This window comes from Ceratotherium simum, chromosome 23, assembly GCF_057802395.1.
Source record: "Ceratotherium simum simum isolate JZ-2026a chromosome 23, ASM5780239v1, whole genome shotgun sequence".
Classification (NCBI taxonomy): Eukaryota; Metazoa; Chordata; class Mammalia; order Perissodactyla; family Rhinocerotidae; genus Ceratotherium; species Ceratotherium simum.
Genome location: NC_141922.1, coordinates 5,958,890 through 6,247,247, shown reverse-complemented (window position 1 = coordinate 6,247,247; position 288,358 = coordinate 5,958,890). Strand labels below are relative to the sequence as shown.

Sequence of the window (288,358 nt, the reverse complement as noted above, 5' to 3'; positions counted from 1 at the left end):
GCTGTTACCTGCCACAGGTCCAACTGTGCCAACTCTACTGCTACCCTCCTAGCAATGCCCGTCACAACATAGGCAGGTCTACTAGCTCCAAATCTGGAGGTTCCTCTAGAATATCACCATCTTCTTCAAAGACTTTGTATGTAAAGATACAGGTATGTTCTCAGTAAATGGATGGAATATATACACCATGCACAGAGAAAGTATAGGTCTTAAGTAACATATTGATAGCTGATAAAATATACTTTAAAATAAGAAATATTAAGATATTAAAGAGGAAAAGCTCTACGAGACAGACAGGGGATAGCGTTACCACCATAGCTATGAGATAGATGAGAAAACTCAAACTCATAAAGATGGGTCTTGTTTAAGAATATTAGGCTTAGAACAGTCTCCCCACCAAATTACAGACTTCTTGAGGGTAGAGCTTCCACCTTAGAAGTCTTCATACCCTCTGTAGCCAGCAATGTTCAACCTTGAAAGCATTCGACAATTATCAGGGCACGATAACCCACTGACACATTTCCAAATTGCCATTCACAGTATAATGTATAAAAGGGCTCTATGTGTCACTTTAGTGGGAGGCTAATGTTTTATCTTCCCATGACCTTCTTTGGAACTGCCCCCAAACCACCAGTCACGTGGTTGATATCTAAGCAGCTGTTAGTGCAACGTGACGCAACACTGGCCGCTCTTCATTTACCCAGGGATGTGTATGTAACGCAATGAGGTCCTTTATTTTTCTTTTCTCCATCATTTTGAAAATAAAACAGAATGGGATTTGTTGTTTGGGGGCCTGAAGCTGTAATGTGTAAAACTCCGGTACTGTTTACAGCCATGATTATCCAAAATTGACTTGAAACTCAGAGGAAGATATTCAGGAGAAAAACAACAAAGAATGTTCAAAGACAGAAAAAGAAGATGGAGGAAGAAAGAGAAAGCACTTGAATAGGTTCAAGTCCCACACCCAGCTGATTCCTGAAACCCATTTGCATTCCCATTCTTGAGTCCTATGCCAACCCTGAATACTGTTCAAATGATTCTCTTTTTGGCTTAAGTTGGTTCATGCTGTGTCCTATGCCATAAAATAAAAGTTTTGACAAATATATTCATTTACCCCTTAGAGTTACTCCAAATCCAGAATGCCTCTCCCATTTATAATCTTTTTCAAAATGCAAAATAGAAAGATTATAAGAAAACATTTCAAGCATCTTACTACCAGTAAGATGGTATCAGATACATTTTGGGAGAAGGGAAAGGCCTTTTCGGTATCCCTAACATTTCACCGTGTTGCCAGCTGCCCGTTCTCCCTACACAGTAGGCAGGTTCAGCTTGGTGCATTGTTGGGCCTGCAGCAATAATCCACAGCAGCAAGGATAGTGCATCATCCAATTATATGGTCCGTTGTTTCATTATTCACCCTACATTGGCCGCACCTGCCACTAACTCTGCTCTACTTCATTTTCTACTTGCAAGCTTACCCTCCCCCTGCACACACCGCAATCATACCCTGTTCTGAGTCACCTCAGTATCCCATTAGTTTCACTAAACAATATGCTTAACTTCAATTATACATTTAGAATTCGTATTCTCAATTCCTACTGCCCATTGTGGCCAATATTTTGCTGTGAACCTGGAGTAGAGTGAATTATGAAAGCAGAAATATCAGGACACAAAATTAAAGTGGCTTCTGTCATCTGGTCTTTGATACATGCCTTAGTGCAGGTACAGTCACACATACCCACATACATGCAACATATACACATCACATACACGTCACACATGCTCACTATGCACACATATGCACATACACATGCATACACACGCACAACAGGAGAGCCTGGCACTTGGTCAGAGCAGTTAATTAATGTAATACATTTTTTGGAGCCATGTCACTTTTTCTTTCTGTTAAATCAATCCAATAATATTTAGCAATGCTATGAGACATGGAAGAGAAATGTAAATTTGGTGTCTGCCTTCAGGGAAATTGCGTGGTAGCAGGTGAAGAAAATATACACATGGAGAACATTTCCCAACAATTAGTGAGAAAGTATAGAACTGAGATTCAGGAGACCAGAGTCCTACACCCAACTGAGTCATCAGGGGCCAGGCAAACAAACAGAAATCATATTAGCAATTCAAATAGAAATAGTTTTATATAAAGAATTTGTTAAATAAGTGTTAAAAGATTAAATAAGCAAAGTGAAATACTGAGTTAACACAGTGGCAGTAACTGTAACAATTAGCTACACTGTCTAGGATTGGGGGGAAAAAATGTAAATCACTCAGATTACTACTGTGAGCCTTTTAAAGTAAACACCGTGCAGGCCCCCTTGAGTCTCTGGCTTACTCTGGTTACTCTCCCTGGCCTCTGTCCCCAGCCTTCGCTCTAATAGGAGCCCTCTAGTGCTGACCACTCCAATTGCAAAAAGAGGAGTAGAATGAGGAGAACAAAGAAAAGAGTGATATTTTCTCAAGTCTGAGCAAACCCCGTGTAACTTGCACAGAAAGAAGTCTTCCCAGGATGTATACACCCTCTGCCTAGTTGATGGTACCACACGAGGTCATCTAAAGGAGAGGGTAGCAGCCAATTACTGACATGAAGGCACAGGGCAGACAGGTTTGGAAGAGAGTCACAGGAGATTAGTTGGACATGTTAAGTTTGATATTTCTGTTGGATATCTACATGTCTAACTAGGCAGCTGGATATGCGAGTCTGGAATTAATGGGTGAGGTGCTTACAGGAGACAGTAATTTTTGAGTTATCAGCTTCTAGTTGGTATTTAAAGCCATGACATTGGATGAAGTCACCAATGGAGTGAAGATCGATGGAAGAGAAATAAGTGAAGATACAAGTTCTGAGACACACCAAAACTTAGTGGTTGGGAGGACAAGGAGGATCCAGCAAAAATGCCTAAGACAAAGTGGATAATAGAGTAGACCTATGCCCTGGACACCAAGCTGATAGACTTTGATGTGCAAGGACTGATTACATTGTCCAATGCTTATCTCATTCAGCATCCAGGAAGGAGACAACAAGCCTACCAAATATTAAACAGAGAAAATTTGATATAAAAAATCACTAACTAGACATTTCAGAACTGAAAAAGAAAAACAAATAATGCTAAGGTGTCACGGAGGTCAGAACTTCAGGAAGCTGCTACCATCCCAGGGCTGGGGGAACAAAGGAAAGGATTGAGACTGATCAATTTAGATGCTTGGAGGAGCCCCAGGGAGCTGAAACTCAGGCGTTCCAGGATGGGGCACTGCTGAGCTGATACTGGTATCTCTAAACTCAGAGGAGGGGCTATAAGGAGCTGGGTCCCCGACTTTCAAAGAAGTGACAGTGGCCAACTGGTGCTGCTGTCTCTGAAGAGACATGGTAAAGCTGGCCACTGGGTCTGTGGGTGCAATTTGGAATCAGATACTGCTATGGGAGGGAACCGCCACTGCCTGGATGAACAGTGTTGTGCTGGGAATGGGAAGCAAAGGCAGGAACAGAGAACAAATAAGAAGGAAAGTGTCCCTTTTCCCTTCTGTAGCCTTCCTTCCAGTCTCCATCGAGGTGAATGGTGGGAGGGGGTGGCTCGGATAAGGTGGAGGACCAGAGACAGACAAGTGGGCAGGGAGATGGAGGGACCATTTACGTGGATAGGAAATCCTCTTGAAATGAGGGTAGTGAGCCAGGGGCTATTCTGTAAGGAATAAAGGAGAATTCTGGTGGGAGTTGAGACTGGGAAAGGAGCATCTTTGCTTCCAAAAAAGTAAGGGTTCAACAGAAATTTACTGAGCAGCACGCCTTTGTGTGTAATATGGAACTGGGCATCTTGAAAGGCAAAACAGTGATTTGGACCAAAGATGGACCTTTTTTTTTTTTTCTGTAAAGCATCAGATAGTAAATACTTTAGGCATTGTGAGTTACATGGTCTCTGTCACAACCACTCACCTCCACTGTTGCAGCAGTAAAGAAGCCATAGACAATATATGAATAAAAGTATGCGACTGCATTCCAAAGAAACTTTATTTGTTGACACTGAAATTTGAATTTTATATAACTCTCACTTGTCATAAAATAGCATGCTTCTTTTATTTTATTTTTCAACCATTTCAAAATGTGAAAACTGTTCTTAATTCACGGTGATCCACAGCAGGCAGCCGGAAGGATTTTCCTGGTGGGGGAGGGTAGTTTGCCAACTCCGGGTTCCAACTCAGGCTCTGCATTCACAAAACATGAAAACCTGCAGATAACAAGACATGGGCACAACAATGTCTAGTTAGAGGTAGAAAATATGAATATGATTTTGGAAAAATATGCAAAAAGTTCTGTACAAGATCAGGAACCTAGAAAACATGAAAGAAGTAGGATATGAGAAACTGCAATAACTTAGAAACTGCTGATCTAGACCTGGAGAGGGAAGCGTAAGGACGTCACCAGTTCTCAGCTTCAGCGCAGGGGTCTGCAGAGCAGGTGTTCCTGTCTGGGCAGAACCATGTGTTACTCCCCACAGTCCCTCTAGAGCCTCTCTGTCTGGCTATTTTCCATAAATTGGTCAAAACAGCAGGTTGGAGATCATGATTTTCCTAGAGTTAACATTTTCAAATTTGATCTGTCTATATGGATCAAGGTAACACTGGATGTGATGGAAATCTGAGACGACAGAAAGGAAATACCCAAATCCTCGTAGACAAAATACTATTTACCATTGTGTGAATGATTTTCAAAGAACACCAGGAGGACTTACAGGAAAGACATGAAAGGTAAATGAACTCTGTAAGAAATTAGCATTTGGCCAATTGCACCTCTTCTGGGCTGCCTGACTGATGTGCTTTGGAATCTGAGTGTACAAAGACCACACTCTCCATCACTGCAATTCTAATCAATTTAGAGCCACAGTGGCTGCTGCAACGTCGCCCTCGTCTTTGCCCCACACACACTCCAGTTCCCCAATCAGGTAAAGCAAGACGGAAGTTGACACCAGCAAGGAAGAAAGATACAGACATTAAGGGTATATACGCTCTGGAGACAGACTCTCAGGGTCCACCTCATCTCTCTGCCACTTAACACTGTGAAACTTTGGATGAGGTGGATTATTTAATTACTCTGTACATCAGTTTCTTCAACTATAAAGAAATGAGGATAATAATAGCATCTATCCTATAGGATTGTTGTGAGGACTGAATGGATTAATTTACATACATTGCTTAAAACAGCACTTGGTGCAGAGTGAACATTTAATAAAGAGATTGACTCTAAAGCCTGGTGTAAAAGCCGTTGTTAGTTTCCTGTAATTTAGAGGCTAAACTCCAGTCTTGGTGCTTTGAGATGCTAAGTGTCATGAGCTGCAACCACACTAGATTCCTGAATATTCTGTAAACATTCCACACCCAAGCTCATTTTATGTTTTGTACTCACATTTTTCACTACCTCAAAAATCCTTCCCTAACCCATCTTAAAATCCCTACTCATCCTTTAAGATCCAACACGACAGTTGCTTGATTTTGTACACTTTCTCCACCTCCAGAAAAAAATTTAATTCCTTCTGCCACGAGCTTTTCTCAACACGAATTTTGTCGACTTGCAAAATGTCTGAGAGTTAAAATCGGTCTTCAGAAATGCTGGCTCTCTGGCTTCTATTATAAAAGAGATGAAGTTCTTTTATATCTTTCTGGCAGAGGACAGATTTTCCTACACATATGTCATAACATTAGTTAGCCTTTGCCTCATATCCAAAATAGAGTTACAGGGGCTTTTTATTTGTAAGAGAACCCACTTGGTACTCTGGCTGAAAAGAAATTTCCTTCCTTTGGTTCCCCTTGGAACCCTGTTAAGAGGGACTGGAATAAAAAGAAAAAAAAGGTAATAAATATCATATGAAACCAAAAAGGAAATAAGCAAACAGACACATATGCAGGACTCAGAAAACTCAAGTTCCCGGTATGGAGCTGGGTTCCGGGCCCCGTCTTCTCAGAGGCAGTAGAAAGTAGCAGAAAGTTGTGCTTTGAGCTCAGAAATGCCTGAGTTCAAGTCTCAGCCCCAGGACTTGTTAGTGTGTGAACTTGGACAAGTCTATTTACCGATGAGAATCCTCAGTCATAAATTGGGCTAATACCAGAAAATGCTAATATGAGGAACAATTAAGTAGACATTATTGACATTTGACACTGGACCTGATTCAATATATAGGTGTGCATTAACCAAAATAACTGCCTTGGCTACATTAGTGGGAGGGAGGTATTTGAATGTTCCATATCTTAAGGAAACAACCTTCCAATTCCAAAGGAAAGGTAAAACTTCCCAGGAACTTTCCTTTAACTCATTTTCAGCTTCCAGCCTACTTCCCACTCTCTATACCCAAGCAAGCAATAATTCTAGTGAAAAACTTGCAAGATCTGAAAGCCTTGATAGAATTTAAAGTACAAACCAAGGGAACACACAAAGCCTGGGGCCCACCCACTTCTGGTTTCTAAGCACCACTCTTCCCCATGATAAGCTGGAATTGGTATTGACAATACCAATACAGTATGCTGCAAAAATCCCCCAGAAATCAATAGATAGGTAGGTAGGTTGATGGGTAGGAAGATAGATAGATAGATAGAGAGAGAGGTAAGTAGGTAGGTAGGTAGGTAGAGAGATAGATAGATAGATAGATAGATAGATAGATAGATAGATAGATAGACAGACAGACAGACAGTTAGATAGATAGATGGATAGATAGATAGATAGATAGATAGATAGATAGATAGATAGATAGATAGATAGACAGACAGACAGACAGGTAGGTAGGTAGATAGATAGATAGATAGATAGATAGATAGATAGATAGATAGATAGATAGATAGATAGATAGATAGATAGATAGATAGATAGACAGACAGACAGACAGGTAGGTAGGTAGGTAGATAGATAGATAGATAGATAGATAGATAGATAGATAGATAGATAGATAGACAGACAGACAGACAGGTAGGTAGATAGATAGATAGATAGATAGATAGATAGATAGATAGATAGATAGATAGATAGATAGATAGGCAGGCAGGCAGGCAGGGAGGCAGATAGATAGATAGATAGATAGATAGATAGATAGATAGATAGATAGATAGATAGATAGATAGATAGATAGATAGACAGACAGGTAGGTAGGTAGATAGATAGATAGATAGATAGATAGATAGATAGATAGATAGATAGATAGATAGATAGACAGACAGACAGACAGGTAGGTAGACAGATAGATAGATAGATAGATAGATAGATAGATAGATAGATAGATAGATAGATAGATAGATAGATAGATAGATAGACAGACAGACAGGTAGGTAGACAGATAGATAGATAGATAGATAGATAGATAGATAGATAGATAGATAGATAGATAGACAGACAGACAGGTAGGTAGACAGATAGATAGATAGATAGATAGATAGATAGATAGATAGATAGATAGATAGATAGATAGATAGATAGATAGCTGTCTTCATCCTACAGTAACTACATCATCCAATACACACCAGGGATTGCGATCCTCTTTACCAGCTAGAGATCCTTCCAAAGCTTTCCTGCCTGACTCTCTTCAACAAAGCTGGGACCAGACCAGTCAGATTTCTCCTCAGATTGGAGCAAAAGAAGGAAAAGAGGAAGGAAGTAAAGAAAAATGGAAGAGGAGGGAAAGGGAAAGGAAAGGGAGGGAGGGAAAAATCAGCCAATCAGAAAGTTTCTTTAGCAACTTGGGTTCAAAAAGGGCCCAGAGGAAAATCCAGAATGAAAGAAAGCAGATGGGAACCTTTACTGAGTGCAAAGGGTGCATGAGAGGACCTTTTGGGGTGATGGATTTAGACACTGTTCTAAAATTTGACTGTGGTGGTGGTTACGTTTACCAGAACTCTTCTAACTGTACAATTACAATGGGTGAATTTTTTGTATGTAATTATACCTCAATAAATCTGTTTTTTAAAAAAACTTCCAGCAGGGCAATTTGAGCTTCTGCCAGTGACGTATCGCCAGCTGGATGAAGCTTGTGCCTTCAACTTGGTGACACATGGAGAACCTGCATGAGGGAGTTTCTGGTTGTTTCCTGGCTGGAGGGTTAGGAGTGTGCATGCTCCTTGGTGGAGGGCGCTGAAGCTTCAAAGCTCTCTCTGGGCAACTCCTTGACTTGGGAGAAGATGGCAGCACTTGTGATTTTGGGACTTGGACTTCAGGAAACCACTTTGGGGGCAAGTAGGAAGCTGAGCTCATATAGTCCCTCGGGATGTAAGGGCAGCCATCTTTGCATGAGGAGAGCAGGTGGGGAGGGCAGTCTTTTGTTCTAGCCCTCACCTGGGGCTGGAGTGCAGGTGACGGAGGGACCTTTGTAAAAGCCTAGTGTGGGATGGAAGAGCCTGGCAGCCATTTCCTAAAGGAAGGTCCTGGTTTCCCTGCCATAAATGCAATATATTGCATAAAGGAACACAGGTTTGAGCCTTGATTCTGATATGTACATTCCTGGGGTGCTCCAGGTGTCCCATCTTTACAAGGTTTATGCCAGGAGCTGCCTTAAAGGAGCATGTGTGGATGAAAGGAAAAGAACCCAGGTGCTAGCTGACTATCTATCCTGGATTGTTTGGGATGGAGGGAGAATTACCCAGACAGGGGACTGTTAAGTGATGAAACAAAGAAGATTGGGGCAAGTCCAGATAAGCTGGTCACACTCTAGTAGACGCCCGCCCTCGCCTCTTCCACAAAGATTTGGCTGCTCAGATTTTATCTATCTTCCATAGGTAACTGTGGCTACTGTGTGGAAAAGGGTTGTGAGTGGGGGAAAGGATAACTCAGAATATTCGGTTTCCCACAAAAGGGCGAAAATCACCTGAACCGGGGTAGTGAAATGTGTACAAGTAGAAAATTAAAAGAAAATGCAACGGCTATAACCCTGGAAAGGTGGAGAGTGGGGGCTCTAAATCATTAGGAGACATAGAAACACCCATCAAAGGTTCACACCTACCCTATGGTGCACCAGAGTCATCTATGTTTCTCAACAGTGTTGGAGAATACTTGATAGTTTTCCATTTTCTTAAACCATCTCCTTTTGACCTATTTGCATTCGACCAATCTGATTTTATCAGATCACCTATAGCTACAATATTTGGTTTGATATTAAAACCTGACAATTAGGTTTGAGCTTAAATGTTGCTTTCTCAGAGATGTCCAAGTCTTTACCTTTTAATTTATCAAATCATTTAGTCCTTAACTGAATCCTGTGAGATAGCTACTTTTATTATTCTCATTTTACAGATAAGGGAAACTGAAGCACAGGGAGGTTACAGTCATTTGTCAAAGTCACACAGTGATAAGGAAAAGACCTGAGAATCAAAACCGGGAAACGAGTCTGGTTCAGTCCAGACCTGTCTTGAAGCACCTTGAAACACTATGATGCTCTGCCTCAATTGTGAAATTGCTATGCTTATAGAGGGAAAGATCATGCACTGGTGATCTAGTAATCAGTGTCTAAAGCTTACTAATTGTAGTCTGGTAAGACATTTTACGAGAGTGCATTTTATAAACAGTTAACTTTGGAGGGTTTCCCAGGAAATTGATTAAAGTTAGGCATTTTCTGGTGAGTTCTGAGATCTTTTAAAAAATGAAATTGTAAAGGAGAAGGTGATCCCTTTAGAGTAAGAGAGAGAATTATGAAATAAAATAGGTAACGCCTCTGCCATAGAGAAGAATTTAATATGACAAAGCAAAAGACAGATAATTCCAAGGAAGGTATTGGGAAAAATAATTAGCTGTTTAGACGAAATATAATTATTCTGGTCCTCATCTCACCACATGCATCCGAATAAATCCCTCAACAATCAGAGGTAAAATTTTAAACAATACTTACAGAAAAACAAAGACAATAGAATTGAAAATTACCACATCTCTGAGGAAAGGTTTGGCTTTTTAAAGTCTAGAAGAGATAAAAAAAAATTACAAAGGAAAAATGGACAGATTTGAATGTATAGAAGTTAAAATGCCTTCTACAAAAAAAGTAACCCAAATTAAAAAGGGAAACATGTCCTGGTAATTTCAGTACATAATTTCCCAAGGGTTATGAGCTTTATTATATAAAAAGCAGAAGCATTGATGAACAAAATAATACCAAGTCTCCAGTGGATAAATGCACAAGGAAATGAATAGAAAGTTTACACAAGTGAAATGATATGTACTTATCCAACATTTTGAAATATTCAACTTTAATAATAACCAAATCAATACACCTAATATAATGAGAAATGTTTTTCATGCCTTGAAAGTGGAAAACTTAAAACTATGTTGATAGGCATTTCTACTGTATAAATAAAGGCATCACCTATCTACTCCTATTTTGCCTGACCATAAACGGAGAAAGGGGCACTCTCTGCCATGTGTTGCTATAGCAATGTAAATTGGCAAAAGCCATTTAGAAAGTGATGAGGATAGACATGTCAATGGCCACAAAAGCAATAAAATCAGAAATTAACAGTAAGAACATATAGTTATCCATGGAAAATTTTAAACCCCCTTATATAACTTGGATTGAAGAAGAAACCAGAAGAAATCACCCGTTAGAAATGAACAACTAATGAGCACCAGAACCTGGGAGATATAACCAAGGCAATATTAGCAGTAAAGTCATCCTCACATATATTTGTGAAATGGAAAAAGAAAGGAAAATTTAAAGCATGATCCACTATTTTTTAACGTTTTATAAAGCTAAAAAAGGAAAGTTTCTTCAAATTTTTAGGTGAGATCTGAAAGATATGTAGAAGTCAGCGAGGTTGAAAGAAAAGAAGAATATCCCAAGCTAAGGATTCTAGGGAAAAAAGGAGAATCACACCAGGTCCTGGCTATGTAGTCTCTATAGGCTGATAGTGTTTCTAGTCTTAACCTAAGACCACTGAGAAACCAGAGAGTGTTCTTTGATGGAGAAGTCACCTGATCTCTTCTAAGCTTTTTAATTTATTAGTTTTTTATGCCTTCCTTACATAAACTCACACTTCCACTGCAAGGTGGAAAATGTATTGAAAGTAGCAGAGAAATACACAAGAGTCTGTTAGAGTTCACCAGGAAGCAACAAAGTGGTAACTTAGATTGGGTCACTGGCGGGTTAAGAGAAGTGTATGAATTTAACAGATATGTTTAGAAGGTAAAGCCTACAGGACTTGGTGATGGATTGGTACACATAGAGTGGGTACAGGAAAATGACTTGCCAATCATGACTTCCCAACTTTGTCACTTATTGAAATGAGAAAGACTAGAAGAGAGAAGTACCTCAATTGGCCCAATTTGCTAATTTACCAAACACTTGTTTTTTTTTTAGTAATCACTTATAAATTTTTATAGAATTTTTACTGAATGGGTGGCTTTAACAGCTTCTGAAAATTTCTTCAAATCTTTTGATAATTGGTTTTCATTTTGTCATCATGGCATTTCTAGGAGCATTCTCTTTGCCAAAACCTAAGAGTGATGGGCAGCTTGGTCTTTTTATAAATATATTTATTATTCAAAAACTTATACTTCATCAGTAATCAATATTTCTACTTTTTAACATGAGAATTGTTTAATTTATATTAATTTTTTTAACCTTATGTTATGCTATTTTCTATTTTTTATTAGTAATTTAACATTTAGTATTCTTTGATTTCTTAAAGAGCATATCAATATTAAATTCTTTCCGGCAATTAGTAGCCAAATTTTAATATATTATATGGTTACTGTGATACTTTATTGTTCATATTAAATTTCCCATGTTTTTGGATTTTTATGAATTTTTATGTAAATTTACTTTTGAGCTATTGCAAATCTTATGTATGAGTAACATTTTTAAAATTTGATTTACTAAACACATGGCCCATTATAGGAATGTAATCCTTTATAGGCCTGCTCACTCCCTTTCTATCCCTTTGAACCGTTTTCCTTTACAGTATAATTTATTCTGCAATCAGCTATCAAATTATTCTAATCCCAATCTCCTTGTTAGAACCAAATTTAAGCATTTCATCCATTAATGGATTGTTTAGATATTTCTGATTTCTTTCAAATTTTATTTTATATTTTTTTCCAAATTTAAGTACTTTTAGTATTTCTCTTATTTTTAATCAGCTGCTCAATTGGCATGTGAAACTCAATTTTGCATTTCTAATTAAATAATCAAAAAGTTGGTGTTTTGTTATGATGTGAATTGATTCCTTGCACTGCTACCTCCAGCTACACCCATGCAGATATTTTTGTTCGTTACATTTTTTACTTTCAGCATTGTAGAAAGTTGAATATTCACCTCCAAAATATATCAATGGCCTAATTCCTGGAACCTGTGAATGCTACTTTATATTAAAAAAATAAAAGGGGTGGGGAGGAGGAAAGGACTTTGCAGATGTCATTAAGTTAAAGACTTTGATATGGACTACCCTGGATTTTCTGGGTGGCTCCTGAATGCAATCACATGTGTCTTTATGAGAGGAAGGCAGAGGGGGATTTGACCCACACAGAAGAATAGGAGGCAATGTGACCACAGAGACAGAGACTGGAGTGATGCGGCCATGAATCAGGGAACACCAGCAGTGCCAAAAGCTGGAAGAGACAAGGAATAGATTCTCCTCTAGAGTCTCCAGAGGGCGCACAGCCCTGCCAACACCTTGATTTGCCCAGTTACATTGATTTCAAACTTCTAGCCTCCAAACAGTGAGATGATAAATTTCTGTTGTTTTTAGCTACCTGTTTGTGGTAATTTGTTACAGTGGCCATAGGGTACTGATAGATGGTAAATGTACATCAGATTTGAGTTAGTTATCTTATGATTGTTCATGAAGACATATATATATATATATATATACATTTTTTTAAATCATTATCTATAAATCCTAATGCCATTGAATTTGAATATGAATACAATACAAAAAAATTAGCTCAAAATCTTCATGGTCCCTTCAGGATTTTTAAAAGACAAATCAGACTTTTGATTGTTAAAATATTGTGGGGAAAGCTCAAGTTATCCTAAATCCTCAGGAGAATCTACCTATTGAAATTCTTTCTTTAAATCCACTTAATGTGTGCATTTCTGCACAGTGGCTTTGTTAGGAAAAAAAAAATGCAGATAATTCAAATGCTAGTTTTTGTCAAGTACCAGCACAGTGGGAGGTACAGATAATTGTCCCGTGTGTGCAATGAAAGAAAAAGGTCCTCCAGCTAGTGAATGACCAAAAAAACCTCACATTTCTTTCAGTTGCCTGGTTGAATTTTCTATATCTCTGAATACTTTGATCAAACTTCTGATTTCTGTACTTGGCATAAAAAGGTCTTTGTCCTTGTCTATTTTTAAAATACTACTATGAAGAAAAATAAAATCTGCCGAAATCCTAAAGTTCTACAGCTAGCCCATCCGATAGAAGTTATTGCACATTTTATAAAGCGTTCAATGAAGTGTAGTAAATTTGGTAAGGTGGTCACTTAGTAAATATGTTTTTGGTGACCAGGCACAGAGTCCAGAAAGCAGCCCAGATTGGGGTAGGAAAGCTGGATATTTCTAATTTTATATGGTTAACTGAAGGTGTCTTTGAAACATCAAAGTAGAAACGTAGGAAGACAATTGAATGTGAGGTTCCAGAGTGAGACTGGGAGAGAACTATATTTGAGAGAGAAATTAATGAGTCGTTTGACACAGGCAGAGCTGAAGCAATAGGTGGAAATGGGATTTGTTAGGAGGCAGTTTAGATAAAAGGAGGAGAGGTAGGCCTGGGTCAACTTTTAAGAGAATGAATCTGCAATAGAGACTGGAATGATCTGATATAGAAGAAAACATTGAGAAGGCTGTGTCATGAGAACCAAGGGAAAAAAATATTCTACATAGAGAGAGTAATCGACTGAGATAAGTTAAGAAAGAGGAAAATTAGAAAGTGTTGTTTGGATTTAATAACGGAAAGGTCATTGGTGACTTGAACGAGAGAAGTACTGTTTCTTCCGAAGCCTAATGGGAGTGTGTTGAAGAGGAGGTGGAAGGTAACAAGTAAGTTGAGATAATAAGTATAAACAATTGTTTGTGGGGGAGGACGGTAGCTGGAGTTTGGAATGAGTGAGGGGGGTCCCTACCACCCCTTTAAGAGCAGAGAGACCTGAGCATATTTAAGTGCTAGATAAATGACACAGTTGAGAGAGAAGTTGGAAAAACAACAAAGAAAAGAAATAAAAAGAGGAAACAATGTTTTATTAATCTTGAGAAGGCAGGAGGAGATGGAAACTACAGTGCTAGAGAAGGCAAAACACATCCTTGTAACTAAAAGGAGCAAAAATAATAAGGGAGAAGAGAAGGACTTCTGCTTCCAGTCAAGATAGAGTAACAGGTACAGGGTCCATCCTCCCACGTGAACAAGTGAAATACAGGTAAAACATATGAAACAATGTTGATGTTGGTTATCAAGCAATGAAAGAAACCACAAATAAAGAAGGTCATTTTATAATGAAAAGGGGGTCAAATCATCAAGAGGATACAAAATTCCTAAACATTTATGGAAGTTATAGCTGCAAAATACATGAAGCAAAAATGGATGGGACTGCTAGGAGAAACAGACAAATCCACAATTATAGTAAGAAATTTCAGTATCCCTCTTAACAATTGTTAGAGCAAGTATATAGAAAATGTACAAAAATATACAAAATAGAATGCTTGATCTATATGACACTTATGGAAAACTATGCACAAAAACAGCAAAATATACATTTTCCATTACACATGTAACATTTATGAAGATAGACCATATTCAGAGACATAAAATAATCCTCAATGAATTCAAAAGGATTCAAATGATATAAGCACATTTTCTGAACCTAATGCAATTCAATTAGAAATCAATCACAGAAGGTCTCTGGAAAATCCCCACATATTTGTAAATACATAACACATATCTAAATAACCCCTAGGTCAAAGAAGAAATCAAAAAGAAAATCAGAAAGTATTTTTAATTACATAAAAATGAAAACACTATATATTAAAATGTGTGAGGTGCCACTCAAGCAACTCGTGCGGTGGTGGGGGAGCAATTTGTGAAACTAAAGAGCCTATATTAGAAATAAAAGGAAAAATATCAAATTAATGACTTCAGCTTCTACCTCAAGAAACCAGAAACAAAATGCAAAGTAAACTGAAAGCAAGTAGAAGAAAGGAAATGTTAAAGCCTGAAGATCAACAAAATAGAAAACAGAAAACAAAATTTAAAAATAATCATTGGAACCAAAAGCTGGTTCTTTGAAAATATCAATATAATCAATCAGCCTTAGCCATCTTGATAAGGGAAAAAGAAAAGACACCAATATCAGGAATGAAAGAAGAAACATAACTACAGAGTCTATAAATATTAAAAGAATAATAATAGAATATTTTAAAAACTTATGCCAGAATATTTGATAGCTTAGGTAAAATAGACACATTCCTTGAAACACACAAACTACGAAAACTTCTGCAGGAAGAAATACATAACCTGAATGGTCCTATATCCATTAAAGAAATTGAATTTATAGTTTAAAAACTTCCCCACAGAGAACACTCTAGTCCCCTTGATTTCACATCTACCAAAAAATTAAGAAATAAATAATACCAATTCTACACAAACTGTTCCAGATAATTAAAGAGGAGGAAGAAATTCTCAAGTAATTTTATGAGGCCAGTATTCTCTGACACCAAATCAGATACTAAAAGAAATGCAATCCATAGACCAACATTGCTTGTTAACATAGATACCAAAATTCTAACCAAAATTTCAGCCACTCAAATTCAATAATATATAAAATAGGTAATATGTTGTAGCCAAGTAGGCTTTATCCAGGGAATGTTAAGATTGGTTTAACATTTGAAAACCATTCAATGTAACTTGCCATATTAATAAACTAAAAGAGGGAATACAAGTAATCATTTCAATATATGGAGGAACACATCTGACAAAATCCAACATCCTTTTAGGATAAGTACACTCAACAAACTATGAGTAGAAGGGGACTTCTTCTTTTTGATAAAGGCATCTAACAAAATCCTACAGTTAACATCATGTTTAACGGTGAAGGACTAAATGCTTTTCCCCTAAGTTTAGAAACAAGACAAGGATGTTCACTCTTACCACTTCTATTCAACATTGTACTGGAAGTTCTGGCATGACAATAAAGCAATAAAAAGAAGTAAAAGGCATCTAGCCAGGAAAGAAAAATATAAAAATCTTTTATAGAAGACATGATTGTGCACAAAATCTGACGGAATGTACAATAAAACTATTACAAATAATAAGTAGTAAATTTATCAATTTTGCAACATAGAAGGATATTATATAAGAAAATTAATTGCATTTCTATATGCTATCAATGAATAATTGGAAATTGATATCAAAATATTTACAATTGCATCAAAAATATGAAATACTTAAGAATAAATCTGACCAAGATGTGAAAGACTTGTACGCTGACAACAACAAAGCATTGAGGAGAGTAATCAAAGAAAACTTAAATAAATGAAGAGATGCACTCTCTTCACTGCATTAAAAACCAGAAGTTTCAATTTTATTGAAATATCCATTCTTCCCAAATTGATCTATAGATTAAATACAATCACAATCAAAATACACGATTCTAAAATGCATTTGGAAAAGGAAAATGTATAGAATAGCCAAAACAACTCTGAAAAAAATAACGATTTTTAAGAGCGAGCATTGCCTGATATCAAGACTTCCTATAAAGCTACATTAATCAAAACAACATAGTATTGGTATAAAGATAGACATATAGAACAATGGAACAGAAAATACATAGTCCAGAAAAGGACCCACACATCTATACACAACTAATTTTCAAGAATGATTCAAGGCAATTCAGTAGAGAAAGGACAGTTTTTTCAACATACAGTGCTAGAATAAATGGACAATCATAAGCAAAATAAATATTATATAACTCACGTAATATATAAAAATTAACTGAAGATGGATCATAGACCTAAATATAAAACTTAAAATTATAAAACATCTACAAGAAAACATGGGAGACAATCTTTCTGATCTTATATTGGTCAAAGATATCCCCAATATGACACTAAAAACATAGTCCATAAAAGAGTAACTTGAACTTCATTAAAATATTAAAAACTATTCTCTTCAAAAATTCACTGTTAAGAAAGTGAAAAAAAAATCCATAGCCTATGAGTAAATACTTATAAATCGTAAATCTGATGGAGGACTTTTATCCATAATATATAATGAACTCCCTCAAACTCAATAATAAGAAAACAACTGTTCTCAAAAACAATAGGTGAAAGATTTGAATAAACACTTCGCCAAAAAAGAGATAAACCATATTAAAAATGCTGAACCTCATTAATCCTTAGGGGAAGGCAAACTTAAACCAAAATGAGATGCAACTTCCCACCTATTAGAGTGGCTAAATTTGAAAAGACCAACTATATTAAGTGTTGATGAGCAGAAGCTGGCTCTTGCATTCACTTCTGGTGGGAGGTTAATTTGGTACAACTACTTTGGCAAACAGTTGGCAGTTTTTGTTTTTTCCTTAAAGCTAAACATATACTTACAATATGATGCAACCATTCAATGCCTAGATATTACCCAGGAGAAATTAAAGTATATATCCCTACAAAGACTTATATATGAATGTTCATAGTAAGTTTATTTGTAATAGTCAAAACTGGAAAAAACCCAAATGTCCATCATTAGCTGAATGGTTAAACAAACTGCAGTATATTTATACAATTGAATATTACTCATGAATAAAAAAAATGGATTATTGATACATGCTACAAAGTGTATGAATCTCCTAATAATTATGCTGAGTCAATAAAGCCAGACTTTCCTCCCAAAAGAGTGCGTTCTGCATGATTCCATTTACATAAAATTTTAAGAAGAGCAAACTAATGTTTAGTCACAGAAAGCAGATCAACCATTGTCTGGGGAGCTGGTGACAAAAGCTGAGGGTACGAATCGAAGATATGAATTATAAAGGAGCACATGGAAACTTCTGGGAACGATGAATATATTTACATTCTTGATTGCGGTAATGGTTTTGTAGGTGTATATACACACCAAAACACATCAAATTCTACACTTTAAATATATATGGTTTATCATATGCCAATTATAACTCAATAAAGCTATTTAACAAAGAATCCTTTGGAAGCATACTTAGGGATGGGGAGCATGGGTTTAGGGATTTGTACTTAACATTTTTTTTTTTTTTTGCAAAATTGGAGATGAGATTATTTGCTTAAAGTGTGGGGAGAATGTAGAGGGAGTTCAGAAGTTTGAAGTGAGCTAAGAAGGTTTAAAACAGCAAGAGAACTAATTGACTGGAAAAACAGAGAAACATTTGCTGATTGATGGAATCCTAATTATTCAACAAAATTGAGTTCTTACTATGACAAAAATATTTTAAGACACAAAAATGAATAAAATGTCATCCTAAACTCTCAGAAACTATGTGATATAATCAGGTTGATAACACATAGCTCATCACAGCTCATGGTACAGAGACATCTATCTTGTGTTTAGAAGAACAAACAGTTTGGTAGAACCTTTTATAGAATGTTCATTCACTTTCAAAGAGATGGACATCAAAATGCTTTATAAAAACAAAAAGATATGAATGCTACTTTTTTCACATTGTGTGTGAGCATTTTCCCATGTCGTGAAATATTCTTTTAATGCAAGCAATTGTTTGTGAAGAACTGTCACTCAATGCTCACATATGGGCAGTGGAGCTCATTTGGAAAGAGTTCTTCTGTGCCTGGTGTCCTTTAATAATTGAAAGGGATTTTCTCAGTGAGCTGGGAGCACCTGGTCCCTTTGCAGCTTCACAGTGTATCAGTCCCAGGAGCAAAGGTGGAACTGCCCCTGCTATCCATCTGGATACATCCCATTGGTTCCCCTCAACATGGTCACATAACATTAACCTTGCCATCCAACATAGCTCTGTACTGCTGGGCATACCTATCCTACCACAAGGGCCACTTGGGATCCTGCAAGACAGATGGTTATGGAGAGTGACCTTGAAGTAAAATGTTTCCAAATCACTAATATACAACATCCTACATTGCCTCAGAAATAAGAAATTGTATTCTCCATGTTGGAAGAGCCTTTCACAATCCTATAATCATTCCTTACTTAATTCTAAACAACCTGCAAAAGTTTTGATCCAAAGATGACTTAAATACCTCTACTGTCTTTAGGAGACCTGTGGTCACAGTTCCACTGAGGGACTCATATTGTGTTCACATCTCTTCTTAGACTCTATCTTCCAGGAGAGAGTAGGAATGCTGTCCTTTCAGTCTCCTTTCAGTGCCTCCCTGACTCTGGAGTCCATTCTCTCTGCCCCAGGCCTTATGTGCCTTCTCTCTGCTCCAGGTCCCCATCATAACACCTTATATTTTACATTCTCTCTTCTTACACCATTTGCATTTCTTTAAATGGAGTCTGATATGGGGAAAAATACTATGGATGTTTTTATATACTAAATAAAACCTGTCTCCTTTCTTTTACATACCAAGCCAGGCTCTCATGCCTCTGCCTGAAGTCTTCCATTAATTCCCCTTTACCTACAACATCAGTCCAAACTCCTTAGCATGGCACTTGAAGTCTTCCACTGCCTGACCCCAACCATCCTCATCAGTCTGCTCTCCCAATAGTCGTCCCAGAAACTAATTGACACTAATCACAAAAGTCACCTGCAAAGTTTTACAAAAAAAGAAATCATGTATCCTGTATATTAATGGTTTGTAATATTATTCCTAATTTTAGTGTCTACAGTCATCCAACATTAATTGAGGTTCCCTTTACAACGGCTCTTGTTCATTATGTAGTATCCTGGTGCCGTGTATTCCAATAGCAGGTAGGGAAAAATCTTCCTCTTTGTTTTCAATGAGAGTTTCACTTCTTCCTGTTTAATTTTAATCACATAACCTATTTTAAGGAGAGTAATAATAAACATCCCTTAGAGTTGAAGTAGTTTACACTTTGCATATATTGTCTTATTTCAACCTGACGAAGTAGCTCTCACTATTCCCATTTTACAGGTTAAAAACTGAGTTCCAAATGGGCATTACTAGTTGTGAACTATATGTCAGGAATTATATTAGACACAGGGATATAAAGATGAATCAATACATTTATGTAAATATAGTAATTAATAGCATTCAGGACTAAACTCTGAATATCCTGATTGTAATTATTTTTTAACACACATCATACCAGTAACTCATGCATATTTATAAATATGTATACCTATTCATGTCTTAATAACTAAGCATCATAGACCACTGTGCAAGGTTTAATCCATATGATTTGCTTTGTATTTGTTTGCTATTCTAGAACGGAGTGGAGTTATCTTTAACAAAGCTGTATCTATGCATTATTGGATTTACAATGAGGAAATTTAAAAAAATATTTCAGAAGTTCAGTGTTAAGAATTTAATGTTACCTGAAAATTTTCCATGAGCAAAACATTAATTTTTGGAGAACAAATGCCGGACAGGGAGTGGTAGAAAAAAGATTCACGGTGCCACCATCGAATACCCAGAGCTGAAAAATAGATAAGAGCTGCTGTAGCAGAAAGTTATCGAACTATTTAGGAAATTGATCCCTCTTCACTTGTCCTCTTTATGCGCCACTGAGTGTGATCCCAGCTCCCCTGAGAAGGTATGTGCAGGAAGCTGTGGGGTGGAACACTGTCTGGACTTGGAGTCAGGGACTGCTGGGCAAGTGATTTAACTTCTCTAAACCTCAGTTACCAAACTTGTGGAATGGAGATAAGTTTTAGCTAACGTTCAGGGCTATGGTGAGAATCAAATGACAATGTCAAATTACAGTGCTTTGTGGAGGTTCTCAGTAAATTCATTTTTCCTTTTGGTTTGAACACAGAATGGAAAGTCTACTGAAAATATCACATTTATTTAGCATAAGTGACAATACATTCACTGATTTAATGAATACGAGTTAAGTATTCCCCAGTCTCTGAAGGAGTAAGTCAAGGAATCTTTGAGCAAGTCTTGCTTTTTGATGTCTGGGGTAAGAAAGAGGGTTGTATATGTATACTAGTCTGCTAGGGCTTTCATAGCAAAATACCATAGACTGGGGGGCTTACACAACAAACATGTATTTTCTCACAGTTCTGAGGGCTGGAAGTCTAAGATCAAGGTTTCAGCAAAGCTGGCTTCTGTAAAGCCTCTCGTTCGGGCTTGGAGATGGCCACCTTCTTGCTGTGTCCTTACATGAACTTTTCTCCATGTGCACAGACAGATAGAGATCTCTGGTGTGTCTTCCTCTTCATCTAAGGCCACTAGCCTTATTGGATTAGGACCCCACCTCTATGACCTTATTTAACCTTAATTACCTCCTTAAAGACCCTATCTCCAAGTACAGTCACATTGGAGGTTATGACTTCAACATACAAATTTGGGGGGGACACAATTCAGTCCATAACAATATATAGCATATGGAGAGAGTGGCAAGGTGTCTTAAAAAGAACTCAGAGACTTGGGATTTGCACAGACCAAGATCTCATTCCCGCTACTGTGATTTATTCTCAGTGAGACTTGAAAAATCAGTTAGCTCCTCTTAGCCTCAGTTTCACAGTTGTAAAACTGGCATTATGATAGCTATTTCATAATTTTCTTGTCAAAATTAAAGGATATAGCACACATAAATTATTTTCCAAATAGTAAGTGCTTAATCACTAATTCTCTTCTGAAGCACACCTCTAAAGAGCACAGCCACCTTTTAAAATTACTGTTTCTACGTCATTTGTTTATATTTTACACATCACTTTCACATTACATCTCTTGATTTTATTCTTAAACTACAAAAAGAAGAGTTGAGGTTCTTAGTCACAATTGAGAAAGCTGAGCACATAGTCTGTCACTAAAATCTTCTTTAAAAAAATAAACTTTTAAGCACAGTGGAGGAACTTTTACTCTTTGGAAACATGCAGGGACAATTAAGTTCATTACAACCCGAGATGTTAGTTGTGTTATTCATAACACATCACCTAGATATTTTTTGCAAGTAACAGGTAGCAAAGAGCAGATGCATTAATTTCGATATGGTATAGACTTCTATCCTGTGTTCTAGTTGCATAGTTCTTTGTTCATTTCCATGTCCATGAAATCGACTAAAATTCTCATAGTAAAGACCAAGTTATCACTAATTTTAAAGAAAAAAAAAAAACAGTTGAAATAGTCAATAAATGTAACCTTAAACTTATCCTTGGATGAATGGTTTGAAAGACCAATCTATAAACAGTATAGGAAAAGATATGTAGGATGGCGTTGGGGTTAAAGGGGGCCCTGAGACTTAGGTCAAGTTAAAGTGAAAGACAAAGATATGAGACATAAAGGAGTGAGAAAGCCCCCAATGCGAACCATCATTTGTTAGACTTTGAGAGCATTTATGGTTTTATCTACAGGTTACTCCTGCCTTAACTCATTTCAAGTTCATTATAGATTGTTCTGAGTCCATTCTGACAATCTTATCATTGTGTTTATTCTGCTCAACTGATATCATACTAAAATTTACAGCTGTGCTATTAACCCATCTGTCTACCAGTCAATTTGCAGGTCATTATGAGTATAGAGGGACAAAGACAGCTCCTCCCCATGAGAAGGGTCAAAGTCTACCCTTCTTCCCCACTAACCACATTCTAGACCGACAATAGCACTTCTACTTGTTTCACTACTGGAGTATATGCTAAGTCTCCTCCTTGATTTTAGTTTTGCACAATCTCCCCATCTTTTCCTCCACAAAGTACAGAATATTCTCTTAAAAATGTGTTGCATTCAAAATTCCAAGAAACACATTTTATTCATGTTGTAGCATCTCTAAAACGAGAGGTGTCTTACAGTCAAAGACATACAGAATTTAATTGGCAGAGTTTTATTCTTTCTTCACAATACATAAAATTATGGAAGACTATAAATTGATGTAACCATGGAGTAGATGAAATTCAGTCAATTATATTATGTTTTAATACTTGTCTGCTTAAAACTCTATTTCATTAAGAATGAAAGGCAAACTTTATACCTGGTCCCCTCAATTGACTATGCTTTCTTATTTTCTGTATTCTTGATGCTCTGGCATTTGGGGTCTTGATCCTGGAGAAACTGCCCCTCCCAGGGCTAGCAAATTCCTAGAGATAGCAAAGGACTCCTCTCAGAGTGGGCCTTTGATACACAAACCAACCAATCCAGAGCCCACACCCCTAGCCACCTCCTTTATTAAACTCTCATACACCAATCCAATATTTTCCCTGCCCTAAATCACACCAAGACCAGGTACCAGAAAACTAGGGATCACCTCTATAGCCCAGAACCTGTCAAAATTATTCAAACTATCCAATCCTAAACTTACTCAGGGTGCCTACTCTGCTTTGCCCATTCCTTCCCACGAAAACCCCAACAAAGACTCTGGGCTGTGCTCATTCCTCTCCCTCTGCTGCCTCATGGCTGATCTGGGTGCTTCCCCGTGTGGCCTGCTTGGTGTCCCATGCCTCCTGTTTCTAAGGATCTGTGAGTATAAACTTCCTCCCTGACAATCATTTCCATGCTTGCATGTCTTACTACACCTGATAAATACAAATCCTGAGTATGTTTTAACACACCCCCAATGATTTCCCGGTCACACCTCCTGACTCATCACCCTCTCCATCACTGAATTGGCTTCAGCCTCACTGGCTTCTCACTATTCCTCTCTAATGACCGTGCACAGACCACTTCCTCTGCTAGAAAGTTCTTTCCCCAGATCTTAAGTGATTTCACCCTTGTAATCATTCTCATCTCAGTTTAAATGCCATCTCTTCAGAGATGTCTTCCTCGACTGGCCTGTGTCACCACTTGTTTGGTCTCTATCACAGCACATGAAATTCACATGACATAAAGTTAACCATTTTAAAGTGTACAATGCTGTGACGTTTAGTAAATTCACCACATTGTGCAACTACCACCTCTCAAGTTCCAAAACATTTACTTCAAAAGAAAACCATTACCCTGTTAAGCAGTTACTCCCCATTCTCCCCTCCCCTACTCTTGGTATCTCCTTTTAGGTTTATTTGAATGCATCTTATAATTCTTGTTGCTTTCATGACTAGGAGGTTTTCTTTTCTTTTTATTTCCATTCCTTTGCATTTTCTAATTAGATTTTACTAACCTGTTTATTTTTTGGTATGTAAATTATGTATTCAGAAATCTTATTAAATTCTGTTAATTCTAATTGTTTCTAGATTATTTTTTATTTTTCCTCGAAACAATTGCTCTTCATTAAGTAAAGATAATTTTTGTGTGTGTGAGGAAAATCAGCCCTGAGCTAACACTTGATGCTAACCTTCCCTTTTTTTTTTTTTTTTTTGCTGAGGAAGATTGGCCCTGGCCTAACATCCGTGCCCATCTTCCTCTACTTTATATGGGATGCCGCCACAGCATGGCTTAACAAGTGGTGCATCGGTGGGTGCCTGGGATATGAACCTGTGAACCCCGGGACGCCGAAGCAGAGCACGCACAATTAACTACTGCACCACCAGGCTGGCCCCCTGTAAAGATAATCTTTAATCTCTTTCTTTTCAAATTCTTTAAAAAAGTATTTATTTTTCTTATTTCATTGGCTTAGACTGCTCAACAGTGTTGAGTAAAAATGGTGAGATTGGTCATTCTTGTTTCTGACTACAAATAAAGTTATTTTAAATGATCAACATTTATCATTTAAGTCACGGATGGGAATAGAATTTTCTCACATTATTTCTCCATATCTGTTGAGATGAATATATAATTTTAAATTTGGTATGGTGGATTATTATTATTTTTTTAATTCTTTTTTTGTGTGTGTGTGAGGAGATCAGCCCTGTGCTAACATCTGCCAATCCTCCTCTTTTTTTGCTGAGGAAGACTGGCCCTGGGCTAACATTCGTGCCCATCTTCCTCCAATTTATATGGGACGCCACCACAGCATGGCTTGCCAAGCAGTGCATCAGTGGGCCCCCGGGATCTGAACCGGCGAACACCGGGCCGCCACAGGGAGTGTGTGCACTTAACCGCTTGTGCCACTGGGCCAGCCCCTTGGTGGATTATTTTTATGCATTTTTATAATGTTAAACTAGTCTTCCATTGCAGGGATATATTCTATTTGGTCATGATATATACGCTTGTGTGTTCCTGCATACTTAGTGCATTACTGGATTTGTTTTCCTGATCATTTATCAATGTCTGTGGGCACCACTTCTTGTGTCCAACAACTTCCCTTCTGTGTTAGATCTTGGAAATGTTTCAGCCATTATCTCTTCAACTGTTGCTTCTCTACCATTCTTTTCCAAAAATATTTGATGCCTATTTCAGCCTCTGAAACTATCTTTCCATTCATTTAACTGATATTTTAAATTTCTATCCTTTATTGTCTCTCTGATGGGTTATGAATAACTTTATCAGTGCTATCAATTCACTGTTTTTCTCTTTAACTTTGTCTTGGAAGTCTACAGTTTACCTGCTTATGACATTTTATTTCCTTTTTTTACTTCTAGAATTATGTTTTTACAACTATGCTCTTATAATTCATTTTTGCCTGATTTTGTGTCTTTTCTTCTTTTTAATGGAAGTTATGCCTTATTTGTCTCTGAACATCTTAAACACACTTTGTCAGACTAGACTACATTTGTAATCTGATTGCTGATTATTTCAGCCTAATTTAACATTGGATTTTCTGTGTTTTGGAATCTTGTTTCACAAGCTTATTTTGAATGGAAGATTTTTTTTTTTTTCAGTTTTGCTTTTATCTTCCCCCTCTCTCCCTCCATCCCTCTGTGTTCCTCCCCCACTGTAATTTGGTTTTACAATTGTTTCCATCACTTGTTTAAGGCAGCTAGCCAGGTGTGAGGCTGTATGGTGGTGGTGTGGAGTGGCTTTCCAGAGATAATCTTTGGACTATCTTAGCTCTGGTCCCAGAGCCTGCTGCCTGTCTAGCTCAATAATTGGCCCCAAGCCTCTGTCATTTTCCTCATTCCTCCCTAGGTAAATGGCTTCCAGGAGCTATGACTCAGGTAAGCTTTGATTAAATTTTTTTCCAGCTTTTTTTTATTGATGTTTTAATAGTTTATAACATTGTGAAATTTGGGGTTGTACATTTTTGTTTGTCCATCACCATATATGTCTCCCTTCACCCCTTGTGCCCACCCCCTACCCCCATTGCCCCTGGTACCCACAATACACTTTTCTCTGTCCATGTGTTGGTTTATATTCCACATATGAGTGAGATCATACAGTGTTTGTCTTTCTCTTTCTGGCTTATTTCTCTTAACATAATACCCTCCAGGCCCATACATGTTGTTGCAAATGGGACGATTTTGTCTTTTTTTTTATGGCTGAGTAGTATTTCGTTTTATATATATACTACATCTTCTTGATCCAATCATCAGTCAAGGGACATTTAGGTTGCTTCCACTTCTTAGCTATAGTGAACAATGCTGCAATGAACATAGGAGTGCATAAGTCTCTTTGGATTGTTGATTTCAGGTTCGTTGGATAGATTCCCAGTAATGGGATAGCTGGATCATAGGGTATTTCTATTTTTAATTCTTTGAAGAATCTCCATACCATTTTCCATAGAGGCTGCACCAGTTTGCATTCCCACCAGCTGTGTATGAGGGTTCCTGTTTCTCCACATCCTCTCCAACATTTGTTGTTTTTCATCTTAGTGATTATAGCCATTCTAACGGGCGTGAGGTGATATCTTAGTGTTGTTTTGATTTGCATTTCCTTGATGATTAGTGATGTTGAACATCTTTTCATGTGCCTATTGGCCATCTGTATATCTTCTTTGGAGAAGTGTCTGTTCATTTCCTCTGCCCATTTTTTGATCGGGTTGTTTGTTGTTTTGTTGTTCAGTTCTGTGAGTTCTTTATACACTATGGAGATTAACCCCTTGTCAGATATATGTTTTGCAAATATTTTCTCCCAGCTGGTGGGTTGTCAGTTCATCTTGATTCTGGTTTCATTTGTCTTGTAGAAGCTCTTTATTCTGCTAAAGTCTGATAAAGTTGCTTAATTTTTCTTTAGTTTCCCTAGTCTGGGTAGGCATGTCATCCAAAAAGATTCTTTTATGACCAATGTCAAATAGTGTGTTGCCTATATTTTCTTCTATGAGTTTTATAGTTTCAGGTCTAACCTTCAGGTTTTTGATCCATTTTGAGTTAATTTTTGTGAATGGCCATAGCAGATGGTCCACTTTCATTCTTTTGCATGTTGCTGTCCAGTTTTCCCAACACCATTTATTGAAGAGACTTTCCTTTCTCCATTGTACGTTCTCATCTCCTTTGTCAAAGATTTGCTGTCCGTATATGTGTGGTTTTATTTCTGGGCTTTCAATTCTGTTCCATTGATCTGTGTGTCTGTTTTTGTACCAGTACCATGCTGTTTTGATTACTATTGCTTTGTAGTATGATTTGAAGTCAGGGATTGTGATGTCTCCGGCTTTGTTCTTTTTTCTTAGGATTGCTTTAGCTATTCGGGGTGTTTTGTTGCCCCATATGAATTTTAGTATTCTTTTTCTATTGCTGTGAAGAATGTCACTGGGATTCTGATTGGGATTGCATTGAATCTGTAGATTGCTTTAGGTAATATAGACATTTTAACTACGTTTAAAAAGAATTAACTATGTTTATTCTTCCAATCCAAGTGCATGTGATCTCTTTCCATTTCTTTGTGTTATCATCGATTTCTTTCAATAATGTCTTGTAGTTTTCATTGTATAGGTTTTTCACCTCCTTGGTAAGATTTATTCCTAGATATTTTATTCTTTTTGATGCAACTGTAAATGCTATTATCTATTTGAGCTCTCTTTCTGTTAGTTCATTATTAGCATACAGAAATGCAACTGATTTTTGTAGATTGATTTTGTACCCTGTGACTTTTCTGTAGTTGTTGATTATTTCTAATAGTTTTCCAACGGATTCTTTAGGGTTTTCTATATATAAAATCATGTCATCTGCAAATAGTGAGAGTTTCACTTCTTCATTGCCTATTTGGATTCCTTTTATTCCTTTTTCTTGCCTAATTGCTCTGGCCAAAACCTCCAGTACTATGTTGAATAGGAGTTGTGAGAGTGTGCAGCCCTGCCTCATTCCTGTTCTCAGAGGAATGGCTTTCAGTCTTTCCCCGTTGAGTATGATGTTGGCTGTGGGTTTGTCATAAATAGCCTTTATTATGTTGAGGTACTTTCCTTCTATACCCATTTTGTTAAGAGTTTTTGTCATAAATGGATGTTGTATCTTGTCAAATGCCTTCTCTGCATCTATTGAGATGACCATGTGGTTTTTATTCTTTGTTTTGTTGATGTGGTGCTTCACGTTGATTGATTTGCAGATGTTGAACCATCCCTGCGTCCCTGGTATAAATCTCACTTGATCTTGGTGTATGACCTTTTTAATGTATTGCTGTATTCGGTTTGCCAATATTTTGTTGAGGATTTTTGCATCTATGTTCATCAGTGATATTGGCCTATAATTTTCCTTCTCTGTATTGTCTTTATCTGGCTTTGGTATGAGTCTAAGAATTTATCCATTTCTTCTAGATTGTCCAATTTGTTGGCATATAATTTCTCATAGTATTCTCTTATAATTCTTTGTATTTCCACAGAGTCTGTTGTAATTTCTCCTCTTTCATTTCTAATTTTATTTACTTGAGCCTTTTCTCTTTTTTTCTTAGTAAGTCTGGCTAAGGGTTTGTCAGTTTTGTTTATCTTCTCAAAGAACCAACTCTTTGTTTCATTAATCCTTTCTACTGTTTTTTTTTGGGAGGGGTCTCAATTTCATTTATTTCTGCTCTGATTTTTATTATTTCTCTCCTTCTGCTGACTTTGAGCTTTGTTTGTTCTTCTTTTTCTAGTTCTGTTAGGTGTAATTTAAGGTTGCTTATTTGGTCTTTTTCTTGTTTGTTAAGGTGGGCTTGTATCGCTATGAGTTTCCCTCTCAGGACCACTTTTGCTGCATCCCATATGATTTGGTATGGCATATTTTCATTTTCATTTGTTTCCAGATAGTTTTTGATTTATCCTTTAATTTCATCAATGATCCATTTGTTGTTCAGTAGCATGTTGTTTAATCTCCACATTTTTGTCACTTTCCCAGTTTTTTTTTTCGTGGTTGATTTCTAGTTTCATAGCACTATGGTCTGAAAAGATGCTTGTTATGATTTCAATCTTCTTAAATTTATTGAGGCTTGCTTTGTTTCCCAACATATGGTCTATCCTTGAGAATGTTCCATGCGCACTTGAGAAGAATGTGTAGTCAGGTGTTTTTGGATGGAGTGCTCTGTATATGTCTACTAGGTCCATCTCGTCCAGTTTTTCATTTAAGTCCACTATTTCTTTATTGATTTTTGTCTGGATGATCTATCCATTGATGTAAGTGTGATATTAAGATTGCTTACTATTATTGTGTTGTTGTTAATGTCTCCTTTTAGGTTTGTTAATAGTTGCTTTATGTACATTGGTGCTCCTATCTTGGGTGCATATATAAGTGATAAGTCTTCTTGGTGGAGTGTCCCTTTTATCATTATATATTTCCCTTCTTTGTCTCTCTTAACCTGTTTTATCTTGAAGTCTACTTTTTCTGATATGAGTATGGCAACACCTGCTTTCTTTTGTTTGCCATTAGCTTAGAGTATTGTCTTCCATCCTTTCACTCTGATCCTGTGCTTGTCTTTAGAGCTGAGATGTGTTTCCTGGAGGCAGCATATTGTTGGGTCTTGCTTTTTAATCCATCCTGGCACTCTGTATCTTTTGATTGGAGAGTTCAATCCATTTACATTTATGGTAATTATTGATATATGAGGGCTTAAGGTTGCTGTTTTGTCACTTATTTTCCGGTTCTTTTGCATTTCCTTTGTTTCTTGTCCCTTTTGTTTCAGACTGTCAATTCAGTTTGTTTGTTCTGTCTTATGACACTTCTAGTTTTCTCTTTGTTAGTCATATGTGATTTTGTTTTGATTATTTGTTTAGTGGTTACCTTGAGGTTTATATAAAAAATCTGGTGTATCAGATAGTCCGTTATCTGATGGCCTCTTATTTCCTTATACTAAGTCAATTCAATCACTTTTCTCTTCCCCTTCTAAGTCGTTCTTGTTATACCTTATTCTATCTTGTGTTGTGGGTTTGTGTTTACAGTGATGAGGTTATATTTATTTTTGGTGAATTACTTCCTTTGATGTTTAATTTTGGTATTTAAGTGGTTGCTAACCTATTCCTGTAAAGATCTACTATTTTTCTGATTTTGTCTACCTATTTTTCTCCTTGCTCCAAACTTTGTATTCCCTTTCTTTTCTTTTTTTCAGGCCTGAGGGCCTTCTTGAGTATTTCTTGTACTGGGGGTCTCGTGGCCATGAACTCCTTTAGCTTTTGCTTATCTGGGAAAGTTACTATTTCTCTGTCATATATGAAGGATATTTTTGCTGGATAGAGTATTCTTGGATGAAAGTTTTTGTCTCTCAGTATTTTGAATATATCATTCCAGTCTCTCCTAGCCTGTAAAGTTTCTGTTGAGAAATCCGCTGAGAGCCTGTTGGGAATTCCTTTGCACATTAGTTTTGTTTTTGTCTCGCTGCCCTTATTATTGTTTCTTTGTCATTGACTTTGGCCAGCCTTACTTCTACATGTTGTGGAGTGGGCCTTTGCATGTTGACGTATTTAGGCGACCTATTGGCTTCAGTTACTGGTATTTCCTGCTCCTTCCCCAGATTTGGGAAGTTCTCAGCTATTATTTCCTTGAATAGGCTCTCTGTTCCTCTTTCCCTTTCGTTTCCCTCAGGAATACCTATATTTCTTATGTTACTTTTCCCTATAGAGTCAGATATTTCTCGGAGACTTTCTTCATTTCTTTTTAGTGTTACTTCTCTCTCCTCTTCCATCTGGAGCATATCTGTATTCCTATCCTCTACAATTTTAATTCTTTCCTCCATATCGTCAGCTCTGTTCTTTAAAGATTCCAGATTCTCCTTTATCTCCTCTATTGTGTTCTTCATCTCCAACAGTACTGATTGGTTTTCCTTTATGATTTCAATCTCTTTTGTGAAGAAACTCCTAATCTCATTGAATTGTTTGTCTGTGTAATCTCGTATTTTGTTGAGTTTTTTTATGATAGCTATTTTGAAATCTCTGTCGTTTAGGTTATGGATTTCTGTGTCTTCAGGGTTGGTTTCTGGGTGCTTGTCATTTTCCTTCTGGTCTGGCGATTTCATGTATCTTTTCATTGTGGTTCCTGTATTGGCTTTATTTTGCCTCATCTTGGGAATATCTGGTTGCAATTTCCACCCGCCGCCACCATGTGGGGTTAAAGGCTGGGTAACCTGAGCCCCCTGCACTCTGTCGCTGCTGTTCGCTGCGATCCGCTGATCTGCCGGCTGCTTGGTCTTGTCTGGTCAGCTGAGCTGCAGTGTCCGGCATGTGGGGAGGGGGGAACTCTCTCTTTTGCCCACTGGGTCCCTGGCGTGGGGGCTTCTCACTCGCCTCTCATTATCCGCTTTCCTAGGGTGCTCAGATGTTGATAGTACCCCTGTAGCAGTTCTGAGTCCTCTATGTGGGAGTTTCCCTCTGGCTGAGAGATCCTGAAGAGCTATGGTTTCCCTGCAGAGGGCCGCCCCTCCCCCCTCTCTGGGAGCCACCAGAACCGGGATGGCTGATCTGATGGGGAGGGAGAGTTCTCCTTACCTCTCCCCACTTCTTCCAGGGGCCCAGCACGTTCATCTCTCAGATGTGCGGCAGTGTGGATCTTTCCGATCTTTCTTTTCACTGTCTAGGAGTCCATTCTTTGTCTGTGATTGTTCCTTTTATTGTATCTTATCAGGGGAAGAGTTTACGGGAAAGCTCACTCTGCCATTACGCTCTTTTCCAGCTTTTTTGAATGAATATTTAGTAACTTTTGGCCAGCACAAGCTTAATTAGTAAAGTAAGCAATGATTATGTTTATGACCATCACTATGATTATTTACCAGAAAGAGAAGGAAGAAAGTGGAACCCAAAGCAAATGGTGCTGCCAGTTGTTCAAATAGATTGTTTAATTTTTGATTATGATATCCTTCTGAGTTAGTATTATTTCCATTTCCTAAATAGGTTACCTGAGGGACCAAAAGATAAAGGTTCTTTGACAAGTATTCATGGCCAACAGTGGGGAAAGGATTTGGAGACAGATATTCCTGATTCTCAGGAGGGACCTGAAATGTATGTGTAGTATCCAGCTTTTTGTCTTTACTATTGTCCCTTTGGGTCAGCTGTCGTTATTAGCTATAGAAATTGGAGGTCTAGGTAATCCAAGATTATTTTGGCTATAATTAATTTGCTTATAGAAACTTTTTAGACATTGATGTTTCCTTTATCTTTTGCATGGAATGGGCCCAGCCACAGCATGTATATCTGGAATTTTTTAACTTCCTCTCCTCTCAGCAAATCCATCACTGTTTAGATATCCATGGTGTCAAGTTTGAACCAAACTCAAATGTAACCTTCTTGTTGCCCAGGAAGAATGAAGGACATCTAACACTGAGGCCTGGGGAAGGGAGGTCACCAGTCATGGTCAGGGGATGGGGTCCCTTTGCCCCTTCTTTTCTTCTCTTCTCATTCTGCATGAAGACTTTTGTTCCAGAGGGTGTGTTTGTGATTCCTTCTGGTAGATCACATTATTCTTGAGAAATAGTGATGCAGAAATGCAGGTGAAATCCTGGATTAACTAAGATGGGGGGTGGGCAGCGGACAAACGCCTTTAGGCATTGCACAGAGTCAGCCTGCCCTGTGTGATTTCACACAGATCAACTCCCAAGGCTCTCAGAGGATCCACGGTCATCCGCAAGTAGTGTTCCTGATGACCTTATCAACATGTACCCTGACAGAGTGTAGACACTGTCCTCTCATTCATTTCCAGTGAATCAGTGTATTCAAGGAAAGAAAACTAACTCTCTGTTCCCAGACTGCCTGCACTGTCCCTCCCTCCTCTCTTCTTCTGCTATAAAGCCCTCTGCTTTATTTGATGACAATAGTCTGACTTTCTCTCTTGTGTGAGAGAGTCATCCTGCATGTCTGACTGTCTCTGAGATATTCTATGATGCTATTTGGGGCCTGCTCTTTTCCATACCCTGCTTACACCCTCCCCGTCTACAGTCCTGTTCCTCCTTCTTTTCTTAGTGTTGACCGACAGTTTCCCTGAAGAGATACAGAATCCATTATGGCATAGAAAGTCTGAACTGAAGAGGCCTTTTCATGTTTTATAATCCAACTCCAAGATGTACAGAATACCCAGTCACCCAACTCATCAGCTCTAGAATCAGGAACCTACCTGAGGCTCTTTTGGTCAAGGGCTGGTTCCACTCAACATCCAGGTCACCCCTGAGATGAGGACCCATGTTTGCTATTTCTGTTTCCTTTACTAAATCATCTCCAGAAGTAGTGAATGGCAGTCTAGCTCAATAGGTTCCTTACTCCAGGATATTTTCATTTAAGAGGATTCCTGTAGACCTGAGAACTCTGATTCTAATGGTGGAATTCCAATCATTTGTGTAGGGAGTTGATGGAAATATTTGAGGATAGAATGACTGAAGCTTTCTGGTAGTTTTATTAATTTATATCTTGTTAATAACCCCCTTCTCTATGTACACATGCAGTTAGGTCATGAATAAATAAGAAGACTCATGTAATGAAATGTTCATAATCCTGCTTAATCTATCACCTAGAGCCATAAGCAGCAAGCAAGAAGGCAATTAATGCTGATCTAGCACTTTCTGTGGATCTTAGAATTACTTGATCTCCCCACGTTGACTCATTTAATCATCAGAATAACTGTGAAGTACATATTATCCTCATTTTACAGGTGAAGAGACATTGTACTGATGGTGAGGAACTTGCTAAAAATCACAAAGTTATTAATGGTGGTGATGAAATGTGGACCCAGATTCTAACATGGATGTTCTTTTCATTATAGCACATACCTCAAAAGGAGGAACTCTAAAACCGAAGGGATCCTAGAAGCAATGTGGCTTACTGTGGTGAAACTGAAGTTTAAAGCTGTGAAATGATATTATTTTCACCCCAAGGTCACCTAGACATAAAGCCAGGATGAGAACCCAAATCTCTTCTGAGGCCTCCTTCAGGGCTACTGCCACTGCCCCCGTGCTTCCCTCACTGTGGAGGGCGAGTCTCTCCGTTGGAGCCAACCTGCACACTCTTGCAAGCTCATCCCAACACTCAGGCTGCCAGTTCCTCTCTTTGATCTCTGGAACCCAGGTGCCACCAAAGCCACTGCTCTGAAGTCCTGTCCCCACCTTCTTTTGAAAGGGTCAATTTAAATGAAGCAACTTGAAGCAAGAACATCAGGAGACAAACTGCAAGGACGTACTTTAACGAAACTTCAAACAGGACAGCAGAGTTAGGGATGGCCAGGCAGCCTGGCGGGCAGACAGCAGCAGGGAATGCCTCTCCTGGCAACAGGGTGGACATGGGCCGGCTTTATCCAGCAGGCACCACCAAAGAGGGCTGCTGCTCTAAGATGGGGTGGTGTGCCCTCCAGAGGAGGAGAACACAGCAGTCTGGGACTCTCCCTCTGATCCACTGGAGATGCGGTACCCCGATCAGACTTTCTGGTCCTGACTTTCCCATCATCTCAGGTAGTTTCAGCATCCAGGTGGAGCACTGCTTTTTCAGGTCTTGAGCTCCACTGACCCCTGCATTGTGCTTCAGCTGTCTCCATGATCACACCCTGAACTAGCCTCCAAACTCACTAATCAGGACAAACGTTTTCTATTCTCAAACATTTTGTCATCTTTCTTCACCCACCCTCCACTAATACACACACTCTTCACCATAGGCATATTCCCTTATCTTTATCTTCATAAGATTAATAGAAGGCCTCATATAGATACTGCATTAAGTTCCTGACATAAACCCAACAAACCAACTTGAATCTGATCTGTTCCCTCCTTCTATCTTTTTGAGAAGGAACAGTTTATCTCTGGCCATCCATGGGCAGCCCTTCTCCCTGGGCCCAGGTTTTAGCTCTCCTCCTTGAATTTTTCTCCTCTGGTGCTTTCTTCTCACTAAATGGAACCACGGGATATCTAAGTAGCTCAAACCAGAATCTTACAGATCCTTCTTGCATCCACCCCTTTCCCTGCACTCCCCAAATCCAATTAATTATCAAATCGAGTAAGTTAATTCTGGAAAGCAAAAGGGAGGTTTCAGCTCCTTTCTCAGATCTTGATTTCTGGGGATCTATGTATCTAGGAATGGATGTTTTGCTGCAAGTAAGACTTAAGATGATGTAGAATGTGAATGAGCGCTGGGACACACCCAGAGCCTCCACTTCCCAGAGCCTCACAAGCCCGAATTGGCAACTTGATCACAAATCAAATTACCCTCCACAGGGTAAATTTTCTAGGTCCTTGGAACACTCTACATTCATTTGTCTCCTTTTTGAAATCCTTGAGCCATTTCTTAAAGTTCTGTTTAAATGTTAGTTACCTCCTGATCTCCAGTCAGCTTTGAGAAATAAATGAAAGTAACTCAAGGCTGTGCTTAATAGTAATCATAGCTACTTGAATTGAGCATTTATTGTCCTGGGCAGAATGCTAAGTGCTCTGCAGGTATTAATTTATTTAATCTTCACATCAAATCTATAAAATGGGCACATCTGATACTGTTAGTATCTCCATTTTACACATGAAGAAACTGATGCTCACAGAAGTTAAATAATTTGCTCAAGGTCAGAGAGTTAACAAGTGCCATTTATAAATGAGAAAAATGAGCCCAGAGAGGTTAAGTGATTTGTCTAAATGCAAATGGTAAACAGGCGGCTAAGCTGAGATTCAGCCCATATCTGTTTGAATCAAATGCACATTCTCTGTAGAAAGTTAGTAAAATTTGGCATGACCTGGGTTCAACTTCCCATATATTGTGGTCATCTAAGATGAGTCTGACTCAATTTATCTAATTCCTCAATGAGGACATCAATGTTTAAGCAGGGGCTATATAATGTACGTGAACAGTAAGACCTAAAAGCAGGAGCAGGGTCATGACTGGGACAAAAAGTCAAAAATCAGAAAGGAACCAAAAAGGCTTAGAAGAGAAGAATTAGGAACAGGAACCTCTGGGACAAATATCAAGGACATCATTGGGGTAGTGACTGCCTTGCAGGACATTTTGTCTCATCCAAAATATCCATAAGCATATTTGGTCCATGCCAAGTGGTTTTGGACAGGACCAATTATCAAAGACTTTTTGGCATGGACCAAATGCTTCCATGGATGTTTTGGACAGGACCAAAGATGACCAGATATGAAGGATCTTTTGGCATGGATGTTTTGGACAAGACTAAATGTCAAGGACCTTTTGGGGTGGACTAAATGTCTTCCAGATGTTTTGGACAGGACCAAATGTCTGCTAATAGCTGACTGCCTTAGTGGATAAAAAGCCAATAGCTATAGCAGGCTAGTTGAGAGGCAGAGCATTAGGGTGGAGCATTGTCACCAAGGATGATTTAGACATTATAAAGCAAATAAAGCCAGTAGCTTTATCCTCAGACATTATAGAATAAAGCCCATTTTATAAGCAATTTAACTAATTTCCTATATCTTACCATTAAGTTTGCTGACTGTCTTTCTTTACTGAAAATAGTCACTGTCTTATTGGCCATGACAAGGAGCAACAGAACTCTTTGTGCCTTAGCCAGACACTAAAGTTCTTGGTCTATTTCTGTGGACTGCTGCAGACCACCAAGGATGGAACGCACTGCATGACAGTGTGTGGGATGAACAAAGGGAAATTGAGTGATTTTAATAAGATGTGAGCATGGCAGGAGAAGTGCAAGGCTGGTACAATGGAAGTTGTGTAATTCAGCACAGATGCTCAAGGGTTGGGCTGGTAGTAATAATTAATTTGGAGCTCTCACTGTGAGGTGAGAAAGGAATTTTTTTTTTCTTAAAAATCAGATGGAAAATGAAAACAAAGCCCATTCTTTCTCCTGTAAGAGATACAGAAGGAGAGAAAAGCAGGGGTAAATTTGTGCATGAAGAAAAGAAATTCTACTGCTTGGTGATAAAAAACAAATAAACCTATGGTTTGAACCATCTGATGTTATAAATGATTTTTCCAAGGTCTTCCAGTGTGGCTTGCAGCATCTGAAGAAAGAGGGAGTAAGCCATGTGTCTTGATTATAACCTGAAGAAAATTGCCTGAAATTGACTTCCATATTTCCTATCCCATTCAATGACACCTCCATCTCTCAGTTTTCTAAATTACAATCCCCATCAGCACTTCTTAATCTGAGATATGCGGATCCTGCAGGGAGTCTATGGATTGGCATAGAGACATCAGAAATTTAAAAAATTGTATTCAAAATTATGTGTTTGTGTGAATACATGCATTTTTATGGGGGAAAGAAGTTCAAAGCTTTCATACATTTCTTAAAGAAGCCTGTGTTCCCAAATAGTGAAGAAAACTGTCATCCATACAGTAATGAGGCACTAGTGATTTTCATGGTCTTTTCACATTGCCCTGATTTGGGTCCTCAGCATGTGCCTCGGGTACCTTTGGAACTGACAATTCTATTCCAGTGATCCATCAATTAGCCCGCAGCTCACAGCTCCTTTTCCCAGCACCATTGGCATAACCTAGGGGCTTGCAGAATGGAGGTCTCACCCTAAACCCATTGAATGTGCACAGATGACTCTCTGACTCAACTCCCGATGCTTGACGGCATTCTCTTTCTCTCTCTCGCTGCAGCATATCCTTTGCATTTAAATAAAGGCCTCATGTGAGTACGCCCCGTGGAATCTGGCGCATCCTTTGAAATATCTGATCTGGGCAAATCTTTGCAGAGTATAATTCCTGGCCCCTGGGTTTAACCATGTGGTTACCTTCGCCCAAAGGGATTTTAGTAGATGTGATAGAAGTAGAGTCATGAAAGATTCCTGAACAACTGGGCTTGGCCATTTTGGGGTCACTGTCATTGTCATGAGGACATGCTGAGAGTAACCTGATGGAAGATGAGTGATAAGAGGGGCAGAGGTGAGTCAGGTCAGTTGCCTCAGCCAAGGGCAGCTGAGCTAGGAGGACAGCCAGCCAACCCTGCTCCCGTATGTAAGCCCAGTCAAAATCAGCAGAGCCACCTAGCCAAACCCAGCTGACCCTAGACACATGAGCAAGAAATGCCTATTGTTGTATGCCCTGAGGATCTGAAGCTGTTTGTTGTACAGCATTACTGTGGCAATAGATAACATACACAGAGGAAGTCTACACCAGCCAACTAGAGTGTAGGGGGATGTATCAAAGTGTGGTTGGCAACCAAAGAATTGCATCAATATGGCCAGAGTAGTTTATAAAATGCCATATTAACAAAATCCCAGCAGTTAGGCTCCTCGTTTAGGTCTAGATCTCTAAGTGTGTAGGCTGACCTTATATGTGGGAATTCCAAAGGCTGCCTTAGACAAAAGTTATTAACATATTTTGAGCACTTACTGTGTACCAAGCACTTTAGTAGCCACTTTCATGCACATTTGCCAACTTTTCTCAAAACAACTTACAGTATATGGATTTAGTATTTATATATATTATTCATTTACAATAGATAATGATACATATACACAGAAACCAACTTCAATAGTGGAAAAAGAATGACATAGTGGAAAGTAAATCTTTCCCACTGAGTATACAAGTTTCTTCCTTTTGAAACAATCAATGTGGCTAGTTTCTTATGAATCGTTCCAGAGAGGGGCTAGCAAAGCAATTAGCTTCTACTCTAAAAACTCTTCTGCAAACACACCTTTAAGTATTTAAAATTACAGAAGGCAGCCTGCAATGCTAGTCACCACGTGCAGCAAGTCCATCTTTACAGACCCAAGACCCCAGGCAAGAGTGGTTAGATGACTTTCACAAATGTGACCCAACAAGTTGATCTCTAAGCTTCCTACTGGATAAACTCCATGGCTAAAACACAGCCTCTGGGGGAAACATAGTCATTTGTACATTACTTTCCCTTTTGTAACAGGTGTAATGTCATCTCACTTTTAAAAAAAGAAAAAAACAATCCACACTTCTGAGAGTTCAAGGTGTCTGTAGTACCTGTGAAGAAAGGCCCAGTGTGCAGTCCATGTAACTCTGAAACAATCTCTCTCACTATGGGAACAAATGCACCCTCGCATGTGGCAAGGTGATAACTAGGTGTTCACACCACTGAGACCCTCGCTTCTGTCACATGTATGTGTATGTGGGTACAGTCATGGCATCATTACCCCAACGAATATGCATACATCTTGTCAAACTGTTTGATCCATGTTAAAAACAAAGGCCAGAATCCATTTAACAAGATCAGAATGGTGGACGTGGTGAAAGAGCACAGGCTTTGGACTTAGATATCAGTCTTCCATTCTGGCCTCTCCAGTACCTGCTGCACCATTGTGATCAAGATGCCCAACTTTTCTGCCCTCAGTTTCTTCATCAATAAGATGGAGAGCATGCTATCCACTGAAGAAATGAGGACTGAAGAGACCAGGTGCACCTTCCTGGAGAAAAGGAGGGAGGGTTGCTCATTCAACCGCTATTAGAGACTCAACAGCAATGGAAACTGTAAAATTTCTAGATGACACCTGGACATGGTCACTTTTCAATAGAGTTAGTTACAACTCCTTCTGCAGCCCCATCTTTACCACCTAGAATGTAGATTTCAAGGAAGGAAGTCAGTCTCTGCAATTGAGAATCTTGTGAGTAAATCCCTCAAGAAACCGATACTTGTCTATTGCATCTCTGGTCTATACTGGCCAGAGACTGTACCTGGAGTCAGGGGCCCTAGTATTCACCTAGCTCTTCTCTTTCCAGCTGTCCTCAAGAGCCCACCAACTCACAGAGCTTAAAGTTCTATGCTGTAAAAATGGGAGTCAAGAACCAAATGCTCAAAATGACAACAAGCTGCTTTTGCAGACTATTTCCTGTCCTCCAACAACACATTGGCTCCCTTCATAATCCCCTGCCTACCTCCTGGCTGTATCAATCAATCCTAATTTCATGCTTAAAATGGGAACAAGAACTGAAGACTTTTTTAAAACAACTCTTTAATATATAGGTGTCCTCGGAGGTTCCTAAGCATATTTCAAAATAGAAACTGATAAATGATGATAACAACTGGCAAAGATTTTGCATTCAGTGGAGGAATTGAATTTCCCTTGGTCCTTGTACTGGCCCCCAGCCCAGTGTGGAACAGATGAGGACAATCACTGTCTTAGAAACGAGAATCTACCGAAATTTGTAGATAATATGTCCATCTCTCAGAAGAGAGGTAAATAATTGAAGTCATTACATGGCAATATCCATTTTAAAAACAATCGCCTATTATTATGAGCACCCTTGGAAAATCCCTCAATGCAACTTGGTAGAGCCAAATGATGACATTTTTCATTTTTCATCAAAATAGATGGGACGTAATGATGGACCCATTGTGCCTCAGTTAGGTGGGCACAGCCCCTATGTTCCTTGCATAAATATAGAGTGCACATCATCTCTAAATGCCCTGCTAAAGCTATCAGTCCCCTCCGCCCAACAACCATGCACATTTTTTGGTAAATAATGGAATTTTCCTGTTTGCATTTTTGGACATGCATGTCCCACAGGTAGATGAGATGCAGATAGTTGACAAATATGACACAAGATAGATCTAAGTGGAAAACTTGCACAGGTCACGATTTCTGTCCCATGAAAGGAATTAAAGAAGTCAGAACTGCCCTCTTGCTTGTTGAAATGTGCACATGCTGGAACCTGTGGAAACTTGACATCAAACCTGGGGTACAACTCTCTCTCACCCACCAGTGTCTGAGGAAGCCAACAGTGTCTGGAACTCAGGGCTGTTTATATGACTGCAGAGTCCAAGTTTTGGCAGAGAGCTGTCACTTAGGATGGGTGTTGGCAAGGTGGGAGGGGGGGTAGGTAAGCATTCTCTCTGATGGACATTGCATTTTCCAGAGAATGAAACACTTTGATCCATTTCTATCCCTGGAAGTTCTGAAATTTACATTTCATTCTAAACAGAAGAATCAGAACATGATTTATCCTCCAGGAGAAGTGACATTCTTAATTTAAGGAGAGCTTAAAATGACTCTTGCTTTTTTTCCTGGGCATGGGTAGGGGGAATTGATTTGTCTTTTCTTTGGGGAAGTTCCAGATGCAGAAAGATATTTCATAACTCCAGCTCATACGTTTTCCTCTGCTCTCTGGTCTAAAAGGGAAACTCCATTTATCACTTTTCTTCCTTGACACAACCAAGAAAGTCTGTTACTGTGGACATAATGCAACTTTCAACAATGGAATAAACTGTGGGCCTCAAATATGAAACAGTGGAAGCAGTTAAAAACTAGTGTGGAAAGTTTCTGCTAGTGAGAGAATTTGGGACTCATCATCTCTAGAGCACGCTGTGTTTTAATGTCTAATTTTGAAGCTTAAGTCTGTCATTTATGTTAAAATACAAAGGGTGGGGTGGGGAGGAAGGAGTTCCCAATATGTCATCTGTAGAAAGACCACATTTTTGCTCATTTCCTTGCCATTTGGGAAAGCTATTATAGGCTCTTCTATGAGACATTTAAAACCTCTTCAATAGTCTTTCTGAAATTTCCAAAATTTGCCCCAATTAAATTGTCAGAAGGGAGATGTATCTGACCAATGTCTTCCAGTGGATGATCCATTGACAACCTAATGTTTGGCATCTCCACGTGCCCATGGCCTTAGGAAGTGGAAGTAAGGGAAGGTGGGAGAGGATGCTTGACCCTGATATCAGATTCTATAGTCTAAACAGGAGCATTATCAGCTAAGTGCTGTATTCTTTATGTCATCACAGGCGATGCCCAATGTTCTCAGCAGGCTCCTTATTTAAGATGTTGCAGTAAGGCAAGGGCTCCAACCCTCCCTTAGTTTGGGCACTAAATTCACATGTGACCAGTGGAACGTAAAATGCAGATAAGAATAGTCATTTCCTTAGAGAGCAGCTGTGAGGAGTTAGTCAGATCGTTGGCATCAGGCCTCTGAAGTAGTCCCTGCTCCACAGTTCCCCTGCCTTGGAAAGAGAGTACAGTCCTGCATTTTGCTTCTATTGCTCTCTATTCTTCTGGTGGCTGAGGTGTGAAGCAGGTGGCAGCCTGCCTTGCAGTGGCTGAGTGTCTATGGTCCCAAGTGTCTCCACAGGTGTGTTCCAAGATCTAGGCTCGCTGAAGGTCACAGGAGGATTCATTGCAAGCTCCAATACAGACTTATCATTAATAAATATGACTCTCTTTCTATTTTGCTCTGACTCATTGAGTCAGTACACAACTCGTCAAGACTTATGGGATGGAGAGAGACTGAATTATTGAACATCACTGAACCTCCAACTTATATAGAAGAAGTATAGGACAGGGGCCGGCCTGGTGGTGCAAACAGTTAAGTGCACGCACTCTGCTGCCGCGGCCCGGGGTTCACCGGTTTGAATTCGGGCATGCACCGATGCACTGCTTGGCAGGCCATGCTGTGGAAGCATCCCATATAAAGTGGAGGAAGATGGGCACGGATGTTAGCCCAGGGCCAGTTTTCCTCAGCAAAAAAAGAGGAGGATTGGCAGATGTTAGCACAGGGCTGATCTCCTCACAAAAATAAAAAAAAAGAAGAAGTATAGGACAGGTAAGACATCTAACCAGCCCAAAGGAACCCACTCAGATCCTCAGGGTCCCCTCTGTTTCACCATTCCATAATTCAGTCACTCAGTCTTTCTTCATACCTCATTAAACACCTCCCCTTTCAGTTCTTACTATAACAAATGTAATTTTTTTCATCAGATATTTATTTTGTCCCAATGATGAAGCCATTGTAATAGATACAAAGAGAATTATGATACGGTCTCTGTCACCAGGAAACCTGCTACAAGTGAGGGAAATAGGGTGTAAACAATTAATAAACTACAGTCTATATTAACAATTACGAGTGTAATGTGAAATGTCCTACATTCGACTCCCACCAGCAATGTGGTCTTGGGCAGGTTAATTAACCTCTTTGGGATTCCATTTCATCACCTGATAAATTGATACAATATTTTCCTTTCATGGTAGGGTTAGAGACAATAGATATTATTAATAATGTCAATAATAATGCCACTGTCTTGTAGGATTTGAGAGTTTTCTACAGGAGGTAGATGGGGTGACCAGACCACACGCAGTTTACCCACCATGTGCTTGCACAGAACCAGACAGGAGACCATAGCTATAGACTCGCTGATTTTGTAAGAGATAAGGTGGATGATCCTTCAAAATATTTAATGAAAGCTACTTTGTGGAAGGTCTTATGAGAAATAAAATTGGGATCAGAAATAGATACAAAGAAATAGGTTTTGAATGTTTTGAAAAAGTAGCTGCCACATGTCAATGGGAGAAAAATGTCAACAGTAGAGAGGGCATAAATATCCAAAATCTCTACTGTTGTTGTGTAAGGCTCAATATTATGTACTGCCTTGACATCTGTGAAACTGGGAGAGACTCAAATGGCCTAATTGCAAATTCTGCTCCCCACTCTGCTCCCGTGGATAAGGTCTCCTAGCCAAATCACCCTCCATATCAAAAGGATCAGGCACAGCTCCTGCTTACATTTGAGTAGCAGGTTTAAGTTCCCTGCCAGCCCATGGAATTATTCAAACAATTCAACCACATCCTCCCATGGGAAGAAGGGGACACCTCACCCTCTTGATACTACAAAGCCTGCCTCACATAGCCCCTGGTTGCTTGCTCTGTTCTCAAATGTAATCTTTGTGGCATGTGCTGTGCCCTGCATGGCATAAGATGTCCTCTTCCCCTGAGCTGTGAGTAGATGTGATTAATGAACTGCTGTCCATCTCATCTGTCCAGTGTCAGGTATCCCGTGTTTGGCCATCTCCATAACCCTGGTGTGGGTGGGAATCCTCTCCCACCAATGAGCATAAGAGGCACCTAAAACAATTGCTCTCTGGTGGTTTTATTTGTCTGTATTTCATGTCATTCTCTGCCTCCAAAAAATAATAATTATTTTTTCAACCTGAATGTGTGCTTAATTTAGAAAAAAGCAAAAATACCATAACATAATTTGGAGTCAGACAAATTAGGAAATAGAAACTTGGACTGCAAAACTGGATACCTGGAGATACCTCAGTACAAATGAACCTGTTTGCCCAAGTGAATCCAAGTAAGTGTGTTTGCAAATGTCAAATATTTTAGCGTGTTGCCAATAAAATCTTTTTCCATTAAGAAACACTTTTAAAAGATTCTCAAATGCTTGTGATTTAATACAATTTTTAAAAAGAACACATTTTATAAATTATTTCACATAACATCATGATCAATTCGCTCTAATCCCATTCTGAGAGTGATTCTAACTGATCACTCTTGGGGGGAATAATAAATCTACTTTTCTACACTTGAGAGTTTTCTTCTCCAAACATAAAGTGGTGATTGACATGTCCTTTTCAGTTTAGCATTCCACTGAGCACCAACATCTGACCTAACTGAATAGTTCATCAGAATTTTCCAAGTACAATGTGATTCTGATTTTTCTAGGATAATGTTGGTAAGATGAAGAGGGGTTAAGCATGCTGTTCTTGAACACCTCATCCTTCCTATAGGTTTTCTTTGCTTTGCAGGCAATATCAGTTAGAGTCCAGAATGTGTTAAACCAATCAACAAGAACACAAGCTAAGAATAAAACTAGGATCTGAAAGTGAGGGGAGAAAGGCAGCTCTGACTCTCTCACTGTCACTTGTCCTTCTTGTTGGTGAGGGGGCTCTATGATGACATGCAACCATCGTGTTATGCTGACCCTGGGAGAGATACATCTCCATTTTATTCTTAGAATCAATGGATGCTACACCTTTAACATGGTTTGAATCAAACAAAATTATAATTGTAACCAGTTTGGTTATCTTCACCAGCTTCTGATGTAGTTATAATAACATCATATTTCCTTCAATTTTTATTTTTTTAAAAAGATCCAAGTCTCAATCCTATCGATGGTTAGGAGGTACAGGTTCTCTGCAGGTTTCCTCCTCAGGCCCAAGGACTCAATGAGTGCTTTCTCAATTCAAAGAAGTAATCTCTATTTACAGTTGGTTCAAAAAACAAAACAAAAACAAAAGCACAATCATCTCATCCTGGTCAACCCATAGAACTACCCCATTTATGGTGTCTGTGGACTATCACAGGTCATCATCAGAAACATGTAGTTCTGACATTTGATGTGGAAGAATTCTACCCTCTGCTACAAAGCTGTTCTTCCCCTAACAGTTCTACCTTCTTTATCTTGATGTGGGTAGAGGGGCTGCCTTCCACCACACCACTGTTCTCCCTTGGGGAATGACTTATGGCAGAAATAAATAGAATTGTCCCACGCTTCACTTGTTGTGGAAGATTATTCCTCATCAGTAGAAGGAGGGGCAAATCTGACCTTTTGGGACATGGGGGTCTCGGTCGCTCATGCCCCTGAAATCTCAGCTTTGTCCACACCTAATTCAGATACGGGTAACCTCTAATCCAGGATCTGCCTGTCTCACTTGGTGTAGCATTCATACCTTGACTTTTGGTGTTCTAGATGAGAATGCACACTCAGAGGGAAATTTCAGAGCTCCTTCCCTCTTCAGGTAAAACATAAAGAAAACAAGCAAACAAATCGTCATAGGACCTTGGACGTGGAAATCAGTTGGCTTTGACTTGAAATCACTAGCTCTCTGAAAAAAGGGATGCTAAGTTGGCTCCATGTCCATGAAAAATATTCATTTTTCAGAGCTCTGCTCAGGTCCTGCCTCTCAGTGACTACATCACAAATTTCTGCAGCCCGCAGATGAGCACAGCACATGGTGAAATACATCAGAGTCCGAGGGATTCCCTGGAAGAGGCATGGGGAGGAACTGTTAGAGAATACAGCTGTCCTCAGAAGGACAAAGAGACAACAGTCTCTCAATTTCCATCTTCCTGAAAGTTTTTGACTCAGTCCAGCAAGAATCTGCTCCCCAGATGGTACATAGCTGTCATTTTATAATGGAAACCCATAGTAAACTCAGAACCACTTTATAGAAATTTGCTAGGACCCTTTAAATCCGTGAAATAAAAGATGGTGTTCTTTTACCTTTGTTTCATAGACAGTCAATGTCTTCTACTGAAAGATATATTCTCTGCTTTATCTCCAGCTTTTCGCTCCAATTAGATTATAATCTGTTGAAAGCCAAAAAGCACAACCTTTCATTTTCAGTATTCTTCTCCGTGGAACCTACTATATTAACTGCATTAACCTGGCTGACTTTTGGTAAATATTGATTGAGTCAAATTAAATTGAAGGACAGCTTCTCTCCGAGTGTGATTTTAGAATTAAAAACACAGTTTCTACATGGTGAACTTGGGGGCATATTTCCAGGGACCCTAGTGCCAGTTTGAGAATGGTGAATTTTCCCCCTGTGACTTCAGCAACTGAATAGCTTTATTCATCCAGTGCAAGTGAAGGGATGTGAAACAGAGGAGAGATGTCATCCACACGCTGAGCTCTGGATCAGTCAGGTCCTGAGGTTACAGTCATCATTGACTTTATTCCGTTAAAGCCTGAATATGATTTAAAATCTGGACATCTCCATGTGGATATGCTATGGACATGTCTTTCTCAACACGTTTAAGACTTAACCTGACATCTGTTCGCCAAAATCAATACCCCTTCTCCTTTACCCTACATTGGTTCACTCTTGGCTGATATTTACTATAAACTGTTCCTATTTCTCACGCATTATACTCCCTCACTCTATACTCAAATCCCAATGTTTAAAAACAGATCAGTCGCTTCCCATTATCAACAAGATGGTCAGTCTCATGACTTATAGATCCCCCATAACCAGGGCTCAGCCTTCCTTCTCAGCCTCACCACCATCCTCTTGCCTACATACAAGTCACATACAACTACAGGACATTCCTACAACGCAGTGGGTCCCTTGCACTCCTCCACAATTCTATATGCTGATTCCTTGAATGGGGTGCATGAACACACACACACACAAACACATCCCTCATGACCAATCCTCTAGACCAGCTCTGTCGAATGGAACAGTGTGATGATGGAAATGCCCTATATCTGAACAGCCCAATAGGTAACCACTAGCTCTTCATGGCTATTGAGCCCTTGAAATGTGACTGGCGAGACTGAGAAGTGGAAATTCTTATTTTATTTTAACTAATTGAAATTTAAGCTTAAATAGCTACATATAGCTAGTGGCTACCATCTTGGACTGTGCAGCTCTAGACTATGCTTCTATATTTAATCACAGAGTCAGCTTGATTCATGATGGCTAATAACACACACTAACTCAGGTCTGTTTCTGGGAAACAGAATGTGAGAAAGGCATCTTGGCACATTTTATCCAGAGTGACAGTGATATACACTGACTCAAATCAATCTTAACTGATTCATATTCTGGAACAAGTTGCCATGACAGAGCATGAGCTTATTCTCAAGGCATCTCACCAAGAATCTCAAATCTATCATCAGGTTTTTCATTAAATAAACATTAAAAAGTAACTAGTTCTTCCCTTTTCCTCCTATATCACTATACATAGGAACTCAGTTAACTTTTGATGAGTTTTTTTTTTTATTTACAGGGTTTTAGGATAAATATTGAGGATGAAAAATGAAGAAGATCATATCTGTGTTCTCAAAGAGCTTTGATATTATTAGGAGGAACAAAGATGAACAATTAAATCAGAGCTTGGAAGGGGGTTTGGTTAAGAGGATTCCCTGAGTGACTACATGAAATTAATTATGCAGGAGTTGGGATATAATCACCTCTCTTTTCTTGCCACTCAGGTGGATAATCCTAAAGTATGTGCCCTACACTTGTTCTCAGAGTTCTCCCATGAAGTTAGGCCCTTTTTCCCTGAGTGGCAACTCCTCCCCTCACACACTGTTTATTGACTGCCTTCTCATGCCTACATCACTCCCCAACTCTTATAAAAGTGCTTCTGGGATCACCCTCCAAATACACTACACACACTCAAACACTTGTCTCAGGGTCTGCTTCTAAGGAACCCCAACCGCAGAAATAAAAATAATAATTGTTAAATATGTAATTTCATGGGTCAATACATTTTCAAGCAGTAGCCACATGTGATTGTTTTTATTGCATTTTTTTTTTCAAATTGACCATGTTAGGACATTTAAAGAACAGGAAAATACCATCAATAAATAAAAGCATTTCTTAGAAGAAAATAAAAATTTTCACCCCTCTGAATGCACAATAATAATAATAATTAATAATAAGATGAGAATCATACAATGTCAGTCGAAGAAGCAATAATTTTCAAAAGGACAGTTATCTCTATTTGCCCCTGTATTCCTCATTTCACTGTGGACTAGTGGGAACCCTATCACAGGTGGTCATTAGTCCATGGAACTGTGCTTAGGAACTTTTGAAGTAGAAAAAGAAAAGGGGATGAAATGCAGTCAGGGACATGGTGCAGGCAATGGGACAGCATATGGAAGTCTTTGGGTTTGAAAGGAAATGAAGTGTTTGAAGGGCTATCAGAAGCTTCAATGATTACAGGGTAAGAAGTGTGTTGGGTGTGTGTTGTACATTCTCTCTTTGCCCCTCCAGTTTCACTCCTTCTCCACCCTGCTCTGTTCCCTAGGAAGCTGGTCTTTATCAAGAGCCTAAATAGGCTCCTTTGCTCCTTTTCCAGTTGGTTGAGGCCAATGGGAGGCACAGGTGAGAAATCAGAGAGCAGAGGTTGCATGACCTCTCCTCGCCCACTCTAGCAGACTGTAGGATGGCAGAGGCTGCATTCGTCTAACAAAGTTACAGCTCCTGCCTTGTGACCATTTCCTCCAGTTCTTTCTAGATTCCAATTGCTGTCCTTTTCTGAGCTTCTTCAGAATTACAGTGGTAAAACCTCCCTATTTCTGTTTACTCCAGGTTGCCTCACCATCTCTTGTTGGTTGTCTTTATCCCCTCCCACACCTTGTAATAATCCTCAAGTACCCCACAAGAAGACCTGACAGGTGAGACTGAAGTAGGTGTGGAAGAAGAGGCAGAGAATATAGGAAGACACCCATCTGCACATGTGCTGGAGACAGCATTCAATAGAGAAGGTGGGGGTGGGTGCAGCACGAAAGCCAACTGGAAGAGAAATTTATATTTTATCTGCATAAAAATATCTGTACTTCATTAAATACATACACACACACACACAGACACAAACACAGCCCTAACCCCAGACCTCTGGGCAGTCCTCAAGTTCAGGAGGGGATATTACTTATAAAAGAGGAGGAGATGTGGGAACTAATCATTATTAATTACTTATTGTGTATGAGACACTTTTGTAGATAGACATATAGCTCCATAGGTGGATGGATGGATGGATGGAGAGAGAGAGAGAGAGAGAGATAGGTAGGTAGGTAGGTAGATAGATAGATAGAGAGATAGATAGATAGATAGAGGTAGATATAGATATTTCATATAGATAAATTTTCATAGATGGATAGAAAGGTTACATATAAATAGATTCATGTGTGTATATATATACATACATGTATGAATACACATATATGTGTGTGTATATATATATACATATACCCTGATTTGACATTTCTAGGTAGGCATTATATTTCCTATTCCACTTATTAGAGATGAGGTGACTTGCCCAAGATCACATAAGCACTGAATGTTGGAAGTGAAACCCAAATGTGTTTGATGCTGGGACCCATGATCTTACCACAGCCAGACTGTTCAAAGATATCACTGTTAACACTATTGTCATTTAGCAATTCCTACATTTGTTTCTATCAATTAAACCTTATTGGTAGTACATCAGTTTTATTTTGCCACCAGGAGTGCCATTTAAGCAACTAGTGCATGTCTATGAGATATCCCATTTAAATCGTAACTATTAAACTACTTGACTCAATTAAATAATTACTGAGCATTTAATATAACATAAATATAATCATAAATGGATGTTCAATGAAATGTGAACAGAATTTTCCAGAGAAGTAGAAGGTTTCCAGAAGGTATTGAGACAATTTTCAAAGCAAAGTTATGATTTAAGCTGAACCTTGTAGATTTCTTAGAATTTTGACATGCAAAGTTGAAACAAATGGTATTAAAAGTAGCAAAATCACCCTGAATAAAATTCTAATGTCCTGAAAAGGGAGGTTTTGTCAGGAAATGGTCATGGTTTATTAAGGCCCGGGCATGGAAATTGTACATGGTGAGGCTGGAAATGCAACCTGGGATTAGGTTTGAAGAGCCTCTGCTATGCTAGAAGGTTTGGTTACAAAGGTCAGGCTCCTGGCATTATATTTGCATTTTAAAAAGTTTGACAAGTTGGCAGTGTGGAGGATTGACAGAAGGGAAGAGAGAATAGGAACAAGGAGACCTTGTTAGGGATTGAGCTGCTGCCAGGGTACAGGGAAGATACGAATGATGCCTGGATTGGAGTGGTGATAACGGGACTTTAGAGAAGAGGACCAATTTAAGAGATGCTTCAGAAGCAGAAGAGTGATCTATTGTGGAGAGAAAAATAGAAGGGGGAGTCTATGATGACTCCCAAGTTTCTGTTTTGGGTGATGGGTGAATAATAGTATTGTACAGAATCTATTATGCAAGAGAAGAAGGTATAGGGGGAAGATAACGAGAGCCTGGGGAACTGTCAGACCGAAAGATTTGTTCTGCCAGAAAGTGAGTTTGTGTGTGCATGTGTATACAAAATGAGAGAGAGAGATTGAAGTTCACACTAGAATAGTGTTCTCATCTCTCAACCAGGAGCAATTTTGTCCTGCAGGGGACACTTGATGATGTCTGGAGACACTTTCTTTGAAGGATCTGGTCGGAAGAGGCCAAAAATGCCACAAAACATCCTACATTGCACAACAAAGAATCATCCAGCCCCAAATATCAACAGTGCTGACGTTGAGAAACCTTGTTCTGCAATTAAAATGAGACCACTGAAAGAATGCCAATTTGGGGCAAGGCATACCTAGATTAGATCTCAGATCTACCACTGAATTGCTGTGTGACCTTGAGGATGTGATTTCCCTTCCCAGAGCCTCAGTTTCTATATGTGGAAAAATGAAGATACTATCGTTGTTACAAATACTACATGAAATTATGTATATAAAATTGCTGGATGTGTAATAGATATTTATTAAATGCCTCCTTTCTTCTCCTAATATTTAAAATCCATAAATGGTTAATAAGGCAGGTCCTTAAAAAGTATCTTTAACTTCCAGTTTCCATGGCTGTGTCTTTATCTCTAAAAACTGTTCTGGCTCAGGAAGTCTACAGTGAAGCTGAGGTAGGATTCCTCCAAATCCTCATATCCTCCTTAAATATATTTTCCTTGTCATGGTGTCAACTGTCAGTGCATCCCTGCATTGTATACAGATAGTTTATTTCTCCATGTTCAGATGATAAGCTCCATGTGACCAGGGATCCTGTCACATTCAACTTGCATTCCACCATCAGTGCCATCCCCTCCTTTGAACACCAACATGGTGGTGGGCACAAGGCTCAGCCTAGCGCCCCCAGTGCTCTTCACCTACTAACTGTCTTGAGGTTATTTCATCTACTCCTTTGGCTTTAGGTGTCATCCATTGGCCGGTGTCTGTGTGCAGAAATGGTTGGTTATTTCCTAAGTAGCCAATCCCCAATTTTATTTACAACAAAATTTGACTTTATTCAAAGTGGCAATACAGATCTTCCTTGATTTACAGGGGTTATGTCCCGATAAACCAATCATAAGTTGAAAATATCGTAATAGAAAATGCATTTAATACACCTAACATACTGAACATCAGAGTTTAGCCTAGCCTACCTTAAACCCTGCTTAGAACACTTACATTAGCCTACAGTTGGGCAAAACACAGCACAAAGCCTATTTTATAAGAAAATGTTAAATATGTCATGTAATTTATTGAATACTGGACTGAAAGGGAACAACAGTTTGGTTGGAGGGCTACAGAATTGTTGTGCACGTATCAGTTGTTCACCCTGGTGATTGCTGGCTGACTGGCAGCTGTGGCTGCTGCTGCTGCTGCTGCTGCCCAGAATCATGACAGAGTATCGTACCACACATCTCTAGTCTGGGAGAAGATCACAATTCAAAGTTCGAAGTGCGGTTTGTACTGAATGTGTATCGCTTACGCACTATCGTAAAGTTGGAAAATCGTAAGTCGAACCATTGTAATCAGAGGCCCTCAGCATACACAAATTTTAAACTGTTTTTGAGCCTACCTTGCAGATGGGCATGGCCTATAGGAAAAAAAAAATAGAAGTCATCATGTTGAGCTTCCGGTAAAATCCCCTTTATCGCTTTGTGCGCTTGTTCCCCAGCATACTTCATTTCTGAAACACAGGTCAGATGGCTGGATCTCCAGAAAGCGTCTTTGAACATGAAGCCAGTTTAGTGGTTGAAACTACTTAATAAGATTTGTGGAGAAGAAAGAAAGAACTTGAGTCCTTGATGACATTGAATCACTAAACTGGCTCCAGACCTTCTACCCTTGGGTATTTTTTAATGTGAGAAAACAATAAGCTTCCCTTTTGTTTAAGTTGTTATTTTCATCTTTGTTACTAGCAGCCAATGGCAATTTGTAATTGATACAGACTCACAGTTTTATATCTATAGTCATAAACATCCAGAATTATAGACTTTTACATAAAAATCCTCCTAAATATCAAATATGCTGAGCACACAAAATATGGACAAGACAAAACTCGAATTCCTTTCTTCTTGAAGACATGCTCCTCCTGCAGACTTCCCCATCTTGGCAAACTTTGCCATCCATCTTACTGCTCAAGACAACTGCTCTAAGGGTTATCCTTGAGTCTTCGTTTTTCCTCATGTTCTTCACATTAATTCTACCAGCAAGTCCATAGTGTTTCATTCCTTGCCCATAGCTTGTCCTATATCTATTGGTTTCTCTTTGTTGTCACTTGTACAGTCTAGTTCACATCATCATTCTCTTTTCTTGACTACCTTGACAGCCCCCTCCCTGTTTCCACTTCTACTTGTTGACAATCCAATTTGCATGTAGCAGCCAGAGTGATTTCAACAAGTACATGTGTTTACCCAATCTTCTTCCTTACAACCCTTCAGGGCCTTTCCGTTGTAGTTAGAGGTACTAACTGACCAAGCTCCCCTATTCTACATCTTAGACCTCATCTCAAATCACTCACCCTCTACTATGCCCCAGACACACTGGGCTTATTGTGTGAGCTTAGACACCTAAAACTCTCTCTGGGCCTATGTCAATTATTTGTAGTAACCATTCCTCTTCTGGGGATGACCCCTATTCTGATCTTTGTGTATCCAGCTCCTAGTTGTTACCCAGAGGTGAGCTGAAAGGTTATCTTCTCCGTGAGGGCTCCTTGACCTCTTATCTAAAATAGCCACCAGCTACTGTCTATCTCATTACCCTATTTTAATTTTCTGGCCAACATTCATTATTTTATATCTATTTTTCTTTTTGTTTATTTATTTTAGCTTATTTAATATCTTTATTTCTCTACTGAATGTAAGCTCCATCACAGCAGGGATGTCGTCTCCCCCATTTGCTCACATATCCTGAGCTCCTGGAACAGGGCGCCGCACAAATAGTTTTAGATTAAAGAAATGAGAATAACTTTCTTTGACTACTTCAGCCCTCCTGTCTCTGAAATACCTCACTCTGCCTCTTTGAATCAGTAGTTAAATGGGTTTGTGTCTCAAGTTCCATGTCCCCAGCTTGAGATTTAGGACTGTGGTAATGCTACGTACTTACTTGTACCCTGAGTACATCACACAGTTCCAAAACTCCACCCAATCCTACAGTCTGGCCATGCAGAGCTCGCCATCACCCAAACCCAAACATGCCTTGCTTTCTCACATTTCTCCCACCTTCCTGTGCTGTTCTTAGTGTCTAGATCGCCCTTCTCTTTCCACTCCACGTGAAGTCCTCCTACTTGTCCTTCAAAACTCATTTCAAACATTAGCAAAACCTCCCCTCATTCCTGCAGCAAGACCATCACTGAATTCTTTGGTTCAAAGGGCTCTTGTCATATTCCTTTATTATTGCGTCATAGTAGTTATATGCCTGCCATTTTTATATCTCTGTCTACTTTTCTAGCCAGATTGTAGACTCTGTGAGGGCAGACACCACGCCTCATCCATTTCTACAAGTCTAACCTCTGGAACAATTTCTGTCGTACGGTCTCAATACCTTCAATACCTCCTTGAGGAACGTTGCTGGATGCTGATAGTCTGGTTTATGGTCTTTTTATAGGTTTTCATGGAAAGAATGATAATTTTTTTCTAGACAAAATATATCACCAGCAATTCTCTCAGAGCACCTTATTTATCCAAGTCTATTTTTCTGTGATATCCGTTTCCTCGAAAACTTATTTTTAGACTGCTGCTTCAGAGGCTCCATTTCCAGGTTCAGGATGGTGAATGAGGAGGAGGAAACACAGTTGCTCTTTCTTTCTTTCCTTTTTTTTTTTTCTTTAGCCATAAAACTCAGAAAGAATTATGGTACGATTCTGTGAGGTACAGAAGAGAAAATGAATCACATATTTTTCACAGGAAATGACTTCGTCATCTCCAATAGGTAGACTGAAGCAGAGCTTGCCATCACTGGCAAAAAAGATGTTTGTCCCAAAGAGAGAGCTGAGGCCACTCCCTGGGGCCATCAGCCGTATCGCAGAGCCTTCTTTTGTCCATACTTGAGAACCACCACTTTTAGGGCTGGAAGGAGACTTCAAAGTCACATTGTCTAAACCCCTCATGAACAGATGAGGTGCTCCAGAAGGGGGAGGGGACCAAACTGCACTTATTTTGAACTAAAGTTATTTAAAATGATTAATCAGCTTAGCAGAATTATGGTGGATTCTGAACCGGATCTCAGTCCATCGTATACCCCAGTGCCCTTTCGGCCACACCGTGCTACTTGCCCATGCCTCTTATAACCATGTTTCTCCATGGCTCCCTGCACTTCCCTTATCAACAACCTAATTGAATGTCTCTTTTGGGGTGCATAATTACTCTCCATTTTTTTTTCTTCCATGCCAGACTGTAAGCCCTTAAAAAATAGAAAATATATTAGTCTTCTCCTCTATACTCCTAATTCCTAACACATTGTCTGTCTCATGAAGACAATCAACAACTATTTGTTGAATGAATGCAGAAATAATACACAAAGTTTTTGTTCTCTCTCTCTCTCTCTTTTTTAATAGAAGACTCAAATTTCCCAATAAATCCTCACCTAGAAGAAGGTATAAGAGTCTGTGCATCCAGGAACTGTCCAAATGTCTCAGTTAGAAACTTATTTTTAACTAGGACCTTTATTACCATTGGCTATATACAGTTTCCCTGAGGACCTAGGAGCAGAGAGGTATTATTTGGAAAGCAGAAGCCATCTGAGAAAATATCTAACCATTTTGATAACTTTTCTCCAAATGTGTCCAAAGGTCCTGACTCCTGTCATGTGATTTTTTTTTCTCTCCTTTTTATGGGAAGAGAGGATATTAATAGAGGAAGATTGCTATTCTTAAGCAAAATTCACAATGACATTTCCCATAAAATATCTGCACATCTGGACTAAGGAAAAATAAGTATTATTCTAATTCTTTAGTTAGTTGATTTGTTTGAAGTACATATATTTATATAGTTTAGGAAGAAATTTGTTCCTTTGATTCCAAACAAGGCAAAAGGAAGTAGAAGATGAACTTTTCCATGAACCCACAATTCCCACCCTGGGATGGCATGGTAGGTAGAATTATGGAACCCCAGAGATGTCCACGCCCTAATCCCCGGAACCTGTGACTATGTCACCTTACATGACAATAGGGACTTTGCAGATATGATTAAAGCTAAGGACCTTGAGATGGAGAGATTATCCTGGATTCTCCAGATGGGCCTGATAGAGTCACAATGCTTCTTAAAAGCTGAGAACATTTCCTGGATGTGGTCAGAGGGAGATGTAAGCACAAAGTAATGATCATAGAGATGCAATGTTTATGGCTTTGAAGATGGAGAAAGGGGACATGAGTGAAGGAATGCAGGTGGCCTCTAGAACCCCTCAAAGGCAAAGAAATGTGTCCTCCCCCAGAGCCTCCAGGAAGGAGTACAGTCCTGCTGACACATGTCACAGTGAGACCCATGTCAGACGTCTAACGTAAACTGCTATTGGATAAGATATGTGTGTCATTTTAAAATATTAAGTTTGTAGTCATTTGTTACAGCAGAAAATAGAAAACTAATACAAGGGTAATAAAAAGGGTCAAAGACCCTTCTCAGTGCTGGAATAATAGGGTAGCTTGATTGAATGCGCAGTATCTGGGCTATTAAGCAAGAGCAAGTCCGTGGTCCTCATCCACCTCTGATCACCAAGCTTGGGCTAAGAACCATTTCACTGTGTTAAGATACTCATCTTTGGGCAGAAAGTTGAAAACAGAGTGGGGCTATCTGGTTAAGCAGCATGGAGCTGAGACCCTACTCCCACCTCTCTACCTCCACTGCCGAGCTTAGTGCCAGTAGGCACAGAGAAATGTTTTTTCAATGAAAGCTGTTTGGACACTTCAGGTGACCTGTAATAAGGGGAGCATGAAACTCTTACACTGATCTTTGATATATGACGTCCTGAAATTTTGGTCGATTTTGATTTTAAGAAAAAGAGAGGCTTTTTCGCTAACCTAACTCATCTCAGAAGTCCACAAACTGAAATTCTGAGAAGGTGAGTGATTTGCTTGGAGTTGTCTAGTAAATTAGGGAGAAAAGAGACTAGGGACACAATCTCCTGAACCTTTCCTATCTGTAAGTTACCAGCCTGCAGTGAAAACTGGAAAATCCATTACAGAGGCAGAAGGCAGGAGCACTCCCATACATAGCACAAGAGATTATTAATAGCAGAAGCTAATAATTTAAACACAGCAATCTATGCAATAAAAGTTGTATGTGATGACCATTTGCAGAAGCTATAGACGGATTCACGGGTGGCCAATCCATGATGTGCTGTTCCATTCCCCACCACTCATAGGAACAGAGCCTCTTTCTATGGAGAGGGAAATCCCACCCATGTATGGATGAGTTACTTATCTAAGGTTACGCCACCATTCTATGAAAAGGTAGGGTGCTGGAATTAAAAAGAACACAGGCTTGAAATTTGGAAGGAGCAACATTTGGATCTTGAGTTGGCAACATAAGAGAGTGTTGCAGGCGAGCCTTAGCCAGGAACACAACCTCTGGAATCCTCAGTCTACTCATTATAAAACAGAGACAATAGTGCATACTTTGCAAAGTGATTGTAAGGATTTATTCATTCAGTAAAGCGTGAAATGAAATTACATAAATGCACAGAACATCATACAGCCGGTGTCCTATTAAATAGTGTTTCTCACCTGGCCCTTTATGAATTTTCTTCTAATATCTGAAAAGAAAGTTTGATAAAACACATGTTGCATGAGAAATGGCTTGTATATGTTCTGGGTGAATTCCAAGGATCAGTTGCCCCAGCCCCCGAAGAGATGGACTCAATGCCGGTTTGTGTGGGGTTAGTCCTTCCTTTCCTAAGAATCCCTGTTCAGTGTGATTGTGGACTCACAGCTCCATCTCGTGGACATCTGTGGACTTTCCTTTTCTTTTTCCAGACTAGAAAATCCAACAAACTAAACACTTCATCTCTGTTAGACACAGAGGATATAAAGACCAACATCCCCCCTCCCTGACTTCAAGAAGTAAAATATCTCATGAAGAGGTGAACATGTCCACAGCTAACTGAAAGAGAAGGAGAAGCTCATTTAGCCTGTCAGGTGAGCTTTCAAGTGTTTCCAGAGCCCCAGGGAAAATGTGCCTTGGGGAGTGTCTGGAGGCTTCCTGGAGGAGGTGGCAGATCACAATAATAACAGATGATATGCACTGAGCACTGCTCGGCCTAGCATTCTTTCTTTTTTTTTCCCCCTGAGGAAGATTCACCCTGAGCCAACATCTGTTGCCAATCTTCCTCTTTTTGTTGACGAAGATTCACCCTAAGCTAAATCCCTGCTAATGTTCCTCTATTTTGTATGTCACAGCATGGGTGCTGACGAATATTATAGGTCCATACCCAGGAACCAAACTTGGGCAGCCAAAGTGGAGCATGGCAAACTTAACCATTAGGCCATGGGGCCGGCCTGTGGCATTCTTTGACATACTCTAATTTAGTGCTAACTCATTTAATCTTCACAAAAACACTGTGAGCATATCGCAAAAGCTGGTCTTCAAATTCAGGTGGTCTGACTCTGGAATTCAAATTCTTAACCGCTCAGCAATAAATATTAGTGACTACTAGTGGCATGATGATTTTCATTTCAAATAGTAGACAGAAAGTGGCTGAGATGGGGTAAAATCCAAATTTGCTGATTCCGTATGAAGGAAACTACCTTCATTCAGCTGAGCCACGGCCAATGGACAGAATTTTTAAAAACTAAATTATAGTGGTTTGAGATGAGTGAGGTAGTATGGCTGGGTTCAGAGCGAGTGAACATTCCAGAGGGAGGAAGTAATATACGCAAAGTACGTCTGTAGAGGTGAAGAGTGATTGAGAGAAAGGGTGACAGTAGAGAAAGAGTGACAGTAGAGAAAGGGTGGTTGTGCCCCTAGGTCCCATGGAGGGAGATGCAGTGGGGAGAGCAGGAGGTGTGCTTAGCAGAGTGTTGAACATCAGACTATACAGAGAGGGGAAGATCGCTGGACACTGAGGAGTAGATTCAGGGTTGCATATCTGGTCTTCACTTACTGAGTTCTGTGACCTAATATCAGTCACACTTACAAACTGGGCATCATAATGCCAACCTCAGACAATGGCTTTCTGATGTGGGGACATCTTGGAGAGTTCGGGGGACAGCAGCAAGGGAAAAGTGGTAGAAGAAGAAGCAGTGTGAGGCGGGAGCGGAACGCGAGCCAGAACAGGCAGGCACTGGTGCACCAATGCAAGGGTTTTATTGTTAACACGATAGAAAAGCGTCAGAGGGTTTGGGACAGAAGAGTGACATGGTATGATTTATGTTTTCAAAAGGATTTCACAAACAACAAGATGCATGAATCTCACAAATACATTGTAGAAGGAAAAAGGCAAGGCATAAAAGGACGTGCACTGTATTCCATGTATACAAAGGGGAAACGTGGGCAAAACCCTTCTATGCTGTTGGAAGTCAGGACAGAGGTTGACTTTGAGAGCAGATGGGGACTGGTGGGGAGCAGGAGGCAGCTTAAGGATGGCTGGGCATGACTAATTCTTCATCTGGATGCTGGTTATAAGGAGCGTTCCATTTGTAAAAATTCAAGCTCTGTGCTTGTTGTATGTGCACTTTTCTGTATTTGTATTATATGCTAATAAAAGCTTAAAAAGGAAATATTCCTGTGGATCGTGTATGGGTAAGAGATGGCAAAGAAATGAGACAAGAGACCAGTTAAGAGACTAACTCAACTATCCTAGTGAGAGACAGTGGGGGCTGGGACTAGGTTATCTGGCTGAAGTTGGTAAGAAGTTGTCAAATTCATTCTCTACATTTCCATCACCACCTTATTCAAAGCCACTATTATCTCTCTCCTCCTAATGTGTCCTTCAATCTTTCTGCCTCTCCCGTGTATAACCCAGTCTCCTTCCACAGCCACAGTGAAGTTGTGAGTGCAGAATTGCCTTCCCCTACTTAAAATCTCCCAGCAGTTTCCTATCTGTGTCTCCTGCTCTCCTCTGTCTCCTTGCCTCTACTTGCTCTGCTCCAGCCACCCTGCAGTTGTTGACTCATCTGCCAGCCCCATCCTCTCTTTGGCCTTTGCCCTCACTGTCCTCTCTCTTCAGAATGCTCTCCCCAGAGATCTTTGTCTTAGTGTTTGGCTTGGTGTTCAGATCTCAGTTCTGTAAGGCTTCCCCTCACTATTTAATCTAAAGCAGCCTCTAATCTCCCTTCACTTTCTATCACCTTACTCTATTTTCTGTACTTTACAGCACTCATTTCTGAAAATGCTTTTGCGTTGTTTATTTTAATTGCTTATCTTAACAACAAGAATATAAGTTCACAAGAGCAGGGACTTGACTCTTCCCTGTTATATCCACAAAGCTTAGAATGGTCCACATTAACTGCTTAATAAATATTTGTCATGTACTTGGCCATGAGCTACAGGAACTTTCTGTATGGTTTGACTTCTGTGAAATTCTCCACCTTGTTTATCACCACCTGTTCTTTGTCCCTCTCTGTCTCCCTACAGTGCCTTTGCCATCACTAGCAATCTGGCACATTCCCAGCCATGATTCAGATCAAGGGTCTCTCCCCTGGAAATGCCCCGGAGGAGAACCATAACCTCTGTCCAAGGTGCCAGCACTGTCCAAGGTGCCAGAATTATATGCACAGTTCTATCACTCCCCACTGCATATGGGGCCATGTTGAGTGGCCTCATGTGTCTTCACTGTGGGGCCAAGTCATGGTGGCCTCACAGTCTAGGAGAGGAGAGAAGATGTGCTCAAAAAAAGCAGACCACAATGTGGAAAGAAAGTGATGCAGACACGAGGGATAAGGAATATGAGTCACACCATCTGAAGTGATCTGGGATGCATTAGAAAGGAGGAGATATCTGAACAAGGCTTAGAACAATGGACAGGATTTAAATATTTAAATCTAACTAAAATAATTTAAATGTTCCAACCAGAAAGACACGCTATGCTGGTGGTACCATGCATCGTAACAGGCTGAGCAAGTCCTCTGACATGGACTTTGCCGTTAAGCACAGATGTTTCCCTGGTATCAGAATCCTTCAAATACTGCCTCAGACAGTGGCAAGCTCAAAGGCACACAGAGGCACATTGCCACTGATACTGACAGAATGAAGAGTCTCTCTGTGTCAGCCACATCATACACATAACCCTATTCATAGGAAATTGAAGAAATTCTTAAAACTGCTTCTTTATACTTTATATATTATTTCCAAGTATTTTAAAATGTGAAACTGAGGCCACTAGAAATGAGACTTTTTTTTTTTTTTACAAATGAGCAGAAACTTGAAGAGATGAGCATTGTCCTGGATATTAGTGTCCTTATGAACCACATCAATGACTCAGAGCTTGAGTGAATACATCATCCTTTGTAAATGTGAAAGCTCCTAATTAGTTCCTGGAACATAGCTGACTAAAGCTCTAGTCCTGAGATGGAAAGAAGGCCAATTTGGCTGTAATTATTTAATTAATTCATATGTGTATTATTTTTTTCTCTCACTCTTTCATTAGCATATGGCCCTGCACACAGTAGGAGCACAGAGTAGGTTCTCATTACTCAAAACAAAATCAAGCATGTTCTGATGAAGAGCTCAGAAAAAGTCCCTAATTGATGATCATCCATTATACAAATTATGGCCTCTTTACTCTTAAGTGAATAAAGTAGAATAAAATAGCCATCTTACAATAGTTCCTTTTATGTCTATCTTCACAGATTCTTACAAGGTGAGCAGTTTGGGAAGTCATAGATTTAGGCCACTGAATTCAAGCTGAAGAAATCTAACACAAGTTTTCCCAAAGTAAGTTAAAAGGGTGTATTGTGAGAATGGACTCCTGTTTGGAAAATGCTGGATTGATGTAAATTAAAGTGAATTATTATTTCCAAGATGCTGTGGGTTAAGGCACATTTTGACTCTCTAAAGGGGGATGAAAGGTGTTGCCTTCCCAACCACACCAATTACAGGACTTCCAAACCTGTTTACAGCATCTTTTTGGGCTAACATTTCCTGGAACCCACTGGTGACACTCAGACCTGAACTAAGATAAAGAACTAGATTTTGTCAGTGACACAAATGTCTCTATCTAATATTAAAACTAAAGTAGTCATAACCAAATATATTGTCTAATATTTTGTTCATAGATCCTGAGCTGCAAAATATCTTAGAGATTGTTGAATGTAAACATTTGCTTTTGCAGGTAAGGAATGAGCTCCAGATTGTTGCAACGGCTTGTCCAAATTCAGAGCTATCTGCAGCCGACTCAAGCTGGAACCCAAGTCTCCTGTCTCCTGCCCCAGTAGCATTTCTTCTACCTAACTTCCCAGATTTGGTAGCATCTTTGCATCGTTTCATATTGAAAGGGACAATAATTCATAATTAAGATTCTATACTTGAAGCCCTTATAAAACCTGAATGACATCTTGACAAAGCCATCCAACTGTGTAACTTTAGATAAAACATTTAATCTCTAAACCTGAGTTTCTGCATCTACAGAAAGCGTGAAAATAGTATTAATAATCATCTATAAAAATAGCATAGCAGTGTTAATAACTATTTCATGGAGTAGATCTAAGAATATTTGGGTAAAACATTATCTGCACACAATAAGCACCAAACAAATATTACTTAAATGTAATAAAAGTGATATTTAAGATAACTGTATCATAAAGATGGCTGGGCAAAAGGATCTAAATGGTGGTAAGGTCTCTATACATCATTCAAAGTGGTAAAACGTTGATACTAATAGACTGTGATACTAGTCACAGTCTACTAAATCCTTAGAGCCACAGCTAATAGATAGATGATGGATGGATATATAGATATATAGACACACACACACACACACACACATATATATATATAGAGAGAGAGATATTCAAAAACACTTTAAACAAACCAAAACAGAATACTAAAAAATGTGAAATACCCCAGAGAATGGCAGGAAAGAGTATGCAAAAAAAAGCAGAGGAAAGAAATAGAAAACAATAAAACGGCAAATTTAAATCCTAACACATCAGTGTTTACATTAAATATAAATGGCTAAACAAACCAATTGCAGGTAAAGATTGGTAACGTGAATTAAAAAAAAAGCTTGACTCATTTACATGATATCTTCAAGAAATTCACTGTTATATCATAATAGGCTAAAATTAAAAATATGGAAAAAGACATGCCATGTAAACACTTAAAAAAGAAATATATACTGGCTATATTAATTTCAGATAAAGTAGACTTTAGAGCAAAAAAGATTACTGGGGACAATAAAGGACATTACATATTGATCAAATGGTCAAGACACAATGAAGACATAACAATCCCAAATGCGTATACACCTAAAGAAAGAGCTTCAAATACATGAAACAATAACAGACAGAATTGAAAAGGGAGAAAGAAGAATCTAAAATTAGAGTTGGAGATTTAAACCCTCTTATTTTAGTAATAAAAAATGTAGTAGACAGAAAAATAGCAAGGATATAGAAAAACTAAACAAAACCAATAGCTGATTGAATCTAACTAAAATAATTAAAATGTTCTAACCAAGAGCAGTCGAACACACATTACTTTTTAACAGTGTTGTTAAGTATAATTCACAAACCACACAGTTCACCAATTTAAAATGTATATTCTAATGGTTTTTAGTATATTCACAGCATTGTGCAACCACCATCATCTTCTAATTTTAGAATATTTTTGTCAATCCGAAATATAAAACAACAACAATAACAGCACTGACCCGGTGTGTAGTTACCCTTCTTCTCTTCACACCAACCCCAGACCCAAGAAACTTTAGTTGTGCCAATTCTGAACGTTTTGCATAAATTGAATAAAACAATATAAAGTTTTTTGTTACTAGATTCTTTCACTTAAGATAATGTTTGCAAGCTCATCCATGTTATATCATGTACTTGAACTTTATTATTTTTTATTGCTAGCTAATATTCTATTATATGAATGTAGTACATTTTATTTTTCTGTTCATCTGTCAATGAGCATTTGACTTGTGCTCAGTTTTTGCCTATTGTAAATAATGTAGCTATAAACGTGTATGTACAAGTTTTTGTGTGGACATATAATTTCTATTGAGCATATACCTAGGAGTAGAATTGATGGATCATATGGTAACTCTGTTTTTTACATTTTTAGAAACCTCCAGCCTGTTTTCCTAAGTGAGTGCACCATTTACATTGACACCAGCAATGTAGGAGGATTCCAATTTCTCAATATCTTTGCCAATACTCAGTGGGTGAGGGTGAGTAGGAGCTGATCTTCCGTTACCCGCCTGGTGGAAGTTGACAGTGCTCTGAGTCCCCTGCCAGGGTAGTCTGTATTGTTGTAGTTCAGTAGCAAACTGCCTCGACCTTGACTTAGCAGCATCAAGACTTAAAGAGGTGATGTGAGGCAGGGCTGATCATCAATCCACTTAAACTACCCCCTCAAGTCTCAGTGGGGTTCAATGGGGAGCTGAGCCTCCACCCCTACCTATCATTAATAAGGCAGACTGAAGTGCTGGAAGGGGAGGCCAGCCACATTCCCTCTCCTCCTTTGGCATCATCTGGACCCAGAAGGGAGCTGTACCACTTCCCCAACCCTGCAGCCACAAAGTGATGATCAGCGCTCTGCTTTCCTTCTCCCTGTTGTCAGCCCAGTGGAGATCTAAGCATACACTCTCACTTAGAGGCAACGAGGCAGTGTGAATGGTGTGAACTGGAGGTATGAGTGGAGAAGAGAGAAAGCTAAACTTCCACTCACCTGTCTAACATGAACAAGTGTGGGTCAACACTCCACTCTCGACAGGTGCATGCCAGTGGGAAGTTGAACATAAACATCCACCTGGCCCTCGTGTCACACACTGACGGAAGGGATGTCTGCTAAAAAAGATTAAATAGCATCCAGAGTCTCACAATATGTTATCCAACATGTCAAAGACTTATACCAAGAACCAGGGTAATTACAGTTTGAATGAGAAACAAATCATCAACAGAGGCAAATATCAACATGGATCTGATGTTGGAATTATCTGACAAATATTTCAAAGTAGACATCAGAAAAATATTTCAAAATGTACTTACAAAATCTCTTGAAATAAATGAAAAATAGAGAATACATTGTTCCACCCAAGAACAGTGGAACGCATATTAATTTTTAACAGTGTTATTAAGTATAATTTGCAAACCATACAGTTGAAAAATTTAAAGTGTATAGTTCAATGTTTTTCAGTATATTGAATAAGATGCTGAAATTAAGAAAAAGAACAAGATGGAAATGATAGAATGGAAAAAATACAATAAAAGAAACTAAAAATTTCCTGAATGGGCTTTATAGTAGAATAGAGGTGATCAAGGATAGAATCATTGAATTTAAGGACAGATCAATAGAATTCAAACAATCTGAACAACAGAGAGAAAATAAACTGGAAAAACAAGTAAAGAGAGTTCCAGGGACCTGTGGGACAACAACAAATGAGCTTAACATTCATATTATTAGAGTGTCATTAGAAGAGGAGAGAGAGAAAAGGACTAAAAAACGATTCAAATAAATAATGGCTGCACCTTTCCCAAATCTGGCAAAAGAAACCTACAGATTCAAGAATCTGAAAAAATCCAAAATAGGCTAAACACAAAAATTCCATGCCAACATATATCATAATTAAACTTCTGAAAACTAAAATCAAAGAAACATTTTCAAAGAAGCCAGAGAGAAATGACGCGTTATGTCCAGGGGAACACCAATTCAAATGACAGCAGATTTCCTGTGTGAAACCATGGAGACAGGTAGGAAGTGACACAACGTTTTCCAAGTGCTAAAATTATTCAGGAATAAAAAAGGAAATAAAAAATTTCTCAAATGAAGGTAAACTAAGAGAATTATTTGCTAACAAGCATATCCTTAAAGAACGGTGAAAGGAAAGTCTCCAAACAGAAAGGAAATGTTAAGAGAAGAAGGTTGGAACTAAAGAAAGGAAAGGACTCAGGATGAGTAAAAATACATATAAATAGAATTGACCATCCTTCCTCTTATAAATTTCTTAAATCATATTTGATGATTGAAGCAAAAATTACACCACCATTGGATGTGGTGCTCAATCTATCTAGAGGATATACTTAGCAGGATAATATTTTAAAGATTGAGAGAGTAAAACATCCTAAAGGAGACTCACGGTGGTGAAATATCAGCCTATTGGCAGACTGTGATAATTACGCATATTATAATAACTGGAAAACACATTAATAAACCTATACCAAGCGATACATTCAAAAATGCTATAAAAAGTCAAGATATAATCCTAAAAAATTGTTTGAGTAACCCACAGAAAGGCCAGAAAGGAAAAACAGACAAATGAGAAACAGAGACAATGAACTAAAAACAAATAGCAAAATGGCAGACTCAAATCCTGCATACTAATATTGGCCTAAAAATTAAAAGATCTAAATACACAAGTTAAAAGACAAAGATCGACAGAGTTAAAAGAAACAAAAAAGCTTAGAGGAGGGCAAATCATGGAACATTTGATGAATTGGATCATGCACTGTATTGATAAAGTTGAAAGAGTAGGGAGGAGTTGGAGATAAACGAACCCAAGTAGGGGGCAGAAGCCAGGGATTTTTGTGTTGGGTTATGTATTTGGAACTTTATTCTAAAGGTGATGAGAAGTTGGTCAAGGTGTTAGAGTGTGTGTGTGTGAGAGAGAGAGAGAGAGAGAAAGAGAGAAAGACTTTATCATATTTATATTTTTAAAGCTATTTGAAGAATGAATTGGAAGATGCAAGAATAGAAGACGATCAATGAGGTAGATATCACGATAGTTCATTTCAAACTATTATGTGGCTTAGAATAGGAGGTGGCTAGGACTAGGGAAAAGTAGTAGGGCACAGATAAAGGGACCTAATTTAAAAGACATTCAGAATGGAGAATGGGCAGAAACTGACCAGTAATTGAATGTGAGCTCCTGAGGAAACACTACTGACAGACTCTTGAATTTGGATTTCTTTGATCTTCTCTATTTCATCTTTTAAGTCACGATGGAGTCATCCGTCTAACTTCTTATTTTTCAAATATATTGGTTATGGCTTTCTGTAAGAACATATTGTACATCAGTACAATCTGGTCCAAAATATGTGAGTTTATACAGACATGTGTGTACACACACACACACACACACATATTTGAAACAAAGGAAGCAATATTTAACCTTCCTAACTGGGATGTGCTCTGATATAGTTTATTCTCATTTCAATCCATTCCATTCCATTCCCTTCTATGTCATACCACTCTGGTATGTTAAATTAAAAATAGTGTCTCAAACCTAAATACATTTAAGTATATACTAAACACTAATGACTTTTTACTCATTGTTTGAAAAATCCTGCTGAGTGCAATGCCCATATGCTTTATGAACCTACATCAGCGTGAGAGATTGAAAATAACCTGCTAACTGCTCCCTCGCTGCTCCACTCCTACCTTCAGAATAAATTGCTTCAGCCCTTGAGAGTTTTGACATATTTATAAGGTGGCAGGAGAAAACCTGTTATCTAGCTTCCATTGGATTTAAGCATATTTTTGCTCCAACAATGAGTTTTCGCTAATTTCAATGTGAAGAACACAATGAAGAGACATATTGGATAAGCCATGATTCTACAAAGTTATCTCTATGCATGAACAAGGACAATTGTCTTGTTTCTTTTATTCAGCAGTGAATTTTCAAGATGTATAATTATTCAGTCTCCATTCTATGCTTTATCTTCCAGCATATCTCAAAATGTCTTCTGTGGGACACTAATTCCCCAGTACATATATATGTGTCATGAGAAAAGGTTTCTTAGTCAAATTGCTTTGGGAAACTTTGGGCTAAACAATGATAAAGAAGTTTGCTTTACTGCAGAACTTCTTAGAGCTTTTACTAAACTACATATAAATTTATATGTATGATCTCTTACCTAAATTCTTGATTCTACATCTAACTTGAAGTCTCTATCTGAATATTTACAAAGCATCTCAACTTTAACATAAATAAAACATACCTTTTGAGTCTTCCTTCTTTAATACTCGATCCTCTCGTTGAATCTTTCCTAACTGGCAAAACCATTCTCCAGGTGTTCAGGTCAAAATCTTTAATTTTATCTTTGCCTGACTTCCTTCTGAGATATAATCTCAAGTGACCAACAATTCCTGCCATTTCATTCAACCAGAATAAATCCCAGATCCACCCCACCTGAACTGGTCCAAATCACCATCATTTCTAATCTACATTATTATAATAACATCTAAATAGTCCCCCTACTTCTAGAATTGATCCACTTCTATCTGAGCTCTACATGGGACACAGGTTAGAGTCTTCTAAAATGTAAGTCAGACCACGCCCACTCCTTCTCTGATCAAAACCTCCCGTTGGCTTCTTTTCGTATTTGGAATAAAATTCCAAATCCTTTGTATGGATGTCAAGGACTAATATCATCTGGACCCTAGCTAGATTTCTGACAATTTTCTGCCACTTTCCCCCTTGTCTATGCCTTCTTTCTCTTTCTTAAACATGCCAAGTGCTCTCCTACCCCAGGACTTTCATATCTGCTTTCTTCCGTACCTGTAGCGCAATTTTCCTTGCTATTTTTCTGTTTCACTCCTCCAAGTTACTCCAACGCATGCTCATACACCATTTTCCTCACCCACCCAGTCTAGAATTGTATCTTTCCTTACTCTCTATCCTCTTTCACTGCTCATTTTTCTTTCTCTTTGGACTTATCTCTACCTTATGTTATTTCTTGCATATCTGTCCACTTTTTGTTTGCTGTGTCTTCTCAACTAGAATATGAGCTCTGTAAGGACAAGGACTGTATTTTTATTAACAGCCACATCCTCAGTGCTTAGAAGTACACCTGGCATATAGTAGGCACTCAATAAATAAGTGCTAAAAAGAAATGAATGAATATAATCATTTGAATTATTTAATTATTTAATATAGCATTTTCTCAACAACAGAGAAATAATACAAGTTTTCTCCTAAGAGTTTTGGGGTACATTTCTCTATTATCAGAAGCCTAGGGTAATTATTAAATAAAATTTTCCTTTGTACTAGGGTTCAGATGGCATGGAGTATTTGCTCCATTTCACAGTCAATCAACAGAGCATCCTCCTCTTCACTCTCTTCACTTTCTCAGGGAGCCCACCTCTTAGTGTCCCAATCAGGCTTTGTCACAAGCACTCAGACCCTAATCCTTGGCAGCTTACATCCTCCTAGCTTTGCACAACCACATGCTAAGGTCTTTAACTGAATATCCTGCTCTCCTCCTTTGTGTGTCAGCCCTGAAGCCAGCCAAGTAGTGGACAACCACTCATTCTTGCCTATCCTCAGCTCTTCTTCCAACTTTCTAGCTCGAGCTTCAGCCCCTAGCTGGGCACTGGTAGTCCCTATGCGGCCATGCGTTTTCCTTCTTTGCTGCAGTGCACTCTACATAGTTCAAACAAGAGCCTCAGACCAGCAGGCTTTTTCCAGGTGTCCCCGCACTCAGGGAGGTCTACAAGCATCTAACATACAGGCCACCCACCCCAACTCAGGATTTCCCCCTCGGATGCCTCTTTCCCAGGGCCCATTTTTCCAGTCTCCTGGCTGGCTCATCAATTGTTGGTTCGCAAACTGGCCCCTCTACACACAGGGCGAGGAGAGACTGAAGAAAGAGGCAGGCTACACCAGGTTGGTTGGTGGCAGGTTGAATAAGCAAGGGAACTTACATACAACGCTTGTCTTGGGCAGCTGCAGGACGAGTAGATCTCCGCCTCCGCCCCCCAGAATCTTAACAGTTTATATAGAGGCCTTCATAGGGTTCAGTCAGGTACACTGTCCAGATGGTCTTAGTGACACATTGCTCTCTCGAGGCTGCGTCCTTAAAAATGGCTCCCACTGTGGGAATGGTGGGCAGAAGGCAGAACGTAGATTCCAAGGACAGAGGAGTGGGGAGGAGCCTCTGGCTGCCAGGGTCCAACTCAAGCATCAATGGAGGTCATATCCTTTCAATGACCTCCCCCAATAATGGAGAGCAGGTGGCAGAGGGTGTTAGTGAGCCCCTTAGGGCACAGATACTGAACCACATTCTCCAAATAGCTTATCCCTGATAAAGTTGATCCTTGTTCTGTTTCCTGTCTCCTGTATCTCTCTCAATTGGTTTCACACTTGGAAGAGGAAGAAGTGAGCTATATATCACCCCCCTCAAGCCCCAACACCACACGCTGAGGTGATTGAGTAGTCCTGCCTGGGAGCTTCAACTTCTCTGTGAAATATGGAAGGAAGTAACTGGCTGAGAATGGGGAGGTGAATGCTGGAGGTTGGGCATAGAAGCAGATGTGAGAGCAGACCAGGAGGGTGTGACAATCACTTTACTAGGCTAGTATGGCAAGGCTGTCTGTCTGGATTGAGTGACAATCTGAAATCTGTCCTTCCTACAGCTTTCACTTGTCAATAGCTAATATGCATTAAATAGTTTATCTAAGCTAATCAAATGAAGAAGCTCAGCTATTCCAAACTTCTTTTTCACCTTGGAAATTACTGTTTCTAATTCCCCTGGGTCATCTCTCTCTCTCTCTCTCCTTGGAAAAGAATAAGGAGAACTGAAGAAATAGCAGAAGAGGCCCCAGTTTGCAGACAACTGATCTACAGGACCCTCCTTCCTGCAGCAGACACCCTGATACCAGCATGCTACCGTTCCTTGTCACAGAGTCCCAATCCACACATGCGTCGTTCTTATGGTTAGAAAGTTAGAAAGCAGACACAACTCCATACATTGACACTACCTGTGTCCCATGAGGACGTGTAAAATAAACCTGCCCTCTTTTCCCTTTTTCATGTGATAGCTCTTAAGATCCTTGAAGACAAGAAACTGTTTCGTACTTTAGAGGCTGGTTTGTATTAACCAGTTTATTCTTTAGAATTAAATTACACATATACAGGTAAATGGCTCTCAGGTGGTTAAGAGGAGACTGTACATAACCACGTGGCTTCTCTGTTTCCGGAGAAGAGAGAATGGAAGGAGAGCTTTGGGAAGAAGGGAATGTGTGTTCTGCCCTATCTGCCAGAGGGTCAACTCTGTCTTTCTGGGTGCTAAGGCACAGAAGAAAGAGTTTGCTGAATGAGGAAAGAAGAAAAATCTGTATAATGGAAAACACACAGACTGTGATGCTTAACAGATCTCCTGTCAAATGAGAGCTTTTATATTAATCAATAGAATGGCCCAGGCCAAGTCAATGATTCCTACATATTCTGACCTTTATGGTAGGATAATACCTGTCTCTTAGTGGGGAGGGCAGAAGAAGGGGTTGTATCAATTAAATTTAAAGAATCTGCCATACATCATACTGTTTCTAAGTTGACATCTATCTATCAGGTATTTAGATCCTAAATACAAATTTTGTCAATTTTTAAATTTTGCTCAAGCTGAATTTACACTTAGAAAATGTGTAAGAACTGCCTTTACACACGCTCTCTTTACTTCTCCTTTTTCAAATTGGGCCCTAGGACTCAAATCATAGGTTACAACTAATCAAAGCTCAGCTATAATATGAATTAAAATGGCATCTGCGGGCTGGTTTGGGAGCTGGCCCACTTTTGTTACATTATCTCTATTAGAATATCTACTGGAAGTTTCAAATAACAGCACACTGCTGGAGGCAGCTTAACCTTATAGTGAGCACTGTATACCCCTAGGCCCAGCGGAAGCAGCCCAAACGACACCAAGCCAAATAGCAATAAGCAGAGTGGGGAAGAATGGGCAAATACTTAGTTCTCTGATCCTGTAGGGCAGGAATGCACACAAGAAGGAGATTAGAGGGGATCTTGACTGACCAATCCACAGTACTCACTACAAGCATCTTTTGTTTTTCCTCAAATAGCTCTCAAGTTTAAAAAAAAAAAAGAAAGATTTGAGAATCCATTATTTACTTTTCCCTCTTTTAAAACATATTAGACAACATTTAAAATATATAATAATGTATAAATAATAAGGAAATTAAAAACCCATCTATATACCAAAGCACTAATTTACACTAATCTTGGAAAATGACAACAGCATTTTATGCTGCACATACACACGCACCAAGTGTGAAGTAGCAATAAACACAGCGAGGTATTGGAGAAGTCCTGAGAGAGGAAATACAGAGGCCACCCCTTTCTCCATTCTCTCCACATTCATTCGCGTGAACCGCCTTCCAATCTCCTCGCAGGCACCTGCTGAGAAGGAAAGGGGAGGCTGATGTTTTGAAACAGATGTGTGCAGGCATTCGGAGCTGCCACATCAGGTTCAGCGGGCTCCAAGATGGTCATTGTGCATAATTTTTAATTATAGTTTAGAAGGTACAAAGTCTTAGAACTTCTCCAATATTTCATATGGTTGTTATTTTTCCAGAAATGTACCAGCAGCATCTAGTCATTCAACTGGCTTTTCTCAGTGTAATAAAATGAGGTGCTTCTCACCAACACCCTTCACGTTGCCCTGTGCCTGAAGTGTTAAGTGGGCTCACACAGAAGTAATGTCTGGACTTCTCTGGGCACCTCCAAGGTATCCTCGTTCAGGCAGATTGACACAACTCAGGGATACAAAAAAATATAAAGAAACAGCAACAACAGCTTCGTTCTAGGGAATGATTTAGAAAAGGCCACCGCAGCCCAAGGAGAGAATTGTGAACTCGGTCTTGAAGCTAAACTACCAGCTAAACTAAGCAGATGTGAGGTGTATCGAAAGAAAACTTACTCCTGAATGGCTGTATTATTTCTTCCTCTGTGATCTTTTTGTTAGTGGGGAAACCTTTATTCCCCTCTGCCTAATTCCATGTAGAGGATTTTATTTAGTACAACATCCCTCTCCTCATCCCGTACTCATATCTCAATGTAAAATTGTCAATTCCAACTATTAGGGCAAGAAAAAATCCAACTCTTAAGCCACAATTTAAAGTTTAAGAGAAGGCTGTGCATGGTAGTTGAGCAGGTGTCCAGGGTTTGTACAACATACAACAGATTTTAGGTTTAGGGCAATAGAACTATTTCAAGACACTCTGTCCGCTGGTCTGAAAGGTTCTAATGCATTCTGACCCCTGACCAGGACGGGTTCAGGACTGGGTATTGGCCAGCCCCACACTGTCCAAGGCTGGGGAGAGCAGGGGCACAGAAGGACTCTGAGCCAAACAGACATTGTGCTCTGTTTTATGTCACTTGTTATCCTCACTCTTACACGGGGGGTAGCAGTGGGAATTGCATGAATCTGGGAATCAGAAGATTGGTATGCCAGTTCAGAACCTGTACTTTTTCACACTGTGCCCTTTGGCAAGTCATCGGACGTTCTTGAAATTCATCATCCCCAGCAGAAATGATCAGAACAGTCAGTGTGTATGTAGACAGCCCCTTACAGTTGAAAAGTCCTTGGGAAGAGTTGGGATTCTTTATGTTAGAAATGGAAAAAGAAAGACAAATTTAATATAGTTTAAACAAGAAGGTGTATTGGCTCATGTAACTGTAAAGCTCAAGGGGTAGATCTGGCTGCAGAAATGCTCTAGTTTGAGCATTTATCTGGATCTAGCTCTGGCTCTGCTTCCTCTGGTTGGTTTCACTCTCAGGTTCTGTCTTATGGCCTCTAGTAGAGTAGACACTACACTGTCAGAGTAGAGTTGTACAGATTCGACTCTGCATTGTCATTGTCATCGTAATCTATATGGTGGATTGGATTAAATCAAGGCTCACTCTAAATCAATCACCAGGGAGATGTGATGTATTTAGGCATGGATTCCATCATTAGGGCTGGGGTCAATCTACAAATGGAAATCAGCAATGCTTCCTGAAGAAGCAGAATGACTGTTTGGAGCAGCACTGTCGAAAGAAATATAATGTCAGGCACATGTGTGATGTCAAATTTTTTAATAGCCACATTTTAAAAGTAAAAAGAAACAAGTAAAGTTAATTTCAATAATATATTATATTTAACTCATGTTCCAAATGTTATCATTTTCAACGTGATCAAATACAAATTATTAATGCAATATTATATATCCTGTTTTTTTTGTACGTGTCTTTCAAATCCACTTACAGAACATCTCAATTAGAACAAAGCACATTTCAAGTGCTAGATAGTCACCTGTTGCTACTGTTTTGTACAGTGCAGGCTTAGAGCAAAATGTAATGATCTTTTCATACCCACTACCACACTGGATTGCCACAACCCAGTAGTTAGGATTAGCACGGAGTGTTTCATAAGTTGAATGATTTGCTTAAAATTAGAAGGATCAGGAATCTAAATACGTCTTTTTAATCTAAATATGACCTTAATTCAACTGAGAGACACCTTACACATTCTATTAAAACAGAGTGGAGTGGACTCCTCACTCAGCTGCCTTTTACATTTATTGTGCCAGCAGAGGCTTCTTGTGTCAGACCAAATATCTAAGTCAAAACCCCCACCCTGCTTGGATCCACGCAACTCATATTAGGAGAGCTCTCATTAGCTTTCTCTAGGATTCGGCCTCCTGTCTGAACTGGTTGTTCACCAGTCCTAAGCCTGTGCTCCAGTTCTAAGTGACCTCCTTATTCCCTGAGCCCAGTTACAGTCTTTAGATTCTCCTCTTGTTTCTTGTATAAGAATATCCATCTGGGTAGTCTGTCTAAAAAACATGTCTGTCTAGACCTCATTCCATATTTCTTCTCTTGCTTAGCCTCTGAAATCTTGTCTCTGAATTACAACTTTATGACATGGGCACTGTCACCTGCCAACAGACTTCCCCATTTCTTTCTTTCTCGAGGGAACAGTCTCACGCTCTAAGTATTTCCTATTGAAACAATCCCCATCCCATCTCTCGGGAGGTAACAGGGCACTTGTGCAGGATTTTTCTTGCCTCTTTCTCTGAATGTCATCTGATCACTGTTGTCAGCACATCTGGCGATTTTATCTGCTGCTCTGTGTCATAGCTGGGCACCTCCACTAACATTATCCTCCACCCACCCTGGCTATGAATGGGGGTAGTTTCTGTGCCATCCATTCAAAATCTATAACATCCTAACTGTGTTATCACCAGCCACATTTTTAGAGATGGCATTCTGCATTTTAGAGGATTCTGCATTGTAGGGAAAGGAGTGAGTCTAGGAGAATGGCCATTTATGAACACTGACTATATGTCAAGTATTTTACTGAACACTTTGCATTCACGATTTCATTCAATTTTCACAAAATCCCTGAAATTAGAATTATGATCTGTGTTTTAAAAATAAGGAAACTGGGGCTCCAAAAGTCTTATAAAATTGCCCCAAATCTCAAACTAATAAGTGGTGGATGGTAGATCAAAACCCAGATCAATATAAAGACAGCTACTTGCCACTTGATCACACAGTCACTCTGAAGCAGCCAATTATTTGAAAAAGCTGAGTTAGGACCAAGAATCGAAGGCAATTTGTGTTGGACTGGTTCCATCTTTCAGTATTCTTATTTACATTCTGGGAGGGAGAAGGAATAGATCCAGATAAAGAATTATGCTCCTTTTAAAAAATTTAATTGGCAAACTTTGAGTCTCATCTAACCAATTCATTTGGGTGTTTATACCAAGAGTTATGCTTTCCCTGTCTATTTAATCATTCATTACCACAATTCTCCAATATACTTGATGGCCCCAAGCAGAGTTTCTCTCCTTGGTTTCCATATTTTACATAAAATTTGGGCTCCCTTTTATATATCAAAACCTCAGAGAGCAACTGAATAAAGGCCCTTTAGGAACCAAGAAGCAGATTTGTCTTTTTGCACTTTGAAATCCATTGTTCAGTCTTTTTCTCCACATACAATAGAACTCCTGGTGCTTTTAATAAATAGAATACCCAACTCTTTTGGAGAGCAGTGATGCCTTATGACCACCCCATCCTGCTACAGCATTCAACAAAACCAAATAATCTTGGTGGGGAAAGTATTTGCTTCTGATCTCCAGCATCACTATGACTCATGAATATAAGAAATGCAGTGAAGTCACCTGTAAAAGTTCTGGTAGGTCCTGAATGAATGCTACACAGCTTCCTTCCTATTAACACTTACAGGGAGCATACACGTTTCCATTTTGGTGGAAAATAACCTCTGTGTTTTGGTCACACAAACTCAAATGTCTGTATTAATTACAGTATCTTATAGATATTAATTGCTGTTTCCCAAGTACATTAACATTTAGCTTCTCATTCTGACCAATAGCTCAAAGAGGCAGGCAGTACAGAATTAAGGTTTAACTTTAGACAAAAAGACAAAGATTGAAAGGGGCCAAGAGATCTGTCAAAAGCAATTCTGTTCATTGGAGTAGGACGGTGCAGCGGATTGGCTCATTTAATACTCATTGTAATGCCCACCTAGTGTGCAAAGAAAGCTAAGGACTACATTTCCCAGAATCCTTTGCAATTTAGAATCCATCAATCAGAGACATTAACAACTGTCTGAGGCTTGATTTGAAATTGACTGAGGGGGAGGGGAGGGTATAAGGGCACCCATTTTGCTTTCAATGATTGTGACCAAAGCAGCATGATTCTGGATCTTGAAGATGAGGTGGGGATTCTTGATTAACCAGATTTCTGACCTTGGTAAAGGCAGCAAATCTCTTCCTCTCTGCCACTTCTCTCTCAGAAGTTGGTGGCCCACTTCTGCAGCATAGCCTGGAATGTCATTCCACGAAGCTCAGACTAGAGCCTGCTTCTCCAGCCTTCTTATTAATTCAGAGGTATCCTTGTATTTCATTAAGTTTCTTTCTGTTTAATCATGTAGAGGGAATTCTGTTATCTGCAACAGAGAATGATAATTAGTGCTTATGGTTAAGCCAACGACCAGGTCTTATTGACTCAAAGGAAGAAATAAAACATTTTATATAATGGCAAATTTTAAAGAAATAGAATGGTATAAATTAAAAAAAAATAAGCCTTTGGACTCAAATCTCAAGTCTGCTACTTTTACATATGGATAAGGATTAATAATATGGTAGCAAACGAAGGTTACCTAGAGGTTTTGCAGAGAGTGAGTTGTATAGTTGATACTGGCAAGTTTGGAGGTCAAAATTATGCAAAGAGGATATAGACATCGACATCAGCTAAGTACAGGGTCTTAGTGATAATAAAACTGTGCAGTAACCTTCTGTACATCTTAGGAAATACTTTTGTAATAATTACAATGGAAATAAGAAGAGCTACAATGGTAGGAAGATTGTAACAAAGAAGGATAGGACTTTGAGGGCATGATGGTATAACTTGGAGGCACTGTAGGCTCTCTTCAAGCCAACTGCTGACTTGTTGGGGCTTCATCCATCGTCTTATTCCATTCGAACTGCTATAACAAAATACCACAGACTGGGTGGTTGATAAACAACAAAAGTTTATTTCTCACAATTCTGGAGGCTGGAATTCTGCGATCAGGGTACCAGCATGGTTGGGTGAGGGCCCTCTTTAAGGTTTCAGAATTCTCACTGTGTCCTCACATGGTGGAAGGAGTGAAGGAGCTCTCTGGAGCCTTTTTTATAGGGGTACTAATCCCATTTGTGAGGGCACCACCTTCATGACCTAATTACCATTGAAAGGTCCTACCTCCTAATACTATCACCTTAAGCATTAGGCTTTCAACATACGAATTTGCGGGGGGACACAAACATTGAGACCATGGCACCATTTTTCAGGGGGAGAGGATGTGCCTTTTACGGGCAGAGGCAGTAAAGGGCAGCAGGAGCAGTGCTAGGCACAGACACAGAGATGAAGTGCAAAGAGAGCTTGGTAGCTTCTTATAGGATTCCTCGTTGTGTACCTTTCTGCTCGCAAAGAGAAACAAAATGCATTAATAGAAATTTCTTTTGGCCTCTTTTTCAATGCAATCAAATCAGAACATTCTTTCCTGTGAGAGCTGTTTGAAAAATTGAAGACGGGGGCTGGCCAGGAGGCGCAGTGGTTAAGTGCGCACGCTCCGCTGCTGCGGCCCCGGGTTCGCAGATTCAGACCCCGGGTGCGCATTGATGCACCACTTGTCAAGCCATACAGTGGCGGCATCCCATATAAAGTGGGGAAAGATGGGCACGGGTGTTAGCCTATCTTCCTCGGCAAAAAGTGGAGGATTGGCATTGGATGTTAGCTCAGGGCTGATCTTTCTCACAAAAAAACAAAAAAAAAATTAAGATGGTCTATTTTGCCATTAAAAAATATCGTTTCTTCCCTAAAACCTTTACAATTCCTTTAAGAGTCTCCTAAGTGATAGCATGTCTAGAAATTTCTCCACTTTTCTACTCTCTGGATGTTTTCATTTATAATTTTCTCTCAAAATGGATTCTGTGAATTTTTCTAGGCCAAATGATCACATTCTTCTTAATCATTCCCAGTAGAAAGAATTTCATCCAGATTCAAACAACCTGCTCTCCAGCCAGGCCTGCTTTATTCTTCACACTCTTTATCCAAGGCTGCCTGGTTCCTGAAATTTTTCTTAGTCTCCAGTCCCAAGGACATATTTATCCCTAAAGACAGGTAACCATTTGGCTTATCTAGATTCTGAAACTTTATCTCCATCTGCATGATAATATTTCTTGCAGGGTTGCTGGAGAAGAAAACAGGATAAAATATTGGGAATATTTAACACATGCCTAGACTATCTCTCTTTAAGAGGCTACCAATTATTCATCTAAAACCGTTTTCTTTTCCTTTTGGATACCCAGATATACTTCATTTCTCAGCCTCCCTTATAGTTGAGTATCACCATGTGTCTGAGTTCCAGCTGTTGGAGCATTGGCAGAAGCAATGTGTGCTACTTCCAGGCCTTCCTTGTACATAAAAATCGCTCGCACCCTCCTTGCTCTGTCTTCCTCCTGGCTTCCTGTTATCAATATGTAGGGCAACGTTAGAAGTCAAACATTGAAGATGGGAAGGATGCCGTTATCCTAGGTTCCTGAATGACAGATGGAGGAGGATTTTCCTTGCCAATAAAAACCCCTGTTCAGTACTGTTACAAGAAGAACAGTATTATATTAAACAATTGAAATGTTGGATGCCATTTGTTTAGCTAGAATTCTCTGCCCTAACTAATACAAGTTGTTTTTGTCAAGTAAAAACATATGATATAAGATTAAAATTTGGATTTGCTCAAAGAAATTTAAAAGATCTGGGAAGTATATAAATATAAATATAAAAATGCATTTCTCCTTAAAAAGAGATTGCACAAGAGAATTGTCTAAAGCAAAAATAGTAGCAATGTATTATGTCTTTAAAACATATGTAAAGTAAAATGAATGACAAAAACAGACCAAAAGAGGAGGTGATTGAACTGATATTGCTATAAGGCTATAAGGTTATAACACTTTACATGAAGTGGTTTATTATTATTTAAGGTAGGCTGTGATGAATTAAAGATGTATATTGAAACTGTAGGGTAACCATTAAAAACTTGAAAAGAGATATAGAATATCCCAATAGTGGAGATAAAATAAAATCGTAAATGCATCCAAATAATCCAAAAAATAGGCAAAAGAGACAAAAAAGAACAAAGAACAGATGAAGCAAATGGCAAACAACTAACAAGATGGTATATTGAAACCCCAAAATATAATTAATTCTATTGAAGATAAATATTCCAAACATAACAATTAAAAGGCAGATATTATCAGCTTGAATAGCAAGAAGTCAAACTATATACTGTCTGCAAAACATAAATGAATATAAATATACACATAGGTTAGCAGTAAAGCCTGGAAAAAGATATGCATTGCAAACACTCATTCAAAGTAAGCTGGTGCAGTAGCATTAGTATTAGACATAGAAGACAAGGAATTTTACGGAGGATAAAGAAGGGCACTACAAAATGATAAAGGAGTTATTTTACAAGAAGACATAACAGACTTAATTTTATATCCATCTACCAACATCGCTTTAAAATACATGAAGCAAAACCAATAGCTCTAAAATAAAAAATAGACAAATCCACAATTATCATTAGAGATTTCTATTCTCCTCTCTCAGTACCAGTAGAACAAAATAGAGAAATTCAGAAAGGATATAAAGGAACTTACATTGTCAACCAACTTGATCTATTGAACACCCAGCAAAAACAGGTTTTTTTCCGCAATGCACAGGAATTATTCACCAAAATAGACCATGTTCTGGGGACACTTGAGAGGGTGGGGAGAGATAAACTGTATATTCTTTGGCCACATGGATTTAAATAAAAAACTAACAGAAAGGTATCTGGGAGAAAAACCCTCAAATATTTGGAAATTGAACTACACAGTTATAAATAATTCAAGAATCAAATACAGTGTCAGAAGGAAAATTAGAAAATATTTTAAATTGAAAGGAAATGAAAATAAGACATAGTAAAACAGGTGGATGTAGCTACAACAGGGCCTAAAGAGACATTTACCGCATTAAATGTTTATATTAGAAAGAAAGAAAGTTCTCATATTGGGGTTCTAAGCTTCTACCTTAAGAAACTGGGGAAAAAAAAACATATGAAAGGAAATGAAGCAAAAGAAAGGAAAAAATAAGACCAAAAATTAATGAAATGGAATAGAGAAAAAAAATAGAAAATCAATGGAAAAAATCATTATTTGAAAGGGTCAATAAAAATTATAAACTGCTAGCCAGACTGAATAGGGATAAAAGAGAGAAGACACAAGTTGTCAATATCAGGAATGAGAGAGGGGACATCTCAATAGATCCTTTAGACATTGACAGGACAAGGAGAAATGTTAGGAACACAGTTACACCTATACTTAAACAATCTAGGTGAAATGGATTCCTTAAAAGACATAAACTACAAGAGCTCGATCAAAAAGAAATAGATAGCCCTTTATCTATTAAAATAATTAAATTTAGGGGCCGGCCCAGTGGTGCAAGCTGTTAAGTGCACGCGCTCCGCTGCAGCGGCCTGGGGTTCGCTGGTTTGGATCCTCAGCACGCACCAACGCACCGCTTGGCAAGCCATGCTGTGGCAGCGTTCCGTATAAAGTGCAGGAAGATGGGCACGGATGTTAGCCCAGGGCCAGTCTTCCTCAGCAAAAAAAGAGGAGGATTGGCAGATGTTAGCACATGGCTGATCTCCTCACACAAAAAAATAATAATAATAATTAAATTTATAGTTAAATGTGTCTATACAATATACAACAAGAAATATTAAAGATCAATAATCTAAATATCTCTTTGCAGAATTTAGAAAAAGAACAATAGATTAAACCCAAAGAAAATGGGCAAAAGGAAAGATCAATGTAAGAATACGATTTAATAAAACAGAAAACAATCTTTTCATAGATAAAAATCAACAAAGCACGTAGATGGTTCTCTGAAAAGACCAATAGAATTGAAAACTTCCTAGTATGAATGATGTGAGAGACAGAGAGAATGCGAGGAAATATCACAAATGATAAAAGGGGACAGCATTCTAAATCCTATAGACGTTAACAATATATAATAAATAAATTGTTAACATCCGCCTTTGAAAATGCAGATAAAATAGACAAATTCCTATAAAAATGCATCTTCCCCCAAAGTAAAACAAAGTATAGAATCTGAATAATCAGATATATTATTTACTTCAAATATGTGCATGTCTTCAGGAACAGATGGCTAGACGAATAAACTCTCTCGAGCATATGAAAGAAGAAAGGATACTAATGTCATGCTTCTTTGTCCCCCCTCAGAACGTGGCAAACTAGAGAAAATTCTCTAATTTCCTTGATGAAGCTTTGACATAACTTTGATATGGAAACTTGAAAAGGGAATAACAAAAATGGAAAAGTATTGACCAAACTCTCTCATAAACACAATTGAAATAACTTAAATAAAATATTAACATATAATAGATATATAACAAAATGGGTGTAACATACTTTTCACTCAAGTTGGGTTTATTTCGGAAATGCAAAAGTGGCTTAATAATTACAAATTAAAGTATAATTTACAATATTAACAGAATAAAGGAGAGCCATCATATGATCATTACAGTAGATGGAGGAAAATCATTTTCTGAAGGTCATCACTTCATAATAAAAAGAAAAACCTAGCAAAGAGTAGAAGCAAACTTCCTCAATAGATATTATCCACAAACAATTCTATAGCCAGCGCAAAATAACCCCAATATTTAAAAAGAAGATATATGGAGTGGAAAGGAAGAAACAAATGTGTTATCATTTGCAGATGATACAATTGCAAAATTAGAAAATCCTTAAGAATTAATACATGAATTTGGACAATTGTTGTATGCAGATCAATATACAAAATTCCATTGCATTTCTATATTCCATCAAAAATTTTAAAATATGCATTTTTAAAATGCCATTTAAAATAGCATTAAAATGTCAAATATCTAGCAGTAAATCTAATAAAAGACGTACGAGATCTATATTCATAACACAAAACACAAAAGATAAAAATTAAATAAAACTTAAATGAAAGGAGAGATATATCTTCCAATGGATTAGAAGAACCACCATTGTAAATATTCAATTTTCCCCACATTGACCCATAGATTTATGAGATTCTAAGCAAATACCAAAAGTATTTAAAATGGGAATTGATAAACTGATTCTAAAATATATATGGAGATACAAAGTTATAGTAAAAGCTAAGGCAAACTTAAATAAGAACAAAGTTAGAGGTCTTACTGGCAGAAAATAAGACATTATAAAGCTACAGTAACTATGACATTGTGGTATTGGTATAACTATAAACTTTAGAACAGAATCGAGTTCAGAAACAGATTTACACATGTAAGATGTCTTGATTCATGAAAAAGATTACACTACAGGACCATGGGGAAAGGAGGGACTTTTTAATAAATTATGCTATCAATAGATGCACAAATGGAAAAAATTAATTTAGATTTCTACCTCATGACTGGCATAAATTAAGACGAATTTAGGGCCGGCTCCGTGGCTTAGCGGTTAAGTGTGCGCGCTCTGATGCTGGCGGCCCGGGTTCGGATCCCGGGAGCGCCCCGAGGCACCACTTCTCCCTCCAACGTGGGGCCGGGTCCCACGTACAGCAACTAGAAGGATGTGAACCTATGACATACAACTATCTACTGGGGCTTTGGGGGGAAAAAAAAAAACTGAATAAATAAAATCTTTAAAAGTTCTCTGTGAAAGTGAAAATAGACGTGCTATTAGAGGAAAACAGTAAAGTATCTTCGTGATGTTGGGAGAGGACAAAGAATTCTCAAACAGGATATAATAAGCCATAGTGATAAAATATAAGTTTAACAAAATGACCTTAATCAAAAGACACAATTAAGAGAATGAAAAGACAAACCTTAGGATGGGTGGATGGATATAAAATATTCTACAGAAGGGAGGCGGGGTCAAGATGGCGGCATAAGCAGACTTGGAACTCACCTCCTGCCATGGACACAGCCAATTTACAACTACTCGTGGAAAAATTACCCCTGAGACAGAACTGAAAACTGGATAAGAGGAACTCCTGCAACAATGGACAATCCTAACTGAGGTAGAAGAGGCAGAGACTCCCTTCTGGAGAGGAAAAACGCCGCCTTCACAAGCCGCCAGCTTCACGGCCGCCAGGAGCAGCTCACAGGTATGCAGCCTCCCTGGAGGCCAGGGCCCTGAGCTGGGGAGCGCCCCCGCTGTAGGCATTTTGTGGACACAGCACAATCGAGACCAGCAGCGTAATATCTGACTTTGCCTGCTACTAAAGCATTGCGGAGTACCCCTCTGAAAATCAGGTTCACAAAGAAACTAACACTGGCTCTTAAAGGGCCTGCGTGCAAACTCACCCATTTCAGAAAGCATCCTAAAATCACCAGAAAGAAAGGTGTACAGTGCTGTGGTGAAAAGAGACTCACCTAATAGGCCCTGAGTGCATCTCGATGAGGGGTGAGACCTCTCCAGGGACTGGGACATTGGCGGCGGCCATTGGTGTGGCCCCGTGTGGGCGAGCTGACACAGACGCCATTGGAGTTCTCCCCGAGGCCTGCTAGCCCAGGGTCTGCTCCACCCGCTAGAGCACCAATTTAATCCAGCTCAGCCAGGGCAGGCAGCCCACCCTAGAGACTGGCCCCACCCAACAACAAGCCCTCAGGCAACTTGTGGGCCTGCATAGATTGGTGACTGGATTCTCTGCAGCCTGGCAACTGAGCAGACTTGAGTGGGGCAGGGTGTGCACAAGGAGCGGTGGAGAGTGTGGGGCAGTGGCGGAGTGTGTGGGGCTCCCGCCATGGAGAGACTGGGTCCGCTTGGGGAGGTCGGGGCGCTCACACGGGGCAGGACTGTATTGACTGTGTGTGTGGAACTTTGGGCGGCAGGGTTTGTCACCTGCAGAAGACTTGTGCTTCCCAAAGACCCACATAGGAGGTTTGCCCCACCTTCCAAAGCCTGAAATGATTGGGTGCTCCTGTGCCTGAGGCCGGCCCCACCTAGCTGCAATCCTCAGAGAGCTGACAAGAGACCTAATAGGCTAGAGGTTTACAGCAATTATAAGGCCCTGAGCCTAACAACCTGCCACGCTGGGGGCTTACTCACTTAAAAGAAATACTGCAACACAAATGTGGTATTAGAACTTGCAGCCAACTGTGCTGGGGATCCCCACACCTGATAAAGAGACTGAAGGGCCCACAACAACTACAAGCAGATGAGCATTACAACAGCTGACCAGGAGCATAACTCAGCCTCCCTGGGCGCCTACAGGGAGAGCGAACAGGCCACAACAGAAGGACACACGTGGCCCACATAGGGGTCACCCCTGGAACATTGAGAACTGAGGGAAGCACACTGGAAGCCTCCTAAGGCATCACTTACATAATGTTACCTATCCAAGAGCAGGAGACGTAGCTGACCTACCTAATACGTAGACATAAGCACAGGGAAAGAGGCAAAATGAAGAGGCAAAAGAATACATTCCAAGTAAGGCAACAGGATAAAACCCCAGAAAAGGAACTAAGTGAAACAGAAATGAGCAACCTACCCAACAGAGAGTCAAACTAAGAGTGTTAAGGATGCTCACGGATCTGGGGAGAAGAATAGATGAACTCAGTGAGAATGTCAACAAAGAAATGGAAGATATAAAAAAGAACCAATCAGAAATGAAGAATACAATACTGGAAATGAAAAATTCATTAGAGGGACTCAAAAGCAGAGTAGAGGAGACAGAAGAACGGATCTGTGAGCTGGACGAAAGACTAGAAGAAATTACTCAAGGTGAACAGGCAAAATAGAAAAGAATTAAAAAGAGTGAGGACAGTCTAAGGGACCTCTGGGACAGCATCAAGCGCACTAACATCTGTGTTATAGGTGTCTCGGAAGGAGAAGAGCGAGACAAGGGGGCAGAGAATCTATTTCAAGAAATAATAGATGAAAACTTCCCTAACCTAAGGAAGGAAACAGACATCCAGGTACAGGAATCACAGAGAGCCACAAACAAGATAAACCCAAAGAGGCCCACACCAAGACACATCATAATCAAAATGTCCAGAATTAAAGATAAAGAGAGAATCCTAAAAGCCGCAAGAGAATGTCAAGTTACATACAAAGGAAACCCCATGAGGCTATCAGCTGACTTCTCAGCAGAAACCTTACAGGCTAGAAGAGAATGGCATGAAATATTTAAAGTGCTAAAAGGAAAAAACTTACAGTCAAGAACTCTACCCAGCAAGGTTATAATTCAAAATGGAAGGAGAGATCAAAATTTTCCCAGATAAGCAAAAATTAAAGGAGTTTGTCACCAAGAAACCAGTGCTACAAGAAATGTTAAAGGACTGATTTAAGGGGAAAAGAGAAGACCACAAATAGGAAAAATTATCTATTTCCATGATGAGAACGTAATGGATACAAATACACAAAAAAGTGGTTAGATATGATATCAAAAACATAAGAGGAGGGAGGAGGGGAGTTAAGAGTACAGCTTTCAGACAGAGGTCAAACTAAAGTTACCATCAATTCTGTGTAGAAGAAGAAAGGAACAGAGAAGGACTACTAAAACACTGAGAAAAAAAAAAGTTAAAAAATGGCCGTAAGTACATACTTATCAATAGCTACTTTAAACGTCAATGGACTAAATGCTCCAATTAAAAGGCATAAGGTGGCTGACTGGATAAAAAAACAAGACCCATATATATTCTGCATACAAGAGACACACTTCAGACCTAAAGACACTCACAAACTGAAAGTGAAGAGATGGAAAAAGATACTCTACGCAAATGGCAATGAAAAGAAAGCTGGGGTAGCAGTACTCATATCAGACAAAATAGACTTTAAAACAAAAACTGTAAAAAGAGACAAAGAAGGGCATTACATAATGATCAAGGGAACAATCCAACAAGAGGATATAACACTTGTAAATATCTACGCACCCAGTGTAGGTGCACCTAAATATATAAAGCAATTATTAACAGACATAAAAACAGAAATAGACAGTAACACAATAATAGTAGGGGACTTTAACACTCCACTTACACCAACGGATAGATCATCCAAACAGAAGATCAATAAAGAAACATTGGCCTTAAACGACACACTACAACAGATGGACCTAGTAGATATATACAGAGCATTCCATCCAAAAACCGAAGAATACATGTTCTTTTCAAATGCACATGGAACATTCTCCAGGATTGATCACATATTAGGCCACAAAACAAGTCTCCATAAATTTAGGGAGATTGAAATAATACCAAGCATCTTTTCTGACCACAATGGTATGAAACTAGAAATCAACTACAGGAAGAAAATCAGAAAAGCCACAAATACGTGGAGATTAAACAAAATGCTACTGAACAATGACTGGGTCAACGAAGAAATCAAAGAACAAATTAAAAAATACCTGGAGACAAATGAAAATGAAAATACGACATGCCAGAATTTATGGGATACAGCAAAAGCGGTTCTAAGAGGGAAGTTTATAGCAATACAGGCCTATCTCAACAAACAAGAAAAATCTCAAATAAACAATCTAAAAATGCACCTAAAGGAACTGGAAAAAGAAGAAGAAACCAAGCCCCAAATCAGTAGAAGAAGGGAAATAATAAAAATCAGAGCAGAAATAAATGAAATAGAGACCAAAAAAACAATAGAATAAATTAATAAAACCAAGAGCTAGTTCTTTGAAAAGGTCAACAAAATTGACAAATCTTTAGCTAGACTCACCAAGAAAAAAAGAGAGAAGGCACAAATAAGTAAAATCAGAAATGAAAGAGGAGAGGTTACAACAGACACCTCAGAAATACAAAAGATTATAAGAGAATACTATGAAAAGCTATATGCCAACCAATTCGACAATCTGGAAGAAATGGATAAATTCTTAGAATCATACAACCTTCCAAAACTGGATCAAGAAGATGTAGAGAATTTGAATAGACAAATCACCAGTAAAGAGATCGAAACAGTAATCACAAACCTCCCCAAAAGTAAAAGTCCAGGACCAGACAGCTTCCCTGGTGAATTCTACCAACATTCAAAGAAGACTTAATACCTATCCTTCTCAAAATCTTCCAAAAAATTGAGGAGGGGGGGAAGCTCCCTAACTCATTCTACGAAGCTGACACTACCCTGATGCCAAAACCAGACAAGGACAACACAAAAAAAGAAAATTACAGGCCAATATCACTGATGAACCTCGATGCAAAAATCCTCAACAAAATACTAGCAAATCGCATACAACAATATGTTAAAAAGATTATACACCAGGATCAAGAGGGAAATATTCCAGGGATGCAGGGATGGTTTAACATTCACAAATCAATCAACGTAATACACCACATTAATAAAATGAAGAATAAAAATCAAATGATCATCTCAATAGAGGCAGAGAAAGCATTTGACAAGATACAGCATCCATTTATGATAAAAGCTCTGAATAAAATGGGTATAGAAGGAAAGTATGTCAACATAATAAAGACCATATATGAGAAACCCACAGCTAATATCATCCTCAATGGTGAAAAACTGAAAGCCATTCTTCTAAGAACAGGAACGAGACAAGGATGACAACTGTCACCACTCCTATTTAACATAGTACTGGAAGTCCTAGCCAGAGCAATCAGGCAAGAGAAAGAAATAAAAGGGATCCAAATTGGAAAGAAAGAAGTGAAACTGTCACTATTTGCAGATGACATGATTTAATATATAGAAAACCCTAAAGAATCCACCAGAAAACTTTTAGAAGTAATAAATGAATATGGTAAAGTTGCAGGATACAAAATCAACATATAAAAATCAGTTGCATTTCTGTATGCTAACAACGAAGTAGCAGAAAGAGAAATTAAGAATACCATCCCATTTACAATTGCAACAAAAAGAATAAAATACCTAGGAATAAACTTACCAAAGAGGTGAAAGATCTGTACACCGAAAACTATAAAACATTTCTGAAAGAAATTGAAGAAGACACAAAGAAATGGAAAGATATTCCATGCTCTTGGATTGGAAGAATTAACATAGTTAAGATGTCCATACTTCCTAAAGCCATCTATAGATTCAATGCAATCCCTATCAAAGTTCCAACAACATTTTTCACAGAAATAGAACAAAGAATCCTAAAATGTATGTGGAACAACAAAAGACCCCAAATAGCTAAAGGAATCCTGAGAAAAAAGAACAAAGCTGGAGTTATCACACTCCCTGATTTCAAAATATACTACAAAGCTATAGTAACCAAAACAGCATGGTACTGGCACAAAAACAGACACACAGATCAATGGAATAGAATCGAAAGCCCAGAAATAAACCCACACATCTATGGACAGCTAATCTTTGACAAAGGAGCCAAGAACATACAATGGGGAAAAGAAAGTCTCTTCAACAAATGGTGTTGGGAAAACTGGATAGCCATATGCAAAAAAATGAAAGTAGACCCTTACCTTACACCATACACAAAAATTAACTCAAAATGGATTAAAGACTTGAATGTAAGACCTGAAACTGTGAAACTTCTAGAAGAAAACATAGGCAGTACGCTCTTCGACATCGGTCTTAGCAACATCTTTTCAAACACCACGTCTGACCGAGCAAGAGAAACAATAGAAAAAATAAACAAATGGGACTACATCAAACTAAAAACCTTCTGCACAGCAAAGGAATCCATCAACAAAACGAAAAGACAATCTAACAATTTGGAGAAGATATTTGCAAACCATACTTCTGATGAGGGCTTAATCTCCAAAATATATAAAGAACTCATGCATCTCAACAACAAAAAAACTACCAACCCAATTAAAAAATGGGCAAAAGACCTGAACAGACATTTCTCCAAAGAAGATAAACAGATGGCCAACAGACACATGAAAAGATGTTCAAAATCATTAACTATGAGGGAAATGCAAATCAAAACTACAATGAGATATCACCTCACGCCCGTCAGAAGGGCTATAATTAACAAGACAGGAAACAACATCTGTTGGAGAGGATGTGGAGAGAAGGGAACTCTCATACACTGCTGGTGGGAGTGCAAACTGGTGCAGCCGCTATGGAAAACAGTATGGAGATTCCTCAAAAAATCAAGGATTGAACTACCATATGATCCAACTATTCCACTGCTGGGTATTTATCCAAAGAACTTGAAAACACCAATTTGTAAAGGTACATGCACCCCTGTGTTCATTGCAGCATTATTCACAATAGCCAAGACTTGGAAGCAACCTAAGTGCCCATCAAGGGACGAATGGATAATGAAGCTGTGGTATATATACACAATGGAATACTACTCAGCCATAAGAAACGATGAAATCCAGCCATTTGTGACAACATGGATGGGCATTGAGGGTATAATGCAAAGTGAAATAAGTCAGAGGGAGAAGGTCAAATACCGTATGATTTCCTTCATTAAGTAGAAGATAATAACAACAATATACAAACACATAGGGGCAGAGATTGGATTGGTGGTTACCAGAGGGGAAGGGGGGAGGGAGGAGGGTGAAAGGGATAATTCAGCACATGTGTGTGGTGATGGGTTGTAATTAGTATTTTTGTGGTGAACGTGATGTAATCTATACAGAACTAGAAGTATAATGATGTACACCTGAAATTTTTACAATGTGAAAAACCAATGTTACTGCAATAAACAACAACAACAACAAAATATTCTACAGAGATTATATATAGAAAGTATAAATCTCCATCAAATCAATGAGAAAGTCAACACGATGTTTAAAGTGCAAAATACAAATAAGAATATTAAAGTGACCCAGACATACATGAAAAGATGCTCAAGATCATTAGCCATCTGAGAAATCCAAATTCAAACCATAATGAGATACCATTACCCAGTCCCTGGAATGTCTAAACTTTAAAAAGATTGACGATACCAGTGTTGGTGAAGTGAGGGAAGAGCTGGAACCTTCAAATAATAGTCGAAAGAGTGCAAATTAGTATAACCACTGTGGAAGACTGTTGGCACTATCTACCAAATCTGAATATATGCATATCATTTACCCAGCACCTTCCCCCCAGTATATACCTACAGAAATGTACACCTACGTGCACCAAAAGACATATACAAAAGTGTTCATAGCAACAATATTCTCAATATTCAAAAGCGGATACAGCCTGAATGTAAATCTAAAATTAAATGGAGAAGTCAAATTGTCATATATTTTATAGTGAAATATGATAAGAATGGCTAGTTTTCCACAATACACAATAGGGATAAAATTCGCAAACGCATGTTGAGTGAAGAAAGTCAGACACAAGGAGTAGTAAGGTCTGATTCCATTTACGTGAGGTACAAAATCAAACAGATCTAATCGATGGTGGCAGGCTTCAGATTGTGATTGCCTTGGAAGTGTATAGTTATGGAAGGGACAAGACTTTCTGTTCTATTACTTCATGTGGGTTTAATCTATAGGTGTAAAAATTGTAAAACAAATTACAAAAAATTGTGCACCAGTGCAGTTTGCTATACATATGCTAAACTTTACACCGTGCTGCTTTAAAACACTTAGTCACCCTCAAGCAGCTTTCCGGGGTTAGCAACACAGAATTTGGAGTCAAAAGGACCAGATTTTGAATTTTTACTTTTTCTCTTCATTGTTGTGACTTTGGTCAAGTCACTTAATGTCTCCAAACCTGGATCTCATCCGTTTATAGGATTTGGCAATAATAGTCATATCATAGAATCATTACAAAGATTAAGGTAAGTAATATATTTTAGGTGCATAGAACTTAGCACAGTGCCTGACACCCAAAATACCCCCAAAATATTAAATATAATTGTCAGTGCATATATTTAATATGTTATGACAATATATGGTATGTAGTAAGCAATGTTAACAGACATTATTATATTAATATTATTAACAAAACTAACATAGGTATAATTTTAGCCCAATACCTAGCACATATTATTCTCTCTCTAAAAAGATTTGTGTATAAACATTCAAGAGTGACATTAAAATTCTAAAAACAAGCAAGCTTATCCTTGGTCCTGACGTCAGTATTTGCTCCAAATATCCTGGTCTTCTAAAAGACCTGGAGATTGTAAAGAAAAATGGAAAATAGCTCTCTGGCAGTTATCCCTGAAGTATGGGGACCATGTTGATAATAACTAAAAATTGCAATTAGAGAAATTCCCTCACAGTGCCTCTGGGTACCATCACCCTGGTTTCACTACAAGAGTATTTAGCCATTTCCAATCTGTGCCTCATTAGATAGTTAGCGGCATGTGTATCCTATGGAGACGTTCAGAAAATAAGCTTCTCCCTCCCAACCTTTTCCACACTGCCATTGTCTGTTCTGCAGATGCTGGGGGATGCCAAAGAGTGCTTTGAGACAGAGCCATCCCACATCTGTGCCATCCCACAAAATTTCTTTCTCTCAATTTATGTGTGAGCAATAAACATTGGAGACATTTGCAATTTTATCACAACCTAAATTGCTTAGCTCTTGTGGAGTCCCCTCACTTTCCTGTAACCTGACCAGACACCCAGGTGATCCAAGCCCTCAAATGCTCCAGTGGAATGCAGTCACTTTATTCCTGGACAGAAGAGACATAGAGGAATCCTACGACTACCCACATTGCCTTGGGATGGCCACTCTTCCAGGTCTTTGCTCAACAAATGACCCGTCCCAGATGTGCTCGTCCATTCTGCATGTGCCCATGGGAATAAAACACTACTTTCTAGGGCAAGTCCAAGTCTTTTTATCCCCATTAGAATTAACCTCATCTGAGTCAGTGGTTCTCAACCTGGGGTGATTCCTCACCCCTGCTCCAAGGAACATTTAGCAATATCTGGAGACATTTTTGGTTGTCACAACTGGGACAGATCATCTTGTAGGTAGAGGCCAGTGCTGCTGCTAAACATCCTATAATATGCAGGGCAGTCTCACACAACAAAGAATGATCTGGCCCGAAATGTCAGTAGTGCTGAGGTTGAGAAGCCATGCCCGAATCTGTTGTCTTAGAGACCTCACTGTGGCCTCCCCGTTACCAGAGTGGCTTCCCTGCGCATCCTTCTCAACCATGAGAAGTGAGTTCCCAGCGGAGGGAAGGAGTTATAAGCTGGTATAACTGAAGTTTTGGTGGTAATGGAAGGCTTGAGTGAACTTGAGTTGCCTGTTTTCGAAATGGATACATCTGCCCAGTTTATGAAGAAGATGAGGACTGTGTGGGCTACCAATGGAAAGTTATGAGATGTTAAGTAGAACAATTAAGCTGACTGGCATTCGCTGATAACAGAGAGAAAAAAAGGCCCATGGAAAGTCCCATCAATCACTAATCATATCATTAAGGGAACTTGAAAGCCAGGGGTAATTTTGCATCATTTTAAACATCTACCTTTTAGCCCTCTAAGTTGATGCTATATTTTGCCATTTTGTGAAGAGAAAGTCCTAGTGATGAGTGATTGCTGTGGCTTTTATTGACCTTTGAAAGCATCATGATGGAGATTAGGCTTTGAAAGTCCATGAATGTGGCTACAAAGTGATTCTGCTTTACATTTTTCTCTTATATTTTCTGCTTCACCCGTGAAATGCCATCCAAAAGGCAATGAGAAACAATGCTGTCTGACATGAGGCCCAGAACTTGCATCTATCACCCTTACTTAGGGCAGAGGATGTGGCTCTTGGTCCAGGCTCCCACATCCTCTGACTCAGACCACCTCGTATCTCAACAAACAATACTACTTACACAGGAGAAGAAAATGTTGGGCCTGAAGACCTTTGCCTATGAGAGGTTGGTACTTTTGCTGTGACAAATGTGAAAATAATAGCATGAATGTTACCTCACCTTGGAGGTATACATGAAAGGTTTGGAACTATCTGTGTCACACATTTATTTGTTTCCAAATAAATGCATGGACGTGTGCATGAAGTGGTATTACATAAGCCCATGTGCATAAATGTATAGTTGTTCTTCACTTATTAAAACTCCTCACTGATTAACTATACAGCAATTGTTATCAACTGCAGGCAATTTTATCCCCCAGATGACATTTAGCTACGTCTGGAGATGTTTTTCATTGTTGCAACTGAGGAAGAGGGTGTGGGCAGATGCCAGAAATGGTGTTAAGCATCCTAGAGATCATAGGACAACTCGCACAGTGAAGAATTATCCAGCCGAATGTGTCAATAGTGCTGAGGTTGAGAAACCCCACCTGTTGTAAAGAATGGTACCAAAACTCCGTAGCTTGTCATTCAGATCTTTCTGTGATCTGGCTCTTGATATGCCATCTGCCATCAGCCCTGTCATATGTTGATCCTCTATATTCTTGATCTATTCATAATGTCTGAAACATTAGGAGTACAGGAATCCCAGGAGGACAGAGAAGTTTTTCTATTTCATCCACTGTAGTTTCCCTATGGGATCAATAAATAATTGTTGAATGAGTGAGTGAATGAGTGGACACTGAGTCCAGTGTATGCCTGCAAGGCTTGCACAAACTGTCCCCTCTTCCTGGAATGCCTTATTTTCTCCTTGTGGATCTAACAAAACCCTAGTTATCATTCAACACTGAAGCCTCACCTCTTTAAGATTCTCCTCCTTGCCCCAGACAGAGTGTCCTGCCTCCCCCACTGGGCTATTTTTCACCTTTGACATTCTTCTACTTTGTTTTGTCATGCTGCTTGCAATTTATCTTCCTCCATATTTATCTTCTCTGTACGATTCAAGTGCCTTCAAGGCAGGGCTCATGTCTTATTTATTTTAATACCCCCACAACGATTCACAGTCCATGACACTGAAGAGGTTCTTGGTAAAGGTATTTTGAGTGAATGAGTGAAGAGTGAATGACTAAATTCTCACCATGTGACAGACATGGTGATAATTGAGAAGCTGGAATGTAGGAAGAGTCACTTTAGCTAATTGGCAAACACAGCCTGCCATTCAGCACCCCTTCTCAATGTGTCTTCATGATTCTCCTCATCACCAAGGAGGATGTAAAACCCTTGTGGAGTGCACCAAGTGTTTACTAGTAGCTATTGTGGATGTAAGTTAAGAGTTGTGAGAATAGAAATAACGTATTGTATAGATTTATAAGAATAAGAGAAATAGTGTGTGTTAAGAAAGATGAATAGTATAAGTTGGAACAATCTGGATAATTTCTTCACTTTTCATAGAGAAGATATCACAGCGAGACGTGGGTAGGAATTGACATTTTTAGGGTTGAGGCAGACACACAGAGGACTGGTGGAGAAGATGAAGGGGCCAGGGTGGTCACACTGCCTCTCTGTACTTGATTACAATGAAGGTAGAGCTACACATGGGGCCACACGGGCTGAGGGTCAAGGTGTAAGGGGCTATTGGAGGAGGCAAGAGAAGTGAGGCTAGGAAATTAGCCCAAGGGGAACATACAGATTTACTGTTGGCAAATTCTCCAAGTGGTGAGCCTGGTGGGACTAGCAACTGTGTTAACCTCTCAGAATTTAACGTGACTTAGCAGGGAAATAGAATACAAGCTGTCGCCCTGCACAAGTGCCCTTAGCCTGTTTATTTATGCCCAGAGTAAGGAAAAACAGATTTAGTACTGGCACAGGTCTAGAAAAAAGAGAAAGAGAGGGATCCAAGAAACTTATTTAAAAAAACTGTTAACTAAAAACCAAAAGAAATTTGGCAGTCTAAGTCCTCTTATTGAATAAATCCATGAATACAGTTTGTGAAGTTTGTAAACATTGCAGGCAGAGAAAAAATAGTTTCTTAATTGAGAAAAATCATTTAAGACAAAATCCAGAAACTGGTTAACTTGTAATGTGGGGCCACCAGACACAGAGGACCCCTGATTCTCTAAAGGAAGAGATTTGTAAGGAAGCCAGGAAGCTGCACAAACATTTCCATGAACCAAAGGAGAGGAAGGTACTTCTCTTAGAGAACACCGTGAAATTCTCCATATTGGTCTGAGGGCACTTCCCTTTGAGCCTAAAAAGCTCATCAAGGAGAGCATTTTGAGCCAAACCAAATGGATTTGGCAGTTTCTGTAAAGATGCAATGTAGTGTTTTGGCTAATCTAGTGGCAACGTTTCTTCTGATATTCCAAACTGGCTCAGAGCCCTTAATAGAATTTACCACTCCCACAGGTCAGAGTTTACAAAATGGTGATCCACTGGTCTTAATTGCCCAAAGTATTTTTGCCATGGTATATTTAATTTTTAAGAGCTGTATCATCAGTTGAAAAATGGAAGATTTCACATAAAAATCCATATTTATTACTTCTTTTAAAAAATCTGAAGATCTGGCCACATTGGATCTTCCTTTCCTCATAGCAACAATTGGCTGGAGTGGCTCCTCTCCCATCCCCTTCTTGCCTTCAATTATGAATCTCTTTTGGGGGTCTTGAGGACTCTGGCTGCCCCCTCATGGTCCTATCCCCATCTTTGCCCACTTCTCTCCAGTAGGTGATTTGGGAGGGCTGTGTGCTTGCCTTGAGTCCAGCTTCCCCAAGTCACATGCTTTCAATGGTCCCTACTTCCACTTCAGTCCCACTGTGGTCCCCAATCACAGACCCTGCATAATAGCTCCTGCCTATCCAGAATAGATCTCCAGACACCAATAGGTTTGATTATTACCTTAATCTATAACTAATAGGATCATCAGAGGGTTTGAATGGATCTCTCTTTTTCAGGTGTACTTTATGATATATTCTGGGGGACGTGGTATGTTGTCTGGATATTTGCCAATGTGGGGATTCCAAAGACTGTGGGACATATTCTCTGTGAATGTCAGTCTACCATAACCACTGAACCCAGCACAGTGCCTGACTACAAACGTTTTGTAGAACAAATGAATAATTTAATACTCGCCATTTATTAAACACATTACCCGCCGCTTTTCATATTTTATCTCAATTAACCCTCACAGCAATCTAGTGATGTAGGTGAGCGGCTTTATCCCCAAAGTAGGAGTGAGACAACGGAAGCTTGGATAGTTAAATCCCTTGTCTGATGTCACACAGCTGGACTTTCAAAACTGTCCCTCTGACTCCAAAGCACTTTAGATGAATGAACAGTTGAATGAATGAATGAGTGATTGAGTGAATGAACATATGAAAAGTCCAGTCATCTGGTTTCAGTACCACGTCAGGGTCAGACACAATGAAGCTCAACCCAAGCTGCATATTAGAATAACTGTGGATATTTAAAAACATATGTTCCATGGGCTCCACCCCCAGAGATTCTGGTTGAATTGGGATGAGGAGTGGGGATTAGGAGTTTGTTAAACTCTCCCTGATGATATTAATGTACATTCAGGTTTGATAACCACTTGGTTAGAGAAAAGGACACTTTTCATTGGGCCTAGTTGCTTGATGAAGGAGATAAAGCTATGGGTTTATGTTAGATATTCATAGAGGCCACGGATGTGTATTTTAGCAAACACATCTGGTGATTCTTATCTTTCAGAGAGTTTGGGCACCACTGTACTAAAGATGAGGCAGCTGGTCAAGTGTTCCCTTTCCGAGGACTAGGATTAGGCCTAGGAAGGGTGATAGGAATGATTTTGCAAGGGGTCAGTGGAGATAAGAGCTTCATGGCCCTATCTAGTGACGGGAGGGGAGGGATCCCCTTAGCTAGAGTAGGAGATGCCCCAGAGAGGCCACTAGCTTGGCGCTCTTCAAACTCACAGTCTTCAAATATTTGTTTAACATTTATTTATTAGGGGCTTGGAGCGACTGATTTGCTATTAATGCAAAATGTGGGCACAGCAGTGCGTTGATGTGGTTTGAACACTGTATTGCTGTGACAGCATTTTGTAAGAAGAAAAATCATTTAATAGAGAATGTTAGCTTTTGTTTTTTGTTATGAATCATTTTATTTTAATTTCCCATTTTGGCAGACATTATGTCAAATTATATTAAACAACTTATTTTGTGGATATTGAGAGCCCCTAGTTATTATCACTTATAGACCAAAAAGCTGCCTGTCTCCTGTTGGAGGCATTGTGCCAGGCCGGTAAAAGAACAAACAAAAAGAAGCAGTGAACTCTGCCCTCTAGTGGAGCCAAGTCTAGTTGCAGAGACTCACATACGTAATATGAATCTCAGAGATTATTAGCCTTGTCCAGGCCACCACGTTCAATAAGAAAAGAGCAGCGGGCTTAGTCTCACCTCAGGGCATCTTAGAGGGCTTATTGTGGGTCTTCTCTATGCTGTGTCCTGTCCTAAATGCTTTGGATAGAGATGAACAAAACAGACAAGATTCTGGCTTTCATGTAATTTATATTCTAGTTGGAGGAGAGAGACAGTGAACAATTAAAAAAAAATCCGTATTAAAAAATTGGCAAAGGACCTGAACTGACATTTTTCCAAAGAAGATATAGGTCAACAGGCACATGAAAAGGTGCTCGACATCACTAATCATCAGAAATACAAATCAAAACGACAATGAGATACCACCTCACGCCTGTTAGAATGGCTGTCATCGAAAAGACAAGAGATAACAAGGATTGACAGGATGTAGAGAAAAGGGAATCCTTGTGCACTGTTGGGGGGGATGTAAATTGGTGCAGCCACTATGGAAAATAGTGTGGAGGTTCCTCAAAAACTTAAAAATAGAACTACTATACGATCCAGCAATTCCACTTCTGGCTATTTATCCAAAGGAAATGAAATCATTATCAGAAAGAGATATCTGTTTTCCCACATTCATTGAAGTATTATTTACAATAGCCAAGGTATGGAAACAAACTGAATGTCCCTCCATAGATGAATGGATAAAGAAAATGTGGTATATATACATATATATATTTGTATATATGTAAAATGGAATATTTTTCAACCTTTGAAAAGAAGGAAATCCTGTCATTTGCAACAATATGGATGAACCTGTAGGGCATCATGCTAAATGCTAAGTGAAAAAAAGCCAGACAGAGAAAGACAAATACTGCATAGTATCACTTGTATGTGGAATCTAAAAAAAAAAAAATGCCAAACTCATAGAAACAGCAGAAAAAGGGTTGCCAGGGGCTAGGGGTTGGAGGAAATAGGGAAAAGTTGGTAAAATGATACGAACTTGCAGCTATAGGAAGAATAAGTTCTGAGGAGCTAATGTATAATGTGGCACTATAGTTGACAACACTGTATTGTGTAATTGAAATTTGCTAAGAGAGTAGAACTTAAATGTTCTCATACACAAAAAAAGATAAATATGTGAGGTGATGGATGTGATAATTAACTAGACGGGGGGAGTCCTTTCACAATGTGTACGTATATCAAATCATCACCTTGTACACTTTAAATATCTTACAATTTTATCTGTCAATTATACCTCAATGAAGCTGAAAAAAAGCCATATGATTATTAGCGCTGGCAGAGAGCAATCACAGGGGACAGAGAATGACTTTGGGATGGGTGGTCAAGGGAAGCTTCTCTGCGATGGTGAAGCTGGAACTTGAATGGCAAAGAGGAGCCTGCCATACAAAGGCTCCTGCCTTCTAGGCGGAGGCCCTGAGGTGGGAATGGTTTGGGTGTGTTCTGTTTGGCTGCAGCACAGAGAGGAAGGGGAAGAAAGGGGCCAGAGGAGATCACAGCCCTGGACAAGGACAGATCATGGAGGAGCACAAAGCCAGGATGGGGAGCTTTATTCCACCTAAATTGTAAAACCATTTGAGGGTTTTAAGGACAGGGGTGTGTTTTGTGCTGGTCTCAGCCTATTGATAACCAATGTTGTGGCCATCGACCCTCATAGTTCTTATTATGATCGCAAGACGCCCGTAGCAATAACCATCAGGAAATTTTGAAACAAGAAAGGTTTATTACTCACGGGTCCTGGAAAGCACATGGCAGACGTGTGGCCACATGGCGAGGTCGCAGGTAGACAGAGAGAACCCAGGGGCCCAGGGGTTCTCTTTTTATTGGGGTTGAGGGTGGGGCCCTGGGGTTTCATGGGCTCACTGTTGGTGAATTTAAAACCTAAGAGCGGGAACTTAAAGCATGGGAAGACAAAAGAAAACAGGCAGCCCAAATGGTGTGGCTGGCAGTGTTTATTAGAGATTACCATCTTTGAGATGGATGCCTTGGCGATCAAAGCTTAAGTCAGGCACATGCATTACAAAAAAGAGAAAATCCGAAGGGCAGGGCTATACTACATGGTGACATCATGCCACTTGACTTTGCTTTGAGAGAATAGGTGACAGGAGCTCAGGTGAGGAAGGTGGGGAGAATAGAATCTGCAGTGATTCATGCAAAAGATGATAGTAGCTTGAACTAGTGTGGAGCCATGAAAATGGGGAAAAGTAGTCAAATTTGGGATATGTTATGATGGAAGTGTCAGCAGGACTTGAAGTGATGACTTTGATGGCATGAGGAAGAGAGAGATATGAAGGGTAATGCCCAGATTTTGGACTTGAGTATCTAAGTCCATGGTGGTTCCATTTGTTGCAATGGTGAACACTGGGGGAAGAGCAAATTGGAGGAGGAAAACCCCAAATTCTGATTTGATAGACAGAGTCAGGTATTCTGGACAAAAGAATGTACAGAAGCAGCAAAATTAACACTGACAAGAAATATCACTCTACTAAATATTGTGCTAGATAAATAAATATTTATAGTTCAGCTAAACAAATCTTTATTGAGTAGCGTCTCACATGAGCTTCTCTCAACTGTTAGCAGTCATCAGTATGTCCTCATTTTCTAACCACGGCCACTCCACTCAGCCATCCCAGCCAGAGTGAGTGTTCTCCCCAGGTCTGTCTTCCTATGGTGCTGGGAGTCTCCTCCACTTTGGCTGGGGATGAGAGAGGGAGCATGCACAGTTTACACATGGGTCCTCGCTCATTTTACTCTTGAGACTCAGAACTTCTAATCAGCCTCATCAGCTCAATCTCTGCAAATGCATTCATTCAATTAGGTGCTAGATCTCTTACGTCTTTCTAAATTCATTTTACCAAACGTACTGGTAGGAACAGCAGAACATCTCATAGTTTCTCTGACTATAAGCAGGATGGATAAGTAGCTCATAAAATCTAAATTAAGGACCTGTATGATGGTGAGTTACTTTTTTCTTCTTCAGCTTATTTTTAACTGGTAACACAGGAGGCATGGATGGAATCTGTGCAAGAAATTAAGGAGGTGTTTTTTTGAATGTTCCAGATGTAGAAATGTATCATCTTCCTATCCAAAATTGGTTTGAGCTATCATCACCCACGGTGGTGATGCCCATTGCTTCAAAAAAGTCAAGATTTTATAGATTTCCAAGACTGCTTATTCACTGCCCAACCATTGTGGCAGGGGGAAAACACAGTGGGTGACAATACTGCATCCAGCTGCATTGCCTTAGACAAGTCCCTAAGCCTCTCTGGGTCTTATTTCCTCCAACTATTAAATGGGAGTAGCCACCTCTACTCTGCCACAATTTGACATTTCCACAAGTATCAAAAGAAAGTATCCAGCCATGAGACAGCTTGGCAAATCAGGAAATCTCTACACTGGAGGAAAAAGAACACAGCCTCCCATCTTGATGGTCCTTCTTGTAATCTGTGTGACTTTTGGAAAGTTCCCTCTCCCAGTCGCAGAGTCTTGATCTATATAATGGACTTAAAAAAGAATGTGATATAGCATGTGCCAGAGCATCATTAGCATTAATTTTGGTGTGTATTACTTTTGTATGATGCATAACCAATTGACACAAACTTGTGGACTTAAAACAACACAGATTTATGATTTTACGGCTTCCATGGATCAGGAGTCAGGTATGGCTTCACAAGATCCTCTGCTCAGGGTCTCCTAAAGCTGTAATCATGGTTTTGGGTGGTCTGTGTTCCCCTCTGGAACTCACAATCCTCTTCCAAGCTCACACGACACGTTATTGGCAGAATTCAGTCCCTGTGGTTGCAGGACTGAAGTCCCTGTTTTCTTGATGGTCATCACCTGGGGGCCACTCTCAGCTCCTCCAGAGATCCCCAAGTTCTCCGTTGTTTTCAACAATGTCCTTAAAAATGGAGATCTCCACTCTGTTCCAAATAAAGTCAGTCCATTCAGGCAGAGCTGCAGAGCTCTTCTTCCTTATGACCTGCTTTCCCCCAGGAAGAACCCCTGCACCAAAGACGGGGACAAGGACACGTTTTTCCTGGAGTGAGAATTCAGCTGTATGAGTGGACACTTGGTGGGCAGTGTGTGTGTATGTGGGGACAGAGATAATAGCAGCCCCTGGACTTCTTGGCTTGCCTTTTCTGGCATGCAGCCTTCACACAATGAGTGAGCTGGGAAGGGAGCAAATTGGCCTCAGCATCCTCGGGCTTCCATGACTGGAGTTGACCTTCCACACTACAAGTGGGGACTGGGTGGGGGAAGAAGGACCCAGCTTTCTCAGCTATGCCTGCCTGGAATAGAGTCCTATATCATGGGGCCGAGGGGTAGAGATAAAAAATGTCAGCAGCCTGCCCTCCCAGGGGGAAACCACAGCTCTAGAATGGGAACTGTGGGAGAGGGAGCCCCCATTTTCTTGGCTGCATGTGCCCAGGGCAGAGCTTCTGTAACATGGAGCTGGGATGGGGGCCATGAATCAGATTGTGGCTCAAATGCTACAGATGCCCACTGTTCTCACTGAGATTTAGTAAATTTTCTTGATTGGGTGCTTCTCCATTTCTGTATGCCTTATGACAATTTCCAGAATCTTTGGACCAAGGATTTGAGGTTCCCCTCAAGTTGACGGAACTCCAGACAGACTTCTTCCTGACTCTGGGCTCCTGACTTCCCTTTTCTTAGAGCATTTACCTTGGAAAACTTGCAATCATAAATTCTTTCTCTGCCCCTTTGAGATGCAAATCTTCTTAAAAGCCTTTGCCAGTTTCACAACCCAGGAATGTCTTTCTGAAGGACCTGGGAAACTTCTCTTTGAAAGGAAATCATCAAAGAAGATAGTGCCCCTATCTCTCATCTCTGCGGGAGTTTAGGATGCTAACTTAGCAGGCACATTACTCCAAGTTGTAAACAATCTGCTGTCATAACACAGGAGAAACCTTACTTTTCCTTCAGATAAATCCAATTAGCAAACACAGATGGCCCATGATCTCCCTCTCACCCAGCGTCAGCTCAGGCTGAGTTCTGGCTTCTCTCCCCTATTTCAATAACCTTGAATAAAGTCTTCCTTCACTATTTAACTTTATCTAGTGCAACTTATGCTTTGACACTTTGAATGATTGTTTTCTGTGTAATTTTGACCGGTTAAATTGTCGTTGTGCTGGGCAGAGGGTCCACTGAGTTCCTTACTCCACTGTTCTGGAAGTTTCAGCTCCTTTTACAAGATGTTTCACACTAGAGTGAGGCAATTCCCAGGTTTGTTTATCCTCCTCTACATCCTTGATGCCTATCACAAAATAGGTTCATAGTAAATGGTGGATGAATGAATAATATTGAACAGTTATAATGCTCCATAATCCACACTCTGTGCTGGCTTCTAGAGATTTAATGATGAGCAAAAGAGACAGAGCTTAGAGCAGGCTGGATCAGGTCAGGTCTTACAGAAAGTTTAGCTTTTGTCCTAAGAGCAGTGAGGAGCCATTGAAAGGTTTTAAACAGGAGGTGACATATCACATTTTCATTTTGTAAAGATGAATCTGAGAAGTGAGTTTTTTACAAATGTAAAGGCTGAATTTTTTTCCCTATGGTATTCTGGGACCAACATTCACTAACTACGCTGACTCATTTCTAATTATTATCCTCCATACAGGAGGATAAGTATTAGGGGCCATCTTGGTGACGGTGGCTAGGGAATGGGCATGAAAAAGAAAACATAGCCAAAAGCCTTCCCATTTAATTTATTGGAAAATTCCAATTAATTTATTGAAAGATATATTATCTGAAGGATTTAAAATAATATGAAACCGAAAAGCAAATATTAATGCTCAACTTACAAGCCCAGGATTAACGAGAACACATCTGACATCTGGTCTCACATTCAAAAGGCTTAGAGGGCCCCAGTGATCAAAATATGAATGAAAGCCACTCTTCGTCTTTCAGCCAGACATACTTTTTTTAATAAGGGCAGAGTAGAGCAAAGGACACTTGGGGCAGAAATCTTTACAAAAGCAACCCCAGGCCCCATCATGGGACTGCCCACTGATGGACGAGCCACTGTAAACAGTGTAACTCCAGGCTTAGATGGTATTATAAACACCCCACACATAATCAGAGGAACTTAGGTAGCAGTGGGACCAGCCCTCCTACAGACTATGCAAGAGGATGAACTGTGTGTCCTGGAGCAACTGAGGTGGCCTTTCTGAGCCTCAGTTTTCCCATTTGTAAAATAAGGTGATAGAACCCATGATTTTAAGGGGAACTCCCATTCTAAAAGTGCTGATGCCTCTGTATTATAAGGGAAGAAGGAACTGGTTTCAGAGTGGCCAAGAGCTCTAGTTCCTGGGAGAACCTTCTTCAGTTCTTTGGAAACATTGCGCAGCAGATCCTTTGGGCTGTGGCTATTTTCCTCCCTATGAAACTGAGAATGAAGAAGGTAAAAAAATCTTCCCTAGGGCAAAAAACTTGGAGATAACCTTTGCTAACTGCAGCTGCGTGTACTCAGCATAATCAACTGTTGTTCAAAACAAAACAGGTCTTTCTGTTCCTCCTTAGTACATGAGAGAGCTGTCTTTCCCAGGAAGTTAAGGTCCAGACATCAAGATTCAGCCTCACAAAGACAAACGGGGGCTGAAGATGAAAACTAACCAGAAAAGTCCAGACAGTCAAGGGAAAAGAAATTCAGTCTTCAAGGTAAAATGCAGGCTGGCGGGAAGGCGCCAACCAGCAAGGCCACATAGCCCCCCTGAAACTGAAAGGGGCTGAAACTCCAGCACGTGCTCTTCCTCCCCTACGCCAGATAAAAACCCCTACCCTTTTTCCCTTCGAGGAGCTGGATCTAAGTTTTAATTCTCATCTCCTTGTCCGCATGCCTTTCTATAATAATCCTCTTTCCTTGCCACAAGCTTGACATGCCGGTTATTGGCCCTACTGTGACTTGGGTAAACGAACCTGTGTTTGTGTTCAGTGACACCTACACACTATCTGACAAATGCCAGAGCTTTAATAAACTCCTTGGAATAAATTAACTCGTTTAACATAAAAGTAAATAAAGAGGGGCAAGAAAAGGGGAGAAATGATGCTAGTGGTACGGTATCATGGTGTATGGTTTTAGGAGCAGAGACTCTGGACTCAGACTCCCTGAAGTGGCTTCCAGGCATCCTACTTTCCCCCTCAACCCACTGTGTGTTGTTCACAAGTTACTCTCTCAGTTCCATTTCCTTGTCAATAAAGTGTAAATACTATTCATACATATTTCATGTAGTTTTGAGGATTAAATGGCATAAGGCTTGTGTCAATAGAAGGTTGCACTGTCCATAGGGAGCTCCATCCAGTGCAGAATCAAAACTCTAGGGGATGAGGGTCAGTGGGGGAGACGCGGGGTACATCCTGTAAAACCAAAGACCCCATGCACTGTCTTTGTCACACTTTAGGTAAGCAAAATCTCTCAGCGCTGCTAGTTGCCTATCGATATCTGATTGGCCGGTAGACACTGGGCCAGTGATTACACGCACCAAGCCTCCTTCTTGTGATTATGACATCCAAATGCCTCTGCCTGGTAAGAGATGGGCTTCTGTGGTGCTCATTCAGCAGGACAGATGTTCAGTGTACCACCCTGTATCACATGCACGGTGTTTGGCAGAATTCCTGGCACATTATATGTTAGTATAATTAATATCGCTTGAAATATACATATAAGAAAAATAGCAGAAACTAGATTATAGTTGTTCTTAGAGTTATGCCAAATCTCCTGGCAGTCCACCTGCTCCAGGAGTCATAAGCATTGACTCAGGAATGGTCAGCGTGATGGATATGCTCTATCTGATGAGAGCACTGGTCTATATTATGTAGCTTGTCTTAAAATTTCTGCTTCTGTTTGCTGTGCTGTTTAGCGTTTTACTGCATATTAAGCATGTTTATTTCACAAGCTCTGTTCCATGTGGATCTGTCACCTACTAGATCTACGCACTCCCCTAGTCCAGTTCAGAGCATCGTGTCATTGATGCTTTTCCATTTTCATCTCCAGCCAGTACCCATCCCAAACTCTCTTCCTTGTCACAGGACAGCCCTCAGCAACCTCCCCACACGAATCCCCGCCCACCTCTGCCTTTCTTTGCACAGTGTGTTGTCTCAGGCTGCACACCTTCCTTCACATCCTCCATCTGGGAAGCTCGGGGTCTTCATTCGCAATTCAGACAAACTTCACCCTCACCGTGAACTCCCCCATCCCCAGCTGCCCTTAGAATCACGGATCCTTGACGCCTCCATTCCTAGAGCACTTTGCACATTGCATCACCGTACAGCATCTTTGTGTCTGACTCCCCCTCTGAGTGAATCAGGGGAAAGTAAGGAGGAAGCACGAATATTTACAGAATCCTTCAAGAGGCAAGAACGTCAGTAATACTTTACACATGAAAAGATTTTAGAAACTTGCATGAGTAGGGAATGGCAGTGGAGGGAGTCTGGAAAGCGTCCTTGTAAGGCACGGCAATTCTAGCCCTACAGATGGAGACTCCTATTCCCCTGGGGTGGGAGACAGGGGGACGGGGCCAGGGAAAGGGTTACGATGTGTCTTTCTTTATAACACATCACACAAGCATAAGGCTGGTGATCCTCCTGCCTCAGTGGAAATAACACGCTGGGCCACGAGATCTTTCTCGGCTTTTGTTTTGCTAGGTTGACCCGGAGCTGTCTCTGAGGTTTAAATGATGTTTTGTTAAGTACTTTTAATGGGGAAAAAAACAGAAGGCATGAAGGGGTTAGATTTATGGGGACAAATTTTCCTTAATTTAAACACTTGTTTCTATGAAAAAAAAATTTTCCCTTCCTTATTTGCAAGTGGCTTATCGGAGCTGAGGTCCAGGAAGGAGGCATGAGGTAGCTGCTTCATGCAAGAGGTTTGCCCCTGAGCCTGGCCAAGTGCCTGGGGAGAAGGCTCCTCCTTGCTGTCCCAACCCTGCTCTGCCACCTTGGGAGCAACAGGACTGGGCAGCCCTAGCTGCTTATCTGGGATCTCATGGGGACAGATCAGCAGGGGCCCCAGAGAGAAAATGGAAGGACAAGGAGGGTTATAGGGCTAAGAAGTGGCAACTGGGTTTCGCTGTAGCCTTGTGAGGATACAGCACGCACAGGGTTATTGCCACTGCTCTACAGATGAGGAACTGGAAATCTAGAAAGGTCAACCCACGTTTTATTCTTATTTGCATGCCCAATGATCATTCCTTTGAGAAGATCCAATCTGATGGGGAAAAACGTCAAACTCTCAATAATATAAGCAGGCATCAATACTATTATTAATAATTATTAGCAATAATAACTATAAATAATCAATAACAATGTTATCATATCACATGATGTGGACTCAGAGAGAGACAGAAAACACGTTAAGGAAAAGAGAGGAAAAAATAATTCCAACTTTGGGAAGTTCTCAGCAAGAACTTTCTGAAGGAGGTAGCAATATAAAAACACCCTCTTTCCTCATTTGTTATGTTTATTGTCATTGTATAGCTCCCTCACTAGGAGGTAAGCTTCATGAAGGCAAGATCTTGTTGGTTTTGTCAAGCAATTGTCTTGAGTGCTTGAAACAGAGCCTGGAACATCATAGGTTCTCAATAAATATTTGTGAAATGAAAGAAGGAATGGTTCCCACCAATATCTTAAGGATTTCCTCTGCCCTATAGGCAGTAAGGAGTTTCTTTTATGGGAAACTAGCTATTACCATCCTTCAGAGGGGAATTTGGGCATCCCTTTCTGAGAAGGCAACTTTCGATCTGATAATTGAATGATAAGCTGGATTCAGTCAAGGAAAGCAGCCTATTTTTCCACAGATTCCTTGTCCTAGCACCATGGCCTGCACATGGAATCAGGCTGTGGACTGAATTGGAATAAATTCATTCATTGTGTTAATCCTAGCTAAAACTCCTAAAAAGTCGTGATGCCCTTCCCTAATTCTGGCTTCTCAACTTCCATGTTCCTCTCTTGTTTCCAAAAATAAATTCCATCTGTATTTTTCCTTTTTTTGTGTGAGGAAGATCAGCCCTGAGCTAACATCCATGCTAATCCTCCTCTTTTTGCTGAGGAAGACCGGCACTGAGCTAACATCTATTGCCAATCCTCTTCCTTTTTTTCTTCCCCCAAAGCCCCAGTAGATAGTTGTATGTCATAGGTGCACATCCTTCTAGTTGCTGTATGTGGGACGCAGCTTCAGCATGGCCGGAGAAGCGGTGCGTCAGTGTGCGCCCCAGATCTGAACCCAGGCCGCCAGTAGCGGAGCACGCACACTTAACCACTAAGCCACAGGGCCGGCCCCTGTATTTTTTCTTACTCAGATTCCAAGCTAACTTTTGGAAGCAGGACCTGCACCTCCCAGCTTCAGTGAGTGCTCTGCATTCGCCAGGCTTGGGGCACCCTCTGCAGGCCGCCTGAATCTCTGTCTCTGCAACCCAGGGTGGGGGTCTCCCTGCAGCTGTATCCCAGCAGCCAGGGGTTGCGTTGCCTGTTTCCCTGGGTGGAGGAGATGGTAACAGGTCACTGGAGAGGACCTATGTGCTTGGACAAACTACAGATGCCTCAAGGAGGCAGCCTGCAGCAGCAGAAAGGCGTCCAACATAGGAATGTGTTAGCCAATATTCATTTAGCAGCTACTGTGAGTCAAATACCCAGTCCTTCATTCATTCACCAATCCAATTTAGATTAGTCTTTCTGTCTCTCTGTCTCTCTGTCTGTCTTTCAGCTGCTCCCACTACAAGGGCCTGATGCTCGCTATATTCTCCAGTTTAGAATCTAGAGATATCCTTATCAATTTGGCTAATTTACTCCATCCCTGTTCTGCCTGTTTCTCTATCACAGGTCACTGGCCAGTCTACAGAAGCTCTGTCCTTGGCTCCGTTGTCTATCCCTGGTCCTATGAGCTGTGACAGGTGGGAGTAGGGTCAAGTTGTGTAGGCACCATGCCATGCTGACGGCAGAATTGCCTCGGGGCTCCTTTTCTGTCAGGGGCTATGGTCATGGGTGGTTTCTGCTGGAAATGGAAAGTGGGTATGGCACTCATCATGATGGACCTTTCAGTGTAGCAGGAAACAATGGGTTCTCCCTCCCACAGTGGGCTGCTTCTGATCCTCCAGACATACTCAGCCAAGCTGCCATTCAGAGACCAAAAACTCATCCCTCTAGAAGCATTTTGAATGCGGCTCTGATGGTTAAAAAGTCCAAGTAATCAGGTGCATTGAACATAGGGATGAAGATCCAAGTCTCCCATTTACTGAACGATACACCCTATTCTCTCTTAGGGTCCAGTTTGGAGACCTTCCTGTCCTGCTCAGCCACCCAGGGTACTCTAGGCCCTTTCTATAGTGAGCATCCCAGAAATAACAACCATACTCCAGGTGTCCTCTGACCGAATGTGGAAATAATACCTTCAGCCCTAAGTGCACTTCTAAAGAGTGGCTACCATACATTCTATAAATACAAAGTCCTGGCAAAAGAAAGTCAAAGGATTTTTTATTATTATGGTCATTATTTATAATTTATACACATCACGAGCTACACAAAATGTCAACCAGAGAGCAAATGTAGAAAAATAGTAGAATTATATTGTCATGAATGACTTTGTTATTACTGTTGTTGTTTTACAGACAATTTGCGAAGGTGTGAGGGAAATTGTAATTATTGTATACAGATATTGTCACCAGAATAAATACACATTAGGAATTCACAGTGGCATCAAGCTGTACATTCAGGTTCTTTTTCAGAGAAAGGGACCATGCCAAAGACCCTGCCTCTCTTTACCTTCTACAAGGTAAGAGGTCACATTTGAAAACTAAACTAGAATAAAATAAAAATAAAATAAAATAAATTCTAGACCCCTGCACGATAAGATCAATGAACACAAGCCACAGGATGTGTTGGTCAAGCCTGAGTGTGGTAATGCTTATGAACACAAATGACGTGCCTTTTATGCATTTGATAATCTATTTTTGTCTATTAATTTGAAAAGAAGCAGAATAATTAGTCACAGCATCCAAAGACTTTGTACTACAGACAGGTAATATGCCACTGAGGAGGAGGTGCTTCCTGACAGACGGGGCTGTAATATGCACCATCCTCTTCTCCTTTGGCAAATTTCCTAACTTGACACGGGTCTGGGCATGGTAACCCCAATGACGCTCTGAAGTCCTACCTGAGCGGCACAGCTTAGATCACTGTGGCATCTCACCTGGGCAGGTGTTCTGCTTCCAGACCCTGATGGGATGCTGAAACCCCAAAACCAGGAGTGTGAATTGTTTTATGAGTTACCAGGAAGATGGTATTCTCAATGTTTCCCATCTGCTCTCTTGCCTCATTATTCTATCTATGTGGACATTCTTCTGTTTATGGGGGTGTCCACACCCCTCACTAGGTTGTAAATTCTTGAAGGGCAGGGTCCTATCTGATTAATTTCTGTAGCCACTAGTGCTTAGCACAGAACCAGACAGAAACTAAATGAACACTGTTTAAAAAGAAATGCATTCAAGTGTAAGTTATGGGAAAATTGTGAATGAAAGTAAAATCACAGACTTTTATATTAAGTTACATACAGAGAAGAGTGTATGAGGGACAGAGTGAGGTGCTCTCTTTAAAGGAAAAATAAAAAAACAGGCAAAGACATATGCATAGATTATTGGACATACCTGGATTATTATTAAACTTCCTCAGAGCAAGAAGGATAAAGCAAGTATTTTGCCACATGCAGTAATTTTAACCTTGGGCTAAAAGACATTTCAACATGTCTTTTCAGTTAAATGCAATAAAAAGATTCTGAATGACATTTGCAGAATTCAAATTTCCAAACACCTTTAAATTAGATGTGATATTGTTCTCAGCTGTGTGTCAAGTTTCAGCCTTTCTCTCACTCTCAACTTAACAATGGCTTATACCAGACCCTGAGCAGGAAAATAGTTTTACTACATAGATCATCCAATCATGCACTGAATTGAGCTGGAAAACTCCAGTTTGGAGACTCCTGGACTCACAGTGGAATGTTCTGAATGCTGGAAACAAGCCTAAAGTTTCAAACAAGGTAATCTCCCTCAAGCCATCATTTATGAATCACTTTGAGGCAATGTAGAAAATTTCTTATTACAATGAAAATTCCCTATGGCCAGACTTTTGCTATAAAATATTCCTAAGGTACCCCCTCAAATTTTAATACACCTACCCTACACAAGCACTCTTCCAGGCACTCTACTTTTCATTTCTCATCCACACCCACCAACTATTTTTCAAAGTAGATATTTTTAAATCCATTTTATAGATGAGAAAACTTGACCTTACTCCCACTGGGGTTGGAAAGCACATCCCAGAGACATAGTTGCTCTTCCCATTACAGACAACTACCACGATGATGTCTTGTCTCTTGAAATTACTTTCCTTTTGCAAACTCAGAAACTTAGAAGGTAACCATGAGCTAACGTCAAACCCTTTCTGCATCAGAATCAGTTGCTGTGGATTGGCTGGCAGGTTAAAGAAGAAAACATGAGCTTTCAAAGAACTGTCCCACCTCAGCAAAACTGTACTGAACCCCAACGCTGTGCCAGGCCATGGGTAGAACAGCAGGGATACACTGATAAATTAGACGTGGTTCCTGCTCTCAAGGAGTACATGTTCCTATGTGGGAGACCTCCGAGGACACAGATAAAAACAGTGTGATGAGGAATGAGAAAGGAGTGGGCTCATGGCACCATGAGAAAACTTAGCTCTAATGGCAAGACATGGAGCTCAGATTCATCCTGAAACAGGAATCTACAATCCATGAACCATTGAGGGCAGGTTCAAAACCTATAGTACAAGGAATTGATTTCGGGATAAATATGACCAGCCATTCCAACATGGAACTAGCAGAAAGAGACAGAAGGTGTAGACGGAAGAGCGTGGTCTGGGACAGCTACGGAAAGAAAGGCACTATGGTTTGTGGAAAAGTGGCTTTGGACTAGTAGAAGGAGAATCTTGAGACATAGTGGTTAAGAAACATAGATGATGAGCCAAGAATGGAACAGGTCATCCAATCACTCAATTTTGCTTATTGACGGTGCTTTATAAAACCACCTTTGTCATTGAATTATGTTTTCTTTTGCCATCTAATTTATTGGTAATGTAGGTGTCTTGTATAGGAATATGTTATAACAGAAAGCTCTTAAGATTATGGTTTAGGAGACGGAGACTTAACGCTGGCTTTGATTTTAACAAGATGTGTGACTTTTGCTCACAAAGTATTAACTTCTCTGGGTTGGAGGAATCCTAGCATAAGAGAGAAAGCGGAAGCTCAGGGCTCAGAACTTGACTCCAAGTCAAGTTACTTGACTGTTCCCAGCATCATTTGTATGTTGCATGGGTTTTAAAGATTTAAAAAAGTCATATATGCAAAAGACATAGCCAATAAAAATTGGCACTGTAAATTATTCCATTCCTTTCTCCTCCGTTTTTTAAAAATGAGGTTAATGAGAGTCCAGGTTTTTTTACCTCTAAAATTCTCTGAATCTGTGAAGAGTCATGAAGTTTTGGGTTTGAGGACCGTATTAAAGCCATAGAGTTATAACTACATCTATAAAAGGAAGACACACATATTCTCTATAATTTGGCTATGAAAAGATAAAATATAGGGAAATAACTTGTTTTAGAGATTAACAAAGCATGACCCAGCAGCATCCATACGTTAACATTTGGTCTTGAAGTCCAGTTACATATATTAAGGACATTCCTTTGTGTGACAGAAGGCATTGGGGCTCTTTCCCTAAAGTTAAAATTGGTTTGCAGAGTTTAGCCCACTGAAAAGTAAAATGCATTATTACCATTCAACATGAAGAGAGTGGGAAGAGTTCAGCTTTTCTTTTCTAGATTTCTGATAGGGCTTTCTATTGAGACATCTCTAGCATTATGTATAATGTTGAGGTACCATGTAAAGAAAGTAAAGAAAAAGTTAAAAAAAAGAAATGGCAAGGAAAAAGGGATACAGAAAGATGTAAAAGTTTTGAAAAATCTTCATGAGGGCAGCTCTTTATCTAAATGAAAAAAGCATGCATGTATTGTTGTCTGTAATGTCACCACGGTGCACTCTTGCTTTGTCACAAGTGGATGGAGACCTGTCTTGTCAGTGGATGTTGGAGGAGCGTAGCTCAGAATGCTAAACATTGGATAGAATCTGGATTAAACATCAATTGTTCCTCTTCCAATTCTGAAATCCCATGATTTTAATTTAAAAACTAACAGTTAAAAATAAAACGCTGTTTTGTTATCCTTCCAGATCCTTTTGATATTTAGGATTATATGATTTATGTTAATATCTCTATAGTCTAGTATAGTATCCAGCACAAATTAGATACTCAATAACATATGGAAAGAGAAATGAATGAAAAATTAGGAAACAAACAAACAAAAAACCTGATCTAGATGTTAGCATACGACGCTTGGCACTATCAAAGAATGACATCTATCCTTCCTAAGGACATTGAAATGGATACCATGCAAGAATTATGTAAGAAAGCATGGCTCTTTTACTATGTGTTCATTGTCATCCTCTTTTACACAAACTGTGCCACTGCACACAGAAGCCCTGGTTATTGTCAATGCTCAGAAGTATACTCTGTGAAATCAAAATAAACCAGCGTGACAAATAAAAAGTGGCAAGTATATTTGGGGGCTTGTAAATACCTAAAATTAGACTTTCAATCCAATAGCCACATCTTGGAGAAATGCCATCATCTCACACAAGTGAGGGCTAACTGAATACTCCATCATGTCCTAACACTTTTAAATGTTTTTAGTCCTTACAGAATAAGCGGGGTCATACGCTACTATTTCTACTTTGTTCTGTCCCATTCATGTGCTGCTGGTGGTCCACCCCCAGTGGCTCCTCTGAACCCAGTCTTGGCCACACTTGCCATGCTTCTTATTTCTGTTCACCACCCTCCCTTTGTGTGTGTGCCCCCTCTGGATGGGGTGTTTGGTTTTTGTGTGTTTGTTTTTGCTTTACGACCAACAATACCTGGTTGATGGCAGGCTGTTGGGAAATATCATGAATGAAGGACTGCAGTTTGGAGCAACTTACCTCAACCTCATGGGGCTGCAGATTGCTCCACTGTAAACTGGGGATTAAATACGTTTCTTTCCTGCATAAAATCATATGATCTGAGAGCAGGTGGTGTGGTCTCTCCAAATACCAATACAGAAATTTCACTTCACTGCTTCCCCGCATAAAAAATAAAATGAAAAAAAGAAGAAAATAATAATAATAACAATAATTTAAACCAAATCGCTGGTCCCTCTACTTGGCCAGGTCATGTGATGCCATTTGCTCCAGCTTTTCTCCATGAGAAGTCCAGCAGACACATCTACTAGGCTCCTCAGAGGGAGATTTCAGGATTGAGTGGTGGTGAAGATATTTGGCCCTGGACTTCTCACAAGATGGGAGGATCAGGCCCGTCCTATGAGCCAACTCTGGAGAGGGATGTGATGACAGAGGTGGGCCTTGGTCGCCCAAAGGACCCTCATTTCTGAGTGGAAATTTTCCTGCTTGTGTTAATGATGGAAATTTCCTCCTGTAATTAGAAGAAAATCCCACATGGTGGCTAACTTCTCACACCTCCTTTTTGTTACTCTTGTATCCAGACATATCCTCTATCTGCCTGTCCAATGTCCCAAAGCTTCCTGGCTCTCTCTATCACCTTGAGCCTTTTACTCATTCTGTTCTCTGTCTGAGGGTTCCTTTCCTGACCACGCACTGTCCCACATCTCCAGTGTAGGTTGGATGTCCTTCCTGTGAGCACCCGTCAGATCCCTACCACTTCCGTGGCGTCTACCTATTTTAACTGACCATTTGATTGGCTGTGTTCCTTGCTAGACTGTGAGTTATTGAACGTTACCAATACATCCCTGGCATACAGTAGGCCCTGAGAACATATCTGTTGAATGAATGAATGAAAGAATGAATCAATGAATTGATAAATGAGTGCACTTGGTGGTGACAGGCTGTGCCAGGCAAATATCTTATTTGTCGAGTCTCACTTTCAGGGCTCCCTTCTCAGCTTTCTCCAGGCAATGAGGACTGGACCTCTAGGACCAGCTTGCACCTGCCCATACCTCATCAAAGCCCTCATTATATCACATTGCAATAACAAGTTTGGATCTTCCTTGTGTTCTTTGAGGGCAGGGAATGTGCATCTTCTCTCTGTGCTCCCACCTGGAACAGATGGAAGTTGCTCAGTAAATATCCGTGGACTGTAGAAACTAACAGGAGACCATCCTCTCTACATCTTCTCGCAGGTTCATTGAACTTCAGCTACTGTCTACCTGACACTGAGGTACTGATTTTGTCCCCAAGGTGACTTCAGGTTCACATCTGCATCTGTGTTTGGATTTGGCTTGTGAATAACAAATTCCAATTAATCTCAATATTAGTAATTTTTATTTCTAACTAGTTCTGAGAAACTTAAAAATCATAAAAACAAAAAACAAAAATTATGCGGAGAATGAAGACATACTAGGCAATTTTCTTGGCAGGCATTTTGTTTATAATTTTTATAATCAATAATAGACTGTCCCTGTTTTATATTATATATATATTTTTGTGTATACATATATTAGATATCTATACTTCAATAGAAAGAGACATAAAAAAGCCTTTTCAAATGAGGCGTGACACACATTACTTGACGCTCTTATTTACAATATAGAGATGTACTTTCTACACAATTATAATAGATGCTCAGGGGCCAGAGAGGGTTTACAAAGACAGCAGAGCACCCCTATAAAAAAAGAGGTGCACCAGGCAGCTGGACGTTTATTGCCATTAGTTCTTACTATGTCCAGACAGCATGTTGAAGTTAAAAATGGCATCTGGTATTGGAAAAGACGATGATCACCAGATTCACCCTGGTTCCAAAACCGCTGGCTACATGGTCTTTCAAATGACCAGGGAAGGACGAACTTGGCTGATGGAAATTGGAAACACAAGATGAAATGCTCTCCTCAGAGGGGCAGGGCTCCTCATTGGGCCAAAAAGGAGAAGTTGCTACAAACGTATGGTCCTGCACTGAGCCTGGGCACTTGTCTAGGCGAGGAAATACAACATCACGGCTGCAGAACCAGGCACCAAATTCCTCCTGGGTTATATAGCAGATTGGTGCTGTTAATGAGTCTATGCCCATCAGGAACTTGGAAAAATACCCAGAGGATTTACTGATCCCATATGGGTTAAGACTAGGATACAATGAAAGCTTAGAGAAGACTCCACAGAGAAACCCTAAATCTGTTGTGTGGAAGTCTGCCTTTGCAGAACACTCGACTCCCTCCTCTCTTTTTTTGTTTTCTTAAGAAATCCACAAGTCTTCTCTTCTGCAAAGTTGCCTACCTGGATTTATTTTCCATGGTCTATATTTGTTTTGCAAAGTCACATTGTTAATATGTGAGAAACTGAAATTCTCAGATGAGTCTAGAATTACTTGGCTTATTACCATGACACTGATGACCTAAGGTTATGGTTCAGGTGCTAAAACTAGTAATCTCCACTTCAGAAGAGACTTTTTGCAGAAGCAGAAGCTTCCGCCTCCAGAAGACGGGTCTCCCGTGTTAGTCATCCCTATTGTCCTGGTTCATGTAGCCCTTCAGTAGAACCAAAAGAATCTCTAGGCTTCCTTTAGCCCATGGAGTATGCGCAGCCTTTGGGACCATATTAAACATCATGGTAATTCTCAACACTTCCCCTGAAGTCACTTACCAAGAACAATTTAAGTTGGGTCCTTGATCTGCATGTTGTTCTCCTCTCTGATCTCACTCTTGTCCTGTTGTCTAGTGGTTTTTATCAGTGGTGACCTTCCCTAGCCCTTTAGTTTCCTAAGGCAAGAAGACATTTCTATTGGAAGTTAACCAGCACCCTTCTTAGAGCTCCCCTGAGGTTTTTAATCCAGCATTCTTCCACTCCTCCACTTAGATGTCTTTCTCCTTCCACAGAGAGGAGAAGCAGCTGGCCACGTTAAGGGTTTTAATTTTTTGCAATTGCAACAAATGCTAACATAGCATTTCTTTGGAAGGATATCAGCAGGAGCTTCACACATGTGTGCATTAATCTCAGTGCCCCCTTCTGCTAGGTTTAGTCTAAGTCAATTTTCCCTACTACAGACAGAGATTTAAGCAATCAAAAAAAATCGTTTGTGGACCAGGGCTGTGCATAGAAAAAGTCTGGAGAAGTAGGTGGATCAACTAGTTCACCACGTTCCCCATAGTTATTTTCCTTTGTAACAAACTTGCACTTACCAATAGCATCACCTTTATCCTCCCATACCTTAAGTCACCCCACCCACTGCTGTTATGAAATAAAACTAGAGTTTATAAAGCATTCCTTTGCCCCTTGTTGAGAAAAGATGAGGAGAGAATGAGAGTATGAGCATCACATTGTCTTGAACCAGTGGCACATTTGACTATATAAGGATTATATTTACACAAACATGTTCCACTTCCACACAGAGGTTAACCTGAGTTCTGAAATGCTTGTGTGCACTTAATTTAATCAAAAATGATAAAGCTATGTGCTAGTAACATACTGAACAAATCTAGTTAAATTGGAGTGATTTCTCTGTGAGCCAGTGGTGGTTAAAAAGGTGGGCTCACCAACTCCAAGTATTCTGTTTCTTTATTTTCTCATATTTTGCCTAGAAAGCATCTTGAATGAGACTCCAGGTGACTAGACAGGTTCAGGCAAAGTCTGTTGTCTTTTACACTATTGGTTCAGCTTTCCCAAATCTCCAAAATGAAAGCACCTCGACTGTCCAGTCCCTCCCGACTCTCCATCCCTCCACGCCTTCCCCTCTAAGCTCCACTTAGAATGGCAGAGGTCTATAAAAGGATGTCTCAGCTAAAGCTCTCATCGATCTTAAACGTTTGTGGCGAGCTCCCCAAGGCCCGCTCCCTCAAAGCCACTACTTGAAGTAGTTGAGTCCCGCCACCAAGAAGAACTTCTCCAGGAAGAGTTCTGAGTCCAGCACAGCAATGTGAGCTGCTCGGCCAATTAGGGTGTTGGCAGTGTTGGGCAAGGCATGGAACACATTGTGTCGGATTAAAGTGCAGTCCTTGGCTTCAACCAGTGGGCGGAGAAGGTTGTTGATCATTTCCGCATAAACGGGCCCTGCAAGAAGAGAAGAAGTATATGAAGCCAGTGCAGAACTTAGCAGCGGAAGCCAGAGAAAAACACTGTATGTGTGTGTTCTGCCTCTTCCTGGGCAGAACATCTGATGTCCCTTAACAGGCATAGCCAATTTCATGAATTTACTTCTGCTTTTAAATTTAAAAAAAAAAATTAAATAAGGCTTACCTGTGTGTCTGTCTTTGAGGGCAGTTTTACACATTTCGATCCTTGCTGAATGAAATGGCACATAGCGGTCTTGGGGAGAAGCAACCAGCACAACATTTTTAAAATACTGCAGACCTGCAACAAGCCAGGTGGGTGCTTGTTACCCAGGTAGTTTCAACTCACAGCCTCTGGTTTGCACACATTTTACAAACTTGTCCCAGAGAGAGGCAAAGTGAGAAGATACTAGACACACTGGTTGTGTCATTGTATAAGGACCTTCTGGTCTGAGAGGTTGAGAAAAGAATTTGCTACCCTGGAGCTTTTCTACCTTAGATGGAAGATGAAGGCTTCGTTCTCATCAGCCATGGAATTTGTGAGATACTTCACAAGCTACTCTGAACAGTGAGAGATAAGCAACGCCTAAGGATGAAAAAGCCTTTCTGGGCCAGGTATCCTAAGGAGTCCATAGGAGTTAAATCTAGTATTTTGTCATCCTTCTCCACCCTGACAGCTCTCTTAATTCCAATCCTCATCATGCCACCTGCTTCAGGAAATCAGCCTCTGAACTCACCTCCCTGCATGCAGTTCTTGCCTTGCTGCAATTACCTTCCCACACTGAGACACAGGGATCTTCCAAATTAAACATCACGGCATATTTCTTCAGTCCTCCAGCCCACCATGGATCTCCAGGCATTGCAGTGTGCCACCTAGGTCTTCCATGTGGACTGTCTCAGCCCAGGGTCCCTTTAAGGGAAGCCCCACTGAAATGAGTCTTCTGATCCAAGAGCACATCCCAAGACCACACACTGGGAGCCAGCCTGCCTCAACAACCAACAGATACAGGGTAAAGGGTATAAAGACTGGCCCCTTGCCCTACTTCAGGATAACTCTGTAGGGCCTCGTTCCCCATGGGGAGCTTGCTGAGATCTCTGTGGTGACCATATTGAAAGTCCAACATCCCCCTCTGCCCAATCCTGCTTCCCTCACTTCGCCATGGGGGAGAACCCTGAGAGCTCAACTTAACACACAGAGACACAAGGTGGGAAAGGAATTCGCCCGACATTATACATCAGCCTGTGGCCATGCCGGACTCACATTCGGAGAGATGCAGAGATATCAACGGAGTCAGTGTTTATAATTGATGGAAGACTGTGGACCATGGGACACATCCTGGGCCAGGCTGGCTTGTTCAGCAGGACCGAGCAGGCCAATCAGTTGGCCTCTCTGCTTCCTTGCTGGACATGGAGACCACTGTTGTCCTCTGCTCATTCCCACGACAGGCAGGGTCTTCAACACCTCTGTGCACTTCCTCATTATGGGGTGTGGGTGAAGGTGTAATATCTGCCTGAGAAGAACCCCTGTCTCCCTCTGCACTGGCAGCGTAAATGGACAGGGTTTATCTGCCCTTTTTGTAGGTGGATCTGAACCCGGGTGAAGGAACTGTGAGTTGGCACACAGACCTTGGGACCCTGCAATTAGGACATTAAAATACTGGTAGGAAGTCGAGGCTACAGTCTCTGTGTGTCGAGATGACCTCCTACACACACAATGGCTCTCATCTGTGAATCATTCACACACCGTGGGGAGACGGGCCAGGAGCAGCTGAGCTCTTGGGTAGCAGTGGGCACACCAACGAGTTGAAGAAGCTGTGCGTGCTGTACCTCCTGAGTGTACCCTTCTGTGAGTGAATCAACATAGCGTTGAAACTAATCTGGGTCTCAGGGGCTGCATCTCTGGCTCACACTCACGACCACAGCTAGGTGCTGCAGAGGAAGCCACTCACCTGTTTTTTGGCTTAGTTGATAGAGGAAACATTTGCGCAGATCAGCGTTATCCCTGAAGGTCAACTGTAAAAGGGACCCGGATTTCTTCAACTTCTGCATGAGCCACAAGCCTAGAACGACAAAAGCAAAATAAAACAAATCAAGCACATAAAACAAAAGAAACCAAGAAAGAACTGGGGAGAGATTAACATTAAACTGTGACTTGGGTTAACTTAAAAATAAGAGAGCAGTAGACATTTTAGCAAATACTTGGGAAGTTAGAGAGACTTTTGAATTGTTATGTACTGGTGGCAGGGACATAAAATCAACCTGCAAAATGATATGGTGACAGGCTTCAGGAGTCATGAAACTATCCACACCCTTCAATCTATTCAATCCCCTTCTGTAAATCAAGCCTAAGGAAACAATCATAAATACAAAACTCTATATAAGAATGCTCCTTAAAGATCCATTTAAGATATGGGAAAACTAAAATCCACCTTGCATTTCAGAGTCCATCCATTTACCTATGGTTATGCTGACACTAACACCGATGAGTATGAGTATTATGTCCCAAGTACACACAAAAAATGAATTTGATAAAAATGCAAGGAAATAAACAAGACAGTGTGTCTATATATTATGATTACTGCCATGTAAATGGTGTGCAAAGATAAGTAGAATGAACTATACAAAATTAGATATGCTAGATTGGAAGAATTATTGGTAATATCTTTTTTTTAAACGTTTTGTAAGGTAGCAAGATTACCACTGTGGAAAAAAAATTAAATGTGGTTTAAGTCATGTGTTTCCATTGAAAGATGGCTTCCCTGGTTTTGAGGAAAGACAGAGTGAGTGGCAGGGGAAAGGACTTCCATGTGTTATGTATCAATGTGTCGAATAACCCACAAATCACAAACAATGTCCTTAAAACAATGTAAAGGAACAAACACATCTGACCCACCTGATATGAAAAGCACGCAGCTCAGTCTGCCCTGAGTGTAGGGCAGGTGTAGGGGAGCCGTGGCAGAGGACTGGAAGACGGGCAGGGACGGTAGAGCTTCTTACAGGTGACCCCAGATGCCAAGTAATGGATTGGGGCAACTGGGTGCTACTGAAGTCTTTGTTAGGAATATGACTTAATAAACTATTTATTATTCTATAAGACCTAGTGACCTATTTGAGCTACCATACACCAAATCACGTCACTTCCACAGTTACCACTCCATTAGCAGTAGCATCCATATGGTCTACAAGGTTAGTCCAACACCCCAACACATCACGCGAGGCCCTGCAGCAGCAGGCTTTTTCTGAGAGCTTCATTGTCACCTTCTATCCCTCCAGGTCATCCTGGATTTCTGTCACAAAGAACCACTTGCTGTTTGCTGATTACACCATGCTCTATGTTATTATGTATACTATTTCTTCTGCACAGAAGACTCAGCCACCACTCACTGTCTTGGAAATTCTGCTCAGCTTCCAAGATTCAACGAACTAATTTCTTTACTCTCCATGATGTCCCTCCCTTATAACATAGAGGAAACTGTGAGAGCCTCAAAGCTCAGGGCCTTGTCGTCACCTTCCAGCAAGAAGTATTGAACTCATCTATAGTTGACCTTCCATACATGTTAGTTAACTTCATTTTTCCTTCTCTTGTTTAACTCTCAACAATTCTATGATATACGCACACATACATGCACATGCACACACACACACACACATGTATATACACATACATATATATCACATACATGTTTATAGACATAAAAGTGGGGCCTTTGGGAGGTGATTAGGTCATGAGAGTGGAGCTCTTATGAATGGGATTAGTGCCCTTATAAAAGAGACACCAGAGAGCCCCCTCACCCCTTCCGCCAGGAGAGGACACAGAGTGAAGACGGCGTCTATGAACTAGGAAGTGGGGCCTTGCCAGACAGTGAATCTGCTGGTGCCTTGATCCTGGACTTCAGCCTCCAGAACTGTGAGAAATAAACTTCCATTGCTTATAAACCACCCAGCCTATGGTAATCTATTAGCAGCCCAAATGGACTGAGACACCCATGCTCTCTCCTCCACACCATTATGCCTCCTCAATCTTTTCCAGCCAGAGCCCCAGGGACATGACCTTTCTCTTCACAGAAAGCAGAAGAAGAAGAGACCTTGGGAAACATCTAGTCTAACCTTACTCAGCTCACAAACATACGGACAGGTCTCTTTCTGCCATCCCATGTTTTGAAGAGGCTCCAAAGTCACAGGATTCCATCAAGAAAAACGTCTGCCTCTGGTTTCATCTCCCCTCTGCCTGAATGAATCTTGAGGGATGATGAGGCTTGGAAAAGTCTTACCTGTACTAACCAGGGTGCTGTTGTTGTACAGGGTCCCTAGGTGAGGCCCAGACAACGACAGGAATGTGTGGAGTTTGTTGAGGTAATACCGGAACCGGGGCCGCGTCAGGACCGATCGGATGATGATGTTGCCAAGAGAATGGCCTATGAAGCTGTTTAGAGACAGAGATGGTGCACTTGAGTGTGATAACAGGAGGCCAGCTGCCAGGAGAGTGCTGCACTGGGAACACCAGGGGCTCAGCCGCCCTCCACCTCCCACTGGATTTAGGGGAACTGGCAGAGAATGGGGGCCGCTAATCCATCCCCATCAGGTTTCCAAACTCTGGCCATGTTAAGCCTGAGATGGGGTCTTTGTGAATGAAAGCTTCTGTGCCCAGTGTGGTCAGAAGAGAAGAGTGGGCATCCCTCCCTGCATTGGATTCTTAGAGCAGCCCCACTTTGGTCTGGTCTCCATGGTTCTTCTCAGTCCCTCTGGGGTCCTTTCAGATAATACACATTTGAGCATTGAACTGTCCTGGTCATTCACAGGATAAAATCCCAACTTCTTATTCCAGCTTATGAGGCCGTTCATGACTGGATTTCTGACTATCTCTCCAGCTTTATTCATTTACTCATGCATCCTTACAAATTCAGTGAGTTGCCTGCTCTCAGCCCACACTACATGCTCCCCTCCCAGATGCTCCACTCCAGAAGTACTGCTACCCACAGATCTATGGATCCAACACATCATTAGTTTCAAATTAAATAATTATTTGCTGAAACCCTATTATATGAGAGGCATACCTCCCTACCACTTCTCATTTGTGTCCTCTTATTTTTACCTAACCTCTGTAGGCCTCTGAATCCTCATCTGTGAAATAAAGAGGCGGTATTTTATCTTTGAGGCCTAAACGGGATAATGCGTGTCGAGGGCTCATCACCATGTCCACATACTGCACAAATAATGCAAGTTATGTACCATCACCTTAGTCATTTAAACCAAGTTATTTGTTACTGTGGAAGGACACAATTAGCACTGATTAAAACCCTCTTATTTGGTAGGAAATCCATTCAGCTATTTAACACATCATCTCAGTGCTGGTTCCACTTAATAAATGGGGAAACAGCTCAGAGATTTAGAAAGCTTCCAATAGTTTACATGGTAGAGTCAGGATTCAAATTTGTGAGTGTTAGAAGAACAAGAACTCAAACCTAGAAATATTTGTTTAAGTCCAATTCTCTTTCTACCGAGCTACAAAATATTTATTCTCCCACACACATACTATGACGATACGGGTGTGTCAAGCAGCCCCAGTCTCATTTCTTCTCTGAAAGTAATCTACTCCACTAAAAATCACAAGTTAACTTATCCCAGTGGTTTACAGAAGGTATCATGCTGAACTTGTATACAGTGAACACTCAAAAATGTCACCCCTCTTCCCCCAGCATTAACTACCTGTGGTTTCCTTTTACCTAATTCGGGATATGGAGAGGTTGTACAACTGTATGTGCTGAATGATTTCATCCAATAACCGATCCGTCATGGTGTCAAAGTCTGCAAATGTGTCCATCTGGAAGAAGAGAGAGGAAACAGGTGTTGACTGGAGTCAGAGCAAGGCCCGGCTCTGTGCACAAGCCCACCTTCCATTAAACATCATGGTGCATTCTGGGAGTGAGCCTAAGCCTTAGGTTAGGGTACAGATTAGGATTCAAAATCAGGAAAAATGGCCCACAGACTGGGGCTCTAATGAAGAAACTTGAGGATGCTGAAGAATCCTTTTAGGAGGATGACTGAAAGCTAAGGGGAGAAATGGAAGAGGGGGAGAAGAGTAGCATGGATGCAGTGCCTACTGCCACATCTCGTGCCAGGTGTCTCACGTGTCCACTGGTATTGCTGTCCCCACCTCATAGAGGAGGAAACAGCCTGAGACATGAGGCAGTTCAAGAGCCAAGATTCATACTCAAGCCTGCCTGACTCCAAAGCCCCTGCTCTTTCCCCAGCACAACCTTTAGACTGTTACCAGGCCAACTCTCAAGGGCAGAGGTCAGCTTTGAGAAGGATCCCAAAGCCATCTGCGTCTTAGGAAGGAAAGTCAGAGAACATGAGAGCATAAAAGGAAGAACACAAATGCACATGTGTCTTTGAATATCTGAAAGAGCAGACAAGAGGAAGACATACTAGACTGATATACATAACTTCAAGGACCAACTTTTGGAGACATAGATGGGAACCACAGGGAGGGAGATTTGGAGTCAACAGAAGAAAGAAATCGTTTAGCATAGGTGGAGTTGTCCTACAATATCATGGGTTACCTGGAGCTGCGCTGAGCTCCAAGCTGCAAAGGTGAGCAAGAGGTTTCATGACATTCGTCAGGGTGGGGAAGAAGGAGGAGTGAAGAGATGGTCTTTAGGGCTCACTGTCACCTGTCATTCAATGAACCTTGAGGGACTAGAGGGACAAAGCACACTGGTCAATTTCTTAGTGTCCATGGAATAAGAAAGAACCATGTTTGCAGGCCAGCTCTCCTGCTTATGGGATCTATGCCTTGGATCTGCTCTTCTCCAAGTTGAACCTAAGCCTCCTCTTACGTCTTGAAGGAGAATAATGTAGCCTACTCCTTAGTATCAGTTTAAAGATTAGGTAAAATATTTACAACACACCTAAGACAGACGCTGGTATGTCCATTACCCCTAGCCTTTCAGACCCTGTTTCCTTATCTGTATATTATTAATTTAACATGAATTATTAAATAAATGGTAGTAATTATGAGGCCTGACTTGACCATGATGAGAAATGTTCTGGAAGTCACAGTAGGTTTAAAAAATGTTATCAGGAACTCCCCAATCGGGGTGACTTTAAAGGAATGCACTGAAAATTTACGTGCTTATGAGATTTACAACTTTCAAGGAGTAACGATAACATGTTGTCGAACATAATTGTTTCTGATGACCAGTCTCTCCGTTAAGTTATGTCTGTAAAGACCCAGCTCTTCTGTCACTATGGTATCCAAGTCAAATCCAGCTGCCCTGGGGAATGCATCAGAGAGCAGCTGGATACGCACAACCTGAAGGCTGGTTTCCTGAGCAGAGTTCCTTTGCTAACAATACCCATGTTCCCCGCAAAGAAAACCTCGCTAGCACAAGCCACGAATACAAAGTCAACAAGTGCTGGTCATCACTTCCCTGCTCTCTCCTCCAAATGTCATGGGCATCCCGAGTCTCCACGTCCCTCAGGACATGGATCTTATTGGGCACGTATTAAAACTGGATGTGCACAGGTATTATCCCCCTGGGCAGCATGGATGACATCTTCCTCTCCAGATCAGACTGACTATGGAACCCTGGATAACTCTCAGATCCTCCGTTCCCTCTTCTGTGAGAAGGAGATGATGGTGTCAACACTTAACAGAATGATTGTGAAGGTTAAATGAAGAAACAGGTACAGAGTGCTCAGCACATAGGAGATGCTCGAAATGATTCTCCTCTTCCTCCCATTTCTACTCTTTACACTACATAGAGCGTGGCTTTGTGTGTAGGAGGTGTCAAAGAGAAGGCAACAGAACTGGGCACTGGCAGTGGAAGACCTTCCAGTGTCTGGTTGTTGATTACGCTCTGTCAGTTCCCATTTTCAATGGTCATGAGACCCTTTAGTTATAAGCAGTTCTATGCCTACAAAGAATACTTAGCACCCATCCATCTCAAGTCCCATTAGGTGGGAATCAACAGCAATGCTCCACCGAGCCCCACCTCTTAGTCATGGAATCTCTAAATTCTCAGCTACTTTGACACCTCATTAGAGCTCCAGACTCCACCTATCTTGAAATGGCAAAGGCCCCATGGTTCATCTCTGACTGTAAAGGGATCATAATCCAGTCCGTTTTACATAGACGCCAGTGAGAGCTCCCTTCCCCCGCTATAGACCCACAGCTACCCAAATCATTTATGTTCCAAGCTATCACCCACCCTAAAACACTGTGAGGTCAAAAGGTCCCTAACATACATGATGTACCCTTTCCTAACCCTCCCAAAAGAAAACAACAAGCGTTTTCTCTCCAAACCATCCAAGTTCCTGGCCAGCATTGTTTGCAAGGCCCCCTCCTATTTGTGTGTCCATAAACTGTCATGGTCACTTTAGAAGCCTCATATAAGACACAATTCAGGGATTCTTTTGGTTCTGATGGTTTTGTTGTCATACCTGATTCTTTTCAGACATTAGGAAGTCCAGTTTTCCTCCAGGGAGCCCCAGTTCTATGAAAGTCTTTACCAGCCGGAGGTCTGCACTGTTCCCTAAAATGACAGATAACCCCACCCCAGACACGTAGTTAATCATATAAAAGCTGACACACGAGGGATTTATTTCTCCTCTTCTTCCATTACCCTATTTCCCACTTTTTGTTAAGCAGATAATAAAAACAACTAAAACAAGTCCAACCCACTGGTCATGTGCTCCACACCCCCTCAACCCCCACACAGGGTTGGGGCCCTTCTAGTAGTCCTACCTCAATGGATTGTATAAATATGTGGCTTGTGAACATTCTATACACAGGAACAGTTGGAGGCACACTGCCTCTCCCTTATTTCACAGCCAATTCTGCTTACGCAGGACATTCTGCAGGTGGTGCCTCTTAATGGCTGATGTGGCATCATGTGACATCAACAAGTCCCCTCTCAAGTCTCTTGCTTAATACAAAGATTATCTAGTTCTGCCACTTACAGGTAGTCTGCAAGTCCCCCAGACAGGCCAGTCAGGGTGTAGTTATCTATAATAGAATAAGAACGGCCCTTGGGAATAGGAGTCACGAAAGTGTAAGCTCCATGGGTGCCGTCTGCTCTACAGTGACCATCAGGGGCAGGCGAAGGAGAGCTCAAGAGTCTGAGGCTGCTGTTCATAGCAGAGGCACCAGGAACACAGGGAATGCATTCCTGAAGCAGAAATCATGTGGAAAATGGATTTGATGTAACAGAAAAAGATTCATCTTCAAGTATTTTTAAGTGTAGATTTCCTGCAGGCCGTGGGGTTCAGTTGTATTTTAATGAATTTTTTACCTATTCCTGAAATGCATCCCTGTGGAGCTGAAAGTTAGAAGCTGCTTATTTGGGTATACGGGTGACTCACTTTACCAGGTAACCATGGATTAAAAGCAGTTTGTAAACTACGTAATATAGTTTACAACCAATTTTACATCACACTTTATGAAACTACCAAGTGATTCAAAAGATGGGGAAAGCACCACGTAGAATTTGGAAGAAATACAGGTAGTTGAGAGAATATCTCTAATCTTTAAGGATGACCTGATACCCCCAAACACCACCCTTGATGGTGGCCTGTCAGAGCACATGCCCATACATGCAGGGTCATGGTCATAAAATGCTCGTACTCTGTTAGGAAATGTTTCTATTTTGTGTTACTAAATTAAATTTTATTCATTTCTTTCATTTACAATAAAAATAGGCTCTTTGGTCTTGTTATTCCTCTTGTTTAAAGCTACCTAATGACATTCAAGGACCTAGCCTTTAAAAAACAAAAAAGTTGCAAGTGTTTATGTTTAACATAAAGATTCTAAGTAAGGGATGACAACGGTCCCTTCTCCTTCAGCTACTGAGCAAGAGAGAACTTTCTGCAACTTAAATCTTTCTCAGAAAATGTGATTTGATAAGGTGTCAAATCGAGAACATTTACAAGAATATAAATCTTAGCTTTTGCACACCATGAAGAGTTGTGTCAATATTCATAACTGTCATCGATTCGTTCAGTTCTCCGTTAATGTTAAGTATATCCTCCGAGGTGGATTTTCAACAAATGGATCCTGGAAAACTCTGTAGAGTTTAGAAACCTTTAAAAGAAACCTGTGCTTGTTATCAGCTGTCTTCTTGCTGACTTTATGCTCAGATGATAACACTGTAATCCACAGCTCAGTTTTCTGACATAGAACAAATACTAGTAAAGCTGCTCTATATTTATAACATTCCTCTTCTCCCACATGCATGATAGAAAAAAATAAAAGTCTGTGGCCTGACCAGATTTCTTATTTTAACAAGGATATTGAGAGTCTTGTCTCATTGTAATTTAATATCAGATAAGTAAGAGGTGCACAGTAGTCATGCACGACATGATGCTAAGTTGACCATAGGTCCTGTGTTAGGAATACATTGAGTTGAGGAGTGACAAGGTTATTTGTCTTTCTTGCAATCCTTCTGATTGGAAGTCCCAGTTAAAAACAAGTATGTCTTCAATAGCTTACTACTTTTCTTTTTTTTTTTTTTTTTGGTGAGGAAGGTTGGCCTTGAGCTAAAATCTGCTGCCAATCCTCCTCTTTTTGCTTGAGGAAGAGTGGCCCTGAGCTAACATCATGCCAGTCTTCCTCTATTTTGTATGTGGGATGCCACCACAGTGAGGCTCAATGAGTGGTGTAGTTCTGTGCCCAGGATCCGAACCCATGAACCCTGGCCTGCTGAAGCAGAGTGCACCAAACTTAACCACTACGCCACCAGGCTGACCCCATAGCTTATTACTTTTTAAGAGAGAAAGTGAGTCTCAAGCTCAGTCTTCTGACAACAGGACTGGTCAAACTTCAGTAAAATTATTTTCTTTTCATTGTATTTTTCATATTACTCTTCATGTGTGGCAAGTGAGTCTAGTATTTCATTTGTGGTAGTTATTTGAAGTTGCTTTTTTAAAATAAATGTATTCAAAGCACATGCCAATTTCAATAGAAATTTTGAAATTATAGTACAAGGTACATGGATAGAGTTAAAATGGGGAAGGGAATGTGTGAACAGCTGAAATTTGGGAAGCACTGAAGTCAGTGCAGAGAGGGGACAGATCACCAGAGAGAAAGCCTAGCATGAGCAAAGACACAGTGGTATGAATGGCCCGTGTCCCTGGAAATGGGAGTGAACTGGAGCGAATCGGATCAAAGGGGGAAAAATCAGGAGATGATAACGGAGAGGGTCAGAACATAAAGATCTCTCAAAGCTAGGAGATTTCTAAGCTTTCTAAGGTATGAGTTTATTTTATTATATTTTGTTTTCTGAGAGCTACAAAGACAGGTTTCCAGTAAAGGCATGGCATGGCCAGATCTGGGAAGATTTTAAGAAGAGACTCAAACAGTGATGTAGATGAAGGTTTGGATAGGGGAAGAGATGAACTTGTTTCTATAACGCAAAATTAAACCATAGGCCCTGGAGCTTGATGGCTGGGTTTTAATCCTGGCTCAATCGCATCAGCCATGGGACCTTATACAAGTGACTTAGCTGCTCTCTTAGTTTCCTCACTTATAAATGCGGATAATAACAGCACCGACTCTGCAGGGCTGTTGTGAGGATCGACAACATTAATATATGTCAAGCATCTAGAATGGTGCCTGGCCCCTGGTGAGCGATACATAAATGCTGGTCTCCATCATCAGCACCATCAGCACCATCTAGCATGTACTATCTACCACTGGATTGTTTGACACTTCACCAAATAGATCTGTTGACTGAGTGTCTTGATACCCAAGGCATATAGCTGGAAGCTGATAAAGACAAATAAATGTATTACCCCCTGGAATGAGAAGAATTAAGAATATTAAGAAGACTGTGTCACGAAAGCCTCACACACCACCTATCCCTATTTAATTATCATAAGAAGAGTGTGACCACAGATTTTGCTACTCATCCCCTGTGAAGCCCTAGAGAAGTCCTTTCTCTCCTCTAATCTTTAGTTATACATTACAGTCCATACAAAGTGCATGCCAAGATTTTTCCAGAAGACATTCTACATTCCAATTTTCAGATCAATTGTGATTTAAACTTGAGCTTGAGGAGCAGAACTCAAATGCCTTGTACCTCCAATGCATCTGATCACTTTCTTCAGCCAGTTAGGGAGAGGGTGAAATTCATAAAGGGAACTAGGACCAAATGCTTGCCTTTTGGTCCAGGCTGAACTGGGACCTCAAGAACTTCAGGCAGAGCTAATAAGATCTGTATTTTATAGAGCCTTTGGACTGACCTGAAAAGTCCTAAGGAAACCTGACATTGGAGACTAGGTCATTTGCAAAGGAGAGTCATTTCCCTTGTCCCTTCTCTCCTCCCTTAGATCCCCACAGCACTGGTAAGTAGTTCTTTTGTAGCATTCAGCTCTCAGTTCTGTATTTGCTGATCTCACTAAATTAAGAACTTTTTAAAAATCAGGAACTATGTCGGATCTCTGCAATCTCAGATCTTGGAACAGTCTGCTACACAAAAGGTGCTCCATAAGTGAGAAGTGAATAAAAATAGGCAGCAAAGCAGTGTGGGCCACTAATGTGAGCTCCTCAAAATGAATCCACTTATCCATTCCACTCCATTTCTTTCTTTATTCTATCAACTCATGCATTCCCTTAATTCATTCTACTTATTCATGCATTCCATTAATATTCTCATTCCAATAATATATCCATCCCATTCATTCATTCACTCCATTCTTTCTTTTATTTTTGTTTATTAGTTCCATTAATTATTTATTCTGTTTCATCCTTCCTTCATTCCATTTATTTGTCTACTTATTTATTCCATTCATTCCTTCATTAGAGTAACTCATTCATTTACGTATTTCATTTAGTCAACAGATTTTTGTGCCAGATAGGTCTTTTCTTTGGGAGCAAGTCTATGCCATTTCCCTAGATTCAGCATACTTACTGTCATTTCACAACTGCTAATTGAACATTTGTTGAATGAGTACCTGATTGAAATTAATTCATAAATGTTACTAATTGTTTATAGTACAGAATTTTGAGGAGGAAACCTTTTTAGAACTCACCATCCAGGCCATGGACACAGACTACCAGGTGAATCCCTTCTTCCAAATTTTCTTCCTCTTCCTCTGGTGGGAAATATGGTATATCAGAAGCTAGTACAGATAAGTCACTGTACAGAAATCCATCAATCTTCAGTTCTTTTTTAAACTTTTCTTTGGCCTGATAAAAACTGGAGAATACACCAATTAATCACAAGCCAAGCTGTGTATTCCACGTTGAACAGGAGATGAGTGGAGCTGGGATGTAGAGTGATGAACATCTACAAGGAAGTATCTGCTGAGTGCAAAGGCTGAATGTGAGAACCCAAGGGAGATGCTGGTGAGGGAAGCGTGTTCTGAACAAGGAGGCAGGAAAACACCTGGGAAAACCAAAGGCTATATTGGTTTTGGTTCTGCAGATTTCTTGTGGTCCCTGCATTGAATAGGATTCAAAGATTCTATCCAGGTGCAAGGATACCTGCAATCTTTAAAAAGACCTCCCTGGAGTAGATGCTTCTTAACCTGGCCTACAAGGCCACCATGGTTTGGCCTCCATCTATTTCTCCAGCATCATCTACCAGCCTCCAAAAAGAGTACATTTCTCATAATTCCCTACTTGAATTATGTTGCTTGGCTTTACTTCCGAGTCTCTGTGCCTTCGGGTCTACCTGTATGAAATGCCTTTCCCACCTAGTTATCGTGTTCTTTGCCTCATTATCAGTGGTTAAGAGCATGGACTCAGGAGTCACACTACCAAGGTCAGTATCTCAGCTTTGACACTTACTAGCTGTGGGCCAACCACTTAACCTCTCTGCATTCAGTTTCCTCAACTGAAAAAGGGGAATCACATCATTATCTAATTCACAAAATGGTTTTGCGTATTAAGTGATATAATCTATGCAAAATGCTTAGAACAGTACAAACAGATTAAATAGTGAAAAAAAATGTTATATATTACCGGCCATATCATCATCATCATCATCATCCTCATCAACATTATCATCATCATCATGTCTCTTATATTTTCTCCTGAGCTTAAGTGTCATCTCTAAAAAGCTTCTCCTGGCCACCATCTCTATTCACACTCACTTCCCCCAGCTGATTAGCTCCTTGTCCTTCTGGATTAGCTGTGCACACATGACCCATCCCATTTACCCAATTGCCCTCATTTTCTTCTCTCGTCTCTCTGTCTCCCTGATAGATGCTGAGTACAATGACAGCCAGGAAATCACTGGCCAGGAATTGGACATGCCTGTTATGTATTTGCTAAATTGATGACATGGAATATAATAAGTTTTTAATATTCTTTGTAAAACAAGGCATCCAGAGTTTACTTGCCTGGGCAATTTCTTTTGGGGATATCTTAACATATAACTCTTTAGCATTTTGCAAAAGTGTAAATAAAATGGGATGTTTTGATAAAATGATTCTATAATATACTTAATCAAATTATATAGTAAATAGGTGAGGGAGAAATATGAATACAAACCTAACACAAGGGTGAAAGGATGGATTCTGGCATTGCAAAAGCAATAATAAACTTAAGAACCATGCAAAAGGGGCTTAGGAGGCAAATCTGATGGAGCAGTCCTATTACCCAAAGGCTCTTAAAGAACTGACCTCTCAAAGTGTGCAAAGATAGAGGTACAGTGACACTAATAAGAGAGTTGTTTATCATAACAAAAACTGAAAAGAAACATAAATGTTCACTTCTAAAGGATTTTGTTAATAAATCAAGGTACATCTATACAAATGGAATATTGTTTAAACACCAAAATGATAAGGCAAAAATACATTTATAAACATAGATGTTTCTAATATATTAAGTCAAAAAAAACTTAGAGTTTGTACAGAATTATCCTATTTTTGCATAAAAAGAATATATAGCTATAGATGCACATAGAAAACAAGTACCGAAGTACTTACACAGTAGTCTTATTTGAGAGATGGGCTTATTGATAATTTTTACTTCCTTATACTAGTGTACATTTCTGACTTGTATGATATGAATACACAACTTTATTTAAATCAGAAAATAACTGATATCTCAATTTTGAAATAGTGTGCATGAAAGTAAGAAACATGTGGAAAAATCTAAAAGACTGTGATGGGATAGGTAAACCATCAGCAAGCTCACCTAAACATCCTTTCACTGACTTCTTCCTCCAACTTGCTGGAATGGGTTGAAACGACTCCAAAAGAACCCAAAGGTTGATGAGTGATGGGAAATGGGGTCTGTTTGGAAGAGAATCCAGCCCTGGCAGGAGTTTCCTTGGGCACAGATGAGAAAGGGAGACATGTGGCAGTGCAAGACAGAGATAAGTTGACGACCTCCACAGCTTTCAGGCTGTCCAGAGTGAAGGTCTCTGTAGGGGTCAAATGGGACACCATGATGGAAGTGCCTGCCCTTGGGTCTTGGTTTCCCAAAACTTGGGAGTGAATGGAGTGAGTCACAGTGGAACACACAGTGCCTGCTTCATGTCCAACATCCAAGAAGGTATTAGCTCCTCTGCTAAATGCTGTATCATCAATGATGCTAGGTGAGCTGCTTTGCTCACCTATTGAATCCAGGTCGATGGCATCGGCATCTGATGTACAGCTCAATTCAGGCACCTTATGGTGGGCGATACTCTCAACATCTGAGATGTTGCTGTTGGAAAGAGCTCCTTTCCCCACATTCAAGTCTTTAGGCATGCCCTTAGGGGTCTCCATTAGTGCTCTAGGAAAAGATCTGCTCCTAGGGTTTTCAAGTGCTATGATACGTGGTATTTTTAAATTAAGACCTTTGGTTTCAATACTTGGAGGGTTCTCAGTCCTGTCATCAAGGCAACAGGGTCCTTGAGGATCAAACTGACTCTCTTTACCTTTGGGGATGTCTATGTACCCAGGGCCCTGCTGGTTGTTAGCATCTGAAACCACCTCCACAAGGGAATGGTCTGCCTCAGCGTCCTGGATTCTGGAGCCACCACTAAGTTGACTGCAGTGTCCTGGGGGATCCATGCTCTTGATGTGCACAGCTGAAGTTTCAGCAAGACCTCCCTCTTGCTGCATGGTGCCCGTATCTTCAGCAGACTCCTCTGGGCTACTGATTTGGGGTGCAGATACAGACTTGGTCAATTTGGTGAGTGCCAACTCCCTCTCCTCCTCCTCAAAAGGCAAAGAGCTAATGGAAGTGAGAGATGCCTGGATCCCGCTTGGCAAACTCGTATTGCTCTCTGTGTGTCCACCCTCTAAGGAATTCCTGTGCAGGGCGTGTCTTCGAACCAGCTGGTGCAAGACTTCCCGGTCACTGGGTAACTCCAGGGCCCTGCTTCGGGCCTCGGACCAGGCAACGGAGCTTGGCTCACTCTCAATGCCTGAATCAGAGATGATGGAAGAAGACCTCTTGATGACCCCAGATAGCACTGACACTTCCTCCTGCTCCTCTGTATGAAGGTCTTTTGGGGAAACTCTAATGTCCAAGGGATCCCGCAAAGTAGAGCTTAGTGGGTCACAGGGGTCAGAGGGGATGAGCTTCAGATTTAGCAGCACCAGCTTACTCTCTTGGTCTGCTCCCTTTCCTAGAATACCTAACTCATGGAGTGTTGTTTTTTGTGAAGAGATGGCATCTTGATGACTCCCACCTACTACTCTTTTGCTTAGCACAGTTCTGTCTAATTCAAGGTTATCTCTAGAGTGCCCACTCTCATGCTGAGCACTAATGACCACCGTGGGTTCAGCTCTGCAGGGGTTCTTATTGCTAGATTTCACATCAATGTAGGTCAGTGCTGGGGCCTGGCCATCCTCTGGGCCCGGACTCCTTCTGGGCAGGTCCTCATCAGCCAATGGATGTATTCCAACATCGGACTTTTGGTCAGTCCAACATTCATCTTCAGGTAAACCTGCTTTATTCTGGAATTCACCAATTGTCAGATACACCTGAGATTCAGAGCACACGTCCACATGATTTGGTGTGGTTACATTTTGGTCTGGCTCTGGACACCTAATAACCTCTTCATCAGAGTCCATTTGGGTTGGTTTCATAGTGGGCAAGATAAGGTCTTCCCTAAAAGATGATTTTCTATTTACAAGATGGCTCTCTTCTCTGTCTTTTAAATTCATTATTGCGGGACTTGTTGTTGGAACATCAAAATTAGAGTAAACACTCAAATTATGCCCTACAAAAAGAAAAATATATATATATTATAGTTTAAGAATCTATGTTCACAAATTATCCAAATGTCTCATTGTATAATAAAGAATTTGGCTGGACTTTGTTCCTGGTTTCTGAGAGATAACCTCTAAATTCGTGTAATTTCACAAGTGATAGGAATGTCTTTGTTATTCATGCTGGCTCTGATAGCTTGTGCTAACCACGTGACCCATGGGGAGTCCTTTGATAGTTTATGCTAAGGAGATGACTCAGGATGGGGGTTGGCCACTCCAGAAAGACCAACCATGTGATTAGTTGATTGGGGCTTTGAGCCAAGTGATAACCAGTACGACCCCTGGGGAGGAGTGGTGGGCTGGGGATTGAGTTGAATTATGTAGCCAATGATTCAATCAACCATGCCTACATAATGAAACTCCAATAAAAACTCCAGACACTGAGGATGGAGCAAGCTTCCCTGGTGAGCAATACACGTTGATTTGCAGGGATGACCAGTCCTGGGGGCACGGAAGCCTCATGTTTTGGAGCCTTCCAGACCTAGCTCTATAGGTCTCTTCTTTTGGCTGTCTTTATTTGTATCCTTTATAATAAAACTGTAGTCATAAGTATAGCACTTTCCTGAGTTCTGTGAATTATTCTAGAAAATTATCAAACCTGAGGGGGTTGTGGGAATCCCTGAATTGGTAGCTAGTGGTCATAAGAGTGGGAGGCCTGGGAACCCCCAAGCTTGTGGCTGGTTTGTGAAGTGAAGGCAGTCTTATCAGAGACTGTGCCCTTAACCTGTGAGGTTGGATTTAACACCGGGTAATGTGTCAGAATTGCATTGCACTAATGCAAAGTTGTCAAATGTTATAATTCTTGATTCACTTTTTACTTGTGAAAACATTTTTAATAAATACCACTTGTAAATATTAAAACATTTCTCCATCTTTTGTAATATACTTATAGAGTAGAAAGAGAACTTTGAAGCCAGGAAGGCCTAGTTTCCAACCCTGACACTGACAGTGACCAGCTGTGAGACCTTGGGCAATTACAAAACTTAAATAAGATTTTTTCCTACTTGAGTTCACTTTCCTATACTCTAGGATGGGCAGATTCATAGTAACCAGCAGGCCTCACAGCCATAGCTCATAATAGAGTTATAACATGAAATGTTACATGTGGGGAAGACAGATTTCTGCTTTCTGCAGAGAAACACTGCCAAGCTTGAGCTCTGTGACCAAGGTAATTGTCCTATGTGGCATCAGACCTCAAGAGGCTCCCAGATCACTTTAGTCTTTACAGTAGGATGGCAGGATCCAAAGTATGATCTTTTTCTTATTTTTCTTTAGGGGAAACCATTATCTCTCTCATTTGCTCTCTCAGTCACTCCTCTCTTCTCTTTTCTCTTCTCTCCCATTCTTCTCCCCCTCCTCCTCTCTTCCTCTTCTCTTTCTTCTTCTTTCTCTCTCTCTCTTTCTCTCTTTTCTAATAATGTATAATTGGAATAAAATAAGTGCTCCCATGTCTGTCTCTACCACAGCTCTCTTGAGAAAGCCATCTGATATATTATTTAATTTCCATATACACCAAATACAAAAAGAGACTGGGTTTTTATTTTCTTTAAAAAGTTTGAATCCTCCATATGGTTTTAAGAGGAGTTAAATGAATATTACCACTATTGAACGTTATCATGAAGTAAACCATGGAGACATTTACTTGAAAACTGCATGGGGCTCTAAGACACCATCGGCTCATACTTTTGAGTGAAATTTATGATTGAGCGAAGGATTAGAACAAAGATTCTGAAAGGATGGATCTCTTCCTCACCTGGACATGTTCTTTGCATCTTGAGAGACTGAGAAAACTTCCCTTCTTCCAGGGAAACATTCATACACCCTACAGCAAGTTAGACTTTCACTGTTGTAAATTCCCAGGGTTCCTCTTCACACACATAGTGTCACACATCTACCACCATACTATGATCCATTTGTGCATTTCTTGTTCCCACTGGTGAGAAGAGTTTGTGTTTTTGGAATATCCATATCCCCAAGGCTAACATCATGGCTGGCACATAGTCAATGAATTGTGTTCATAAAATGCATTAAGCATAGAAAAGAAATTCTGCAGAACAAAGACTATTACTCTCATTAACTGTTTGTATTGGTTTGAAAAAAACCACAACTTCAATGTCGGTTAGTCCCACAGATAATATGTTGACATATTCTATGTGCAAAGCCCTACACTAGGAAATGGGTTAGGGAGAGGGGAAATGGGGATCTGTTATAATAGTGAACCAGTTTCTGTCCTTAAGGGATTTTCAAAATATTGGGAAACATGCAGGTACAATACAGTTGGCTTTTCTACCAAAAGAATGTGGGCTGTATCCTGAAGAATATGAATTGAGCTTCTTCAAAGGAGGAGATATAGACAGGGGAAACAGTGTGGGCAAAGGCCCAGAAATCTGAGGTGCACAGTCTGGTCAGCCATCAGTTGGATCTCATGTGGATGGAGCAGGAGTGAGCAGAGGAAGTGGGGAGGACACATGAGGTTAGACAGGTAGAGAGAACCCACAAGATGGAAGAACTTGAATGCTCTGTATGAATGAGGGGTTTGGTCTTTATACTGCAGGTAACAGGCAGATTGGTGGATTCTTCAAACAAATCTGAAAGATTTATCGGATTTACCATAGATAGTTCAGACAGGACGCAAGAAGCCCAGTGAGGAAGTGGATTGTCAAAATAGAAACATTTCAGTTTCACTACTACAGCTACAGAAAAATGAGAGTAGCAAAGGATCTAACTCAAACAGAGTGGATTTAGAGTCAGATACTAACTAAAGGCATTAGTTGACATGCATTCATAACTTCCTTTGTGTCAGAGACTCTGAAGTGTTCTATGCACGGTTCTATCCACACTCACAGTAGCCCTATGGAATAGAAATTACAACCTTTTTGCCCAGGTTCACACAGTTACTAATTATTGGAAAAAAGATTCAAATCCAGGCAGTCTAACCAACTGTTAAGGCCTTAGGCAAACTGCTCAATTGCCTTGGGCCAGGGGAGTGAGGGGTGAGTGGGAGAAGGGATTACAGATAATATAGATGGACTTTACAAATACCTGGCACACAATAACTATTATAGCCATGGGACTGTAGCAGACCATGAACAAATGGTATTATTTTAGTATGGAAATGAAACACTTTTATTTTCCTTTTTTCACTACACTAAAACAATGGAATGCAAATCTGATAACCACATTTGCAAGTTATAAATATTAAGGCCACCAAGCCCTTGTAAGAAAAAGGAAATAGTTCTTTATTTGCTAATGCTTTTGCTCTGGGATTAAAGAATCATCAAAGTACACTGTTAAAGAACAAGAAGGTCAAGAAAAGCTTTGGGTTTTGAGTGGAGACACAGATAACTCCATAAAAGTAGTCTTGGGGATGGGGATGGATCAGATGAGAGGTCTGTAGAGAGAAGCCTTGGGGAGACAGCCAGACCTCTGAAAGCAATTGCTTTGGAGTCTTCTAGGAAGATGGGATCATTAGTGCTTCGGTTGCAGACTCAGCCGAGTCCCATGTCCCAAGCACATTACAGAAGCTTCAAAGAGATGCTGGTCCTAAAAGACTATGTAGATATGGACACTCACAGCTTAGAGGAACCTGCCGGGGCAGACGGCCCTAGAAAGACCTTCCCAGCCATGTTTCACTGCTCTTTAAGACTAGAGCACTGACATGACATGCGGTGGAGAAGAGTTGGCAAGGAAGCACAGAAAGACTGAGGTTGACTTTCCAGCCAGTGCTGCAGGATGGATGAGGCTCAGCTGATGTGAAGTTGATTTATAAAAAGTAAAGATATGCAATATAATTGCACACATGAGTTGAGGGACTGCGATTTATATCAACTAGGGTATCTATTAACATGTATAGGAAAAAAGACTAGAAGGCAATCTGCAACAAAGCCTAATAATGATAACATCAGAGGGTCTGATGGTGTGTACTTATTGTGAATTTCTTCTCTAACTCTTCAAATTTTCTGTAGCTAAATTATGTAACTATAATGAAGATGAACATGTATACCTATGCACACACACACACACACACACACACACACAAAGTCTCAATGCAAAGCTGTAAGCTTTTTTTGACCAGCTGGGTTGGCTGCCATCTCTAGAGCTAGTACACATTTTAGGTGTCCTGCACAGTGTTGACACTAGATGTCAGGGTAATACTGAGAACTGAATAACATTATTGGTTTGCAAGTTTGCACTGTCTTTGGAAGTCGTCTAGACTTTTAAAACACCCTACAGATCTCAGATTGCAGAAACTCTGAAATTTAAATGGCCCATCACTTAAATGATGAGCACCCCAAGCACCATGGCTTCAAACGCCTCACAAAGAGATGGCAAGGCAGACCACGGGCTTTGGCACTGAAGTGAATGGCTTTGAACGCTGGCGTTTATAAGCCGCATGATCTTTAATACATAACTTACGCTCCTAGTGCCTCAGTTTCTCTCTGTGAAATAGGGCTTTGAAGGTTTTCTTATCTGACTAAAAATATAAAACACATAAAACCTCTAGCTTAGAGCCTGGCATTTTCTGATTCTTTAAGCGATCACGGGGCTATTTCAGCTCTGTCATCTGTAATAGCCTGTTGGGTTTCCATGAGCAGGGCTGTGAGAGGGGACAGAGAATTAACATTCCCTGAATGCCTGTTTGTACTAGGCTCTCTGCAGTTGACCTATCAGTTCATTAACAGACTGTGCAACACCAGCAAAACAGACTGAAATCTGGATACGCACACACAGATACCCACAAACATGTTATCTTTTCTCCCTGAAATGAGTCATTCATCCACTAATCCCTACATTGATGCAGCCCGCTTTCTCAAATACCTTGCCTGGCTCATGGCGTAAAGGAAGCACTCCCTATGCATCTGAACTGAATGCCATTAAAGTTCAACTAGAAATGACTTTATATTTGAATTGCACATTTGAGATAAGAAAGGGGGAGAATTTGGTTCCCATTTTGTAGGTGAAAACACCAAGGCATTGGCTACAATTCCACCCCATGAGGAGTCAGGAAGGGAGTCCCTACTATAATTGCCATTTTGTTACATTGATTCGTCAGTTCACTGAAATTAAGTCATTTGAAATAACTAGTTTAACCCTAGTTTTTGCTTCTCCTCTATAAACTGACAAACTACTTCATTAATTTGGTCCCATAGCTGTTGAGACATAAACAGGACACCTGAGTGGAACCCACTGGTAAGCCTCATTCTCGAGTCTTTCCAAAATGCAGCAGACAAACCTGTCATAGGGCAGTCCACATATCTGTCCTCAAAGATAACTGGCAGGGTGTTCCAGTCACCGTCGATGTCCAGGCACTCTGCGGGCAGCGGGGGCATCGTGGTAAGGTACTCTGAATTCCGGATATCCAGAGACAGCTGGCTGTGGGTCTGCATCCTGGGGAGCATGCAGACCAGTGAGCATCAAAAGAAGATTTAAATGTTTTAAAATTGTTGCCCCATCCCCCTAATCCCAAAAAAACATTTAGGAAATATTCAACGGACTCTGACAATGGATCACCTGTCTGTCCATCCACCTGCCCTGTCTTCCCAGCCACCTCCCCTGCCCCCAAAGCCTTAGTCTGTTTTGATTTGGAACTGGTCTGGGTACTGAGTTTAGAGGTCATGGATCATATGACTAGGGGAATTTATCACCCACCATTTTAGTGGAATGTAATAAATACCATTCCAGTGGACTAGGAGCTGAGTTTCTAAGTAGCGAGGAATCTTAAATTAGCACTTAGGAGGAAAAACTTAAATCTACATATCCTTTACCCTTGCTCTCTAGCCTCCTATAGCACTTAGGGTCTGAATCATATTTTGTGGCATTTGAATGAAGAACCAACTAATTTACTGCTTCACAGTAAGTTACTGTGTGGACACTGGATCCTTGATTAGGTTATAAGTTCCTCTAGTTTAGAAACTACGTTTTTTGATTACTTCATGTAGGATACACAAATGCCCCATATTCTTCCTCCATGACCCAGACAGCCTTCCACCAGCAGGAACGTGATTCCAGAGTTTGAAATAATCAGTATTCCTAACTCAAAGGCTTGGATGGTTAAAAAAAAAAAATGTTTATTTCCTTCTCCTCAAGTCCCTGCAAAAAGGAGAGCGTTTATTTACCCCCATGAAGGAAAAATATTAACATTCCATCGTTTTTCTTCATGACAACTCAATCACAAGGGTAGAGGAGGGCCTTATCTGGTTGGCGAGTTTGGGAGAAGAACTGAACATGTGTAGCTACTGTCTGTCTGATTGTCCCTCACTTCCCAGCAATATAGGTCATCTGACCTCTTAGAATTGCTTTGTAGCTGTGGAACTCTGCACAAGTCCTGAGCAACTTCTCCAATTCAGCATTCTCAGTAACAAATACGATGAAGATGAACATATACACACATATGGTATTTTATATATGTATATTGAATATATATAAAAAATGTGTATTTTATTTCTTATTTCTCAATTGGATTTTAACCTATGAAAGAAAAAGATAAGCAATTTATTCCCTTCCTCAAAGCCCTGAAGGCTGCTGCAACTTCATAATTTTTTGAACCTTTCTCTGAGTACTTAAACGGAATTTTGTTGCAATCAATTCTGCACTTCTTAGCCATCATCTGAACCTGGAACTTTTGGCCCAGTTTTTATTTTATTAAAAAACTATATTTATTGAACACCAAAGTGCATAGGACTGTGTAGACATACTAGGGGATATATCTAGAGGATGGAAAGAATTCTGGACCTAAAGAGCTTATAGAGTCATGAACAACTCAGGTGGTTAATAAAGTAATTATAATACAGCAGGACAGGTGTTGGAGAGTCGGGTCTAAGTTACTTTGTGCAGGGAGTTATCTCCTACTGGGAAGTAGCTTCTTGAGCATAAGGACTTTGTGAATGTGACGAAGTACCTAAAACATTGCCTAGCACGTGTTAAAAAATGACTAAAAATTCTACGGCACATAGACAACGAGATAGCACCTCACACCTGTTAGGATGGCTATTATTAAAACAAACAAAAAAAACAACGAGTGTTGGCAAGATGTGGAGAAGTTGGAACGCTTGTACACTGTTGGTGGGAATGCAAAATGGTGCAGATGCTGTGGAAAACAGTATAAAAGGTCCTCAAAAAATTAAAAATAGATATACCATATGATCCAGCAATCCCATTTCTGGGCATCTATCCAAAAGAATTGAAATCAAGATCTTTAAGAGATATCTGCACTCACATGTACATAGCAGCACATATGCACATATATGCATATACATAATCACAATAGCCAAGATAGGGAAACAAGTCGAACACCCTTGGACAGAAGAATGGATAAAGAAAATGTGGTACCATGGAATACTATTCAGCCTTAAAAAAGAAGGAAATTCTGCAATATGTGACAACATGAATGAACCTTGAGAACATTATGCTAAATGAAATAAACCAGTCACAGAAGGACAAATACCGTATGATTCTACTCGTATGAAGTATCTAAAATAGTCAAGTTCGTAGAATGAAAGAGTGGTGTGGTGGTTGCCAGGGGCTGGGGCTGGGGCGTATAGGAGTTGCTAATCAATAAAGTTTCAATGAAGTAAGATCAGTAAGTTCTAGAGATCTTCTGTATAGAGCATAGAGGTCCTGGTTCATTACCTATTTATTTCAATGTCAGGTTTACAGCCCAGTTGCACACAGATACTTCTATTTTAGAGGTTGAAAAATCTACATTTTATTTTTTCTGGTGTATTCTTTAGGATAATGCTTCGACACTATACAGAAAGCCATAACAAGGAGGCTAGGAGTGTGGGAGCTGGACTCTGACAGATCCATGTGTGTGTCACTTCTTGGCTGTGTGGTCTAAGATAAGTTACTTAACCACTCTGAGCCCAGTTTTCCCCCATTTCTTCTTCTGTAAAGTGGGATAATAACAGGTCGCAGCTCACAGGGTTAACGCGAACATTCAATGAGCCAATGCATGTAGAGCACTTACCACAGTTTCTTACCAGGGTCATCCCAATAGACTAAGCACCAGGAAGGCAGGTAAAGTGCCTCCTGTGCTCACCCCTATATACACAGCGTCTTGTAGAATGAATGATTTTTTAAAAATTAGACAATGTTACAATTATTACTACAGAAAACATAAAAGAGTGATATCTCAATTATCATCATTATGGAAATTAAATCATCAGTATAGGTCTTCATACACATCAACATTCTCACATTCATTCATTCAACAAACTTTTATTGAACACCTCCTTACTCTGTGAAAAGCACTGGCTAGACATCGGTAAAACAGAAAAGAGGGACAAACTATACACCCCTGCTACTAGCCATCTAAATCATTTTGAAACACTTTTTAAATATTACAACCCATGGCAAGAAATAGTCTTCATTTTACATGGCAACCCAGCACAATCACACACACTCCCAGAAACACACACACTGAAACAAAAGTTTCAGAAATACTTCTTACTCTTACTACCTATTCTATCTTGTCCTATCATATCCTCTCCTGTCCTATCCTATCCTACCCTATCTTATTTCATTTAAAAAGTACTGTTCCAAATCCACTAAGTCGATTTCACGGTCCACTAAATGATTGTGACCTATTGTTTGAGAAACACAATCCAGTTGGAGCTTGAACAAGATGGGTCTTGACAGATGAGTTTCACCTGGGCCACTTGGTCTTTCCACTTGTCCATCCTGATTTTGGAGGATGGATCTGCCTCATATGTAAGCAGGATGACCTCCCCCTCCAGCTCTGATCTCCAGATACGCAGGTGGGCCGAATGCTCTGTCATCTGTACTTTGCACAAGTTGTTGGCATTCCAACAAAGCTCTCCCAGGAGAGTGGTTACCTATGTGTCTGTTACCTCCGTGTGTCCTCACGCTCCTTGGGGACACACCAGGGCCTGGCAATCTAAGGGTTACCATTGTCGTGATGACTCAGGAAGCAGATTTCCTGCAGTAGTCCTGATTTGCAGTATTTTGCTCAGTGGCCCTCAAAATTATGTTTATATTTGTTAGACTAACTCTTCTGATTTTAGCTTTAGAAAATATATTCAGCCAGTTCTAGCTGGGGGCTGGACTGAATGAATGAATAAATGAGTGACTGACAGACTTTAGATATTTCTAGACAAGCTATTTTAACACATAGACGTGTTTTCCTTGGTGCCCCTCTCACTTTCAGAATCCATGAGGCAAACTTTAAATATCATTGTACTTTCCAAACAGAATGAAATGTGGGGAAAAAATAAGATTATAAAGATGAGGGTGAAAAGATCTTCAGGTCTGTCTTGAGTGATGGATGAATCTCAAGTGTTTCTCTTGCCAGATTGGCTGTGGCATCTCAAACATTATTCCATCCACATTTGTTATCTGAGGTGAACATATCATTCAGAAACAAAAAGAAACCCTTGGTTTTTAGCGAAGGCCAAAACATCTTGGAGGAAGCCCTGCTCCTTCTCACCAGTGACATCTACGAGAGAGAATGACCTCATCTTTTGTCACCCTCTGACTTTTTGAGTATGTTTTAATTTTTTCTGGAGGAAAGCAAACTTAGAAATTCATCAGTGCTCCTAATTAGGTAGTTCAGGCTTAATTCTTATGCTCAATGCATTTTGCAGCTACTAAAGTCTCAGGCAAATTCTGTTGTTGTTTTTTTTTTTTTCCCCGACAGAACTTGTTGCCACACCACCTGCTTCTAATTCATTTTGCAAGGAGGACTCAGCACAGATGTCTTCAGGGACCTAGGAAGTCTTGATTCTGTCTACAGAACCATAATGACACTCAACAAAGGAAAACTTTGGCTGTTGACCTTCTCTGCCACCTGCCAGCTCCTGCCTCTGCAATTTGTCTGACTCTTCTGCCTGCAGAGAAAATGCAGCCTGAATGTGCAGAGGTGGGCAGACTTCCCGCCTTCACAGCCGGAGATGAAGGGAAGAAGGAACTGAACAACAATGCCTTGGGTGGCACTTTTAGTGTGTGACGTGGGCATGCACTTGGTTACTTACAGATTTTCCTGAAAAGTCAGGACTGCGAGTTTTTCGTGCTCCATATAAAAGAAGGCCTCGGAAAACCTTCGGACCTGAGGAATAAAACAATGTAAACAGTTTAACTCATTGGTGGGTATTGCCTCTATTTTTTAAAGGGAAACTGAGGCTCAAGGAGGTAAGTGGACGGGGCTAATAAGAGGAGGGCTAAGCCCACCACCAAAGGTTCTGAAACAACAGTCTCGCTAGTCTCTCTACTCTGCCACAGCTGCCCTCTCTCATTTATATCTCTTAGCCCAAATCTGGTTTAGGGACACTGTTTAATACATCTTTATAATTCTGTTCTTGTATTGCTTTCTGTCATTTTTGTATTTAGGTCTTATTTCTTCCTCTAGAATATAAGACACTTGAAAACAGACACCATAAATAAATGCACGCGAAACAGAATTTGCAAAGCCAGTCACATAAGCGTGTCCCCTAAGCATTTTGCAGACTCAGATATTTGGTCCTCTTGCTGGAAATGAGAAGACCAACAACTTCCCTTATGCATTAGTGCCTGCCCATATGCATCCAAGCTGGTGGCAAAGAAATACACTAAAAACAATGTCTTACATTTGAAAACACTTTCTCAAAACACTTTCAAAGCACTTGTAATATCCCTTGGGATAGGCTCTGCTATTATCTGGTAGCCCAGGCAGGTATCTTATGAGTGACAGTGCAAGGTATAAGAGGCTAAGTAAGTTCATCAAGTCCCACTGCAAGTTCATGGTGGAGCCACGGCCAGCATTCCAGTCTACAGAAGTCAATCCCAATTCTTATTCTGCCCAATGAACTGACTGTTGTGAAGCTTCCTTGAGAGATCACTGGCATGCGATTGGAGAAATTATACCATTTGACAACCTACCCTCAAGGTGTGATGTTCCTGGGTGAGATAAGTGGTCACTTGGGAGTGTAGAGTCACCGTGTCCAGAAATTGGGTCCACAGAGCCATCAGGTGGGAGGCGAGCCAGGCGAGATCCTTACTTATCTGCTCAGCTATTTTCTCCGGATTGTTTAACATCTGGAGAGGGAAGAAGGTGGTAGTGAAGGAGCTCTACTCCATGAAGCTTCTGCTTCTTCTCCCAGAAGTCTTTATAGACATCTCTGTTTTTAATGAATCTCTCTCCTTTCTTTGGACTCTACTCTCTGTCCCATTACATACTGAACTCAGTACTCTGAAATCATTATAGCTCCCACTCATTAATATCTACTAGTTGGCAGGTCAAACACTAGGTGTTTTATACGTTCTTAATTCCTATAGTTATGCTTTGGTAGACTTACCGTAACCATCATTTTACAGAAAAATAAAACGAGAGTCAGAGGGATTAAATAGTGTGCCCAAGGTCACACAGAGCTGGGGTTAAACTGTAGGGCTTTCTAACCACAAAGCCACAGCACCACACTGCCTTTATAGAGTGAGTATTGTAAAAACACCTCCCGAGAAACCATACAGCCTTTATAACCTCAGAGCATCTAACTAGTCAGGTGATTTCCACATGGTGCGTGCTAAATAGCCCCACCACCATCTCCTCTCGTCACTCCACATCTCTTAAGGAGGATACCAGTTCACCTTGACTGAAACTTGAAGAAGCCAGTCTAAAGAGGGCCTGAGCCTTTGGGGGAAACTTTGGATTGTTGCAGTTTAGAACTAAGGAAAGCCATCTGTTTGAGGGATAACTTCAATTCTGGAGAGGTAAGAAGAGAGATCAAGTCTCTGAGAAGAGGTAGGCAGCCAGTTGTGGCCTGACGCTGAATTCTAGGCTTTGTCATTCATTCAACAGGCGTGCAGTGAGCATCTTCCATGACCCAGGCACATGCTTAGAATAAATGGAGACACAAAGATAAATAAGAGAGAGTCTCTGCCTTCAGGGAGCCTGATTCAGTGGAGGAGATAGGAAGGTGGGTTAACAATTAAGAGTGATGGGGATCTCTGTCAGGAAAGACGCAGCAGGGACACATAACCACAGCCATTTTAAACCCATCACTGCCCCCTTCTTTGCCCTGTGCCTTAGTTTCTTCATCTGTAAAATGAGTATGCAAAGCAAATAACTGTTTATTGGATGTAACGTATGGAGGTTGCTTTTGCTATTCTTGGACTAAAGGCTGATGCTAGATGAAGGCATGTTGGGTGGAGTGAGGCATCTAAGAGTAAGAAAAAGAGGAGAGGAAGAACTTGGCACCCAGTAAGGTTCTTTAATTGTTGGATATTGTTACTTTATAATTAATGACAAGCTTCCAGATACAGGGCATCATTCAACTGTAGCATCTAGGAGCTGCTTCTTCCAAGAGGATAGATCAGTCTTTGATGACTACACAAGCTACAAAACTCCAAAATGAGAGACCGACCCTTACTTCCTTCTGATGGAAACATTACTCATAGCACTGGCTCTATTGGGAGGCAGGGATCAAACAGGGAATGCCCACTCTTGGTTCAGTCCCATAATCCATGGCCAAAAGTGTTAAGAGGCAAAAACATAAGGCTTGGGTTGGTGAGAGTGGGGGATGTGGGCAGCCACTGGAAAATCTCCAGGCTGGAAGGAGGCTTTCAAATGGACCAGTAGTGGCTCGTCTTTAGATTCTCCAACCAGTTACGCTCACTAATGAGTGCCAAGCTCCTGCACCAGCACTTGGCACCATTTTGGCCCCGACAACATTCTCTGCCTTACCCCCTGGCTACCTTCTCTTCCGGCCCAGTGCTTGCCTATCGCCCCAGCCACACTGACATTCTCACAATGGCCTGAACACACTCAGCTATTTCCAAGCACCAGGCCCTTGATCAGGCTGCACATTCTCCTTGGACTGCCTTCTCCTCTCATCTTCCAATCTCCTTTCTCCCTCTCATCACCACTTTGGGCTTGTCCGTTCTTCACGAGGTAACTGTTGAAGGAGTCAGTGGAGTCCACTTTGTTTCTGATGACTCTTTTGAAATTTCTCCTGTGCTCCCTCTACGAGCTTATGCACATGTAAGATGAACCTCCCTCTCTTTGAAGTCTCCTTGATCTTGCACAGGCCACTCTCATGGCACCACTAACCATACGTTGCTTGTTTCACTTCCTACATCTCTCCTGCCCGCATTTAGAGCTTTAGCCTTCTTGGTATTCCCAGTACCTACACAGTGGCTCATGGATGGTGGGAATTCAATAACTCCTCATTGAATAAATCAGTGACTTGGCACCAACAAGAAGCAGCCCATTCCTCAATAAGTGGACTTCCCTGACTGGGTTTCTCATTCTGTCACCCACAGCTCTCCTCCTTCCACTACAGCAGTATCAGCACACACAGCATGAATTCTGAGCTCAGCCACCAGAGTGAAAGGGAGAAAAAGAAAAGCTATTCATTAAATGTGTTTTGGGGAGAATTATTTTTTCCCCTGGTTGATTACAGAAATGGCTCCAGATAAAGTTAAGGAAGCTTCTAGTTAAGCCGCAAGAGGACTCTCCTACTCTCACAGATGCCTGGGCCTGTGCAATTACAGATGATGGGCGTGGAGGAGTTTCTCCAATGAGACCAAGGAGAGGCCCTTCATGCTAACAAGGAGGCAGTGTGGACCCACTCAATGCCATTTCAGGTGGAGCTGCCAGATAAAGTGCACAGCCACTCACCCTTGCCACTCCTCCCATGCTTTTCAGCTGGGCTCTAACCACACTCCTTCATTCAGTGACTCATTTTCTCACCCCCTTGCCCCCTTGCTCTGTTTACTGAGTGTCTATTATGTGCTAGGGGTGTGCTGAGCTCTGGGGAGCCGAAGATAAATACATCCAGTCCTGCAAGAAACATATGATTCAGTTATAGCTATTTATTTAGACAGTTATACCTACAAAATACTGTGACAGAGATATATTCTGAATGCTCTAGAAGAGTCATGGAAGGCTTTCTGGAGGAGGTGACACCTGCATTGTGTCTTCAAGATAAGCAAGCATCGGATCAGAAAAGTCTGCTTCACATTCCCTGAACTAGCCATGTTCTTTCACAGTGTTCCTCAATCCTGGCTGCACGTTAGAATCATCGGGAGACCATAAAACTACAGATGTTTTGGTCCATCTCAGAATCTCTGAGCTTATAGCCCAGACACTAGAATTGTTAAAATGTTTCCCAGGTGGTCTTAATGTGCAGCCAGGGTTGCAAATCCCTTCTGGATCACAACCCCTTCCATCGTACATGTCATCATCTTTGTCTGGAATCACACACACACACACACACACACACACTGCGGTATCCACTTGTGTTTCAGATCTTAGCTCAATGTCACTCATCTAGGTGGCCTTTTCTGAATACACAAAGGGTGTCTAATAATTACAATGGCAAAATGACCACTGAAAATTACAAGTCACTTTGGGCTGAGTGCTCTATAGAAATTAATTTGCTTAATCCTCATACTAATCCTTTTGGGTAGGTGCTATTATTAACACCCCTGTTTGATGGATGGAGTAACCAAGGCACCAGGAGGTTAAATAAACATGCCCAAGATTACACAGAAAATAATCACACAGGAGCCAGTGACACAGGGAGTCCAGCTCCAGGGCCCATCATGCTATGTTGCCTCTCATTAACCCTACTACACCCTGTGTAGACCTGCATGGTTGCTCCTATCCCACAACAGCATGCCTTACATCTGTTCTACCCACCTACTGATGCAAAAGACAGGAGATATCTTCAAATTCACGGGATGTACCTGGAGGATCGGGCTTAGAACTAACCTAATATCCCCTTTATGGGTCATTTTTCCCTTCAGATGCTCAGAGGCTCTTTTCATCAATGTTCAACAACAGTTCCACAAGCTCATCTATTTACATGACTCGGGACCAAGTGTGACGTGGATGGAAGAAACTTCAAGCCTTTCCGAGAGACATTCACCCATTCAAGGAAACTCGAGGGCTTGACTTGGGTTGACAATTACTTTGGGGAACTATTCTCTACTTGATGCTATCTGGAGACTCATTTTTCATAGTTGCTTCAACAAATACTTATCGAGCACCTAGTATGTTTTGGTAGCAGGCTGCAAATATAAATAGAACTCAACCTGTTCCAGGCAGGAGCTCATGGCTCAGTGGAGAGGGGAGAAAAGTGCCACAGATCATTTTTTGTCAGTGAGCAATGGCTGGATTAGAGTGCTGCCCCATTGGACAGAGGAGGTCACCGAGAGTCCTCAGGTCCCAGGGTCTCAGCTGGTTCCCTGAGAAGCAAGCATTTGGCTTGGGCCTCGCAGGCTGACTGGGATTATGTGAAGAATGAAAACCAGGTGAGATGGGAGAGTAAGGCAGAGGCAATAGCATGGAGAAGGGCACTGGGTGAGAACACTGCTCTGTCCCGGAAACGGACTAGAATACTGCCTGTGGAGGAGGGCCGGAGCGGGCGAGAGGAGCATCACACTCTCATTGCTTTGATGGCCATCGCTAGCAATCAGGCCCTCTTGTGGGTGAATGGGATCCACTTTACACAGGATAGTGCGAGTTGTCATGTGTTTGGTTTCCGTGCCCACTGCAGCCTGCTTTGTGTGGGATGTCGTGCAAAACAAAAGACGAATCAGGGAAGGCCTCTGCCACTGAGGAAGCTGCATTTACAGTAGAGATCCCTGTAAGCAGAGCAACCCTACGATGTATCCAGGTCCCTCTGGGCCTATGGGCCTCCATATTCGAGGAGAGGATCTTGAAAGCAAGCAGGCATTGCTGCCAAGGCCCTGATCCTCAGTAGGGATGCTCTGGAATGCAGCCAGGGGTCCTGCAGCTGGAGAGGGTCACACTGGGGAAGGGAAGTCCAGGCTGGGAAGAGTCCGACTCTGTGCCCAACCTCACAGTATAGCGAAGGAGCCCAAGGATGGATGGAAACAGGAAGGGCGCCCTCTAGTGGAGTTTCCGAGTTTGGACACTATTCCAACCGTGGTCCGGAAGTACCAGTTGCACTGTCTCCTGGGGACGTGTTACAAATGCAGAACCTTCTGCCCCAGCCGGGATCAAACCAGAATTTGCATTTTAACAAGATCCCCAGGCAATTCATATGCACGTTAAAGTTTGAGAAATTCTAAAATTAGAGTGAGAAATGGATGGTACTCAAAGGAGTTGCCTCCAGCTGAGCTCCGTGGCTCCCTAGCTACCCTGGGAGGGTTCTAAATAATCAGAGCTCTGAGTCTCCCTCTAGAGTTTGTGCTGAAAAGGAATAGTGCCAGGGACTGTGGCTGGCCAGGGAGAAAGAGGCCTCAGTGATCACAGGGGACAGTCACTCTCTAAAACTTTAGTTTCCTCTGCTAGGAAACAAGGCTAATAAAATCTACATCCTAGGACCAAAACCAGGATTCAGGCAAAAGGCCTGTAATGTCCTTATCAATGGGATCATCCTCTTGAACTACCTCAAAAAGATGTTTTCAGGCTTAAATGAAATAATTTAAAAACTCTCTGGCAAGGGGGTTGGAAAAAATAAACAAGTAAGCAAAACAAGCAAAAACCCGGCTGCCTCCAATGGGTAGCCGTTCATTCATGCCTGATAATCTGTTTTTAGTGTTTTAGTATTTCCTGCAGGAGGGCGCAGTTCAGGGAAAGACCATACAACAATTGGGAGCTCCCAGAAGTTTATGGGGGCAACCAGGGAAGAATCTTTTGAATGATAAGAAACCCTATCTTGCTGTATTTTAAAACAAAATTGGTAATTGCTTTCCGGGAGATACTCAGCATGAGGTGGACCTGTTTCCTGTTCCAAAGTACGCAGCCGAGTTGCATCCGAACCTTTCCATCCACTGCAGAGAGCACACCCCATCCCTCTACTAATCAGGCTACACAGCAGGGATCCTCATCATCTGCTCTAACTCAACTTTCCAGCCCGGCCCCCCACAACCGGCTTCACATACTCCCCTCTGCAGCGATCGCGGGCCCCAAGCGCCGCCGGGGCTCCGTCAGGTCGCATCTTACCCTGGGCTTTGCGTGGCTGTTCCCCCCGTGTTCTCCTCCGTGTTCTCCCGCCTTCACGCTGACCTCACACAGAGCCTGCCGCACCCCTCCCGTGCTCTCACAGCTCCCTCGCCCTACTCTCCCCGGTCTAGCGCTGACCCTATTGGCAACTTCTGCCTTATGTGTGAACAAATCTGTTTCGCACTAGGCTGCTAGTCCTGGGAAGGTCTCTATTTGCTGCATTCCCAGCAAATAGAGTGGCTGGCACAGAGTAGGTGCTTAATCTATGTTTATACGATTCACGTGGGGTAAAGATGCATCTGCACTGCTCTATCACGTAGAGCTCTATGTTCACAAATTGTCTGAAATCACCTGAAACCCCATCCATCCCCGAGATGGGAGCATTCGCGACCCTGTGGGGGTTGGCCACTAGGTGGCGATGTTCTGCTTCTAAACGCTCTGCCAGCTGTGGGCGCGCCTTTCGGAGGCGTTGGGGAAGGGGCTTTGTTTCTTCCACTTCAAGCACCAGGCTGCCCTTTAGCAAACCACGGAGCAGACTGACGCCAACCTTACTCGCCCTTTCCCTCCCTGTCTCCCAGCCGCATCCCTGCAGCAGGCAGCTAATTTGATTGCTTTCTACCACATAAAACCTGGGGCAACACTATTGCTCAAAACCGGGGGCAGCATCCCTGCAGCTCCGGGCAGGAGCCAAAAAAGGAAGGCAACCCGTTGGCCCTTCATGAGATATATCTGACAGACTCATTGGCAGCCTGGGTTCTCACCTGGACCCCTGCAGGCTCCAGATGCATCAATATTGCAGTGGCTTGCGAATGGCCTTGGGTTCAGACCACGGGCTCACCCCTTGGTGGTTCAGGGACTTTAAGGAAGCCACACTCCTCTGTGTCCACTTATGGTAAAATGAATGGGGGACATATATGTGCATCCCCCTGCACTCGCAGGTCTGCTGTGAGGGCAGTGCCCGGTGCATCACAGGTGGGGAGCCAGCATCCAGTACATGGAAGTTGGCACTGTCATTATTTTTGCTGTGAATACCATTAACCACTGTTTCCTGCCTTGAGATGCACTCTCTTTCCCTCCTTTTTCCACACAGCCCACAATGATCTTGTCACCCTCCTTCCTCATGGCTCTCACTAACCCGGGAGGTTACACCAAGCTCTGTACCGTGCAGGGCAAGCAGGCCCCTTCATCGTTAGCCCAGGCTCCACCCAGAGCCTCAGTCACCCCACTGCCTCCCTTTCCAGGATCCCTGCTCACTGACCCACAAGTACAGCCTTGCACCCTCTGCCTCCAGCCTCCATTGACTGGACTGCCCCTGCACAAAAGGTCAGGCTCCCTCATTCCCTCGAGGCTTGGCTCCAACGCAGCCTCCTCTCTGGCGTCCACTAGCATCTGCCTCCTCACAGACAGAGTTAGCATCAGCGACACATCCTCCTGGGGTCCCACAACCACGCACGTATCTGTGTCCCATCTGCAACCCCCACAGGCCCGTGAGGCCCGTCCATCAGGAGAGGGTTAACAAGCGGTGCTGGGACTGTGTGCACACGCAAGCTCATTTCATTCCGTCATAGCTCCTTTGCACATGGGAAACCAGCCACCAAGAGGGGACATGGCCTGCCCAAACTGGACAGCCAGCCTGGCACATTCAGGACTACACCCTGCAGTCCAGCAAAAGTTGACTCAAACCATTACGCAGGAAAGACGGTGAGTGTGGTGACAAATAGATGCCAATCTGCTCTTCAACCTGACCTGGTGAACTGTGAATTGGAAAGCTGACTGTGTGTGTTTTTCTTTTTTTTTAATTGCTAAAACTAGATACCTGATAACTTACAGATTAAAGCCATTTCTCCTTGGATGCTGAACTGTGCCTCCCACGAGCCCACTTCTCTGGTCTGGAGCTGGGGCCCCACCAGGCCTGGAAGGAGAGGCCAGCTCTGCAGAGCAGACACCGTGAGCCTGGCACTCAGCAAGGTCCTTTCACGGGCTCTCGTGGTTCCTCCAACAACCCCAATATGTGATGAGGAATACAAGGCCCTAAAGGCTGAGCAACGTCCATGATCATGCAGCTGATGTGCAGAAGGGCTGGAGCCTGGATCTGAGCCCAGGCCAGTGTGGCTGTGAAGCCTGTGGGCCCTTTCCACAGTGGCACTGCCTCACGTGCACTCAGGGGAAGAGCGGAGAGCTGCCCCCATCTGGAGCCTTACGGCCTGTGGTCTGCTTAGCTATCCACTGGGTGCACTGCCTTTACTGTGTCCAGGCCTAGGGAGTGTCCGCTCCCACGTGTTGGCCTCCAGGTCTTTTGCCAGCCTCATCTTTCCCTTACACAGTCTGTAAACGGACTCCTGTCTTACTCACATGTAGCCTGCCGCCCCAACTTTTTATGATGGGCAGTGCCTCTATTATCTGTACAGGTAAGTACCCCCTTCCTTGAGGCTCATATCAAATGGAACCTCCCCCATAGACCCTTCCCTAATGCCCCCCCTCAGTACCCAATGCCCATCTCTGCATCCTGCCCTCTCATAGGCATCTCCTGTCCGTCCACCATAACTCTGAGTTTTGCTAACTTGATGACATGGTCTGAGGCTGGGCGTCTCAACCCTGGCTGCACGTTATACTCATCTGGGGAGCTTTCCTTTTTTTTAAATTTTTTTCTTCCAGTTTTATGGAGCTATAATTGACCTACAACATTGTGTACCTTTAAGGTGTACAACATGATTTGATTTGCGTATATATTGTAAAATGTTCACCACAATAAGGTTAATTAACACATCTATCACCTCACATAGTTACAAGTTTTTTATCTTGTGATGAGAACTTTTAAGATCTAGTCTGTGAGCTACTTTCAAATATACAATACAGTATTGTTAACTGTAGTCACCGTGCTGTACATTACATCCTCAGAACTTATCTTAAACTGGAAGTTTGTACCTTTGACCACTTTCACCCATTTTCCCCACCCTGACCCCTCACCTCTGGCAACCGCCAATTTGATCTCTGTTTCTATGAGTTTGTTTTTTTTGATTCCACATATAAGTGATATCATACAGTATTTGTCTTTCTTTGTCTGACGTATTTTACTTAGCATAATGCCCTCAAGGTCCATCCATGTTGTCCCAAATGGCAGGCTTTCCTTCTTTTTTATGGCTGGATAATATTCCATTGTCTGTGTGTGTGTGTGTGTGTGTGTGTGTGTGTGTATACCACAATTTCTTTATCCATTCATCCATCAATGGACACTTGGGTTGTTTCCATGTCTTGGCTATTGTAAATAATGCTGCAATGAACATAGGGGTGCAGATATCTTTTCGAGATAGTAATTTCGTTTCTTCAGATACATCAACAGAGTGGAATTGCTGGATCATATGGTATTTCTATTTTTAATTTTTTGAGGAACCTCCATACTGTTTTCCATAGTGGCTGTACCAGTTTACATTCCCACCACAGTGCACAAGGGTTCCTTCCCTTTTGTCCATCCTCACCAGCATTTGTTGTCTCTTGTTTTTTTTGATGACAGCCATTCTAACAGGTGTGAGGTGATATCTCAGTGTAGTTTTGATTCATCTGGGGAGCTTTTAATGAAAATATAAATACCTGAGCTCCACCCCTAGATATTCTGTTTCAACCAACTTAGGTGGGACCCAGGCAAGGGTGTATTTTTAAAGCTCCAAATGTCTTTCTACTGTGTAGCCAGAGTTGAGAAACACTGGTTTAAAAGACAGAGATGTCAGTTTGCAATGAGACAGCCTCACGAGTCCTGCTTCTGGCATTGATTAGCTGTGTCACCCACCTGAGCTACCATGTTCCCTTCCATCTCAATTTGCCTCTTGTTATAGAAGGATAATAGTACCAAGCCAGACCATCCAACGCAATGGGATGTGAGAGTGTTCCGGAGACTGTAAATAACAATAATATGCATTTGCCACGTATTTATTAAGCACATATTCTCAATACCTGCTTGATGGATTTTTGGCAAATGCACATTACTGTTTTCCTCCTCACCATCATCGTCATTGAAGCTAGCCTCCTGCCATATCTGAAGCCGTCTGAGCACAGATGCAAGGTCTCTAACCCCCCCTTTAAATGGATGGGAAATGGACCAATGAATAAATGTAGTATGAGCTCTAGGGACACAGAGACCTGTTACCTTGTTTAGTTTCTCCAAAATATCTAGCACAGAGCTAGACACACAGTAGCAGTCTAAAAGACACTTAATGATTTAGGGTAATGGGATATGAGATTATTTCTTCAGTTTAAGATCTAGAGTGAGGTTACAAGTCCTGTCTTCCATCTCCGATTTCTATATCAAACAAGCAATTATGTTTGCCCTGTCTAACTACTGCCATTCAGACCCCAGGAGTTGGTTCTCTAATTACCTGTAGCTCTGAGCACAGCTGAGAAAGCGTTTCTTCAACAGCAAGGGACTCTAGGGAGAAAAAAGTGCAATTGAATGGACACACACTGAAATCTAGCAGTTGGTTTCAAGTTGGCGTTAAAGAAACACAGCTCATGGGGACTCTCCTTCTACCTAGTTGAACTGCCTAAAGGGGTTTATAAAGAAAGAGGATAAACCTGATTTGCAGCCCTGTGACTTCACACTTGATAAAGGTCAACATCGTCTCATGGATGCGTTTCTGAGAAACAGTAGATCCCCACATTCATATAGCACTTTGAGCGGTTCAAAGTGATCCCACGTTCTTTTCTGCTTTTGCGGGTACGTGTGTGCACACACACATATGTATGACACATATGGGACATGGATTTGTACCTCCATCATACAGGTGAATGATCGGAAGTCCAGAGAGATGGACTGGCTCCACTGACTGCCTGGCTCCACTGACTCTGGTATTAGTGATCATCACAATCCTCCATGCCACCCAAAGAGGAGTCTGCAGTCCTGCCATCCCAGCAGCAGGAGCCTGATGGCCTCTGGCCATTTGTGACTTACTGTTCACAGTTTTGCCTGTTTTTGAACTTTCCTCTAGTTCCATGATGTGTGGTCAGTGGTTTGAAGTTGACCACAGCATGGTCTCTAATACAGCTTTGTTGTTGTCCAGGTGAGTGGAAGCAATCTCTCCACACCTTACAATCCTCGATAACAGTCTGATGAGCACACATCTATCCACCCTGCAGCTCTACTCAGGTCTGTGTAATGCAGCAGGCATAATGGACTTTTGTCATACTGATCACGGCTGTGTGCTTGGTGTCTGACACAAAGTCTGGCACATAGTAGATCTCAATAAAAATATGATACTGAGTGAATGAACACATAAACTCAGTTCCTTTGGGTGAAAAGAAGGCAAGAAGCCAACTGCTACTGCACCATCTCCACTCTCCCTTCGAGCTCTGTACACTGGCTCTGATCTGTGCATATCTTTATTGCAGGCGTAACATTTGAATCTGAAAAAAATGCAACTCCACAAATGTGCTATTCAAAGAGTAGTGCCTGAGCCCAGGACCTGTTTGGGGTGTTAGAGCTGATAAAGCTAGATGGTAAGATGCACCAGAATTCAGTTCATCAACAACACTGCACCTCCTCCTTCACCCTACATCCCAGGCACTGCATATGGGTGATCTGAGGGGGCTCTGCTCTCAAAGACCCCAAGTCTAGCAGGGAAGAGAAACATGCAAAGGAATCATTGTTATGTGGTGTGTTCAGTGCAGTAACGGACAGTGTACAAGGCCTTAATACCGCCAAAGCCGTGATTATCTCAGCAGGTGAGGACTAGGGGACAAGGAGGGAAGTTGAGGCACCCAGCTGGATTCTGTTGTTAACCTTGAATACCAGGCTAAGGACTTGGCCTCTGTTCTAGGGGCAAAGGGGCCTCATTAGAGGACTTGGAGCAGAACCATGATGCATCTCCTGCTGTAGGTGAATGTGACATGATATAAACGACCCTGCCCCGGGAGTCACTGCAGGATCTCTGTGCTCCTGTCATGGTTCTGCCACATATTGCTGTGTGACCCTAAGTCACCTCTCAGCTTTGGTTCCACCATCTGTCAATCAAGAAGGATTCAGGCCGAATGATCTCCATGACGTCTGATGATGTGCAAGAAGCAGTATATCCACAGAAAACGAAATATAATGAATGGCTACTAAGGGGTTTCTATAATCATCCAAATTAAAAAATAGATATGAAGTTCTTTTTTAGGATTGTTTTATACACTTGTAAGTTGTAATCCCATAACTACAGCCTAATTAAGAAAAGGCTATAAACAAGCATTTTCCCTTAGAAAGCAGCTTAACATTATGCACCAATAGCACCAGGTGTGTAGTACGTGTCCCATAAATGCTTGGTGGATGAATGAATGAGAGAATGAATGTGCCTTAAGGTGCTCCTGTCTTTTCCTCCTGCATTTGCTCATCCAGCATTGTCTCCTGCTGGAATGACATAGGGTACAGAAAAACCTACCTGAAACAGGGCTTGCTCCTGTGACGTTTACAAAAGCAGGCAGACTTTTCTTAAGCCCTAGTCCAAAGGGGAAGGCCGGCTACTGGGATGGGGTTTATCCCCTGCGCCCAGCCCCTTACCCAGCTCCATGTGTGGCAGCTCTGGGATGTCCCTCATGATGACCAGGAAGTAGGCACGGAGTCCCCGGTAGGCGTGTAAGAGCAGGAAGCACAGCTCCCGGTGCCACTTGTAAGCGTGCTGCATGCAGTTCTCGGAGGGCACGTAAAAGCTCGCCTGCAGGGGGAATGAGAAACGAAAGCTGAGAGAGTTTAGAAAGACTGTCACACACGGCCTGGTCCTTAGCTCAAGATTCCAAGAAAAGAGAGAGTGTGAGTCTTCCCTAGCCCTCTGTGCGGGAAAACCATTGAAATCTGCCAAGCTTCTGTCCTATCATGTTCAAATTTAAATAATAATCATAATAATGATAATAATAAATGATGATGAAGACGATGATGATGGCACTGACCTCACAGGTTTGTGACAACTGATGACACCCACTTACACACCTCTTTCCCTCAACACCATAAGAAGAGGCCATGGCGACAGACAGAGGTGGGCTCCTTTTCACAGGGAGATAAGGAATTTAGACAAACCCTCCTAGTAGGTGCGTGAGTAGCACATAGTGCTGAAAAGGAGAAAAATACCTTGTTGTAAAATCAAAAGAAGTTGTGGGGTTAAATGATCAATCTTGAGAGTGCATTTTGTAAGAGGCTCTGAATGTGAGCATGCAGTGTCAGAATGTCTGTCTGTTACATTTTGTTTGTAGCTGTAGGATGCATTAAACCAGCAGAATTACACAAATGTGGTTTGTCTGATGAGGAAAAAATACCTAAGTCTACAATTTACTCGGAGATCTAGACATGATGGAAAAGAAGTAACAGGACAGTTCTGACTCTTGTAAATTGAAGAGAGAAGGACGTCTTGGGGTGAATTTCAGGAGGGATTTGTTGTGAGAACAGGGAAAGGAATCCCATGTGGAGAGGCTTGGGCAGCAGAAATAGAGAGGTACTGAGTTGTGCGCTGGAGAATTCCATGGCTGTCTATCTACTGCTCACGTGGCTGTGAGGGGAGGAAGTAAATAACTCTTCATGATCCCATGCAGCCTTGTCTGTCCTGCTGGAAGGAACTCCAGGTGGAGTGTTGGTGGAATTCCATTCTCTTGGCTTTTGTGAGTTGACTTGTGTATCTGGTGATGTGGCAGCCTCCTGCCTCATTTGGTTTCTATTTTCCTTGCTGCCATTCAAGAGGGCTGAGTTGGTCAGTGGTGGCAGGACAGGTCTGATGGGGTCAATATCCACCTGCATTTCATCTATGCTCCCAAAGTTGCCATGAAGGCAGACAATGATGGGTGTAATTATATTCACTCTAACCACTGCAACATGATGATTGGGTCACATGTGATGTAAGGTGCTACAAATTAGGAAACCTACATGGGAGTGTCAGGTCTGCTGTCACCTAGTTCTGAGCTAGTCTTAGGTCAGATCCCTAGAAAAGAGACCCAAGACAGAAATACGCCTTCAAGTCATGGGATGTGTGTTCAGGAGCAACGCTTTTTGGGAGAGCAGGATAGGACAGAGGAAGGAGTTGCACTGTACTGTCATGCAGTCACAACAGAGACTTTAGTCCAGCCCATGGGGAGCTCTGGACCTGCAGAGCTGTCTGGCCTTGCAGCAGGGGCCAGGTCTTTGTACCCATGCATTGACCAGTACTGGATGTGGGTTACCCCTGTGGAGGAGGTGTGACTTTGGTCAGCAATTCTGTCAGACAGGGCAATCTCCATAAAGGGACTTGGCCAATTGCTGTTGGCCACTATCATCCCTGACAGTGTGAAGAATAAGAGATTCAGGCCTGAAGTTGGGATCTGGGCAATGCACCACCACCTCCAGTTGATTAACTGGAGGGACCCTCAGCAGCTCCCTTCACTCCTCAGGGCCTCACGTGAAACCTGGCTTTGCATTACAAGGTCACCAGGTCCCTTCTGATTTGAACTTAAGAGAGACATTCAACAAGGTTTGGAATCAAAAGACTTTTCCATTTCATAAGCATACAATTCAGTCAGCTAGAACATCTGTATTCACCAGGCACTCAGGGTAATCCACATATTCCCATTTCTCATCTTTCCCATTATGTTAAGATGAGAAGTCAGTACAATTGTAGAAAGACTAGCACAGCTTACGTATAGCAGAGTGTGTCAGACTCCCCAGGTCTATGGAGCAAGAAGGAATCCACTGTTTACGAAGCACATAGATATTTGCATCATACTTCATCTCATTTGATCTTCAACAAGCACCATATAAGGCAGATATTCTAATTGTAATTTTAAAAATAGAATATAGATATGGCAAAAATCTCAATATTACCAAAGGAAACAATATAAAGGATCTCATTCCCCAGAGTCCGATAATTTCTTGTAGATCCTTCTAGAAGACTTCCAAATGCATATGCGTATATATATGAATTTAATATATGCATGTGTGTCCTGAAAACACTCAAAGACACACTCTCAAGTTAGAAAATGCTCTGGACATTTCTGTTGCTTGCTTGTATCCTTATCATGCCTTGAAGTTCTTTCTAATTAGACCAAATAGTAAGTAATAGGAACTCTGATTCCCATTTCATAGATCAAAAGACTGGCTTAAAGAGTCTAATGAGTTGTACAAGGTCAGTCTGCTTTGCCCGCAGCAGAAATGAGTCTCAAGTTCAGGTGCTAAGTGAAGGCGGTCCTTTCTCAGTATGCCACATGTACCTCTGTAAACCATGCCCGGCAGAGGACAGATGCTCGACTAGGTCTGCTTGCGTTGGCTGAGGCATTAACTTAAGTCCTGCAGTGCCTCCATTAGCTGTGACTAAGCAGAAATGAAAACAGACAGGGGATTAACAAGGGCATCAGATCCAGGAGCTATGAGTCCCCAGTCTGCTCCAAGCAGCCCTAAACCTTCCATTTTCTGGTCCTGCCACCTGCTCATAATAGCATCTTCTTATCACCAAGGCCTCCTTTTGAAAATGCTTCAGGATCCATTAAAGAGGGCAAGGAAACTATGAAGTCTGTTATTAGGTTTGACTTTTAAAATTAGACCCCAACATCACACGGATTTTTCAAGAGAGACATAAAGAAAATGTTGGAGAATCTTCATAAGTCTGATTTAATACGATTATTAAGATAATATGAAGTCAAAATGTGACTCAAAAGAGAAATTCTGAAAAAACATACAGCTGGAGATTATTACAAACAAAACAAAACAAGACGAAATTTGTTCTCCATAAATTACCCAAAAGCACGACTTTTAGAAAGTAAGTGATACGCTGCAGAAAATCCCATTAGCTGGCCCTCCCGGCCTGCTTAGCGAGTGTGGAAGAGCCCATGTACCATTATTAGAGTTGCTTGAAGTAGATTGAAAAGCCTTGCACAATCTCCCCAGCACAAAAAAAGAACACTTTAGCAATCCCCCTTTTCGACAGTCTGGAATGGAAACCCTAAATAATACAATAGGATTCACGCAGGGCAAGCAGAACATTAGGCTGTGCGTGAACTCACAGTGGAAGGCTCCTGGCTGGGGCCCACCCCACAACAGGTACATCATCTGTAGTGGGGGGAGTCATGACGTGGCCTTTCAGGGTTGCTGTGAAGGATTAAACAAAGCCATTCAGGGAAAATGCAGACTTAGGTGATATCCCAGTGTAAGGTCAGTGTGCATTAAAAGAAACTTTACTCAGGACACACCCATTGATGGCTTCTGGGAACATGTCTACGGATTATGTGGCTCAAACATCAACAGCGATCCACTTAGAAATCTAAAAATGGATTTTAACTTAATTGAAGTCCTTTGGGAGCTGTGCAGGGATGTGGTCTGGTTAGAACACAGAATCTGGAGTCTATACCTTGCTCGTGGATCAGCCACTCACTATCAGTGTGACTGAGCTAGTCCCTTAGCATCAGAAGTGTCAGTTTCCTAAGCTGGAAAGTAGGGATAATAATAAAGTCAGAGTGCTTAGTAGAGTGCCTGGTTTATACTAAGTACTTATTAAATGTTAGGAAGTTGTGCTTTTTATTCCATTCATTACCTGACAGAGATAGTGAAGCTTGCTATCAAATCCTACCTTTATATAAATGCCTCTCGAATCCACATCTCTAAATCTAATTCCTGCCCTGGGCTCCAAACTGCTGGTGGAAGCTTACCTGTTGTCGCAAAGGCATCTTCAAACGAGCTTATTACTGTCAATCCTTCTCTTCCCTCTGGTCTTCGTTAGTGGACCCACTTTGCCCAATACCCAAGAAAGTCAGGGAGTGCTCCTAGACTCCAGACTTCTCTCTCACCTCAAGAATCTGTTATAAGTTCTTGGAGGTTTTATCTCTAGAATGCTCTTGCCTCTGCCCTAGTTTGAGTCATCAATATTGCTCACTTGAATTCTTGAAATATCCTTCCAATGGGTTTCGCTGCTCTGGTCTTACCATCCATCTGTGGCGCAGAGTATGAAAGTCAGTTTATAGTGTTACCCCTGTCTACAAGATCAAGATCTAATTCCTTAGCATGGCCTTCAAGGCCTTAAGCCCTGGTCACATTTCCAGGGTCTCTGCTGCCTCCTGTTTCACACCACGGCTCTATCCACTTTTCTCCTTTGAAGGGCCTATCCCCTTGCTGCCTGAAACTCACCACCAAGACTCAGGTCAAATGCCATCTCCTCTTTGAAGCTTCTCCAACCACTGCCTCCTCTCGGGTCCCTTGCACATTACTCATTAGACCACAATTATTTCTGTATATCTCTCTCGCCAACCCTCTATGAACACCTTGAGGGTATAAAAAGTGTGTTATTTGTCTTTGAATCTGTGTTTGAATCTGAAACACCTAGCACATAGAAATTCAATGAATACATAAACTGAATGAATGAATTGTAGCATCCTCTATGGGTCTCAACAACATAGACTTGACAAACATAGGCCTGGATTTAAAGTCAAAACTACCCTCATCTCCCTGTACTTGAGAATGGTGGGGCTTTCACACAGTTTTGGAATTTGGATTTGAATTTGCTGGGTTACCACAATAATCATACTATAGATATTTATGTCCTACATAAAAACACTTTATTTATACTTTATAAGAAATACGTACACAGTCTGAGTTTTATTTGGCATGTGATAAGCATTGATAACTTTTCACTTAATCAAACATGCCTATAAAAGCAAGACATATTTTGGTATAGAAATATCGGTACACCTTTTGTGTTAGAATCATGGGAAAACGCATAAATGGAATTGGCTTTTCATATTCTGGATGTTTATTTGAAAAAGAAATGCAAGCTCTATCAGACCTCAAAATCTGGAAATTCTATTCATGGTAGCTGCTATTCATGATATGACTGCTGTGTGCCTGGTACTATTTTTTGGTCCCTGGATTCCTCCTCTTGGTGATTCAGTGAGTTTTTCACTATTATCCCATTTTTGGCAATAAGAAAATAGTAATAATAACCACCACAACATTAATGAACAGCTGGCTTTTATGACTCGACCCTATTAAATGTCAAGCATCGTTTAAGTGCTTTACATGTATGAATCATTTAATTCTTATGCCAACTCTATGAAATAAGTACAATTATTTATCCCCACTTTATAGAGTGGGAAACTGAACCCCAGGGTGGTAAATAAGTTGTTTCAGGTTTCGTGGCAAGCAAGTGGTGGATCAACAATTCAGACGTGGTCTGGCGCTGGAAGCCACACACTCTATGTCTTAATGCTCAGTTCACTCCTTGAACTGAGCTTCAGGAAGTATCACACCTCCAAGAAGCAGAAGAGCTAAGCTTCCCGCCCAGGTTAGAGCCCAGGTTTTAAAAAGAAATCAGGTCTATAAATTACAAAGGGAATCAAAACCCGCTTGTACTAGCCTTAGCTTTGGGACTAACTAGCTGTGATCCAGGAAAACAATTTTAACTTTCTGGCCTTTTAGTTACCTGACAACAATTTAATTTCCAGCAACAATTGCTACTATCTTAGTCAGCAGTCCCCAAGTTTTGTGTCCCAACACACCGGATTGTGGTGACCAGCTGTGAGTTGGACTACAAGCATCTTTTACCAAAAATAGTTAAAATACAGAAATCACAAGTGATTTCATATTAATACGACTTGATCCAAAGTTGCCCCTATTGTCCCCTCACTGACATCTCACAGAGTTTACTGGAGGAGGAGGAAAAGGGAGTGGGACCCCTTAAGTCTTGGACCGAGAGGTAGGCGGGGAGTGGGGGAGGGTCTGACAGTCCCTGGTCTCATCCATATTCCCACCCAGGCCTCTGCTCCAGTCTACATGTACGTGCGTGCTGCCCTCCACCTATACATTGCTCCAGGGTCAAAGGACCCCACCAGCGACTGTTGAGCAATCACAGAGAAATCTGTGTGGCTTCAGCTACATAAGAAGTAACCTTGGTTTTGTGTTTCTCTCCCTCTATGAGTTTGTTGTACCCCCACCTCCCCTCCTGGAAATCAGGGACAGGATATTATTCATCTTCTGCTCCCAGATACTTTCACATAGTAGGCAATCCATCTACGTGGTTGACTAAAGTGACAGTTAGAAAAGATGAAGGGTCGTGGTGAGCTGGAGAGCTGCCCTCAGCACTCTAACAGGCTATCAGGCAGGAGCTTCTCACATAAGGTCCCACTGAGTGGAGCTAGAGCCAATAGACTGAAGTTCTAGGAAGGCTCATGTTATGGGTGAGAACACTACTTTTCCACTCCTGATGTGTTTTCAACGTGGAGGGACACCATTAGCATAACGCTTCTGGTTCCTCTCTGCCCACTTACTGGGCAAATGATGACTTTTGGATAAGAAACTGGGCTTTTTCCTGTCCTCTTTTCCTGAGAGCAAGTCCTCTCTCAGAGGCTTTCATCTCCATTGTCGGCCCTTGGGTAAGCCTGGAAGAGGAGGTGGTCTGCAAGTAAGGCCTGCATCTGTCTAGCACTGCAATTCCTGGGTATAAGTAGTTATTCCTAGAGTTCAATATCTGGGAACCCCCTTAATCAAAGATATAAACCAAATGATTTCATATCTAGTTTGATCTCCAACTTGTCATATTATTTTGTCTTATTTTACAATTGGTTCAGCACTCAGTTGGGGAGAAGAAGGTATTGTGTATTGGTCCCCCTTCACACTCAACAGCAGATTTGATCTCCTTTGATGATGAGGTCACTAGCATTAATGCTGCCCTACTGTGGCTGACTGCCTCAGGAGTGTCATATCACCCGGGGTGCTCAGGACCAGAGGGAGCAAACAAGGAGAGTTGGTCAGTGTTGGGTTGAGGGTTAGAATAGAGCAGTGGAATTCGATAAGTATTTTGAAAAGTCATGAGAGTGTCACAAGCAGCAAGAGAGGGACCTTGTGGGAGAGGTTCTCACTTCACCAGAGCCTTTCTGTTCACAGCAGATTTATATGAGGGGTTCTGCATAGTAATTGAAAAACAATTTCTTGGTTAAAAATAATAAAGTTTAAAAATCATTGGGCTAAGCTAACGACCCTTGAGGATTCAACTGTTCTATCATGGTCCAGAAGACAAGTACAAATTGTGTAACTGAAAATCAGACAATCCTTTTTGCTCATTGCTTTCATTCCTGATTCCTAAACCCTGTTTTATTTCCTTTCTGTTTATAAGCCTATTTTAAACAGCAATTTTTAAAAGCTACTTTTTTGATTCAGCTTGCTCCAAAATCACTGTGAGGTAATTTTTTTTTACTTCCATTTTGTGCAGCAAAGCAACAGAGTTCCATAAAAATTCAGTGCACTTGCAATTATAGGAATGGCCTGGGGTCAAGGAGTCAAGTCCAGCCTTTGCTACTCACCAGCTCTAGCACTTTGGACAGGGACTTAACTGCCCTCATTGGGCAAGTGTGAGGATAAAGGGGAATAGTTCTTTGCCTTCCATAAAGTACAACAAACTCACAGTCTATTAGTCCTTATGATTATTATTGGTAGGAATTCCATATGAATCCTCTCACTGATGTACTTAGTGATGGCATTTTCTTTAGTAAACTGGTCAATTCCTACATCACCAACAGATTTGACCTATTTAGAAGTTTAAAAAGTAATAACACATTAGTAATTAGATAAGTTGATATATTGATTCTGAATAATTCATAACCATCTTCTAAGTTACCTTAATGCCTATGATGCATTTTGGCTGAATGTATACATTGTTGCTATTGATCTATTTGACTTTAGAGAACTATATTTTCATATTAGAAGTATTATGATTGGGAGTCCCATTGGGTTTCTTTATATTCTTCAGCAAGTCACTGGAGTCAGTCCAGTTCCGTTTATCATCATGATCCTAATCACTCTATATTTGGTACTTCTTCTTTGCGTGTCACTGTGGTAAACACTTGAGCTCCCGAGATTAACATCCACTGTCCCCACCTGAAGGAAAATATACTCAAGTTGGAGCAACTAGGAATACAAACACATAATTGCAGTGAAAAGTGGTAAGTGTCATACTAGAAGAAACCTTGGATGCTATGAGTGTGTGATGGGGCACACACAACCATGGGGAGACTGTAGGTAGGAAAGGCTTCCTAGAAGAGGTGAGGCTGAAGTTGAATCTTGAAAGGTTAGGCAGGTGGAGACGGATGAAGGGAGGGCATGGCAAGCACAGGAACCATCACAAACAAAGACACAACGTGAACAAATGAATAAAGCACAGGGAAATATAATCACTGGTATATTGCTAAGCTAAATGGATCCAGGAGAGAAAAGCAGGAAATGATGCTAGACAGACAGGCTGGAGTCTAGTCATAGAAGGTCGAGCATATCATGCTGATCAAGAATCAATTCCCAGACACCCAGAGACACATAAGAAATGTGAAAAATGTGTACTAGTGCGCTCGTCAAGAGGAGATGGGAAGGTATGTGTTGAGGCTCTCCTCTATGTCCCCAGCTTCTCACTAGTTATTGCATCTAGTCCTCCAAGCTTCAGGGAAGTTGAAATCATGATGTAAATTTACAAAAGTGGAATGGGCCCAGAGAGGTTAAGCAAATGGCCCTTGGTCCCATAATTACTAAGAGACGAGTCCAGGATTCCAAAATAGCACTTCCTCGCTCTGTTATTCCACAGGGTACTATTCTGAATTCACCAGAATCAGTCTTCTCAACTGAGGGCAAGACAGTGAGAACAGGGATAATGAAAACAGCAGGAGTTAGGTGAAACGGCCATCAGATATACTGGATTAATTATGCAGTGTGTGAAGGGTCAAGCGATTATCACTCCCATTCCCAAGAGGCCACTTCCAAGATCGTAAACTCAGACGATATCTGCAGAATGAGTGAGCTGTCAGTCTCAGTGCCTTGGGACATTGTGACCATTGTAACTGTTTCTACTGAGGAAGATGGAGAGATTCACTATGGTACCTCAAAGATGTAAAATTCTCTGCTTTTGCGATTTTAATTATGAAAGGTATTAAATTCCTTCAACTGACACTGGGGCAGGCAGAGTCAGCATCTGTAATTACTGTCCTATTGTGAGTTCCAAAGTCTCTTGCATGAATTTGGTCCTTGTCTCTCCCCCTAGAACTTCTGGTGGACTTTCTATATGGCTCATTCTGTAGGGAACCTGGGAAGTAGACCCAAGCAGACCAGCAATGAAAGCAGATTCTATGTTCTGATAGTAAACATACAAATACCCATGTACCTCCTTGTAAATCTCCTTATCTGAGACTCACAGAGCACCCAGAATCATGCCCAAGTGTGGGGTGGGGGACCAGAAGTGACCGTCCGTCACAAAGTCAGATGATCAGTACCGGGCATGGCTATGACTTGAATAAGGTAATATGCCTAATCTCAGAACCCACACTCCTAACCACTGCCAATTACAGCCTCCCCATAGAAGATGATCAATGAACATCAGCTCTCTTTGGCACCTGCAGAAAACAGACCAAGCTATCCTGAGAAGTTATTCAGGCAATTGGGAGTCCATTGCATCAAGATTGTCACATTAGAATGTTTGGTTCTATAGGAAACCAGCTCAGAGTATGTCTAGCTTTTATTGGAACAATCAAACTAATTGTAGAAACCAAAATAAGAGTGTTTGCATAATAAATCACTTTACTTAGAGCTTTTAAATCAAGTCGGTGTGGTATGTGTCATTATTGGCCTCATTTTATGGATGAAGAGACAGAGTGGCGAATCTCTCAGACATAGTGTCAGGAATCTAGAGTTTCATACAAAAACTATCTATAAAAATTAACAGACCAAAAATATTCTGAACACATTTTAAGTAAAATCTGGATTCTGTCAATGACCGCACGGTAATCAAACATTGCTGTGCTGTTTTAGGAGCTGCATCTGTCTTAGGGTTCAGGATCAAGTTGTTAAAAGTATGGCCACCAAGGTGATAGCATTGATACTGCGTTGCAATACTTCTTCTTTTTTTTTTTTTTTAAAGAGAAACTATTTATTTATTTATTTATTTATTTTTTGTGAGGAAGATCAGCCCTGAGCTAACATCCATGCTAATCCTCCTCTTCTTTTGCTGAGGGAGACCAGCTCTGAGCTAACATCTATTGCCAATCCTCCTCCTTTTTTCTTCCCCCAAAGCCCCAGTAGATAGTTGTATGTCATAGCTGCACATCCTTCTAGTTGCTGTATGTGGGACGAGGCCTCAGCATGGCCAGAGAAGTGGTGCGTCAGTCCGCGCCCAGGATCCGAACTCGGGCCGCCAGCAGCGGAGCGCGCGCACTTAACTGTTAAGCCACGGGGGCAGCCCCATTGCAATACTTCTTAATTGACGCTAGGGCATTTGTGTTGTGTTCAATGCTGGTCTGCATTTATTGACAGCTTACTATTTGGTAACATTCTGTCGAAAATGGTGAATACCTTCTACATGACATACAGCCCATCATGTATTTATGATCATTTATTGCCTCACCCATAAAATATGAATAATAATAACAATTACCTCCAAGCAATATGATGAGGAGCAACTAAGACAGGTCATGGAAGCAAAGTACTTTGAAGGATATCTGACAAAGATGAGCACCTGACAAAGAATAGATATTGATGTTATGGGAACACAGAAGAAGGGCATAGAAGCCAGTGTGCAGGTGTGGGAAGAGAAATGACAGAGTTCAAAGTACAAAGAGAGGACAGGTTAGAGGGCCCAGCAGGCAGAGTGATGACACTGGCCATCATGCTGGTGACCTCACTATACAAATGCTGTCTCCTTTTTCTCTGAGCTAAAGAGATGGAGGCAAAGATAGAAGTAAGGTGGAGCAGTCTTGCAAGCACAGGTGCCCCTCTGGCCTTTTGCTTATCAGTATTATAGATAGAGCCTTCAAATTATATGAACAAGCCATTTCACAATTGTGTCTCTTAACAAGGATTCTGCAGACAATAGATTCTTTAATTAAAGCTCCTGGAGTAAATACACCATTCCAGTGTAGAAAATACTTAACACTCCACATTTGACAATGCTGAATCTATCTATTAAAACATTTATAGCTTTAGCACTTTCATTTTCTAGTGTTTTACTTCCATTTGTTCTTCATTAAAAGCAATTCCCCAAACTGTGTGCAACATTCAGCAATTTTGTTAGTGGTTGGCAAACTGGATTCTTAATATTTAATCTAATTGAGAACACCATTACACAACTCAAACTGAACAAGCAATTTAGTTGTCAGATCATCAAAAAAAAAACCAAACATCTTTCTGATGAATGTCTTTACTTTTACAGTCTAGTTTGAAGGAAGGCTCTGATTTAAAGAAAAAAAAATATTATTCTCCAATTCGATTAGACGTATATATGTTTCTTAAAAATTACCAAATAGTTTCTATGTGTGATATTTTAAAAACATGAGAGACCATGTGTTGAGAGAAATGAGCATGCACTCCATTGCCGGGATCAATCTGGATTCAAAGACTGGCTTTGCAAATTGTGAACTCCTCAGGGCTCCATTCCACATGTGAAAATGCTGAATCTATCTATTAAAAACAATTTTGGAATGAGATACCAACTAGCATATAAGATTGTTGACAGGATTAAATTATATAATAAATCAAATTCCTAGGAGATATTACATGTACCATATGGTCATTCCATAAGTAATAGCTACCATTAATAAAGTAATAATAATTATCATTATTATAGCTAATTCTATTGTTTTTATTAGTACCATTATAGTGTTAATAGAATGTCATCTCATTTTTTCCTCTAATTTGATCACATCCATGAGTTATAGGAGACAGGCAGATAGAGCAATGAGAAATTGGTTACATTGTGTGCGTCTTTAATTTGATGTAATTCCTTTTCGTTTCCCTGGATGTTTTTGATTTTTTATGACTTGGTTCTCTTATATGGCAAAAACATCTTTTGCAGATAGGGTTTTAGCTTGTTGAAGATCAAATATTGAGGAAGTTTATCTCCCTTGCACATTGCTGTTTGTGGATTTAAGCAAGAGAAGGATGGATACAAGAGGTGAAAAGAAATGGGAGTGGATGGCGGCTGTATAAAGGAGGGAAGGTCTAATGAACTTACTTAGGAGTAGAGAGAAAGCAACAAGCTCTACTGGGCTGGAATCCACTTAAAGGTCAGGACCAAGTAGGACCATAAAGAACAGGAGGGGTTGATGGATATGAGCATGTCAGCAGTCCTGGGGATTTGTAGCTCGAATTCGGCTCTCAACCTGACTCACAGTCACCTTACGTGTGGGCCCCATGGCTTTCTCATTGAAGCTTCTTACTCTAGAGACCAAAGCCTGGCCACTCTCCCTGCAGTTTCTCCTTGCCTGATTTTAATTGCCCCAATACCAGCCTGCTCTGTCCCTGAAAACAGTCTCGCATCCTAACCTGCCTGTATCTGTACTCTATGCTTGTATCTTACCAAATCCATGTCACAGATGGCTACAATAGCCCCATGCTGTTTCTCAACAGAGATGCTGGTAAATGAGTTATTCTCTTCTTGGGAACTGCTCTGTCATTTCCATGACTAGAATACTACTTTTAGTAGTACTTCTATGCCAAGGCACGAGAAACTTCTTTCAAGAGAGTTTTGGATGTTTTTGATCCTAATTGTGGTGAATATTATTACAAACAGCCATATTTTAGAATTAAGTAGAATATACACACATAAAATGGTGCCCAAGTCACTCATGGATACATTTACTCAAGAATAATTTATTGGGTGTTGTTTCTGGGCTAGGCACTAAGCAGAGTGCTATTAGGAAATGAAAAAACATTATTGGTGCATGATTTCTGGATTCAAGACCCTTGTAGTCTAGTGTGTGAGGCAGCACACAGATGAGTGATTTCAGTACTGCCTGGTAACTGCTATGATAAATTTATACACAAATGCTGCTGCAGCACAGAGAGGCATCTGTTTCATTCTTGGTCCACTCAAGAATTGCTATGTAGGAAATTACCCTATTATTTAAAAGAAATAGATAAAAACAGGAGGAAGAAAATTCCAGACACATATGTGAAGGCACATGTAAAGGAAAACTTTTTGCAAAAGTAAAAAATAAAATTGACCTGATTTTAGCACAATATATGTATGGGGATAAGATTGAAGATGAGTTTAGATGTAGAGGCATGAGGCAGTATGAAGGCTTCTCTTGTCTGACATGATGATAAATTCAAGGTTCATTATCTCAAATTAGCCTAGGTGAGATGGGTAGAGGGAGGAGGATCAGAAGACAAGGGGTAAGTTTGGAAGCTGTGCATTGTCTAGATAAGAAGCAATTAGGGCATCCGCTTAGGCAGTATAAGACAGAGAAGGAGAGGTACAAAAACAAAGACATTTAAATAGAGTTTCAAGGAATCAGTCACCGATGTGGATGTGATAGAGAAGGGATCAAGGATGATTCTGAGGTTCCTGGTGACTCACTGAAACAAGTAACACAGAAAAAAGCTTTGGGTCCCAGGAAAATGACCCCAGCTGAATAGATGTGATGGTTAAGATTAAATCTCTTGAGTCCAACAGCTTGAGTTCAACAGCACCATCATTTACAATCTACCTGATCTTGGGCCAGTTAGTTATCTCTTTATGCTTAAGTTTCCTTATCTTTAAAATAAGGCAAATACTAATAGCTTCCTCATACGGTGCTAGCAAAGAGTAAATCAGATAATGTGTGCAAAGGCTTAAGACAGGGGCTGAAAGGACTCACTATATGTCAGCTAATATTATTCTATTAATTATTTGAAAGTAGGGAGTCTGATCTGAATTTTAGCCATGGAACCACATCCCTTATATTTCTATGAATTCACTGCCTTGATCACCAGAGACAACAGTTATGTAGCAAATAGAACACTGGACTTGGAGGTTTAAATCCTGCATCTAACGCTTACCATATGGGCAATCCTAGGCAAGTCATTTCCACATTCTGGGCCTCAAGCTCCCCTTCTATGAAAGGGGTTAACAAATCACAGGGGTGTTATGAATATTAAATGAGCCAACAGGGTGAAAGGGCTTGGAGAGAGAGCACTATGGAACTCAAGGATCATGTTGCCATGACTTGATGCATCAACATTGATTCTCACGAAGTGCAACTAAGGCATCTTGGGAGGTTTGCATGGGTCTCCACTCTCCCTGCCCTGCACCCCAGCCATGAAGGCTCAGATCCAATATGCAAGGCTGAGCAAAGATTAGAGTATTCCTTGAAGCCTCCAGCAGACACTCTGGAAGCCATAAGCCAGCATGAGCCTTTTTGAAAGTGCTCTTGGGAAAGAGAATGACATTAATATGGAACAAGATTCACTGTGCTATCCAGAGAAAGCAGCCAATGGGGCAGAGAGGACAGCGAAAGTCAATGAGGAATGAAATCCATTTCTAATAAGAAATACTGGAGCAGACTATGTTCCAGTGAAAGGTACAGTCAGCACAGTCCTGGGCCTGTAGACCAGGAACCTGTCTGCAACTGGAATGACCTGAAGATATGATTCCAGGAGGGTTTCATTGTCATGTCTACTTCAGGAACAGGAGGTCCACGGTGAGTGGTGGCAGGAGTTGCTGGTTGCCAAAAAATATATAAATGACTACAACAAAACTGTCGATTAAGCCACCACTAACACAATTTACAACTATTGGGGGAGATAGTTAAATAAAAGAGGACATATCTAATCCACTACAGAATAGGATTTTTCAGAATAACTTTTAATAACATTCGTACATATGATATTAGTTCAAGGTCAGGTGCTTACACAGACGATGAGGATTACAGCATGAAGGAACACATGGTCTGCCCCTGTGGGGCCTTCAGTCTAGTAGGGAAGACAGAGAACCATTTCCAGTGAGATAGGCTTGGCACAAGGTAGGAAAGAGAGCAGTGAGGGTTCGTAACCAGTCTAGGTTGTCAGAAAGAGCCTCCTTGGGCAAGTAACATTCATTCTGAATCCTGAAAGATGGGCCAGGAGAAAACTAAAAAAAAAAAAAAAAAATCTGATATTCTGCCTTTCTCACTCATCTGAGAAATACTCAGTCTGCTGTTACGTCTGTGAATAAGATGGCACTTGAAAAACACAACTGTTTCTATTCCAAGCTGAACAGGTAGGGATGGAGTAGATGTTGGAGACTGAGAATCAGCTCCCAAAATTCCGACTCATTCACAGAAACCTTTGACCTGGCAGGCACTGCAATAAGCCTGTTCACATAAAATAAACCATATCTTTGGAAGAGAGCCACAATGCTAACCATTTTATAAAGGAGGGAACTGAGGCATGAGGCCACATTGCTAGTAGGCTGCAGAGCCTACTCAAGCCCTAGACTATGGAGTCTACCAGCCTCTTCACTTCCCAGCTGTGTGAAGTTGGGCAAATAACACAACCCCTCGGTGCCTCAGTTTCCTGATGCATAGTTATAATAACAGTAGCCTCATTGTTGTTGTGAGGGTTAATTGAGATAATCTACATAAGTGTTGGCTGTCCTCAACGTCATCATCAGAATTGTCATCATCGTGCAGCACCTGACAGACATGCCCACTTAGGTCAAGAGTCTGGAAAATGTATTCTCAATCTATGTTTACATAAATGGTAACTAAATGGAATAATGTGCTTTGTGGCTAGAATTATCTATATATCTCAAGACACTCATATCTAGACAACAAAATGGTATAGTTGAACGAGCTCTTCGTTTAAGAGTTGGAAGAACTGATTTTGGAATTCCACTATCCTCTCCTATAAAATGGGAAAAAGCAAGCCTTGCCTCCCGCCGTCCTCATGAGGTTACTCATTTGTTCTCTCATCATTCCTAACAATAGTTAGTGAGTGTCCTCCCATGTTCAAGGCACTGGACCCAGCAGTGCTCAAAAAAGAAATGGTCCCTTCCTTGAAGCTTTTGTAGTGATGGAGATAAAATAAGAAAAGTATAAGAAGCACATCGTTACTATGAAATAGCCATGGGGTGAAGACAAGAAACACGAGGGTTTCTCTAGGGCATGTTTTAAGTTTAGGGACTTCTCATTTCTATAACAAAAATGATCTCTCTCTTCCAAACAACAGCAAGACTATTAATGGAAGACATACTTAACCTCCACTCCTTCATGCTCAGTATAATTGATAGACTCTAATCGGTGCAAATTTAGTGTTTATGGAAACATGATAACTCAGATTACTTCCAAATATGTGAGCAATGAGACTTTGGGGGAAAAACTGAATCCATGTAAATGTAGTTATTGAGTTAATCAAAAATCTTCTGCTGCACATGAGCAAAAATAGTAATAATTCTACTTCAATTACTTCTAATACTAGTAAAAATAATGAGAAAAAGAAAAACAGAAGAAAAAACAGAGAATAGAGCTACCATTTAATCAATATTGACCATGTGCCAATCACTCTAAATACATTAACCATGAGAACAACCCATGGGGCTAGCATTATGTTCTGCTCTGAACCAGTAATTAATTTAGTGCAATACGCAAAAGAGAATGATCATTTCAGAATTATATAGAGGTGAGTTAGAATTTTGGTTCAAATAACTGCCCTTAGGGAAGATGCCTGGCCTCTCAGATCCTTAGTTTCCTCATCTACGGAGTGGTTCTCATAATTAGAAATGTTCATGGATGTTAGAAGACTCAAAAGAGATCATGCTTGCAAAAACTGAGCACTGTGTACAACACATCATAGTCGATCAATGAATATCCCTCCTCCTTTCTTGTTTCTGAGTTCCAGATTTCTTGCCTCCTAAAGTGTGCTACAGCCACTGAGTCTATACTCCAGAGGTCCTGTTCAATGACCTCCCCCAAACACACACACACACACACACACACACACACACGAATAGAAAGGTTCAGACTAAGCAACACAGCCAAGAAATGCTAAGCCTGGTACTTGCCCCTGACAGCTTTCATCATGGGACTGAAGCCTGCCTTCAGTCATTTAACAAAAGCCCACCAGGACCAATGAACACTCAGGGACCTAGTAAACTCAGGAGACCATTCAGCAAGAATTTAGTAAAATCATCAAATCTGGTTAAATATTTGAAATGGAAATTGATAAAATATTGAAGAGTAGCTTAAGGTAACAAATGGGAAAGGCCATACCATCCCCAATTAGCCAAATACAGAAAACCAGAGCCACCCTTGAACTGTCTCTCTCTCTTACTAAGACCTATTTATTCTCCCTCTAAATGCCTCTCACTCTTTACCACCACCACCCCCATTTCCTGTTATCATCACCTGGGGTCAAGTTCTTGTCTAGATTACTGCAAGGATCTCCTGCCTGCTCTGCTCCTTCCCTCTAGGAGCTCTCTGGGGTGACAGAGAGGTAGGTCCATGTATGCTGGTGATAAGCAGTTAATAGAAACTAGCGCATGTTTAACAGCTTATGGAAGGCTGACCTTGTGCCTTGCACAATCATATTTTAATATATTAACTCATTTACTTCTCACCCCAAACCTATAATTTTTCCATATTAATATTATTTCTATTTTACAGATGAGTTTAACTCAGGTATAGAGAGGATAAATGACTTGCCTAAAGTCAAACACATGCATACAAACACACACACACACACACACACACACACTTACGCTGGTGCACAGAAAGTGGCAGAGTCTAGAAGAGAACATAAGCAATCTGGATCTGGAGTCCATGGTGGATATTGTAGGCACTCAAGCAGGTATATAATTTGAAATGCCTGAGTTGTCCAAAAATGACAATATTATAACAAGCGCCCTCTGGCATATGGTTATGGTTGGGTCATCCTTCTAGCCTGGAATCTGGAACAGAGCTGCTGCTTTGTTCAAACCTGCATTCTTTCAAATGCAGTTCAAATGTCACTCCAACCATCAGCTGAAGTGCCTCTCTTTCCTCTGGGGCATCCTGGAAATGCCCTACTGTGTTCAAATGCTAGGGAGAAGCAAATAGCCCAGTTGTTGAGCCTGGAGAAACTGGAGCTACAACACCCGGGTTTGCATTCTAGACTGCTGCTTACTAGCTGGTTCCTCGAGCTTTCTGTGCTTTGGTTTTCTCATCTTAAAAATGACACTAATGATAACCTGGTTCATAGGCTGTCATTACAATAAATGAGTAAATAAATGTAAAGAACTTACTAGTGTAGCTGGCACATCAATGGTGACAATGATGATGGTGGTTGTGGGGTGGTGGTAATGAGGAAGAACATAAGCTATGTGTGTATACCTATACCTTACAAAAGACTTCCAAGAAAATTCATTTTTAAGCCCTCTATTCAAATTGCTAGTGTAGATTTCATCTCATGGTTTACAAGGAAATGGGAAATAGCGACAGCAACAACAAGTACCTGCATGTATATTGATGTTTAAAGGTTCCACTAAAAGGGGGTTGCGGAGGGGAGAGACCACCGCTTCATCCAACAATGAGCAACAGAGACTGGTTTACATTCCCATTTGAAATAACCAAAAATCCAGATAAAATATATGAAACAATTGTTTTCAGACATTGGGCATCGGGCTTCATAGACTACAAATAAAGTGAGTCCTGCTATTGTCCTAACATACCACCTGCAGGGAGTTTCCAGGACATGATACAGGAAGATGGAACTTGTGCAAATCCTGGCAGACTCCCTGAGTTGAGGAGACCAAGTAGAGACTACAGGGAGGCCAACAGGCCTAGAGCTCATGGGACAGAATCCTGGAGAGGAGAGTGAAGGAAACAATTCCCAGAGCTCGCGTAGGGCTGGGAATAATTGGTATATTCACAAATCAGAGTGGAAAACCTTACAATTCATGGGACACCAGGTAGAGAAGTCAGAAGGGTACTGTCTCAGTAGTTGGGTAAAATCGCCCTAAAGACTTCTCTGGTCTCTCCTAACAAACTTTAAAAGGAAGTCTAGGAAGGAAAAAACTGATTCCAAATAAATTAACTGCATCCCTAACAAAGCTAAACATATATGAATATATTAATCTAGCACTGAAAATGAAAAGGCAAAATGACAATGCCCAGCATTGAATAAAAAATTACCAGGCATGCAAGAAGCAAGAAAATACAACATATAATGAGGAAACAAATCAAGCAAGAGAAACTGATCCAGAAATGGCAAAGATGATTGAGAAGTTCACAGCAAAGAGAGTTACAGTGAGTAAAAGGAGGGAAGGTAGAGACTGGGAGGTGGAGACACGGAGGAGAGAAAAGGAGAGATAGAGGGAGACAAGGGGAGTTGAGAAGGAGTCAGAAGCAGGAGGACAACAGACAGACAAGGGGATAAATAGAGCTAGCCATGTAAGAAAAGAGAGAGATAAGGAGAGAGAGAGAACAAGACAGATTTAGAGGCAGACACATGTAGTGACAAAAAAAGGATACATATGTGATGACAGAAAGAGGGTAAAATAGTAATCACCTGCCCTACTTCATTATAACTCTTATCACAATCGTAACTTCTGACTTATTGATGTAATTATTTATTTAATAAATAAACCTCTCCCACCCCCCTCAACAAACTCCCTGTACCAGTGTCTCCATGATGGCAGGTCAACATGTGTCTTATTCACTGCAGTTTCACCAAAGATAAACACAGTCCAGGAATACAGTGAGGTGGCCAAGTTACTGGATATGTTAAAGAAGAAAGGGAAAAGTTACTATTACTTTACTGACCAGGGTAGACTGAGTATCAGAAGGTTCACAGACTTACTCAAGGATAAAAGCCAGTACATGGCAGAGTCCAATTTAAACATGGATTTCTTTACTCCAAGTCCAGGGCATTCCTAAGAGCCGGAAAATAAAATGATTCTGTTCAGTAACTCGTGCCAAGTCTTTAACTACTCAGTGAATAGTTATGCTCAAATTATGGTTTGTATTTTCTCGGTTGGAGTAATTATGAATACAGAGAAGCTCAGGGAGAATTTCTGCTATATTTAGGGGAAAGAAGCATTCTGTACAAGCTGCAGGTAGGGGAGAGGCAATGGGATGGACAGGGCATGCCAGTGTGGGAGGCTGCTGTCAAGGACATGAGGTTCTTTACACTGTGGACTAGGTCCTTCCACGTACAAATTCAAAGGTTAGGCACACAGGTGGTGGATACTCTGCCACACTGGGTTGTCCTATGCAGCTTTCTGCTTATGTGACCTGAGGCAAGGAATTTCCCCGCTCTGAGCCTCAGTTTCCTTGTGTCCAAAATGCAGGTGATGATGTTAAGCTCAGAGAGTTATCGTGGGCATTAAATAGGACAAAGCATAGAGAGCATCAAGAGCCACATGGTGATGGCTATTCACCTGAGCTCCATTGCTGAGGCACCTGTTGGTCTAGAACTCCACAGTGAGGAATAAGTTACTGCCCCAACACCTGCAGTCTAGGAGCTCAAAGTCTAGCAAGAGACTGGCTAGAAAACAAGCAATGCCCATGAAAAGTTGCAATGGTAAGAGGGAGCAAGAAGATCTCTGGTGCTCAGAGAACAGCCTCCTAACCCAGCCTGGGGTCAGAGGAGAGGGTGGAAAGTGAAGGCTTTTGGAGGAAAGACTGCTGTAATCAACAAAACCGGATAGAATATGTAGAATCATATACGTTAGAGCTTCCACTGTCTTCTTCATAGACACAAAACAAAACCCCAGTTGAGCTAGGGATGTTACTGAGCCGTGAGTCTACATCAGTGAAGGCTTTTGGAGGAAAGACTGCTGTAATCAACAAAACCGGATAGAATATGTAGAATCATATACGTTAGAGCTTCCACTGTCTTCTTCATAGACACAAAACAAAACCCCAGTTGAGCTAGGGATGTTACTGAGCCGTGAGTCTACATCGGGCACTTTCCATGTGCATTATCTCTAGCTCAGAGAGGTGATGAGCTCAATGACTAGAGTGACAGATCCTGGGTTTGAACCTAAGTATGTCCAACTCCAAAGTCTGTACCTTTCGATCCATTCCAGGAAACCTCAACTGGAGAGACAAATCAGTATCACCAGGCATATTTTAAAAATACTGCTGTCTAACCCTCACTCTAGCTGTGCTGAATCAAAATTTCTGGGAGTAGAGCTCAGACCTGCATAATATTAAAAAAATAGAATCCCCAGGAGATTCTGATGTCCACTCCTGTTTAATAACTACTGCACTACCCCCAGCTGCAGGGGCAGCCCCAGGAAAGGCTCTCTGTTTGTGGCCTGGTGCCATATTCAGGGTTTTTTATCATCAATGAGCTGCTAAGGAGTGCAAATCTGTTGGACTGCTGGTGTCTATACCTATGTGAAAAAAATAGCCTGAGAGCTGAGAGGCTATGAAGTTTGACAGGCATATGTTGGCAGGGGGTAGACCTATGTTTGACAAGGTATATCTGACAGGCTGAGCTGAACGACAGACTCCCCTGAGCCAGCTTATTGGGGGTATAGGGCATATATTCCAGCATTTAGCTTGCCTATCTAAATTTCTCTTTCTTCCTCTTAACTGCAAGCATAGCTCTAGTCCAGGATGAGGCTTGGGAAAAGGGGGAAGGAGGGGAGAGGACAGCTAGGCTTGGAAGTGTTGCCTATATTGCAGCAGGAGGCCCTTGATGACCCCCTGGTTCTCAGGATTCTCTCCAGCTACCCGCCTGCAGCATCTGCTCTCCCTGGGCCAGCTAAGATCTAAGACTGAGGAGGAAGAGGCAGAGACCTCAGGGAAATAAGTGTGCACTGTCCTGCTAGTCTGCCGATTGGGTCAAAACAGAACACAGCTCCTTTTGCGGGGATTGTTCCATCTCTCCTGCAAACATAACCACATGTACCTATATAAAGTATGTGTATGTGCACACCACATCACACAGATACTGGCTACACTGTCACCAAAAAGTCAATTGGTCAGTTCCTGGGTGTTTTCATTATTGGGGGAAGTCATTTAAAGAAGGGTCACTGGGTTCATATCCTGTGTACCCTCTTCCTGCATAACCTCTGCCGTCTTCTACTTTTTTGGTACTCTCTGCATAGGGCCTGCTAGAAATTGAGTCTAAAAGAATCATCACCCAAGACGTCTGGGCCTGGCATTGGAGACCCTTCATGATCTGGTCTACCTTCCACTAAAGGCCACTGTGCCTCCTAGATCTCAAACCACATCACAGTCTCTCAGGCTTTGTATATCAGACTTCTAGTCTTTGATAAATCTGGGTGTCTTTCTCCAGAGACCCACAGTTATAGTCAGGATAGGTTAGACAGTGCTGCAGTAACAAATAACCCTGAACTCTCAGTGTGTAACACTATAGAAGCTGAGTTATCACTTATGCAAAGGCTGCTGTGGGTCAGTAGTTTTGGGTAGTTTTCCTAAAAGCAGGGAGGCAGGGATGCAGAGTCCTTCCGTCTTGTGACACTCCTACCTTTCACATGCACTCTCCAAAGCCACAACAGAATGGAATGGAAAGCCTGGAGCATCATGCAAAATGCTTTTAAGGGACAAGCCTTATGTATTCCACTAGCTGGAACCCAGACGCATGGCCCCAAACTAACTGCAAAGGAGGTTTAGAAATGTGTTTTCAAGTGTGCACATTACGAGGAAATGGGACTGGTGAGAATACAGCCAGTCTCTGCCACCACTGTCACTCTGATCACTAACTATATTGTCTCAGGCCACACCTAAAACAGCCTCACACAAGGGAAACAACTCTACTCTCATACCCTCATGAATCATACCCCAACTGTAGAATTTCTGATGGATGGGAAGTGGTGTTGAAATTAGGTCTGGATGTGTCTTTTCTTGGTCCAACAAGCAAAGATCTAAAAATATAAGTTATATAAGTTAACTGCCCTCCCCAATATACAATCATAGAAGTGGGAGAGGGTAACTGACAGGGACACTCCCATTCAGAATGGGAAAAGAAGGGGAGACACGCAGTAGACATAGGTCTACAGCAATCCTGAAATCTGTTGGGCAGACAAAGCAAAGGTCCCCAGCTGGGTGTGGGGAAGGTTTTTTGATTAGGCCTAAATTCTGCTAGGAGTTAGAACTCTGGCCCATTCCCCTGGATCCATGTAACCCGTGGCCCCTGGGTCTGCCTTCTGGGAGCTGAAGTGGGCAGTGGGGCTCAATCCTTTGGGGACACAGCATTTAAAGCCTGTATCTTATGCTGTATCACCAAGGGCCCAAGGATTGTGATTAGCCCAGAATAGTCGGACAGTCTTATAGTCCAAGCTTGTGGTTCCTTCAAAAATATGATTTTCTTAAAAACTTAGTATGCTATCAATCTATGTGTTTCTGGTCTCTTCTATGTTTTCTTAAATCTACTTCATTTCTTTGATTTCCTGCCTCCAAGTCTCTCTATATAACCTAAATGGAAGCTGACTTGAAGCTTTCCAGGTTGATACGTAGGAGAGTTGGGCCAATAATCTGATTTCTGCCCCAAGTCCCATCCCTTTATTCAAGTGAGAAGTTTTCCTGGGCTCTGTCACTCAAAGTTATTTTCTTTTTCTTTATTTTTTTAAATAGTATTCTTAATGCTTGCGTTCAAAAAGAAATGGGATTTCCCAACTCTGCTAGTTCCCAAATTTCTGCACAGACTTTCTCTATTTCCTTTTATGCCTGTTTGAAGGACAACTCATTCTTTTCTGAGCTCAACTGCTTCTAGTAACTAAACACAACTACAAGGAGCACAGATGCCTTGCCAACGTTCTCTTTCCCAACTTCCTCCCCTAGAGCAGTAGTCCTCAACCAGAGTTCATTTTGCCTGCCAGGGGAGATTTGTCAATGTCTGGAGACATTTTTGGTTGTCACAACTAAGTAGAGGGTGCTATTAGTACCTAATGGGTAGAGACCAGGGATGCTGCTAAACACCCTGCAATACACAGGATGGCCCTCACAGCAAAGAGTCATCCAGCCCCAAATGTTAATAGTGCTGAGGCTGGGACCCCTGCCCTGGCGACATAGCTCAGCAGGCCTGTGGTCTGCCTTTCAAGTTCTCAGAGGTGACAGTTTACCAAATGTTCTGCCACTGTGTAACATGGATCATCACATGTCCATCCTTTGATATCAAATTCCCCATTTCTAGATGCCTGAGTACTAAGGTCAATGCTAGGCATTTCAGGTTTTTGTTATGGTTGGCCCATTGAAAGACATGAATTTTTCTTAATTAATACTAACTGCTGTAACAAACAACTTTTAAATCTCAGTTACTCCACATCGTTATTTTTTCCTGTTTTTGCAAACTCTGATACAGGTCAGTGGATCTTCTGTGTGACTCTCCTCAAGTGTCTCCATATCCAGGTTCTTTTGTGCTTCTGAGGTCACCATTGAAAGGAAAGAAAGACTAGAGGATCAAGCAAGATGCTTAAGGGTAAGGACAGGAAGAGGCTTATATCACTTCTGCTCCCATTTTATTGGCCAAGAACCTAGTCTCATGCCTAAACATAATTGTAAGTGCTGATGGGAAATGTAGTCCTCAGATGTGCCTGAGAAGAATGAATGGGATTTGGGAGCATCTCCTCAGTCTCTTCCACACTCACCCCACCCAAACTCCAAGGTTATGCATTTCCTGATTCATCCCACCTGCATGGGGTAGCCTCTGCTGATGCCTCACAGCACAGACACTGGGGGAAACCAGTTCTAGAATCTTAAAATCCTGACTCCCGCATCAGTGCCCCTTCCACTAAGACCACATTAAGTAAAAAATGCCTACTCTTTGACATCAAGACATCCACTGGGGAATATTTGCCCAGCTAGATGGCAAGAAAGAAACAAATGAATAACCAGTATTCTGGGCAAAGTCAGTTACAGACATTTGCCATTCATCAAGAACTGGTAGAGAGGTTTTGGTCCCCACAAAACCATCAACAGTGAAATGCTTTATGTTCAGAGCCTGTTTTCAAATTTACACAATACTGAGCGTGCCTTGACAGAGTTAGATCCAACACCTCAGCCAACTGCCTCCTTGACAGTAACTGCTCCCTCTCTCTCACTTGATAATCAGTATTTGCATTGGTCGATGCATTCGAGAAACCATGTCCCATGTTCCTCTCTTCCCTCACGTATGCTTGGAACACACGGTGGACCCATTCACATTCCAAGTCAGAGCCACAATCAATCTAACAGCCTAGTCCTGAATCAGCCAAAACACCTATGTTCTGATGTATAACCATCATGTTCTTAGGCAGCCTCCTCCTGCCTCTGGTCACTCCCAGCTGACTTTCCTTATGAAGCCATTTTTCTTAAATGACAAATCACCTTGCTAGAATGACTGCATGTGGGATGGTGAGTGGAAACCAGCAAAACTCTATGGAGATGTGGATACTGGAGGTTAGGCTGATGGGTTGCTGTGATAATGGCATGGGAGATCAAAATTGACCACTCTGAAATATATCTCTTTATTTTGATTATTTTCTCTGATGGACATTTGACCTCCCCCACTAACTGCCTAAAGGAATTTAACTCTGGGTATGGACAGACTGTCAGGGTCCTCGCTAAGCCCATTCTTTTCAAGTTCTGTTTACCAAATATTTACATTTGTAAAGCTATCTCCCTCTGTTTGCTGGGAAGGCGGGAGGAGGGCCTTGTCTCTGGAAACGCTTATTAGTACGGAATGAGAAGACTTAAATCTACATACTCTTGATTACTATAATTCCTGTCTCTCTGGCCCTATTCCCTATAGGTGGCCCTGCAAAGCATTGTCTGACAAACATTTACATTTCCCTCTTCATGTAAATTGTCTTCTTCCCCTCTGAAATCCCAAAACACCACCCACCCCCAACATCCTCTTTTGTCTTTAGCTGAAGATGGTATTTAAAACGAGAATCTCTGCTATTGTGTTGAGAAACTCTGTGTCCCTGGTTTCTCCCATGTATACATGTTATTAAACTTGGTATTATTTTATCCTGCTAACCTGTCTTATTAATTATTTGGCCAGCCATAATAACCTTAAGGAAAAGGGCAGAGGGGGTTTCCCCCTCTTCCCCCACAACAGCAACACCAGCTTTAGTTTACGGAGCCCAAACTCCCTGCCAGGCTCTGTCTGGCTGCTTCAGATCCGTACCATGCTTGTTCATCACAGTGCCCCTGAGCAGTCAGCCCTGTTATCCTTTGTACACAGTCTTCAGTGTCCTACAGGTGGCAGCCCCCACCTACCTCAGCAGCCTCACACATAGCCCTCATCTTCTTGGTCACTAGGTCCCAGCCCCACCTGCTGAGCATCCCTCATCATACCACTTTTCCTGCCTCAGGGCCTTTCCACAGCAATCCCTTAGCTCAAACATTCCTCCTCCTCCAGAGTCACTGTGAGACCATAGGGTGCCTTTGTGCTAATCAGCGATTTCTCCCCTAGGTGGATGAATTGGGGAAAAAGATTTCTCTTCTGGGTGAACACCACCCTACTGATGCACAGCTTGGCAAGTGGGAAATGGGAAGGATTTCATCCCCAACTCACCTGCTCCACCAGGCATCTTTGTGTAGTATACAACGTATACAACTGTACATGGCAGACTTGCTCCCCTCCTCAGTTCTCCTAGCTATGTCTTACTCATCCTTCACATCACAGCCTAAATTACTCTTGCTCAGGGAAGCTCCCCTATATTTAGACCAGGTCAGGCTCCCTGTAATAGCAACTTTTTTTACACTCTTACAGTTATTATTAAGTACGGATTTGTGTGTTTTCTATCTGTTTCCTCCTGGACAACAGGAAACATGCATCTCTTGCTCCTAGCTAAATTCTCAGAGTCTAGCATGCAATGCAAGTTAGACATCAATGAATGTTTGTAAAATGAAGGATCATATACAGGCAAAAAATGCCCATTAATGCAAGTGTGTCTGGCCCCAAAGCTTATGAATTTTCTCCCCTGCCACATTCTTTCTCTTGGCAATATTACCCCATGGATGGTTCTTGAGCAAGGGAGTGACAGAGATGATTCTCATAATGGGTACCCTGGCAGGCTGGTGGTGTGTTAGATCTCTCTCTCTAGGCCGTGTGTGTTTAATTCATCACGTGGGCAATCACAAGGTGCTCTATAAAAAGATGACAGAATCTCAGTGACCAAGAGGCCAGCTCGCTCTTTTGTGCCCAGGCAATATATGAGGGCTTGATTGCTTTCAGCCTCCTAATTCTCCTAATCTAGACTTCCACATGACACATCATGACATCCACAAAGAGGGCAAAGGCAGGTAAATGGCAAAGAGCTATGACACTGTTAGCCCACTCCTAGGGTCCCTAATCCCTTTTGTGCTTAAAACTCTGGTTATTAACTGAGTCTGTCATATGTCTGCTTCCTCAGGTGGGCAACCCTGGTTTTCCCTGGGAAAGGAGCATAAAATGTCCTTGGAGTGATTTAATTGTGAATATTGAGATGAATGACAATGGCCTCATGGAATGCTTTCAAGTGAAGCAAAGAGACTCATTAAACAATTATTACATTTAGGCAAGAGAGTAGAAACATATCCAAAGAGCAAATGTAGGACAGACAAAATAGTGGTTTAGGGCATCTGGGGTGGTCAGAAAAGGCTTCACAGAAGAAACGATGACTGACTTGGGTTTTGAGGGATAAACAAGAGTTCATCAGGTAGACAGAGTGATGGGGGAGGGCCAAAGAAGGATACTCTGGGCAGAGAGAATAGCATATGTCCCCTTCTTTGAGTTAAATGTTCACTTTTAAAATATAAATGCCTAAACTAGGGTCACACAAAATGGATGATTTCAGCCATTCACACTTCAGTGTGAATCGAGTTTGCCAGTTCTCACTGGGAAGCTACCTCACAGCTGAGCCCTTATGACCCACGACAGACAACTACCACATCCACTTATTCTGTGAGGTCTCTCCATTCTACTTCAACTGCAGCTCTGACATCCATTCATCTCTCTACTCTGCTCAACTCACCTCTGCCTTGCCTAGGCCACTATTCCACTCGTTCGGGGACCACTGCAACAGCCTCCAGCCTTATCTCTCTGCCCCCAGCTCTCCTCTCCTTCAATCAACCCTCACGCAGCAGCAAGAATGATAACAGCCTATCATGCTAATCCTTTGCTTGCAATATTTTTGCAGCTAACCTGGTTTACAGGGTTCCCAATGATCAGGCCACCAGTGGCCTTCCCAGCCCCATGTCTGGCCACACTGACCTCCCTGGAGTCCCCAAATGTGCCACGTGCTTTCACTCCTTGACCTTCGCTGTTGTCACTCTCCCTCACCCCTTCTCTCCCCTCTACAATTGACAATTCATTCATTTGACTCAGATTAGAGATCCTTCCCACTGAGATGTGCTTCCTGACTGTGTCCAAGTCTGAAGAACCTGAGCCTCTCGTGCTTCACCAGCAGACCACTAGCAAAGGACTGACCCCTGCATGTCAGCTCCTGTCTGGGGTCCACCTCTCTCTCTCTAGGCTGTGTGTGTTTAATTCATCATGAGGGCAATCACGAGGTGCTCTATAAAAAGATGTCAAATAAAGTAATAAAAGCTTCAGGCAAAGAGTATTTTCTCTAAAAAAGAAAGATGGGCCACATAACTTTGAAGGTCCCACTAATGTCTAGCTTTGGAAGATGGAGGACTTAGGAAGCCACTAGTCTGTGGCATGAAATGGGTTTGAATTCAGAGTCCTGCATTCTGTTACCTACTAGCTGGTTAATCTGCTCAAAGTCCCTTCCTGAGAGAAGCTTTCCCTGAATCACCCCAAAATGGTCGAGCCCTCCTCTGACATGCTCCAGTGGAACTACAGCATGTAGATGATTCTTTCTTAATGTTTATCTCACATGAAATTTCTTTTTCAATATCGTTTTTTTTTTTCCTAGATAAATTTTGCAGATTCCATGAGAGTGGGGATGGGGCTGATCTGTTCTCTGTCATTTCACTCATCCCCACACTTGAGCGTTAAATATAATCGTTGTCTAAATAAGTGCACAATGGCTCAGACTCAGGTTCCTCACCTGCAGGAAGGAGCAAACATTAATATAACTATTTATTAAAGAGACACCCGCTGCTGACTGCTTGGGGCTAGACACTGAATGTGACGGACACAGTCCCCACCCGCCCTGGGAGGATTAAAGGAGACGAGCAGGTGAAAAGTGATTCCAAGTGGACAGAAAGCGAGGGTCAGATGCCGTCAGACCTGGGCTCGTATCCTGGCCCCGCCAGGCACCAGCTGTCTGATGCTGGGCAGCGTGCTGAAGTTATTAGAGCTTTAGTTTCCTCAACAACATAACGTGACTCTACTCAGGGAGCTGTGAGGAAACATATTAAAAATACCCAGCACAGAGCCTAAGATGAAAAAGAGCTCAATATATCTAGGTCATATATTTATGTTACAAGGTAAATGTGATTTGTGGTGTCACCATCACACCACCGCTGGGGTAGGGAACAGGAGGAAGAGAGAAAGGGGTGGGGAGAAAGGGATGCTCATAGGGGAAATATCTTTCCTATCTTGAGTCCCAGGCAAACCTTAAAGTGTGAGCAGGTTTCATCTCCCCCATTAAGAAAAGAAAAAGAAACAGAGGCTCAGAGTGGTTAAATGACTTGCCCAAGCTCTCACAGCTAATCCACGGAAAAACTCAACCTTCGCCCTCCCAGGTTTCCTTATTCTAAACCCCGGGTATTTGCCGGTATGCTCTGCTGCTGCCTCATCTTGTATTCACTCAATATATGCTGATTGAGTGTCTGCTGCGCTGACCAAGGACACAGTGGGAAACGCAGGACCATCTGGGAAGGGATGTGTCTGCTTCATCCTCGCCATCTCACATGTATTGTGCCTGGAAACTCTGGAGAGGAGCAAGGCATCCGAAGGCAGGCAATGTGAAATAAAGGCAATTTTCACTAATGAAAAGGGTGGTGCATAAATAAACAATACTGTAGACTTTTGCATGAAGATCCCATTTTCACAGAGTTATATCTCTTTTAGAAATGACCTGTGGAATTATTCTGAATTCATGTGCAGACTGATGGAACACACCACATACTCAAAGCCCATCACAGCCTGTGCACCATATAGCAAGATACTTCTTATTTTGCAGGACCTTAGTAAATCAGATAATCATCTAAATGAGAAATTTAAAAACTATTTAATTTTAATGGAGCAGGAGAACACAACAGTGCTTGCCATTTTAATTATTGAAATATTAGAAATCATTAAATACAATTTTTTTAAACGAATACATGTTTTTCTTTAAATAATCGTTGTGCTTTCCTGGTAACTTCTGATCCTTACCCAGGTAGTTAACTTTGGAGTGTATTATTCACAAATTGAAACCATTGTTCCCCTGCACTCAGCTGTTTCATGCCCATACAAATGCCTTCGTAGCACACTCCGTGTGCAGGTGTCATGCTGATGAAGTGGGTTTTGACAAAGCACGGGGCCGAAGAGAGAGCTGAGTTCTGGGCGGCACCTGCCCCCTTGAGGAAGTGTTCTGGGTTCCCCGGGCTTGGCTTTCTTATGTCTATAATCAGGAAGCAAAAATGAGGGGTAATAATGATTGTTCCCAGAGCCCAATTAGGACTTTTATAGGCCCCAGGCACTTTTCACCTATTAAAAAATAGATTTAAAACAATATTTTTATGACTGCATTGATATAAAGATGAATATAATCCAGATTGAATTACATGTACTTTTTCTTCTGATTTTAAAAGAAAACATTCCATTGGCCCCTAAAAACATTGTGGTCCCTAGGCACCAGGTCTACCGTGTCTGATGGCTAAGGCAGCTGTGGTCACTCCTCATATATAATCAAGAACCTAAGGGGCCGGCCCCGTGGCTTAGCGGTTAAGTGCACGCGCTCCGCTATTGGCGGCCCGGGTTCGGATCCTGGGCGCGCACCGCCCCTCCACTTGTCTGGCCATGCTGAGGCCGCGTCCCACATACAGCAACTAGAAGGATGTGCAACTGTGAGATACAACTATCTACTGGGGCTTTGGAGGGGAAAAAAAAAAAGAGGAGGATTGGCAATAGATGTTAGCTCAGAGCCGGTCTTCCTCAGCAAAAAGAGGAGGATTAGCATGGATGTTAGCTCAGAGCTGATCTTCCTCACACACACAAAAAAAAGAACCTAAGGATATGTCATCTAATGTCATCTGTAGGTCCAGCATTAACTGAGCACCTACGAGGTGCCTACAGCTGGAACGGGCACCGAGGGCTGCAGAAACGAAGGTGTCCCACCAGGTGGGGGCCGAGGCTGCCGTTTCCATTAACGCTCAGTCACTAATTCCTCACACAGTGCCTGAGACATAGTAGGTGCTTGATAAACGTTTGATTAATGAATAAATCAATGGTAATGTCTTTGCTGATGGAGCCATCACATTCCAGAGGCAATATACTGATGAGTTAGCAGTAATAATACATGTCTGTGTCTTACCTACATGACTCTGGAGCCTCGTGAAAGGGATATAAAGATGTTTACAGTAACAAGCAAGGGTATATTCAAAGCAAGGGTAAAGCGCACAGAACCCAATCAAAATGGAGCAAAAGAGTAAAAAGAAGAATGTGCCTAGGAGAGGGGAGATTTCTGCCTGGAAGTCAGCTCCGTGCCTCAGTTTCCCCCTCTGCATCCACCCTGCCAGACACATGCCTGCAGTCAGTGAGGGAGGGGCTGTCAGGGTACAAGGCTCGGCATGGAAGACTTTGTCAGGCTAAGCACAGTATGTAGGTGTGCGCTGTGAGCATTAATCCCCTAAAGGAAGACGCTGTTCTACAATTCTCTGCAATCCGACTTAAAAGGGAGATGGCTCCAGAGCGGAACCCCAGAATATCCTGTCAATGACACGGGTGCTCTGTCTGGGAAACCGTCCTCTAAGTCAAGCAGAAGACGGACGGATTTCACTTTGGTGGCCAATATATTCCTCTCAGACATTTTCATCAGCTCTGGCAGAGCACACTCCCCATGGCATGGCTTCTGTGATCTCCACAGGAGAACAAAGGACCGGGAGGCTCAAAGCACCGGCTAGAGATAGATCTGTTGGAAAGTTGAATGCCTAACAGTCAACTTGCAAGGGTTTTTGTTCCCCTGCATTCAGATATTCTCAGATTGCACGGTTTCCGACACTCATTCATTCCACAAAGGCTTCCTGAGCGTGTGCACTGTGCCAGGCACACACAGGTGAACAAATCAGAAACACACCCTGCCCCAGCAGAGTGGAAGAGTCAATGTCCCTTCTTTGGTTAACCATTTGTCTAGTGGGTAATGATGGGGGTGGGGAGGTGGCATCAGGCTGACTGAGTGAAAACTCCACCTTGGTCCCGGCCCAGCTGTGTGACTGCGGAGACATAACTTAACCTCTCTCTGACTCAGTTTCTTCATCTGTAAAACGAAACATGAAACTGTTGTTGTGGGAATTGCCGGAGTCCATGTGCATCAATGGCTTAACAGAGCAGGTGTTCAAAAATGTGATTTGAAATGACCAGCATCACACTTTTCACACTACTGTGGAATGTAATATTTTTAGTTACTTCTTTGCCCCATGCAGTAGATCCCATGACCTACTGAGGGTAAGGACTGAGTTTTATTCATCTTCTTAGCATACAGATGCTAGCACATAGTAGGGGCTGAATAAATGACTGACAGTTAAATAAATGAACTGATGCACTGATGCCCTGGCCCAAGGAGCTCTGAAGATGAGGAGAGTTCTAAAGATTGCATCTCTCCACCAGGCTGCCGTTCCCCTCCCCTCTGGGCAGTGGAACAGCCCCACTTATTTCAGTGAGAAGAAAGAGGGTGTGCAGAGTCCCTGGAGGGAGGAAGGGATTCTCCTGATTTTGAGTAACTGGATTCCTAATCTTCAATGACAGTCTGTCAGACCCTGAGCACTTATTAAGTGTGATGGTTAATTTTATAGGTCAATTTGGTCAGGCCACAGTACCCAGATACTTGGTCAAACATTATTCTAGATGTTTCTGTGAAGGTATGTCTTAGATGAGATTAACATGCAAATCATTAGACTTTGAGTACAGCAGATTACCCTCCATAGTATGGGTGGGCCTCACTCAGTCAGTTGAAGACTTTAATAGAAAAAGACTGACCACCCCCTAGCCCCATAAGAAGAAGGCATTCAGTCCTTCCGCCAGTAGATGGCCTTTCCACTCAAACTGCTACTCTTTCTGGGGTCTCCAGCCTGTTGGCTTAACCTGCAGATGGACTTGTCATTCTCCACAATCACATGAGACAATTCCTTAAAATAAATCTCTGTGTGTGTGTGTGTGTGTGTGTGTGTGTGCAAGTATGCACACACATCCTATTGATCCTGTTTCTCTGGAGAATCTGGACTAATACATCGAGCACATGTCAAGTGTCTCCAATTATATGAGGCAGTGCTAGGGATATCACAGTAAAAATTGCATAGAAAGGGCTGAAGGAGGCCTTCAGAATGATCCTATCCAATCCATGGGAAACTGAGACCCAGAGAGGGCAAGTGTCTGGCTCAGGGTCACACAGCAGGTTAGTGCTGAAGCCAAGAACAGAACTATCTCTAAGACCCTTCATTCAATGTCTTGTTCCCAAGATCACACTGGGGCTCTTGGAGTAACATTTGATTTAATTACGTGGATGAACTAAAATAAAAATAATACCAGCAGAGGGTTTTATTGAGCACTTTTGTGTCAGGATCTATGCTCAAGGCTTTTACAAGCTTATTTCATTTAATCTCAGCAATCCTGTGAGGCAGGCATTAGTATCCCCTTTGACAGATAAGCCTGGAGTGGGAGAGGGAGAGTAATTCCCTTGGGTCAAAGCTGCTGGTTTGTGACAATGGCGGAGGGGATGCAAGCCCTCACTCCAACTCTAAATCTGAGGCTCCAGCTGCCTGAGGTGCAGCAGGAAAGAGCAGGCTGCAGGGCGAGAGGGGCCTGGCTATGGGAAAGAGATGTGGCTCCTCCCATCAACCCTCACCTCCCCGTGATTTGTCTGGCCAGGCAGCTCATTTTGCTATGAAACTCTAGTTTCTGCAAATGTCTCTGCACAGAAAGGCTTATTTTGAAGGGAACACCTGTCCTCTAATCCTCCCAGCTGATGCAGCAATCTCTGTGGATTCCTATGTTATTTGCTAATACACTGGCCTTCTTGGGGATTTGGAAGCACAGCTCCCAGGGGAGGGGGGAAGAGTGGATTTCATTCTTTGCTTGGCAGTCCTCGCCTGTGGGAATGCACAGGGTGGGCGTGCGGCTCTGAGCCCGCATAATCGGATGGGGCCCAGATGGAAGATGCGCAGGAAAAGAAGCAGATCCTGAAAATAACCCATTGAGCTGAGCTATGGAGCAAGTTCACTGCCGAGCACCCACAAATAAGCTGTTTTATCTGACTCTTGTAAAAGACAAGGATGTCTTCTTTGACACACATCCCCAAAAATAGCCAAGAAAAGAAATGGAAAAAAACGATATTGTTATCATGTGCCGGCTGTGAGTCTATTTCTGTACTGTTTTTACACATATTAACTCCTGAAATCCTCTCTAAAATATAGATGTTATTCCATTTTAGAGTGGAAGAACCTGAGTTTCCACAAGGGTGAATAAGTCCCCCCGAGTCACATAGCATTTAGCGTAGCAGGTATTTGAGACCACATTACAACGGTCTCCAAGGGAGAGATTTGGCTGGGTCCTTCTTGGTCTTCTCAGATGCAACAGAATCAGGTGGACTGACGTGATCTATGATGTTTTCTATCCACCCCACCCCACACCAGGTCTAGGGTTTCTGGACAGTCTCTAAAGGCAGCCCCGCTCGACACTCACACGTCAATGGAGATGCCCATCACTCTCCCGCTCCCTCCTGTTGGTTTCTGTCTGCTGCCATATAGGGCAAGAAACTTCCGTGGGGCTTAGCTCTCTCACTGCTCAGAGTTATACATGAGCATGATTCACGCACTTGTAGCAATTGCTCCTTCAACACGCATTTTTTGAGCACTAATTATGTGTGCCAGGCACGGTGCTGGGCCCTGGGGATGTGGAGCTAAACAAGATGGCCTCTTTCCCCAGCCACTCAGGTGAAGCCCAACAGAGGAGAGAGAAAGATGCCTAGAGTTGACTGTGCAGGAAGCATCTGGGAGAGAGAATTTCTCCCCAGGAAATCAGAGAGCGCTTCACAGAGGTGGGGGCATCTGAACGAGGCACTAGAGGATGCATAGGGAGTTGTGCATCAGAGTTCCTTCTGGGCAGACACCATGTCATAATCATCCTCATATGCTCCTGTGGCACCAGCAAAGGCCCTTGTCTTGGGATTAGGTGTTCAAAGTGCATTGAATTAATCTATGACCTCTGACATTCCCCAATGTCCCATGCCACATTCCCTGAAAAACAGAGACTAAGCTGGAGATTTTCAGGTAGGAGATCTACTGGGGAGGCTCTGGAGGCCAGCACATGTAGGGGAGTGAGAAGCAGGACTGGGCAGAGGGAGAGGTTGGGCTGTGATGTGGTCACAACGAAGGTTTCAGTCGACGTACAGGGAAGTTGGAACAGGGATGGGCTTGCAGCAGGGGGTCGAGAGGGATCTAGAGGACACACACAGCATCCGCTAATGATGAAGGGTCCATGCTTGGCCTCGGGGACGCAGAGGGAGCAGGAAGTCCCTGCCTGCTATCCCTTCCCAATCCCATGCTGGAGCCCTGAAGCCATCCATGCACATGAGGTAATACAAAAACACCCATCTGTGCCGGCTCCCTGTCTTCCACTCCCTTGTTACTATCTGCCAGGTCCTGTGCCAATGCTAAGGACTCTGTTCCTAGAGGCACAGTGGTTGCCCGATGTCCTACATCTACAGGTAGCTGGAGTCCACCTTCAAGCAATTTTAATGGCTATAAAGTCTGCTCCTTCTTAGGCATGGATCTCCATCCTGGATTCAGTCCCCTGTCCCTTACGAAGGTCTAGCAGCTCTCTTCTTAGCTCCTCCAATGAGAACCTGCGACACAGCTGCTTGGACCAGATGGAGACATGACTTGGGCAGTTTTCATGGCCAGGCCTCCCAGCTGGGGCTCAGAGCCGGGAAAGGTGATGTCACAGGAGAGCATGCTGAGTGTATAACCTGACATGCTGACAGTCTGAGCATGGAGCTCAGCTGCACACGAGGACGGAACACCTTTTCTTGGGGGTAGCTGAGCATGGACAGCCATTCATACTTACACCATGGGCTGTCAGATGGTTAATTTGTGTGTGCCAACTTGACTGGGCCACGGGGTTCTCAGATATTTAGTTAAACATTACTTTGGGTATGTCTGTGAGGGTGTTTCTGGACGAGATTAACCTTGGAATTAGTAGATTGTGTAAAGCAGATCACCCTCCCCCATGTGGGTGGGCATCATTCAATCTGTTGAAGGTCTGAGTGGAACAAAAAGAATGGGTGAGAGAGAATTTTCTCTCTGCCCGTCTTTGAGCTGGGACATCAGTTTTCTTCTGCCTTAAAACTCAGATTCAGACTGCAACTTACATCATTGGCTCTCCCAGGTCTCCAGCTTGCAGATGGCAGATTGTGGGACTTCTCAGCCTCCATAACCACATGAGCCAATTCCTTATAATAAATTTCTTTATATAGATATAGATATAGATGATATAGATATAGATAGATATCTTTATATAGATATATATATATACCCTACATATATCCTACATGTATATATCCTATATCTATCTATCTACCTATCTCTCTATCTATTATCTATCTAACTATCTATCAACTGTTAGTCTCCTATTGGTTCTGTTTCTTAACAGAACCCAGACTAATCCAGGCTGGTTATCTCTGAGCAGGCCCCTAATCAAAACAATCATGCATTGGTTCAGGATAAATATGGGCAGAGTATGCCATGTGTGGCCAAAGCTCTGTGTATCACAGAAGAGTAAGAACAGGTGTTTCTTGGGAAGCAGGAACAAGGAGAAGGACAAGACATGTGTATTGAGCACCTACTGAGTACCAGGTACTGGACTAGGAACTTTACATTCATAACAGCACTGTATACACATACAACCACAAGAGGTTATTAAGTATTAGCCACCCACTCTACAGGTGGGAAAACTGAGGTATAGAGAAGTGAGCAAATGACAGATGGAGCCAAGTTTTAAAACTAGCTCCGTTTCAACAGGCTTTCAAGGTTACCTCATAGTCCAAGGGAAGCCCCTTACAGCATGCCCCATCAGCTCCAGAGAGCCACATTCTTCAAGGAGACCACATAGAAAAGATGCCATGTGAAGACCCTATTCCCTGGGTCTACCCCAGGGCCTGGCATTAGGAATATGTTTGATAAATATAGCAGCAATTAAAAGAAAGAAAGGATGGATAGATAAGAGGAAGGGACACACACAGCAAAGAATCGCTAAATGAAGTGAAGAAGTGAGAATATCATAGAACACACACACCCTGCAAAGTGAAGTTTGCAACTCTTGGGAACACTGCCCCCATGCAGGCGTTACCTCTGAGGAAGCCGGCTTGCAGTATCCAGCTCCAAAGACCAGGTTTTCCAGAGAAAGGCTAGACGGTTCTGGTCCCGTGTCTGGGCCACCTTTACCAAGCCAGGAGCCTCTTCCTGGACGAGTAAAACTGAAAAGAAGAGAATTGAAGAGGGAGAAAAAGAATGTAAAGAAAGTGATGGTGTCATCACCTCAGTCTCCTTGGGGGTGTTATTGGGGACACTATAAGAGAAGTCATTTAGAAGGGGTGGTTCACTCCCTAGGGGGTGCTTGGAAGGGACTTTTTTGGATGCTGCCGTGACAAGCCAATGCAACTGGCATACGAGCTTGGGAGCCAAGGATGACCCATATCCTACTATGTGTACAAAGAAATGCCCCATAAAGGCCAACACGATGCCTGCTGAGAGACACTGAGGCAGAGCTCCAAGGTTATACACCCGGAGGGGCAGGGGGAAAGGGCTTCTGGCCAGGAGGACAAGAGGAGGCTCCATCTGACCTGGTCTGAGTCCTGTCTCTACTCCTTTCAGTGGCACAACCTGGAGTGAGCTCCTTCAACCTCCACGCCCTCCCTGAGCCTCTGTTTGTTCTTCCATGGAAGAATGTAAAACAAAATCTACCTCCATGATCCAGGCAAGAGTCTACTAGGATCATGGATATGAAACGCTGTCATGATTAATGGAGCTCATTATGTCAGTGATAGCTGGGAATACTGCTATCTGTTCCACAGACAAATATACAGACCCTGCCCAGCTCCACAAGTCATCACAAAGATCGACTGACATGGTGTGATGGCGACCATTGGTCTTAGGATGGAAGGAGATTAGGAAGGCCTGAGTGATAATTTGAATTTCTCTTCTTTGGGTCTATGAACATCTCCCTCTCCCTTTACCTCTTTGATTTTTGTCAACTGATATATCAGCAAAGTCCACTTATACTCATTTTCCCTTGCTTTCAAATCTTGTCTATTAAATATCATGGTTAATTGTCTTGTCATATTGTGAATACTATTTAATAGGCATGCCTTATTCCCCCAGTGAGATTCAAAGTCTCTGATGCAGAGGGTCTTGATAATAAATAGCCTCAGGTGGCATCATCTCCACTGTAGGTGCTCAAGAAATATTTGTGGAAGGATTTAATCCAAGACGCCCACATTCCTGCTTAAAATATTGACAGGGAAATAATGTTAACATTATATTTCTGTTTAATTCATTTATTCCAATATTTATTAGGCTCATGCCACATGTCAGGCAGGGTGTTAGGTGATAGGGTGGCAAGGTGATTAAGGCATGACCCTCACCTTAAAGATATTTTGGTCTAGAGAGGGAGGCAGATGTAACATGACGGAGGTAAACTCAGGCCAGTGAGCATAGAAGAGTAGTTTATAAGCCAAACTAGATGAAAAAGATCAACAGTTAGAGATGATGCTCATGTAGAGTATGGCCAAGTGGTTAATGAAGCAGCCAGTGAAGCCAATCTGCCAGGGGTCAAACCCCAGCAGCAGCACCTGTAAGCCCTGTGGCATGGGGAAAGTTTTTTAGTCTCTCAGTGCCTCTGTTTCCTCACATGTCAGAAGGGTTGATGCCAGCACTTTAACCATGGGGTTATTGTGAGGATTCCAGGATTTCATGAGATTAGCTAAATACAGCTTTAAGCACAGTGTCTGGCAAATAGAAAAGATGCAATAAATGCTAGTAGTTCTCATCAATAATACCACAAACATCATAAAATCTAATATAATCGTTATCATACTTATAAAGCTATTGTTGATAATACCACAAATATAATCAAGTATAATATAATCATTACTCTGATTTGTTTCAAACTGAGATTTGAAGCAAGTCTCCAGTTTAGCTAGAAGATGGATAAAAGTAACATTTTAGCTGAAGAAAAGTAGAATATATATATGAGCAGTGATGTTTATGGCATAATCAGGGGATAAACTTCAAATTAACAACTGAAATAACTCATTCTTTGACTTAAGTGTGGCCTTGATTAGCTTTTCCAGTGGATCTGAATCCCTCAAGTGAAATACAATTGTACCCATTTGATGGTTAAAAATCCGATTCTTTTCTTCAGTTTATTTCAGGGAAGGTGGAGCATCTTTTTTTGTGTGTGTAAGGAAGATTAGCCCTGAACTAACATCTGTTGCCAATCCTCCTCTTTTTGCCGAGGAAGATTGGCTCTGATCTAACATCTGTGCCCATCTTCCTCTACTTTACATGCGGGACGCCAGCCACAGCATGGCCTGTTGAGCGGTACGTCGGTCTGCACCCGAGATCTGGGCCTGCGAACCCCAGGGCCGCCAAAGCAGAGCGTGCAAACTTAACTGCTACACCGCAGGGATGGCCTCATGTCTTTTGAGGTTAAATTTTAATTTCACACCTGCTTCTTCCTGATTGGATTTAACTGATGCTGCGAAACTGCTTTTCTGTAAAAACTAGAGTTTGCCCTGTTTGACAGGTATTTTCCAGAACTTTAAAGGGCTCCCTTTGATCCCAGTCTCTGTGAGCTGATAGAAATTCTTCCTGCAGAATCCAGAGAACAGAAGATAGTTCTCTTTCTACCCCATCCCTGGAGAAGCCTGAGCTCTGACTGAATTTCTGTCTGTGCTCATCTCTGGCAAGGTTGCTGCAGATAAACTTGCAGGGACTGTTTCTGTCACAAGGTTAAACTTTCTCCTAACAGTTTCCAGATCCCAAATCCTCGTTAGAATGGGATCAGGGTTCCCAGCAGCAAAAGCAGAGGAACGTGCTTTCACTGCCATTTCAGTCACTGTGAACACTTCTCATCTCTTAGCTGGACCATCACTGTCTCCTCCTAACTAGTCCTCCTGCCCCCACCTGATGTCACTTCCAGCCTGACCCACTAACAGGGGCTGCAGGGATCTTTACAGAACAAGGTCTTACTGGGTCATGCTCCTGCTCAAAACTGTCTATGCCTCCTTCTTGTACAATAAACGGATTCTCAATTCCTTAAAGTGCCATTAATTGCACTGCTAAATATGGCTCCAATTTACCCTCCCAAATATATTTTTCCCTGTCACAGTCTCTTATCCACTGGGTCCGGCTCAAAGGCTGTTTCTTCTTTAAAGCCTTCCCTGATTTCCCTCAAACAGAACTGCCTCTTCCCCATTCGACAAGTTATCTACCCTTTATTAAGAGCTTCTTATATGCTAGACACAGGCCTAGATCAGAGCCTGGAACATGGCAGGTGCTAAATAAATATTAACCAATTGAATGCATGCCCAAGGGTTCCATATGTTCTATCTCATTGAATTATTCCAACAGCCTTCTCGTGTGTTCCGAAACTGAAGCTCAGAGAGTGTAAGTCATGTGCTCGAGGTAACAGGCTTAAGAAGCAGGGGACTCAGAACTCAACCTGCATCCATCCGATCCCAAAGCCCATGCTTTTAATCCCATCCCTACATCATGTTCCCATGATACATTACACACTGAATTAGAGCTCACTGCTTCTGCGTGTTTCTGCCCTGCCAGGCTTGGAGCCTTTTAAGGTCCCAGATCAGATTGATTCATTGCAGAGCTTTCTGGCTTGGCCTTTCTAGAAGTGGATAAAGCTTAGTGATGCCCGCCCCTAACCAAGCATGTGTTCTCCATGTGCGATGTGGACTGTGTGCCTCATCTCATCACATCCTTTCATCATCTCTGTTGGTTTAGTGTCCCTGCCCATTGTTTAAATTTCTCCTTATCTATCTATCTATCTATCTATCTATCTATCTATCTATCTATCTATCTATCTATTATTTCAATGTTGAAACAGATGTTTAGAGAAGTTAGGTGACTCATCCAAGGATCCCCAGAAATTATGTGGCGGGGTTAGACAGTAAGATGGTCTTGACTCCAGCTGATGTGGAATAATTCAGACTCAGGGCCCAGAATCACCTGCGGGGAGCTGTGCTTTTCCTACCTGGGGTCTTGCTTCACCTTCAGCAGCCAAGAGCCAGTAATCCCAGGACGCCTCTGGCCCTCAGCCCTGCCTCACTGACGACAGATAATGTCCTTAACTCTGCATTGAGGCCACTTTTGGCCAAGCCTCAGGGTGAGCTCACAGCCAGGGAATATCCTTCACAGGATCATCAAACCCTCTGCCGCTTTCTGGATTCTGTCTCCAGCTTCCGACATCAGGTCTGCTTTCTTTTGATTCTACATCTATGATTCCTGTAACATTTTCTATCAAACCCTAGGACAACATTTGTCATTCGTAATTCCATATATGTAGCTTGGCCACCCCACTCGGCTAGGGACTCCTTGAGGGAAAAGTCTATCCCAGTGTCACTTTAGCTCCCACAATAGGGTCTGCTGCGAGCATCCTAGCACCATTCCTGAGCAGGCCCTCAGTAAAGATCCACTGAGTGAAAGAATCATGAACAGCCCCATGGTCTCCCTGACACAGTGTCTGCTTAACTTCAGGGCCCAGTTTCTATCAAACCGGAGCTCAATCCAGTTTGGGGCAGGAAGATGTCCAAATTTCTTAGCAAGGCCTGGAAGGCCATGTGCTCTCTGGTCCCAGCCCATGACTCCAGGCCAGGTGATGGTCCTCACCAGCTCTCTCCACCCTCCCTTCCCTGGTGCCCTAGGCTCCTTTCATGTGCTCTCAGTAACTCCTCCAAGGGGTTTCCCTCTGCCAAAATGCAACACTGTTCAATACCTACCCTTGTACAATGTCCTTTTTTCTCTCATCTCAACTTGCCCTTAAGCCTCACCTGGTCTTTATCTCTGGGTGACACTTCTCAGTTTGTGGATTATAATTAATCTGATGCATATCCATCACCCCTACCCTCCAAAGTCAGTATCTGAAATGGCCCCATTACCAAGCAGAGCTCGAGATGGGACTCAGCAGATGGGCACAGTGACCGGGTGAAGGCCTTCAGGAGCAGCACCTCCTAGTCACACCACATGGCCAATATCAGGGTATCCCATTTCCTACTCAGTCCTCAGCAGGGAGTCGGGACAGCAAAGGCCCTGCCCAACGATCAGTGAGGAGTGGAGTCTCCCCTACACACATTTCAACTTCCAACACTGATTAGCTGTCCTGAAAAGGGACATTGGGAAAGTTCCCTTCCCAAAGTTCCATATGGCAAGATTCTGTCCCTAAACATCCTTTTTGCACACACACAACTCATGCCCATGGGAAGGTAGGAGGTTTTGAAGTGACTGGAAGTACATATCTGGCCATGCTGGATGTATGAAGATGGCCAGGCACGGTACAATGTGCCAATGGTCAGCTCTGTCCCTCTAGTCACGGGACCCACAAAAGCTCAGTGCTTCACAGGGCCTCAGAGATGCTCTGGGACAATTCACTGAAGGGTAGAACACAAGGCCACAAAGGTGGTCCTGCACTTGAATGAATAGTAAGCTGCGGAGGGAAGAGAAAACAGAGCCTCTACCACGTGCCTGGCCACTGTCCTCACATGCGACTCACTAGAACCTATGTGCACGGGACACGTTAGTGCTCCAGTTTTAGAGATGAAGACTGTGCGTCTCAGGGACCTCAGGTGACTTCCCAAATAACGCACAGTTAGAAAGAAGCAAAGCCAGGTGTAGAATCCAAGTCTTCAGGTCTGACTGTAGTTTGTAGTTTATCCTCGCGGCCCTCTGCCGCCGTCCCCTTGACTCCTGATGCTCTCTCCACGCCCCCGCCCATCTCTCCCCTGCCCCTCAGTGAGGCCCAGAGCCTAAACTTTCAGCCTGGGAGAAGCTGCACTGGTCTGTGCTGGTCAATCCTGACCAAATTCGGGCTCTCAACTGCACCCTAGATGGAAACGTAACAAGAAAGCCAAAGCAGCCCCTTCACCCAGGGGATCATAACCTCATACCTGATCAGAGGCTGCTGCAGAGCCACCAGGGCAGCGTGGATGGTCACCGAGATCACCGACAGGTGGAAATAGTCGAACATGACGGGCACCTGGTGGTGCAGACCTCTCCGGGGGTGGAAGTGCAGGCCGAGCGTGCGGCTGCTGATCATGGATGCCCCGGCCACGTCCCTCAGCCTGGAAGGCAAGCGAGTGAGCTCACATGAGTGATGGTGGGTTGTCCCTGCTGTCATCCAAGCAGGTCTACATTACAACCTCATCCATGCACAACCACTGTGCACAAATCATCTTATTCAATCTCTACAAATACTCTGCTAGGTAGAAATCATTTTTCCCATGATTGGCAGATGAAGATACGAGACTTGGAGAGGAAAAAGAGCTCACAAGACATCACAGAGCTGCTATGCAGCAGATCTGGGACTCAGGCTCTGCTGAAGCTAATGCCAAACTTACCCATCAGTGATGGAAAGATGCCCAGACTCTTCTACAGGCTCACCTCAACCCTGAAGTGCCCCGGCCCTCCTTCCCCACTTGCTCATGTGTTACCCCCACAGATGTCCAGGACTGCACTTCCTTTGTAAGTCTGTGTTTTCTACTAGATTTCTAACTCTTAAGCGCAAGCAACGTGACCAACTCATCTTTATATTCCCAACACCAGCATAGAATCTGACATACTGTAGAAGTTGGTCAAATGTTTTCTTATTAAAAGGAATAATTCACTGACAATGAATGAATGACTCCCACAACATAATGGTTAAATAGTCTGACCAGATTCATCAAGGACTCCCTACCTTTGCTCCAGTATTTTGTAATTGGTATGTGTCTGATTCCTAAGAGATAAACCAACCGGTAGGCAAGGCCCAACTGAGTCTTGGGTTATAAAAATGGGATTGATTCTTCTCTAATAAAAGCCATCCTGTGCTAATCTCAAGCTCTGTGAACCAATCACTCAGGCTCTTATGGTGTCTACGAACCAGAGCACTTGGGAAACTGGAGGGAGCATCTTCCATGAATAGAGTAGAGAGCTCAGAGAACGTTCAGAGAAGCTTCTTTTTCCTCCATAGATGAGGAAATGAGACACAGAGAGAGGAAGGTGAGGACAGCAGACTGCCAAGACCCAGCCTAATGGGTTTTGCTTCCTGGAATCCTTGTCACTTAGAGCTTGTGTGCAAATGAATGCCAAGTAAAAGAGCCAACTAATTCATTGGATCCCAGTGTGACTCCATAAATAGACCACAACTAATGGTCTCCTCTCTTAGCAGGAAGAAACCTGATTGGGAGGGGGCACAGAGTACCCCCCCTGAGTCTCAGAAAGTCATAAACCTTCATATTCACTTTAATTCTGATAATTTATTGAGGTCTTACTGTGAACTGAACACGGTACTTTTTCCCTTAATCCATATGACAATCATATGAGGTATTAACTTGTATTATCCCATTTATAGGTGAGGAAGTAAAGCCAACATGAGTTAATTGACCTGTTCGAAGTCACAAGGAAAAACTGAAATGCTAGATCCCAGTCTGTCTGACTCCACAGTCTGTTCTGCGTTGCTGCACATTATTACTTTGAATCCATTCAGAAACAGGTTCATATGAATCATAGGAATATCCTTAGGGCTTGAACAACAGGAGGTGAAATACATGTCAGGGTAGCAAAGACATCAGAAATGTTAACAAGAATTCAAGCCACATTAATAGGAGTAAAGAATTCAGAATGAGGGAGGTGATAGCTCTTTTGTGTTCTGAAACGGACAGAGACAGTTAAAGGAGATAAAACTCAGTTCTTGGGAGGGGTCTCAATTTAGAAAAGATAGAGACGAATTTTATAGCATTGAGAAGAGAATGCCTGGGTTCTCATAAAGGACCTTAAAAAATAAGGAAAAAACACTGAGAAAGAGCCCTGATGTTCAATTGGAGATGACGAGATTACTTAAAAAGTCTTGTTTATTTGAACTGCCATCCAGACTGAGAACTTTTCTGGGTGGTTGTAAGGACTAAAATTGAGGACAACTGAGGGAAAGCACACAGGGATGACTTGCTTCTTGATGTAAAGAAGATCCAGAGAGGCAGAACTATCCAGGGACAGAATGGGATATGATGGGAAGGGGTGAGCTCCCCATCCCTGTGCAAGCATATTCTCATGGGCCTTTGCAGACTAGCAAGTGAAAATGTGAAGTTAGACTAGAGCAGGGCTTCTCACACCCTCAGTAATGTTGACTTTGGGGACTGGGTAATGCTTTGTTGGGGAGTGGGGACTGTCTTGTGCACTGTAGGACGTTTAGCAGCACCCCTGGACTCAAACCACTAGATGCCAGAAGCATCTGCCCCCCAGTGTGACAAACAGCAATGTCTCCAGACATGGCCAAATGTCCCTGGGGGACAGAACCGTCCAATCCACTGGAGGAGATGGACACCAAGAGCCCCCTGTCCCTGATATTAGATACTGTGCTTCTCTGTTTAGTTCCTGCTCAGTCCCACCTGGTTCTAAAGAAGCTGACTGCCTGGGTCATGTTTCAAAGCTTAATGTCTGCCCCCAGGATGTGCTATGCATGCCTTATCATCCTTAAACCCAATTTATGAAAATGAAAAAATATGGCATTTTCAATTCTTCCCCAGCCTCTAGCTTCCTGTTCTTCTTAGCTAATCTTATACTCCATGAAACCCCCCTGCTCTAATTGTTATTAAGTGCTTGTATTAGAGAGAGGAAGTGACACATGGAAGCCTGGCCCCACTTACATCTAGGAAGCTAGAGAGAGGAAGAAAACATTGATTCAGCAGGCCACACACTTGGTCAGGTGCAGATATTGTCTCTCTTAATCTTCATAACAGAGCTATAAGATATGGATTCTATAATGATGTCCATTTTATAAATGAGGCTACTGAGATTTGGAAAAGTGCAAAGACTTTCCCAGTGTCTCATAGTTGATGAGCACAAAGCCTAGGTTGCTGGATTTTATGCACTTTGTTTGGGCCCATCTCCTGTACACAGGCTCTCCATTAACTACTGTTTTGATGGTAAGAAGGTCTCATTTCTTGTGTCCACCATGACTTATCATTAAGGCTGTCTGGAGGGCTGGGTGGAGGATGACTTCTAGGCTCAGTTCGGAATCAATGGCAGGGTTCTATGATCAACTGGAAATGTCTATCATGGAGCTATGGATGAATGCCTCTGAAAGAATTGGGCATAGGAGATATGGCAGGGGTGGGTTAATGAAATGAGTGAATGATAGATATCCCAGATGGTTGAAGGGCAATATGAGAACAAAAGAGGCAGGGGTTTCACTTCTGAGTGTATAGGTTAGGAAGAAGGCCAGACTCTTGTAGGGCCTGTGAGTTCAATATGGTGCTAGAACAACAAATCTTGGCGATGGTATGAGGAAGATAAGATTTCTCAAACATTCACCATCCCACCAAGGGGTAAGCAGATGTGATGAGAGAGATGGCCAGAGGGGCTGGGAGTCCAGATAAAGACAAGAGTGAGGAATCTGCGATGTTGAGCCCAGACTCTGTGGCAGGACCATGGACAGATACTCTTACCAGCCCAGAGACTAGACGTGACCATCTACACATCAGCAGATGTCCGTTCTCAATGCACAGATACAAACAGGTCTCTGACATTTCAGTAGTGGTCCATCTATGGTTCAGATTCTCTCTGATTCAAATCCCCATGTTATGAAACCTCCCATAACAATCAGACACATCTCAGGGATGGAACAGTCCTTGAGAAGAAGGAAAAAGTTCTGATAGGGAGACTGAACTTTGAAGGGATTTGACGACCCTTCTGCCAGCATTAGCCCATCAGCCACCAGATCCCCCATTCTCCATAGGAGAAGGTGAAGAATTTGCTGAAGAGGTTGTAGAGATAAGGAGCGAGGATTAGTTCACAGAAAGTGGTCAGAGCATACTGAGATCCTGTTAATAGAACAGAGAGAAAAGAAGTGGCCCCATCTTCTTAAGCCTAATGAGGGGGTTCTTCAACTGAGCTTGCCCTGTGTCCCCTAGAATTGGGGAAACACGGGTCCTGGTGCCTGATTCATCCTGAAAAGTTCCTCAGGAGAAAAAGTGAGGGTGGCTGGATTGGCCAAAGGAAAAATGAGCAGCATTGTGCGTGTGTTAGGGGGTCCCCACCAGTGTGGGATGAGGGTTAAATTGCCTGTGTACATTACCAGAACCAGATGTGGGTTCTTTCGAGAGAAGAATCTGCCAAAAGAGCTTCCTACAAGGTGTGAATGACCCAACCATAGGAGGCATCATTATATCAAAGAACTGCTGGGGTTGGGCGGAGAGGGAGGCTGACTAATGGGTATATCTCCAAAGATTGCACAAGAACATCCCAAGAGCAAAGATAGCAGTGACTCAACACCTATCATATGAAGAGCTCTGTTTGCAACTGAACCTGTCAGATATAACTCCCTGCTTCTTCTGCAATCTCCTCCCTTCTGACCCTGCAAGGCCCCCAAACCCCAGTGGGGAAGGAGGTAGGACAAAAATATGAAGCTGCCCACCATACCCTGCTACTGCACTAGGAGTCTCCTACTCTGAGAAAGCCTGCGGTGGGTTGAAGAAAGGGGGGAATGGCAATGAAAAGAAGTTATCAATTGGGTGAGAGTTTAGAGTTTTGGCAATACTCTTGACTGCACTTTTTAATATCTGAAAAAAGGGTTACTTATTTATTACCTGAAAGAACCTGGGGAGGCTCTGTGACATGACAGTTCACCCCAGGGTAGGAGGAAGAGGGTACGGAGAAAGCTGAAAGGAAGCAGTTATGAGAAAGAAGAGAGTCACCTCCCGCTTATTTAATAAGCAGGTTGCACATAAATGGAGTTTCAATTTTCAGAGAGTTGAAACACAATAGCATATATTTGGTACAAAGACACAGAATCCTGGCAGAATCTCATTTGATTTAGAAGGGTCCTTGAGATCTGCAGCCTCATAGGCTCATTCATCTAAAGACATAATTAATACTCATTGAAAATGTATGGAGGTATCAGGTATGGTAAGGTGCCAGTTAATAAAGCCAAGAAGTCAGGAGATTTCTGTGCATGCAGTTCTGAGACACCCCAAAAATGCATGGGGTTTGAAATGACCACAGAGACATTCTTAGCCCACATTCGTGGGTAGGCTGTGACATAGAGGGGCACTGCAGCTCATCAGGAACTGGATTTCTGAGAGATGTTCTGAGGTTCATGGCCATGAGGACACCCCAGGGGTTGGGAAGGACTCGAGGGAGGAAATCATGCTATCACAATTCAGGAATTTCCAGGACACTCACTGTTGTTCACTGTCTGTAAAGTGCAGGTCCACCTTGAGTTGAAAATCAACTTCACTTAGTGCCTCTTCCACCTACAAGAGAAACAAAGTTCAAGGGATTTCAGGAGTCCAATCTGGTCCAAATGAAAAGTTTAGCTGGTCTATTTCCCGAAGTTTAGAAAAAGAATCTCCCCAAAAAGTTAATGTCATTTGTGCTTAAAGCAGTATTTCCATGCATGTTCTATGGAATTCCGGTTGAAGAAGATATCTGTGAGTATTCCATGGAAAACAGAAGGAAAAGATTTATGTGGTCCAATTGGGGAAAAGGCCAATTTGCAAAAGATGATAAACAAGTTTTCTATGTTGCAGGACTTTTGAGAAACTCATTCCTCAACCAGACTTGATCGGGAATCCTCTAAGCAGGAATTGTCATAGCACTGGCTTTGGGAAGAGTGGAACAGTGAACTTGCCTAGAGTGATGGGATAATGTGGGAGGTGATGTTATCTCTGCCCTCGGGCACCCCTGCACTGTGGGTGCCATTCTCCTGGTTCACAGAGGAGGAAGCTGATGCTGAGGAAAGTGAAGTCATTTCCCAAGGTGGCTCACCTTCATAAGAAAGTAGATCCTTCATGACTGTCTTGAGATCCATTACATTTAACCATGTGTGCTTTAAGACACCTTAGCATTTCATGTCCTGTTTATGGCTGCTTTCATTCTTAGCTTTCAAAATGAACTGTTTTTGTTAATTAGCACAGGAATCTATTTGTTCTACCTGATAGCTTCTTAAATACAGCTAAGAGATGATACTCCTTGTTCTTCTTTTCCTGCACTAAACACCACAACCCCCACCCCCAGGGGAATTGTTTGCTAAATTCCAGATTTCACCATCACCACCCCTACTCAGCGGAGAAACTCAGTTAGGTACCGGTGCCTGTGACAGGACTTCCTCCTCCCCACTCCCAGGCTAGACAGACCGCTTCTCCTCTGAAACTCACAAAGCTCTGTTTCTCTTCTCTATCTTGGCATTCACCGTTTCCTATAAAATTGTTTGAGATTTATAACCTGGAAGCTCATGAGCCAGATATTATCTGTAGACACTTTTTCTTTAGTCCTCATCATATTTTTAAAAATGTTTCGAACAAGTTGCAAACATTCAAAAATAAGGCTGTTTCACATTTCTATTGCAGTTTTCTGGTTTCTGAAAAAACAATCCCTGGATCTGGCCATGCTAGGCTGGCACTGGAAGCTCCATTTGGATCAGGCTACAGCAGTCACTGATAATACCCATCTGGCCTGTGGCTAAAATCCTCGGCCATTTATGCCCAGCTCCAGGAATAATGCCTACCACATAGAAAGTATTAGTACATCTTGAGGGATAAATAAAGCTCTTTTCCACCCCCAGCTTTTTTGGTTTTTGTTTATTTGCAAGAATGTCTCCATCCTGCAGGGATGGAAATCTCTTACCCAAAAACCTCTTTGGAAACACATTCCTGGTTAAGCATAACTCAGGCAGAGACATACGGATGGAATTTTTCTTTAGGTCCCCAGTGTTTTAAAATTTGTTGTGGGAAAAAAAAGCATTTAAAAGTTAACATTTTGCTGAATCCAAGTGCTATGAATAACTTCCTCTCCTAGCTTTGTTTTGCATAATCACAGACCTCACTTTGTACACACAACTGAAGCAACACAGCCTCTTGCCACCAATCCCTGGGAAGTGAGACTGACAGAGTAAACCCTCCTCACCACCTTCTGAGCATGCGTTTGCCTGGTTAATGAAAATTCACTGTAAACTCCAGTTTTGAACTTGCTGCAATTCCTTTGGAACTAGGAGAGAAATCCTGGGCCAGGATGAGCTTTGGCTAGATAGAGCCTGGCTATGATTTCACCAATGTCTCAATAAATCTGTAATTGCAAGATGCTACAGAATGAAGACTTGGCTTCTCTAACCATTCATTTCATCATTGGCTCTTCGCTACCTGCCCCTCCCTCCAAAAACACATATGTACACATTCACATGTACACATGCACATACATACATGGGCACACGCACACAATCACATGTACATACACATGCACACATTCACATGTGTACACACACACACACGTTTCCTTCCATTGCCCTGCCCTATCTTGGTTAAAGGCATCATCTCCTTTCAAGGGTCATTTTTTAGTGCCGGGAAACAGTTTTGTGTGCTCGTGGAAATAATAACAGTATCTACCATTTACACAAGAGTTACCATGTAGCAGGCACTGAGCTAACGCTGTCCATATACTATCTTATTTAATACGGGTAAAACTATGAATTAAGAAATAGTGTCCCCATTTACAAATGAGGAGATTGAGGCTCAGTGTGGTAAATTCACTTTCCCCAGCTCAACTAGTTAGTGAGTCCTACAGCCCAGATTCAGTCAAGGGTTCCTCCATTTCTTTGGCCTTTTCCCATGATCCAATCTGTGTTGTAGGTTGCACATCCTCTCGCTGGTTGGTTTCAATTTTACTCATAATGATGACTCTCATATCTTGTCCTCCTTTCTTAACTTCTCTCCTTAGTTCCATCACAGCTGGGTGGGAAGAAGAGGCTTTGGAAGTCAAGCTACATGAGTGCGAATCCTGGCTCTACCATTTAGTATCTGTGTGACCTGGGGTCAGTCAACCTCTCAAAGCTTGTTTTCTCACCTGTAAAATGAGGGTAAAATAATTACACTTACTCCTTAGACAGGACTGCTATTGTGTGACTAAATAGAAAATGCACACAAAGGACTTAACACAGTATGTGAACAAAGACCATTCTCAACATGTGTAAGTTATCGTTATTGTTGTTATTTCCAACGTACCATAGGCCCAGCCACCTATAGGACCCCTTCCTCCACCAGTGCCACACAGCAGCTCTGCATATTTGTCATAAATACAGGTTTTGTGGTCAGACTACCTGGGTTTGAGTCTCAGTTCTACCATTTCCTAGTGGTGAGACTTTGGAAAATTTACTTAATTTATCTAAATCTCTGTATCCCCATCTGTAAAACAGGAATAATAAGACATCTCACAATAGTGTTATGATGATTCAATGAGATTTTCCAAGCAAAGCTCTGAGCACAATGCCTGCCACACAACACTCCCCTAATAAATATAAGATGCTATTAGTGTGAAGATCATGAGATTGTTATTGTAACTCAACCTGAATTCCTATCACTCCCCAACAGAAACGTTTCTTCTCCTTACCACCCCGGACTATCAATGGAATCTCCAAGCTCATTTCACGCCCAAATCTTGGAGGCTTAACCATTTAACTTTTTTGACTACAGGATGTGCCCATCGCCTATGCTTTACCTGAGCTCAGTTCTATGGGCTACCTGTAGCTGTAATGCATCCCACTCTTTCCATCCATCTCCACTGTTGCTACCTCTGCCATGGGGCTCACCAGCACTCACACGGACTACGGCAGCTGCCTCCATGCCCCAGGTCTTTGGGCCCTGTTTTCCGTATTTCTGCCAGACTGACCTTCCTAAATCCTAGCTCTCCTCCTCCCAACTCCTGAAGGAGCGTCCTGCCTTCAGAGCAAGGTAAACATATGGCTTTTAGCAGGGCCTCTGTGGCTCCCCATGTTGCGTCCTCAACTTCCTTTCTAGCCTTGCATCTGTGCTGCCTCTTTTCCCACTGGAAACAATGCTTTCTTCCCAAATCTGTCTTCTACTTTACTTTCCTTTTCAATGTCCTTGCTATCCTCTGTCTCAAAATACCTTAACTGCTTCCTGTGGAAATCTCACTCATTTCTACTTATCAAAACTCTCAATCACCCTCTCCCCCATCAAAAAAAAAAAAAAACAGAACAAACCAAAACAAAACAAAACCTCTGCCTGACTCACTAGGTCTGGGATGGACTCAAGAAGCTGCATTTTGAACAAGTACTGCCAGAGGACTGGGATGTGGTACACCAAGGAATCACACTTTGAGAAATGCTTTTCTTTCTGAAGCCTATAAAAATGCAACCTTGCCCACAAAGGCTTTTTGATGTCATCTGTTCCTCTTCCTCCCGAGAGCACTAAGCATCATGTTGTTAATAACTGTATCTTCTTTGCCTTGACTGCTGGGAAGCTCAGAGCTGAATGTGTGGGCCACCATCAGCACATATCCAGCACTGCTTGTGCATTTTGATCTGTTACATTTATCCTAGGCTCTTTCCTTTTTGTGTTTTTCTTCTACTCTGGCTCATTCTATTGCTATTTTTTTCCTTTTATTATTCTATCTATTTTGTCAGCCTTCTCAAATTTTCTGTGGGATTAACAGAGTTTATATAAATAAAATATATATCTTATCTCCACACTCCCTTATTCTTTGCAGCCATCATTGAAACATCCCATCTATGCCTTAAGCTGTGATGAGTTCTGTCCACGGTCATCTTTTGCACTTATGTGTGCCCTCACTGTGTGGACTGAAGCTTCTTCGTATCTGCATTTCCCACAGCATATGGGGTGGTATGCTTGCTGTGTAGGCATCGTATAAATGTTTGTTGTTCACAATGATGGTTGTGTGAATGCATGAACACGAACTCTGACCACCTGGCCATAAACAGTGTTTTGGTTGTCACAAGCAGATAGACATTCACAGGAAAAGAGCTTAATGTATCCATTCCACATATACAATTTTTATGGACATAACCAATTAACTTTAATTGTCACTGATTTGGACATAATGGTTAACTATAACATTGTTTGCTGCCGTACGAATTACCGCCAACACAATAATAAATTATTAGCTTGTAGAGATAAGTGATGTGGCATGCAGAAGAAAACAACATGTACTGTCAAACAGACTCCCTGTTCAACCTCAGAACTAAGGCTTGTAACAACCTCATATGAGCTAAACTTGGGTGTTGGCAAACATTAAACTTGACAGGCTTTATAAACAGTTAGGGGCAGGAGCAAGACACTGATGGAATTAAGATGGAAAAATGACCAAGATGCCTGAGTAAGGCCCAAACCCAGCCTCCACTCACAACCTCTCTGCCCAGGAAGGTCTTTGAGATCAACATGCCAAAGGACAATGGCCCATGAGAAATAAAGTGGCATCCCCTTACTAGAATTTGGGGAAGCTAAGCTTGCACATGCACTCTAACTGGGAGTTTCTTAAAACTCTAAACAACCTCAGGGTATCTTTCCTTAAACTGGGTCCAGGAAGGAAGTAGACAATACACTCAAAGTGAGGAATATAAGTACAGTTCATTAAAGGGATGATTTACAAAGGTGTGGGGAGAATTTAGAGAAAGTGACCGATGGTGGCTTGGTACCTCAGGGTTAATAACTGCAGGACTTTCTTACCACTCTCAGTCTGAAGGGTCAGGCAGAGGGAGTGGTTATCAGAACTGAGGAGACAGCTACATGGAGTGAACCCTTGACCTGAGCTAAGGGCTTTGGTAGAAGGACACAGCCAGAGGTGTGCTGGTAAATGTTTAACAACCAGCTCTCTGAAGGAAAATTTAAAAACCCTGATTTTTATATTGCTGATTTCTGTGGTGTAAATATTTCCATCACAATGATTTCAAGCTACCAATGTGAAGTCACTAAATGTGGAGTTGGAAAGAGATATGTACCTCTGACTCCCAAAAGCTAGTGTAAGCAGGCCCCAGCTCACTCTGGACACAGCCAGCCCTCTGTGACCCAGCATGAAAGGAGGCTGCAGAGGGAATACTCTGACCCCACTCTGCTCCCTTCCTCCAGCCACCTACAGGACCTCTCAGATGCTGAACCCAAATAGAAAGCAAAAGGTAAGGATACTACTGAGTAGTGCGTGCAGTCAGTCTCTGGGGTCCAAAGCAAGTGGGGAAGGGAGAGAGATGAGATGGACGAACAAGTCAAAAGACAGCCAGCACAGCTCATAGAGTTCGTTTTGGTCTTTTTAATTTCAATTACAGATAAAGTCTTCGTAGTCACTGTGATGGTCCTAGGAAGATAGGAATCGGGTGAACTGAAGGCTAACAGGGCACACTTAAGATATTCATTTCTGTTTGGAAAGAAGGGGTTACAAAGGCCATAAAAAGAAGGGATTCCAAATTCAACTTGTTCATTCACCAACTAAGTCATTCACCTGTTATGTGTTGAGCATCTTCAGTGTAGTCCTATGCCAGGTACTGGGGATGCAGAGAGAGATAGGAGATGCCGACACTGAGAAGCTTGTAGACTGGTAGGAGAGGGGCAAAACTCCACAATAAAAATTGTGCTATTCCACATTTGTGACAAAATCAAGGGCTTCCCATTGCCCAAGAATAAGCTCTACATTCCTTCCCATGGCCTATGGTGCTCTGTAAGTCTGGCCCCACCTACCTCTCCAACTTCTCCTGCTCCCTTCCCCTCACCCACTGCAAAGTCAGCTTGGCCCTACTGCTCTTCCTGGAACACACCAACTTTATTCCCACCCCAGGGCCTTTGTCCTTGCTCAGCCCTCCTCCAGGGATGCCTGGCTCCTCCTCAGCATTTGGGTCTCAGCTCAACGTTGGCTTCTCAGGGAGGCCTCTACTGTTTGCCTCTTGTCCTCCAGGGAATAACCTCCATCTCATGTGAGGTTGTGTCGAAGTTGAGCTCTTGGCAATTGCATTATTTGAGTAGCCATCTGGAGGCAACAGCAAGTCTTGCAGAGTGGGCCTGCCAGGAGTTCTCTTTCACTTTGCGTCCAGTTGTAGTTTCACAGGACCTCCAATAGGGGTGCTTTGTGAGTGTGCCTCATAGAAGAGTGAGCTGAGCATGTAGCAGTGGGAAAGTTCAGTGACAGAATGTACATGCTTTATTTATTTGATTACACTGTGATGTATTGATCTAGCATTAAAATATAAGGCCAAGATACCAGGGATATTTTCTTGTTCACTCTTTTATCTTTAGCCCATAGTAGGTGCTTAGTGGGTGCTCAACAAATCTTTGATGGATGAATGGATGGATGAACGAATGAAGAATGAGAGACAGCTTTTCACTTCTAGCCACTGGTCACTACCTGGATCACAAAAGATGTACACAAAAGCCACAGGCATGAGAGGAGGAAGATATTAGATGGCCAGTAGGAGTCATTATGCACACCACATGGGGAATGAAGGTAGGGATAAGCCTCTAATTAATCTTTCCTATACAGGAACACACTTCTACAACATTAAAGGTATCCTAGTAGGAAATAATCAGCTGGAATGTGGCAACAGAGATTTGAGGCGGGACTAGGGGAGTGATAACAATGGTTTAGTCTTCGGATATTCTTTTGAAATGTGTTAATCTGATGAACAGGGAATTTTCAACCAAGTTTCCAGCAAATGGAATGAGGCACCCAAGGCCTCTGGGCTTTTACTCATGCTGTTCCCCCTGCATGGGATGCCCTTCGTCTCATTCTTTGTCTGATGAACTCTTAGCACGCACATATCAAAGCCAGCTCCTTGGTGAAACCATTGCTGAGCCCCAGCTTTGTCCTCCCACAGAGCTCATCTCTCCTTCCTTGGTGCCCTTTCTTCATTTGTGCGTACAGCTGGGATAGTGCACATCTTTCTCCAGGCTGCTTGTTTATGTGTCTGTTTTCCTGAGAAATTATCCATCCCTTGAGGTCAGAGTTCCTGCTGTCTTCTTCAGCTTTGTCCCTCATCCAAGGGCCCAACACAGAGCCCTGCGCAAAGCAGATGCTCAATAGACATTGAGCTGGTTGACCCAGTGGCTGAATAGATAAACAAAAGGGCAAATGAAGAGCACATAAGAGAGTCAGTAAGTTAGTCAATGGGAACTGCTTGGAACAAGGAATGAGCAGGTATAGGAATGAAAGAATGAGTACAAAAATGAATAAATAAATAAGCTCTTGAATGCTCTAAAATCATGAATCTCTCTCTGTCAGATCTCAAGGCAAATCTGTAGTTTCTCCTTCACTTACCAGTACTTACCTAGCAATGGGGGCAAAAGGCGCAAGGAGGGAACACAGCTTGCAGTTGGTGGTAGATCCCAGGACTTACCCTTTCACCATCTAAGAGCAAATGAGCTCGGAAGATCACAGCATCATTTATGGGCACCTCTTCGTTCCTGTATAAGATCTGAAAGACCCGGCTGTGCATGGTGCTCTCGTGGATGCAGGCTGAATGCAGGCTGCTGCTGTCTGCAAAACAAGAACCAGTAGGAGCCCATGAACTCCAATACTGCTCTGTACCTGTAGCCTCCTCAGGTGTCTGTGCAGCTCAAGGAAAGTAATGGCCCCAAACTGCATTCCAATGTCCAAAGATTCAAGTCACAGATGAATGAGATCCCATCATATACAGACTTCTGCTCAGTGAATTGGGCTGGCATCTCAGAAGAACCTTGTTGAGTCCCTTACAAGCCATATGACCTTAGCTAAATCATTTGCCATGCTGTGGGCAATGCTCCTTGGCTGGAAATCGGTGCCTAATAAATTCCTCACTTGCTCACATGTCCCCTCCTCTGTGAAGCCTTCCATAATCCCCCTCTCCTGGAAACAATGAGGAGAAGGGATAAAGACAGAAACTGCCCTTCTTCTACAAGGACTTCCTACCGCCCACAGACTCTCTCTCCTGAAAGTGTTGTTTGCATATCACATACAATTTGAGGAGAACTCTGTCTTGAGTTTTAGGTAAACGTGCTGGTTCTAATTGTACTAAATATCAATTTTTTTAAGAAACTGTTCTCTGTGTCCTCTAATGCATTCTAAATATACCTTAATCCTTAAACACTGTTTCAAAGTTAAGTTGAACTTCAGGAACACAAATCCATCCAATGGTTTAAAAGACCTTACTGAATCCACTGACCAGGGTTCTCATGGGCAGCAAATGGGTGAATTCCTCCAAATCACTTAACACATAAACTGCATAGTTGGAATAATACAGAAATATTCTAAAATAAATAATGCTAATACTTATACAAGGCAATGATTACCTACTCATAATTATGACCAACCATGTGATACTTTGCAGTTTCCAAAGTGCTTTTCAAATGTGTTATTTTCCGTAATCCTCATGGAAAATTGCTAGGGTAAGTTTCACTACAGATGAAGAGGTGAAGACTCAAAGAAGAAGAGGTACCCGGGTGTCTTGGTATTTGCTGTATGAGGAAGCATTGTGTGGATTCATCCTCACATCTCTCTACTGACTGACCAACGGAGAAAAGAAGTCTCAGGTGAATGAATAAAATACACCCATTCCCTAGCAAGAGGTAGCTACTCTACAAAGCATTACTGAAGTAATGAAATAGCATGCAAAGGGAGCCAAGACAATAACAAGAAAAAACAGTCTAACCAGCAAAGAAAAAACTGCTCAAGTGCCTTGTGTACTGTCCTCAGATGGCTTCAAGAGTTCTTGGAGAACGGGACAATGGGTCACTGTCATCTGCAATGCACAGTGACACCTAAACCAACATCTGCCTTGTAGCTTCAGAGTAGAGAAGAAAAAAATGTAAAATCTCAGGTCATTTCCAAGGCTGCTCAGGTGTGCCTGCTCTAATTTGCACTTCGTCGTGAAGGAATTAAAATTACTGGCCTAATGTGGCCCTCTATAGAACTGTTAGATTCAAATTGATGTGGCTTTTAAGTAGAAGTGATCCTCGTGTGCGAATGCTTTTCTGTTTTTTTTTTTTTTTTTTCTATTTGCTGCACTGGCCCTTTCTCTATCACTGTCAAGGTCTGGTTGATCTATAAGCCAGACCGACAACGTGGCAGAGGATGGAAGGGGTAAATACTCTGAAGGTCAGAGCAACATCGAGCCGTCTAGTACCAGGAAGGTCAGCCAGCAAAACAGTTCAATCACTTGCCTTCTTGGGCAAGTGACATCACCTCTTGTAACACCAGCTTTCCATGTGAAAAATGAGCATATCCACACTGAGCTCCTGGGATTGGTGTAGACATAAAGAGGATAAAATAAATCAAGATCTTAAGACCAGGCATGTACTGGGCATGCAATATGCAGTAGGATGACTTTTTAATTGTGTTTAGAGAAAAGTCTGTGCACTTTCTGTTGACTACATTTATGCTGGCCACATTTCTATGGGAAACTGAGCTCCTCTGATTTTGAGCAGATTGGCAAACTAGACCACAGGTCTCAGTGGTATTTACAGAAGTTCACCAAATCCCGAGGTGCTCCATTAAATCCAGGATGAGACATTTCTTATGTCCTGTGGGACTTTCTGTGTCATTTTCTCATCACTATTAAGGAGGGCATAAAACAGGTGTCTTCTTACAAGGGAAAGCTCACTGATCACAAGACATCCTCTGGGATTATGGGTATCACTGAGACAGCACCTACCTGCTTTGTTCCCATTGGAATTCTCCCTTCCCCAGCAACAACAATCTACACTTGGACACCCTGTCCATTATCCTTGCTCCCTCTTCCTAGCATTCTGTAGGAAATGCTACTTTGTTCTCCTTGGCAAGGCCACTTCCTGAAGTTTCTAGTACTGGTTCTCCTGCTCATTCTGCAGAACCTTCCTTGGCAGACAGAAGGCACTCATTCACATCACGTGCAACTCACCATCCTTTTATGTCCAGGCACTGGGCACCCAGAGATGAGAAAGTACATATGCTTTCCACCCTTAAAGATCTTGCTCATAATTTGGAATGCTGCCCTTTCCTAGCCTTGGGGTATAGAACCACTTTTCTCTTTAGAACACTTTTACTTATTGTTTAGCGGCCAGATTTCTATTCAAGCAGTCCAATGAGAAGGTGTAGACTAGAGTCTTCCCAAATATCTGTGTTCTTCTTTTGTATGTGTCAGGATTGGTACCATGAATAAGCATCTGAAAGGAGAGTTGGAACTTTGAGGGGAAACAAGACCGATGGAAAGAAGGTGGGAGGAGGAAGAGAAGGGAAGGGAAAGGAATAAGAGGAGGGGAGCAGAGAAAACAGAACAAGGTGGAGGAGAAAGAGGAACTCTTTAGTGGCTCCCACTGCCCAAAGAGTACATCAAACAGCTTGATCTGCAATTTCAGGCCCGAAGGCAAGAGTAAAATGATTTCTGGTTCTGCTGTTTATTTTCCTAAAAGTTGAGAGATGTGAACACTTGGCCTATCTATGTACCTCTAAGTGTTCACAACTCAAACAATGACTTTTCCTCTGCTGAGAACCCCCATCAGCCCCAGAGGGCTCTATGAGCATGGATTACAAAGTGTAGGTGCTGTTCATCTAATGTGGACCCTCTGCCCCAGAGTCCAACCTCATGGACTCAGCACTCTCATGGACCTTTCTTTGTGGACTGAACCCCGCTCCCATTCCAAATGCATGCACATAGGAGCTCCCCAGAGAACTGAGTTTGTACTAAACAGTCAAAACTCTGGGAGACCCCCTCCAACCCTCCAGGCCTGAGGACAGCTGGGTGAGGTTTGGGCTGTCTGAAAAAGAGGATGTTGAGAAGCTATCACTGAATTTCCTCAAACACAAGCCACATTCATATGGAAGAATCCTCCAACATATTAGAGCTCATGAAAGTGGAAAAGCCAAGTTAGATTATGAGCAACTCAAGGTCAGGACATTGGCTTTCTAATGGTTTAGAACAGGACCTCCTTCAGTAAGGCAAACGTAAGTTCTAGACTTGCCCCACCACTCTCTCTCTGGGTAGGCTTGGGCAGGCCATTAAATCCGAGCTTAAATGAGGCAAGAATCATGTCTTGCCTAATTTCCATGTTGAACGTGAGGCTCAGAATCGATGAGGAGTAAAGAAGTATGTGTTTAACTGTAATTCTCAAAACTGAAGCAGATTTCCTGGTAAGATGAAGATGATAATGACGATAATTCTTTATGCTAGATAATTTTATGGCTATTTCCAGGAACAGGAAAGACAGAATGTCAACTTGAAGCCAAGCTTTACTATTTTTTCTAACCATTTCAAAGAATAGGCAGAAAAGAAAGCCACCTTGAAACAGATGTTCACCATTTTTCCAGAGAATGATCAGAATGATTTCCTGTATCACTTAGGAGTTGTCTGACTGGTGGGGCAGTGAACACTCATTGCCAGGGTAGAGAGGTATGACATGACCTTCTGTGGTTCAATTAAGGCTGCTAGTTTCCCCTGAGACTCTATCACAGGAGTACAAATGGCATAGTCTGCAAAGAGAAAGCAGGAACTCCTGGGAGCAAAGATACCATCGTCTTGATGATTTTTTCCAGAGTTTGGAAGTTGGGGAGACCTGTTGGACTGGGACAGACTTTTCCCAACCTAGAAGAATTAACATATTAACATTAACTCTGTGGATCACGCAAAGATAACCTGTTCCCAGAAATAAAAGAACCTTGAGGAAAGCTGGACCCCAGGATGATAACTCTGGATGCTCACAATTGCCCAAGCGTTCACGAGTAGAAGTCTGGTTTAGTTACATCTTGAGCTGGAAAGTTCTGTGGACCCATCTAACCTGGCCCAAAGGTTGTGCATTGAAGATCAATGGCTGAATATATGAATGTCATATAAAAGGTAATAATCTGGGGTCCGGAGGCATGGGTCCCAAGGCCTGTGCAGATGCCTGGACTAGCAAGTTCACCATGGAGGCTACAAGCTTCTCAGAACTCTAGAGAACCACATTCAACAGAGCACCTGTCATCAGGAGAAGCCCCAGCAGCAATGGACTGATCAGACCCAGTTGTCTCCTAATCTGACATTCAGAAAAGAACCTCATTTCATTGTGTAAGCCCAGGGCTTCTTGGACAATGTGAGAAGGGGAAAGTGGGTTAGCATTTCTACTAAAAGAGCATTTAGATACACAAGCACTTCTGTGGAATATCTGAAGAGATGTGAATGTACTTATACCTTCAATTTTTGCAGCATGTCATGTTGGTGACACATCAATGAAAGGCTATATTTTAGTTGTCATTTTTATTGCCATTTGAACGAATATCAAATGTTTTTCTTGCTTTCTACTTAAAGTACCCTACTGTACATAGAATATTGAATATTTTGCTTTAATGCAGATGGATATGAGTTTAGGCCATGCTCATAATCCCAGATTAATATATTTCTATTATTTTTGCTATAAGACATATTCATTCATTCATTAAATTTTTATGAATCACCTGCCATGCATCAGGCAAAACATTGGGATTGAGCAATGAACAATCATATGGTTCCTTGTGGGGTGTATCTGTCTTGCACATCCGTCCATGGATTAGGGAATGTGTAGCCCCATTGTCGTTCATCTCCTTGTATAAATGAATTTCTCATCTCTCCAAATATGTTGCATTATTTACCATGTCTTATATGGCCTACTTCAATAATTTTAATTGAGGTGGCAAATTATGTACAAGAAACTGGGTTTGAGTGTATGTGTTGTTATTTATTAACTATTTGATTTGGAAAAGTCACTTCTCTGTAACATACAATAAATACAAAACTGTCTGCTCATTGCAAATTGCTCTACAGAAGCTAGCCTGGGATTGTACCGTCTGAGTTCCAGGTACTGTATATTCCTTATCTTGGTATGACCTTGAGTCTGAGAATCTTCATTTTACTCATGAGGAAACTCAGGATCATATAAGTTAAGTTACTTCCTCAGTGTCAAATATAGTAGATGGTAGAATGGTGATTCCAAATCCTGTGCTTTTTTTCATTCTTTCATCCCTTAGTTTGTTTATACATCCATTTATTATTTAACTAAACAACCACACAGGCAATATGTTAGACATAACGCTAGTCATTGATGAAGAAACAACAGTGACAAGGAGTATTCTTCAATATTTAGTCCAATATTTCCCAACTTCATTATCTTCTCACCGCACTCACAGGGCGCCATCTCTTCTGTTTTACAGAATAAGATTCAAGTTCTAGAATGATGAAACAGCAGGCTTTGCATACTATAGTCACTCAAACATGCACTGAATCAATCAATTAATTAATTATTAATGAGTGCAGGGATGAAGGAGGATGACTCGTGGCAGGTTCCCAAGGTGAGTGGTAGTTCCAGCACCCAGGACGTCTGACACCTAGCCTACTCCACAAGAAAACTCAAGTTACAAAGCAGGTACTATGGCCTGGCAGAAATTCATATTTACAGAAACTAAACCAAAGAACTCAGGAAAAAACACCATTTAACCTACTGAAAATGAACAAGGGCTGCTGCTGCAATTTAGCAGTAAGCATTCTCCCATCAACACCAAGTGGGCTTAATTACTTAATTATGAACCATTGTGACCTACCTACGAGAGTGAGCCCAGTAAGGCCAGCACTTGATAACACTTTATTAGCCAATAATGTGTACTGCTGTATAATCTCAAAAGTGAAAGGCCAGCGTGTCGTCTCTAACACACTCCAGTCGCCCAACAGTTCACCCGCTGGGCTTCTGTTGGATTGGTCCTAGCCACTAAGCAGTCTCAGGCGTTTCCATTTGCAATTCAATTACAGAGTCCAGTACATGGCCTTGTACTTCATGCTTTAGTAAGGACAAGAAGTGGATCTGAGTTAAAAGACAGGGATTTGCTCTGGGCTCTGCCATTTGTACACCGTGTACCTGTGAACAAGAAACTTATCCGCTCTGAGCCTCAGTCTCCTCACCTGTGAACTGGGGATGGGAGAGAGTACCTGTTCAAGGTTAGGAGTGTTGAACAAGATGACAAATCAAAGCGCCAGGTACAGGGTCTAACATTTAACAGGTGCTCAGAGAAATTGCAGTGAATACACTGCTGGATGGATAGGAGTGTGTAGCTGAGATGACTATTAAAAATTATCCACAACAGAATTCTACCAGCTCCTAAGAGAACTCTCAGGGGAAGTGGAGAGGTAATCTTCAATTGTCCTTTGACACTGGGAAGCAAGCAGGCCTGGACTGGGCACTGGGCGTTGTCTGGAAGGACAGAGCATGAAGAATCTACCTGCTTACTAGCTGGGAGACTTTGGGTGAGATTTTAACTCTCCCAACGTTAGTTCTTTCACAGAACTATTGAACATGTCAATAACAACACAACTCCATGAGGTAGCAAGATGACTCCTTATTCCCCATCTTGCCTGCTGATCGAAAGTATCAAGTTCATGATTTCCTTCTCACCTCACTGTTTCCCCTTCTTGATTCCTTGGGATGGCTCCTCCTGTGCCTCCTGCCTCTCTGTGCTGTAGACCTCCAGGTCTTGGGCCCAGGTCTTTTCTCCTTCATGGGCTTTGCTCTTTTGCTAGGGGATCTTAGGCATTTCCAAGGCTTATCTACCACTTTTAAGCTGAGAAATCTCAAATGAATGACTCTAGCACCATTTCTCTCCTGAGTGGGAATGATCCCATACCCACTCAACATTGCTCCTTTGATGTCAAATACATACCATCAACTTACATATCCAAGACAGAATCTTTGATTATGTTTCCCAAATATGTTCCTCTACAATCTCTTAACCACGATAGTAAAATATTTCCTGATCATCTTTGATTCCTCTCCCTCCCCTCCCTTATCCAGTCATCAGTAAATCCTGTGGACTCACACTAAAAATGTGGTTCTGATTAATCTAAACCTTTCTGTGTAATTTTATGATTGTCTCTCAATATTGAATATAGAAAACTTTATTTTCTTCTTCTACTGTTACCATTCTTTAGCCTATTAATATAAAATATAAACCAGACTTCATCACCCCCATGGGGCTTAGAATAAAATCTAAATTCCTTACTATGGTTTAATTGGCCCTAAATGATCAGTTGGAAGCTGCAGTCAAGGAGAGGGCTTAACACAGAGCTGGCATTTTGTGCAGTGCCCAGGCTGGGCAAATATTTATAGAATGCATGACTGACCAAAGCCCAAGTGACCTGATCGCGGAGAATTTGACAGCGGCGTTTAATAAACATTGTGAAAGTGAACTAAATCTCGGCTCAAGCAGCTAGCTCAGTGAGGCTGGCTCTGCTTCCTGCTACATCCTCATGATGACCTGGCATCCACACCCATCTGGATTCCCTTTCAAACAGCCGGCACCAAGGATGTTGAAATGCACAACATGGGGTTTTCTGAGAAGAGTGTAACCAAGGTTCCATCTTCTAATCCCGAAACCCTTTCTGTTAATAAGTCATTAGGAGACACAGTAAATGGGAGGCAAAGAGACCTATTTATGTGATTCAGACTTTCCTCAGCCATCTGCCTCAGCCATATGCTTCCCCAAAAGAACTAAATATAGCCACAATTTCAGCTAATGAAATATTTTAAGAGCTGCAGCCTCCCCGCCCAATCATGGTCCCTAGTATGTTCCAAGGAGCGCAGAGTCATCATCCAGCCCATGGTGACCTTGGCCTCAATGGGAGACCACAGAATATAGGTAGCAGTCATGACTTGCTACAAAAATAGCAAGGAGCCCCCTGAGTCACTGGACCAGATGATCTCTCTGCCTTTGTCGTCCACAGACATGGAAGGTCCCTCCGGAGGGCCAGCCCCACTGCTCGGGGCTGAGCTAAGACTGACCAGCCCAGAAAGAGATCAGCAGCCTCAGCCTGCAACTCCCTCCAAGGGTTGAACCCTGCCCTACCCCCTCCCCAAGCTATGAAAGAATGGAGCTATCCCCAGTCACAGGACATTCTCACCTCAACTCTCTCCTCCTATGCCTCATCTTTCCTCTATTGGACTCCTCCATCCTGTCCATTAGAGCATAGACCTGGGTCATACCTGTACTTGGGAGATGGGGCAGCATATTCCAAGTTGGTTAGTACATGCACCAACCAATCAGAACACATGTCAGGCATAGTGATGAGCAAGGTCCTACAGGCCATCTGATGTGCCAGGCATAAATCCTGGAATTATAGATTGTAGAGAAGGTGAGGGTCTGGAGTAGGGGAGCAGGCTAACTGGCCAGTGGATGGGAGGCTTGAAAAGTTTAGGGCAGTGGCTACTATGACAACTGCTCACAACAGATGTATTGGCTGACTATCGCCCCTGGTTAAAATGAACAAGGCATCGCCACATCATGTGCAAGTCAGCCTAGTCATCCTTACTGAGACCTGTGCCTGCAGCTAGGGTTTGTCTTCTCAGCTTCACATGCTTTCATCTCACTCCCTCTCCCTCTAAACTGTGGCAGCCCAGAGCAACCTGAGCTCTTGTCTTCCAGGACATGGATAGTCTTGAAGCTGGCATTTTTTCCTTCACTTCATGAGCTCCTTTTCCTTCCGCTGCATATCTGTACCAAATGCCATAGATGCACAGTCCATCTGTGCATGAACTTAGGAATTACCCCAGGGCCAGTTTTCCCTTCTCCAACTCAAGCCTCCTCTATCACTTGATGGCCCCATGTTCTCCCAGTTGACCTGCATGCTTTAGAGTTCCAGCTCATTTGGTGACCTGGATTCTGATGGATCACCCTGACTCAGACCTGGCTCTGGCTAACCTAGTAACTGACCTTCAACTCCACACACAGCAAATACAGGACAGAAGCGTGTCTACCATATGCCCTGACCAAACTCTGGGATACTTCTTCATCTGAACTTCTGCACCTGCCACCTTAGCTCCAGCCTACAATTGGACCAGTCTCAGACACAGCTGGACAGTTGGAGCTGTCCACATATGTGGTGCTGACACTTCAGGGAGTAAAACTCTGAGGGATTGATGCAGAATTGGATCCCTTCCCATCATTCTGGCCTGTTTCAAACACTCTCCCTTTCAACAACCTTTCTCTGACTATTGCAGCTTACAGTGAATGTTCTTGCCTCTGGATCCTATACATTTACTCCTCGACACCATTAAGCATTCAAAAGATGCTACCATCTATCCACTGCACCTCACCCTGTCAGCACACTCAAATCCCGTTCATCAAAAATACTGAGAATTCCAGGGCCTGTGCAGCATCTGTAGACTTAAGATAGTTCCTGCTCTTGAAGAAGGCCCATTATCATTCTCTTCCCTTGAATAAATGTTATGATCTCCTCAACAGTACCATCTGTTGAATTTTGCACTTCTAACCCATAGTAAGTGATCAATATGTGTTGAGTGAATTATACTAACATGGCAAGATGGTGTGAGCAATGTTAGAGAGTTTCTTTAGGCCATTGGGATGTAGGGGGGGCACTGAGAGACTTGGGCTAGTGTCTTGATTTTTCCCTATTACAAGGACATGATGTTCTTTTAATCTCTTTGTTGTCTGTAAAATGGAGCTACAATCCCTAATTATGGAGTTGTCATGAGTGTCAAATCAGACAACGGAAATGACTGTCTATGATTCACTATAAATGAACACTATTGTTCAACGCTCTAATTACTTTCTTAATTATTTTTTGTCAAGGGGTATAGGCTCATCATAACTTCTGCCATGCCAAATATAAGTTTCTTTCTGATTAAACTTGGTTATTTATTGATAATTTTCAGAAACCCCAGCACAGTGCTTGCTCAAAGTGAGTAATCTGTAAATATTTTTTGAATATTCTTTTTCCTCTGACATTTTTTTCCCTACTAAGGAAAATTTTTTTTTCTTCTTTTCATCCATCAAGACTCTGTTCATTTTGTCCCCTTTTCCTAAGTTCTCTCAATGCCTGAGGCAGGGACAATTGCTCCCTCCTTTGTTCCCAGATCAGTTTTCACCAGCTTGCTTAGAACACCTGTCACACAGTTATAGTTCTATACGTCTTTCTGTGACTAGACCAAAGGCTCCTCCAAGCTTGGAGAATATATCACTCACCCTTGTGTTCTTGCCTTCTAGCAAGGTGCCTGGCATAGGAGGTACACAATTAATATATTTTAATGAGTCGATAGCCTCTCATCCCCATCTCAAAATCCTGCCTCTGCTTCAGTGACCTTTCAAATGTCACCTCTTCAGATTGGATTGGTGGTTACCAGAGGGGAAAGGGGGAGGGAGGAGGGCAAAGGGGATAATTAGGCACATGTGTGTGGTGATGGATTGTAACTAGTATTTGGGTGGTGAACATGAGAACATGATGTAATCCACGCAGAAATAGAAGTATAATGATGTACACCTGAAATTTATACAATGTTATAAACCAATGTTACCACAATAAAAAATTTTTTTTTTTAAATTTAAATAAAATAAACTTACAGTTCAATAATTTAAAAAAATAAATAATGAAATGTCGTCTCTTCTTGAAGACTGTTCCGTTTAGTGAAGTTACAAGCAACACAGGCTCTGAAATCAGGTCTGTATTCAAGTTCTGACTCTCTACTCACTTGCAAATTACTTAACATTTTTAAGCCTAATGTTCTTCATATGTAAACTAACCACGATAACCTCTTTTTCTAAAGGGTCATTTTGAAGGTTAGATAAGACAATGACTGATGTCCTTATTTTTATTAAAAATGCACATTTTCTCCCACTTTATTCTTTTACCTTCACACCTTTGTTGTGTCCCTTATAGTCCACCTTCTATTTGATTCATCTTGGAACCTTATCCCTATCTACATACTCTCCCTCTCCTCCACTGTTCTAAAAGCAACATGAGGGCATAGACAATAGGACAGTCATTTGGATCTCTTCTCTGTGACTTAGATGAGTACTCTGAAAAAAACAGATGCTGAATAAGAGTCCAGCACAATAAGAGGTAGAGCATTAGCCTTGGGCCTAATGATGTGATTGTCCCCAAAGGAAGGCTGAGTCCTCACTAGGGAAGGCAACTTTTCTTTTTCCATTTCTGAGCCACCATCCTAGGTCTAAGAGCTCATACATCCCATGTGGGGACTGATAGCTAAAAGAAAATCACATAGTTCTATAAACCCATTTCACAGATAGAATCTAAGAGTCTCAGAGAGATAGAGAATCCAGCCCAAGGGCAGAACCAGCAGTGAAATCCAGAATTCCACTGCCCTTCCTACCGCCCCGCAGTGCCCTTGATGCTCACTGGGGCACTGAAGGACTATTTCTGTCAACACCTTTGTGTCTGAGCAAATTCTACAACCAACATTTGAAAATCACAGCAGCACCTGCCTGAGTGTCAGTCAATGCTTAGCCAGTTGGCTCCAAAATCAATGCATGCTTAGGCCTCTGTCCTCAGAATCAGTTATTGCAGCTTTAGATTCAATTACCAGATGGCGTGTTCTCCCAGGCTCATTTCTCTTCACCTCTCCACCTTGGTGCAGAGGCAGTCATGCAAGCTTGCTGTTTATGCACTATGGCCACTATCAGCCGGCCAGTATAAGTTGTTGGGGTTGAGAGGTGGAGGACAGCTCACCTCCTGGACACCCCAGGCAGAGTAAGCCCCACCCAATGCTGGGCTACCATAGCACATTGCTCTACGTTCCTCATGATCACCCATCATCTTGTAATTATGTATTTACATGTATGTATGAGTTTCTTGGGGTTTAGTCCTGCTGTAGATCAACTCAGCAGCCATAAGACTTGGCACTGGCCTGAGAAAAAGTAAACTTTTAATGACTGAAGTGTTTCAATTATTTTTCTCTTTTTATTTTACATATTCAATTTCTTCTAAACTAGATCCTTCCCGATGGCTTTTAAATGTAGTCTACTTTCTCTCATTAGAAATAAAACACATACAGAAGCCAAACCTCACAGTCCCTCCACCTACTACTCTATCTCCCTCCTTGTCTTAGCAATGAAACTCCCCCAAAGAATGTCTCTACTAGCTATCTCCACTTCTTCATCATCCTACTCACCCTTCAACCCCCAAAAATCTGGTTTCTGGTCCCTTATCACCACAAAAGAGCTCCTGTCAAGGTGATTGATGCCACATGTGTTGCTAAGAATTCAAGGAAAGTTTTAGTCCACATCGTGCTTGAATTCTCAGCAGCGTTCTGCAATGTTGGTCAACCCCTCCTCCTTGAGACATCCTCTTCCCTTGGCCTCTGTGAAATAAACCTGCACTCGTTTCCCTCTTTACTTTTCTCTGTGTCCTTATCAGGGTCACCTCTCTGAAACTAGCATGCCTGCACCCCCACTGTCACTCCCTAGCTCCCATGTGGGGCTTGATTTTACTTCATAGCACAGATTCCCACCGGAGGCATATTGACTGTCTTCTCTCCCAACCAGAATGCAAACCCTATGAGAGCAATAAATTTGCCCGTTTTGTGTATTCTCTAAGTCCAGTACATAAAATGGAATGTAGCACTATAGCCACTCCATGAAATTTATGTCTCTAACGCAGACTTTTCCTCTGAGTTCAAGACCTGTATGTTCGATTGACTACTTGAAATTTTCTGCTGGGATTTTTGAAGGCTCTACACATTTAACGTGTTTAAAAGTAAATTCTCCATACCTCCACTAGGACAAAAAGAGCTAAAAAGCTGGTTTTTCTTCCAACATTCCTTCTTTTAGGGAATGGTTCTATGATCCAGCCTCTTGTGTGAGCCAGAAATCTGAGAACCACACCTTTCCCTCACTTTCTAGTGTAACCCCTCATCAAGTGTCCTAACTTCTCCCCATCTCAACTACCGACGAACCTGTCCACTCTCCTGGCCTCTCACCTGGATGGCTCCATGGCCTTCGCTCTGCTAAACCTGCCTCTCATTCTAACTCTCTCTCTGCAATATTTCCAAAGAAGAATCTTTTCAATATGCAAATAGAATCAAGCTGTTTCTGTGCTCAGAATCCTTCAGTATCTTTCCATTCCTCTTAGGACGAAAAAAAAAAAGAAAAATCAAATTTTTTTTCCTAATATAGTCCTCAAGCCAATTTTCCCTCCCCACCCCTCTATCCTCATCTCACTCCAGGGTCTCTTGCTCTCTGTTCTCCAGCCACACTGGCCTGCCCAACCCTCCCTGTCACCACATCACCTATGACAATGCTATTCCTTCTGCCTGGCTCTTCCCTTTCCTATGGACTGAGCTGACTTCTGCTCATCCTTTGGCTCTCACTTCAGGCATCTATTTCCTCAGAAAATTTTCTCTAATCTCCCTAACATGGTCAAACCCGTGATCACAGGCTCTCATAATGCAATGCATCTGTCTGAGCATTGTAATATTAGTTGGCATAAAAAAGACTTTGTGTGATTATTTGAATAATAACTACCTCCTATATTAGCCTAAGTCCTCTACAAAAGCTAGGTACTTTTTGCTCAAACAGACCTAAGGCACTGTATAGCACCTAGCTGCTTGATAGATATCTATTGAAGGCGAAATTAAAAAATATATACATTACTAGTTTTGAAAAAAAGGTATAAAGCCATTAACTCATTGACCTTTCTAAATTTTTAAAAAATCTTTTGCTTCTCACTTGACCGTTTCAAAAAAAATCATAAAAATATAAAGAAGTCAAGTTATCCACTTGATGAAAGAAAATTAACAAGCAAACTGCAGCAATGGTTCAGAAACACCCAACTCATTGACTCTGCTCATTTATAAACTCTCTGAGATTCAGTTTCTTCCTCTGAAAATAAGAACAGAGATACTTTTCTCCAAAGATTTTTATGAGGATTTATAAAACAATATTTACAAAATACCTAGCACAATGCCTGGTATATTTGGTTACACAATGAATAGAAATTTATTAGTGTCATTGCTACCAATTCATGAAAATAAGGGTCAGCCACTGGCATATATTTCAGAAGGCTGAAGCAGAGTACATTTACTTCAAGTAAGATAAACAAGAACAATCATTTTCAGGAGTCATGATTTTTATTGTGCTTTAAACTTCAACAATATCGACCTCAACTGCTATAAACCAAAGCAATCAATACTGGAGAACCTGTGCTCAGGTGAAGCTTTCAAGGAGGATTTAGGTGAAAGGGAAAGGGTCTTTAATTGAGGTCTGGAAGCGATGTGAAATTCTTGTCATTTGTTTGCTCATCCTTTCATCCACCCATCAATCCACTGACTCAACATGTAGGCTCTGAGTGACGAAGGCGTGACAGCAGGCACTTGAGCTATGAGAGCAAGAGTTGCTATCCTCATAGGGCTCACACTAGAGTAAAAAAAAAAAAAACTCAAATAATCATTCAGTTATAATGTCATAAATGCTACAAAAATAAAAGCTGAAGCAAAGATGGCACACAATTTTGGGTGCAGGAGCTTATGGTTTAAAGAAAAAACAAGCATTTTATGGATTATTAAAATTGAAGTTTGACAGAGACCACAACAGACCCTGCAAACCAATGTGAAAGTCCAGACTCAAAAGCAGACCTCCCGAGTGGAGTGGTTGAGAGACATGGACCCGGACCCCTCCATTAGACTAGGGGAATAACATGACATCAGGTGGCGAGGGAAGATAGGATTTTGGCGCAAGCATATAGAGATGTTTGGAGAAAGCTGTTGCTATGAAGTCAGTCTCTGTTTACACCACGTCCAATGGAGGAGAGAAAAGAGGTGCCACCTCCTTTCATCCAAGCATGGAAGATCTACTTAAAGAGCTCGATACAGATCCCCACAGTCTGGGGACCAGAGGAACAGTGCATGTTTCACATCTCTTTCCAGGCAGGAGGAAAGAGGCTAACATATTGGGATAAGCTTAGACATTCAGGATTTGTTGAGAGAAAGGAGACATTATTTATGGACCAGAGGTGAGACCTATGGGTAGGAGAGCTGGCCTGGTGCCACTTTAAGGTTTGGCCAAGGAGACCACCTAGTAGGACAAGACCACCCCAGCAGGGAAAGTCTGTGTGGGATAAGACATGTCTAATTAGGAGATGGAGATACAGGGCAGGCTGAGTCAGTGGGAGGTGCGGGGAAGTTGCTGATATGGGACCCTGGAGGTTGCATCACAGTAGCAGCTTGCAGCAATGGCTCAAATGCAAAATGACAGCGAAGCAAAACAGACCAGATGTAAATCCTGACCCTACCACTTACCTCCCTGAGCCTCAGTTTTGCCAGGTACAAATGGGAATAATGTTAGTTATGACCTCATAGTTGTATGAGTAGTGTGGGAGAGCAAGATTTGGCCACCCTGAAATATATCTCTTTACCTTGATTGTTTTCTCTGAGGGACATTTGACCTCCCCCACTAACTGCCTAAAGAATTTGACATGGTGGCTCCTTCCTGGAACAGATCTTCTATCATGATGGCTGTAATGATAATGTAAAATAGATGTTACAATGGAAGGGGCACCAAGCCCCTTTTATCAAAAAACTCTATCTCTCCCTGAGCACATTATCTATAGATGACCCTAAAAAGAATTGTCTTCTTGCTTCTGAAGTCCCAGACCACTACCCCGCCCAACATCTTCCTCGCCTTTAGCTACAATACTTAAGCAAGCAGCTTAGACAGAGAGACGAGTTGCTTATTTCTGAGTTTCTCCCATGTATACATGTTATTAAACTTGGTATTATTTTCTCCTGCTAACCTGTCTTGTTGATTATTTGGCCAGCCATAAGAACCTTAAGGGAAAGGGCAGAGGGAGATTCTCCCTCTCTCCCCACAGTAGGAAAGTCCATCTTAAACAAGCTGATAGGTAAAAGCTTTGATACATTAGACTTCAAAGGTCAAAATTTCTTTATGACAAAAATTACCTACAAACAAAGTTAAAGGACAAGTTACAGCCTAGAAGATATTTTCTACGTAAAAGAATTGCCCTCAGAGATGTGTTTGGCAGGAGGCAAGAAACAAAATTACATCACTAAGGAGCAAATTATCCAGAGAAAAAGAAGCAAAAGTTGTAAAACAGACATTCATAAAAGGGGAAATAAAAATAGACAATAAACACACGAAAATATGGTCAACCTCCTTAGGAATTATAGAAATGCAAACTAAGACAAGATATCAGGTTTTATCCTTCTAGATTTGTGTGGGGGAACAGTCTTACCCTAGACTGCTGGTGGAAGTTTAAAAACCAGTACCCTGAAATGCATTTTAGCAGATATTTTTTAAAAAATTAAATCTGCACACCCTATGATTGACTTAGCAATGGGGCTTCTTGTTATCTCCCCTAGAGAAGCTCTTCACACATTTGCACAAGGAGCCACGCATAGGAGTGTTTACTGAGTCATCATCATTTACAGAAGCCCCCCAAACAGCAGCGTGCTGGCCCATGTTTAACAACTGGCTGTCCAAACAGACCTGGTTTGTAGTGTTCACTGATTTCCTGGCTCCAACAATCCCACTCACAGCCAGTTTTAAGCTACCAACGTGAAGTCACTAAACCCTGGAAGAGATGAGCACAATCAGCTCTCACAAGCTGGTGCAAGTTGACTGCAGCACACCACTGTCCCAAAAGTATATGTGAACAGATTTTGTTAAAGTAAGGAAAAAAAATCTGCATATTACCTATTGGTGAGTAGCGCATGAAAAGAAATGCAGAGAATATACACCAACAAGTTAGCAGTGGTTTCCTTGAGGACAGGTGGGGTCTTGGATGTGGATAGGAGTCAAAGATGTCTTTAGCCTCATTTGTAATATGCTCAAGGAGAATTTAGAGATTAGAATAGAACTACAATTAGAATTTACATATCACTTATGCAACAAATTAATAAAATAATGAAATCATTCAAATAATACAGCTGTGTTACTTATGTAGCTAATTAACAAAACAGCCAATCAGCGTTGGTTCCTTTAACACTGTGCCTTCTGTCATCAGCCTTTGTGTGCTCTGAGAGAAACCAAGTTCGTTCCTTCGTTTGTTAAATAAATTGCTACTGAAGGCCTACTTTGTGCCAAGTGCTGAGTAGAATACGATGGTGACCAAGATGTACATCAGATTCCCCAGCCTGGGGAACTTTTACTCTGTTGGTGGAGAAATAGACATTAATGTGTGATTTTCACTAGACTAGAGTGCAACCTCCCTGAGAAAGAGAGGAAGGAGGCATGCGATAGTGTGACACTGGGGATGTCAGGGGTCCTGTGGAGTAAGTCTGCAGGGCAGGGTTCCAGGGGCAGGGAAGCCCTTCTACTGTCATACAACATCCAGAAGGATCTGGAGGAAAGGAAGGTGGAAGAAGAGAGGGAAGGGCAGAAGGAGGAGAAGTCACGGGCCCAAGGAGAAAGATCACGTCGAGGCACGCAGGTGAGAGAGGGCAGGGATTCTCAGAGAGTGGATGAAGCCTGCGGGGGCTGGAACTTGGCAGGCAAGCAGGTTGTGGTGTGAGCTGATGCCAGAGGGGCAGGCAGGGCTGGCACTGGGGAAGCTGTGTCGGCCAGGTCCATGTCGGTAATTAAAACGTTTTTGTGACAGAAACAAACAAAAGGATAAAACTCATCTAAAACAAACCACCAAACGACAAAATCCCCTGAAAACCTTTTCTACAAAATGTGTGTAAGATTATCCCCCTTACGGATCTTGGGGGAAGTGCTGCTACCCAGTAGGTCTGCAATAAACATGGGCTCCTTCCTGATACAGTGCTTGCCTCTACAGGCTGGAAGTACCTAAAACAGAGGTGCTGACCCACCAAACCTTTCGGAAAGCACCAAGTCCCCCCTGCATTTGCTCGCCTGCTGTCTCCACACCCTCCTGCCAAGTCTCCCATTACCCACTGTCAACTTGATTTTCCTCTGGACATTGAATGCTCATTGCCTTGGCCAATTTCTTTGTGGATGAAACCTTTGTTTTCTATTCTTTCTTTGTTTTCTATTCTTTCTTTCTTTTTTTTTTTTAAATTATACTATCAGCTCAGCCAGCAGCATTAGGGCTTTTTCAACTGTTAATCAAATCTCAGAGCATCACTTCTCAAAGGAGGTAGATTCTTGCAGATGCCTGTCCAAGCCCGCACAACCGGGAGGCACGGGTTTATGGTCGCCATGAGACCCCACCTGACAGAAATCACAGGCCCTGAATGATGGAGAATGTTCCTCTCATTTTCTACTTTGCACTTTCCCCTCAGATCTGTTGAAGGAAGTATCTACAGATCAATGGATTCATTCATTCACTCATTCAATAAATAGTTACTAAGCTCTGGTCAGATTTGCACCCTTGGCCCTGGACCCTCCCTACCTAGCAGTGGCCCCACCTCTGTTGTGTCTTCCCAGGAGACCCTCTTAGGGCAGGGACAGGAAAAGCTCTTTTCTCCGAAATCATCCTGAGTGTACTTCATCTAACACTCTGTAGTACTGGGCACACCCACAGTCATTAAACCCAACAACTCTGTTCATGCACCTGCTTTGGCATCTGTGGTCATCTTTCACTTTTCTCCTCGGTACAGCTCATCAGGAGGCTGAGCTCTCGGCAGCCACAAGCACATTTCTTTCTCTCCGGGTTCCTGTCCACTCACCATCAAAAGTCCATCCCAATCACCCTGGGAGCCTTCTCTAAGTACCAGCAAAAGTTGTTTTTCTCTTCATCTCACTTTGTAATGATTATGAAGCATCTGAAAACTCAAGTGGCAACACACCACAATCCCCCTAGGGGTCACCTGGCAATGAGAGATCTTCAGCAGCATCAAGGGGGGAAAATCACGCTCAGGAAGTTGAGACGGTTAGAACACAGCAGGGCAAATTATGTAGCTCAAATGCTGTGCAAAGATGTACGGTGTCCTGAGCCTCAAGAGGAGGGTTTAAAAGGGCTGTGCTGTCTCTCAGGAGTGATCAACAGAACGTCACAGAGCCCTCCACAGGAGTCCTATCAGGAAGCATTATGAGACCCTCCTAGAGCTGGCCCTGTGGGGTGCTGGAGATTCAGAATCTTCTGCCCCGCAGGGAAGCGGGAGGGAAGGAAGTAACGGTGTGGCCTAAGGCTTTTGTTAGGGCAAGGATGATTGTGTTATTCTGAACAGGGGGATCCACCATGGCCTGGAGGGTGAGCAGGATTTAAATCAGCAGAGAAATAACCCAGGGAAGGTCCACACTGCACCTTGCCCTGTACGCCATTCAGTTTCCTAAGAGTAGTAAATGCCTGCAATTCATTTCCTTAGAATGAGAATTCGGGAGTCTCAACAAACCCAACATACCTATCTCTAACTTTTGGCTATTTTTTTTGTTCTTTAAACCTTATTTTTTCTCCTGATTTCAAGGGGAAAGGCCCCACTTAAGAAATTCAAACTCGGTTTTGGAGATCCAGCTTGGTTCTGTTGTGAATTGTTTCCGTTGATTTTCACTTCTAATGGCTTATTTTCCCATTGTAGCAGTGTCCACTCAGAAAAGTAGAAGCTGCTCTGAATATTACAAGCAGAGAGGGACCCAGTGCAGGGATTTGGATACAAAGGTATTGGAAGGCCTGGAGAAGGAGGGGGAGGGGGGTGTTGGTGCTGACGTGGATCCGGGAAGGGGCCACTGCCCCAGGAGTGTGCAGCTGCTGTGGTTCATCTGGAAGCACTTCCAGGGCTACCGGGTGCTGGAACTCGCTACTGGTGCTGAGCACGAAGCAAGGATGCGGCGGAACCACTGCTGAGGCTTCTGGAGTCCGATTTACACACTCTTGCTGCTACAGTAGCCAGAGGCATCATCAGGAATGGCTGAAAAAAAGGAGGTGGATGTTCTTCCTTCCTTCTGACTTCCAGTCTCCACCAGTGGCTTCCATGGACAGAAGCTAATTGGAACCCAGCTGGTATGGGAGTCTGAAAACACAGGGGACTATGGAAGGGCAGGGATGGAGCCCAGAGCCAACAGACAGATACCAAGCACATTCACGTGTTTTGAATTTTTTCCTGCGAGTTCGTATTTGGTTGAACATAGTCTGTGGGATTCCTGAGGACATGAATTGAGGACGCTCTCCTCCAGAAAGGATTTACATCTGCTCCTGATGAGTGTCTGGGGGTTCCACCAACTGGAACTTGTCTATCCTTCCCTTTCTCTGAAGATGCACCTTGACCTCCTGGGGAGTCTCAAGGCTAGTCCTCCACTCGGCATGGGCACACAGCCGAGTCTCACTGTCCGAACTGATATCAGTATTTGCCTTGGAGCTGCTCCCACTTGTTACTCTGTTTTGAGGTCATTGATTTCTCTCTTTCCCATCCTCCCTCCACCCCTTTTTTGGGGGTGAATTTTCTTTCCTACTTTTTTTGATCTAGGCAATACATTCAACATAGATGTTTGCTATGGTTGACCTAGGATCTTCTTGTGTTGTATCAGAAGGCTTTTATGGAATATCTAATCCTCTACAAAAGATTTGCTGTTTTTAATTTAACGCAGTAACTTTGTTACAATTCATATTGTCTGAGGACCTTAGATACCCCTTCCCTACAGTTGGCTCGCCTCCCCCTGCCCCAGGGTATATCTATGCATATCCTTTAATCATGACCAAGGCTCAAGTCAGGTCTGGATGCAAAGTCAAGTTTCTTGGCCAAGTGGCTTTAGCTCCAGAGCAAGGTGCCATCCCTTGGCTGCTATCTTCTAAGTACCTCTGGTCTTAGAGAATGTACTCAGAGGACAAGTAGTACCCGCACTGGGGCCTCTGCTTAGACTCTTTTTGCTTTGTTTGCCCTACTCTGGGGATTTCATACTTGTTGGACATCTACTGTGCACCAGGCAATTTTGGGGAGTGCTTGGCTATTTCACCCAGTCCTTAGGGCTGTGTGAAGTGTGTTTATCAGTGGCATTATATAAAAGTGACAAGTGAGACAGGAAGAGTTTGCATGAGATGATCAAGGTCATGGTGCACACGCTGCAGGTGGAATGCCGTCCTGGCACTAGTTTCTTCTTCATCTTGCCAGAGAAACAGTATCTGCAAGGTTGGCAGGGCCCTCCTGGTTGCAAGATTGAGAGCGGGCTTCCTGCTCTTCTCTCTCTTCTGTCTCTAAGCATTGGACACTGTGGACCACTATGATCAATTCCTGATGGGGAAGGCAGGGGACCTCAGGGCTGTGTTTGCTCAATCAGAATCCTGGGCTCCTGATGGCTTTCTCTTCTCCTCCTTGAGTCTAAGCTAAGGGATAATTGATAAAACACTGTAAAACAAGATTCAGACAAGGAAATAGACAGAGTCATTTACTGCAGAAGGGGGCTTTCTTAGGACTTGAGACATTCTTTGGGCTAATTCTCCATGTCTTCATTTCCATTACTCATCCCTTTCAGCAACACCATGAACACTGGTTGTTAAGTTTCCTATTTTACAGATGAGAAGACTGAGGCTGAGAGAGGAAAAGTGACCTGGCTGAGATCCTGCTAACCTTTTTTCTCAAGGAGCCCAAAATCAAGGCAAGGGGAGTAAATGTGCTCAACTCTGGGGTTGAGCCAAGATTCAAACTCAATCTTTGGTCTCCAATCCCATTTCTCATTGTGCAGTGCTGCCTGTAAAAGGCAGCAGGTGACTCAGGAGGATCAGGGAACTGCCAGCTGGACTCTCTGCACCTCCATACTCTGCTGCTATATGCTCTCATGATCTGCAAAATTTATCAAATATCAGCTGTTTGCTATTTGCAACATTTCACAAAATGTCACAGGCAGAGCCAGCTGATATTAGCCTGAATCTGAACAAACAAGTTGGCTGAAAAGTGGCTGGATCAAGGTAGCTATATTTAGACTTAGGGAATAACAAGTCTTAGTGGAAGATTGGGACCTCGAAAGGTCATCTATATGCATACTCATTAACCAGGAATCAGACTATTGGAAGACATTTGTAAGGCAACAGACAAAGATACTAACAGAATTTAGGCATAAAATATTCATCATATAGTCATTTAGAAAAATGATACTGAAATTAAACTATTCAAAATAATGGAAATGATTAAATATATCACACTATATGGATTAACTGGAAGACTATGGAGCAATTAAAAAGGTTTAGCTCCCAGTGTAATTAATGAAATATCAATATATTTGTAATAAAAAATATAAGATGCTAAATAGTCTCAATTTTGTTTACATAAATACACAGAGAGATTGTAAAGAGAGGTGTTTATAATGAAAAAAGGAAAGAGAAGAGAAGAGAAATGGAAAGGAGTGAACAAAAAAGAAGGAGAAAACAATTTTAAAAAAGAAGATAACTCACCAAATATTGTGTTTATATGAGATCTAGTGGTAGCATTACTGGACTATTTACATTCCTGTACTTTTGGTTTTGAACATATTCTCAATGCACAGGCATACATTTTGCAATCAGAAGAAACCCACCCAAAGAATTGACCTACTGAACAAGAGACACAGGAGCAGAGATGCAGAAAGCCAGATGTCCTGGAGTTACCTAACTCACAGGAAAGGCCCGGGCACTAATCCCGACAATGTATCTATGGAACAAGAACTCCAAAAAAGCCCCTTCACTTGCCTCTGGGGAAGTGGAAGATGCTGGCTGGATAAAACTATTAGGAGAACACATACAACTTAATAATCTTCCTAAACAAATTTAGCTTGAAGGATGTCTGGCAGGTCCGTATGAAACTTAAATTAGTGATTCTTAAAGTAAGGTACATCCTGAAACATATAGTTTATTCTTTAGTCTTCAAGGCCATTTACTTTAAAATTAAAGGAAAGTTGAGGAAATCTGTATTTATTACATATCTGTATCCATGAGAAAGCTGTTTCAAAGGCCAGAAAGTTCAGCTCCACCTGTCTTCAACATGAAAGAAAACTTTCTAACCCAGTTGTAGTTCTAGCTTCAAGTACAGCTTCATTCGCAGGCTGAGGGATGAAACTCCAAACTCTGATGTCTCTTCTGGCTCTCCCTTTCTCTAGCTCACTTTGATTACTCTGTAGACAGCCCAAGGCTCTTTCTATGATAGAGAAATGGAACCAGCAGTGAGATAGGAGAAATCTCATCCTAGCACCCGACATCCAGGAGAATAGAGAGAGAAGACAAGTCCTTCCCTAGAGGTCCTTGCCCAGGACGAAGGGACATGAACTAATCAGAGCCAGGCCTGGAGCTGGAAGTGGAATCAATAAGCCACAAGGCTGAGAATGTGGAAAAGGTGCATTTCTCAAGGAAAAGTAGGGCACTGTTGGTAGAAAAAGAGAGGATAGAATCCAAGGAGTCAACAGCCTCAAGAGTGCCATGTGCCATGCTGGGAGCTTCATGCTGCTTAGTCCGTTTGGTTGAACAACAGAAGGAAGCCTCTTCTTCCCCAAGGGAAATTAAAACTCAGGAATCTTAAATGAATTTCTCACTCTTCAAATTGCAAATGGAGGGCCTTTCTCATAATGGAACAAAAATTTTGGTTAAGGTGAAAATATCCATTAGATAAAGTTCCTAAATTAAAATACCAGCTTTTCCGTTGACTAGTGATCTTGGTCAATTCATTTAATGACTCTGGGTCTGCAAGATTTCCACTGAATCTTTAAAGTCCTTCTTGACCCTAAAACTCTGCTGTGTTTTGCAGTGAAGTCTATTTTCTCTGGTTCCTATTTAAAGACTTCAAGGTAATGATCTTCAGAGTCTTTTCTCAATGAAAGTTAACTGACCAGAAAGGAGAGTTAGATCATAATAGTTCCTCACACACTCCTGATTCGACTCTAAAATTCCACCATTACTGGTTGGTTCCTTTAGTTAAAGAAGATCCTTTGCACAGGCTCCTCAAATGCACAGGCACCAGGAGGGCTAACATCCAATGCAGTGAAGGCTCCCAGGGGAAGGATTCCTCAGACTATGCTCCTGGGTGAGAGGAGCAGTCTAGCCTGGTAAGAAGGGCGCTGGTCTGGGAACCCAGCATGCAGGTTTCCATGGTGGCTTTGACGTTGACTCTTTTGGGTTACAACTTTGTAGAGAGACAGAATCTCCTTACCTACAGAACATGGTTGCTGGCCCTGATGGATGCCAGGCATTGAGTACTGGGTCATGTGCTGAGAATAGAGAGGAGAAAAAACAACATGCTCGCTACCTTCATTGAGCTTGAAGCTGTGAAGAGTCAGGGAAGAGTCAGGTATTTTTCACACAAATACATGTACACAGTGATGAATGCCACAAAGCAAAGTCACCCAGCACTCGGTCAGGCCAGGGGAGACTTCCTGGGGGAAGTGGTCTGTGGGCAAAGTTCTGAAGGAGGAATAGGAGTAAAGAGGCAAAGGAGAGGAAAGACAGAGGGAGATACATACAAATGTCCTATCTTCTAGGTGCCTGCACATTAGTGGGAATGCTAATACACATACCACACTGATACATGGTAATAAGCAGTAAGAACCAAAAGGATGTTCAGGCAAAATATTATGGAAAGATTATAAGAAGCAAGATTATTCCTATGTGGAGGATAAAAGACTTTGTGTAATTGGGAAGAGGAAACTGAGTTGGGGAACATGATGATCTGGCAGGACATAAGCAAGGAATAACAGAGGAAGGATAATCACATCCGGTGGGTGTCACAGAACAAGCAAAGGTAACTACTTTCTGAGGGAAACACATGCCCAGGCTGAGCCAGGGCACATCTCAGGGGAAAACTTGAAAAGTTTTATTTCAAAGACTTTGAAGACAAAACCTAGAAATTTGCTGCCACTGGATGCTTTCTATTCCATATCAAAACTCTCTCTGTAACTTCTGGCACCGTGGACCGAGACCTCCTCTTTGAAATCCAATCCCGTCCGCATCCTTTTCTCCCACTTCTTCGGCTGTTCCTCTTCGGCCATCATCAGGACCTTCTTTTCATCTGCCCAGCCCTGGATGTCACCCTGCCCAGCAGTCCTCGGCTGCCTTCTCTTCAAAACCCACAGAATCTCCATGCGTAAACTTAACCTCAACACTGGCTTCCAACTCTGGGTATTTGCTGGTGACTCTGATTGAATTAACCTCAGCTCAGACCTTCCTGGGAACCAGCTCTGTGTTCCCTGTGCTGGGCCATTTATGCATTTCATCATCCTGAATTATTTTTAGGAATGGGGCTCCTTCTTCCCCCTGCCCCAATCTCCCAACTCAACCTTATGTGGAAGGCAAAGCGTGCAAGCTTGAAATCAAGCCTTAGATAAGCTTTTATTCTGTTCTGATTGCATAAGATACAGTATGTTTAACATTTACAATAATCACTGTTTGTGAGTGTTTGTGTGAAAAATACCTGTTTGCTTCTATCCCCTCCAACATTGTTTTTGGTTCTGTTTTTCATCTTAACTCTCCATGACCACTATTTGCCCTGATATTATGCAAGATTCTAAAATTGATTGAAAAAGAAAAGTTGGATAAATTTCAGTTTCTAAGCTCCATCTCTAATTACATCTAACAAATGCTCATACTCTTCCTCATGAACATTAAAGTCAAATATGAAGCATGGGGAGGTCAGAGTAAGTGCTGAAATCACTCATAACACAATATGATCATGACCCGGGATGTCATCTGTTCTCAAGTCGTTGCACAACTGGGTGCTGAGTGATGCAGCAGCCACACCTGGCATCCGGGCCCCTCACGTGGGGCTGCTACTGAGTGTGTGCCTTCTTGCACAGTGTCATGTGATCAGATTTATGCATGCCGGATTAAAGACTGGTGCATCTGCCTCATCACTCCCACAATGACAGACGGTTGAAATATGGGCAGAGAGAACAGGAAAAGCTTAGCATACCTTGGCAATGGTGATGACGAAGAGGAGAGCACCGACCTTTGAAACTACTACTGCTTCAGGGGCTTGCATTACCCACTCGAACCTTCAACGTGACCCTGTGAGGTAGGTTCTGCCCTTGCTGTCATTTTCATGTATCGTTATCAGTTACATGTAGAAACTGAGGCACCCAGCACTTGTTTCATTCTTTCAAAGAGATGGAACCAGGATTTGAGCCCAGATAGACTCTAGAAGTTGTGCTTTTAAATAGGTCCCCAATCTGTAAACATTCACTAAAATAATAACATAAACATTTCATTCATTGCATTTAAAAAAAGTTTAAAATATTTAAACAGTAAAATTGGGATAACGTAGGCAGTACCCTAAAAGCATGTCCACAGAACACTGGCTGGGCAGCCCCTGAAGGTCTAAATTTCTCACTACTCTGACAGCATCAGTGTGAATGACTGATGAGGGCTGGGCGCATGAAGGGAGTGAGGTCTGTTAGGAGGTTGAGCCCACAAAAGAAGAACATGAGCCTGAACCAGAGGATGCCAATAGGCATGCAGGATAACTGAGAGATCTGAGGAGGAGGAGAAAGTCTCAACTGACAGGACTTGAAACTGGATTCAATGTAGAGGTGAGGGTGGGGAAGGGGCTCAAGGTGAAGCTCGGGTCCATCGTGCTGGACCAGTAGGGTGGTAGGGCCATTTATCAACACAGCTGATTTATTCCTTGGGCCGCCGCTCTCTGCAAGTCTTATTCTCTGCACTGCGCGTACAGTAGGGAACATGCAAGACCTGCCCAGGCTCCAGAACCAGGCTCACTGGGCTCGAATCCTGGCTCCATGATTTACTATCTGAGGGAACTTGAACAGGTCCATAAGCTTTTCCATGCCTACGTGTCGTCTTCTGTAAAAAGGGAACTATTCATATAACTTATCACCTAGGGAAGCTGAAGTGATTGAAGGACATTCATAAACAGAAAATATTTAAAATATTCTATTTCTTGGCACACAGAAAGCACTCAGTAATGATTTGCTGAAAGTAGCATTATTATTAAATTTTAGAGGTAATACAGACAATAAACAAATATATAATAAAATTAGTTGAAGTAGTTTGAAGAAAAATAAAGCAGAATAAGAAATTGAGTGACAATAGGAAATCTGATAAAAAAATAAAAAATAAAATTGGGTGAGAGGGCTCTCTGAGGAGGTGACATTTGAGCGGAGATCTGAATTCATTGAGGGAACAAGCTAGGCGAAGATTAGGTCAGAAACTACCAAGTTTCCAGGTGGAGAAATTTCCAAGTTCAGAAGCTCTGAGTTGGGAATGAGCTTGGTACATTCAAGGAAGAGTAAGAATGGTGGGGAAGAGAGGTAGAAGATGAGTTTGAGAGGCGAATCAAGAATTAGATCACACAGGGCCAACCAGGACCCGCTAAGGAGTTTGTATTTTGTTCCAAGGTATGCAAGAAGCAATGTGATGTGGTAGTTAGGAGCCAGATTGCCTGGATGGGATCCTGACCTCATTCTTTATGAGATGTATATATCAGCAGCATCATCTGTAAAATGGGGATAATAATAGTACCTACTCCATAGAGTTGTTGTGAGAAGCAAGAAGAATTAATAAATGCAAAGAGCTTAGAACAGTGCCTGGTGCATATTAAGCATTATATAAAGCATTAGCTGCTGCTGTTATCATTATCATCACCATTATCATCATCATCATCATCGTCAGAGAGTTTTGAGTAGGGGTCCAACATCATCTGAATTATCTATAAAAAATATCACCCTGCCTTCTGTGTGAAGGTGATAAAGGTCGGCCTTTGGCAGTGGTGAACAAAAATGAGTTGACTCCTCAGAGTGGTGGAGAGAGATCATTGCACTGGATGTAGACGGAAGAAGCTGACTTCTCAGGCTGGATGGTTCTGTGTATATAGATTCCAAAGTTTCCCTAAGAATATGTGTGTGCTGGGTCAGGCTATATAAAGACTTAAAGTATTTACTGCCTATCCAAAGTGGAAGTACTATTACAGGAAGAAAGAAGAAAGAAAGAAAGAAAAGAAAGAGAGAGAGAGAGAGAAGGAAGAGAAGGGGCGTGGGGAGGAGAGAGAGAGACATAGAGAGAGAGAGAAAGGGAGAAAAGAAAGAAAGAAAGAAAGAAAGAAAGAAAGAAAGAAAGAAAGAAAGAAAGAAAGAAAGAAAGAAAGAAAGAAAGAAAGAAAGAAAGAAAGAAGGAAGGAAGGAAGGAAGGAAGGAAGGAAGGAAGGAAGGAAGGAAGAAAGAAAGAAAGAAGGGACGGAGGGAGGGAGGGAGGGAGGAAGAAAGAAAGAAAAACAAACAAAAATTCCAAGAAATTCTGAGTAAAAGCCACCCTATTCAGAGATAATGCATTCCTCATTGCCTCTCCTTGAGATATTCTTAACTAGCTAACAAGACAAAATGGGAAATACTATTTCTGTAACCATCCAAATACAATATAGATATGAAAAAGTGAGATAGGCATCTTCTGTTAAATTTCCTGTATGAGAAGTTTCAACAAAAATCCATCTTCGTACCTCTGGCTGTAATTGGACAGACGCATTGAAGGCCAATTTGTGGGAAATCCTAACCTAATAACCCCACACCCCAAGTCAACCCTACTCTGGTTTACAACATATCTTGTACAAGATATTGGGCTTCTGTGGGAGAATTTTGCTCTGTGTGATTGCCTCAAGCAATAGTTTCCTAATTTTTCACTGGGCACACATAAATAGGACAATGAATCAAAGGCACTCTATAAAAACCATGAGTGTCTTTGATTCTTGATCTTTCAGGAAGTAAAAATGGTTGGGAGGACAACACAACCTACTCAGACACTGAGCTGGGAGCTCTATGTCTATTAATGGATTGATGCCACCATTTCCCCAACTTCAGTTATTCACATAAAACTTGCATGATTTTTACCATATCTCCATACCACCTCTACCAGCACTACAAAATATTTCTTTTTTGCAATAATTTGCCTTGTTTTAAAATTTATTTGAAAGGGAAATGTGATATCATTCTCTTAAATAAAAACTAACGAAGTGTTACTTTCCATCCATAGAAGATATTGGTGAAAACAAGTCAACATTGTTAAAGTCTAGCCAGACACTTGTGATAGCTAGTGGAGTTGATCCTGTGCGTCCTCTCTCCGCTAAGAAGGGAGATTAGCAGAGCTTAATGATAAATATTTGTTAGCCTAAAACACATTTTTGCCTTGAATTAAACAGAAGTCTTGAAAGAAAATTTAAAAAGAAGAAACTTTTCCATGGGAACTAATATTCCAGAGCATTTTCTCACAGTTCTCCTAAATTCATCTCGATTATTCCCAACAGCACCAAGGCAAAGAGGCTGCGAGTGGGAGAGTAAGTGTGGAAAGGCTCTTCTTTGCTAGATACAGACCTAGGACTGTGCCCAGTTCAAAGGCTACCTTTCTCAGCATCCCTTTTTGTCCAGGTGTGGCCATATACATAAATCCTAGCAAATGAGATGTAGGAAGACCTTCAAAAGGAAGAGGCTGCATACCCTTTCCCTCTGCTTCTCCTCTTGCCTCCAGCCTCTGGCTCAGATGCAATGGCTGAAGCTTCAGAAGTCGGCCTGGACCCTAAGGTGATCTTGAAAGTGGGAACTGAATAATAGAATGAAGGTGCAGAAAGACAGCTGGAAATCAGGTCCCTGATGGCCACATGGGGCCACCAGGCCAATGTGGTCTGCCCACCTCTGGACTTTAATGTGAGTGAGAGATCATCTTTTAGCTGGTTTAAGCCCCTATAGGTCATGTCTCTGTTACTCACAAATCCCATACAACTATTAACCAATATTGGTGCTCACACCACACTGTGGGAAATACAAATTTAAGCTTTTAAGTGTGCTGTGAGGTAGGAATTAAGATCCTTATCCTACAGATAAAAGATCTGAAATTCAGAAAGATCAAGTGACTTGCCCAAAGGCACAAAGACCATGAGAGACTGAGCCAAGATGTGAGGCCAGCCCTGTCTGTCTTCAAAGCTCCTGCTCCGCTCTCTATTCTGTCTCTGGCAGAAAGCCTGATTCATCTTATTGTCATGATCAAACATGGTTCTTAAGAGAAATGGTGAAATAGGAAATTTCACTTTTTTATTATTCAAATGAACCATCAAATCAAGTAGTCCAGTAGTCGTGGAATCTGCTACACGTGTAGGACACCCACCCATCCCCTGGGACTGTTTTATGCCATGGCCACCATTGGCAGGAAGCCTGGAGTCTACAAGTTGCCTAAGGGCCTAGAAATGGTTGAGAAAGAATGGGATCCAAAATGTAAAAATAAAACTGCAAAGTCAAGCTTCATAAATGTTTAATTGAATTTCCTCACAATAATAGTATATGGGTCACATTTAGTCTTTATAAAAATTTCATTACATTTGCAAAGACTTTGGAGGTAGATTTTCTTACTTTGCAACACTTTCTGAATATGCAGAAAAATCACAACCATTCCTGAATAAAGAGTTATTTGGAGCTAATTAATTTCCAAATTACGTTTTACAGAAAAAAAATGTACATTCAATGTAGGAAATCAGTATATTTTAATGTATTTCCTAAGAAGTGGGGTGGGGTCACTGAGAGTGAGTGTGCTTGGGACCCCATGGAGGTTGGAAATGGGTCTAGGGACCCTGTGTGGATGGTGCAGAATCTCCATGAGCAGAGATTTGACACTTAAGAATGACCTTCTTCCCTCCCTTCCAGAGGTTCTAATATGCCTGGCCTCTCCCCATGCTCTCTCTTGGATTAAAAAATAAATCTGCATGTAATGGAGGCACAGACTCCCTCATTTTACATGTGAGAATACTGGACAAGATAGAATTTATCATTCTTCGTGGTTAAAAGAGAGCCTGTGGCCGAGCCGGAGTAAATATCTGGGAGACTCTACACCAAGCAGAGACGGCCTTCTGCAGTTCATGGCCGTGACTATTCCACTTGCCTAACAACCTTGGTTAGCTTAAAAAAAAAAATTTCTTTTCATGATTACACTGTTTTCCATCAGCACCAGAGGAAAATTCATCTGCTAGCAGATCAAGAATACAGACCCTCTGCCACAAAGGTCCATCCCCAGGGACCTGTCTTTCATGTTAAAGTGTTAAGACTTCAGAATTTCTTCTTATAACCATAAGTCACTGAGGGGAATAAACTAAATCATCCAATTATCTGTCCTTAGAATCAACTTATTAACTACGACGACAGAATTTCAAGGTTCTCAGAGAGCAGAAAGCTTATCTTGTGCATCCCCATGTGACTTTCCAGTATTTTCTCTGCATGTCATCTTGTCTCGCTTTTGGAGTCTGACTTAGAAGGTGTGGGGGTAGGGCTTAAGAAACTGATTTTCGAATCCCTAGGGGATTCTGTGAGGGGTGGTGTTTGGACCACATTGTGAGAAACTCTGGGCTATAGGGTGTGGTCCCCACATGCTGAGGTTTGAGGGGCTCCAGAACAGTCCCCCATCATTCTAGACATCTCCCACCTTGATACTCCAAGTTCCATGCACCATGGTTCATTCTCAGACTCTCAGAGACCATGTGGCCAAATCAGAAAGAGGTTATCTTGCCTCTTCTGGATACTTTGTTTTTTTCTGAAATAATCATCAGGTTTTTTTTTTTTAAACAACAGTTTAATGACTATTAATTGAGAGCTCAAAACAGCATGCTTTCCCATTGAGATGCTTCCTCTCAAAACAACCTGTTCCGCTGAGCCTTCGAGAGCTGACTGTGTTTTTTAATTGCATGGAATTCAGCCTCCTTCTTCCTTCCATTCTCTGGTCCAAGCTCTGTCCTCGGGTCTTTCATTCACTATTCAATAAACGTACCTGGCAGTTAACTATGCTCCAGGCACTCTGGTGGGCACCAGGAGCCAGAATAGAATAAAGCAAAATGCTGCCAGGGCTTCAGAGTGCAAAATTAAGCATCCTCTTCCACATGGAGGATTAATTTACATCCCTAAGTATCCAAAAACAAATACTAACCATAATAAAAAGCTTCTTTATTTTAAAAAGACTGGGATGACTCTGAATAAGTGTACACTATATTGCAATGTTCTTTTCATTGGCCTCTATCTCACACCATGTTGAAAACCCTGTGTGAAACCTCCAGTGATGGGAAGTTCAGTTTCTGAAGACAACATCCGTGGCCGGGCATCTGGGGTTTCAGAGAGCTCGGGAAACAGTGCCCAGCACACAAGAGGCACTCAAGAAACATTTACTGAACAAGCAAAAAACCATCAGGGCTAACATTTCAGTCCATGTAAATTTCACCCACGTCTGCTGATTCTGGCTTCTTTAAGGAAACTAAAAATAGCTAGCATTTATTGAGGGCTTATGATGTCAGGCTCCCTTCTAAGTGCTTACACAATGTTAACATTTTTCATCCTCACAACAACTTCATGAAGAAGGTATTATTGTTATTATTATTATTATTATTATTCCCATTTTACAGAGGAGGAAGATGAGGCCCAGGGAGGTTATTGACGAGTCCTAGGTCACCAGTGTGAGTGGGACCCAGCCATCTGGTTCTAGAGCCTGTATGTGGTGCTCTAGAGACAGAGGTTGTTCTCTCTTCCATCCACAAGGAAAGCTGCTCTGAAGTTCCTGTTACATCTTCTCTGGCACGTGCTTCCGGGGCCCTTCACTCTCCCCTCACGTTTCTCTCTAGGTGTGTTTGCCTGAAACAGGGCTCGCCAGGTGCAAGCTTCCCCCACACAGGTGCAGGTGGTGGTGCTCCTGCCTGACGAGGAGCAGGTAGGGAGCTGGGGGCCCAGGAGCCTTACCCAGCGTGGAGGGGACTACCAGGGCGGGTGTGTGACGCCAGGTGGGCTGAGGTCCCAAAGACCTGCTGGAGGGACTCGGCTCACCTTCTGAACAGAGAGAGATTTGCACGGATGAGCCCGGGCCTGAAGTCAGGATGCCTGGAAGTCAGGTGTGCCTCACAGAAGACAGGCTCGGGAAGGGAGCCCTCGGGCCTCCCCAGGGCGGCCTGCCCTGAGCCCTGAGCACCCAAGGCCTCCCTCCTCCAGAGTCCTCATCACTCTCATTGTGATTGTCACTCAGTCCCTCAGTTCCCCACCCCAGGCTTTGAGCTCCACAAGAGCAGGGTCCACCATCACGCTCTGTGTCAACTGTGCCTCATACACAGTCCCGACTTGTGGGAACCGGGATTAGATGCTGAGTATGTATCTCAGAGTGTGCTTTAAATGTGGGGTAGATTCTGAAATTATTCTTGCCAAACGTTATGCAAGGAGGTGATATCCTGGTGTGTGTGTGCACATGTGGGCTTCCAACGTGACAGGAAGTAAATACCCACATGCATTACCTTAACTGATCCCAAAACAGCCCTGTGGGGTCGTTCTATCACTATGATTCAATTTATAGAGCACTAGACACAGAGGCTATGGCAAGGGTCATAAGGAACCCAGGGTGGAGGCAGCTCTGGCTAACTCCACATTATATATTATATATAATATATACTTCCTATGTTATACCTCCTACTTCCTATATTATAACTAACTACTATGCCACTTCTAGTGGTTTCTGGATACAGATGATAAAGCAGGAGCCCCAGAGATGAGGACCTGTGTGGATAACTGATTAGGGGTATGCTCCAGTGAGACCAACACGGGCATGAGGAACACAGGACAGGGAAGGGAGGAAGACAGGTGTGGGCACATTTCAACAGAGGTCCCAGGAAGGCTGTGTCATCCTAATTCTGCAAGGGACTCTGGAGTATGGTTGCCTCTCAGCTTGCCCCATCCTGAGACAAGGAGCTGGGCTTCCATATCCCTGTGCTAGTAATCACTGGTTCACGGAAGGGATTGGGGGTAGGGATGAGGACGGTGGGATTCAAATTCCCAGGCAAGTTCAAGTTCAAATCTTGGATAAAGTGCTTCCAGGAGCCTGGGGGCAGTCCTCCAAAACAAACTCCCCCTCTCTCCCCTCCACCCTTGCAGGTGACAGTGACTGAAAGCACAGTGAAATGGGGCAGGAGAAGCACAGAAACGGGGCAGGGGCAGCGTGGGAGGGGATAGGTCCTGCGTGTATACAGGTAGTGCGAAGGATGCTCAGATAAAGAATCAGTAATTCTGAGAGGGGCAGGAGACGGCCCTTAGAGAATCTGCATAAATTCTTCCTGCCAGTCCAGTGGACCAGAGGGGTGAATGGGTGAGGAAGAAAGCGATACGCATTCAAAGCGGAAGGAACGGCAGGAGCAGAGGCAGAGAGCTGGGAACAACAGTACAGGAGACTGAAGAAAGCTTCCAGAAGGAGGGCTTGGAAGTCAAGAGAATTTCAGATTTGATCTCAGGAACAAAGGAGAAGCGATAATCCTGGCTTGGCCTCAGAGGGAGCTGGGTGACTGGACCAGCTGGCAGAGCAGTGTCCTGGCCTGCACAGGAGTCAAAGGTGAGGGATGCTGGGCTTCAGCGTTCCTGAATTGACTGCTGCACTTGGCTATAAGATGGGAGAGCAGCCTTGAAGAGGTGGCTTATTCAGGCCTGTCCATCCTGACAGCCCTGAGCAGCTCCCTCATCTGGCCCAGGCGGGTCCTCAGAGCCTGGGGGCTGAAGTATTTTACTGGCTTAATATTCTCCATGAAAACAGGCATATTTGATATTTAGGTGCACTTTAATGGACCCTGAAAAGAAATTAGATTGATTCATTTGAAGAATAAATGTCTCTCCCCGCCCCCTACGTGATGAAACTCTTAAATGCTTCCACTTAATGGAAATGGAAATTATCTCTCAAAACATTAATAAAACTAATCATGGCAATTTTTAGACATTTCCACAATTTACTGTGCTATCTTGTCTTCTGCTTTGATGAGCAATGACTAGCAGATGCTTGTTTTGTGCCTAATCATTTTGCACAGACTCAATAAGCTTGAACAGTTTCCTCCCCCAGGTCTGACTTCATTGATCATCCCCCTAAGGGGGAAAAAAAATTAACACCTCCAGGTAGGAAGATACTGCAAAACTCTATTAAATAGCACCATTTTGGTGGAAGGAAATAGCCAAGGATGAGTATACTTAACGTTTATTCACAGACATAGACAAGCCAATTACTGGTAACCCTGAACTCAGAAGAAAAGAGAAAACAAATCTGTGAGACCCAAAAATGTAAGCAAGCCTTTGAAGTAAAGCTGAATCACATTTTTTAACTTCTTACTTCTGGTTTCTCTTCCTGGAATATCTTAACCTTCACATTTTAATTGACTATCATTCATCTCTGTATCTTTCAGGGCCAATGTGATATTATGATTTGTAATAAGGAATATATATTTGATCTTTGTACTTGTTTCTGGCAGCGAGCTCATAAATCCCTGGGAATTCCCTAAGTGATAAGAGAGGAGAAGGTGTCTTATGTTATGTTAATGAGACTTTTGGAAAGGCTCTGAAGTTGGGGGCTGGTTGCCCCAGGAACCAAGCTTGAGATTAGAGGGTTGGAACTTTCAGTCCCACTCCTGAATCACCGGGGAGGTGAGAAGGGCTGGAGATTGAGTCAATCAGCAATGGCTAATGATTTCATCAATCACGCGTATGTAATAAAGCCTCCATAAAAACCCAAAAGGACAGGGTTCAGAGAGTTTCTTGGTTGGTAAGCCCATGGAGATTTTGGGAGAGTGGCACACCTGGAGAGGGCATGGAAGCTCTGCACCCTTTCCCCACACCTTGCCCTGTGCATCTCTTCCATCTGGCTGTTCCTAAGTTAAGCAACACGTTTCTCTGAGTTCTGTGAGCTGCTCTAGCAAATTAACAGAACCCAAGGAGGGGGTCATGGGAACCTTCAATCTATAGATGGTAGGTCAGAAGCCCAGGTGACAACCTGGACTGGCGATTAGTGTCTGAAGTTGGGGTGGGGGACAGCCTTGTAGGACTAAGCCTTAACCCGTGGAATCTGATGCTATCTCGGGGTAGATAGCGTCAGAATTGAGCTGAATTGTAGGACACCCAGGTGGTTGGAGAATTGCTTGGTGGTGTGGGAAAAAACACACATGGCAACTGGCGTCAGAATTGTAGCCTAGTACTTTGGTTGGCTTGTAGGAGGCATCTGAAAAGTTTGTTGAACTGAAACAAATGTTGACTTGGACCAAAATGGCACACAACTGACTGACAAGGGTAAGTACAGTGTATATTTTGGGAATAAGAGAGACCACTTGAAATCAATTATATATATACTATGTACATTTATGTGTAAATGCATTTATATGTATAGATACTGATACATATAAATAGATGATTTGAAATCAATTATATATACATATATGTATTACATACAATTATAAAGATATGTATGTACATATGCACATATATGTATGTATATATTGTCGTGTGTATATATGCATGATATACATGTATGACATACATATATATGTCATATCTTATGATTACTAAGAATAACAAAAGTAACATTCAACTTGGATACTGAGACACAAAAGGAAATTTCTGAGACTCTCCATCAGCCTTTATTACGGCAAAGCATGGCGCTTGTTTCTGTTCTGTTCTATCTCTGCTGCATGACTCACTGTGGGCAAGCCAGCTCCTGTTGACAGGCCTCAGTTTGCAACTGTGAGATGAGAGAGTGCTGCCCAGCTCTGCCTTGGACGTGCAGACTCCTATCTCCATAAGGTGTGCAGGGTTACAGCAATATGAAAAACCCCTCACAGTCTGCGTCATTCCCTAAGGCCAAGGTGTTCGCACAGCACAGCGGACACCAGGCATCAGCACACCCTGCTAATCATAGGCTGGGTCCTGAGCCTGCTGTCCCAGCCACTCCTGCCACCCACTCTCCATCCCCATCAGTGTCCATCCTCCTGTGTCACCTTCAGACTTAATGTGTAGCCACATCCTTCCTGGTCAACCTCAGCTTCCCTTCACCCATGCTGTGGGCTCCTTTTGTCTCAATTATGCAAATCACCCTTTTTAAACATCCCCTCTGGATCACCTTCATCTTGAGAACACCTCTGTTGGCTCCATCTACCAGCTTTCCTTGAATCCGTGGTAAGATTTTTTTATTAACTGATAACAACAGCTGCATTTTATTTTCCAAGTTATGTACCAAGCACTGCGCTAGGGCCTTCACCATCATGCTCTGAAAAGCCCCAGCAACTGTAGGCAGAAGGGATTATTAGCCCCATTACAATAAAAGGAAATTGAAGGCACAGAGGTTGAAGGGTTTGCCCTGGCACGTGTGGCTCTCAAGTGAATGAGTGGGGTTTTAACGTGACTATGAATCTGGGTCCTTTCTGCTGTAGGGCCTGCCTCCTTAATAATCAGATTCCTCAATCTAACATTTTCCCAATTTCACTGAAGTTAAAGGAGAACAATAGGAAGATATCACAAGGGCCTTTTCCTTTTGTATGTTAGAACAGCCAAGGGATGTCCTGGCCTCAGAGCATTATCAGAGGATTACCTGTAACACACACTTTTCTCTTTTTGGTAATGACCAAGACCTTGTGGCCTTTAGACTAATACTGAGCACAAGCGCCTAACCTGCCCCACTGTCCCCACATCCACACAGAATTAGCTCCCTCTGTGCCCTGCACCCAGTTCCAAGAGCAGATCTGACACTCTGTTACAGTTGTAGTCACCTGTTATCGTGCCTGTCCCTTCTGTAATGCTGGGATATTGCTAGAATGCCCAGGGGGAGGATTGTTCCTAACTGGTGGGAGCTCAGATCCTGTCACAGTCTATTCTAGGAGATAGGCAGGTAACTCAGACAAGAACAAACCATAAGTTTTCTGGAGAAACCTTCCCCAAATCACCTTTTAAAAATGTATTGCAAAAAAAAAAAAAAAACCACAATGGGATGCAGGTTATGCCTCCATCTCACATGGGGGATTATTATTTTTTTTCTTATTCACAGAATCTAATCATAACATCTAGCTTGAAAAAGTCAATGAGAAATGGTTGCACACCTAGAGAAGCAGTATCTAAATCATCTACATAATCGAAACACGTTTCCATAAAATGTGGCTACCAGAGAACAGCTTTATTTAAAAAGAGAACAAAAATGTATAAATCTGTCCCCTAATTTATGAGACAACATCTTGTGTTTGAAAAGTGTCGGTTTTACGTCATCAAAGTGCTTTGATTTCATCTGGCTGTGCCTTTGAAACTAAATCAATCTGCTCGGTATGACACAATATGGCCTCCACACCTGGCCCACAGCTGTTTCTCTTCTGATCTTGGCCTGTTCCTATCACCCACCACACCAGATCTCTCCTTGTCCCATAAACGCCCTCGCTCTGGTCAGGTCTCAGTGATATTGGTCACGTGTTACCTCTGCCCATGTCATCCTTCCCTACCTTTGTCTGCAGGGCCAACTTCTGCTGGTCCTTCCAGGTCTCATTCCAGAGGACCTTCCTCAGCAAAGCCACCTGGCTCCTGGTGTGGTCAGTCCTGTATGGCCCTACTGCTCCATTTGACAGTCATCTCAGTTTCCACCTCTACTGTATTCATGTGACACTTCTGTCTCCCCAAGAAGACTGGGAGCTCCCACAGGGCAGGAAGGCAGCCTTTCATCCCCAGGGAAGTGTCCCCTGGGACCAGCATGGGGCAGAATGCTGCTAAGTAACAACTCTATGCATAATAGCATCACTTATTCTAGCTAATGGTCATTGAGAGCTTACCGTGTGCCAGTACCATTCTAATCATTTTCTTGTATAATTCATTCGATCTCTACCACAAATCTATGAGGTAGGTACCTCTTACCATCCCCATTTTATAGGTGAGGAACCCAAAAAACAAACTGGTTAAATAACTTTTCTAAATCCATGCAGCTGAGAATTGTCAGAAGTAGGATTTGAACCTGGAAAGCCCAGAGCCTGTGGCCCTCACCACTACTGAATTCTGCCCCTCTAGACACAGCAAGCTTTTTCTATTTCTGTTTTAGAGATAAATGGAACAAAAAATCCAAGCTAAAGAATTTGTCCTAACAAGACCACTCAACTAATGAGCGTCAAAGACATCATTGGATCCCAAGTGTTTTGACTCCTTCTGGTTCTTTTTCAATGTATCATACTTCATTGTCTAAACATATATTTTTTTCCTTTTTTTTTTTAACTCAGAAATACATGCAGGTAATGGAAAATATATCTGGCTGATCGTATGCAAATATGACTGCAAAACTCCCTCCCATTGCCGTACACACAGAGGGAGCCCCAGGAAGGGGTAGAGGATATTTCCTCTCCCATTGAAGCCGGGCTGGCCTTGAGACTGGGCATGACCAATGGAATGTGGGAGAAGTGACTCTGTGCCAGTTCCCAACCTGGACCTTAGAAACCCTGGAATCTTCTACTTTTTCTCCGTGTGAACTGAGATACCATGTAAGAAGTCACACCCCCCAACTGAAGACAGAAGCTCAGCCGTCGCCTTAGGTGGTCCAGCCACCACCTCAGCTAAGAGAGCAGACATGTCAGTGAAGACATGTCTGATGTCATGATCTTGGGTGCTCCATCCTCCCCTGAGACCTCAGCTGAAAGCAGCAAATGCATGACCAGACCAAGCCCAGCCAACTGAAAACATCATGAATAAATTGTATAAGCCACTAAGTTTTGGAGTGCTTTGTAATGTGACAACATCCAGCTGAAAATAATATAATTGGAAAATTCACCTCGAGGAAGAAATCAAAAATGCTATCTATTCCTCACCCATGGAGTGACCTTACTGTAATTATTGCTGGCCTCTGTGTTAGCATTCTGTTCTAAGTATCAGGCTCGAGAAAAACTCAAGGGCATAACAATTGCACCACAATTATCCCTGTGTCAAACTAGACCAAAGAAGAAAATGGCTTTTCCTCCCCCGAATTGCATTTCATTTTTCTTTTCTTTGTCTCTGTGCAGCACCATCACAAGTCCTCCTCTTTCCAAGGTGCTTGCTGGGCTCCGCCAGCTCTCGGAAGCCCAGCAGGCCTCTGTCCTCACAGTAGGGGCCCGTGCTCCCAGAGAAGGCTCAACCTGAGACTGGAACTGAGCTCGTGCTCTGTAGTCACAGGGAGAAGTGGAGTCCTTGTCGGAAACCTGGGGATGGCTTTTCATCAGCTCAGCTGGGCATTAGTACCACCTGCTTTCCAGGTCTCACCCCCAAGCTTTTCACTTGTCCCTGAGAACAGGCCCCACTAGCTTCACACCCCTGGTCATACGACCACTCACATATCAGACTGATTGGGCACTTGCTTTGTGCCAGTTCCTGTGCCGTCACCTTTACATGAATGCTTTCTGTAAAATATAAAATGTCCGTTTCATTTAAAATCTCTAAGACGAGACATCTACGGAAAACAGATTTTTATCCTCAGTTTTCAGGTGAGGAAATGAAGCTCAAGTTGCCAATGCCTGAGGCCACACAGCTAGTTCACGCCATGTCAGGGTTCAAATCCTCTACCAGCTCAGTCAGCTCCAAGAACCTTCTTCTGGAAGAAGTTGGGATAGGGAGGGGGTGCGACACAGGCGGTAGCAAAGGAGAACTGCAGGCTTCCTGAATCTACACAGGGCAGGGCATAGGAGAGTGGGTGATCACCAGTCTCAGATTCCTGATTGCCTTCCCGCAGAGATGAGGAGAGTGGAGGAAAAGAAACACATTGGATACGTGGCGATTGCACTATTATTTAATGCTTAACTTTGCCCCGAGTCAGAAGAGAGGCAGGTGGTCAGCACTATCTTTCTCTTTCTAGATCACAGGCTCTAGTCAACCTGTGGCCATAACCCATCGGCCTCCCCTTGATGTCCCCTGTGTGGTCCTGAGTAGCCTCCTCTGCCCCACACCTCCCACACCTCTTCCACGCGGAGCCAAGCAGACCACTGCGTCTACACTCGCAATATGTGGCTATTCAACTGCATGCAGTTTTACTCGCCATAATATTGCCAATAATGGAGTGGTCTAACTACCAGGGCAATTCCAAATGAATTTTATGAAGGGTAGCTATGACCAAAACTGTCAACTCTATTGGATTTGATTTCTATAATATTCTTGGCTACCCTTACTTGTATAGTTAAAGTTAAGCGGATTTTCCATAGTTCTTTTTATCTCCTTATTTTCTCTCTTCTCCATCCCTAAGTGTTTCTCCTTTTTTTAGAGTCTAGCTGATCTATACATTCTCCCAAATTTACTAAGGTGAATATTTCTACTAGAATATAATCTTCATGCCTACCCTTATTTCTTATGTAATAAGTTTCATATTTCTGACTCAACGTTCTGTTACGCTGAGTACCTGCTGGAAGCCTTGGATACCCACTAATACACCAGCCTCCCCAGATTACAGCCTGAATTGTCCTTGGCAATCCTTCTCCCCAAGCTAAGAGTGTTGCTTTTGACCTCTTGTCATGCATGGAAAGTGCTACCACAACTGCCCACTTATTCAGTCCCCTATACCTAGCTGATTATGGGATTCTCTTTGACAACTGGCTTCCTCTTACCTACTTGCTGGATACCATTTCCCATCCTCTGCCTTCCTGACTTGACTTTAGCCAACCTCCGACAGCCAGGTTTATCCCCAAGTGCCACTTGCTCCTGGGAAAGTGTGTTTTCCTTCAGCCACTTTCCTCTTGCAACAACGTACACACAGGGCCACTCCAACAGTGGGTCTCCATTTCCAAAATTCACTCTGCCAACACTCAACAATGATTTACTGAGTCCCTCTATGTACCTTGCACTCTGCTATGCCCTGACATACAGTTACAAATGAAGGTTTACTGGTGGGGAACAAGCCCCCCACTGCCATCCTCCTGCTCACCTGTCTGCCCAACGATGGAAGCGCTCAATCTGTGGGGGATCCTTGAGGACACCTTCAAGGTCACTCGGATCTGGTAATACCTAAGAAAAGAGCAGAGGACAGGCTGCTGAAGATCGGACAGCTTATTGTTTTCTTATTCTAAAAATACCTAGACTTAATCCTAAAGGTCATAGGGAACCACGGAAGTTTCTAGGCATGCATGATCATCTGTCATCAAAGAGAGATCCATTCTGTCAGCACAGTAGGGGAGAGATGGGATGGGGCCAAGTTGGAGACAAAAAGTTCAGTTCATGTGAGATCATACGAGACACATACAAGGTTTGTGGTGATGGGAAAGGGAAAAAGGAATAGAAAGGTAACATGACACAGGTACATTAAGCAGTGTGATTATTCTTTGGTCAGAAAAGTCCACTCTGCAGGAAAATAGGAGCTTTAATGTGTGGTGGAAAATCCATACATAAATTGAGCTGCTATCATGTTGCGACACAAACACTTCCTTTAGAAAGACAGCAGCTGAGTTGCTAATCCTGGAGGTATTGCCAAACACTTTCCTCAGTATATTTCTGTGCCTTTATTGTGAATATGTCATTCCCATTTCCAGGTTCCATCATTTCAGAATATTGTGCAGGTTCCCATGCTGTCAGTAAACTCTCTGATCTGTCCTCTTTTGCTACAGGTGCAGAAGCATCTTTTGAGTTTCTGTGCCCTGCAGTTAATGACCCTTTATTAGCACTTGGGAACATTTCTGGCCTCATAATTGTTCTCCTTTTCCACTGATTTCAAACTCACTGTGAAATGGAATATGAATAAAACAGTGAAATAGAAGTAAAATAGACCATGAACATACCAGTCTCCCATGGTTCATTGAGCTCATGGCTGGGGGCTATTCTGCTATTAACTCTGTTGCTGTTGCACTCTGAGTATACTCATAGAATGTTTCTGTTGACAGCCTCGTGTTTATGTATATATGGTGAATTGAGAGGAGCACTGGAACTGCATTCATGTTACTTGGGTGACATCATTTGAGAGCTGTGTGACTTTGAGTACATCACACAATTCATTTGGACTTGTTTTTGTATCTGTAAAATGAGGATTTAAAAAAAAAGGTACGTTTCATGACTTCTGCTTCCAAGAAAGATGCAGTAGACACACTTTCCCTATTCTTCCCGCTAAGTGCAACTAAAAACTCTAGACAATATATATAAAACAAACAAAAGAAGATTCTTGAAGATTGAGAAGAAAGCAAACAGTCTAGGGACCTCAAGGTCCAAGGAAAGACATGATGGTGAGTTCTCTGCATTTTCTTTCTGTCTCATATATCTCAGAGAGAAGCCAACCACCCAGAAATGCTAATGGTTGCAGACAAAAAGAAGCCCCAACAAAAAGCCTGCTTTCTCTAGAAAAAGAACAAGGAAAAGGGCAACCTAGCAAGATAGAAAGTATTTAGACAAGCAGTTCTACTCCAGCCAAGCAACACAGAAAAACTGTGGCCTCACTTCTACCCACACCAGCAAAGGCCAATTGAAACCCTAGACGCCCACCATTGCCAAGCTATAGTGAGGCTCCTTCTCCCACCTGGCAAGAGAAGGTCTCGAGTTCACTACTAATGGATGATGGTGAGAACCCTACCTACCTTGGTTTAAGTGGAGACCCTGTGGGGAGCCTGGATCTCTACTCTCCCCAAGCAATAACAAGGGCACAAATATGCCCAACTGATTTTTGACAAAGGTTCAAAAGCAATTGAATGGAGGAAAGATAGCCTTTTCAGTTGTGGTCCTGAAGCAACTGGACATCCATAAGCAAAAACAAAACAAAACAAAAACTCAAATCTCACACCTTATACAAAAATTAACTCCAAATGGATCATAGACTTAAATGCAAAATGTAAAACTATAAAATTTTTAGGAAAAGAGATAGAAGAAAGCTTTGAAATCTAGAGCTAAGCAGAGTCTTAGACTTGACACCAAAAGCATTATCCATTTAAAACAAGGATAAATTTGACTTCAGCAAAGTTAAAACCTTTTGTTCTTTTGTGCTGAAAAGTGCACTATTAAGAGGATTAAAAGACAAACTACAGGGAGAGAGAATATATTTGCAAATCACATGCGGTTGATCCTCATTATTTATGGATTCCGTGTTTGTGAACTTCCCTACTTGCTAAAATTTATTTGTAACCACATACAATACTCACAGCGCCTTCATGGTCATTCACAGGCATGCACACAGTGGTAAAAAAGTTTGAATCAGCTCATGCGCATGTTCCCCCCTGAGGTCGAACAAGACAACACTCTGCCTTCTTTTTCCATCTCTCATACTACAAACAAGTGTCTTTTTGCAGTCTATTTAGTGCGATATTTGTTGTATTTTTGTGTTCTTTGTTAGTGATCCTGCTATTTAAAATGGTCCCAAGTGTACAGCTAAAGTGCTGATTCATGTTCCTAAATGCAAGAAGGTTGCGATGTGCCCTACAGAGAAAATAGTGTTAGATAAGCTTTGTTCAAGCATTAATTACAGCGCTATTGGCCATGAGTTCAACGCTAATGAATTGAATACATATAATGCAGTGCTTTTAAACAGAAACACACCTAAAACAAGGTTACATATTGATCACTTGATGAAAATGTCGTGACCAGTGGCTCCCAGGATCCTAACCTTGTATTACCCCTAGGAGCAACGGCTCATTATATGGAGACTGTTGACTACCATCGTGAAATCCACAGAGGAAGCACAATAACAAATAACCATGAAGACCATCATCTGTGTGAGAGAGATTGAGGCAGAGTGGAAGGTTCCTGCCCTGTCTATAGGACACAGCTGCTACTAAGCAGTAGTTAATTATCACTGTGCAGAAAGGTTGGCTGTGTATTGCTAGATCTTTCCATTTTTCAGGGGAAGACAGAAATTTGGATTTTTAATAAAACATCTTTAAAATTTTAAATGTCGGTTCATAAATCAATGACATGACAACAGCAAGAGCAAAAACAATTAGCAGCAGCAACCATGACCACAGCACGCACAATAAAGCATTCTGTTGACAGAATGAAACACATTTGCAGGCTAAATCCCCATGGGCCAATAATTGGCAAACTCTGATTTATACAAATACAAGATGTCACTTTTAGTGTTTCTTTAATAAATGACCTACGCATTTCAATAATTTCATTGTCAAAGGAAGAGGCACAAATCCCATCACCACCACCACCAGCTGTAATATTCTAATGGCTGCTTCTCTGAACATGAAATAGGTCAGTCATTGCCAAAGATTATGCATCACTTTTCTATCACACTGAGCTTGGGGCAGTGATAGTTATGCTCAAGATTTATTGAGCATCACTGTGCCAGGACCTGTATTAGGAACTTCCATGTATGCAATCTTCTTTGATCCTTCATAAATCCTCTGTGAAAGAAAGCACTGTCTCAAGTGTTAACCAAAGAAGAAGGGCAATTAGAGATGGAGATCTGCTTATCTAACTACTTATCTAAAGTAGTTCAGCTAGCAAAGGGCAACCAGGACTCTAACCTCAGAGAAGATTTTTTTTTTTTTTTTTTGCCGGCTATCTCTCACAGGAGTCACGCTTGTTCATAAATTAAAACCCTTTATAACCAATTCCAAAGCACTCTCTGAATTCTTGTTTCTTAAAAGCACTTGAGGCTACAGAATCCTACTTCAAGGAATTAGTTATCATCTTGAACTTCAGGTGCTTTATAGGCACATGTTGAAAGAAATAAATTTCAATTAGGCTGACTCATTTAGGCTCTGTCCTGATTAAACGGAATGCTTAAACCCCTTCAGTAATTCTCTTTGGTCTGAGGTCAAGTTTCTGCCAGGTCATAAATCCATAAACTACATGTCATACACGACATACGTGATATCATTTGTTCCCTTCAGGAAATCTTTGATGCACTTATGATTTCCATCTTAAAGATGAGAAAAGTAGCCTCCAGAGATGAAGGGAGTTTCCCAAGTTCACACATTCAGTAAGTAATGTTGGCAAATCTCCAAGAATGACCTTATTATTTCACATGTGGATATCCTTTAATCATTGTAGAGCTACCTTCTTGCAGCTGGGGTCATCCAAGAAGATACTATGAAGAAGGGATCATTTAGCTCAAATCCTTGGCGAATGAGCAAGGGGTAGTAGAAGATGGTGGAATGAGTTCCAGTCAGAAGGAACAGAGAAGCTAAAATCAGAAGGCAGAAACTTCAGACAGTAGTCTAGATTTGCACAAGTCTCCTTTTGGGAAATGATAATAAAAATAATCATCCTTTATTGACTTCCATCGGTAAGAGTGGCACTGAACTATGCCCTGTACACAATGTGGTGGACAGAATAATACCCCTTCCAAAGACATTTACTTCCTCATCTTTAGAACCTATGAAAAAGAATTAAGGTTGCTAATCAGCTGGCCTTGAAATCAGGAAAGTATTCTGGATTACCTGGGTGTGCCCAATGTAATCAAAAGGGTCCTTCTAAGTGAATGGAGGAGGCAGCAGAGGGAGAGTGACAGAGTAATGCAATGTGAGAAAGACTCTAGCCATTGCTGGCTTTGAAGATGGAAGGGGTCACCATCCAAGGAATGTGGGCAGCCTATAGAAGCTGGAAAACACAAGGAAATGGATTCTCCCCTAAAGCCTCCACAAAAGAATACAGTCCTGCCAACATCCTCATTTTAGCCCAGTGAGACCCATTTGAGACTTCTGACTTCTGACCTCCAGAATTGTTAGATAGTAAATTAATACTGTTTTATGCCACTAAGTTTGAGGCAATTCATTACAGCAGTAATTGTAAACTAATGCATAGAGGCTTTCAGATTTCCTACTCCTGACAAAACTAAGTCAACAGACACTGTGATAGGAATAATTATCCCCATGTTAACAATATACAAACTGTGAAGCAGAGAAGTTAGATGATTTTCCCATAGTCACACAGCTAGTTAATGGAAAGTTTAGGGACTAAAATTCAGGGCCATTTGACTAAAACCAAGCTCTTATTTGCGGATGCAAAGCCTAGGGCTTTAAACTTCATAAGCTCACTTCAACTTCCCCATCATTCTTTTGTCACCAGAAGCCCAATCACACTCACTCTGATCACTAATATATTTCCCTCTGTTTTCTCAAAAGCACCTTGAGAATAAGAATGCTACCTTTTACTTCTTTTGTATTCTTTAGAGCTTTTATCACTGTACTAAAGGGAGAAAATCTCTAAAAAACACTTGTTCTCAGTTGATTATAGAAATATCCATTACCATCAGCTCCTGGAGGAAACAAGCCACATCTCCTTCATCTCTGTATTTCCAGCAGCTAACATGGTGCTGGCACATAGTTGGCATTCAATCTGTGCCAAAGTAATGAATGAATGAATGAATGAATGAATGGAAATTCCAATAATAGAGATTCCCTCGATAAGCCACAAGGTTATACAATCCAATCCCAACATCTACAACTCTGAGTGACTCAGAATCCACATGCAATTTTTAAAAGACTAGAAATAATATTCTATAGTAAAAATACAGACATCTATGACATTTTTTCACAATCGCTTTCATATCAGGTATATTATGAAACAACCACTCTGACCCAGGGACGTTTGACATGAACTAAAATACAAATCACTGTGCTTGTGAAAAGGTCAAAACTGAGACTGAGTCAGACAGCCTACATCCCAAAGCCAAGTAGGCAAACTTAAGCTAGTAACTTCCCTTCTCTGAGCCTCTCTTTCCTCCTGGGTGACAATATCTGTACCAGCCTCACAGAATTGTTATAAGTCATGAACATTTTAGTGCACCTAAAGCCCTTGGTATGGTGATCCATCATCATATTACATTAAAGAGAAAATATTGGTACTATTACCTAAGAAGTGTATGAAACAGACATCCTCCCTCATCCATGATCCCAATCTATCCTCCAACCTCACAGCTGGGGGAAGGGTGATGGTCTGGGTGGTACATGGTTCAGAGATGCCTGTGGCACATAGTACTTGATAATACAAAATGGCAGATGCAACTTGTAATGCTCTGCTGTGATATGGCTGTGGCCACTGGCTGGGACAAAAAATTCCCTTTCTTTGAGTCTTCTGAGGCAGCATAACATAGTGGCTAAGAGTGTGAACTCTGAAACTCTGCCTACTACTGGCTCTGTGACCCAACCTGAAAGTGGAAGACCAGCTGATCCTGGAGTGAAACTCTCTGGACTAGCAGACAAGCAAGGGAAGTCCTCTCAGTAAAAGAGGCCTTGGTGTTCCAAAAATTCAGAAAAAAAAGACCCAGGAAATAACATACATTTTTACTATACACTCACAGACTGATTCATCTGTTTTGACAGTATCCACCCACAATGACAGGACTATAAACCATTCTGTTGGATTTTATTGGCCTCAAAAGCAAAAAAATGAGATACTTGTTCAAGAAAAGACCACTCTAATATTTCAGTAAAACTCTTCTAGGTACTTTGACATGGTCAAAACACAATAATTATAATAATTCAGTCATAGTCCACCAATGTTTACTGTGACGATGACCTTCATTCCTCTATCCCCACCTCCTTGCTGATCTGGAAGGGTCTGTGTGTCTCACACTGTGAACTGTCTGCTCAGTATTCATGATCTCCTCCTTCCTTGCAAAGAAAAACCAGATTTTGTCAAGGAAAGTAACTGCCTACCTGAAAATACTCACCTCTCCTGACTCCCTTGCAGCTAGGAGGGATCTTATGACCCTCTCTTGGCTAATGATATAAAAGCATTCGTTGCCAGATGGAGTACACAGGAAAGCTTTTGAAGGAGAAGCCTCCGTTTCATGACCCTTGGGCTGTGTGTCCCTTCTCTGACTTTGTCTTGTGACTTGATACAGATCCTATATAATAGCGGGAATTAAAGCCACCATATTTCAGCCTTGAGGATGACATCTAGTGATATTTAGGCCAGGGTTAACCACATGTCTGATCATTTGGATTCAAACACAATCCTAACTGATGGAACCTGATCCAGGATCCTGGGCCATATTTTTTGTAGGGAAAAACTCAGAAGAAGTGACATAGGCAGCCTGACTTCTCTTACTGCCTTTTCTTTGGTCAGCAGAAAGCTTAGCTTTTCCCTACATTAGAGCTATTAAAATCTAAAAATCCAGGTTTGACTTCTAGGTAAAAATAAAGCAGGTATTTTTTATACACTACGCTTTAAAGCTACTTCATGGAGGAAAGGGTTCTCTTCATGTGGCTGAATCTAACTCATTGGCATTCTCCAACAGGGTTTAGGGCCAAAGACCCAGGTGACAGTAAAGTGCTTTTAGCTTAACTCTCTGTATATATTATCCCTCTGAAAGCTTCAGAGAAGTGGTCAAAAGCAGAAATTGGAAATCCCTGTGTTCTCTACAACTATGAACTAGCCACATCCTCTGCCATTATTTCTATCCTTCATGTCTGGCATTACACGGCATGCACACCACCAGAAATCACATTAAATTTTCATGAAAATTCTATGAATTGTGTATTACCATTCCCACTTACAGGTAAAAGAAATAAGATTTTTCAAAATCCCCTCAGTCTTGGGTAGTTTCCTCACACAAATGTATAGATTGGTACTGAGCCAGACCTCCAGTATCCTTCTGCACATATCTAGAGCACTCTCTCTCTCTCATAATGGAAGAACTGAGTCGCAGGCACTTAATATTTTTTCAATTAAATTCTTTTTAAATCAAATGTCTGCAGAAACCCAAGTACAGAGTTATTGCATTTTTAAGTGGCGTTCCTCCTACCATGCAGTGGTGTGTCAATAGTGAGTAACTTCATGTTATTTGCCATGATCATGGAAATCAACAAATATTACACATCTCTTTTTTAAGAGCCAGTTTTAAATATTTCCTAGCACACCTCTGCTCCCCCCTCCTCTCATTACCACCAGCACTCTATTCTTTTAACCAAAGGAAATCTGAAACCCAGACAGAGAAAATAAACAGGCAACTTGGAACAATTCTGAGAAAGTCACTGTTGGTTGGGTGGGACTCAAACCATTGAACCTTCAGGAAAAATATGTTTTATTGCTCAGGGACACCTCATTGAATAACGTTATACTAATTAGGCTCCCGGGATAATTCTCCTACAAGCTGGAGGGAAGAATGTCATTTACAAAATGTGTGCCCTTTGAATATAGACTTGGAAGTCAGGACAAAATGGCTATAACTCTTCCCTCATTTTTCCCCTCTTCTCATTCACATTAAAAACCAAAACAAAACTACAGCAGCAATAACAACAATGATAGTTTTTGTGGCAATTTAAGATCATTTAAATTCTCTGAACTGTTTTTTCATTTGCAAATGGGATATCAGTTACCTTCTAGAGTTGATATAGATAGAAATCAAAATCAATGTGCAGAGCAACACTCAGATTCAATAAATGATGAGTATTATTATTGCTATTGTTATTTTTACATATCAATCCCAATATGTTCATAAACAAACCACTTTACTTGCAAAAGCAGGCCCCTCAAGGAAATCAAATCGTTAACACATGTAGCCTAATTGGAGACGCTATATATAAGAAATGAGGTCGCCGAGCTGCTGGAACACTGAAAGGTTCCTCCTCGTCCCTGCATCTCCCTCTGCTGTTTTTATTCACACTAGCTGGGGGACCTGTTGTTCCCACCTAATGGTCAACCCAGGTGCTTGCCTCAGCAGCACATATATTAAAATGTGTCAGGGCTGGCCCCGTGGCTTAGCGGTTAAGTGCGCACGCTCCGCTACTGGCGGCCCGGGTTCGGATCCCGGGCACGCACCGACACACCGCTTCTCCGGCCATGCTGAGGCTGCGTCCCACATACAGCAACTAGAAGGATGTGCAACTATGACATACAACTATCTACTGGGGCTTTGGGGAAAAAAATATAAAAGGAGGAGGATTGGCAATAGATGTTAGCTCGGGGTCGGTCTTCCTCAGCAAAAAGAGGAGGATTAGCATGGATGTTAGCTCAGGGCTGATCTTCCTCACAAAAAAAATAAATAAATAAAATAAATAAATAAACAAATAAAATGAGTCAGCCCAGATGGGCTTCTAATATTGCATGAGTGGCCATGTGTCAATGTTGTTCTCAGAAAAGTCTCCATGTCACCCAGAAAAGTACCACTCGCAGGTACAATGAAGGCTCCTTCTCGAGAGTCAGTATGGAACAGGATTTCATCACAAGATGCCTGACACACAGTGCATGCTCAACAGGCGTCAGCTCCCATCCCTTTTGATTGGAGGTAGCATTTGATTTTCTTCACATTTGTGTTGCTTGATTAAATGAGGTTGGGTGGAAGCAGGCTTTCAAGCTCCTCGCACAGCTTGAAATGACATGGGTAATTTAAAACCTCAGACTGAAAATCTGCTGTGCAATATCACACTGTGACAGGGGTCTCTTCAGAGAGAATTCTTCTAATTGGCAAGACCAGATCCAGCAACCAGTTCCAAGCAGTCGGAGGTGGGGACAGGACTGGGAAGCAAACACAACACACAGGTCTCTCAAGCAGATGGAACAAAGGCAAGGAAGGAAAACACGTGGTGGAACCCAGGAGCTCTGGCTTTCACCTGGAACAGACCAGGTGTTAAATGCTGCTTCTGCCACTTCCTAGTGGTGCATGACCCTGAGCAATTCATTGTACCTCTCTGAGCACTGGATTTCCCATCTTAAAAATCAATTGTTGTGAGGAACAAATGAGATACTGCACATAGAGCGCCTGGCACAGTGCATGAGACATCATAAGCACCAATTCCTTTTAAAACGATCGTTGAAATTATTATTATAATTATGGCTTATTCTGGTGTTGCTAATGGGATGTAGACACAGAAAGAGGGAACAAGATCTTGAAGGCCACCAAGCTGGTTTTCAGAGTCCACACTAGATCATAGGACTGCTCATTTTGGTCCACCGTCCAATTCATTGCATCAATATGCTTGGACATAATTTAATTATAGGGTATATATTGATATTAAGTGATAAGAAAAGACTTCTACAAGTAAATGGATACTATCTTATTGTTGCTTTTGGATACTCCATAAATATTGATAATAACAACCACAATATCTGAGTAAGAAGAAAGGAAGCCAGCGTTCTTGCAAGCCAACCTTAAGTCAGGCACCATATGGAGTGTTTTACATGTATTGCCACATTCTACCAGGACAATAGTCATAAAAGATGGTCATTATCTCCTCCACTATTCCCAGGAGGAACCTGAAGCTCAAGGAAAAAAAAAATGTATCTTACTCATAAACTTATAGCTTATAAGAAAATTGGGATGCAAGCTCATGGCTATGAAACTCCAAAGATATAAAAATATTCTTCAGAGTGGGGTCAACTCATACATACTGGCCACCAGCAAATATAACTGGGGCACAGTGATGACTCCTAATAGCATGAGGAGCCCAAACATTAAAAAGCCATGCCAATGAAAACAATGGTAAAAGCCATTGCAAGCTGTGTGTCTGTGTCATTCACATTCTTGCTACTGGGTTATGGCCAACTGTAAATTTACCAATGCTATGTACAAGGCTCAAAGACAGGGGCCAAGGACACAGAGATGAATGATGAAACAGTCCCTGCCCTCAAGGAACTTACAGTCTAGCAGAGAAGAAAGCCATTTCACAAAGAATAATTATAATCATGAGGAGGCTCCCAGAGTTTCCAAAAGGAGGAGATAAAAGGCAAGATGAGTTCAGAGTGGGAAGATGTTGCCTTCAGTAGGAGAGAGGGGTCTGATCAAGCCAGAAGTAATTAAAACTGGTCCCTAAAAGAGAGTAGAGCATGAAGGAGAGACTTCACATGTCATGAAACAGGGGTGTGAGCCAAGAGTTCCAGGCCAGTGAAGACAGCAGAGTGACTGGACCAGAAAGTGATATCTTTGACATCACCCATTTCAGCAGAGCCTTATTGTAATGCTGGTCTCAGGGGAACAAGGTTGGAGCTGTGTTCAGTAGATCAACGTTCCCCAGAGAATCACAGTGTACTTCTCCAGTATTAGAGTGCAGGCTTTGACCCAGAGCATGATTGAGATCCTGGTAGACACAGATGCTCTGTAATGGAATTTTGTGCAAGTTGCCTATTGCTATGCATGAGTTCACCTGATTTATTCAAGGTTTGACCCATTTTACAAGTGTAAGTTAGTACCAATGAAGCTTACATGGCATCTTGGCTGACCCTTGAAGAATGGGTAGATCTTGGACATGCTGGGAAGGAGGAACAACATTCAAGATAGAAGAATAGCTTTGGAAAATGCAGAGGGGTGGTTCCTGAAGAGTGTGTGTGGGGACAGTGGGAAACTGAGTTTGGCTGGCGTACAGGATGGGGAATGAAGAACTACAAATAGATATTACTTTCCCAAATATTTACTACTACATAAACAGATGGCCCAAGCCACCCTCCACCAGAGAATTAAGTATAGCAGTTAAAGGCACCAACTGTAAAACTAAACAAAGCTTGGTTGAAGTCCCAGATTCATCACCTCTCAGCTGTGTGACCTTAGGGAAATTACTTAACCTCTCTGAGCTACCATTTCCTTCTTTGTAACATATGGGTAAACAATTAGACCCAACTCATAGGGTTGAGTGAGAGTGACGTAAAAAATGTTTAGCACACTCTGTAGTAAGTCTTCAATAATCATTAGCTGGATTAATATAGTTATTACCATTATTATTCTAGTAAAGAAAGTCTACATGGAAGGCATTGTGCTACACTGGGGAGGTATGGTCTTTGGAGTCAAATCTGGGTTTGAATCCTGGCTCTGCCACCAACCAGGTGTGTAACATTAGGAAAATCATTTCACCTCTCTGAGCCTCAGTTTCTTCATCTGTCAAAGAAGGATATCAACACCCATCTGTTAAGTCTGGGGTAAGGAAATAATATATGAAAGGGGTCTACACACTGTGTGTACTCAGAAAATACAAGATGCCTCAAATGTCATTTTGGATGATGTCACCTTCTATCTTACCTCCTTTCTGAAAAAAAACCACCAGTAATCTAGTACGAGTCATATTTCATGCATGGGCTATAAGGACACGTAAAGCAAGCCACTAAACCTTGAATAAAAAAAGCAGCAAGATAGATGATTGATATATAGACAAAGATAGGTAGATGATAGACAGGTAGGTAGGTAGGTAGATAGATAGATAGATAGATAGATAGATAGATAGATAGATAGATAGATAGGCAGACACACTTGCCAACTTCTCTCAGAGGAAGAATTCCTGACCAATTTCCAGCCCCTTCCATCAGAATGTATCTCTTTGAAGAAGAAACTGTCACCACTCTGGTTAATTTTCCTCCCTCTGCCCTAGCCGCGCTATGTCTCTTAATCGCCTTTTGATATGAAAACCACCAGGAGCAGGAAGCCATTCTGCAGATTTTAAGGGATTTCCTTGTCTGTGGAAAAATTTCCTTTCTTCATCAATCAAATCTTTATTTCTGCAAAACTGTTCAGACAGAACAACAACAAAGTCCCTGAGCTCCGTTTGACTAAGAGATGTGCTCTGTATTACAGTGGGGGAGGGTGTTTTTAACCAAGATATCATTATATGAGGCCAATTGTCCTTGCAGAACTCCTCTCCAGCTGACGTGAGGAGCAGGGTAGAGAGCAAGGACTCCGGGGCCAGAAGGACATGGGCAAGCAGTAGGTTCGTCTCACAGGTTGGCCGTGAGGCTCCTAGGAGGCAGCGGATATGAGGAACACGGCACCATGCTTGGCAAATCCTCTGTGCTCTGGTCACAGTTGTTAATATTAATACAAACATTGTGATCGTGTCTGAGAAAGCCCTGGGCTCAGCGTAAGAAGACCTGGGTCAGGAAGTTTAACAGATAGATGACACTATCTAAATGTTAAGTGAATTGAACAGAAGGAAGCAAGGGAAAAATTCCCAAATGTATAAGAGAATTCAGAGGCTGCTTAAAAAACGATGCTAAACTGAACCCAGGAATGCTAGCTTGAGTCTGAGCACGCCCCTCGCCAGGGTCTGTACATAGCCCACTCTTTGATGGGCTTGTGTTTGCTTAATCTGTCCCTAATCAATCTCTCCCAGGTCTCTCATTTTCTTTTCTCTTCCCCACCTCCAAAAACACACACACAAAACAGACACACACACACACACATATTTCTCAGAGTATAAAACCGGGGCATATACTCTTGTTTTTGCAGCCAGGCACCAGCTGCTCATTTTTACTATCAGTTGCCTTTTCTTAAGTCTCTGCCTTAACCTGTAATCAAGGTGCTGTGAGTTCAGAGCTCTGGCTGTGGGCTGGAGGTTTATGAGGTTCAGGGCAATGTCAATCTTTGGCGGATAGCAATCCACCACTTCCCTGGGTCTCCTTGCCCTTGAGTACCAGGCAAAGCAAACACTCCCCCAGCATCTGCAAGGACAGAGCCTGGGGAGCTGCAGGCACCTCTGAATCCACAGGCCCACGGCAGGCACACAAACGCTCACTGCATGACAGTGATCTCAATGCCTTTCCTGCTCCAAGGCACTGCCCTTTCCAAATGAAATTAGTACAGCTTCTAGCTACCAGCCCTGAATCCTTCCATACGCCACTGTTCAGTCCAGGGGACACCTTATCTCTAGGCTTCAGTGAGGCACCTAAGTATGGTCATCTCCAGATACTAATGAAGGAAACAGGGTCACAGAGGTTAAGTGGCTTTCCCAATGCTCCATGGCTAACAATTAGCCGAGCGGGGATTCAGAGCAGCTCTGTCCATCCTCACAGCCCATGTTCTTGCATTATCTCCCTACATCACTTTTTCTTAGCAGGACTGATATTCTGGAAGCTCCCAAGTTTCAGGCAATCAATCATCTCCAGAGTAAGCTGTCAGCCTCTCTCAATAAATCTGTCATTTTCATTCCTGTGTCCTTGGCATGCCATGCATAGTAGGTGCTAGGAAATGTTTTCTGACTTAACACGGAGTCCCCACAACATAAAGTACTGAGTAATGAAGGACTGAAATCATAAATGTATTATTTGAAAAAAGAAAAACAGTTTGGCCCCTTCGATGTGCATTTTTTCATCTGACTCAGGCATACAAGGTACTAATTGAGGGTCTTTGGGGCATTTTAATCAATAATGTGCAAATCCCAAATAGTTTATTTCATGACTTAAGTTTTCAAGAAGTAAAATAGCTCTATTATCTTCAGTCTGACAGAAAACAGTTCCATTTCTTTTTAAAAGCAGATTTAAAATAGGCATTATCCCAAATTACAGATGAGGAAGGAGGTTCAGAGAGGTTGACTGACTTTCCCAAGGTCACGCAGCACAGAAGCAGTGGAGCTGGGATTTAAAACCAAGGCTTGCCAGACCCTTTGAATCACATAACTTCACTACGGGAAGGCCTTCCAAAATTAAGCACGACACAATCAACCTTTAGTAACCTCACACTGATCACAAATTAGTGGAGACTTGGAAAAAAGTCTTTACTCTTGAGTGACCTATTGTATTCCCAAAGCCCTGGGTTTGGTTTCCACTTCTTTACAGCAGGCTGAGTTGAAGTTGGGGTAAAGAAATCCAGCAGAATTTGGGCAGGGACCCATGAGAATCTGAGATGGTCTCCAGCAGGTACAGGGTCCCTGGTATGTCGCTATTCCTCAGGGAAAGGAAAGCCTCCAGGCAATGTGTCAAAAGGTCCTAGAACCACGGCTGCCACGACTTGCATGTGACCTTAGGCAAGTCACCTCACGTCTCTAGGCCCCTCTGTCTAGATTTTCAAAGTGAGGAGATTGAACCACTTATGTTCTGAAACAAGAACTAAAGTCCTGTTCCAAGCTGCCCGGGATCCATCTGCAGTGCTCTAAAGAAGCCTGCAATTTCCAAGTGAGGCTGTGAGCCATGTTTCCATGCTTATTTGCAAGAAAATGTGAAAGGAAAAGTGCCACTAAGAGTGTCATCCTGGTCTTCTGATTGAGGAAACTCTCAGTGGGAGGTATAAAAAAGCTCATATTTGCACTTGGGATGCCTGGCTCTGAGTCCAAGGCTCAGGACCCCACAACCTCTGGAGCCCGAGGACCCCCCCACTGCTTTAGTCCAAGATCAACCCAAGAGCCTGGGTCCAGAGGTCCATGTGGATACCTGCTGCTCTGTGAACCAATTTTCATGGCTCACAATTCTCTCTGCTTCCAGCTTTTGAATGATGCTGCCATTTCCAGTAGCTCATAGAGGGCTTTCTCTTTGGTGAAGAAAAAAATGTTTGCATTTGTTACAATTCATTCCTTTATCCTGCCTCTCAAGAAACCAGGGATATTTGAACTAGGTTTTAAAGGAAAGTAGGAGTTCAGAAAGAAACTTGTATATGACAAAAAGAGAGTCATCTACCTCCCATCCCAGGTAAAGAGATCAGCAAAGGTGTGGAAGGCAGAAGAGCCTGGCTAGCTCAGGGAACAATGAGTGTTTGTGTTGGGGGCAGCATCAGGGGTCGATGGAGTGGCGTCAGTGAGCACCCACTAAGTGCCAGGCACCTGTAAGGACACTGTCACATAAATTATATCATCAACCCTCCCGGTCCTACTGTTAAGATGCCACATCCCAATTTACAGAAGATGAACCTGAAAGTCAAGGTAAAACAAGGCCACCTGTGACACGGTAGAAGTGAGATTGGACCCAGCTCTGGTTGCAAAGGGCACACTCTTCCTCTTCACCACCTGTCTTGCCTGAATTCAGGCAACAGGATGGGTTACGATGCCATTAGCCCTGACAGGTGAGGACCTGCGGTGAAGAGCAGGTGTGTGTGGTCTATCACGGGGTGAGGAAGAGACAAGAGTGAACACTGGGTACCGTAAACCCAAGAGGATGCAGGAGCCCACTGAACTCCAAACCAATTTAACCGGACTCCTGACACACCGGAGAACAAAGGAGAAGCCTTACACGTAGTTGAACTACACCAAAACCAAAGGGTCGGCAGTGTGTCCTGGACGTCTGCGTGATGTGTCTTCAGGGAGATGGTGGGGGTGAGATGACCTTGAACAAACAGGGTTGGGTGCTTTGTGCCCAGTGAGAGGTGACAGGATGCTGCTCTCGCCTCACCATCCCCCATATCGGAGAACTGTACAGTTGGGATTTGGAAAAAATATATATATATCTTCTATTTTAGAATGATAGACTTTCAACAAACCTTAAAATACTTCAAGAAAAAAAAATAACATTGTAGAATGTTATTGAATCAAAGGAGATATGGGACTCAGTGACCTATGAAGAGATAAAAGAACATCCAGTCAGGGACCTTCTGGATCAGCCTCAAAACCAATTCATGCAACAAAGACCATCTACGCAATTCCCTCCAACACCTGTCCCAGGGTGGCTAAGCCTTAGACCCGTTTCCTCTGCACAGGATCTGCCTTTTACCAAGTTGTCTGCATCAGATCTCTCATCCTCTCCTGACATCATCTCGAGGGCGTGCTTCGTACCAAGGCATCTGCCTCTGCTCCTGGTACCACGTGTTGGAGTTTTATGAATGTCTTGTGCTCTTCCACACTTCCACACATTTGCAGGGGCCAAACCCCCTCCTTGAGACACCAGCCTCAAATATCTCCTGAATTGTCCTTATTTGTTAGGACTCAACTCAAAGGCCTGCCACCTGCAGAGTAGGCACCGCCCCTCGCCCATCCTCTGTTCTCTAAGTGCCCGGGTCTCTCCACCGTTACAGTGATGACACTGCTTTGCCATAACTTGCTTTCCAGGCAGCCTTTACCCAACTGGATGGAGGACTTTGAGGGCAAGAACCACAGCATGCCCCTTTCCTGTCTCAGTTCAAAATCCCAGCACAATGCCTGGCACCCAGCAGTCCTCAAAGCATGGATTAGGAAACAATCAATACATGGGTTTTATCTGCTTAACCCAAGACCCTGACTGTGAGCTCCTTTCCAGAAGAACTTGTGCCTTATTGATCTCTACAGACTACTTCTCCAACCTGGTTATTTGGAGAATGAGTGAATAACTCAGTCCTGAGCCTACTCTAGTGGCCAGAATCTGACCACTGATTTCTTCATTCTGACCTCCACCCCACTCCGGCCATGTTGCTCGGGAAATAGCTTTGCATTTTCACGTCACCCAGACTTTCGCTGGTGGCAAATGGCTGTGGATCCCCTTAGAAAATATTCATTCATTCAACTGTTAGTAAATAATCAGAAAAAATGTGTTCAATGTATACAATATAATCTTGTTTTGTTTAAAATGTTCACATTAGTGTATATATATATATATGTGTGTGTGTATATATATATATATATGTATGTGTGTGTGTCTGTGTATATTTTTTCCTTTTTTCCACACAGAGAAGTCTGTAAATTTTCTAAAAGTTTAGTTGTGATTTTGAGGAATACAATTTTTGTTATTCTGCATTTTCTGACTTACGTAAATAAATATGTGTTTTTGTACAAAACGATAAATCCTTAAATGTAGTACAGACCTCAGGAAGTTCCCCACAAAGCACTGGACAGGATGTACAGTCCAGAGTGGTCTTCTCAGCCCAGTTTTGTAGTCTACAAATTGGGCCTCATGAGGAAAATGTCCCCTCACAGAGCCATTGTCACAAGTCAATGAAATCAGGTGAGCACCCTGCCAATCACCCAGCACAGGCGATTACCTGTGTAATGTAGCTGATTACTAAAGAAAGGAGACACTGGGACTTTGGTGGCTCAGCACCAAAGACTCAACAGAGGCGAGGTGACAAATGAGCTGCACTTGGTATTTAAGATGACTTCACAGCTTGCTCACCCAGCTCCCCCTCCACCTTCTTCTGTTTCCTTATGTAAATTAAAGGAGTTGTGCGACGTGCATATTTTTAAAACCCCAAACAACCATACTATGATTTTACTATGATACATACTATGATAGTACATATGACTATATACTATTGCTATGTGGTATTGATTCAAATTTGTTAAGCCAATTATATCATGTTTAAAAAACTAACTCAACATATATTTTAAACATAAATGATGCAGACCACTTCCCCCTCCCCCTAGTTTCCCTCTTTGTTACCCTGAAGCTGGCCGGTCAGGGACGGATCAGAGTCAGGAACGGTGACACCCAACACTCTACCATACTTCCAGAATATCAAGAAAATGGAGAATGCATTGTGGAGACTAGGAGACTGCAGTGACCTTTGACAAAACAGGGTCACGGACTGCATTTAAAAGGTGATGAGAACATTCCATCAACTGAGAGCTGCAGTGTCATATAGTTAAAGCACTAAAAAATCTAAAGGCAATCCCTCTCCGCTCTTTGTTACGGAGGGTCTCCCCCATTCACACCTCCCACCCCAGAACCCTTGGTGAGGCCACCTGGGTGCCCTGGGCAGGGCAGGCCTCCAAAGAGAGGAGGCCCATTGCTTCCTGTCCAGCAGGATTGAGAGGTGGCCTGACCCAGGGGAGGAGAGGGGCGAGAGACTGCCTTGTCCCCACCACTGTCCAGTCCAGCCTGCAGTTAGCAATGCTCCTCCATTTGATTTCCTCACATCTAACCCATGATCCCTGGGAGCTGGCTGAACTCGTCATTCTGGGATGGACGGGAAGCTGTAAGAACTCCCTTCTCACTGTCTGGCAGGACTGCAGCCCTTCCCAGAGGCCTTGGTCAGCTGCCCATGGAGAGCAGGTCACAAGGTGGTCTGGGACGGCAAGGGCATGGTCTAGCACATATATCCAGAGCATCTGTGCACCCTGGTGCAGGCAGCACCACCTAATTCACCCTCCACACTGCCACCGCCAGAGAGCTCCTTTTAAAATAACAACATTACAGGAACAATGTCCATAATACAAAGGGAAAGACAGCAGGACAGGCGACATTCACTGAGCACTTACCTACGCTCCAGCTCCGTGGCAAGCATCTTACTTAATGTCTCAATCTTCGCAAGAGCTCTGTCCACGAAGATACTACAGTCTCCATCTGATCCATATTCCCAAGTCCATGTTTATATCCATATTGTCACCCACAAATAGGACACTGAGAGTGGGTGATGTGTCCTGGTCACACAGCTAGTAAGCAAACCCAGGGTGGCCTGACTCCAGGATCCAAGCCCCCACTCATTACTCCTTATCTATACATTGAGTGCCTGACCACAATGCTGTCCTGCTTTAGAGACCCTCCTGACCGGGTGGCATCCAAGTCTCTCTCTGGTACACAGGACTCCTTGTGAGCCAGCTCTTCCCCATGCATCCCCACCTCATCTCCTGCATGCCTCCCACACCCTAGAATGTTCTAGCCCCCATGCCCATAAAGGTCCCTCTACCCAAATGTCACTGTGCCTTTTTATATCCACTCACCCCCCACGGGTTGGTTCAAGGTTCGCTTTCTTGACAACCATAAAGGGCCACGCCTTCTTTTAGGACCCCTTGGTCTCTCCATATTCTCCAAATGCAGTCCTGTCTCCCTGTGTTACATGTGTGTGCTTTGCTCTCAGTCCCACAAGGTCGAGCACGTTCCCAGGGAGAGGAACCCTTTCTCACTGTCTAAATACTCCCTCTAGTCTCAACACCTATGAGAGAACCTGACACAAAGTGCTCAAAATGTGTCTGGTACTGGGTGTGTGCCCAAAAGAAGTGAAAGCAGGGGCTCAAACAGATATTTGCACACCCATATTCATGGCAGCACTATTCACAATAGCCAAAAAGCACAAGCAACTCAAGTGCCCATCAATGGATGGATGGATAAATGAAATATGGTACATACATACAATGGAATATTATTTGGCCTTAAAAAAGAAAGGAAATTCTGACACATGCTACAACACAGATGAACCTTGAAGACATGCTAAGTGAAATAAGCCAGTCATAAAAGAACAAATATTTCATGATTCCATCTATATGAGGTTCCTAGAGTAGTCAAGTTCATAGAGACAGAAGGTAGGATGGTGGTCACCAGGGGCTGGGGGAGGGAGATGGGGAGTTTATTGTTTATTGTTGTTTATTGTTTATTGTTTATTATTGTTTAATGAGTATGGAGTTTTATGAGTAAGTTCTCATCTTGGGAAAGACGAGAAAGTTCTGGAGATGGATGATGGTGATGGTTGCATGATAATGTGAAGGTACTTAAAGCCACAGAATAGTACACTTAAAAATGGTTATAATGGTACATTTTTTGTTATGTGTATTTTGCTATGATTTAAAAAAAAAATGGGAGAAAAGGAGTTTGATAAGTTGAATGAATGAATGAAGATTTGGACCACTGCAACAACCCCCTGAAGGTGTCGCCCTACTACAAGCCTCTTCTAGCACCTCTCCGCTGCCCTCAAACATAATGGGGTGCATGTCTCCTGTGATCGCCCCCTTCCTGTCCCACAAGCACAAACATAAATTCGTAATCCAGCATTCAAGGCTCTCTCTGCAGGGAGGACATTCACCTCTCCAAGAAGGAAAGAGGAGGAATGCTTATTAAACATCCTCCTATTCTGTCATCTAGTGGAGCTTTAAAAAGTTCTTACTACGCGCTATGTACTGTGCCAAAGATACAAAGTTATTTAAGATGTTCTTGGTGTTCTCAAGCCAGCAGAGGGGAAGAGCACTTTGCCTGTGCTTTAACTCTGCCATGAATCACCATTAGGAACACCTACTACGAGCCAAGCACTGTGCTAAGATCTCCACGTTTCTTCACCTATTGATCCCGACAAGAACACCATGAACTAGGTCTTCTCATGATACAGAGAAAACGGAGACTGAGCTCAGACGGATTACACCAGCTCTCCAGCTGGGGGGAGGCAGAGCTGTGAATCAACCCCAGAGCACCCACTATGTACTTATCTGGGCATGAGTGACACATGGGGAAACTGAGAGCCAGAGAAGTGAAGTGACTCTTCTCATACCACCGAGTAATCAGGACCTGTCCCAGAGCCTCTTCATCTCAGAGGCAGCAGGAATATTCATCCCTGCTCTGACCTCTAAATCAGTGCAGCCAGCTTCAAGGGAGCAAAAGGCACAACCTCCTTTCAGATCAGAGGAGGAGGAAGGTGTTTTAAACTGTGCTTGTAACAAAGAGCCCTTCAGGTGACTTTAAAGGGCCTTTGGTATTCAATCTGTTCCTAGAACACCGCCATGTGGACCCCCAGGACAGAGGAGGATGGCTGTGAGGGCGGTTGAGCAGGACACTGTGACACTCAGCAGAGACTTCACTTTTAGCACAATGAGGTGGAGAATTAAAGAATCACTTGGGAGAAGGGACATGAGAAAGCAACAGAACCAGGGTCCCTCCCCCAAAGTCCAGAGCTCCCAGTCCTGCATGACAGGGTTCAGATATGTCTGCTTGTCCACTTGTTCGTCCAAGCACGCATGTGTGCCCACAAACATGTGTACATGCAATCATGCACATCCAAAACACGTGCACATAATCTTGCATGGCCACAAACACATACCGATGCAACCATGCATGCCCACAACCGTGCATGCACAAGATTCAGAACTGACTACAATAAAGTCTATATGCTCATAGACCAGTCACATTTTCAAGTTCCTTGCTGCAATAGAAATGCACTGATTCTTCACAGCCAAGAAACCATCAACAAAATGAAAAGACAACCTACTGACTTTGCAGATCATACATCCAATAAGGGATTAATATCCAAAATATATAAAGAACTCACACAACTCAACAACAACAACAAAAAAACAGCCTGATGAAAAAAAAGGGGAGAGGATCTAAAAAGACATTTTTCCAAAGAAGATATACAGGTGGCCAACAGGCACATGAAAAAATGTTCAACATCACTAATTATTAGGGAAATGCAAATCAAAACCACAAGAAGACATCACTTCACACCTGTCAAAATGACTATTATTAAAAAGACAAGAAATAAGAACTGTTGGAAAGGATGTGGATAAAAAGGAACCCTGGTACACTGCTGGTAGGAATGTAAACTGGTGCAGCCACTATGGAAAACATATGGAGATTCCTCAAAAAATTAAAAATAGAAATACCATATGATCCAGCTATTCCACTTCTGGGTGTTTATCTGAAGAACACAAAAACACTAATTTGAAAAGATATATGCACCTCTACATTCATTGCAGCATTGTTCACAATAGCCAAGACTTGGAAACAATGTAAGTGCCCATCAATGGATGCGTGGATAAAGAAGATGTGGTGCATATACACAATGGAATACTACTCAGCCATAAAAAAAATAAAATCTTGACATTTGCAACAACATGGACCTTGAGGGTACTATGCTAAGTGAAATAAGATAGATGGAGAAAGGCAAATACCATATGATTTCACTCAAATGTGGAAGATAAACAAACAAATGTATAGACACAGAGAAAAGATTGGTGGTTACCAGAAGGGATGGTGGGGGACAAAATGGGTAAAGGAGGACATCTGTACAGTGAGAGATGGAAACTAGACTTTTGGTGGTGAACATGATGAGGTGTACACAGAAGTCGAAATATAATGATGTACACCTGAAATTCATATAATGTTATGAACCAATGTTACCTCAATTAAAAAAAAAAAAAGAAAAGCACTGATTCTTAAAGTAGGCATAAACTTTTTTCCTTTAAAAGCTTGACCCATGAAGAGTAGCTGAAGAAACTGAGGCTCTTTCACTTGCAGCTTCAAAGACTTGAAGTGTCATGATGAAGGTCAGAGGGGAAATCCAGGACTGAGGGCTGGAAGGGAGAGGGAGGTGCCTCACTCACCAAGCCTTTCTGACCACCAGAGCTGTCCAAAGAGGTAACCGGCTCTCATGAAGCCCTGGGTTTGCTGTTTCTAGAGATGTGCATGCAAGAAGAAACTCGTGGCATGCGTTTGCTGGTTCCCTTCTCCCAGCCACTGCTACTCTCACTACAACTGCCATGAGCAGCCACACCAAAGGCAAGGACACCCCTGACCTCAGCTTCTCAAACACAGAGCTCCACTTCCAGGCCACAAGTGGACCTTAGAAGGGCCTCAAGGCTGTAAAAGGCTCCAGAGCTAACTCCCTCCCACCCCTGGTTTCTGTTTACAGCCATGGATGGCTGAACTAAAGCTGCAGGAACTGTCCCCACCTCCCACACTGAGCCACGGCACGCATGGTGAAATGAGTGCGCCAGGGCCAGCCTCCACTAAGGTATAAAGACTAAAAGACTCCCACCCTACTCAGTTATCTTCTACCACACAAGCATCCCATAGTGTTCCGCCCTTCCTTGCCCTTGACTGAGCCTCCAGGATCATTCTGCTACCTCCCAACCTTGCCCACTGTGTTCCCTGGAACTCTCATTTCATAATCAGCAAACTCCTCAAACATTCCCTGCATCTCCTGGTCAGAACTGAAATCCCGTGTTCCCTGAGGACTCTGGCTCCCTAAAGCCCTCTGCCAGGAGGCTCTGGTTGGCTTATTTTCTCTTATCCGGACCCACTGGATTAGCAGGTTCTTTCTCTCCACAGCCACTTCCAGACCATGGGAGGTCCCACCCTCTTGTCTAAGCCTTCTCTTTGAGCCTGTGCCATTTAGCCATCCCACCCCTCCCATCCTTTCCCTGCTGTCCACTGACCTCTTCCTGGAAACTAGGATGGCCGGCTCACCCACCATATGCCCCTCTCATCCAAATATGGCCATTATCCTAGTTTCAGTTAGGTTATCAGGCCCTCCAAGATCCCTGAGTTCCTCATCTCTAGAGACCTCCTCTCCTCCATTCCATCTCTACAAATGTCTCTGTCACACTCTGGCCCTTGTAATAACAGAAATGACTCAACATCCCAAAATCACTTACTCCTGCATTCACCCCCAGGCCATAACCTCCTCTCCCTCCAGTTCACTTGTTCCACAAGCTGCTACTTTGATATCGTCATAATCCCTAATCCCTATTCAGCTGGCTTCAGATGGAAGCAAGACCCCTCCTCTATTTGAAAGGAGGGAAGGAGAGCAGTTGGGGGCAAAAGAAGTGGGTGTGTTTCTCATTTGGGCAAGTGGCAGGGAGTTCCCACCTAACAGCCAGAGGGATCTTTTAAAAGCCAATAGAACTATGTCTCTCCCTGATGTTATTCATTCAGTCTATTGAACAAAGAGTGACTGTGTATTCACTGTCTGTTAGGGAGCATCCTAAATGCAGAGATTCATCAGTGAAGAGAACAGATAAAAATCCCTGCCCTTGCACAGCTTACATTTTAGAAGGAGGATCAAATAAATAAAAACATGACAAATGAGTTCTTTTCATGGTATGTTGGAAGATGTGAGTTAAAGAGAGTCCTGACTGGGGGAAGCTACAGGTTTCAAGTGCGATTGGAGAAGGTGATATGAGCAAAGACTTATTGTAGGTGAGAAGCTGTGCTCCACTGACATATCAGGAAAAACGTTCCAGATACAGATAGATATCCCAAGGGCTCCAGGGGGATCATGTTGGAGAAAGAGGAAGGTGTCTCGGGTGGCCAGAGTGTTGGGAATGGCCTCATTGGCCATCGCAAGGACTTGGGCTTCTGTTCTGAGTGAAATGAGGAGTCGAGTCATTAGGAAATTTTGTGCAGAGAAGTGACTCTTCCTGGCTTAGATGTTAAAAGGAACCTCTGGCAATAGAGGGAAGGGTGGGAACAGGGAGGGAGCAGAGAGACTGGGTAGAGGCAGCGACAGGCAGCCCAAGAGAGGTGACATTGGCTTGGATTGGGCTGGCAGCAGTGAAGATGTGAGAAGAGGAGCTGGGTCTGGAGAATCTTGTGAATGTAGGTCAAAGGCATTGCCTGAGGGATAAGAAGGGCAGGAAGTGTCACGAGAGAAGGAGAAGTGTCAAGAATGACTCTGAGGTTTGATCCTTTGTGGCTGCCTGTAATTCTCAAAGGCAGGCTGCCCAGTGCAACACAATGGAAAGTCCTTTATAGAGCATCAAGGCCATATGTAATCTGGCACCAGCTCATCTTTCCAGCAGCCACAATGGCCTTCATTTTCTGGAGTAGGCTGTTCCTGCCTCGGGCCTCATTCCTTCCACTTGTCCTTCCTTTGGCCTCCTTCCTCCCACTTGAACTTAGCTATTTTTTAATTAACCTTCAGATCTCCTCTTAAATGTTACTGCCTCCAAGAGACCTCTCCTGAGCCCTCAGTCTAAATGAGATGTCTCCTGTCATGCTTCCTATGGCCGCCTGCATTTTACATCATAGCGTGCATTGCAAACTGAATTATCTACTTAGAAAAGGGAGTTTAGGTTTAATGATTGTCTTTCCCACTGGACAGATGCTCCATGAGAGAAGGGACTGTTCTGCTTTGGTCATAACCATGAAAGTGGCATCCAAAACTGTGTCAACTACACAGTAGAAACTCAATAAGTACTGTTCTGTTGTTCAGTACATAGATGAGGAGGGTCAAAATATTTCAACCCAAATCATCTATTTATCAACAAGCTTTAACTGAGCTCCATTCTGTGCCAGCCCTGAGTGGGAAACCTGGGAAACAGGAATTGTTGGGACCCAGATGCCAGGCCCTTGCAGCACAATGGGGCAGCAATTACCATAAGTGATAGAACAAAGGAGAGCACGGAGGAGGCTCTTGACCCAGGCGAAGCCATCAGAAAGTCTCCTGAGATAGGAGACATTGGAGAAGAGACAAAAACTTGAGCAGGAGTTAGTGGGGAGGGTATTGAAGACGGAAAGGATGCTCCTAGCAGTAGCAGAGGCAGGTGCTTAGTGAATGTACAAAATCTTGGCTAATTCCTAATGGACAAAGTGGGTGGGAGGCTGACTGCAAGTCAGCTGCCAGAGTCATAGGGGAATCCCTGGCTGAACAATGCAGTGTCCCTGAATTCATTCATCGAAACCCCTTTGGTGAGGCATTTGAGGACTTGGTGATATTAACTCAGCCTCCCATCCACCTCTACCTGGAGCCACTCCCTACGCCAAACCACCCAATCCTCAAGCTGAAACATCTGACACTTCAAAACTGGGGAAGACCCCAACCTATGACCCTCAGTCTTTCCTGAATTGTCCAAGAGCAAACTAGATTCTGCCTCAGAGGAGATCCTATAGCACCTTGAACGATCTCTACAGCCTCATTTTCCCCATCCCAGAGAGTGGGTGTGGACAGGACTTGTCTCAGTTTCTGTGAAGATTAAGTGAGACCATGTAAGGTGCTCAGCAGAGAGCCTGGCATGAGCAAAATAGCAGATATGTTCATCACAATCACACTGTCCAGTAATGTGTGTCTGTTCCTATCACAAGGCTTTAGCAGCTCAAGGGAAAGGTCTGGTATTCATCACTTCTGGGTCCCTGATATCTAGCACCCTGCCTGGCACATCAGTATTGATTAGTTGGATGAATGAATACTTAGTTGAGCAAAAGACAGAATAAATGGCGGGAGGTGAAGCAGGTCTGTTGTAGAAAGATGTCTTTTCCAAGAGGAGCTGGCTGTTCACCGGGAAGATGGGACTTTTTAGAACAGGATCCCACTAACACCATGTTCTAATCCACCAAGATTGTGGGCCCAGATGCTTTCTACATGGAAGAGTGGAAGCAGAGCTCAGCGTTTCAGAACATAAACCATCACTGCCTGTGGCAGCAACAATCCATAAGCCCATGATTGGCTTAGTCTTGAAGTGAAAGAACAAAAGGGACGACAATGCTTATAGAAAGTCTGGGATCCTTTGCCCCAACATCAGAAGCTAACACAATGAGGCTTAACAGTCGTACAGGTCATCTCTGCATGAGCAGAGAGCATGGAAACCCAGGCTTCAGAAAGATCACGAGAAAGAATAAGTGAAAGGAATAGTGACCAGTGAGGACCGTAGCTGCAGAAAGAGACAGCCTGTTGTTCCTACAATGAACAGCCCTCTTGAAGTCTCCTGAGAGTTTTAAATTTCTTTTGCAGAAAACCCAAGTAGCAGCCCTCAGTCTACACCATCCTCTGTGCTTGCACATCTCCAGGGGTTGGCGAGTTGGGACCTGACCCAGATACACCAGTTCTGGGAGAATTAGAGACTCATAAGAATGGACACAACCTTAGAGATCCTCCAATCAGATCCAATCAGATCCTCCAATCTGATCCAATACCATGAAGCCTAGCCTTAACTCAGATCAGTAGTGCTATCTCCAAGTCACATCTCCTTTGTGGCCCTTGGTTCCTTCACCTACACAATGGAGACAAAACCATAGTCCTGACTTCATGGGATTGTTTTAAGAATTAAATGAGACAACAAATATAAAGCCTTGAAGAGTACCAAGCTGAGGAGATGAGTCAAGATGGCGGTGTAAGCAGACTCGGAACTCACCTCCTCCCGTGGACACAGCCAATTTACAACTACTCGTGGAAAAATTACCCCTGAAACAGAACTGAAAACTGGACGAGAGGAACTCCTGCAACAACGGACAATCCTAACTGAGGTGGAAGAGGCAGAGACTCCCTTCTGGAGAGGAAAAACGCCGCCTTCACAAGCCGCCAGCGTCACGGCCGCCGGGAGCAGCTCACAGGTACACACCCTCCCTGGAGGTGCGGGGTCCTGAGCCGGGGAGCGCCCCCGCTGTGGGCATTTTGTGGACCCAGCACAATCGACACCAGCGGCATAATATCTGACAGTGCCTGCTACTAAAACACTGGGGAGCACCCCCAGAAAACCCGGTTCACAAAGAAACTAAAACTGGCTCTTAAAGGGCCCACGCGCAAACTCACTCGTTTCAGGAAGCACCCTAAAGTCACCAGAAAGAAAGGTGTACAGTGCTTTGGTGACAAGAGACTCACCTAATAGGCCCTGAGTGCATCTCGGTGAGGGGTGAGACCTCTCCAGGGACTGGGACATTGGCGGCGGCCATTGTTGTGGCCTGGTGTGAGCTTGCTGACACAGACTCCATTGGAGTTCTCCCTGAGGCCTGCTAGCCCAGGTCTTCCCCACCTGCTAGAGCACTGATCTAATCCAGCTCAGCCAGGGCAGGCAGCCCACCCTAGAGACTGGCCCCACCCAACAACAAGCCCTCAGGCAACGTGTGGGCCTGCATAGATTGGTGACTGGATTCTCTGCAGCCTGGCAACTGAGCCGACTTGAGCGGGGCAGGGTGTGCACAAGGAGCGGGTGGAGAGTGTGGGGCGGTGACGGAGTGTGTGGGGCTCCCGCCGTGGAGAGACTGGGTCCGCTTGGGGAGGTCGGGGCGCTCACACGGGGCAGGACTGTGTTGACTGTGTGTGTGGACCTGTGGGCGGCAGGGCTTGTCAGCTGCAGAAGACTTGTGTTTCTCAAAGACCCACATAGGGGGTTTGCCCCACCTTCCAAAGCCTGAAACAATTGGGTGCTCCTGTGCCTGAGGCCAGCCACACCCAGCTGCAATCCTCAGAGAGCTGACAAGAGACCTAGTAGGCTAGAGGCTTACAGCAATTGTAAGGCCCGGAGCCTAACAACCTGCCACGGTGGGGACCTACTCACTTAAAAGAAATACTGCAACACAAATGTGGTATTAGAACTTGCAGCCAACTGTGCTGGGGATCCCCACACCTGATAAAGAGACTGAAGGGCCCACAACAACTACAAGCAGCTGAGCATTACAACAGCTGGCCAGGAGCATAACTCAGCCTCCCTGGGTGCCTACAGGGAGAGCAAACAGGCCACAGCAGAAGGATACACGTAGCCCACATAGGGGTCACCCCTGGAACATTGAGAACTGAGGGAAGCACACTGGAAGCCTCCTAAGCCATCACTTACATAAGGTCACCTATCCAAGAGCAGGAGACGTAGCTGACCTACCTAATAAGTAGACACAAGCACAGGGAAAGAGGCAAAATGAAGAGGCAAAAGAATACATTCCAAGTAAGGGAACAGGACAAAACCCCAGAAAAGGAACTAAGTGAAACAGAAATGAGCAACCTACCTGACAGAGAGTTCAAACCAAGAGTGTTAAGGATGCTCACTGATCTGGGGAGAAGAATAGATGAACTCAGTGAGAATGTCAACAAAGAAATGGAAGATATAAAAAAGAACCAATCAGAAATGAAGAATACAATACTGGAAATGAAAAATTCATTAGAGGGACTCAAAAGCAGAGTAGAGGATACAGAAGAACGGATCTGTGAGCTGGACAAAAGACTAGAAGAAATTACCCGAGGTGAACAGGTAAAAGAGAAAAGAATTAAAAAGACTGAGGACAGTCTAAGGGACCTCTGGGACAACATCAAGCGCACTAACATCCGTGTTATAGGTGTCCCGGAAGGAGAAGAGTGAGACAAGGGGGCAGAGAATCTATTTCAAGAAATAATAGATGAAAACTTCCCTAACCTAAGGAAGGAAACAGACATCCAGGTACAGGAACCACAGAGAGCCACAAACAAGATAAACCCAAAGAGGCCCACACCAAGACACATCATAATCAAAATGTCCAGAATTAAAGATAAAGAGAGAATCCTAAAAGCTGCAAGAGAATGTCAAGTTACTTACAAAGGATACCCCCTAAGGCTATCAGCTGACTTCTCTGCAGAAACCTTACAGGCTAGAAGAGAATGGCATGACATATTTAAAGTGCTAAAAGGAAAAAACTTACATCCAAGAATACTCTACCCAGCAAGGTTATCATTCAAAATGGAAGGAGAGATCAAAATTTTCCCAGATAAGCAAAAATTAAAGGAGTTTGTCACCAAGAAACCAGTGTTACAAGAAATGTTAAAGGGACTGATTTAAGGGGAAAAGAAAAGACCACAAATAGGAAAAATTATCTATTTCCATGATTAGAACGTAATGGATACAAATGCACAACAAAGAGGTTAGATATGATATCAAAAACATGAGGGAGGAGGGGAGTTAAAGAGTACAGCTTTCAGACAGAGGTCAAACTAAAGTGACCATCAATTCTGTATAGAAGAGGAAAGGAACAGAGAAGGACTACTAAAACACTGAGAAAAAAAAAAACAGTTAAACAATGGCAGTAAGTACATACTTATCAATAGCTACTTTAAACGTCAATGGACTAAATGCTCCAATTAAAAGGCATAGGGTGGCTGACTGGATAAAAAAACAAGACCCATATATATGCTGCATACAAGAGACACACTTCAGACCTAAAGACACTAACAAACTGAAAGTGAAGGGATGGAAAAAGATACTCCACGCAAATGGCAATGAAAAGAAAGCTGGGGTAGCAGTACTCATATCAGACAAAATAGACTTTAAAACAAAAACTGTAAAAAGAGACAAAGAAGGGCATTACATAATGATCAAGGGAACAATCCAACAAGAGGATATAACACTTGTAAATATGTAAATATCTACGCCCCCAATGTAGGTGCACCTAAATATATAAAGCAATTATTAACAGACATAAAAACAGAAATAGACAGTAACACAATAATAGTAGGGGACTTTAACACTCCACTTACACCAACGGATAGATCATCCAAACAGAAGATCAATAAGGAAACATTGGCCTTAAACGACACACTACAACAGATGGACCTAGTAGATATATACAGAGCATTCCATCCAAAAACCGAAGAATACACGTTCTTTTCAAAGGCACATGGAACATTCTCCAGGATTGATCACATATTAGGCCACAAAACAAGTCTCCATAAATTTAAGAAGATTGAAATAATACCAAGCATCTTTTCTGACCACAACGGTATGAAACTAGAAATTAACTATAGGAAGAAAATCAGAAAAGCCACAAATATGTGGAGATTAAACAAAATGCTACTGAACAACGACTGGGTCAATGATGAAATCACAGAAGAAATCAAAAAATACCTGGAGACAAAGGAAAATGAAAATACGACATGCAAGCATTTATGGGATACAACAAAAGCAGTTCTAAGAGGGAAGTTTATAGCGATACAGGCCTATCTCAACAAACAAGAAAAATCTCAAATAAACAATCTAACAATGCACCTGAAGGAACTGGAAAAAGAAGAACAAACAAAGCCCCAAATCAGTAGAAGAAGGGAAATAATAAAAATCAGAGCAGAAATAAATGAAATAGAGACCAAAAAAATAGAAAAATTAATAAAACCAAGAGCTGGTTCTTTGAAAAGATCAACAAAATTGACAAACCTTTAGCTAGACTCACCAAGAAAAAGAGAGAAGGCACAAATAAGTAAAATCAGAAATGAAAGAGGAGAGGTTACAACAGACACCTCAGAAATACAAAAGATTATAAGAGAATACTATGAAAAGCTATATGCCAACCAATTCGACAATCTGGAAGAAATGGATAAATTCTTAGAATCATACAACCTTCCAAAACTGGATCAAGAAGAAGTAGAGAATTTGAATAGACCAATCACCAGTAAGGAGATCGAAACAGTAATCACAAACCTCCCCAAAAATAAAAGTCCAGGACCAGACGGCTTCCCTGGTGAATTCTACTAAACATTCAAAGAAGACTTAATACCTATCCTTCTCAAACTCTTCCAAAAAATTGAGGAGGGGGGAAGCTCCCTAACTCATTCTACGAAGCTGACATTACCCTGATACCAAAACCAGACAAGGACAACAGAAAAAAAGAAAATTACAGGCCAATATCACTGATGAACATCGATGCAAAAATCCTCAATAAAATACTAGCAAATCGCATACAACAATACGTTAAAAAGATTATACACCATGATCAAGTGGGATTTATTCCAGGGATGCAGGGATGGTTTAACATTTGCAAATCAATCAACGTAATACACCACATTAATAAAATGAAGAATAAAAATCACATGATCATCTCAATAGATGCAGAGAAAGCATTTGACAAGATACAGCATCCATTTATGATAAAAACTCTGAATAAAATGGGTATAGAAGGAAAGTACCTCAACATAATAAAGACCATATATGACAAACCCACAGCTAATATCATCCTCAATGGTGAAAAACTGAAAGCCATCCCTCTAAGAACAGGAACCAGACAAGGATGCCCACTGTCACCACTCCTATTTAACATAGTACTGGAAGTCCTAGCCAGAGCAATCAGGCAAGAGAAAAAAATAAAAGGAATCCAAATTGGAAAGGAAGAAGTGAAACTGTCACTATTTGCAGATGACATGATTTTATATATAGAAAATCCCAAAGAATCCA

The 288,358-nt window shown here is 42.0% G+C and overlaps 1 protein-coding gene across 1 annotated transcript; it reads right to left on the bottom strand.

The window, feature by feature from the left end:
* Positions 1–116,045: 116,045 nt before the first annotated feature.
* FAM135B (family with sequence similarity 135 member B) lies at positions 116,046–284,204 on the bottom strand. Its single transcript, XM_087447415.1, has 19 exons — positions 284,059–284,204; positions 256,447–256,526; positions 214,564–214,703; positions 206,619–206,689; positions 201,350–201,523; positions 195,520–195,646; positions 157,939–158,092; positions 155,783–155,832; positions 145,379–145,534; positions 144,496–144,569; positions 139,740–139,894; positions 132,438–134,457; positions 130,325–130,491; positions 125,738–125,829; positions 123,016–123,113; positions 121,564–121,715; positions 119,242–119,352; positions 117,480–117,593; positions 116,046–117,293 (listed from the first exon to the last, which is right to left on the bottom strand). Exons 1-19 carry the CDS (start codon positions 284,166–284,168, stop codon positions 117,088–117,090), a joined length of 4,251 nt encoding a protein of 1,416 aa, XP_087303541.1. The 5' UTR covers positions 284,169–284,204; the 3' UTR covers positions 116,046–117,087.
* Positions 284,205–288,358: the final 4,154 nt, after the last annotated feature.

Excerpts from the sequence above, each read along its gene's own strand:
- FAM135B (XM_087447415.1), bottom strand. The coding sequence starts at position 284,168 with ATGGAGTCTGTGTCAGCAAGCTCACACCAGGCCACAACAATGGCCGCC. Across the intron at positions 214,704-256,446 it reads TTCCATCGTTGGGCAGACAG|ACAGCAGCAGCCTGCATTCA; the intron begins GTGAGCAGGAGG and ends CTTGTTTTGCAG. Across the intron at positions 158,093-195,519 it reads GCAAGCCGGCTTCCTCAGAG|GCGAGCTTTTACGTGCCCTC; the intron begins GTAACGCCTGCA and ends TTCCCCCTGCAG.